The 284,761-nt window shown below is 50.5% G+C and overlaps 1 protein-coding gene across 5 annotated transcripts; it reads left to right on the top strand.

Annotated features, from left to right (window-relative positions):
- Positions 1–112,183: 112,183 nt before the first annotated feature.
- ZNF618 (zinc finger protein 618) lies at positions 112,184–283,405 on the top strand. Of its 5 annotated transcripts, none has more exons than XM_062207709.1 (15): positions 112,184–112,252; positions 205,379–205,422; positions 223,058–223,317; positions 232,018–232,113; positions 234,347–234,424; positions 234,827–234,865; positions 239,472–239,561; positions 240,423–240,458; positions 240,558–240,635; positions 248,786–248,875; positions 260,372–260,611; positions 263,409–263,492; positions 266,129–266,206; positions 279,688–279,789; positions 280,723–283,405. In XM_062207709.1, the coding sequence occupies exons 1-15, from the start codon at positions 112,220–112,222 to the stop codon at positions 282,237–282,239; spliced, it is 2,865 nt and encodes a 954-aa protein (XP_062063693.1). In that variant the 5' UTR covers positions 112,184–112,219; the 3' UTR covers positions 282,240–283,405. The 5 variants fall into 5 exon arrangements, with proteins under 5 accessions (XP_062063693.1, XP_062063694.1, XP_062063695.1 ...); XM_062207710.1 differs by having other exon boundaries at positions 263,412–263,492; positions 280,723–283,404; XM_062207711.1 differs by lacking the exon at positions 240,423–240,458.
- The last annotated feature ends 1,356 nt before the right edge of the window (positions 283,406–284,761 follow it).

Genomic DNA, 284,761 nt, shown 5'->3' with positions numbered 1-284,761 from the left:
TTCTGAGCATCAGGGGAGAGGCTTGAAAGGGACTAAGGGGGCGCTGGGGTGCAGGTCTGTTCTCAGGATGACCTTGGAGACTCTGCGGGGGGCCACCCTGCCTCACCGAGCCCCATCATCCTCATATCTCAGGACGCCACTTGGCAGAGCCTGCCCTCGTGGAAGGCCCAGACCCCTGCACGAACTCTCTGGTCACTCAGGGGGTGATTGTCCCCGCACCACGGCCCTCCCAGCGACACCCTTCCCCAGCTCCTTCCCAGATGTGTTTGGGGCAGAAGATAATCGGGTTTGCCTTGCAGGCCTTGTCTGAGAGGGGTCAGCCTTGAAAGAAAAGCTGCTAAATAGTTTTTAAAATTTTTATTTTCAGGGCCGGCATTGTGGCACAGCCAGGTAAGCTGCCTCCAGGGATGCCGGCATCCCGTATGGCTCGCATCCTGGCTGCTCCACTTCCAATCCAGCTCCCTGCTAAGGCACCTGGGAAAGCAGTGGAGGATGGCCCAAGTGCTTGGGCCCCTGCACCCATGTGGGAAACTCAGATAGGGTTCCTGGCTCCTGGCTTCAGCCTGGCCCAGCTCTGGCTGTTGCAGTAGTTTGGGGAGTGAACCAGTGACTTGAAGATTCTCTCTCTCTCTCTCTCTCTCTCTCTCTCTCTCTGCCTTTCATATGAATAAATAAATCTGATTTAAAAAAATTTTTGTTGCATAAAAGTTGTCCACATGTGGGGTACCACATGATGTCCCAATACGGGTATATGTGGTGCAATGTTCCAGTCAGTCTTAACATAGGTATCTCTGCCCGTGTTTGTCGCCTCTCTCTGGTGCAAGCATCAGCCAGACTCTCTTCCAATTTTTCTTTGTAAACACCGGGTCCGTGACTGTTATTTATGGTCCCTCTGCTGTGTGACAGTACCCCAGGGCTGCTCTCTCCTGTCTGACTATAACCCAGACCCCTGAAGCACCTTCTTCCCACCCCCCTCTCCCAGCTCAATACGCCTGAGTGTTAAATGTCTGTGAGCCACAGTCCCCTGTGTTCTGCAGTCTGTCCTCGGGTCAAGGCTGCAGGTGTGGGGCGTCCCGCAGTTCACGAGCGCAGCGGATCTGCAGGGCTGGAGCTCCCGTCTTGGTTGGCTCTTGGTGCATCTCCAGCCAACCCTGCGAACCATCAGTGCCCTCTGGTTAGCGCCGCCCGTGGCACAGGTCTTCCCATGGGGACACAGGTGCTCCTGGTGGCCCGGCCAACACTGCTCCCACGCCCGAGATCCAGCTCCCACCTGACTCATCCGCCCTCCTCAGTCTCCTCCATGGCGACCCCCCATGATGTCCTGCTGCTTCCCGGGGTTCCCTTGCCTGGTGGGCAGGTACCTCGTGGGTGGGGTTCTGGGAAGATCCCTAATGTCTGGCCAACCAGCAATTCTGCAGCTCCCTCTCTCTCTCTCTGCCCTCTACTCCCTCTTCTTCCTGTTCAAATTGGATGAGAAGGCAGCAGAGTCAGCTAGCCCTCTGCCCGAGCAAACACCAACAGGGAACACGACAGCCCCCTCTTCGCAGCCCCTCAGTCTTTATGAGTGGGTTCCTTGGTGCCCTCCACTTGCCTTGCAGGTGGCCGAGTGGCATCTGCCCTGCCTTCTGCCAGGGAGCAGAAGGGGCAAAACTCCACTCTCCTCCCTACTGGACCAAAGCCACTAATGTCAGTGACTTTCCCTCCCTCTCCCTTCCAAGCCTGCTTAGATGGGAGTGGGGTCAGACTTATCCAGCTGTTTCTTCTTTTTTTCCTAAAAATCCAATTTATTTATTATGACACATAAATCTAATTTATTTAATATGACACATAAAATGTACATATTTATGTGACTACATTTGGTGTTCTGAAACATGCATACATTGTATCAAAGTTCAAATCAGGTAAACATATGTATCCCCTCAAACATGCATTCTTTTTTTTTTTTTTTATGGTGCAGACATTTAAAAATCTCTTTTTTAAAACATTACCATTACACTACCAGTATCTATGGTCACGTGTTGTACAACAGAACACCAGAAGTGATTGTCCTGCCCAACTATGCCTAGAGCCCGTTGATGAATCTTTCACCATTCCCCATTCCCCTCATCCACCTTCTTGTCCTCTGGTAACTTTTCCTGTACTCTCAATTTTTCACAAGATCAACTCATTTTAGATTCCACATAAGGGTGTGACCATGCAGGATCCATCTTCCTGTGTCTTCCCGTTTATTTCACCCCATGACTTCTCCAGTTTCATCCACATGGTCACAAATAACAGGATTCCATCTTTTTGTGACCAAATAGTACTGCATTGTGTATACGTACGATGTTTCCTCTATCCACTTATCGGTTGATTATCTCTTAAGTAATCCCTGATTACAGGGCATTTTTTGTGTGTGAGCACCATGAAGGAAGTTTATAAGCAAAAGAGAAACCTCCCAGAAGGATGTCCTGAATGGGCCATGTCTAGGGGTTTTTCTATACTGTTAAAGATTCATTTTAATTTAGTTGAAAGGCAGGGTGACAGAGAGAGATCTTCCATCCATTGGTTCCCTCCCCAAATGGCCACAATTGTCGGTACTGGGTCCAGCGGAAGCCAGGAGCCAGGAACTCCATTCAGGGCTCCCAGGTGGGGGGTGGGGCCCAAGTCCTTGAGCCATCTCCTGCTGCTTTCTCAGGTGTGGGCTTATCCAATGTTCTTTCAGTAATTTTCTCCTCTCAAATCCAGTCGCCTTCCCTGCCATAACTGAAACAAATGTTTATCAGTGTAGGGAAGAGGGCTTTCAGAGTTACTTCCTATTGCACTACCTCGTTGTTGGAAAAAATGATGAGTTATTTTGGGCAACAGCTGCCATATATATATATATATATATATTAATTCCTCAATAACATGCTGGAAAACTGAGTGAAAAACACTTCTGGGCAAACTATCACGAGTGAACGCTGCAGCATCTACTGAGAGCCTCATGTTTTGCCGTGGCTTTGATGAGTGTCCTCACTTTAATTGTGACCACTACAGATCTTCACAAATATTCTTGAATTGTTTCAAGTTGATATGGCACTTTGTTAAGAAATCAAATGAGATCATAGTGGAAATTCTTTGTTAGTTATCTTACAATCCAGAACCATTTTAAGTAAATAATCAGCACTATTATAAAATGGTTAATTTATTAAATAAATAATGATAGGGGTTGGCGCTGTGGCATAGCTGGTTAGGCTTCCACCTGCAGTGCTGGCATCCATATGGGCACCGGTTCAAGACCTTCCCATCCAGCTCTCTGCTGTGGCCTGGGAAAGCAGTAGAAGATAGCCTAAGGCCTTGGGCCCCTGTACTCATCTGGGAGACCTGGAAGAAGCTCCTGGCTCCTGGCTTTGGATCAGCACAGCTCCGGCCATTGTGGCCAATTAGGGAGTGAACCAGCAGATGGAAGACCTCTTTCTCTCTCTGTCTCTCCTCTCTCTGTGTAACTCTGACTTTCAAATAAAATAAATAAATCTTAAAAAAAAAATGGAATGGAAGGGCTGATTTAAAAAAGAAAGAAAGAAAGAAAGAAAGAAAGTCCCCAAAAGTTGTACTAGCCATCTAATCAAGGTCAACATTAGCTGGGACAAGTCCGGCTGCTGGCACTCACCCCTCCTCTGCTGTGATGAGTATGATACTTTCTTTCTGGTTTTCTTCCCCCAAACTCATAACCCTAGTCTCATGATGAGAAACAGAATCAGGTAAATTTCAACTCTGACCATTCTACAAAATGCCTAATCAGTACTCTTCAAAAGGTCAAGGTCACAAAAAACAAGAAAATTTGTCACAGTCTGCAGAAGCCAAAGGAGACACAACGAATAAATGTGATGTGGTTTTCAGGATGAGAACCTGGAGCAGAGAAAGGTGAAAACTGGAAAAGCATGAACTTTAGCTTAGAATAATACCTCAATATTGGCTCATTAATTACAACAAATGCATCGCACTAATGCTAAGTGCTAATAATAGAGGACACTGGGTTTGGTACATATGGGAACTCTATTATCATCCCGAATTTTATGTAAGTCTGAAACTACTCAAAAACTAAAGTTTATTTATAAACAATTTGAACAAAGTCTATGGGATTACACCAGAAAGGCTTCCATAGGTATAATTGGAATATTAGAAGTAGAGGAAAGAGAATTGAAAGAAAACAATTTTAAGAAATAGAAATTTGGTGAAAGATATAAATTCACAGGTTGAAGAATTATTGATCTTAGAGGCCAGCGTTGTGGCATAGTGGGTAAAGTTTCCATCTGCAATGCTGGCATCCCATGTGGATGCTGGTTCATGTGCCAGCTGCTCCACTTCTGATCCAGCTCCCTGCTACTGGCTTGGGAAAGCCAGTGAAGGATGCCCCAAATGCTTAGGCCCCTACCACCCACATGGGAGACCCAAAGAAAGCTTCTGGCTCCCGGCTGGCCTGGTTCAGCCCTGGCTATTGCAGCCACTTAGGGAGGGAACCAACAGGAGGAAACTATATTTATCTCTTCATCTCTCTCTGTAACTCTGACTTTCAAACAAATAAAAAAATCTTTAAAAAAAAAAGAATTTCAGTGACCTCCAATTAGTAGGCATATGAGGAAAACCACATCTGAATTTACATAGTAAAGCTATTGCAAATATGCCTGTGGGGGTGGAATTTTAATGTTTTGGTGGAAAAGAAGAAATGCTAAAAATGAGAAAAAGTAAGAAAATGGAAGAGTATGCCGGAGCTGCAGCTCACTTGGCTAATCCTCTCTCTGCCTGCAGCGCCGGCACCCCGGGTTCTAGGCCCGGTAGGGGCGCCGGATTCTGTCCTGGTTGCTCCTCTTCCAGTTCAGCTCTCTGCTGTGGCCCGGGAAGGCAGTGGAGGATGGCCCAAGTGCTTGGGCCCTGCACCCCATGGGAGACCAGGAGAAGCACCTGGCTCCTGGCTTCGGATCAGCGCAGCGCACTGGCCGTAGCAGCCATTTGGGGGGTGAACCAAGGGAAAAGGAAGACCTTTCTTTCTGTCTCTCTCTCTAACTCTGCCTGTTTAAAAAAAAAGAAAAGAAAAAGAAAATGGAAGAGTATAAGCAAGAAACCCAATAACACAAATAGAAAATCTCAGTACTTTTTTTTTTTTTAAAGATTTGTTTTTATTTGTTTATTTGAGAGGTAGAATTACAGACAGTGAGAGGGAGAGACAGAGAGAGAGGTCTTCCATCCGCTGGTTCACTCTCCAAATGGCTGCAACAGCCGGAGCTATGCCATTCTGAAGCCAGGAGCCAGGTGCTTCTTCCTGGTCTCCCATGCGGGTGCAGGGGCCCCAGGACTTGGGCCATCTTTTACTGCTTTCCCAGGCCACAGCAGAGAGCTGGACTGGAAGAGGAGCAGCCGGGACTAGAACCCAGCGCCCACATGGGATGCTGGTGCCGCAGGCAGAGGATTAACCTACTGCGCCACGGCACTGGTCCCAAAATCTCAGTACTTTATTGCTTTTGAACAAAGTGGACCTGTAGTTAAAAGTCCATTTTCCTTCAAAATGTGAGGCCTGCACAATTTTAGCAGCAACTTGTAAGTGTCAAGTAACAAGTAATTCTAACATTGCACAAACTCTTCCCAAGGGCCATAGAGGAAGGAGCAATGAATCATCTAATGAGGCTGCTGAGCCTGGGGACAGTAGACAGGGGACTCACGATGAGTTTAAGTTGCACACCATTCTCACTCATAACTATAGATGCAAAAACACAAATCCTTGCATGCCGACTGCATATACATGTAACTACAAATTTATACAATCTTTATTAAGTTGATTATATGTCAAGAATATAAGGATTGGGGCTGGTGCTGTGGCGTAGTGGGTAAAGCCTAGGCCTGCAGTGCCAGCATCTTATATGGGCATCAATTCTAGTCCCGGCTGCTCCACTTCCAACCCAGCTCTCTGCTATGGCCTGGGAAAGCATAGAAGATGGCCCAAGTCCTTGGGCCCCTGCGCCCATGTGGGAGACCCGGAAGAAGCTTCCGGCTCCTGGCTTTTGATCGGCCCAGCTCCACCATTGCCACCATTTGGGGAGTGAACCAGTGGATGGAAAACATCTCTCTCTTTCTGCCTCTGTCACTCTGTAACTGTGCCTTTCAAATACATAAATCTTTATAAAAAAAGAATATAAGGACGGTTCACATTAAAGGAGAAAAATCATATATCTCAGCGCATCAAATCATTTGAAAACCTTTCACATTCATTCATATGAAATATGTCTTGGAGTAAAGGATAGAGGAGAACTTCCTTAACTTGGTTCAGGAATAGAAAACATACAAACACATGTTCAATGGTGACATGTTAGAAGCAATGTTAGAAGCAATTCATTTAAATTTAGGAAAAGGCAAGGAACCCAACTTCCGCTCAGCATGGTTCTGAGACCAGAGCCAATCCATTAAGACAAGGCAAAAAAAAAAAAAAAAAAAAAAAAAAAAAAAAAAAAGAAGGGTAAAAGATTTGGAAGGATGAAATAAAAGCAGTATTATTCGTAGAGTAAATTCTGATCCATTAAAAACTCAAGAGAATCTTTAAACAAATTTTTTTACAATTAATGAGAGCTTTGCAGGGATATAAAGATTAAGATTGAAAAATCATTCATTTCTTGTGCCCCAGCCACAGACACAAGAAAATGAAAGAATTTTAAGTTTATGATTGTTTAAAGGATGTAAGACACACAGGAATAAATCTAACTAAATAAGTGAATAGCATTTGTGGGGAGATGTTTAATCCTTTGTTGAGAGACATTCGAGGAATGTAAATAAATGGAGTGGCTTATCATGTCCAGACACAAGATACAGCACCGCAATATTACAAATCTCCTATAAATTAATATATACGTTTAAAGTACTTCCAATTAAAATCTTTATGAAGTATTTTGTGGAGGTAGAAAAACTGTTTATAAACATGCATGGAGGAAAGAAAAGGGCTATGATAATTAAGATAAATACACAGAAGGGTAAGAAGGTTAAAGTGTTTACTCTGATACTCGGTTTTCTTATATGGCTGCAGTAACTAAAATTGTGTTTTCTTTCCTATTTATTTATTTGAAATACTTATTGATTTGAAAGGTGGAAGAGATATGAGAGAGATCTTTCATCCTCTGGTTCAGTCCACAAACACCTGCCACAGCTGAGGCCGGGCCAGGTGGAAGTCAGGAGCCGGGAGCTTAATCCAGGTCTCCTCTGTGGGTGGCAGAGACTCAAGTATTGGAGTCGTCACTGCTGCCTTCCCATGGTGTCTTCAACAGGGAACTACAGGTGGAAGCAGAGTCAGCTCAGACCAGGCCCCCAGCATGGGACGCGGGTGTCCCAAGAGCTGTCTTAGCCGCTGTGCCAAATACCCATGCTCGCATGCTTTTTTTTTTTTTTTAAATATTTATTTATTTATTTGAAAGGCAGAGTCACAGAGAGGCAGAGGCATAGAGAGAGAGGTCTTCCATCTGCTGGTTCACTCCCCAATTTGCCACAATGGCCAGAGCTGTGCGGATCCAACGTCAGGAGCCAGGAGCTTCTTCTAGGTCTCCCTTGTAGGTGCAGGGAGGGGCCCAAGGACTCGGGTCATCCTCACTGCTTTCCCAGACCATAGCAGAGAGCTGGATTGGAAGTGGAGTAGCCAGGACTTGAACCCGCACCCATATGGGATGCCAGCACTGCAGACAGCAGCTTTACCTGCTAAGCCACAGCACTGGCCCCCTCACATATGTATTTTTAAGGTGATAAAAGAAAATGGCAGAAGGAAACAGTCAATATAATACTACAATGCCTTAAAACATGCAAAGCAATAGTAATTACCATTTAGAGACGTTGTACTTTATGTAAAAATGTAAAAAGAACTGTTTGGGAATGAGAAATACCAAATCCAAAATAATGGGTAGGGGATTCAGCTCTGTAGGTAATGTTTGGCTCTGTGGCTTCTTGTGTGGGGTGGCAGGATATGAGTATGTATAATATTTTTAAACCTTATTGAGGGTCTTGGATATTTCATATACATTTTAAAGTTTAAATAATAAAAGGGAAAGGTTTCATAATAAGTGGAAAAAAAGGTTCATATGAGATTGCAATCTGGATAGAAAGGATAAAATAAGAAAAGTATAATTAAGGCAAGTGTTAGTCCCATGCATGGAACATGCTAGCATTTGTACATGGTTGTACACGCAGAAATTATCTCTGGGAAGATACGCATGAAACTGTTCATGGGGGGTGCTTTGGTCAAGGGGCTGAATAGCCAAGGGCAAGGATTTTAGGGGTTTTAGGTGTTTTTTGTACCTTTTGTATTTTGTATAATGTGCCTCATGTATGTATTAACAGCCCCAGTACTGTTGAGAAGAGCTGGAGAGTGGACCTGGCTGTGACCTTGATCTTGGCAGGAACATTTCCAATGAAAGAGCGGGGCTCCCACTGTGAATTTGGTGGTCAGAGAATGAGAGAAAGATCATTGCAGGCTGAGGAGCCCGAATCAGCAGGAATGTGTCACGTCTAGGGGTGGAGGAGAGAGAATTGATGTGGAAATTTCTCCTGTAGTTCCAACATCTGGAGGTCGGGGTATGGGAAAGGGACTTGGTAAAGAGGAAGTGTGTACTGAACTCCCAGTTCTGCAAGTCTAGTCCAAGTCTGGGCAGCCCCACTGGTGGGCGTCTGATGAGAGCGGCAGGTGGCAATGCCAGAGCACACACGGGGGGAAGACCAGGAAGCAGAGACAAGGCTGCGCCCCACCCGGCCTTGGGAACCACCGCTTTCCCGAGGACAATCTTCCTAGGGCACGGCTGCTGTGACCTGAGGACCTCCCCTGAGACCCACCCCCTAAGCACCACAATCAGATCCAGTTTCTCTCCTCTTAGTACCGCTAACCAAACCACAGCGCTTGAAAGTCGTGTAGACATCAGGGAGCGAAGCCAGATGTTGGGCAGAGGAGTGTAGTTAGGAGGAGATAAACATTTCTTTAAAAGAAGCCTGCATGCATGCACGGTTCCTCTCTGGGAACGGGGAGATCCCGCCTGGCTTCGAGGAAGGCTCCTGTTGCCAAGGGGGGAGCCAGTGGCTTTGCATGGCTCCTTGTTAAGCCCAAGCAGGGCAGGAATTCATGGCACGTGATTCCACGAAGCCACGCCACTTCCTGGCGTTCCCACACTGGAGACTTGGGGAAATGGGATGCGAAGGATATGGGTACTGGTAATTCTGATGAGGATTTAATTAAGAACTCCATTTTCCCAGGCTTCCAGTACTTGACTGCCTGATGTTTCTTTAATAGGAGCTGTTGATACGTTCTAATTACGGCGGGTTATTTATGGGATCAGGGCTCATCTCTCTGCCCAATTACGTTTTGTTTGGGAGATTTGCATTCTTTTATGACTCTGGTTCTTAATTGAGTCGATTGTCTTCCCCGAAGATGCTCTGAGTCTGGGGACTTTCCTTCCGTGGCTTTTCTTCCGCTGGAGATCCTGCGGGCCCTTCCCTTCTTGGATGAACCCTGAGGCCACAGGGAGGGGACCTGCCGCCTCCCCTGCCCGCTTCCCAGCACCACCTGTGCTCCTGGGCCCTGGCCTGCCCTCAGCTCGCCCCGCACATCCAGCTGAGAGGCTTTCTGCACATTTGGGAGGCAGGACTCCTCAAGCCCGTGTCTGAGTTTTGGGCATCTTTGAAATTCTGCGAGAAGTGCTATTTCCAGGTGCGCGGGGCCCAGAGACACACGCGATAGCCTGAACTGGAGCCACCTCTAGGTGTTTCTCAAAGGGCGAGCTTCTGGTTCACTACCCAGAAGCCATTCTCAGCTGTGGACAAACTGCACGTGGGTCCCTTCCAACCATGAGCACCTGGCGAGCTGCCGCTGGGCGTAACCCTCAAAGACACACCCCCCAAATCATAATCCCTAATGTGGAAATACGGGAAGATCACAATCTCTAAAGTCCAAATCCCCCACAAAAGATTACGAGCTCAAATCTGGAAGGCAAAAATCTCAGAATGACAATCTCCACTGGGGAGAGAGGGGCTTTTTAAGAGGGGAGGGGCCGGTGCCGCAGCTCAATAGGCTAATCCTCCGCCTTGCGGCACCGGCACACAGGGTTCTAGTCCCGGTCGGGGCGCCGGATTCTGTCCTGGTTGCTCCTCTTCCAGTCCAGCTCTCTGCTGTGGCCCGGGAAGGCAGTGGAGGATGGCCCAAGTGCTTGGGCCCTGCACCCGCATGGGAGACCAGGAGAAGCACCTGACTCCTAGCTTCAGATCAGCGCAATGCGCCGGCCGCAGCAGCCATTGGAGGGTGAACCAACGGCAAAGGAAGACCTTCTCTCTGTCTCTCTCACTGTCTACTATGCCTGTCAAAAAAAAAAAAAAAAAAAAAAGAGGGGAGGGAGCGGAATTCCGGGGAAGGCATGGGGGTGTTTCCGGCTGCATGCAGTATAGTTGCACTGATACCCGGAAACCCGTGCGACAATATTTTGGGGTGTCTGTGAAAATATTTCCAAAGCTCCGCTTGTGAAGAGGAGGTGGGAACATCTCCCCCTAGTGGCGCTGGGCACCATGCAGTGGGCCCCGGGGCCAGATAGAGCAGATACAGAGGCTGCCTTGATCTCTCTGGGAGCCGTGGCCATTTTCTTCTGCTGTCTTGGACACCGGGACCCCACATTCACTGGCCTCTGGACTCTTGAACCTATACCAGTGTCCCCCTCACCCCCGATCTTATTTCTTAATGGACATGGTTCATGGGCCCATGAAGTGTCGTTCCCAAGCCGCTTGCACAGACATGTGCGAGATGTTGGTGTTGCCTCCATCATTGCGTAACATGGTCTGGGAGCTGCCATGTTTTTGTTTCTTAAGGATATCTCCTTTTAAAAAACATAAGCAAATGTCTTTTAAAGAATTTTTTAAAATTATTTTTTCCACAATATTATTTCAGAAATTTTATTTATTTTAATCTTGGCAAACATGATCCTTTTTATTTAAAAATTTAGAAGACATAAAAATTGTGCATATTTCTGGGTACTGTGTGATATGTCATTACCTGTATACATTGTGTAATAGCCAATGAGGGTAAATATATTTATCCTCTCAAGCTCTTCAGATTCATTTATAGTGAAAGCATCTAAAATCCTGTCTTCTAGATTTTTTTTTTTTGTTTTTGTTTGTTTGTTTTTTTGACAGGCAGAGTGGACAGAGAGAGAGAGAGACAGAGAGAAAGGTCTTCCTTTGCTGTTGGTTCACCCTCCAATGGCTGCCACGGCTGGCACGCTGCGGCTGGCGCGTCGCGCTGATCCGAAGCCAGGAGCCAGGTGCTTCTCCTGGTCTCCCATGGGGTGCAGGGCCCAAGGACTTGGGCCATCCTCCACTGCACTCCCTGGCCACAGCAGAGAGCTGGCCTGGAAGAGGAGCAACAAGGACAGAATCCTGCGTCCCGACCGAGACTAGAACCCGGTGTGCCGGCACCGCAGGTGGATGATTAGCCTATTGAGCCGCAGCGCCGGCCCTAGATTTTTTAATGAAAAATCTACAGTGTATTAACATTATCTGTAGTCTCCCTACTGTGCAATAGAGCCCAGAACTTCTTGTTCCTATCTTGCTATAACCTAGTACCCACCAATCAACCTTTCTCCAACCCTTCCCCAGGTTTCCCTCCCCAGCCTCTGGTAACCACTATCATATTTTTAATTCCTATGAGCACTTTTTTTTTAGATTCCACCTATGAGGGAGACCTTGTGGTACTTGCTTTTCTGTGCTTGGTTCATTTCACTTAATATAAGAACCTCCGGTTCTACCCATGTTACTGAAAATGACAAGAGTCAGTCCTTTTCGTGGCTGAGTAATATTCCATCGTGTAGACACACCCGACATCTTCTTTGTCCACTCATCAGCAGGTGGACCCTGAGGTCACTTCTGTTTCTTGACTGCTGTGAATACTGCTGCAATAAGCATGGGTGTGTAGATGTCTCTCTCCCGAATGGATTTCATTTCCCATGGAAATATAATCAGTACCAGCAGAGCTGAATCATAGCGTAAGTCTGTGTTTATTTCTTTGTTTTCTACAATGGATGCCCTAATTTACATTCCCATTGTCAGATGCATAGCGTGCAAGTATTTTCTCCCATTCTGTAGGTTATCTCTTCTCTCTGCTCATTGGTTCCTTTGTTGTTTAGAAGCTTTTTCATTGATGGACTCCCATTTGTGTATTTGTTTTATTACCTAAGCTTTTGGGGTCATATGTAGCCCATTCCAATGTCCTGAAGTGTTTTCCTATGATTTTTTTCAAATAGTTTCAAAATTTTAGGTCTTGGGTTTAGGCCTTTAGTCCATTTTGTATGTAGTGAGAGACAGAAGTACAGTTCAGTCTGCAGGTGGATATCCATTTTCCCGGCACCATTTATTTGAAAGACTTCCTTTTTCCAATGCATTTCTAAGCATGTATGTCAAAGACCAGTGGGCTGCAAGACGTGTGGGTTTACTTCTGAGGTCTCTGTTCTGTTCCATTGGCCTATACATCTGTTTTCATGCCAACATCATGCTGCTCTGATTACTGTAGCTTTGTAATATATTTTAAAGGCAGGTAGTATAATGCCTCCTGTTCTGTTCTTTTTGTTTAAGATACCTTGGCTGTTCAGGGTCTCTCATGGTTCTATACAATTTTAATAGTCTTTTTTTCTAGTTCTATGAAGCATGTCACTGGGGTTTGATAGGAATTGCATTGAATTTGTACATTGCTTTGGGTAGTATACATGTTTTAACAATATTGATTCGTTCAGTCTATGAATACAGGATGTTTTTCCATTTCTTATGTCTTCTTCAATTTCTTTCATCAATGATTTATAGTTTTCATTGTAGAGATTTTTCACCTCTTTGGTTTAATTTATCTCTAGGTTTCTTTTTTATTTTAGCAGCTATTGGAAATAAGATTGCTTTCTTGATTTATTTTCCAGATGATTTATTACTGGTGAATAACATTACTGATTTTTTGTACTTTGACTTTGGGTTTTTAAAAAGATTTTATATATTTATTTGAAAGGCAGAGTTATAGAAGGAGAGAGAGAGAGAGAGAGAGAGAGAGATCTTCAATCTGCTGGTCCTCTCCCCAAATGGCTGCAACAGCTGGGGCTGGGCTGGACCAAAGCCAGGAGCTTCTTCCAGCTCTCCAACACAGGTGCAGGGGCCCAAGGACTTGGGCCATCCTCTACTGCTTTCCCAGGCATATTAGCAGGGAGCTGGATCAGAAGTGGAACAGCTGGGACACAAACCAGTGCCTATGTGGGATGCTGATGTCACAGGCAGCTGCTTAAACTGCTACACCACAGTGCTAGGCCCAGTATATTGATTTCATATCCTATATCTTTACTACATTTTTTATTAGTTCTAATAGCTTTTTGATGGAGTCTTTGGGGTCCTATATATGATCATATCATCTTCAAACAATGACAAGTTACACAGAGAGGGAGAAACAGAGAGAGAGAGAGAGAGAGAGAGAGAGAGAGAGAGATCTTCCATTCACTGGTTTACTCCCCAAGTAGCTGCAACAGCTGGAACTAGGCCAATCCAAACCCAGGAGCCAGGATCTGGGGCCCAAGCACTTGGGCCATCTTCCACTGCTTTCCCAGGTGCATCAGCAGGAAGCTGGATAGGAAGTGGAGCAGCCAGGACTGGAACCAGCGCCCTATGGGATTCCAGCACTGCAAGCGGTGGCCCTACCAGCTGCACCACAGCACTGGCCCCAAACTGTGTATTTTAAAATAGCCTGTCTGAACTCACTGGTTATTTCTTCTGTTGGATCCATTCGGCTATTGATGCTTTCTATGGTATTTTTAGTTTCAGTTAGAGTACTTTTCAATGGAAGGATTTCTGTTTGATTTAATTTAGTTTAATCTCTATCATATCTCTTTGCTAAATATTGAATCATTTCTCTGTGTTCTCTTGAATTTCACTGAGTTTCCTTAAAACAGCTATTTAGAAATTTTAATGCAAGCATTTGAAAATTTCAGCTCCCAGATGGCTGGTTTCTGGCACCTTCGTTTTCTCTATAGGCAAAGTCGTGGTCCCCTGAAAGCTCTTGATGCTTGTTGGTTAACAGCATTGTCTGTTACTGAAGCCTAAGCTGCAGCAATATGGCTTTGTTTGCAGCTGTGCCTCTAGAAATTCTGAGCAGTCTGTTTTCTCTGATCCTGTAGATATTTGCTATTTCAGCACTAGATAGGACCCTAAGTCCCAGGTCCACTGTTGAGATATTTTTTCTGATTCAGTCCTACACAATTCCCCAAACTCAAGTTTATCCTAACTCTGCACTGGTGTGTTGTACGGAATGAACTGGGGAAGTGCCTATGACAGGGTGGCCTTTCCCTATAAGCCTCTCCCTGGCTGGGCTCAGACTCTCTGTCCTGTGTCCACAAGTACCATGGAGCTAGATCACGTCCCAAGTCCCCAGCCCACCAGGACCAGTGCAGACTGTGGGTAGGACCACAGCTCACCCTGGTCTAGTCTGTCTGCCGAAATGGGTTCACTGCCCCATGCTGCCTCTATCTGTCACTGGTGATGTTGGCTGTGCCACAAGAAGTCTCACATGGTGCCCTGAAAATCCACCGGGCACTGATGCAGGTCCAGAGGTTCTGTCTGCAGGCCCTGGCCTGCCTGGGACAGAGACTGGTAAGAACTGCTCAATGCTGGATTTTATCAGCCTGGCATTGAGTCCAAAACAGTCCTATGATTCCAAGGTTGTGAGAAGGGTGTTCAGGACATCTGCTTAGCTACTCAGGCAAGCCCTGGGTGGGTCACACTTGATTCTCACAGTCACCATGCCCTGTGCAACTTTGGGGGCGCACACCAGGCAGCGGTGATACCTCCCAAAGCAAGTCTGTCTCACGGGGTGCAGGTCTCAGCCTGGCACTGGGGCGGGGCCAGAGATGCTGTCCACAGTGGAAACCATTCGGATCTGCCCAGCATTGGGCTTTACCAGCCCAGAACTGAGTCCCAAGACACAGTCCTGTGGCCCCTTGCTGTCTGCCACTAGTTGGAGCAGAGTGATAAAGTAATAAAGTGGCCACTCCTGGGTCCCATGGTCACAGGTCCCTACAGAATCGCAGGAGTGTGTGTCCACTGCACCCAGCAGAGGCCAGCTGGGTGACACATGCCAAAATGAGTCTGACCCCAAAGAGTACAGGTGGCCACTTGATGCTGGCCAGGTCCAGAGGCGCCATCTGAGCCCTGGGTATGTTGGCGGGAGGGGCTTTAGCAGGTGCTGGGTCTGGACGTGGGAGGCCTAGCTCAGAGCTCTGAGGCACAGCCCCAAGCTCCCTCTCCTGGCCTCTCCCGGGGACTGGAGCTCCACTTTCCTCCTGTGGACAGAAGAGGCGGGACTCAGTCTGCACTCCCTGTCCCCAGCGGGAGGTGCCTCTCCTTGAGGCTGGGGGACAGGGGACACAGGCAGCACTTTGCTTCCTGCCCACTTCAACGTGATTCTTGATATGGTTCTAATGGGACAAGCATGGTGGCCTCTCACCTGGCTTGCGGAGCTCTTTGGAAGCTGACGTGGTGTGTGCAAGGTTGTTCCCATCCGGTCTCTGCAGGGAGTTGGTCATTGGAGCGTCTTACTCAGCTGCCATCTTGGTTCCCCTATTTTCGGGATTTTAGATTTGGGGATTATGGACTTTAGGGATTTTGATCTTTCAGGATTTCAAGTTTGGCAATGCATCTTTCAGCATTTTGGCCCCAACCCCTCAAGAGAAAGGGCCACTTGATTTATCTGTGTGTGTGTGTGTTGATGTGTGTGTTGGGTGTGGGGTGCTGAATAGAAACAATTTGGAGCACATGAATATAGTTTTAGTCACTTGCTATATTTAGACTATTTTGCAAAACTGTGATGTTGTTAGCTTATTTTGTAAACTGGAGTCCTTGCAGCCTTGTAAGCTGTCTTTCTTTCCGTAACAATCAGTGTGTGTCTCTATGAGTTCGAATAACTGCAAAGATGTTCAGGGTCACAGGACGCGTGATAATGCGTGTAATCAATTTTCTATTGGTAGACGTCCAGGTGATTTCCAACCCTGTGGTGAGTAGCTTTGGGCCCTCATCATCGTGCATCCCCAAAGCCATTTCTAAAGGATCAATTCCTGGAAGGCAAATTGTCCGAGGGCATGTACTACAAGACTTTTAAATACACTGTCAAATTCCAACATATCAGATTTCTTTTTTTTTAATATCTTTTTTAAAGATATATTTTTTACTCATTTGAAAGGCAGAGTTACAGAGAGAGGACAGGCAGAGGCAGAGAGAGAGAGAGAGAGAGAGAGATCTTCCATCTACTGGCTCACTCCCCAAACAGCTGCAACAGTCAGAGCTGGGCCAGACTGAAGCCAGGAGCCAGGAGCTTCTTCCAGGTCTCCCACGTGGGTGCAGGGGCCCAAGCACTCGGGCCATCCTTGACTGTTTTCTCAGGCAGATGAGCAGGGAGTTGGATCCAAAGTGGGGCAGCCAGGTCTCGAACCAGCACCCATATGGGATGCCTGCTTAGGCTTAATCTGCTGTGCCACAATGCTGTCCCCAACAGATCAGGTTTCAACCAGAGCTGAAGGTGTTGATGTGGTGGGAATGCATTTGGGAGGGCGGGGTGAGCACGGCTCACGGGATGAATGCCGGGAAGGACACCATGTGTTTCAGTTCCCCACGTCTACCTTATTTACCTATTTGTTTAGAGAGACAGAGGCAGAAAGAGAGATAGCGTCCATCTGCTGGCTTAGCCCCTCAGATACAGAACAGCCAAGCCTGTGCCAAATCCAGGAACCTAGGACCTGGCCCAGACCTCCCTGTGGGTGCAGGGACCCAATCACTTGGCCATCGCCTGCTGCTTCCCAGGAAGTGCGCCAGCAGGAAGCTGGAATCCAAAGTGGACTTGAGTCCTGGCACCGACATGAGATGCAGGTGTCCCAGTTGGCATCCTAACTGGGGGGCCGAACGCCTGCCCCTCCTAGTCTGCTTTAAGGACAAGCAAACATCTTTTTTGTCCACTCGGGTCATGATGACATCAAGTAGGGAGGGGACTTCCTCCCACTCAGGCAAAAAACCTCAGCTCCCCTGGGATTTTCTAAATGCCTTTCTCCCACTGCCTCTCTCTTCATCTAGCCGTGGCACCCAGTAGGTGTGTAATAAATGTCTGTAGATTGAATTGAGTCAGCCTAGAATTCTATAACCTGGCTGCTCCCTCAAGGCCTTTCTGCCTAGATCTTGTGGAACAAAAATGCAACAAAGGAGAAATCGACAGAGGACTTGATTTATCACAATTTGGTGGCTAGGAAGGAAGAATTTCATCCTACAAACCCCTTTTTCTGGTCATTTACATTCCCAATTTGGATTCTATAGCCTTTCAGACGTGGAGGAAATATGTAATAGGATGAAAATATGAAATACTAGTGTAATCATTTATCATTTTCATTGAAGGGGATATTGATTCTCTGGAATGTTCATGAACCCTGGGATGCTTCCAGAATGTAGAGTGCTCGCGCTGGACACACACCTCTGTGCTCAGCAGGGTCATCTCAAACCCCACTGCTCTTGGCACAACACCGATACTCTCTGGGGACAAAAGACCCCCAGCCCCGCTGCAGGAGAGCACCCCTCGCCATCCCTGTGTGCCCGACGCTGCGGGGTCTGCTTCCTAAGTCCCGCCTCCAGTGAGCCACTCTCCACACCGCTGTCCTTCCTGGAACCGCTTCTTCCTGCTCTCGGGCGGCACAACCTCGGGGAACCCGTCACCGGCCTCAGCCTGCAACAAGAGGTCTGCGTTCAGATGCTATTGCTGCTGTGACAATGACCCCACACCCAGTGGCTTTATAAAACACTGATCATCTCACAGTTCCACGAGTCAGAAGCCCAAGCCCAGCCATGCTGAGCCAGGTCCTCTGTTCGAAGCCTCATAGGGTGTTGGCTGCGTGGGCCTTTGACCTAGAAGCCCATTCATGTTGTTGGCCAAATTTGGTTCCTTGGGGTTGTAGGACTGAAGTCCCCACTCCTTGCTGCCAGTCAGTCAGGGCCCTGTCTTTGCAGCTGAGGCTTGCCTCTCTCTATTTCTTTCTTCCTACCTTCCTGTCTTTTTCTCTCTTTCTTAAAAAATTCATTTACTTATTTGAAAGGCAGTTACAGAGAGAGGGGGAGAAAGAGAGAGACAGAGGTCTTCTGTCCACTGGTTCACTCCTCAACATCTGGGGCTGGATCAGGCCAAAGCCAGGAGCCTGGAACTCCATCCAGGTCTCCCACCTTGGTGGCAGGGACCCATCTTCTACTGCTTTCCCAGGGCACATTAGAAGGGAGCTAGATCAGAAGTGGAGTAGCGAGGACTCAAACCAGTGCCCTTATGGGATGCAGGCAACCTAGGCAGAGACTTTACCCACTGCGCCACAGCGCCAGCCCCTTGCCTCCGTTTCTCCCTGCTGCTCTCTGGGTGCTCCCCTCCGGCACTGGTGGGTCAGGCCTGTCTCACGCTTCTGATATCTTGGACTCTTGCTGCTGTATCTTTCCAACCCCAGGCAGAGGAAGTTCTCTGCGTTTTAGGGCAGATACGATAATGCTGAACAATCCAGGAAGATCTCTCTGTTTTGAAGTTTGTAGCCTTAATTACACCTGCCAAGTCCATTTTGCCATGTAACCTAGCATATCCATAGGTTCCAGGGATGGGGGGGGGGGTGTTGGGGGAGGGGCATTTGACTCAATGCACGGTGTGTGGCAGCACTCGAAGCTTCCTCATCACTCTCCTGCAAGCTCTGGCACGGGGCCCATCCTGCTGGGTTCACCCTCCCTCCATGGAACCTTCTCTGAGCTTCCTCGTCCCAGCCACAATTGAATGGAAAATTGGCTTCCATGCAAATAATGTCAATCATATCTCCTTTCGCTATGAGCCTTGCAATTGTGAAAGCAAGGTGGGTGAGAAGACTGAGGGCCACAGAGGGCAAGCCACGAGGGGCAGGAGAGCTCTGGCAGGACACGGAGCCCCTCAGCCAGAGCCAGAAGTCGCTCTCAGCACGCCAGGCTGCCAGGTCGTCATCAGGCCAGTTCTGGAAGATTCGCAGCAACCAGAAGCCAGTGGTTAAGGAAGACATCTTCAGCTCTTCAAGAGAATCCCAAGGGAGCGATGGCAGGCCACTGGGAAGTCTGACAGGCTGCCGCTGGGCTCCAGCTGCTGCGAGTGTGCAGCGACTTCCGCTGGCCACTGGCCCAGCCCGAAGGGAGCAGCCATGGTGGGCGGAGCTTCCTGACCTCCTGCTGGCTGACATCCAGCCCCTGGCTCTGCCAGGGTGCACCCCGGGACGGCAGTTTAGAAGGGAGGAGAGAAAGTCAGAGACGCCCAGAACGGTGGGGCTGGAAGGCAGGTTAGAGCTCCGCTAGTCTAAGCCCTGCACCTGATTTCAAAGATGGGACACTGTGGCCCGTGGGGGTGGACAGATGGCCCGAGTGGTCTGAAGCCTCATGACTTAAGAGCCAGCCATTCTGCCTTCCAGAACAGAGCTGAGTCCTTACCTCCGAGACGCCTTGGTCCTTTCTGCTCAGTGATCCCGGGAGCCTGCCCTTACATACCGGGGGGCATATGGCTGGTCTGTGTGTGTGTGTGTGCACAATGGTGCGAGTCTGTGTACACCACCACACACACACACACACACACCAGCTATCAGAATACAATGTGAGTCTGGCCTCTGGAGTGAGTCAGCCAGTCTGATCCACAGTCGCTCTAACCCTGGGCAAGCGACACAGCCTCTGTGCCTCGGTTTCTTAGGTTTCTTCGTTGACCCAATGAGGATAATGCAGTAGCTAGCTCAGGGCGCTGGGGCGGGGTTTTCCTGAGTTACTCCTTCAGAGTATAGAGAGCTTACGACAGCGTCCGGCCCAGAGCGAGGCCTGGGGAATCACTCGCTGTTGTTTCCAGAAAGGTTGCTCTCAGGCCTGCCTATTGTTCTCTGTGCTAGGAAATAATAACTTGATAAAAATAATCATCGCAGACAACAGCATTCACAAACCGGGATGCCCAGAAGGGCTGGAATAGGAGTGGACGTCGTGGAAGAACAAACGGGTGACCTCCTCAACGCTATTTGCTTTTCCCTCGCGGAAGAGGAAGGAGCAAAGAGAGAGCTCTCCACTGTAGGAAAACCAACGGTGCAAGCTCAGGGTCAGCTGTGACTGTGGCTTGGCCTCAGTGTTAGGGACAATAAGGAGTGTCGGGGACTGCGGCAAACTGGAAACCACAGGGCCCAAAGGGTGGCTGCTACTCAGTGTGGCTGATTGTTGCCAGGTGAGAATTTAGATCTGAGGTTGTTGCATCTCTTAGGTTTTTCTGTTTTTCTTTTTTTTAGAAAAGCTAGAAATCTGTACTTTTTAAATGTAAAATATCCCAATTATTAAATGTTGGCTCAGTTCTTTGAAAACATGAGCCGAGCCAAGCAAAACATCTGTGGCCCAGACCTAGCCGCAGCTGCCAGGACTGGATTTCTCCCTAGCGTTTGTGTGTCACAGCTATCATGATACTCGAACCTGTGGTGCCCAGGTGAGCATCTTCTGGTTGCTGTCAATGGCCGGGAGCCAGAATAAGGAGAAACAAACCCCGCCCTGGGAGGGGCTCACTGCAAGGAGCCAGCTGGTTAAAGAGAAAAGGCTGAGATTATGAACCAGGTTCTTAAGAAAATAAAATAAAAAGGAGGCATCCTTGTAGCCTGGCTATGATAGGGCCTTTCCTTCTCAGAGGCTCAGTGTCCCCGCTGGTGAAGCAGACCGAGAAAACCTGCCGCGTCCACAAGCCCACAAGGTTGGGCTGGTGTGGAGATGCGCAAGCGTGGCTGAGAGTGAGCCCCGCAGGCCCTAAGGCTCAGGGGAAACATGCACGGGAGGTGCTGGTCACAACGCAGTCATTTTTAAGAAGGTGTGTACATTGAATCCTGCTCTGCCAAGGAGGGATTGGTGCATTTTAGATCCGCTGTGAGCTGGCAAGCCAGACAGGAAGCCCAAAGTGTCTCCTGCAGTAGCGAGGAATCGGATCGGCTGAAATGCTCACTGATAAGGTGCAGTGGAGTATAGCCGGCAGGTGAAATGTCAGACAGCATTTACAAAGAATCAGCCAAGTGGCCGGCGCCATGGCTCAACAGGCTAATCCTCCGCCTAGTGGCGCTGGCACACTGGGTCCTAGTCCTGGTCGGGGCGCCGGATTCTGTCCCGGTTGCCCCTCTTCCAGGCCAGCTCTCTGCTGTGGCCAGGGAGTGCAGTGGAAGATGGCTCAAGTCCTTGGGCCCTGCACCCCATGGGAGACCAGGAGAAGCACCTGGCTCCTGCCTTCGGATCAGCACGGTGCGCCGGCCAAGGCGGCCATTGGAGGGTGAACCAACGGCAAAAGGAAGACCTTTCTCTCTGTCTCTGTCTCTCTCTCACTGTCCACTATGCCTGTCCAAAAAAAAAAAAAAAAAAAAAAAAAAAGAAAGGAAAGGGGGTATGAAAGGAGGGCGGAAGGGAAGGAGTGAGAAAAGGAAGGGAGGGAGGAAGGGGGGAAGCTGGGAGGGGGGAGTAGGGCGAGGAGGGAGGACACAGTCCCAGGGTCATCTTTGGAGCAGTTACGCTTTAGAACACGTGGAGCATCAGTGAACAGTGCATCACAAGGAATTGTTGCTGTGGCGAGGCCCCCACCACCTCAGCTGCACCTATTTCCTGGCTTGGAAGATGACGGCTTCAATAGCATTGGCATCAAGAATTAGAGTGAGGGCGACCAGTGAAGGGGGCACTGTTTCTTCCAGGGCTTCCTGAAGACCATCACCACTTTAAGTCCCCTCTGGTGCACACTCACTACCTACCTGCAGGCCCTAGTTTAAGTGCCTTTCAGGGTGGGACATCAGCTATTTTTAGCTCCTTGCTTCCCTCCTATGGAGGACCACTCTTTCTCTTCTCCATGTGTTTCCAGTGGTGCCACATATCAGGGTACACTATAAACCTCAGCCATTGGTCACATGACCCATGTCCATCAGATGTGTCCATCTTCCTGGTCACAATGATTGGCTCAAAAGGTGGACAAGTGACCCAAGCAGGGACTAGAGAGAACTTCTGCAGGATGGCCAAGCAGATCATGAGAGAGAGAAGCACTTTCTTGGGGTTGCTAAGCTGGAGGCTCTGTGGCCATGTACCCACCATAGTGGGGAAGGCGTCTCTGAAATAGGAAAGAGGCCAATGTGCAGAAGGCAGGGACAAGGGACATGGGCATAGGGAGGGTTGTGGCAATGCGGTACTTAGTCCTCAGTTCCTGCTGTGCACGCACAGGTCCCCAGCTCTTCCTCAGCCTGACGGGGCTACCTTATGATGCACCGAACCACAGGAACGCCTCCTTGCCTTTCCCCTTCAGCAACTTGACTTTCCGTTGCTTGCAACCAAAAACTTCAGACAAGTGTATCAGAATCTCAGACTCCTGAAAATCTGTACAAGAACGTGGCCATGTTCATGACTGTAGCTCCAGCACCTAGGAATAGTCCCTGACCCATAACCCTTCCTCGGGGAAGAGTTGCTAAATGAATAAATAACGCAAGATGATGACATCATAGCGTCCTGACGCAAGCCCTGATCAAGGAGGCGTTGCTATCGGGAGCTCCAGATGGTGAGGTCAGAACCCAAGGTCACCCAGCCAGAGAGTGACTGTTGAACCTGCTGCTGTGTCACCTGCCAGCCTGCTGGCCCCCTTCCAACTGATCTCCTTAACCTGCACCCACACGGAGAACCCGAGCAACCCTTCAATAGCACAGACTGATGTCAATCATTACCCCTCATCCCCCCCACACACATACGTACACACTTTTCTGGAGGCTACTGGTCTACCCCCATCAGATGGGCTGGAGTCCATCCGCAGGACCATTGGCCTTCCTCGGCTGCGCCTTTCCTACCGCCTCCCATGCTTTGGTCTTGCGCCCTCCGGCAGCGGCAGCTTCCAGATGGAGTTTTCTGGCTTGGTGGTTCCTCCCACCCAGTTCTGTGAATCTGTTCCAAGTTTCTGGTGAGTGATTGGACCCTCGTTGTTAAATCTTTCTCATATGCAAGTGGTTTCTTCTCATTAAGAGAAATCCTATCTTCTGCTTGTTTAACTCTGCCAGCGAAAGCCGTGGAGTTTATTTGCGTTTGCCCAGTGGTAACTTCCATGGCGAGAGCATCGGAAACACTCTACAGGGAGGAAGCTGTAGAAGCCCGTGGGGAGCCCCAGCTCTGGTCCTGATTTCCCAACTGCCCCACCACCCGGAGCAGCAGCGCCAGCCCCGGGGAAGCCAACCACAGACTTGCTCCGCTGGCTCCTTCGGAGATCTGAATTTGCATGGGAGTGTGTGTGTGTGTGTGTGTGTGTTGTTGGAGGGGGTCACAGAGAGGTGACCCTAAGGAACGAAACCTAATGATTTCAGAGCAGCGTGCCTAGTGAACACAGGCATAAGCAGCTGGCCTCCTGTTTCCTGCCACTGAGGGCGTGGGAAAGGGCCCGGAACCGATCCCCCTGGAGGTGGTTACTCCCTCCCCCCTTTACCAGGCCCCTGCCACTCTCCCCCGTCAGGTCAGGCTCATCTGCCCTATCTCCCCCTGGACTCCGAGAGTCCATAGTACAATATGTCACATTGCCTCATTTCTCCAGTAGAGTGGGTTAAGTACAGTAAACCCTGATCACTGATGAATGAATAAATGAATGAATTCCCCCCCTGCATGCACTCCCTGCCCCTGCAGAATGGGTGCTGTTAGCACAAAACTGAGCCAACCACATGCGAACGGCCCCAGGACTTCCCAGGAAGGCATTGTCATTGCTCTTGTTTTATAAAGGTTTTTAAACATATGTTTCCTAATTTTCACTTTCTTTTTTTTTTTAAGATTTATTTATTTATTTGAAAGAGTTACACAGAGAGAGAATGAAAGACAGAGCGAGAGAGAGAGAGAGAGATCTTTCATCTGCTGGTTCACTCCCCAAATGGCCAAAATGACCAGGCTCGGCCAGATCAAAGCCAGGAGCTTCTCCCAGGTCACCCATGTGGGTGCAGGGGCCCAAGTACCTGGACCACCCTTTACTGCTTTCCCAAGTGCATTAGCAGGAAGCTGGATTGGAAGTGGAGCAGCCGACTTGAACCGGAGCCCATAGGGGATGCTGGTGTCACAGGCTGTGGCTTTAACTTGCAGAGCCACAGTGCCAGCCCCTTTTCATTTTTTTTAAGGAGAAAACTACTCACCTCATTGATAAAAGGTTCCTGCTTTTGTTTTTCTGAATGTGAGTTGCAACTTCCACATGATGCCGAACAGTCAGAAGCCAGGGGCTCAGAAAGACCAGCTCAGACTTCAACGTAGAAAGGACCCCGAGCAAGACTTCACTTCTTGCCTCCCCTCACTCCCACTCAGGGCTTCAGCATCTCACTCTGACTTGAAAGAAGCATGTAACAGGTTAAAGTTCAGGGTTGGGGTAGAGAGTCAGGGTGGTTAGAGTTATGGTGCTCAGGGGCTGGCTTCCGAGTCAGGGGTTGGGGGACAGGGTTTACAGACAAGGTTAGAATAGGGGTTAGGAATGGGGCTGGTCCTGTGGTGTAGTGGGCTAAGCCTCCGCCTGCGGCACTGGCATCCCGTATGGGCACTGTTCCTGTCATGGCTGCTTTTCTTCCCATCCAGCTCTCTGCTATGGGCTGGGAAAGTGGTAGAAGATGGCCCAAGTCCTTGGGTCCCTGCACCTGCGTGGGAGACCTGGAAGAAGCTCCTGGCTCCTGGCTTCAGATCGGCTCAGCTCCAGCTGCTGCGGCCATCTGGGGAGTGCACCAGCAGATGGAAGACCTCTGTCTCTGTCGGTAACTCTGCCTCTTGAGTAAATAAATCTTAAATATACATACATATATATATATATATATATATATTTGCCCCTTTGGTTTGTTCCTTGAAGAGGAGGAAGAGTATGGCAAATTGCAAAACTGTCCAGAACTTCCTCCCATCCCTGTAAGCATATTTGCATGCTCATTTGCACCATGACATTGCCTCTTTTTTTTTTTTTTTTTTTTTTTGACAGGCAGAGTGGACAGTGAGAGGGAGACAGAGAGAAAGGTCTTCCTTTTGCCGTTGGTTCACCCTCCAATGGCCGCCGCGGTAGCGCGCTGCGGCCGGCGCACCGCGCTGATCCGATGGCAGGAGCCAGGTGCTTCTCCTGGTCTCCCATGGGGTGCAGGGCCCAAGGACTCGGGCCATCCTCCACTGCACTCCCTGGCCACAGCAGAGAGCTGGCCTGGAAGAGGGGCAACCGGGACAGGATCGGTGCCCCGACCGGGACTAGAACCCGGTGTGCCGGCGCCGCAAGGCGGAGGATTAGCCTAGTGAGCCGCGGCGCCGGCCGACATTGGCTCTTGTCCTGTCTCTTCCTCCCCCTCCCTCTCCCCTTCCCCCTCCCCTTCCCCCTCCTCCTCCTCTCCCCCTCCCCCTCCTTCGTCCCCTCCCCTTCCCCCTCCCTCTCCCTCTCTGATTTGAGAGGCAGAGAGACAGAGACAAAGTCAGCGAGAGCTCTCATCCTCTGGTTCACGTCCCAAATGCCTGCAGTTGCCAGGCTGGGCCAAGCTGAAGCAGGCGCTGGGAGCTCCCTCTGGGTCTTCCACAGGGTAGCGAGGACCCAGCTGCCTGAGCCGTCACTGCCGCTCTCAGCGTGTGCATCGGCGGGAAGCCAGAGTCTGGAACGGAGCCGGACTCGGTCCGGACTTGTGCCCAGGCACTCAGGTACCTCCAGCGATGTCTTCACCACCATGCCAAATGCTCATCCCTCTCCTCCCATTTAGAGGTGAGATCTATCTGCCGGGTGCTCTGGGTGTGGTCATATGACATATGGACCAATGAGACGATAAGAAAGCGGCAAAAACAGAGGCTCCAAAAGGATGCCTGGGGGCTGGCATTGTGGCGCAGCAGGCTAAGCCACCGCCTGTGATGCTGGCATCCCATGTGAGCGCTGTTTCAAGTCCTGGCTGCTCCACTTCCAATCCAGCTCCCTGCTAATGCACCTGGGAAAGCAGCGGAAGATGGTCCAAGTGCTTGGGCCCCTGCCACCCATGTGGGAGACCCGGAGGAAGCTCCTGGCTCCTGGCTTCAGTCTGGCCCAGCCCTGGCTGTGGCAGCCATTTGGGGAGTGAACCAGTAGATAGAAGACTTCTCTCTGTCTCTCCCTCTCCCTCTGTAACTGTGCACTTCAAATAAATAAAAATAAATATAATCAAACCAACAATAACAAAAAGCTGTTGCTTTAAGCCATAGGGTTTTGGGGGTGGTTTGTTACATAGCCAAAATTAACTACTTAAAGTAAATGAGAAAAATGGCCTAATTAGAAATAGTTGAGATCAGTGAGGGAGGGGAAGGTCCTATCTGAAACACAGGTGGTTGGCGAGTTTTAATCTAATGACGGGGACCATTGAGCAAATGGGACGGGCTTTTCAGAAACACACTTGATCTGTGACTTTGCCACCCTGTGGCCTGCCTCCTGCCACCGGGGCCATCATGGAGCTGTCCAAACAGAGCTGAGTTGTCTGTGCGGCTCCTCTCCAGTGTAATCTACCGAAATGCGTGGCACGCCCAGAGCAGCCAGTGCTGACATTCAGTGTGCAAGGAAACCTGAGCTGTATTTACACAAGTGCTGTGTGCCTCGGAAACCCTGCAGGTCCTCGAGCAGAGGGGACCGGCTGGGGACATCGCTGGTGTCCTATCTCCAGGAAAGGCTGCTGTGATCCGTGGGAAAAGCAGAGAGATATTCAAACATTATTTAGAGTTCACTTTAATATTACCTAAAAAGCACCATTCGCAGGCTTTGATGTCTTGCCTGGGTAGAAATAACACTTCCCTCATCAAAAAATTGTTTGATCCCTGAATTCTGTTTTTTTTTTTCTCTCTCTTCTTAGATATTAACTCAGAGCATTTCAGTCTCCCCTGGGGATGAAGCGATGAAAGAGGGCAGTTGATTTAGTGAATAAAGTTATTTAACTTCATTATTATCATAGCGCTAAAAGGGGGGACCAGCCCCTTCCTGTCAGCCATTCTGTGTTCCCTATCATCCCCCCACAGGCCCCAGCCAGGGTTACTGACACAGACAGACAGACAGGCAGATCTTCCACCCGCTGGCTCACTCCCCAAATGGCTGCAGCAGCCGGGGCTGGGCTGAAGCCAGGAGCAGGGACTCCAACTGGCACTCATATGGGATGTGGCATTGCAGGTGGTGGCTCAACCTGCTGTACTCAGAGCCACGCCCAATGCACCAGCTTTTTAAGACCCTCGCTAGGCTGAGACTGAACTCTGCCCCAGGATGATCGCCATGCTTTCAGAGTCTGGGCTCCAACACCATGTTCTTGATTTTGTCTGAGTTCTAATTTTTGTACTGCCACCCAGCAGGCCACTCATTTGCTCTGTGCCTCAGTTTCTTCATCTTGTTTTTAAAGATTTATTTATTTGAAAGGCAGAGCAACAGAGAGAAGAGACAGAGATGGAGATGACAGAGAGAGAGAGAGAGAGAGAGAGAGAGAGAGAGAGAGATCTTCCTTTTGCTGGTTCACTCCCCAAATAGTCAGAGTGGTCGGGTCTGAGCCATGCCGAAGCCAGGAGCCTGAATTTCCATCTGGATCTCTCATGTGGGTAAAGAAGTCCAAGCACTTGGGCCATCCTCCACTGCTTTCCCAGGATCATTAGCAGGGAGCTGGATCAGAAGTGGAGCAGCCGGGACTGGAACCCAGTGTTCCCATATGGGCTGCTAGTGTCATGGGTGGTGGCTTTACTCGCTGTACCAGCGTCCTCATCTTTGCAAGGGATGGTAATGAGGGGAGTGAGGGTTAAATGAATTCTCACAGATAAAGTCCTCAGAGTAGCACCTGCTAAGCCGTGACCAGTGACGGTCGGCACTGTGATTTCTACGGCTTTTCAAGTCTGCCCTTGCTTCTTCCCCTCCGAGGACACTTGGCCTTTCACTGTCCCCAGCTCACACAGGAAGTCCACAGAGCTGGCTTCGCGGTCTTGGGGAGCAGGTGCGGCCCCCCACCTTCCTCCTTCCTGCCACCCCAAACCTTTCCAAGGCTGAACCATGAAAACTTTTGTCTTCCTAAAAACTTAGCTTCTGATTGGAGCTAAGCATGCCCTGCGTGTTGGCAGCCGTGGTTCTGTGCGTGTGAATTTGCTGGTGGGAGAGGGGAACGTGGTGCACTGTCTTCATGAGCAACCCAATTATTCCACATCTTCTTAATAGAAGAGGCATTAGCATTCCCGAGTGGCATAGGGGTCTGATTGGAATAACGTCTCCTGAATTATCTTCCCCTAAACTGACAAAATCAATAAAGAAACTCCCCACAGTCCTCCTTGGCCTGGCCTTGTGCCTGGCCAGGGTCCACAGAGGCATGTGAGGGGACAGCGGCTGGGCTGTGGTGATGTATGACCTACAGACGACAAGTGCTGTCACCCATTCCCTTGGCTGCTCTTCCTCCCTCCTTCCACACTGTGCTTGCCCCTTGGAGCCTAGCTCCTGTGTCCCCTCCTCCTTCAGGAAGCCTTCCCTGATTGCTCACAGGATGTGCACTGGATTCTCTTGAACAACACCCCTATTTTGTATGCTAGCACCCCTTGCCAGTTTGGGTGCAAATTGCTCAAGAACAAAACCTTCTCTTGTTCTCTTTGTATCTGCCAGCACAAGCCCCAGGGCTAGTAAGACTCTCTCTATAGCTGCTAAGTTAACAGCTATGGACAATAAAAAACATCCTGGAGTGGTAATGTGTCGTGGCCCCTCCCCCTGACTCCTAGTCCAGCTGCTTCTCCAGACGCAGCGACTCCAGAGGACTCGGCTGGAGCTGAGCTTTCCCTGCACGGAGGATCTGCCCAGCAGCCCACGGTCTCATCGGGGAGCCAGCTGCCTTAGAATATGCGGGCTCCCCCTCCCCAGGAGCTTCAGAGGTGCTCTGTGGCTCCACGGTGCCACGACCTCAGGGTCCCGTGTCAATAGGGTCCCATTCGGTGTCTCCTGTCTTCTTGGCGAAGGAAGCATCAGCTCCCGCGCTGAGAAGCAGATCTGTAGCCGGCGCCCGCCACTTTGTTCAAAGCGGTCCAGAGCATCGCACATGTCAGAGCTGTCACTCCGCCGAGAGTCATTCACATAAACAACAGGTCCTCGTGGGTTTGATGGCAACACAAACACCACTTGTGACTCAATTAAGGAAGCGGTAATTAAAAGGGGGAACAGCACGCCTCTCTCCTTCGTGTCTTCCCACGGGGGCTGGGCCGTTGACAAGTGCGATCCAGGGGCCTCTGGGGAGATCTTCCCTGGGGCCTGTGCACCTGCCAGGGCCAGAGCTTGCCGAGGGTGTGGTGGGGAGGGAGGGAAGACCTCAACCTCTGCGAGTGACCTATCTCGCACATCAGCAAATGGTGTAAGTTAATTAAGATTTTTGCAAATTAACAAGGTGCACCCAAGGAGATAAAATGTTGCTCCCTGGAGATTAGTCATGATTTCTTGGTCCTCTAATAATGATAGCCAGTAGCTTTTATGTTTTCTGCATTCCAGGCACTTGTGCGAGGAGTGTAGGTATTACGTCACACCAATTCCATGGGAAAGCTGCCATCATTGGTTGCATTTTTTTTCAGATAGGGAAACTGAGGCACAGGCTCAAGGTCATTCAGTGAGGAAGAGACAAAGCCAGAGTTTAAACTTAGAGTCTGGTGCTAAAGCCTGCCTCTCCATCACGGAGGCTAACTGCTTCACACTTTCTGAAATTCTCTTTCCTTGGCCTGGGCCCTCCTAATTATAGTCAGTGTTACCACTTGTTGAACGTGAACTCTGTTAGGGACAGCTCCAGGCACCTGACAGGGAGGCTCTCGTCCTATGAAATATGTTCTGTATTTATCCCCCTTGTACAGATGGACAGACTGAGGCCCTTAGAGATGAGATGCTGCCCGTCTCCCACTTGAGTGACGGTGCCTGGAATCAAACCCGTATGTGCCTGACTCCACATACTCCATGCCGCATCTCTTATTGCAGTCGGGAAAGTTTGCTAAGTATTTTCTACCCTTATAAGCTGAAGGCGTGAGAGAAGAAGACCCAGCAAGTTGCTCCTGTCCTTCAAGGTTGCTACAGACTTACTGTATTCCCTCCAAATTCATATGTTGAAGCCCTAACCCCTCAATGTGTCTGTATTTCAAGATACGGCTTTTAGGAAGTAGTTGGGGTTCAATGAGATCATAAAGTGAGGTTCTAATCCAATAGGATTGGTGGCCTCATAAGGATAGGGAGGGAAGGTGGGAGGAAGGGAGAAAGTGAGAGAGAGAGGGAGAGGAAGAGAGAGAGAGAGAGAGAAATCTACACACACACACACACACGCCCATCAAGAAAGGGCCATGTGAATATACAACAGGAAGGCTGAGATCTTCACGCAGGAAGGCAGGCAGAGCCCTCACCAGAACCCAAGCAGGCTGCACCCTGATCTTGAACGTCCAGCCTCCAGAACCGAGAGCATACATGTCTGTGGTTTGAGCCACCCCATCTATAGTACCTTGTTATGGCAGCCCAAGATGACAAACACAAGGGACTGAACAACCTTTTTGAAGCATAAAGACCAAGGCTTTGTGGCAGGCAGGGACTATGGCTGACCCATGATCCATCCTGGAGGAGTAGAAGGAGAGGTGGATGATTCATGATGAATGGATGGGTGACAAATGGATGGATAAAACAATGATGGCTAGACAGAGGATGGAAGGATAGATAGACATATGGATGGTGAGTGGGTGGGTGGAATGATGGACAGAGGATGGATAGATGGGTACACATACAAATGATGGATGGATTGATGGACGATGGATAATGGGCGGATATACGGATGAGTGTGGATGGGTGGGTGAATGGATGGATGGGTGGGTGGATGGATGGATGGGTGGGTGGATGGATGGATGGATGGGTGGGTGGAGAGATGGAAGGACAGATGATGGATAGGTGGATGTATGTGTTAATGATGGATGGATAATGGATGGGTGAGTGGATAGATGGATATATGGATGAGTGATGGATGGGTGGGTGGGTAGGTGGATGGATGGATGAATGAATGAAAAACGGGGTTATCCAAGCTATTTACCTAGAGTTAGGGGGTAACTCCTCTGAGTCAACACCCTTCTGAGGCTGTTCCAAATCCATTTTAGTAGCTTTTCTACCACTTCATCTTAATGTTCATGGGTGATGGAGAGCGTGGAGAAGAAGCCTTCATGGAGGTCCGAGAATCTGGATGCTTCTCCAGGAGCTCCAGCTCTGAAGGCCAATCCGTGGTTTAACATCAGTCCTGGCCGGTGCCGTGGCTCAACAGGCTAATCCTCCACCTAGAGTCGCCGACACACCGGGTTCTAGTCCCGGTCAGGGCACCGGATTCTGTCCTGGTTGCCCCTCTCCCAGGCCAGCTCTCTGCTATGGCCCGGGAGTGCAGTGGAGGATGGCCCAAGTGCTTGGGCCCTGCACCCGCATGGGAGACCAGGAGAAGCACCTGGCTCCTGCCTTCGGATCAGCGCAGTGCGCCAGCCACAGCGCGCCGGCCGCGGCGGCCATTGGAGGGTGAACCAACAAAAGGAAGACCTTTCTCTCTGTCTCTCTCTCTCTCACTGTCCACTCCGCCTGTCAAAAAAAAAGTCAGTCCTGCCCCCACCAGGCAGCCCTGCGAGTATTTGTGACTACTGTAAAATACAGAAGAGCCACTCCTGAAATTACTCGGCTGCAGGCTTTTGGTCTGTCAATCATAACCCTGAGTTCAGGGCAGGATGCTGTTTGGTCCCACTGAGGACCCTGGACGCTGGCTTCAGATTTTGTACACACCACTGTGGCTGGGCCCTACGAGGGGTGCTGGCCACACCCAGGGGAGCAGGGTTCCGAGCCTGTCCTCAGGGAGCGCTCAGTCAAGGAGAGGTGTATGAAGGCCTGCCCTGGCTCAGAAGTTCAGCAGGTTCCTTGAGGGCCTCTTCTCACCCCATCTCCTATCCCCCCTTGCCTGGGCAGCCTGAGGGAAACACAGGGCACAGAGCCCTAAACTCAGGGGAACAGACCATGCTCAGCGGGACGGTAGCTTGCAAAATGAAGGACATCTTCCAGGGTTGCATTCAGAGAGCTGCATACATGGAAGAGTGAAGGGGCAAACTGGATCAGAGTACCGGGGCAAGTTGTTTTGGGGGCGGGATGGGGCGAGGAGTGGAGGAAGAGGAGGGGCAAAGAGGTTCCACAAGGGGCAAAGAAACAAGCAGATGGAGGAGGGGGAGCTCCCGAGACTTGGGTGGGCAGGGAGGAGGGCTGAGAGGGAGGAAGGTAACCGTGGCTGTTTGCTGGCATGCTGTGACCTCCCAATGGGAAAATCTGATGACACCTATGAAGCAGGTACCCAGTGCCATCGATAGAGCCCTTTGGAATGGGGTGTTATTCCCCCCAGCTTTTCCTTCCAGGTGAGAGTGACAGAGAGAGGGGAAAAGAGGGGGGGGAATCTTCCATCCACTGGTTCAGTCCCCAAATGACTGCAACAGCCAGGGCTGGGCCAGGCTGAAGCCAGGATGTCTAAACCCCATCGAGGTCTCCCACATGGGTGGCAGGGGTGCAAGTACCTCCTGCTCTCCAAAGTGCATTATCAGGGAGCTGGACCAGAAGTGGAGCAGCCAGGATTCGAACCAGTGTTCCTATAGGAGATGCCAGAGTCGCAGGTGGCAGCTTAACCCTCTGGGCCACAGCACGGGCCCCCTGGATGAGAAACGGAAAGTTGCAGAGCTGGACTTTCCAGTCCCTCTTCCTGGCACAACTTGGTCAGACCCAGGACCCCGGCCGGCTCTGTGCCCTTCATCCCCACTTCTTCTGCTTGCCAAGGGGTGCTCTAAAACCGGCAGCACGTCCCACACCCCCGTGGGCCCGCCTCCGTTTCTGTGTCTGTGAAATGACTTGCCTGAGCATTAAAGATCGAACGGATCGACATTACCAAGAGGCCGTGCACAAGTGGGACACGGCATCCGCGGTCGAGGGGTGAGGCTGCTGCTCAGAGCCCCTGTAGGGAGGACAGTAACAGCCGGCATCATCAGAACGCTTGGTGTGTGCCCAGCTCTGCTCGGAGCACTGCTTGTGCCGTCCTCCCTCAACCCCAGCAGCATGCACTAGGATGGTCTTCACCTTCCAAGGTGGGGAAACCGAGGCACGGGGTCTCAGCGCCCCTGAGCTGTACATGCAGAACGCCTGCCTGCCTCCAAGCCCTAGGCAGGGCACCAAGCCTGCAGGCCTTAGCCCAGCTAGGGTGTGAGAAGTCTGGCTCTCTGGCTAGCTCTGGCGCTGTCACCCCTGCAGCGGGGCCTTGAACCCTAGCAGCCACCTCGGGCGAATTTCAGGAGGCAGTGCAGGTGACGCATCAGCTGGGGGCTGGCATAGGTGAGCGCTCCTGGGGTGGCAGCTGCTAGGATGCTAAGGAAGAGGAGAGGGAGAGGGCGAGGCGGAGGAAGAAGGAAAGGAGGGGGCAGAAAAGGAAGACTAAGAGGAAGAGGAGGAGGAGGAGGAAGAGGAAAAGTGGTCCCCGCCACCCACTCTGACCTGCTGGTTCTGGCCCTGCGCTGTGGCTTAGGTGAGCTTATCTGTCATGGTGGCCATGGGCAAGAAAGGCCCGTTCACCTATAGTCCCCAGGCAGGTGACTTCTTCGCAGGCCCTCCTGGGCCACTGATAGCCCCCAGAGCCCCAAGAGCAAGGAGCTCCGTAAACAAATCCATTTAGGGCAGGGCCACCCCTCAGGCCTGTGATCCATAGGCCGGTCACGGCCATCTGCAGAATCAAGGGCAAAGGTATCCCAGAGAACACCTCCTGCCAGAGAGGCCAGGGGGCGGCCGCCGGCCTCGCGGGTCAGCCAGGAGGAAACACCCTGTCCCCGCCAGGGGCTGGTGTCTCTGAGGGCTGCCCACTCGGCCCCGAGTGAGCCAACACGGGGCAAGTGGCAATTGCTGCTGCTGCTGCTGGTGTGTGGAGAGAGAGAGAGAGAGAGAGAGAGAGAGAGAGAGAGAAGGAGGGAGGGAGGGAGAGAGGGAGGGAGGGAGGGAGGGAGGGAGGGAGGGAGATTTGTTGTGGGGCTTTTTGTTGTTTGTATTTGTGTATTTTTTTTTCCAAGAGGCCATCAGCATTCCGGCAGCGTCCTGAGAAATTCATCAAATTATTTAACCTTTGCTGGAATAAATAATACATGTGCTTTCTCAGGATTTATTCTGATTAAGCCATTCTGGAGTGGTGCCAGGCCTGCGCCCGCCCCAGGGAAGGCAGGAAGGAGGCTGGTGGCAGAGGATGGCAAATCAGGCGGCCAGCTGAGGGCTGCCTAGGAGGGGGCCAATGAGGCCGGAGGGCCCGTGTGCAGGTGAACCCCGGGGAGCCCTCTAGGTTGACGGCTCGTGAGGAAGAAGATGAACTCTGCCAGCCTCCATCTCTCCACCTGTAGGCGTCTGTCCCATCTGGGCTGTGCAGCGGAGAGACGGCTGGCCTTGGGGTTTAGAGATGTGGCCGAGAGCCAGCGAGGCCACGGTTTGAACCCTGCTCTGCCCTGGCACGGCCAGCACACACAGGGCCGAGGGAAGCAGAGAGAAAGCCTAGATTTCCAGATCCCATCGCCCATGGAGATGGAAAATGGGCACAGAAGGGGATCAACTGTGAGATCTGAGCCGTCCCTGGCACCAGATTCGCGGGAACAGGATTGCAGTGGGAAGATCTCAACAAACACCAGAGACGTCGAAGGCGGGAAGAGACTTCCATGGTGTCGTAGGATCCCAGAGAGGTCCTGGAGATGACCCAGCAGGCGGCCATAGCAACTGCCCTCTGAGGACAAGTCCGTGGCTTGTTCTCACCCGCACTGAGCTCCAGGCGCTGAAGCAGGTGCCTCCTGGAGATCAATACAGAGGACAGGGTTGGGGGGAGCTGGCCTGGTCCCAGAGGTGATGGGAGGGGTCTGGGGAGCAGCCCTCACTGCACCCCTCAACCGGGGCCTCGGTTTCTTCTGCTGTGAAGTGGGTGGGCCGCCCCCCTCCACGCCCATCCTGAGCTGTACCACCCTGGGAGCCCCCTCTGTAATTCCCTCCCATCCACACCACAAGGAAGAACAGGCAGGGGCCCTGGAGCCAGGCTGCTTGGGTGCAAATCCAGCTCCATCCCTGCGCAGCTGTGTGACTTGGGGCAGGTGGCCTGATCCCTCGGAGCTCTCTTTTCCCTCTTAATTTGAGACACACACACATACACACACATATACAGACAGACAGAATGCTCTCACCCCAAATGCCTGCAACTCAAGGGCTGGGCCAGGCCAAAGCTGGGAGCCAGGAGTTCAATCCAGGTCTCCCATGTAAGGACCAGGTACTCTACTGTTTGAGCCATCATCTGCTGTCTCCCAGGGTCGACATTAGCAGGAAGCTGCAGTCAGAAGTCAGAATTAGGACTTGAACTCAGGAGTACCGCTAGGAGGCACGGGCACCTTAACCATGTAACGCCTGCCCCCCGGAGCTCATTTCTTTAACTGCTGCCATGGAGCAGTAGCGATTCCTAGCCCCGAGCTGCAGGTTTGGCTAAGCCAGAGGATTCTCAGAGCACCTGGTGAGCAGCGGGCCTTCTAGAAACTGAAGTGCCGTCTTGGCGCTCCCTAGCTGAGCGGGAAGGCGTGGGCTGGGATGGAGAGAAAGGAGACCAGTGCACCAAGCAGAGGCCCGAGGCGTGCCCTGCTGTGGAGGGCGCAGCAGGTGCCCGATCCCTCCAAATCCAGCCGCTCTGCAGGACACAAGCCCCCGGCATCGCCACAGGGGCCCTGCCGTCAGCTGCAGCCCCCGGCTCGGCTCGGGAGCCAAAACCTGGGAGCGGGGGAGGATTCACGTCTTCCCAATGATAGCCCCAAATAATGGTCCTTGAAACCACGGATCATTTTCCCCTTAAAGAGATGAACTCTCTAATTAGAGTTTTCTCTGAACGTTTCCCTTTGAAAAAAATTAAAAATGTATAAACCCTCCCGTATCCTGTATGTATATTTCATTGCTGCGTAATTGGGATCTTTGTCAGGGGCGGGGGTGGCGGGCACCCGCCTTCTAATCGGCTACAGATGCTAATGCGGAGGGAGAGACTTTTCCTCCTCTCGGCTCTGTGCAGTCAGAGACTAGAGGCCTCCCTAATAACTATTTATGCCCAAATCCTTTTTGGGGAGTGGGGGAGAGAGCAGCTGTGGCTCCGCGGAAAGCCGCGGCTCTGATTACAGCGCACCAGCAAGGGGGATCACTGTGAGAGTGAAACAGTGTTAATCAAGTTAATCACAAAACCCGCGCTATAATTGCTTCTGCTCTCAGACAAAATTTTACTTTTATCTAAATTACTAAAGTGAGGAGAGTGCAATCCACTCTAATTTAGCTTTTGAGCTCAGGAGAAAGCATGTGTGGAAGGCTGGAGAGGGTGTTACACGTCAGGAGAGCCGGTGCCTCGGAATCCGGCTCCTCCCTCCTCCTCCTCCTCCTCCTCCTCCTCCCTCCTCCCCCTCCTTTCCCACCCGCCCTCGCTCCCGCCCTGCAAGGCAGCCTGGCTCGGGCACTGGTTCTGCTGCCCAAGGCTGTGTTCCCTGGATCCTTGGCCTCTCATATTCCTTACTTTTTCCATCTGTGGAATGGGGATGATTTGAAACCTAGCTCAGAACCACTGGGCAGAATAAATGAGTGACAAGGATGAAGTACTTGGCTTGTGCTAAGTGTGGCTGGTGCATGGGTGCGCACACACACACTTACACACATGCACGGGTGTTAGGTGTTAGCTGATACTGGTACCCTCAGTCCTCCATCCTCTCTCCCTTCCTTCCTGCACTGCCTGCTCTCCCTCCCTCTTCTCCCCCTCCTCCTCCCCTTCCTCCTCTCTCCCTTCCTCCTCCTCCTCCTCTTCTTCCTCTCTCCCCTCCTCCTCCTTCTCTCTCTCCTGCTGCTTGCCCCCTGCCTCTTCCCTCCTGCCTCTCGCTCCTCTCTCTGCCTCCTGCCTCCCATCACTAAACGCCCTCTGACCTGTCTTCAGGGACTCCCAGTCTGGTTCCTCTGGAGCACACATGTGAAGGGGAGAGGAGTGTGGCCTCAAGCGAACCAGAGAGGAGCTGGAGTGCGGGGCAGCTTCTTTCAGCTGGGAAAGCAAGAAGGGCTGCATGGAGGAGTTGGCACTGTGGTATATTGGGTAAAGCCACTGCCTGTGGCACCGGCATCCCCTATGGGCACTAGTTCGAGTCCCAACTCTCTGCTGTGGCCTGGGGAAAGCAGCAGCAGGTGGCCCAAGTGCTTTGGCCCCTGCACCCGCATGGGAGACCTGGAAGAAACTCCTGGCTCCTGGCTTCCAATCGGCCCAGCTCCAGCTCCAGTGGCCATTTGGGGTGTGAACCAGTGGATGAAAGACATCTCTCTGTCTTTCTCTGCCTCTGCCTCTCTGTAATTCTAACTTTCAAATAAATACATAAATCTTTAAAAAAAAAAAAGTGCTGCATGGAAAAGGTGGCCTCAAGGCAGGGCACCAGAGGCCATGACCAATGTGGAGTTGGAAGTGTGGGGGCCCAGGGCCTGTAGGCCACGTGGAAGGACCGTGTCATCAAAGGTGGGCTGCTGAGACCCTCTGGCTGCCATGGGCTGGACTCCGCTAGACACAGCCCCAATGACAGGCCCAAGCTCTCGCTCCCGTCCTGCTCAGTGCTCAAGTTCCAGCCAGGTCGGTACCAAAGACCAGTTGTACTGCCCCCCCCCCCCCCCGGAGCTTCTGGGAGATTCCAGGTTGGACCCTGTGAGGGCCGCACGTGGGACTGCCCACGCCGCCCCCCACCTTGTCCTCGGTTGCCACCTCCCACCTGCCTGCCACCCGCCTCCTGCTCTGCTGAGCAGCCCCTGGGGGGGGGGGTCTTCCCAACTCTCGCTCAGTCCAACGAGGAGCTACTGTCATCCAACTTGCCCGGAAACCCAGATTAGAGAAAACACACACAGTCAATTTAACTGGCAATTAAACAGGCTCCCCTATGTAATTAGCGTCAAGACAACTCACAATTACTACGGGGCGCGTGTTCGCAGCCGCCGCTCCACATGTGTATGGAGCGACAATTACTGGGCGCTAATATCTTAACAGGAAGCGGAGGAAATTTGTGAAACCATTTCAACGAAGCCGCCCGTGCTGTCCCTCCACACTGGAAATAACTCCTTTAGCGGTGCCACTATAAAATTAAAGAGGCAACACGTGAAATGATGCAGAGGAAGAAAATATTTACTCTGCTGGGCGTTCCTGCTAGCTGTTTGGAGAGACCTGATCTGGGGAGACTAGTTGTACCATACTAGTTGTACTAGTTGTACTATACTAGTTGTAGCAGACACACCCCCTCCCACCCCACCCCCGCTGGCGGAGGGCTTCCCTTACTGGATGACTTTCTTATGGGGACCAGGAACTCAGGTCAGGGAGGTGAGGCAGCTCGCCCAAGGTCACCCAGCTCACGGGAAAGGCTGTACAACTCCAAAATCTCCGTGCATCTTGCTCGCTTCCCTAGGGCTGCCTGGTGGAGCTCACCTGCAGTCCCATCACTGACCTGCAATTGATGGGTGGGGCCTGGAGAGGGGGCCTTGCCCACGGCCGTGCAGCAAGTTCACGGCAAAGGATTGCAGCCCAGGTCTCTCCCTGCCTGGCCCTTTTGCTGTACCTGCTGGTGAATGTGGGGAATGAAGTCTGCGGAAGGGCACCTAAAAATGATCCCTTAGGTGGGGCACGCACTGTGGCCTAACAGGTCAAGCCACAGCCTGGGCGCCGGCATCCCATGTGGGCGCCGGTTTGAGTCATGGCTGCTCTGCTTCCAATCCAACTCCCTGCTAGTGCACCTGGAAAGGCAGTAGAACATGGCCCCAATGCTTGGGCCTCTGCGCCCATGTGGGAGAGCTGGAGGAAGCTCCTGGCTTCGGATCAGCCCAGATCCAGCAGTTGCGCCCATCTGGGGAGTGAACCAGTGGATGGAAGACTCCCCCCCCCCACCCCCGCCCTGTAACTTGGCCTTTCAAATAAATAAAATAAATATATATATATTTTTTTGAAGATCCTTTTGGTGACTCCAGCTCCCTTGTAGCTGCCTCACTGGTCTGAGGGCCCGTTCCCAGATAGAAGAGAGAGAGACGGCTTGAGACGGCTTTCGGGTTGACGGATTCCATGCAATACTCATTCACCCCTCCCCCAAAGGAGAAAACACCTGAAGCCTGTTGAGCACTGTCCTGAGCACCTCTTTGCTTTAGAGGTACCCGGCTCCATGTGTGTTGTTATAGCAACGGAAAATGGGCTACAGCACGCAGCCAAGCCCAGGTCCTGTGGAGAGGGGGACAGGTAGGGTGAGGAAGCGTCCCGGTCTGCCCCGGACGGAGGGGGTCCCCGGACAGGTAATCTTGAACAGACCCAGATGAGCTGGTGACCCCAGGGGCAAGAATGAGCTGGGGAGGGGGCAGTGTGAGTGAGTCACTGTCTTGTTTCCAAGTCAGGATCTGCTGGGGAAGGGGTGAGCAGCCAGCGGGATGCCACCCAGGGCTTCCACGGGTGAATCTGCAAGATGCAGACCTCCACGGCGAGCTCTCGGGGCCATGGGGGGGTTCAAACAAGGCAGTCCAGGGCTGGTGTTAGGGAGCAGGGGTTAAGCCACAGCCTGCGATGCCGTTGTCCTGTATGAGCGCCAGTTCAAGTCCCGGCTACTCTGTTTTGATCCAGCTAGTGCTCCAGAGAAAACAGCAAAAGATGGCCCAGTGCCTGAGCCCCTGCCATCCACACGGGAGACCCAGAGGGAGTTCCAGGCTCTTGGCTTCAGCCTGGCTCAGCCATGAGTGTTGAAGCCATTTGGGGAATAAACCAGCAGATGGAAGATATTCTCTCTCTCTCTCTCTGCCTTTCAGATAAAAACAAATCTTTTTTTTTTTTAAAAAAATGAGATACTGCATAGAATTGAGCCAGCACCAACCACGGGCAGTGCACCAGTCACCACCAGCCCTGGGTTGACCAGCTGTTCATTCAAGACTATCCACCCTAGGACCCCCCAGTCCAGGGCACACGCTCTGTCACGCTACCTGCCAAAACACCACGGAAACAATGGGAGGAATCTCCACTCTCCTAGCAGACGGCAGGGAGAGAGTTCCCATCCCCACCTTGCGCCCCCCTCTCCTGAGCAAGGTGCCGCTATTAGGGTGCCGCCATGCCGAGACTCGGGCAGTACCAGGGAGCAGAGAGACAAAAGCCAAACTCCACAATGGCCTCTTGTTCCCTCCAGCCGTAGAGCGGCTGGGAAGAACGACACGGAACGCTGGCGTGGTAACAACTACGACCCAAGGGAGCGCGGAATTCAGTGTCCCCAAGGATGGCGGGGTCGGGAGTTTCCCAAGCTAACACTCACTTTCCTTTCTAGCTGCAGGATGTTCATAGGCCGGGGGTAAGAGCCCGGCTTCAGAAGTTCAAGGAAAATGATGTCTAAATCGCCGTTCTCAGGCGCGGACGCTCAGCTCTCTCCTTGCGGCTGGCCCCTGCAATTTTACATTTTTGTTGCTTCTTTTAAAAACCACAGATAGGAGCAGGCGTGTGGTGCAGCAGGTCAAGCAGCCGAACGGGATGAGTGCCCCCCGCATCTGAGTGCCTGGTTCGAGTCCTCGCTGCTCCACGCTTCTGGATCCGGCTCCCTGCTAAGGCGCCCGGGAGGCAGCAGACGATGGTCCAAGTATTTGGGTCCTTTCCACCCATAGGGGAGACCCGGATGCAATTCCTGGATGCTGATTTCAGCCTGGCCCAGCCCCCGGCTGTTTCGGCCATTTAAGGAGTAACCCAGTGGATAGAAGATCCTTCTGTCTGTGTGCGTCTTCCGCCTTTCAAATCATTCGATCAATCTTAAAAAAGCAGCCATAGTAAGCATCACTGAGCACGGGACACCTGCGGAAGCCAGCTTTGCACTCGGGCCTGTGGCTTCTGGAAGAGCCACGTCCCTCGGGCCAACTGTGCTTGTTAACACTCAAAGGTGAGCCTGGCGCTCCCGGCCTCGGGGCCTCCTCCGGTGGAGAGCAGGGGGCTTACTGGCTAGATTTCAGTGCACCCTCCTTTGTTAGGTCCCGTGGGGCACGCTCCCTTCTGGCTCGTATTGGCCAGACGTCGGCCATCCTTGGAGACTTCGGCTTCATCCGTCATTCACCAGACGCCACGTGGGACTCCAGGGAGCAGGCCTGCACGTGGCTGCAGAGGCAAACAGGTCAGCCGTGGAGAGGCAGAGCTGGACAGGTGCATACACAGTGGCAAGACCACACCAGCCTTGGGAGGGACAAAGAAGGGCCAGGAAATATGGGAGTGTGGCAGGGAGTCCAGGAAAGCTTCTCGGAGGAGGCGGCATCTGGGCTAAGCCCAGCATATCTGCAGCCACTCTTCTGTGAGTGGCTCTCAAACCTTAACAGGAGTGAGGCTCACCAGGGGGCTCTGTAGGACACTCCCAGAGTTTCTGATTCAGAAACGGGGATCCCTGGCCAGCGCTGTGGCTTAACAGGCTAATCCTCCGCCTTGTGGCGCCGGCACACCAGGTTCTAGTCCCGGTAGGGGCGCCAGATTCTATCCCGGTTGCCCTCTTCCAGGCCAGCTCTCTGCTATGGCCCGGGAAGGCAGTGGAGGATGGCCCAAGTGTTTGGGCCCTGCACCCGCATGGGAGACCAGGAGAAGCACCTGGCTCCTGGCTTCGGATCAGCGCGATGTGCCGGCCGCAGCGGCCATTGGAGGGTGAACCAACGGCAAGAAGGAAGACCTTTCTCTCTGTCTCTCTCTCTCTCTCACTATCCACTCTGCCTGTCAAAAAAAATAAAAAATAAAAATAAAATAATAAAAAAAAAAAAACAGAAACGGGGATCCCTTGCCTGCCCGCCCCGATTGGTATTTCCAAGTTTCCAGGCAGTACGATGCTACTGGTTCAGGGACCACTGGTTTGGACCATTCTCCCCATTTTTCAGATGAGGACACTGAGGCCGGGCCCTCTCTGCACACAGCCAGTTCCCTTTCTGCTTCTCCACACACTGTGACATAAGTAGCCCGTCCGCACAGCTCGGCAGGAGCAAGGCCTGGCACCAACCAACTCGGCTTGCTTGACACTGAGGCTTCCAGGGACATGGAACTTTCGGTGCTGAAACCAGGGTGGTCCGAGACACACAAGGGGAGTTGGTCACCCCAGTTCCAGCCCAGGCCCGAGCCACTCCATTGCTGTGTCCAGAGAGCACTTTAGAGTTGACAGAGGGACTTGACATGCAATTAGCACTGCCGTGGTTCTTAGTGAAGATGAAAGTTATATAGTCCAAGTGCTTTCTGCCCGAGATCGCTCCGAATTCTCCTAACAACAGAAGAGGTGGAAGCAATCACGCCATATTGCAGTGACAAACGAGGGCCTTAAGAAGGGGTGACCCCTCCAGCCAGGTCCTGAAGTGCAGCGTTGAATGCCAGGCCCTGGCAGGAGAGCTGGGTGTGGAGTGGAGGAGTCTGGGGGCTCCCAGCTAGCTTCTGCAGCCAGACTGCCTGGGTTCTACCCCTGCTCTGATGCTCACTGGCAGGATGATCTTGGGTCGGCCACAGCCCCCAGGGCCTCCACTGATTGTCAGTGTTGGGCTGACGGGACCAAGGACAGAGGAAGTCCACAGAACAGGGCTTTGCCTGGCAGGTCACCTGCTGGCGTGGTTAATTTTTTTGCGTCAACTTGCCTAGGACAAGATGTCTGGTCAAACAATATTCTGGACGCTTTTGTGAAGGTTCCTTTTAGATGAAATTAACATCTTGGTTGACTGAGTAAAGCTGATTCCCCTCCGTACTGTGGGTGGGCCATCCCCAATCAGTTGAAGGCTTTAGGACAAGCATGGATTCTCCCAGAGGAAGAGGGCGTCCTTCCAGCAGGCTGTCCTCAGACCCCAACTGCAACAGAGCCTTCTCCCGGGCCAGCTCCCGGGCCGCCCTCCAGGCTTGGCCTTGTCAGCTTTCACAACTGCGGGAGCCAGTGGCTTATAATAAATATTTCACCTCCCTCCCTAACCACAGCTAATATGCCAGGGTGTATGGAGCTCCCCCTTCTTAGTGGCTCCTGGTCCTCGCCTGAAAGACGGGCATGGCTGCAGGGTGAACCCTACCCTTGCTTCTTCCAAAATCCCGCGGATCCGTGTGAAACCTGGGCCAGACTCCCACAGTCAGCCCTGGCCGCATTGGCCTTTCCATAGCTCTGTGAACTCTCGGGAACGCCACGTCACACGTGCCCACCTCTCCATTCCAAAACTCGCTCTTCTCCTTGGGCAGTGGGTTCCGGGCGGGTCACGGATGGGGAGGCGGTTGGGGAGCGTGAGGAAGAGCAGGTGCCCTCGTGCGGGTCCCTGATCCATGCTGATGGCCCCGCAGCACCACGTCAGGTGGGGCTGGAAGACACCCACCCGTACCCAAAGGACCGAAGCTCCGGAGATGGAGCCAGCGGCAGTGCCGTTCACAAAGATTCCGAAAACCTACCGTTGGAGCCTTACCCATTAGAGATGCAGCGTGGGGCTGGCTGAGGAATGGTTCCTGCTGCTTCGTCCCCAGGCTGTGACGAGTGGAGAGCGAGCCCTTTCTGATGGCAACGGATTTTGCCGACTACAGTGTCCTCTGACCTACACGGGGCAGATCGGAGGAGCTCGCGTCTTCTTGGAGTTTTCCTGAATGGCTCTCGACAAATGCAGAAATACTGGCTAGTGATTTCTAGAGCCTGGCACGCCGCACAGAGAGCTTATGTTGACTTTGTCTTGTACAAGTACCTAGTTTTGTCTAAAGAATTTCAATAAAATACTTGGAGGGGCATTGCTATGGCTCATCTCTGCAGACTGGGCACTGGGCCACATGGAGGAGAGGCAGTGGGTGATTGCTCAGAACCGGATGGCAAAGGAGCCAGGCAACCTGCACAGGACACGGTGCGAGCAGGCGAGGACCGACTGTGCCCCGTGTCTCCTGTGGCTGTCACGGTCCCCGTGGCTGGGTAATGAGTAACAGGTAAAGGAAAGAGGTTTATTTGGCTCATTCTCCTGGTGGCTGGTGGTCCAGACAGCATGGGGTGCTGGTGCGGGCCCCTGGCTGCTTCACAGTGTGCGGAGAAACAGGAAGGGACCCGGCTGCGTGCAGGAAGGGCCTGGCAGGTGGACTCAGCCTGGCCTCGCTTTACAAAACCCCACTCTGCAAAGCGGGGCCAGCATTCAACCCTTCCCAGGAGGAGCCCCATGACCTAATCACCTTGCACAAGGCCACACCTCTTAAAGGTCCTGGCCATCCAGCTTCCGGTGCACGAGCCCTCAGGGAATATACCCAAGCCGTATCCACACCATTGCCCGCACCAGGTGGGACAAGGACAGCAGCCAACAGGAGTGCCCGCATCTCTAGACCCCCAGATGAAGACATGACAAAGGCGGGAGAACTAGCAAGCCCGGAAACAGCATTTGCGAGGGCCCTGAGTCAGGAGGGAGCTCTGAGACGACAATCAGAGGGGTGGGCAGGCGAGCGTGAGGCAGAGAGGAGGCTGGAACTGCACCTCACAGCCCTCGGATCTCCATCAGGACTTGGGATTTCATCCCAAGAGCTCAGGAGTCTCTGAACGTTTTCAAGCCGGGGCTGGTGGTCCACCCGAGAGTCTATCTCCGTTGTGTCTGGATGTGCCTGGTGGAGCAGCAGGTCCGGGGCAAATGGGCCCTGGGTGCCCATCTTGTTTTCTTCCAACTCTCCTAGGCGCTCTGTGGTGGGGAGACCGAGGCACCTGCAGCCTCAGATTCTCTCCCTGCCTCCCACCCCATACCCATGGTCATTTCCAGCCCGGGGAGGGGGCAGCGGTGAGCCTGTATCATCGGAGGTCTGTCCGGGTCTCCCCGGGGGAAGGCAATTTTCTGAGGCCACCTGGTTTTGTTTTCCTGTCTTCCTTTCCGGGTAGGCAGGAGCCCAGGCGGGCCCACTGATTGTGCATGCGAGCTGGGTCCTGGGGTCGTTATGCGAGTGCTAATGTTCCGTTACAGTACACAGTAATGAATTGGGACTTTCAGAGTAATAGCAGTGTATGCCATTGGCCAAAATGAGTGTATTCATCTTCATTTCTAGCCTCGATTGCCTCGGAGAAGCTTTTATAATTAAATGTTTGGATGCACCAGCAAATAAGGGGCAGGAGGTGTCCCTCAGTGGAAAGGCAGGGCCGTCCTCTGGTCATGCGGCCCCGAGCCTGGTGACAGGCCAGACACTGCCAGAGGTGGTCAGGTGCACTCACAGGGGAGTCCAGTATTGGCGAAGGGACCGGTGTTTTTAAAGTACAGGGACCTGGCCACGAGACCTACACGCAGGACTGTCTCTGAGCCACAAGGAAGGGCCAATGGAGAATTTTTCACAGTTTACGGGACAACGGTGGCACCAGCCTGGTGACAGGTGATGCGCCCGTCTGAGACGGCTCTTCCGCTCCGTTCTGTTCCAGCCACTGGCTCTTGCAGGCCTGGCTCTGGGCTGGAGCTCTGTAACCTGATCCTCACTTCCTTCCTACCCATTGCCCTGGGGCGATTGGCAGCTTCTACCAGGGTTTCCAACAGGAGCCTGATGAGAGCAAGAGGACAGTGCCCAGGGATCCAGTGGGGTCAGTCCCTCCTCTGTGCACCACCCAGGGCCACTCCTTCCCTCCAGCAGTCAGAGTGGAGCAGATGTCCAGTTGCGTGAGCCCCCCCCCCCCGAAGGGATTGTTGGAGCTTCTAGAACTTTCTAGAAAAATAAGACTGTGGGTGTCCGCCAGCTACTGGGAGAAATTGCAGAGCAAGCAAGGGGGCTCAGTTTTGAGAGGCGCTCCCAGGCCACGTGCCCAGGGCTCCCAGCCCACGGAGGCTTTGCTGTCTCTCTTCCCCCGCACCCCTTGCAGGGCCGCGGCTGGGAGAGCCATGCTAGTGAGCAAGGAGGATGGGGCCAGCATCCCGATTGCGTCCCTGTCTTTCTCCCACTAGACCACGGCTCCTCCAGTCTTCACGCCTTAGGCTGCCCAGCCCAGTGCCTGGGAGGAAAGTGGGTGGAAAGCCACGCCCTCTTACCACCTGAAGTCAGAGCGCTCAATCCCTCTCGTCTCCTGTCCCTCTGCCCTGAGAGCATTGGTGCCTGCCAAGTCCTCTCATGCCCATCCTCTCTTCTGACCTGCTCATTCAAGATGGAGTCAGTGAGGCCCAGGGTATCCGTGCCAATAGGGAGCAGAGTGAGGCCCCCAACCCTGCCCTGACTCCAAGACCGAGGCACTAACCCCTCCCCATGCGCAAGTCCTGTCCTTTCCCAGCCGCCCGGGGCCAGCCCCTTGTGCATCTCACGCAGGCCATCCATGCATTGGCCCCTGCCTTCCCCTCCTGATGTCCTCACAGCAGCTCCAAGCCTCGTTCTGTCAGGGCTGTACCTCAGTAGGCAATTACCTGAGTTCATATGGTTAATTGAAATATTCCTTTTCCTAGAGTTTTAATTCATCCAGCGTAGTTTCAGGAGCCAAAGATAATAAGACCTAATTTATAATTAGGGCTTATCAAGAATCAGCTAATTTCTAGACCCCTGATTCCCAAGGAGGCCGTGCAGGGTGGGGGCGTCTCTTTCCTTTCCAGGGAGTTGCTACCCACACGGCTCAAAGAGGCACTAGGGAGGGAGGAGAACTAATTGGGAGCTGGCCCTCCATCTCGGACAATTTAGTAATTGGATTATGGGAAATCTTAGGCCCCAGGCAAATCCCAGCGAGGCCCTGCTGCCTCCCTGGTTCACAGCAAGAATATTAGACACAAAGACATGAGGCCTGGGTTCTACTTGGTCTTGCAGGAGCTGGGACTCTTTAAATAACTCACGGAACACTGCCTCGCCTCAGTTTCCCCAACGACGTGATGGCCAGGATCATCCCTGCACTGCTGGCCTGTCGGGGCTCCCATGGGAATGACGAGAAGTGATGGGTAGGTTCATTTCAGGCACCACCAAGATAGCTTCTGAGAGCAGTTTCCCCAAAGGAGCCTCAAAACCAGCCAGAGAGGGGTGCCCCAACCCAGGGCAGCATCTCTCAGGGAGACTGAGGCTGGCCGAGCCCCACAGGTCGGAAGAGCCAGGATGTCCTTTGTCCCCAGTTGTGTGTGTGCCTGGGCTCCTGAGCCGCCCCTTGTACCTGCAAGTCTCCTGAGTCTGGGACTCCTGGCCCCTAGTTGCTTACCTGTTGCAAGCACTACTTTTTCTGGCGACCTCTCACACATCCACCCGGCCTGTTTAACTATCAGGAGTGGGTAAGCTATGTCCAGTGAGCACAACTTTGGAACCTGGTTCCAAGCCAGACTGGCCTGGTCCCAAAGCCACACTCTGCCTTGTATTCGCTGTGTTAAGTCAAGATTCCTTTGGTTTCAGGCGACAGCAACCCAATTCAAATGAGCCTAAACTACAAAGAAATATTAACTTATGCCTCCCACACCCCTAGAAGCGCTGGCTTCAGGAGTAGTTGGATCCAGGTGCCCCGTGATGACGGAGTTCTCTTTCTCCCACGCTTACCTGTGATTTTCTAATTGCTGCCATTCCCGGGCAGGTTGACAGTGGTGGGAGAAGGCGGCTGTGTGGTCCACGCCTGAGGGAGAGGGGGAAGAATGGACCCATTAGGTGCACTGAGCAGGATCTCCATGAGGGAGAAGAGAGATTCTGCAAAGGAAGGGAGGCTGGGCAGACAATCTCAGGCTGACCACTCACCCCAGCTGATCTCTGTTTTCCCACCTGTACAATCGTAGCCATGGCCATGTTTCAGGATATGAGAGTAAAATACAAGAAAAAATATATTTCTATACATTAACAATCATCATCCAAAAGAGAAATTAAGAAAACAGTCTCCATTCCTAATAGTTTCAAAAAGAATCCTTAGGAATACCTGTAATGAGAGGGTAAGATTTAGCACACTGAAAACTGCAAATCATTGTTGGAAGAAATTAAAGAAGACCAAATAAACGCAAAGGTATCTTGTGTTCAGGGAAGACCCTATGAAATGTGGGCATGGCAAATACCAAGTAGTCAGCCTTCTCAGGGCCGTCCTGCGAAGTTTAACTATTTTCTTCAGAAATTGTAGTGGACCCTAAAATTCACGTAGAAATTCTAGGGACAGAGAGTGGTCAAAACCATCTAAAAAAAATTGGAGGATTCACACTTTGTAATTTCTAGACTATCCCTGAGATGACGGTCAGCAGGCTGTGCATGGAGATGGACTTAGGGATCAGCATCACGGAATCCACAAGGCAGAAGGAAATCGTCCACCTACGGTCAACCGATTTCCGACACAGGTGCTAAGACCGTCAGAGCAGGAAAAGAAGTATTTTCAATAAACAGTGCTGGGACCATTAGCTATCCACACATTAAAGGATAAAGTAGGATCTCTACTTGATACATTATTTTAAGATAATTGAAAATGGATCCTAGATTTAAATGCTAGAGCTAAAACTACAAAACGCTTAGAAGAAAGAGGTGTAAACTTGATTACCTTCGGGTAGGCAATGGCTTCCTTAGATAGGGAACCAAAAATACAAGTGACCAAAAAATAGACAGACTGGACTTCATCAAAAATAGAAACTCCTTGGGTGCTGTGGTGTAACAGGAAAAGCCATCACCTGTGGAAAGCAGTGGAAGGTGGTCCAAGTGTTTGGGCCCCTGCACCCACGTGGGAGACCAGGAAGGAGCTCCTGGCCCCTGGCAAGTAACTCAAGTGAAAATTGGACTTTTTAATCAAATATCAAAATTTGTGAATATATGTTTCTCCAAAGAAGATCTGCAAGTGACCAATAGGCACAGAGAAAGATGTTGCACATCAGCAGTTACCAGGGAAATACAACTCAAAGCCACAGAGAAGCTCACTTCACAGCCACCAGGACACTCACGGTCAAAGCCGGGCAGCCACACGCGTTGCAGAAGATTCGAAGAAACTGGAACCAGCACTTGCAGCTGGCAGGTACGGCATGGCAGTTGTCCAAAAAGCTGGGCATGGAGGTACCATGTGACCCGGAAATTCCACTCCCAGTCTCAGGGACATTGAAAGTGTATGAGTATGTGTGTGGGAAACATCCACAGGCATGTCAATAACTGCGTTGTTCCTGCAGGCAAAAAGTGGGGAACGCCGGCTCTCCGTCAGCTGATCGCTGGCTGAACAAGATGCATTCCATCCATATGATGAAATCCGATGTGGCTGTAGAATGGAGTGAGGTCCTGATTCGTGCTACAGCGTGCAGCACCTTGAAAGCGTGGTGCTGTTTGGGAAAAAACCCCTCACAGAAGTGCACGTGGTCCATGGGCCCGTTGATCTGCAGTGTCTCGCTGTGACAGCTCCATATAGGCAGAGAGTAGGTTAGCAGTGGCCAGGGACAGTGGGCAGGGAGGAGTGGGCGTGGCTGCTGTGGGGGTGGGGTTTCTTCACCCAGTCGTGGCCATATTCCAAGGCCAGATAACGGTACAGTTTCGTAACTTGGTGGATGTGGCCGAAAGGTGAACTGGGGATGTGAGGATTTCAATGAAACTGGCATTTCAAAAAGCTGGTATGGGGCTGGTGCTGTGGCGTAGTGGGTTAAAACCCTGGCCTGCAGTGTCAGCATCCTATGTGGGTACCAGTTCGAGTCCCAGCTGCTTCACTTCTGATCCAGCTCCCTGCTAATGTGCCTGGGAAAGCAGCAGAAGATGGCCCGAGTGCTTGGGTCCCGGTACCCCCGTGGGAGACCCAGAAGAAGCTCCTGGCTCCTGGCTTTGCATCCGCCCAGCTCTGGCTGTTGTAGCCATTTAGGGAGCAAACCAGCGGATGGAAGACCTATCTCTCTCTTTCTACCTCTCTCTGTAACTCTGTCTTCCAAATTAAAAAAAAAAAAACAACCTTTTTTTTAAGTTGATATCAAAACATCTACATGCAGGATAATTGCAAGGTTGCAACCTTGGGGGGTTGCTATGGCTAAGGGAGCTTGAGCCACGCTGGGCACACAGTAGGTATGTCTCAAGTCTCAGTCTCTTCATTTTCTCTCTTTTTTCTCCTTTTAACTCCCCACTCTCCCATCCACTCCCTTCATCCTGCAAAGCAATTCCACCCCAGGGTCCAAGGCGGAACTTTGAGCCACTCCGCAAAAACAACAACAACAATAACAAAAAAGGCTGTGCGACGCCCGGCTCCCAGCAGAGCAGCCAGGGTCACCGAGATGTCTGGGCTGATCCCCCTGACACGGACGCACGGGGTCCTCATTGCCCTCAGAGGGCAGCAGCCTCTCCAGGGCCCCGGGAACACGGGAGGCAGCAGGTGCGGCGTGGTGAATCCACTTGGATTCGAAGCTTTCATTCCGGTGGTTTCCAGGAGGAGGACGGTTTATTAGCTAGCGATGACAGACTGGGGGAACTCGGGCCCTGGGCCTTTGGCTGAGGACCACGATGAGGCTATTTGAAGTCGCTGGAGTTCAAGGGTGTCTGCCTCAGCGCCTTTGTTTAAATTGATTTGTAGTCCTGTTCACTTGACCTTGCTGCATAAAATAGTTCCAAATAGAAAAAAAAGGAAAAGAAGAAGAGCACAGTTCCAATCAAAGGGTCAGATGTGTCCCAGCCCACCCGGCGCTCCCTTGCACCAGCCAAACCCACTGGCCCACTGACCTTGAACGTGGGCTTTTGGGGGTGATGTGCACAGAGTGGCCCCATGGAGTGGTCCGATGGAGAAGTCCGGCCACTGGGTTGGGGGAGGCCCAGGGTAAGGGAGGATCGCCCAGGGTTGTGACAGGCCGGTCGCCAGCGAGCCTTTTAACCCAGCTTGGTGTCATCAAACTCCTCCTCTCAACTCCTACAAAAATGTTTAACTTTTACAAAGTGCCCGTCAGGTTCCAGGCACTCCGTCCATGTTAGTCATACAACAGCCGATGCAATGCGGTGTTGCTGGTGTCCTAATTTTATAGATGCAGAAATCGAGAACCCCAGTGAAGCCGTTCGCCCATGGCCCCATGGCGAGAACAGCGGCAGAGACGGGATTTGAACCCAAGGAGCAGGGCAGTAGGGCCAGCCTCCTAGCCACCAGCCCAACCCGGCTGCACTTGCCAATGGCTTCAGGAAAGGAGACCGTGTGCTGGTGCACAGGACAGCCTGGCTGGCTCCGTGCACCAGGTTATCCTGGTAATAGGCGCATCTCCAAACTTCTTGTGCAGAGTTGGCCTGGACAGCAAGCATCATGGACCTTGTACTTCTGCCTCCATTTCTTGCCGTATCTAAGGTGTGAAACACACTGCACCTGATGGTGTCTCTTAGCACAACCCAGGCAGGTGCGCTGACCCCTCCTCCCTGACCGGACTGACATCCCATTCCTTCAGCTGTCCAGCCTTGTGGAGTTTGTTACTTGGAACGGACAGAAGGAGCACTGGACTGAGAGCTGGGGCATCCATGTGAAAATCCTGTGTGTCCTTCTGTGAGACACTTAACCTCTCTGACCCTCAATTCCGTATATGTAAGATGGATGTAAGGATACTCATATTTCTCACTCCTGAGGAGTCAGAGAACTTGCCTGACACAGATGGGTTTTGAACCCAGGATAGGACCATGCGTGAATGAGTTAGTACCAAGACATAGCCCTCTGCAATGAATTAGTACCAAGTGATGGAGTGCAATGAGGGGGAGTGACCAGTAGGTGGCAGTGCCTCAAAGCAGCCCGGGGATGGCAAAAGGAGCTGCCAAAGCCTTTCTCCATAGGTGGCTGGACTCTTAGCGCCGCACTGCATCTGCACACCTACGGAGGTAAAATAGAAGCCCAGGTAGCAGCAGTGGCACTTTGAAGGGCCCACAGAGTCAGACCCCAGGTTGGGTGGCCTCTGAATGTCTTCCTTTATCCAAACCCTGTTCCTTAGATCACCCTTGGACGCACCTCTGGAAGGCATGAGTGTGCATCCAAGCCCCATCCAACCTCTGCACCTGCCATCTCACTCTGCTTCCTGGGCCGGACTCGCTGTGATGAATACTCACCCGGCCTAAGCAGATGCCCGACAAGGAAGGGTAACAGACACCATGCGGGATAGTGCAGCCAGATGTGGTTCTAGCCTGCAGCTCACTATGTGACCTTGGCCCCTGCCCTCATTAGTAGGTCCATGGGATCAATTTAGTGGGTGGAAAAGAAAAGCACAAAAAACCACTAGGGTCTGTCTGCCTTAGAACAGATAAACATTGTTTTTTGTAAAAACGGTTTCGTTTTTATGCACACCCATCCTGATACAAAAAAGGTGCTTTGTGCACCCGTCCCCCAGTTCTGAGATTCCAACTGTGCAGCCAAGCCGCCCCTCCTTTCCTCTCTCCTGTGCCCAGCCCAGCCCCTCACAGGTGCCTAGCATATTCCCAGCATGCAATGTGCTTCTGCTGCTGCAAGAAGGGTCTTACCAACTCATACGTCCCATTACCTAACACGCTGGGAACGTGCACAGTGCAATCCCGCAGGGTGGATGTGCTCCCTCTGCGGATGAGGAAACTGAGGCTGAGAGGGGCTACGGACTCATCCACGGCCTCCCAGAGTTTGCATGGGGTCAGCCTCACCCCGGGACCTGGCTGCCTCCAGCAGGGAGAGTCCTGGGCCCCAGCTAAGTGAAGCCCCCTGCTGCTTCCTGGTGCCTCCATTTCTCTTCCTCCCAGTCACTTTTATTTTCTCTCTCTCGTTCAAGTTTGATTGAATTTACACTTAATGAATCCAACTTTGTCATTTAGGGGATGTTGGAGCAATAAGACTTGACAAGGCTTGAGTGATGATGCAATAAGTCGGGCTGGGAGCCCCGAGCCATCCCTGCCGCCTCCCTTGAGTGATGGCTGTGCCACTCCAGGGCTGGGCTGGCGACTGGACCCCCTCCAAGGAGCAAGGCTGGGGTGAGGGGGAGGTCAGAGGAGACCTTCCGAATCAGCGTGAGCAAACGGCGGTGGGCGAGGGAGGGACGGCCAGATGGGGGAAGTGGTCTCCAGTTCTGCCGCCGAGCTGCTTGCTCTACGTCTTCAGGCAAATCCTCAGTTTCTCCATCTGCAAAATGGGGCAAGGGCCCAAGGTTGCTATCGCTCTGTCAAGGGTAGGAGGAAGCCCAGGCTCTTATTAGAGTCTCCATGCTGGTTGTTTGACAGCAATGCACAGCCACCAGGAAGCCCTGGCTTGTCCCTCACGTCCCATCACTCACTGAACCCTGAAGAAGCCAGGCCCTCTGCCCAAGGCTGACCCGTGCACAAGGCTGAGCGGAGTGCCCCGGGGTGGGGATGGGGGGGGGGGGGTAGGGACAGCACCGCTTGTTGAGAAGCGAACAAAACCAGGAGTCAAAATTGTATGGAAGTGAGACCTCCCGTTGGTGGGGACACAGAGGCAGACCTGAGAAAAGCGGCTCGGCTCGGAGAACAGACCCGGGGTGGGGAGTCTCCGCATGGCCCGCACCCTCTTACTTGATCTTTGGAATGTGTGGGTTTTTTTTAATGCAATAGAGTGCATTCTGGAAAAGTGAGGAAAACCTGAGTGTGGGGTCTAGGGATGACCCCTTCGCAGCCTCCCCTGGGAAGCCTCTCGCTGACGCCATTCCCACACCTGAACGGTGGCTTTCCATCCGCCCTCTGTTTTTGTTTTTCGCAGTTGTTGTAAGTAGGTATCCCTAAGGAATAGTTTAGCTCTGCCTGGTTTTTCTAAATTATTTATTGGAAAGGCAGAGAGATACAGATAGCGATAGATCGATCGATTGCTCGGTCAATCAATTGCTTGCTCTCCCATCCACTGGCTCACTCCCCAAATGCCCACCACAGCCAGGACTGGGCCAGGCTGCAGCCAGGAGCCCAGAACTCCACCCAGGTCTCCCACATGGGTGTCAGGGACGCATTAGCAGGAAGCTGGAATCAGTAGAGCCAGGACTCTAACCCAGGCCCTCCAATATGGGGTATGAGCATCCCCACAGCTTAACCATTGTGCCAAATGCTCCCCCTCCCCATTCTGGAGTTTTTGAAATGAACATACATGGGCTCCTTCTGTATGTATTTTGTGGGTGAGTGTCTGCTATTAAGTCACCATCGTGTGCTCAACATGGATCTTTGTTGCTGCATGTATCTGTTGCTGGTGCATTTGAGACGTGGTGGAGTGGGGAATCGGATGTCTATACCACAATTTATTTACCTGCCCTACCGTTGGTGGACGTCTTGGCTGTCTTAACTGTAGTTCCCAATTTCCCTACAACAAACATGCCGTTCCAGGTGGAGTGCCTGGTGCTTGGTAGCCGCTCAGTTAAAATTTCTGGACAAATGCATGAAGAATAAGTTATTTCTTTTAATGAAAGAAAAGTTGTGGCAGTCCTTAGAAGAGTTGAGGCTATGAACAAAGATGGAATCAAGGAGAAGTTTCCAGAGTTTCTGATTTTCCCTGGAGCTCAGAGGCGACACATCGGGTTAACGCAGAAGATTGGTGGAGGCCACCCCCATTACCCAGAAAAGCCTCAAGCATATTGGGCGTCCCATTTACAATCAAGATAGAGCAATACTGGAAATGAAGGAAAACTCCCATCATCACAGTGTTCCACGTGTGGCTAGAGAAAATTAGCATTTACCGGAAGCGTCGCGGAAAAGTAGGCAAAGCAATTAACTAAGAGTCAGAGGAACCGAGCTGAGCTCCCAGCTCCTCCAGGAGGCAGAGGCGTGGCCTTGAGAGGGGCGTCCAGACATCCCAGAGCCCCCGTTTTCTCCTCTGCGCCTTGGGGCTTGGCGGCCAAGGGTTGTCACGGGGGATGACATAAGCAGTCGACTTTTGTAAGGGGCTGTATACACGCCAGGGGTCCCATTGTGAAATCACAGGGCAGAGCGCGAATCTTCTAGAAGGGCCGTCTCCTGACACCCAGTCCCACCGCCCGTGACCGCACCAGGCCTCCCTTAGACACGGAGGATGCAGACGGGAGGGGACACCTCACTCTGCCTGCAAAGGGGGAGAAGAACAGTGGGAGACAAGAGCGACCACCTAGGATGATTAGGAACCTGACTTGACTGGAAACTTGGGGGGCGGGGATGCAGGGGTGGGAATGGGAGTTGCCCAGGGAACCCCCTGTTGTCCTGTTTGCTCCACAAGGGAAGGGAGAGTGGCCATGCCAGAAACATCTCAGATGCCCCATTGTGACAGTCAGAATGAAAATTACATCTTATTCTTTCCTTAAAAGATGTATTTAAAGGGCAGAGTTAGAGAGAGAGAGCAAGACAGAGAGATTTTCTGGGGCCGGTGCTGTGGTGTAGCGGGTAAAGCCACCATTTGCAGTGCTGGCATCCCATATGGGCACTGGTTCTAGTCCTGGCTGCTCCTCTTCCGATTCAGCTCTCTGCTATGACCTGGGAAAGCAGTAGAAGATGGCCCAAGTGCTTGGGTCTCTGCACCTACGTGGGAGACCCAGAAGAAGCTCCTGGCTCCTGCCTTCAGATTGGCTCAGCTCCAGCCATTGTGGCCAATTAGGGAATCAACCAGCAGGTGGAAGACCTCACTTTCTCTCTCTCTCTGCTTCGCCTTCTCTCTCTGTGTGTAACTCTCACTCTCAAATAAATAAATAAATGTTGGAAGGAAGGAAGGAAGGAAGGAAGGAAGGAAGGAAGGAAGGAAGGAAGGAAGGAAGGAAGATCTTCTGCTTTCACTCCCCAAATGGCTGCAATGGTCGAAACCGATACAGACTGAAGTCAGGAGCTTCCTCCCATGCCGGCGCAGGGGCCCAAGGACTTGGGCTATCCTCTGTTGCTTTCCCAGGCACATTAGAAGGGAGCTAGATGGGCAGTGGAGCAGCCAGGACTTGAACCTATGCCCACATGCTATGCTAGCTTTGCAGGCTGTATCTTCGACGGCTGCACCACAGTACTGGCCCCTACAAATCTTATTCTTCAAGTCGTATTTAGGAAGAACTCCCCTCTGGACACCACTGACCTTTCTTTTGGATCCTAGATCTCTTCAAAAAAGTTAACAGAGCTCTTGGAACCTTCCTGAAGTCCCACAGAAGTCCAGGCAGGCCCACTGCAAGCGTGCACAAGAGCAGGGCTCCTAACCCCTTCCAAGGACATTGACCTGCTTGGCCCCCTGGGAATGCCCGGATAAGCTAAATAAAGGCTTTAAATGGAAATCATGCACAGATATGTAAGTGCATTATGTATTTTTGATGAGAACATCTTCAGGATTACAAAGAAAATCGATGACATTGAATATAGCTTTCAACGTACCGAAAGACCGGACATGTAGGCGAGTGACAGCCATGTTTCTTTATTAACGGATTCAGTAGCAAGCTCTGGCCATAGGTCTCATCACTCACAGGACTTTGAAGTCGAGGCAACCCTAAGTGATAGTTCCAGGTATCTGCAGCGACTGGGATTGGGACCCAGAGAACATGTGTGCTTCTGGCTGGTAACTTGTCAGAGCACCGTGCATGGGACTGCAAAAAGAAAAAAAAATTACACACATCCAGTTAAAAACACTGTTTCCCCCCAGCGAGGTTGGCAGAGGCCCTTAAGCACCAACCTGGCACCTCTGCTGCAGGGTTGGCAACCAAGGTCGTTAAGAAGAAAGTGCCTGTGCCTTTAGGGAACACATTGCTGCTTTTACAAAGACCCAAAGGCTCAGCCACCTGTGGAGCCCCAGGTTGTGGAGAGGACGCAGGGCAGGGTCGGGATGGGCGCTGGGAGGGGCAGTGGCATTGAATTGCTGCAAGCCAGCACCTAGGGGTCAGCTTCTCCCCAGCGGCTGCTTCACCCCTCCCCCACCGCCTCCGGGACAAGTCCACGAAGCATTTACATCAGCCGGAGTGACAGCGGGTCTCGAACTCGGCGATTGAAGACCACGAGGAGCAACCCAGCTAGGATACACAGGCACATACGTCCCCTTAGAGATGCTTTTGATATTACAAGTTAAAAACAAGCCCCATGAGCTAAGCTCACTGCTTTCCATCTTGGAAAATGACTTCCCTCAGCCCACCCCCAGCACGCACGCAAACCCTACGGAAAATAGCAGGCAGGAAAGAAAGATAATAGCAGGAATAAACAAATTAGGAAGCACACACACAGTGGAATCCATCAAGAAGACCAAGAGCCCCTTCTCTGAAAGAACTAATACAAAGGAGCAACCTCTGGGAAATGCAATCGCGAGAAGCCAAGCGGGCCCCCAAGAAGTCAGGATTATAACCATGAATCCAAAGGATTAAAAAAAATATTGAGGGGGAGGGGACGTTACAGATAATTCTGTAGCGAATTTGCTTGAAATGATCAATTAAATAGGAGATAGTCTACAGGAACATAAAATCGTGCAGTTTGATACAAAAGTGTAGGTGAGGTTAGTAAGCCAGGGAGCGTGGGGAGAGTAAGACATTTAGGAAGGAACAAGCCCCCCCACCCAGAAAAGAACACTTGCACCCACCCTGGAGTCTCCAGAGCAATCTATCCAAGCTTCACACAGCACTGCAGTTCCATGCTATAGAAATTATTCTTTAACATAGGAAAAGAATGGCCAAAAAAAAAAAAATCTGCTAATTCATTTTGCAAGGCAAATACAGTCCTGATTTTAAACCCTGATACGGATTTTTTTTTTTTAAGGAAACAGGATCCAATATCATTTAAGAATGCACTCCCAGAAAACAGTGCTCAGCAGCACGTTAAGAAATGAAAACACCGTGACCATGAAGGGTCTCTCCAGCCACACAAGGCAAGTTCAACACCAGGGTATCTTATTAGTATAATACATCAGATCAATAGATTAAGTAATAGGAACCATATGACCGTCCCAGTGGATGCCAAAAATATGCATTTCAAGGAACAGCAAAACAATTCAAAAAACAGGAATAGAATGACACTTCCTTATCCTAATAAGGATCTGTTTAAAACCAAGATGGCGTCCTTTTCAATAGAGAAATGTTAGAGATTTTCACAGTAGAAAGAGGAATAAGTAGGTTTACTAATATATTTAGTAGTTAACATCTTACTGATAATTTTGGCTGATGTAAGGAGACACAAAAAAGAAACCGTAATTATTAGAAAAGTAGAGAGAAAGCTTTATTCTTAGATGATATTATTATATACTTTAAAAAATCTGCTGTTCTCATCCAAACTAATACTAGCAATAATACAAAGATTGAGTAACTAACATTGTGGATATTTCATAAATATTATAAAAATCAGAGTGAATTGACTAATAAGTGTCATTTCTAAAAAAAATCAGTAACTTTTCTAATTAAATGTAATAAGACAGGAAACAAATTTTAGAAATGAGATTCAATACATAGATATAAATCATAAAATACACATAACCATGTCAGACAAAAAAATTCAAAATTTTCCTGGGGGGCAGGTGCTGAGCCTAGCAGCTAAGATGCTGGTTGAGACACTCATGTGACACGTGAGTATCCGGCTTCAGTCCCTGCCTCTGACTCTGGTTTCAGCTGCCTCCTCAAGCAGATCTGGGCTGCACCTGTGATGGCTGTGAGGGAGCCTCTGAGGTCCGCGTGGGAGACCTGGGTTGAGTTCCAGCTCCAGGCTTTGGCCCGACCTGGCCTGCAGCATTGCAAGCATCTGGGGAGTGAAACTGAAGAAACATGCTCTCTCCACCTTGTCTGTCTCTGCCTCCTGTCTGTCTCTCAAAAGAGAAAAAAATTAATATAGATTTTTTTTTTGACAGGCAGAGTTAGACAGAGAAGAGACGGAGAGAAAGGTCTTCCTTCCGTTGGTTCACCCCCCTAATGGCCGCTATGGCTGGTGTGCTGTGCCGATCCGAAGCCAGGAGCCAGATGCTTCTCCTGGTCTCCCATGCGGGTGCAGGGCCCAAGGACCTGGGCCATCCTCCACTGCACTCCCGGGCCACAGCAGAGAGCTGGACTGGAAGAGGAGCAACCGGGACAGAATCCGGAGCCCCGACCAGGACTAGAACCCGGGGTGCCAGCGCCACAGGCGGAGGATTAGCCTAGTGAGCCGCAGCACCAGCCAAATATAGATTTTTTAGAAGAAATGATTTCCTGGGGCCAGCGCCGTGGCTCATTGGGTTAATTCCCCACATGCGGGGCCGGCATCCCATATGGGTGCTGGGTTCTAGTCCCGGTTGCTCCTCTTCCAGTCCAGCTCTCTCCTGTGGCCCGGGAAGCAGTGGAGGATGGCCCAAGTGCTTGGGCCCTGCACCCGCGTGGGAGACCAGGAGAAGCACCTGGCTCCTGGCTTCGGATTGGCGCAGTGCCGACTGTGGCGGCCATTTGGGGAAAGGAAGACCTTTCTCTCTGTCTCTCTTTCTCACTATCTATAACTACCTGTCAAATAAATTAAAAAGGAAAAAAAAAAAGAAAGAAAGGATTTCCTAAAGAATTTGTCAAAATTATTTTAAAATAATTTGGAAAAGAGCAAGCAAAATAGCAAAGGATATTCTGAAGAAAGCAATGATAATAGGTAACATTTAAAAAAACCAAAGACCAAGAATGAAACTACTTGGTACTAGAGCAAAATTAGAACCGTAGCTCAATGAAGCTACAAATTTGCAGACTTGGTGACATAGAGAATTGAATATATAAAAATAGTGTCACAAAATGATAAGGAAAGAAAACTCCATGTAATAAAGGAATTGGAGAAGTTAGACAGCAGAGAAGTTAGTTTAGGTTCACACATGAAGCGAAATTCTAGATTAGGAAGAGACCAAATTTTAAAAATATTATAAAGCCAGTGGAAGTCAAATGACGCAGTTGCTCCTTTACCTGTGATGGGTTTTTGTCCCAGTAAACCCACTGTAAACTGAAAATGTCTTGGAGGAATGGGCACTGGGGTGCAGCAGGTAAAGCCGCCACCTACAGCACAGGCTTACCATACGGGCGCCTGTTCGAGTCCCAGCTGCTCCACTTCCTATCCAGCTCTCTGCTAATGTGCCTGGGAAAGCAGCGGAGGATGGCCCAAGTGTTTGCATCTCTGCCACCCACGGTGGGAGACCAAGACCGAGTTCCTGGCTCCTGTCTTTGACCTGGCCCAGCCCTGGCTGTTGTGAGCATTTGGGGAATGAACCAGTGGCTGGGAGATCACTCCCTTTCACTCTTTCTGTCTGTCCCTCTCTCTCTCTCTCACTGTACCTCTGCCTTTCAAATAAATAAATAAATCTTTAAAAAAAAAAAAAAGAAAATACCTCGGGACAAACATGCCTTTAATACACCTATTTCATAGCTTAGCCTAACCTACCTTAAACGTTCTCACAACCTGTATTTTATCTTCCAGAGGTCAAAATTATCTTACACAAAACCGATTTTATTATTATTTTTATTCGAAAGGCAGAGAGAGAGAGACAGAAAGTATGCCCATCCATCTGACCCACCACTCACTGCCTGTCCAGCTACACGACCACAGGATGCTGGAGTCAGGCGCCAAAGCTGGGACAGAAGCTCAGGCAACTCCAATCTATGCCGCAGGGGTCCCAGGTGGCATCTCAGCTGCGAGGTCAAATGGCCAGTTCCTGTTTTGTAGTAGGGTTGAATATCTCACGTCCACACACAGCTGGGTGGTTTGTAGACACGATGGATGCAAACACACAGTACACGGAACCCACAGGCAACAGCGCACGTGGTAGCATGTCAGTGGTTTCCTGCCAGGATCATGTGGCTGGCAGGGAACTGAGGCTGGCTACTGCCTCCCAGCATCGTCATGCTGCACACGGCAGGCCCGGGACAAGGCCCCCTTCACAATGCAGTATGCTTTCTACTCGACATCTTTCGCTTTTGCATGTTTGCAAGGTCAAATTGTTAAGTCAAGCAGTGTCTATATTTATGCCATCAGAGAAATAATAATAGGTCAATGATAGAGGAAATAGAAGAAATTACAAAGAGGAAAAGTTGACCTATTAAGTTATATTAGAAACATAGAAGGGAAAAGGAAAGGAAAAAATCATACGCTAGGGAAAAGACTTGCATTGAATGGGCCCCCAACTATTTTTCTTAACTTGACCTATTTGGAAACCTAGAGAAAGTTAAGAACTCTTTTGTGTTTATACACATGCACACACACACAGGAACACACACACGACAGACCGACAGATATGTGGACACAGACACATAAGCATCATATATATGTTCATAGTTTCGGTGGCCATGCTATGCCTCCATTGGCCCCCCCGGTTATGAATGCTTCATGTAGGGGAGGGATTTGGGCATAGTCGTTAAGAGCCAGCTTGGTGCTAATTCCATGTCAGAGTTGTTCAAGTCCCAGCCCTGCTTCCAATTCCAGTGTCCTGCTAACGTGAACCCTGGGAGGCAGAAGGTGATGGTGTGAGTTCTTGGGTCCCTGCCATTCCTGGGGGAGATCTGGCTAGAGTTCTGGAATCCTGGCTTCAGCCTGGCCAGCCCTGACCATTGCAGGAATTTGAGCAGTGAACCAGCAGATGAACAATTCTCTCTCACTCTCTCTCTCTCTCTCTCTCTCTCTCTCTGTCTGTCTCTGCCTTTCAAATAAAATGAAAATAGTGGGTTTTTTAAAAAGCCTTATCTAGAAAGAATAGAGCATGTTAAAATACTTACATGTTTATCCCAAGGCCAAACAAATAAATGAGCAAAAGGCATGGCCAAACCATTCACTGAAAAGGAAACACAAATAGTAAACACAGGGACGCACAATCAATAGGCATAAACTATGCTCCAGTTCCTGTGCACTGAATTATCACATTGCTATGAAACCAGCTTCAAAAGGCAAACTACCACCAATGAGGTTGCAGAGTAACTTAAAATCTCTAATGAGAGCCCCAAACATCAATATTTTTCGACCTAATTGCCCTCTTCCTGGGGATTTATACTCAGGAAATAAATGGGAGGAGCAAGACCCCCGAGAGACCTTCCTCACGCCATTTCTGAATTGTCCTGGAGTAAGAGCAGAACCCTGGAAATGGTAAAAGAAAAGGCAGGGGGCACTTCAACAACTTTGGGAATCAACATAATGGATGCTGTGCTGCCATTAAAGTGAAAATGACGAGAATAAGAAAATGACTATGATATGCTCAGTGAAAATTAAGATCAGGTTGTAAGTTAGTATCATAAAAATGGTGGTGGATGGTACACTTTTGTAGAATTCTCCTTCATGTTATACAAAAAAAGTTACACTCTGTGCTAAGCCTGGAGAGCGCATTGTAGGACAATCGACTCCAAGAAATGAAGGGTTCTTGGAGAGTTTATGAGGCTGCAACACAAGTCCAGGACCTTGGGTCAATCTAAGTGCGCACATGAGCATGAGAAGTGGGGCTGCTGTGACAACTTCTGGGTCTCTTCTCTCTCCTTTCTTTCCTTCCTTTTTTCTCTATTTTTTTTCTTTTTGGAGAAGTGAGTGGTTCTTACACTTCTTGATGCTGATTTTGCACCTGCTACCAATCCCATCAAACGCTCAAAGGGTTTGAAACAGCTGTGCCGTTGCTGATATACCAGGATATCTTGAAGCAGGCTGATCATGAGCTCAGACTGAGCGAGAGGAGCCTCGCACCCTGTAGCACGACCCTCTCCCAGAATGCAGTCCCCACATCTGCCCTCGGCCATCACGGAATCTCCAGCACCCGGAACAGTCCATGGCATGTGTAGACACTGTGCGATCATTATCAGGTGGGTGAATGGATGGGAAGATGGATGAGGCAGAGGAGGAGCCACCCGAGAAGCAAAAAAAGACGACTCGAACGCCCTAAAAGTGGGAGAAGCTCCTGGCTGTGCGGATCCACATCGTGGTCACTTGGGGCCAATCAGATCTGAGGAGCAGCTGCAGGCCCGCTCTTAGAGCATCCGGCCGCAGCACTGGCCCCGTTTTTCCCTGAAATGCATTGAGAGAAGGTGTGACAAGTTGAGATGCGCGGTCAGACTGGTTAGAAAATAGCGGCAGCGTCCCTGGGTATTCAGACAACAAAAACGAAATATGCTTCATGGGACCCTCAACGCTCCTGCTCTGTGGAGCCCTCTGGTGGACACATTGTGCAATTCCCACTGGCACCTGGAACTTAGATATAAAGATGCCAGGCTTAAGGGCTGGCACTGGAGTGGGAACCTAAGGGACAACAAGAAGTGAGTTTACCTCAAATGCAAGAACTACGTGGAGGAGCTGTGTCCTCCCTGGCCCCTACGGAGAGAAGGTGAAAGGGCTCATTCCACAGAAAACTGAACCTCTCTGACAGGTGTCTGCCCGACCAGCAGTTACCACCTCCACCATATGGCACACGGAATGCCTGCAGGGCTGACCAAAGCTTCAGAAGGGCAACGTTTCTCCTTTTCCTCCATGTCTGAGATTACACAGCAAACGTGCTCCTCCACTGACTTCCTCTGCAAACCCAGCTCTGCCTCCAAAGGCTAAATGAAACAAGATCAACCCACAGACAAAATTCTAATCTCACTGGTACAAAATAAGAAACCCAATCAGATCTATAAGCAGAACAAATGCTCCCCCAGGAAACAGACTCACTCCAAGAAACAGAAGGAAAATTTTAATAGCAAATTTATATTTTCCATGTGATTAGAGAACATATTGCAGTTTTGAAAGGGTAATCATGTGAGCTAAGACAATTTTACTTTAAGATGAAAAGCATGATTACAGAATTTTAAAATGCAGTAGGGGCAGTGAAGAGCATATTAAAAATTGAAGGAAACTGAATAAATAATTTAAATTGTCTGTTCAAAAAATGAAAATCGCCCAGAAATTCAGAGAAGCATAGAGAGATGAAAGGAGATGAATAAAAACATCAGAGAAATCTAGAAGTGGCAATAACAGTTTGAACTAAAAGTGTTCATGAAGAGCAGGTAAAATTAATTAAAAGAACTCACATCTAGACACAGCCTAGCAAAATCTTCAAGTGTTAAACAAAGAAAATGATTCTACAATCAGTAGAGCTTTAATTTTTAAAGTAGGGTCAACCAGAATAAAATAAGTTCACATGTAACTTCTCAAAGAGTAGGGAAATGAAAGTAGAAAATGTGAATGATGCAATGAAAAAATGGGAATGAAAATGAACAACATAGAATGAAATGACAGAATGAAGAAAGATATGAGTCATCACAATAAATATAAACAGGTCAAACTTCTCTACAAAAAGACATAGACTGTCATATGAAGGAAAAAGCAGATTTCTCCAACACAAAGAAATGACAAGTGTCTGAGGTGATAGATATCCCAATTGCCCAACTGATTATCACATTGTATGTATGTATTTAAATGTCACAATGGATCCCATATTTACGTAGTTATTATATGTCAGTTAACAAAAGATGTTTTTACAAAGTAAATTCTACTTAAATGAAACTAAAATGATAACTTTTTAAATAAAAGAATTGACAAACAGATATAAGGTAGCCATTATAGAAAACTGACTTAAAAGCAAAAGTTTTAATGGGAAAATAAGACTAAATTATTCTGATATGAGTAAAATCCTCACTTGTGATGAATTATGAAATGTAGGCACTAAATAATATGAGATTAGGATACACAAGGCAAATCACATAAGAGGCTTTAAAAGCAATTTTTTAACCACATTTTCACTTCTGACTATGATGGAACAACTGGAATAAGACTAACCCTCCTGTCATAAACATCTAGAAAATTGAACAGTATAGATGAAGCCAGTCAGACATCCAATAAAAAGTTACCAACCTTGTACACAAGCAGAAAAATATAGCCAATAATAAGGAGAACATTTAAGCAATTGAAACTACCTAGAAATGATACAATGGGCTTGAAAGTAGATTAAATAACCACTGCAGCTGTGCTTTGAATGTTCAAAGAACTTGGGGTCAGAACTGTGGCATGGAAGATTAAGCCTCCACCTGCAGTGCTGGCATCCCATATTGGTGCTGGTTCAAGACACGGCTGCTCCACTTCTGATCCAGCTCCCTGCTAATGTGCCTGGGAAAGCAGCAGAAGATGGCCCAAGTACTTGGGCCCCTGCACCTGGGAGACTCTGAAGAAGCTCCTGGCTCCTGGCTTTGGCCTGGCCCAGCTCTGGCCATTGTGGTCATTTGGGGAGTGAACCAGAAGATTGAGTATCTCTCTCGCTCTCTCCTTACTCTCTCTCTCTCTCCTTACTCTCTCTCTATATATATCTATCTTTCAAAAAAATTTTTTTAATTTAAAAAAAGAATGTTCAAGAACTAGAGAAAAATTGGGCAAATTAAGTGAAGACATGGCAGATATGTGTTCAAAAGTCCTAAATCAACCTTCTAGAAACAAAATTTATAATATGTGAGATAAAATATAACAATGGTTGGGATTAGTATCACTCTTGACATTGCATAATAAAACATTTATGAACTTAAATACATAAGCTAGCAACTAACCAAAATGAAACACAAAGAGAAAACAGATTTTTAAAAATTAACAAGGCATTAATGAGCTGTGGGAAAACTTCAAGCAAATGAAACAGGTGTAACTTGAATCCATGAAAGCGTTAGGACACAGGAAGTAAGTTTACATAGATAATGGCAGAGAGTTTCCCAAATGAGGTGAAATCAAAAACACGACAAACAGTTAAAAAGAAAAGAAAAAGGACTATGCCAAAGCACATACAAACCTAATTGTTTAAACTCAATGATAAAGAGAAATTCTCCAAAGCAAACAGAAAAGGAAGACCCATTATATACAGAACAAAGAGAAGAATAATGTCAAAATCCTCATTAAAAATTATCCAAGCTAGAAGATACTTCAGCCACATCTTTGCAGTACCAAAAGAACTTCAAAGAACTTCTCAAAATAGATTTCTGTCTCTAATACAAATACCTTTCAAAAACAAGGGCAAAAATATTTCTCAGATAAACAAAGCTGAAACAATTCTCCTGCAATCTTGTACTATAAGAAGTGTTAAAGGAACACCTGCAAAAAAATAAAAAAGACAAAATGATATTAGATAAAAGTGTAAATCTACACTAGTCTCTTCAAAAGATAAGTAGCTGAAACTAAAATAATGAAATGGATTATAGAAAAAAAAAGATTCCCAAAATTTGGGAATGTAAAAATGGAAGTATACATACTCATGAAATGTTACATTATCACATGATGGTAGACTGTGATGAATTTATGTATATCACAACCTCTAAATTTATCACATAGGTAAAAGAGCTGTAACTAATAAGCCCACAGAAAAGATAAAGTAGAATAATTTTTTAAAAAGAAAGTTTGGTTAATTCAAATGACAGTAGAAATACAGAAAAGATTTTTTAAAGAAATAAAAAATAGAGCAAATAAAAAACACATAGAAGGTTGATAGATTTAAATCTAAGCATATAAATAATAACATTAAATGTAAATGGACAAAGTTTCCCAATTAAAAGTAAGAGACTATCAAATTGGATTGAACAAAAAGAACAAGACCCAACTATCAGTTGTCCAAAGAAAACCACACTAAATACAAAGGTACAAATACTTTTAAAATATGGAAAGCAATATACTATGATAATATTAATCAAAAGAATGCTGAAATGCATTAACTGGTATCAGACAAAGCAGTTTTTAAAATAAAGAACATAACTGGGGATAAAGAGGATCATTTCCTAATGATGAAATGTTCAATTAAACAGGATGTAACCATCCTAAAGGCTCATGTGCCTTAAAAAAAGCTGAACTACATGAAGCAAAATTTGATTCAACTAGGAGTCATACACATACAACAACTAAAACAGAAGATTTTAATATCCCTCTATCAAATGATAGAAAAATAAATTTTTAAAAAATTACTAAGAATGTAGGAGATCCAAGGGGTGCTATCAACTAAGTTGACCTGTCACTTACAAACATTCTACCCAACAACAAGAGAACACACATTCTCTTTATATCCATGAAACACTTGCCAAAACAGACCATAGTCTGGGTCATAAAATATATCTCTTACAAGATTAAAGTCATGCAAAATATAACTCTCTGATGTTCTGTAAATAAATTAGGAACAAGTAACCAACATTTTTTTTTTACAAACTTCCAAATATTTGGAAGGTAGCCTATTTATAAATATCCCATCAGGCCTTGCAGCACCGGCACACCGGGTTCTAGTCCCGGTCGGGGCACTGATCCTGTCCCGGTTGCCCCTCTTCCAGGCCAGCTCTCTGCTGTGGCCAGGGAGTGCAGTGGAGGATGGCCCAAGTGTTTGGGCTCTGCACCCATGGGAGACCAGGATAAGCACCTGGCTCCTGCCATCAGAACAGCGCGGTGCGCCGGCCGCAGCGCGCTACCGCGGCGGCCATTGGAGGGTGAACCAACGGCAAAGGAAGACCTTTCTCTCTGTCTCTCTCTCTCTCACTGTCCACTCTGCCTGTCAAAAATAAAAATAAAATAAAATAAAATAAAATAAATAAATAAAAAAAATAAAAAAAGAGAAAAAATAATATCCCATCAGTCAAAAATAAATCCTCCCAAAATTGCAAAATGTTTTGAAATACATGGAAACAAATGCAGAACTAACTCTAAAATATTTAAAACATACTAAAATGTTAGGAGCTCTGCAGAACACAAGATCAATAAACAAAAATCAATTGTATGGATTTCACTCTGGAAAGATGGAGTAAACATAGTTTTCTCTCTTCTTTCCATTTAAGGACAACAAAAAATCTTGGATATTATAGCTTTTTTCTTTAAAAATAAAAAGGTTCAGAAAGATGCCAGACTGGTATGGAATCTTGAACTCAATGAAGAATACAGAAGTGAGGTCCATTTTCATTTTGTCTGCTACATCCCAGATCAAGTGCTGGAACAGGTAGCAATATGGAAACACCAATAGACATGTTTTTAAATTTCTTTTTTTGGACAGCGCCATGGCTTACTTGGCTAATCCTCCACCTGCGGCACCGGCATCCCGGGTTCTAGTCCTGGCTGGGGCACCATGTACTAGTCCCGGTTGCTCCTCTTCCAGCCCAGCTCTCTGTTCTGGCCTGGGAAGGTAGCAGAAGATGGCCCAAGCCCTTAGGTCCCTGCACCCGCATGAGAGACCAGGAAGAAGCCGGCTCCTGGCTTCAGATCGGTGCAGCGCCGGCCATAGTGGCCACTAGGGGAGTGAACCAATGGAAGGAAGACCTTTCTCTCTGTCTCTCTCTCACTGTCTATCTACCTGTCAAATTAAAAAAAAAAATTATTATCTGAAAGCCAGAGAGATAGACAGATAGAGATCTACCATCTGCTGGTTCAGTCCCTAAATGCCTGCAGAGCTGGGTCAGGCTGAAAGCAGGAGCCAGGAAGCAAATCTGGGTCTCCCAAGTGAGTGGCAAGGACCCAACAACTTGAGCCAACATCTGCTGCAAGAGGGTGCATTAGCATAAAGCTGGGATAGGGAGTGGAGCCGAGACTGGAACCCAGACATCCTGAAAGAGGACAAGAGTGTCCCAGGTGGTCTGTTAACTGCTGTGCCAAATGCCTGCCCTTGCTGGCTAATCTCCTGTGTCAGCTTCACCAGGCCGTGGGATGCCCAGGCTGGCACTCATTATTTCTGTGTGTGCCTATGTCTTCAAAAGAGGTCAACATTTGTATTGGTGGACGGAGTAAAGCAGATGTCCTTACCCAGTGTGGTCAGGTTTCCTCCCATCTTCTGAAGCTGAATAGAGGAAGACATAGGAGGAGGAGGGTAGAATTTGTTCTGTGCCTGATCCAGGAGCTGGGACAGTGATTCTCTCCTACCCTGGGTACTTCTGCTCCTCAGGCCTTTGGACCCAGCCTAGAATCCATCATTGGCTCTCCTGGATCTCCAGCTTGCAGAAGATTATGGCATTCCTCAGCCTCTGTAATCCTAGGAGCCAACACCTGCCAATAAATTTCTTCCTATAGACTTCTGAGTTTGTTTGTCTCAGAAGCCTGACTAATACATGTGTAAATATTGGTAGTGAGTACTAGAACGTTCTATGCCTGTCCTACCATCTTCTTGTGAAAACATTACCTTGTGTGGCTCATAGGTGAGGAGCAGCTTTGCTTCCAGGTGACCTGCTGGGTCTTAGGATGGACTGGGTCCGAGGAAAGGTAAGTGCGCCGCTCGCCCGTTCCCCAGCCTCCCGATCCCGGAGACAGACGCAGCGGGGAGCCAAGTCTAGCAAGGACTCGTTTACTTCCTGTGTAACAGAACCTTTTATAGCACAGAACTGCAGAGTCATTGGGGCAGGGCTAAGGACCAACCAATCACTTAAACGGTCATTTTCCGGGGGATTGCTATAGGACTAGCCATATGTCTATACACTTGTTACTAGTTTTGTTACCTCCCCTGATGTTGCGCAGCCAATTAGTTTTAGTGGTAAACAACTTTGGATTCCGCCCACCTTACTTCCTTTGGGCACCATCATGTAACTAATTTCCCCACAGTGACCCATACTTTACAGCTCACTCATTTCTGATGTTTCAGTGAGACTTTGAATTCCAGCCTTCAGAGTTGATGCCGAGCCAAGGTACAACTTCTGGGTTGCTGGGATGGAATGAACACGTTTTGCACACAAGAAGGAATTAATTTTGGGGGGCTAAGTGCCTATACCCCTCCAGACTAATGATTTTCCCCCAGGACTGGGAAGAATACAAGGTTGTTTGCTTCCTTGCTCTTATCCAACATAGTGCTAAATGGTTTAGCCATTGCAATAAGACAAGAACATAGAATAGAAGGAGTATAGATCAGGACAGAAAAACTAAAACTCTCTGCAGCTGTAGATTATACAATTGTTTATTTAGAAAATACCAATTAAGTCACAAAAATTCTGAAACTTAGTGAATTCAGCAAGGTCACAGGATATAAAAGAAACATTTTAAAAATCAATTGTATCTCTATATACTTGCAATAAACACATGACCATCAACATTTACAATTGCTCGAAACAAATGAAAGACTTACATATAAATCTAACAAAAATATACAGAACTTGTGTGCTGAAAACTAAAATGGTGATGAAAGAAATAAAGAAGATCTAAGTAAATGGGAAGATGTGCCATGTTCCTGTTTTTAGAAGATGCATTGTGGTAAAGATACAAATTCTCCCTAAAATGACATAAAACATTTAATGCAAATTCTATCAAAATCCCTAAAAGATTTTTTATAGATATAGATAAGTTTTTTTAATGATATGAAAAGGCCAGGAAACTAAAATAATTAAAATAATGATGAAAACGAAGAATTCAGTCTCTTTCATTTCAAGACTAACATGGTTATGGTAAACAAGACCTGCCTCATACCAGGAGCTTGTATCAAGAATATATAAGGACCTCTCACAACTAAAAAGGAAAACAATCTCATTTTTAAAATAGGCAAAGATTGAAACAGAGATCATATCATCACAAAATAAGCTATTCAACATGAAAGAAGCAAACATTCTCAGCCGTCAGAAATATAAAATGAAAGCACAAGGGATCCCTCCACATATTCAGCTTAAAGCACGAACATCAGCAAGGATGTGAGCCACTGAAACTCCTAAGCTGCTGGTGAGGATGCAAACTGTGCAGCCACCATGGAAAAAAGCTTGGTGGTTTCTTATGAAGTTAAAAATACACATACAACAGAGCCTGGAGACATGAAACCATACGTCACCCAAAGCCCGTACGCAAATATCTGTAGCAGTTTTAAGCATAATAGCTTGGACTGGAAAAAAGTCCAAATGCCCATCAACAGGTGAGTGTATAAACGTTGTGGTATACCCACGCAAAAAGGAGGGATGAACTAGTGATAGTATCAGCTGCACGGATGAATCTCAAAATGGTGTGTCCACCAAAGAAGCAGACACACAGAGCACAGTCTGTCTGAGTTCCTTTATCTGAAATTCTAAAGAGGCAAATATAGTTTATAATGACAGGAAACAGAGGCGATGCCACCAGGGTCAGTACCAGGGCAAGCTGGTGGTTTGAAAAGTGCACGGAGGCTTTCTGACATGATGGAAATGTACTCCATCTTGATTGTGGCATGGATCACACACATCAAAACGTCAACTTAAAGTTGGTACATTTACATGTATGTAATATGTACATACATCAATTTTACTCTAATCAATAATAAAGCGGAAGTGAGAAAAATAATTTTGTTTTTGTTAGACCAAATGAGGAAACAGTGGAATTGAATAATATATTAAATTATAATAGATGGATGAGAGAGGGAGAAATAAACAGGCTATCCTATGAATATATTATTCTCAGAAGTTCATATGACTTTTTTTTAAAATTAATGATCTCATAAGTTACAAAGAAAAAAAAATGGAATCCCAAAAAGACCGATTTCATTGACATATTCACACACTGCAGTGCAATGAAATAAAGAATAGGCTTCAAAATAATAAATAAAAATTGCTTAGAAAATTAAAAATGCCCTCATAAATAAAGCTTAAGTCAAAAACCAAGTCACACTGCAACTACAGGCTAGAAAATAATTATAATAACACTGCGTATCAAGACGTACAAGACTCTAGGTAATTCTCAGAGGATAATTCATAATTCTAATGTTGTCTATTACGAAACATAGAAGAACCGAAACAAATAAACATCCAAGCAGCAAAAAATGGACAAGAAAATGGCCTTAACTAAAGAAAGAACAAGGAATTCCTAAGATCAATGGGTTGAAAAAAAAATGAAAAATGATAGAATTAATGAATTCTGAGTCTGATTTATTTTTAATATTTTTAATCTGATATTTTAAAAATACCAGCAATAAGTCAAAGTTCTGGTAAAGCTAATCAAGAATGAAAGAGAGAAAGAAAAGGTAAATACACATTTGGTGAATGATGTCAGTGGAAATGGCAAAGATTTCCAAAAATTCTCTCCCCCATGAAAGCAATGAGAACACAGGCAAAAACGGTCAGAATCCATGTTTTCAGCACTATGGACATAAACCCTAGGCCTGTAGCAGTATGGAGAGTGACTATTCAAGAAAAAAACAAACAAACAGATGAGTCCTGGTGGAAAACAGCATGCTTCGTGCTGTTTTAGTGGCTTTAATTGAATCTCCCGTTCTCCAGTTCTCCAGTAGTCTTGAGAACCAACAGACAGCATTTGTGGTGTTAAAAAAAAAAATTGGTAGCTGCCAGAGGGAGCAGAACAGGGCCATGGATCCCTCAAAGCCTTGCTCTCAGGGACTCTTTATGATTTGACCTGTCTGGTGAGGCACTGGAAGATTCCACGCTCAAGGCTATGTGCCACAGTGCTTGCCCAGTGCAAAAAAGCCTCTTCCACAAGGGCGCTGGTCAAGAACAGTTCCAGGCAATTGTCTGGCTTTCTGGCTTCCCCAGTGGTGCTTTGTAGTTGGACTACATGGTAGATAACACAGAAAGTCTAATAGGAGAGCTGGAATATGAGATGTGCCTAGTGGCTCTGAACATCTGTGATACAACACTAACAATTCCAACCTCCTTTTCTTTCTTTTTCTTCTTTTCCAGAAATTGGCTGGCTTATTAAAAAATTCAGGTGGCAATTGATGAGAATAAAAATTTCCAAAACAACCTAGAAAAAGAAAAAGAAAGTTGGAGAACTCACGCTTCCCAATTTCAACACTTTGTTTACAAACTATAGTCAAGACAACGTGGAAGCCACGTAAGAATAGACTTATATATCAGTGGTAGAGGAGTGAGAGTCCAGGAATAAAGCCCTCCATTTGTGGTCAATTGATTTTTTAAAAAATATTTATTTTTATTTATTTGAAAGACACAGAGAGAGGCAGAGGCAGAGAGAGGTCTTCCATCTGCTGGTTCACTCCCCAAATGGCTGCAGCAGCGGGAGCTGTGCTGATCTGAAGTCAGAAGCTAGGAGCTTCTTCTGGGTCTCCCAGGTTCTTGCAGGGGTCCAAGAACTTGTGCCATCTTCTACTGCTTTCCCAGGCCACAGCAGAGAGCTGGACTAGGAGAGGAGCAGCCAGGACTAGAACCGGTGCCCATATGGGATGCCAGCCCTTCAGGCTGGGGTTTTAACCTGCTGCGCCACAGCGCCAGCCACTCAATTGATGTTTAGTAAGGGTGACAAGAAAATGCAATGGAGGACAAATCATCTTTTCAACAAATGGTGCAGAAATAACTGGCTATCCACATGCAAAACAATGAAGCTCAATCCCTACCTCACACTCTGTACAAAAATTACTCAAAATGAATTAAGGAAAAATATAAAGGCCAAAATTACAAAACTATTAGGAGAAAACATATGTGTAAATCTTTGTCATGTTCAATTAAGCAATAGTTTCTTAAATATAGCACCTAACATGCAAGCAAGCAAAGAAAAATATAGATAAATGGGACTGCATCAAAATTTTAAACATTTTTTGTTTCAAAAGGCACTATCAAGAAATTAAAAGACAATTCACAGAATGGGAGAAAACATGTTTCAGTTAATATGTTTATATGATACTTGTGTATCAGATAAGTTATTTATGCACAGAATATGTATAGCATTGCTGCAAATCAGCAATAAAAAGATACACAACCCAATTTGGAACAACCCAGTGTGCATAGGCATTCTCCAAAGATATACAAATTATGACTATGCATATAAAAAGATACTCAACATTATTAGTCTTTCAAGCAATACAAATGAATACCACAGTGAGATATCACTGCAGACTCATTAGAGGACAGTGATAATTTAAAATATAGATAATAAAGTGTACTAGCAAGGAAACAGAAACATTGGAACCTTCGTGTGTTGCTGAAAGGAATGCACAATGGTGTAGCCACTTTGGAAAACAGTTTACCAGTTCTTCAAAAGAGTAAACATATAAACATAGACTGACAACGTGATGCAGCACAATCACGTCTAAGTATATGAGTTTACTTCAAGAAGTTCATGGAAAATGGAATTAAAAGATGTCTATTTTAGTGCAAAAAATTTCTGAATTCCATGCAATTTTTTTTTGACAGGCAGAGTTAGACAGTGAGAGAGAGAGACAGAGAGAAAGGTCTTCCTTCCTTTGGTTCACTCCCCAAATGGCCACTACGGCCGGCGTGCTGCACCGATCCAAAGCCAGGAGCCAGGTGCTTCCTCCTGGTCTCCCATACGGGTGCAGGGCCCAAGCAGTTGGGCCACAGCAGAGAGCTGGACTGGAAGAGGAGCAACCAGGACAAAACCGACACCCTGATTGGGACTAGAACCAGGGGTGCTGGCGCCGCAGGCAGAGGATTAACCTAGTGAGCCGCGGCACCGGCCCCAAGCATAGTTTTTAATCATGCAGTTTTCATGAACTTTTTGAAGACTCATTGTATGCATGAATTTCAAAAATTTTTGCACCAAAATAAACTTACCTTTTATTTCAATTTTTCTGCAAATGTTTTGAGATATCCTTGTATATTAAAGAGAGCTGAAAATGTGTTCACACAAAAAGCTTGTACATGAATGATCAGCAGTGTTCAAAAAAAGTATTACTGTGCTCCAAAACCTGTATATAGGAGATACACAAAATTTGTTCACCTTATATAAATTTTAAAAATTGTAAAATAGGGACTGGTGCTGTGGCGTAGTCACTAAGCCTCCTCCTGAGGTGCCAGCATCCCACATGGGCGCCAGTGCATGTTCCAGCTGCTCTTCTTCTGATCCAGCTCCCTGCTAATGGCCTGGGAAAGCAGTAGAAGATGGTCCAAGTCCTTGGGTCCCTGCACCCTTGTGGGAGACCTGGAAGAAGCTCCTGGTTCCTGGCTCCGGCTCGGCCCAGTTCCGGCCATTGTAGCCATTTTGGGGAGTGAACCAGCAGACGCAAGACCTCTCTCTCTTTCTCCGCCTCTCTCTGTTTATAACTGTACCTCTCAAATAAAAAATAAAAATCTTTTTTAAAAAATTGTAAAATAAATGAATATTACAATAAAATTTTTTTTAAAAATTGAGAACCACCCAAATGTTCGTTGAGGTTGAATAGCTAGAGAAGAATGTGGTATTTGTAGGCAGTGGAATATTACTGAGGCATCAAAACTGACTGACGCGTTGCCACAGCTAAGTGAAGGAAGTCAGACACAAAGGCCTTCTGCTGGGTGACGTACCTTATATGCAGAATAAGCAAATCCAGAGAGACAGAGAGTGTATCTGTAGGTGTGGAGGGCTGGGGGGTCGGGGGAGAATGAGGTGTGGCAGTGTAACGGGCACTAGATTTCCTTTAGGAAGGATGGAAAGATTCTGGAATGAAGTAGTGGTGATAGTTGGAAAACCTGTGAATACATCAAAAACCAGTGTGTTATATTCTTTAAAGAGTGAGTTTGATGGTGATGAGACTTAATCTCATTTTTAAAAAAAGTACACTCTTTATATTGATAAAGGAGTTTTAACCAAGGATTTAGAGAAAACCTATTTGTGAGTACACATTACATGGAAATGACAAAAATACTATGCTCAAAAATGGGAAATTTTCATGAACCAGATTGTTTTATAAGAACCTAACTCTTTAAGCTGGACTCAAAAAGAAATAGGAGCTGGGGGAAAAATAAAGACACATGTGATAGAAAGCAGTAATAAATAAATACATGGGATAAAAGGATTTGAACATCACACCATGAACACATCACATGGTGCTCCCCAGATTTGTCTCACTTTCATGTATCAAAAACAGCATTAAAATTTGTTTTAAAACTTGATTTAGTTCAATGGATTCATTTCCTTGCAAACAGCAAAGAAAACCTGCAGAGACTAAAAACCATAGCTGAATTTGAAACATTTGTTAAAGAATCGTAGCTGGAAAAGGCATTGAGTCCACATTATTTCATCAGTGGATTTTTTTAAACCCAAGTCTTATAACATTTATAGACATACATAGACAGGAATCTAGTAACCAGTGGTGCTTTGGGTTATGGCTATAAAATTCTTTAAAAAAATAGAAGGATGATTGAATGCAGCTGCACATTAGAAAATAATCCAGCTCCACCAAATAGAGCTCATTATGAGAATAGAAGGTCAATTCAATATTAAAAATCCACTATTACAGTTAACCACATTAATATGTCAAAGATGGAAACCCTGTTACACTCTTCATATACCAGAGATAATACTTGTGCAATTTGATTTTTTTAATTACACCAAATCAAATGTCAGCATTATACTTAACGGCAAAGCACTAAAAACACTATAATTAAATTCAGGAAGAAGAAAACAAAGGCCCCCACCATCAGTGATACTTAACGTCATCGTATCGGTGCCTGCCCGTACAATTACGTGAGAACTGGAGTGGAAGCATGGGTGACATCCAAAATATTTATCCAGGAGTTCGGTAATATAAACCAATACAGACATTAAGAAAAATACTAGAATTTCGTGTCTTTCACTCACTAAGGGAACAAGGCTCTATGTATCACAGAATCACTTACCAATTAATAAAGCTTTTAGTGAAATTATTCTAATAATTTCCAAATGACTCGGTGAAGTGTTGATTCGGGATGAGCATCTGGCTGGACGTTGGGACACCTGTGTCCCGTACAGAAGGGCTTGGCTTGGAGTCCCTGCTCTGCTCTCTCTTCTGGTTTCCTGCTGATGCAGACCCGGGGAGGCAGCCACCCACACGGGAAACTCCAGTTAAATTTCTGGCCCCAGCTTCATCTCTGGCCTGAGACAACAGTGGACATTTGGGGAGGGTACCAGGAGATGGGAGTGTTCTCTGTCTCCACCTCTCTCTTTTCCCCTCTCTCAACTAGATAAAAAAAATGTTAAAGAAGAGACTGTGGATGCAATGTTTTGCAATTATCACTAAGTGGTGGCTGTAATGTGACGCATTAAGCCATGTCAGATTCTCACAGCTTATCATTAATTGGCAGCGGGTGACTTCGTCCATATGTGTCCTGTACGGTCAGCAATGCTGGTGAACGTTCTGCCTCATTCTTCAGTCTCCAGTGGACTTAGAGCAACTAACCTAACATTTCTCTGGACTTCAAAATACTCAAGTTTTTTTTGTGTTTTTTAATCTCTATTGTCAAATAATCCACCAAATTGTTTACTATAATATTGCATTTAGTTATAAAAATTATTTCTTAATCTTAGAGCACCAAAGAATGACCAAATCAATATTTATAAATGAAAGATCATAATTTGATTGGGAAGAATAAATTAAAATAAAAAATTTGCAATTCCTTTACTTTGTTATTAAAGCATAAATACATTTCAGATAATTTATCAATTGTATATAATTTCTTTTGGAATCATTATCTTATTTAAGAGGTTGTATTATACTTCTTCATCTATAAAATTCCCACTTTCCTTAACTTTACATGTTCAAACACTTTTATATCTTGTTGCATTAATCTTTTCACTATAATCAGCAAAACTTTCTATTAAGCTAAAGATGTTACTCGTGCTTCAATTTCAAAATTAACCTAAAGTGAAATCTCTTTTTACTTTAAGAGGTAATTTCCTAAATATTTTCTTCAATTACAAGATTTTTGTTAAATAGATAAAATTGTTAGATTATTAAAAATGATTTTGATGCCATTTTAAAACTCCTTTTGCAGTTCCAGCGTTATAAGCTGCTCATAAATGCCCAAGTGTAATATTCGAATTTTCATTGTTTTCCTTCCCAAGTCTTGAGATAAATGATTAAATTTTTCCTGATGCTGTGTGATGCATGATGATAAATAAGAAGCTCATTGAGAAAACAGTCATACTTACTTGCTTGCCTTCTCTATTTTATTGCATCATTCAGGGATAATTGAATTCAGTGTCTTAAATAGTGCCAAATTAAAACATCCCAAAATTTTCCTAAAATTTTGGCTGAAACTGAAGACTCTCTTGCTAGCTTTTCACAGGCACCGCTTAAACAAAATCTAATAAGCCTTCATGGAAATATTTCTCATTGAAACCATTTTTCTCATGCGTCAACAATAAATTTTGATAAATTATTTCAGATGTCGCTCCTTCCTGCTTCATGAGATCAACAAAAGCCATTAAATTATCTTCAAAGCCTTGAATTTCACATTTTAAATAAATTATTAAAACTATTTTATATGAAACAGTTGCGACTTCATCAATAATGATTGAAATTTTACTGCCTTGATTTATACATTTTCCAAAAAGTTGTTTTCTCATATCAGTAGATAAATATTTTTGCAACAAGCAAGTCCATAAATTTAGATTGCTATGGTAAGCCATATTAATACTGCTCCTTTTTTTGAAGTTTATTAAATATTTTATGTCTGAGAATGCTGTTATTTTTAAACATGCAGATGGTATATTCTAGGTGCTTTTCATTTGCTTTATCAATATCCTGATACATTTTTGAGAAGCTTTGATTCTTGCCAATACTTTTTATATAAAACTGACATCATTTTTCTATAATTTTTCTCATTGCTGAAAGACATTTTTCTGTATGTAAAGCATGATTTTTTAACAGGACATAATTGTCATTCTGGCAAAATGTGGAGACCTAGCACTTTCAACTTTTAATTATACAAGTTTTGAGCCTCTTTGATCATCTGAACAACGTTTACATACTAGTGAAACAAAGTCACTCTTCGTACTTTTATTGAAACAACCAAATTGTTTCTCATTCCATTTCTACAAATGACTTGTTTTATTTTGCACCACTTCTTCCATAGTTTCAAAAGACGTGCCGGGTTCTGTAGTCTGTACAATATCAGGAACTATTCCCAGCAGGATTCATTATTAATATCATTTCTTCTTTGTTCTTCCACAGTCACAAGATTCATGTTTATAATATTTAAAAAGAACATTAAGAAACTTATCCAAACTCTGCTACATCTTCAATCTGGGTTTTATTTTTAATATTTTATTATGAAGTCTTGAATTTATAAACATCAAAAACACCGCACAATTAACTACTTACACAAAGCAGTACAGCACAGCAACAATGAAACCAAAGCACAAGCTAACTACCGAGAAGCAGGAGCAGCCCCACAACGTAGACATCACACAAAGCTGTGGATGCTCCTGTGGCTGTGGCCCTCAAACCTTTTGGACTCAGAACCCTTTCACAGTGTCAAAATTATTCAAGACATTTTCAGAGCTTTGTGGGTGTGTGAATTATAGCTGTCAACATTTACCATGTTAGAAACGAAAAAAAGGACGTCAACATTTTTTATTAAAAATAACAAGTTAGGGGTGAGTGTATGACATACCAGTGAAGACGTGAGAGAACGTGACCGCGTCCCACACTGGAGGGCCGGAGTTCGATTCCCAGATCCAGCTCCTGACTCCAGCTTCCTGTCAGTGCAGACCAAGGAAGGCAACGGTGAAACTCAAGTAATTGGGTTCTTGCCACTCTGGGAAGCCTGGATTGTATTCACAGCTCCCAGCTTCAGTCTGGCACCAGTGTGGCTTGGCTATTGCAAACATTTAAGGAGTGAATCCGTAGATAGGAATGCTATCTCTTTCTGACAGTTTCTCTCTTTGTCTTTCCGCCTCTCAAAAAAAAAAAAAAAAATCTATCTTTAAAAGTAACGGTAATAACAATAATAAACATTTTCATCAAAGTGACTATTTCTCTAAAATGAAAAAGAGTGGTGAGAAAAGTATATTGTACTTTTGCAAATCTCTTTCAAGTCTGACTTAATAGAAGTCAGCTGGATTCTCAGCTCTGCTTCTGATTCGATCTATTGTGAGAGCCCACATCATGTGGCCCCTAGAAAGCACCATGTGCACTATGAGAGAATAAGGACAGGCCACTCTGAGTGGGGGGGTCAGTGCTAGTGTAAACGTAGTTCTGTCCTTACACACCCCTGAAAGGGGTCAAACTGGCAGAGAAGATTCCCAAAGCTGCTCAGATGTCTCAGTGATGGAAGGCCATTTTTCAGCAGTTGTCACATCTCATAGCCATTAGCTGGCACTAGCAAATTTCCATTAGAATGCATATCATTAGCTGATTTTTCTGTACATTGCTGTCACTGGTACACTATTTACCGCCCAGTACAAAAGTATTTCAAAATTTAAAGACTGGTAAGATAATATAGGTAAGCAGCATGGACTATATCAACCCTGCCAAGAATTATAAATATTTAAAAAGGAGAGTTAGAATTGTTCTTTGCAGGTGATATATTGACATAATGAAAGCTGAGAAGATCAAATAAAAAAATGTTCAAAGTTATCAGGGCGTTTAGTAAGAAAATCTATTGCAAAAAATGTGTCTGTGTGTGTCTGTGTGTGTGTGTGAACACCTATATCAACATCCACATCTGTAGCCCTTCTATATAGCAAGGGCAATTTAAACATAATAAGAATACGCATGACATCTATGAAGAACAGAACTTGACTGGGGGACATAAAAGAAGACATACTATGATCCTAAATGGGAGAGTTCAGTAGCATAATCTCCCCGTTAATCTATATTTTCACACTATCTCTATCAAAATAATGTTATTTTACCTTCTTCTCTTTCTCAAATAAAACAATAGTAATAAATTTTTGCTTTTAATCTTGCTTAAGCTGTCACCAATTAAGTTTGGTCCTTAATACCCGAGATGCGTGCTTGTCAGCTCCTTGTCGGGGGAAGGGAGGTAGCTGGTCTCGGAAGGACAAGCTCAGGGCTCCCACAAACTGATGCTGGTGGCCAAGACAAAGGGAATGAATGCCCCTGAGAGAAGGCTGCCAAGCTAGCCTGGTGTCTGGGGAGCTGGAGCCCAGGTGATCCTCCTCAGGCAGGAGGGAAAGCGCCCTTGGAAGCCCCAGGCTCCTAGACAGTGAGGGAATGTTCTGTGTGTTCAGTTGTCCCACCTCCCAGGCCTGTAGCTTCTGGTCCCTGCGACCAGAGGATCAGATGCCAGTCCCTAGAGAGTGTGGGCTCCACCCAGCCTGGTGAGCCCTCTGATTCTGGCATACTCACTTCCTGTGATGAGCACTGTTCCAAGCACCGTTCTCCTTTAGAGCCAATCATGTCACCAAGAAGACTGGCTGCACCTGTGCTCAACTCATGCATGAAATCTCGACCCCACCAAGTCCCTTGTCCAGAACACAAGGAGTGTATCCCCACACTATCACCTGCTCATGGGTTGTGTCTTCTAGTGGGGTTTTAAAAAGGATTTATTAGGCTGGCGCCATGGCTCAATAGGCTAATCCTCCATCTGTGGTGCCAGCACCCTGGGTTCTAGTCCCGGTCAGGACGCCGGAGTCTGTCCCGGTTGCTCCTCTTCCAGTCCAGCTCTCTCCTGTGGCCCGGGAGTGCAGTTGGAGGATGGCCCAAGTCCTTGGGCCCTGCACCCGCATGGGAGACCAGGAGAAGCACCTGGCTCCTGCCTTCAGATCAGCGTGGTATGCCGGCCGCAGTGCACTGGCCGCAGTGGCCATTGCGGGGGGGGGGGGTAAACCAATGGAAAAAAGGAAGACCTTTCTCTCTGTCTCTCTCTCTCTCTCTCTCTCTCACTGCCCACTCTGCAGGTTAAAAAAAAAAAAGTCTATTGATTTGTTTGAAAGGCAGAATGAGAGAGAGAGAGAGAGAGAGAGAGAGAGGATGAACTAACACCCTCTGGTTCACTCCCCAAATGCCCACAACATCCAGGCTGAAGCCAGGAGCCCGAAATTCCATCCAAGTCTCCCACATGACAGGCAGGTGTCCAAGCACTTGGTCCACCTTCCCCTGCTTACTCAGGTGCATCAGCAGGGAGCTGGATCAGAAGTGGAACAGCCGGGACTTGAACCTGTGCTCAGGTGCAAAGCCTCATCACAGTCAATGGCTTAATCCACTGTGCCACAGCGCCGACCCCTCTTCTATCAGGTTTTGCTTCCCCTAGCTCGGGCACTCATTCAGCTTGTACCTGAGGCCTTGGCATTCAGGCAGCTGTAGTAAAGTTGTCAACAATCCTCAGAAGTTTGGGATGAGATGTCATTTTGCTCACTGTCCTGTAATGCCATTCATTCATTCATTCATTCGAGCCAGCGTTCATCGAGGAACATCTGTGTTTAACACATGCCCACTTTTCTGCCTACACCGTGCCCACCAGCAGCTGGCAAAGGCCTCTGCAGTGACTAGCGACAAGGCCAGCGTGAGGGAGTTTTGGCATGGGCTGAGAGACAGTTGGCTGCCTGCCTCCGGCTCCTTCCACTTGGCTCCCTCGACGAGAAGGAAGAGCCAAGCTTTTGGACAGAGACTTCCAAAAGCACGGCGTTTGGGAATCAAATGACTGCTCAGCCACTTTAGAAGCTGCGAGACCTTTGGCAACTGACTTCACCTCTCTGAGCCCATGTCTTCTCCCATGAACTCGGGGTTAAGAATAGCACATACCATAGGGACTAGTTGGGATGAGCATGTTTATAAGGCTTAGAGACTCAGGCTCAATAAGCAATGCTCGAACTCTTGCTGTCATTTTCCTTGTGATTATGATTTTTACGGGGGATCCAACCCCTGCTGGCCACTTCCTTGGGCCCAGGTCATGGTGAAGACATGGGTCCTGGAGGAGACGTGACTTGCCCACAGTCACCCAGCAAGCCTGTTGTGAACGTCATCAAGACCCAGGTCATCTGCCTCCCAGACCAGTGCCTTCCACCAAGCAGCAGGTTTCCACGGGGAAAGAGCTGAGCTTTTACAAAAAACAACAGAAGTTCCAGCAGGCAGAAGGGGATTGCACCATCCTGGGGTCTGGACTTGAGTCTCTCTGTCTCTGTCTTGGCACCCTGGGAGGGTGGTGAAGGCAGCCTGGCGTTTTGTGACGCAGGATTGGCATTCGCTAATTCCATGACAGCTGCCACTGCACAGGGCAACGCCCTGGACGGGCTCACTAAGAAGATCTGGCGATGCTGAGCTTCCTCTCGGGATAAAGATGCCCCGAGGCTGCAAGGCCACCCTCCCCTAGCATGGCTCAGGATCCCAGAGCATGGCCCACTGGGATATCAAAATGGCCAGAGTGTGCTCCCCACAAAACCACACCACCAGCTCGTGAGGGTCAGTACACTACCCGTCCCCTGGAGGTTGCCAGCGCAGTACCCTCCCCGGCCTGTGAGATGGAGAGTATGAGAAGTGGTGTCGACCACGTGCCCTCATGGAGGTGCCCTTTGCAAATTGGCCTCATGAGACCCCTTGAAAGGGCCCAGGAAAGGCTCTGTCATCTCAGAGTTCCCAAACATTTGATCACGAAATACATCTCACACCCGAAGGGTAACGGTTCACGTGGTTGTTTCCCTCACTTCTCACGGGTCTCTGCTGAGTTGTCACCTCCTCCAAGACAGCCTCCCTGGCCCCCTGGGCTAAGGCAGCACTCTTAGCTCCTTGCCTCCTCACCCTTCCCTGCACTTCGTCATGGCCCCTAACGGGCGACAAATCGCTCGCCTCCTTCCCTTTCATGGGTCTCTCTCTCTCTCTCTCTCTCTCTCTCTCTCTCTCTCTCGGATGGCAGCTCCATGGTAGGAAGTTCTGACTTTGTCACCGCTCTACATCCGGTCGCCGGTACACAGCAGATGCTAAACAGATGCTGTTGAACAAATGAGAAGAATTCAGCAGCGTGGGCGTCAGTTGCTTCACCTGGTGTGACTTTAACTTAATTGCACATAGGTTCACAGGAACTCAGTGAGATGGGAAATTAATGCCGGCTGACAGCATTTAGGAAGAATCAAAGCTGTGCGAAAAATTCAAACAGAAATGCAGAGAACGACCTAAAATAGCCCACGACTCCATTCCTCCCATTTTTTTTTTTTTTTTTTACAGGCAGAGTGGATAGTGAGAGAGAGAGAGACAGAGAGAAAGGTCTTCCTTGTCGTTGGTTCACCCTCCAATGGCTTCCGCAGCCGGCGCACTATGGCCAGCGCACCACGCTGATCCGAAGGCAGGAGCCAGGTGCTTCTCCTTGTCTCCCATGCGGGTGCAGGGCCCAAGCACTTGGGCCATCCTCCACTGCACTCCCGGGCCACAGCAGAGACCTGGCCTGGAAGAGGGGCAACCGGGACAGAATCCAGCACCCCGACCAGGACTAGAACCTGGTGTGCCGGCGCCACAAGGCAGAGGATTAGCCTGTTGAGCCACGGCGCCGGCCATTCCACCCATTTTTCAAGCCCTACTCTGTAGCAGATACTGTGCTGCCATTGGACATATATTATCTCATTTAATCATCACAGCTAGTTTGTGGAGAATGGATTCTTGTGCCCATTTTGCAAATGAGAGAAAAGGTTAAAAGGGTTTCAAGCAAATCCCCCCCCAAAAAAGAGAGTGTATGTATACCCCACTTTGGGGAGAATCACTATGTTGGCAATACTGAGTTTTCCAATCAATACATGCAGGAAGTCTCTCAGTTTATTTAGATCTTTAAGCTCCCTCAGCAATGTTTTGAGGTTGTTAGTACGTGTGTTTAGTGCCTCTTCTGTTAAACAGCCTCAGCTGTTTGGTTCTTATTTAATTGTGAGTGGAATCACTTAATTGGATTGCTTGTGGTTAGTGTTTGGAAATACAATTCATTCTTGTATGTTCATCTCGCATGCTGTGACTTTAAAATTTCTTTTCCATTTTCATATTTATTTTTGTATTATTTATGATGCATATATTACTTTTACATTTTATTTATTTTAGAGGCAGATACACACACACACATATATGAGAGAAGGAGAGGCAGAGAAAGAAGAGAGAGAGAGAGAAAGAGGGAAACCATCTTCATTTTCATTTCCCAAATGCTCACGGTGGTTGGGGCTGGGCCAGGGCTGAAGCTGGGAGCTTGGGACCGAATCACTTAAGCCAGGACCACTGCCTCACGAGGTCTGCCTTGGCAGGAATCTGGAGCCAGGAGCTGGGACCAAGAATCAAATCTGCTATGGGACAGGATCATCTCAACCTCTAAGCTAAAGGCTACTCCTGGGACCTTCCTATATTTGCTCATAGTTCTAGGAGTTCTTTTGTGGATTCCTTAGGGGATTTTGTACACACACGTCATCTTTGACTAAGTATAATTTTACTTCTTGCTTTAATGTGTGTGCCTTTCTTTTGTTTGTTTGGCTTGGTTTTTTGACTGACCGCACTGGTGGAATTTTCCTGAACAATGATGACGAAGTACTGAAAGGAGACATCCTATGTTTTCCTGATCTTAATGGTATAGCATTCGGATTTCCATATTAATTATGATGGTAGCTGCAGCTATTTTGTAGATATTTCTCTCTTCCCCTGTTTCTCTGGGTTTTATCCACAGCTCTAGTTTTAGGGTTTGTCCAGTGCCTTTTCTGAGTTGGGGTTTTCCTTTTTATTGTGCTAACATGGTGTATGCCATAATTTGAAATTTGCATGCTGAACCAATCTTGCACTCCTGGAATAAAATTCTCTTGGTCATGGCATAAAATCTTTTTAATATGCGGGATCCACTTTGCTAGCACCTTGTTAATTGTTGTATCTTCATTCATAAGGGAGAGCAGGCTGAACTAGCCTTTCTCTGTGATGTCTTTGTGTTTGGTTTCAGGGTAGTTAAGAAATGTTCTCTTCTCTATTTGAATGAGTTTAGGGAGGATTGGTATTTTTTTTTATTATTATACACTATGAGTTTTCCTTTATGGGAAGAATTTTAATTTCTAATCAGATTTCTTTACTTTTGCCTATTTTGATTTTCTATTTCTTCTTGAGTCAGTTTTGACAATCTGGGTCTTTCTAGAAATTTTACCCATTTCACCTAACAATAAATGTATTATTTCAAATGTTCATAACATTCCTTTATAATCTTTCTCATTTTTGTAAAGTCTTCCTCTTTTGTTCTTGATTTCAATAAATTGTGCCTTCTCTTGTTTGTTCTTGGGCATTGTAACTAAAGATTGTCAATTGCATCAATCTTTTTAAAGAATCAACTTTCAGCCTCATTTCTGTATTTTTTATGCTTTTTCCTCCATGGATTTTTGTCTTCTGATATTTGTTAGTCTCTGTGTTGTTTACTCTTACTTCTCTGGTTTCTTAGGGTCAAAGTTTAGGTTATTGATGTAGTCACAAGACAAAGCCTCATGAGTACACTCTGGCCCCTTCAAATCCTGTACCTGACAGAAGGCATTTAAAGCTGTAAACTTCCCTCTAAGCGCTTCTTCGGCTGCTTCCCATAAATCTTGGGGTGTTCTGCTTTCATTTTCAATAAAGTAAAGAAATTTTCTAACCTCTCTTGTCATTTATTCTTTAACCAATCTGTTGTTTAAAAGTGTTGTTTGATTCCCTGTTTGTTAAATTCCACAAGTTTCCTCCATGTTGGACTCTAATTTAATTCCATTGTGATTGGAGGATATATTTTGCATTATTTCAATGCTTCTAGTTTATTGAGACTCATCATATATCCTAACAAATGGTCTACTTTGGAAAATGTTCCATGTTTGCTCAAAAAGAGTATGACTTACGCTGTTGGTAGAACATTCTATGAATGTTAGTTCTAAAATCTTTTTTTCTTAAGATTTGTTTTATTTATTTGAAAGAATTACAGAGAGAGGTAGAGCCAGTGAGAGAGAGAGGTCTTCCATCCAGCGTTCACTCCCCAGATGACCGCTATGGCCGGAGCTGAGCCAATCCAAAGTCAGGAGCCAGGAGTTTCTTCCAGGTCTCCATGTGGTATAAGGGCCCAAGGACTTAGGCCATCTTCCACTGCCTTCCCAGGCTACTGCAGAGAGCTGGATCAGAAGTGGAGCAGTCAGGACTCGAACTGGCGCCTACATGGAACGCCGGTGTGCAGGCTGGGGCCTTAACCCGCTGCACCACAGCACTGGCCCCCATGGCATGTCTTTTTCCATCCTTTATCTTTTAATTTATCTGTCTCTTGGAATCTAAAATTTGTCTTTATAGAGATCATGCAGTTGGATATGCTCTTTTATTGAGTCTCACAAACTCTTCTTTTTGATCAAAGTGATTAAATCACTCAGTTTTGATGCGATTATTAGTAGGTTGGATTTGCATTTGCCAACTTTTCCTATATATCTCATTCTATCTCTTCTTCTTCATTTGTATTAAAATTATTTATTTTTAGTTCTCTTCTTATTGGTTGCTCTAGGAGTATAGTAGGCATGCTAACTTACCACTGTATACTTCAAATTAATAAACACTTAATTCTGGTAAATTACAGAAACTTTGCTTCCCTCTTTCCTTTCTGTTACTCTATAAGCCTGAAGATACAATATTAGCATTATCACAGAATCCTTTATCTTTTTAAAGAGTTAAGAGAATTAAACAGAAAATAGAGAGAGCATGACTCTCTCACAGTAATATATTTATTTGCTGTTGCTGGTGGTTTCCATTCTAGTAGATTCAGACTATCATCTGATATCAATTCTTTTTGGCCCAAAGGACTTTTGTAGTGTCTTCTAAGACAAGCCATCTAGTCGTGAATTCTGTAAGCCTTGTATTTATTTATTTTTATTCTTGATCTGGGAATGTCGCTATTTAGCATCCATTTGAGGGATAGCTGCTGCTTCACATAGAATTTTTTGTGGACAAGTTTCCCTTCTCCAGTATTTGTAATACGCCCTTCTGATCCCCATTATTTTAGATGAAAAATCAGGAAATGAAGATATTGTTATTTCTTCTATGTTCTGACTCATTTTTCTCTTGCTATTTTTAAAATTTTTCTCTTCCTCTGGATTTCAATAGTTAGGTGTGGATCTTTTGGTATTTATTCTTCTTTGGGCTGGTCAACTCTCTGGGACATCTAAGTTTTTTTTCCCAAATTTGGGTTTTTCTAACATTGTTTCTTCAGAAAATTTTCTTCTCTCATTCTTAGGTTACCATTGAATGTGTGTTGGCATGCCTGGTGTTTTCCCACAGGTCTCTGAGGCTCTATTCCTTATTCTCCAACTTCTTCTCTGTGTCCTTCATAAAAGATGATTTCTATTGATCTATCTTTAAGTTTGTTGATTCTCTCTGCTGACATCCTGATTCTTCTGCTAATATCCTGTAGGTAAATTTCTATTTCAGTTATTACACTTTCTATTCCAGAATTTCTAGTTGATTCTTTTCAATAATTCCTATCTTTTTATTGGTATCTTTATTCATTGATTCATTGCTGTCATACTTTCCTTGAATCTCTGAACATGATTTGTTTTTAGTTCTTTAAACATATTTAAATAGCTGTCTTAAATCTCTGTCTGCTAAGCAGCGATAGGAGGCACTCAGAGGATGTTGCTATTGTTTCTGCTTCTTCCTGAGTGTAGGTCACACACTTTCCCTCTGCAGCTGGAAGTTTTGTTGCTACTGTTGAAACTGTAACATTCTAGATAAGGTAGTCTCTATGACTTGGCTACAGTTTGCTTGTGCTCCCCAGAAGCCTTGTATTGAAAGCTTGATCCTCAGTGTGGCAGTGGTAAGTGGTGGGAGCTTTGAGAGGTGGGGTCCAGGGGGAAGTGCATGGTGTCGCTGGGGACGCTGCCATCAGAAGCAGTTGACCTGGCTCTTGTGGGACCCTGGTGAGTCCTCAAGAAAGCGAGGCTGGCCCTTTCTCTTTGCTTTCCTACCTCACCATGCCATCTCTTCCTTTCCCATGTGCTCCCGCCGTGACATCACTCACCAGAAGGAGTGCGCTAGGTCCTCTCCAGAGCACAGCTCATACCAGCACCACGCCTTTGGACCTCCAGAACTTCAAGCTAGAAGAGTCTCTTTTCTTTATAAAGCTCAGCCTTGGGTATTTTGTTATAGTAATAGAAAATGGAATAATACAGTATTGAAGCAATTCTGATTTCTGTATTTTCCCCCAAAAGTGTTTGTTGTTTCTTATTTGTATATTTGGTTTTTTTGTTTGTTTAGGTACCCACCTGACCCAAATTTGTCCCCTCAGTGGGATACAGCTGCTGCTAGCTCTGCCCAGAGTTTTCAAAACTCTGTTTTCTTTTTAAAACTGACATCCTAAGAGTCACCAACTGGGCTGGAGCTGTGGCGCAGTGGGTTAACGCCCTGGCCTGAGGCGCCGGCATTCCATGTGGGCACCGGATCGAGACCCGGCTGCTCCACTTCCAATCCAGCTCTCTGCTGTGGCCTGGGAAAGCAGTAGAAGATGGCCCAAGTCCTTGGGCCCCTGCACCCACGTGGAAGACCTGGAGCAGGTTCCTGGCTCCTGGCTTCGGATCTGCGTAGCTCCAGCCGTTGAGGCCAACTGGGGAGTGAACCATCGAATGGAAGACCTCTCTCTCTGTCTCTCTCTTTCTCTCTGCCTTTCCTCTCTCTGTGTAACTCTGACTTTCAAGTAAATAAATAAATCTTTAAAAAAAAGAGTCACCAACGATTAGACAGAGTTGTGCCGAAGCACCTCAAGCAAGCCAGGCTTCCAGCCCCTGCAGAAATCGGTGTGTATATAAGGGAGCATCTTCAAAGTGCAGACCATTTTAAGTCTCTTCTGGCATTTCACTTTCCAAGAGGCCTTTCAGACTCCTATGCCCATGTATGCAGCCTCTGGTTAGCCACGGTCATGTGACAACTTATGCCCTCTCTGGTCGCCACTACCCATCCAGGCAGCCTTGGCCAGGAATGGGTTTGCCCCAAACCAAAACAGTTGTCTAAGACAGCCTTTGGTCCTGCCTGTGTGCCTCCTGCCAAGGCAATCACTTTCACCAGTGCTACTGGATATGAGAACCTATTGCTCCCAATCGAGTGGGTGCCCTTTGCTTTCTGCAGCCCAGCTGCCTGTCCCCCTGCCTCCCACCACATCCTGGCAGAATCTCTGCACCCCCTAAGCAGAAGGGGAGGTGAGGATTAGAAGCAGCCTCCAGGCAGGAACACCCCCCTGCCATTGTTCTAATCTAAGATCCAGTAGTTTCCCAAACATAAATGCTTCTCAGATTGTTGTATGCCTTTCGTTGATTTCCAGCGGATGTAAGTGCTATTTTGTCCATTCTGGCCATCTGTAGAGTTGCTCTTCAAGGAGAATAATTGCTGATTTCCTTATTTGACCATAACCAGAAGTTTGAAATCTCACCCTGCAGTTTTGTTTTGTTTTGTTTTGTTTTTGACAGGCAGAGTGGACAGTGAGAGAGAGAGACAGAGAGAAAGGTCTTCCTTTTCCATTGGTTCACCCCGCAATGGCTGCTGTGGCCAGCACACTGCGCTGATCCGAAGCCAGGAGCCAGGTGCTTCCTCCTGGTCTCCCATGGGGTGCAGAGCCCAAGCACTTGGGCCATCCTCCACTGCACTCCCTGGCCACAGCAGAGAGCTGGCCTGGAAGAGGGGCAACTGGGACAGAATCTCGTGCTCCAACCGGGACTAGAACCTGGGGTGCCGGCGCCGCAGGCAGAGGGTTAGCCTATTGAGCCGTGGTGCCGGCCACCCTGTAGTTTTAAACCCGGGATAGCAGAGCCTGAGCATGTGATATTTTTTTAAAAAAAATTTTTTTTAAATTTTATTTGACAGGTAGAGTTACAGACAGTAAGAGAGAGAGACAGAGAGAAAGGTCTTCCTTCCATTTGTTCACTCCCCAGATGGCCACTGCGGCCATCACTGTGCCGATCCGAATCCAGGAGTCAGGTTCTTCACCTTGGTCTCCCATGCAAGTGCAGGTCCCAAGCACCTGGGCCATCCTCCACTGCCCTCCCAGGCCACAGCAGAGAGCTGGACTGGAAGAGGAGCAACTGGGACTAGAACCTGGTGCCCATATGGGATGCCAGTACCGCAGTGAGCCACGGCGCCAGCCCCATGCAATCTTTTATAACATATGTTCTCCCCTAAGTTGCCTTAGCATCTGACAATATACAAAGTTTGTTTTTGTCCACAAATATTACTTTTTTTAGTGCTCAGGACAATCCTATAGAAATTTTATAGGGGCCTGCACTGTAGCACAGTAGTCTAAGCCTACAGTGCCGGCATCCCATATGGGCACTTGTTTGTGTTCCAGCTGCTCCTCTTCCAATACAGCTCCCTGCTAATGGACTGGGAAAGCAGTGGAAGATGGCCTAAGTGTTGGGGCCCCTGCACCTGTGTAGGGGACACAGAAGAAACTCCTGGTTCTTGGCTTCAGATTGTCCCAGCTCCAGCTGTTGTGGCCATTTGGAGAGTGAACTAGCAAATGGAAGACCCTTCTCTCTGTCTTTCCTTCTCTCTGTCTGTAACTCTGCCTCCCAAATAAATAAAAACCTTTAAAAAATAAATGTTGCATTTTTATCATTCTAGTTTTTTTAGCTGGGATCATTGTAATAAAAGAGTTACTAGAGATGAATTTTAACAAATGAGACAGTTGGAGTTCAAGGAGAACTGAGCCATTGTCTGCCGGAACTGGAACCTGGTTCTTCCATTTCACAGCAGAGAGTCCACGTGCATCACCCACCTGCTTTCTCTATGGGAAGATCTGGAGACAAGAGTGCCCCTCCACCTCACCACCATCTGTGTCTCACAGGTAGAGAGGATGGCATTGTGGTGCAGTGGGTTAGAGTACCTGTTAGTGACCCCAGCTGCTCTACTTGTAACCTTACTGCCTGATGAGGTGCCTGGGAAGGAGTGCACGATGTCTCAAGTACCTGGGCCTCTGTCATTCACGTGGGAGACTCAGATGGAGTTGTGGGCTTCTGGCTTCAACCTGGCCCAGCCCCAGCTGTTGTGGGCATTGGTGAAGAGAAGCGATGGATGGAAGCCCTCTTTCTCTCTGTCTGTCTCTGTTTCTCTGTCTCGCCCACTTTCTGTCCTTCTTCCTTTCAAAAAATAAGTATATCTTAAGGGAAGAAAGCAGACAAGTGCAGAAGGGCAATAGGTCATTGGCGTTCCCCATTCCCAGAGGGCGCTGTTCGTCCCACACTGTGAACACAGTTTGCCTGAAAAGGTGATCAGGCTGATAACGCATTTTAGATTATGGTAATTGCAAACATTCTTTCAATCTAATTATAGCAGGATTAATCTGTTTTTAATAGATGGCTATTAATAATTTATACTATTATCTTAATATAATTCTGTTTAAAATGCCCATTTGCTTTGCTTTTTCTCAGGGACAGCCCCTAAATTTGGGGTTTTAGTTGGAGCTTGTCGCAACCTGCTAAAACATCCATGAGTTAGGATTTAATCAGGAGACTTTTAGCGAAATAAAGATCAGTTTTCAATGGAAGGAGATGCAAAACCACTGTGGTATTAAAATAAGTGGGTATCTGTATCGCATCACAAATGAAACCTAGGGCTCTCTCTGCACGGCCCTGACAGCCTCCGGCCTCATGAAGGCAGGTTTCTGCTGTGTTGCTGTGGCTCACCTTGGCTGCAAAGCCTAATCCTTGTGTTTCAACACAAATGTCAAGTTCAACATGGAAAGTGTAGGTGGCACTTCCTGGCTGCCCCTCTAGATGCTTCACCCTTCTCCACCTTGCTCTGTGCCCAAGGAGGTTGAGCTTTAAGGAGTGCACCCATGAGCGCCCTCATCCTCTGGCTTCTGGTCGACCTGCCCAGTTTGAGCTAGCAGTAGGTAAACCGTGCAAAAGAGGCCAGTGCTGTAGCACAGCAGGCTAAGCCACTCATGTCGGACTGCTGGGTCAAGACTTGGCTGCCCTGCTTTCAATCCAGCTTCCTGCTAACCCGCCTGGGAAGGCGATGGAAGATGGTCCAAGAGCCTGGCCCAGCCCTAGCTGTGGTGGTTATTTGGGAAGTGAACCAGCTGAGGGAAGTTCTCTCTCCCTCTCCCCCTCCCTCTCCCTCTCCCGCTCCCTCTGCCTCCCCATCCCCTCGACCCCTCCTCCCCTCCCTGTCTCCCCCTGCCTTTCAAACAAACAACTCTCAAAAAGGAAGAAAACAGTGCAAGAGAAGAGAGAGGCCAGCGTATTTGCTTACCCAGCTCTCTCTTCGCTTGGGGTGGCTTGGCAATGGCCGTGTTCCCCTCCTTCAGACACAGCTTCCCATTGGTGGGTTTCTCTTATAGCCCCCAGTCCCAAAGGGAGCTTTCCCTGCACTCCTCCAGGTCTAGGGCTGGAATGGCTCTGCCCTGTGCCAGTCCCTGGGTTTCCCCAGCCTCTGCTGCTTTCTCTCCAGCCTGCCCTCATTCCTGTAAAGACACACTGGGCGGGCTTGCCTCTCCTTTGAGGGCTCTGGCACCTGCTAGGACTCTGACGACTAGAGAAAGCCAACATTGGTAAAGAAAAGGCAGCCAGTTAGGAGGGCCTGAGTCTAGTCTTGGTCCCAGCTCAGGTTCTATTTTGACATTAAATTAATCCATTTTCTATTGTCATAATAAAGTATGTGAGGCTGAGGACTTTATATGGGAAGGAGGTTTATTCTGCTCACAGCTCTGGAGGTTCAAGGGTTCGGGGTCAGCTTCTGCTGGGCTCTGGTGAATGCCTTGCCATGGATGGTGTCACAGCGGTGACAGTGAATGGGATGGGGAGGGACCACACGGCTACAGGGCGTGAGACAGGAAGTCAGAGCGACGCTCAGGGGGTCAGCCTTGCTTTTTCACAACAACCCCCTCACAAGAACTAACCCGACTCCCAGGAGAACTGCAGAGGGCAGCGCCCCCATGACCTCACCAGCTCGCCTTGGGCTCCTCCTCTTACAGGTTCAACACCGCCCCGGGCACCAACCCCTCAAGACACCAACACTTGGAGGAGGACGAACCGCAAGCAGACTGTAGCACTAGGTGAGCTTGAGTAAATCCTTTCCAGTCTCTGAATTTCAAAAAAACAGCGGCTGGACGAAACCAGAGGCTTTGGTGTGGATTTTGCTTACGTACCTGTAAAAGAATTCTGAAAAACTACACGATCGCATATTTAAAAATTTTCATCATGGTTTTAAATAGCTATAAAGATTGTAATATCCTGTCTATTATAAATATTAATATTTTAAAATATAACTGTTACATCACTCTTTTACACGTGCCCAGTGAAATTCAAATATCATGGTGATTTAATACCCACTATCACCCATTTAAAAAATAGATGAACAAACTTTTCTTTAACAGTCAGAACTTTTACAATGTTCTCCTTTCTCCTTTCAATCATTTTTTTCCATTTCACTTCCCCCCACAGAATTTTATAGGAATGTAATATATTTTACTGCTGTTACGTCTCACGCGGACCATCTTGCCATAGTATCTAAATCAAAAATATGTTTATGGATGGAAATGTAAAATTTTTGTATCCCTGGGATGCTAAGGCTCTAACAGTTACCCGATTTGCAGAATTGAGTCATCACCGTCATTAATTTTTTGGGTACAGTTGATTCAAATGTTGATACATTTTAAACAGAAAAATGAAATCTATAGAAATGCCTCTCGTAATGAGATTGAACGGTGTGGTGTTTCTGCTCCCCAAGTGTGAATCCGTCCCATGGTGGCCTCGGCCCTGCCCCTAACTCTCGGGTTTTGCTCCCGCAGTAAGATTGGGGATTGGTTAGGGCTACACCTGTTTTGTCACTTGGAGAAGGGCAGCTGAGAGGGGAACACAGGCTCACATCTATGTGTGGGGGTTCTCAGTAAGGTCGGTTTCAGGAAATCGTACACGTGGAAGCTGAGGATCTAGAAACAGATTGTCTTAAAACGCTCCGTGTTGTCTGCTCCTTGGAAGTTCTCTCCGCGCTGGATATGCCCCTTGTTTGAAGCCTCCTGGGTCTGGTGCCTGAAGGGAGGTCCCACCGAGTCCTCTCTAAGAGCACCGGTTCTGGAGACAGGCTAATGTGCTGTGTGAGCTGAGCAGCTTCCTCCCCGGAAGCTTCAGGCCTCAGCTTTCTCAACTGGAAAATGGGATGTTTGCAGCTCTACTTCCCCGGGGTTCTTTAAGAATGAATTTGGGAAATGTGTCTGATACACTCCGCATATGGCAAATGCTCAAACAGAATTCAGAAGATTGTCCCAGCCCCTCCCAGCTGCACCACTCTGAGAAGGGCCCCCCAGGACCTTCCCCACCCAGGAACCTGCTCGCCGTTAGCTGTTCTCCCACTTTAAGGTAATGAGCTGCTGGTGTGCATAGCTGATGTCCCTGTGACGAAAGCCAGAGTGTCTCTGGTTCTTTCGCTCATTTTCTTGCATTTTCTCTGAGTTTTTGGTTTTCATAAATTGTATTGTCTTCTGAGGCTTTTCCAGTTTTTCAAGCAAAAAGCATCCATCAATATTTATCCGCTGACCTTGGCCTTGAACACCTAGGTGTGGGCATTGCCAGCGGCTGTCATGGTGGAAGACTTGGACCATGGATCTGTAGTTAGGGCAACCAGTTGGCTGCCTTCCGGGGCCTCCCCCTCCCTCTTTCTCTAGGAAAGAATTACAGTCAGGCATGTGCAGGGGATGCGAGCCCAGACAATGACAGTGCCTGCTTTCTAGGAAAGAGAATGGAGTATCTATTCACTTATACCCTCCTGGAAACACTGGGGTTGCCTAGGGGCCAATTTTGGATCAGGCAATCCAATATTTGAGCCTTCTGCTGGAGAAACAAAACGAGACATTGATATGCTAAGAAGTTGCTAACTGAGTCAGTTTTGCTGTCTGCCTGCCTGATGTGACTTCTGTGCTAACATTGATTGCTCGACACCAGGCCCGCACAATGCCTATGCCGCTGGCTGCCGCTTCGCTCCCACGTCCTGGGCCTCCCTGGCACGTCAGCAGGCTGAGTTCTGAGTTGTCACTTTATTTCCTATAGACATGGAGGAGAGCTTCTCTTTTCCTCTTAGAAAGAAACCACTTGGGCTCAGACTCGCTTGCTTGGTTTCCTTCTCTGCCATCTCTCAGGACAGTTTTAACTTACGGACATTTGGGAAGCTTTGTCTAAATTAATTTTTGATTTTGAAACTGAACTCTGCCTGCCAATTTTTTTTTTTTAAGATTTATTTATTTATTTGAAAGTCAGAGTTGTACAGAGAGAAGCAGAGGCAGGGGGTGGGGGAGGTTTTCCATCTGCTGGTTCACTCTCCAACTGGCCACAACAGCCAGAGCAGAGTCGATCCCCAGTCAGGAGCCAGGAGCTTCTTCTGGGTCTCCCATGTGGATGCAGGGGCCCAAGGACTTGGGGCATCTTCCACTACTTTCCCAGGCCATAGCAGAGAGCTGGATAGGAAGTAGAGCAGCAAGGACTCGAAATGGCACCCATATGGGCTGCTGGCACTGCAGGTAGCAGCTTTACCTGTTATGCCACTGTGCCAGCCCCTCGGCCTGCCATTTTTTGGGAAGATGAAAATTGATGACAAGTGTTGCATCCTCCCGTTACCTGTAGAGTCTCCACCCAGTCTGACTCGGATCCAATTACGTGACTTGTGGTGGCCACTGGGTGCAAGCAGATGAGATTCAAAGGGAGGTTTGAAAAGTGCTTCCAGCTGAGCTAGCCTGGTGCTTTCTCGCCACTGCCAGGTAGATGTGCCCAGGCGAGCCTGCTAGAGGGTGAGACGCATGGACCAGAACCTAGTGGCTCTAATTGTCCCAGGCCACATAAATCAGCTAAAAGCCAGCCAATTCCAGATACATGAGCAAGTCCAGCCAAGACCAGAAGCACCTTGAACCTGACCTGTGGACTCAGTGGAATTCATGGTTATTCTTTGAAGTCTCTGAAGTTTGAGGTTGTTGGTTCTGTAGCATTGTCGTGGTAATAGACAGTGGGCAGAGTAGGTGAGGGGGCAAACCCAGCTTCCAGGAACAGGACCCAAGGGAACACTGAGCCCCATGCAACACCTCCCAAAGACTCTGGCCAGACTGATAATTAGAGGAAGGAAGGAACCTTGCTAGGGTGATGCCAATACTTCCGCCATGTTGGCAGGAGATCATCATCAATGAGATTCAGCAAAGTGACCACAAACACAGGCTCTAAAATTGGACTCCTCGGTCCAAAACATAGACCCGTTCTTGAGCTCTGTGTCTTTGGGCAAGCTGCCTTACTTCTCTGTGCCTCGGTTTCCTGACTGGTGGAACAAGGAGGGTAAGATGCGGCACCTACCTCATGAAGCTGTCATGGGGGGGGTGATAGCGTTTTAAAGTCCATAACCTTTTTTTACATCGACAAATAAAAGATGCATATGTTAATGGCATACAACATGCTGTTTTGTAATACATAGGCACCGTGGAATGACCAGATCAAGTTAATTAACGTGGAACACCTGACATATTTTGTGTGTGTGTGTTGAGAACACTTAGAATTATTCCCTTGGCATTTTCAAGTATAGAATATACCATTATTAACAAGACTAGCATTTTGTATTCTTTCCCCAACATCTCTCCAGTTCCCATCCCCCAACAACCACCATCCCACTTTCCTCTACCGTGTGTTCTGTATTTTTTTCAGATTTCCCATGACTGAGATCCTGCAGTCTGTCACCTGTGCCTGTCTTATTTAACACCATCACGTCATCCATGTTGTCACAAAGGACAGGAGTGCCTCTTTGTAAGACTGAATAGCATTTCATTGCATATCTACAGAACATTTTCTTTATCCACTCATCTATTGATGGAGACTCCGGTTGATTCCATACTATGGCTGTTGTGAGTAATAAAATAAAATAAAATAAAATAAAATAAAATACTAAAATGAATATGAGAGTACAGAGACATCTTCGGCATATTGATTTCACTTCTTTTCCTTTGCTTCTATGAGTAAACCTGGTAGTGGGGTTACTGGGTAATTCTATTTCTAATCTTTGGAGGAACCTCCATACTGTTTTCCATAATGGCCATAGTAATGTACATCCCTGTTAACAGGGTACCTGAGTTCTCTTTCCTCTACCTCCTTGCCAATGCTTGTTATAGCTCATCTTTCTGATAATAGCCAACCTAACAGGAATGAGATCAGTGATGTGCGCTTGTCAGGTTCCTGTTGGCCATTTGTATGTCTTCTTTTATTTTTTTAAAGATTTATTTCTTTATTTGTAAGGCAGTTACAGAGAGAGAGAAAGATTGTAAGGCAGTTACAGAAAGAGAGAATGAGAGGCCAGCGCCGTGGCTCAATAGGCTGATCTTCCGCCTTGCGGTGCCGGCACACCGGGTTCTAGTCCCAGTTGGGGCGCCGGATTCTGTCCCGGTTGCCCCTCTTCCAGGCCAGCTCTCTGCTGTGGCCCGGGAGTGCAGTGGAGGATGGCCCAAGTGCTTGGGCCCTGCACCCCATTTGAGACCAGGAGAAGCACCTGGCTCCTGCCTTTGGATCAGCGCGGTGCGGTGGCCATTGGAGGGTGAACCAACGGCAAAGGAAGACCTTTCTCTCTGTCTCTCTCTCACTGTCCACTCTGCCTGTCAAAAAATAAAATAAAATAAAGAGAGAGATAGAATGAGAGAGAGAGAGATCTATCTTCCATCTGCTGGTTCTAATGTTGCAACAGCTGGGACAGGGCCAGGCTGAAGCCAGGACTGGGAACTCCTTCTAGGTATCCCACATGACTGACAGAGAGCTAAGTGCTTGGGCCATCTTCCTCTGCCTTCCCAGGTGCATTTGCAGGGAGCTGGATTGGAAGCTGAGCCTGAACCAGCACTGTGATATGGTATGCTGGCATTGCAGGTGGCAGCTTAACCCACTGTTGGACAATGACAGCCCCTGTATGTCTTCCTTTAAGATAGGTCTGCTCAAGTCCTTTGCCCATTTTAAAATTAAGCTATCTGTGGCCGGCGCTGCTGCTCAATAGGCTAATCCTCCGCCTTGCGGTGCCGGCACCCCAGGTTCTAGTCCCGGTCGGGGCGCCGGATTCTGTCCCGGTTGCTCCTCTTCCAGGCCAGCTCTCTGCTGTGGCCCAGGAGTGCAGTGGAGGATGGCCCAAGTGCTTGGGCCCTGCACCCCATGGGAGACCAGGAGAAGCACCTGGCTCTTGGCTTCGGATCAGTGCAGTGCGCTGGCCGCAGCGCGCTGGCTGCGGCGGCCATTGGAGGGTGAACCAACGACAAAAGGAAGACCTTTCTCTCTGTCTCTCTCTCTCTCTCATTGTCCACTCTGCCTATAAAAGAAAGAAAGAAAGAAAGAAAGAAAGAAAGAAAGAAAGAAAGAAAGAAAGAAAGAAAGAAAGAAAATTAAGCTATTTGTTTTCTTGCTATTGAATTGCTTGAGTTACTTACTTTGGTACTAACTTCTTATCAGAGGGACAGTTTATAAATATTGTAGGTTGTCTCTTCCCTCCGTGGATTGTTTGTGGTGCAGAAGCGTTTCAGTTTGATGCAATCTCATTTGTCTATTTTTGCTTTTGCTGCCTGTGTTTTAGTGTTACATGCCCCAAAATCACAGCCTAGGCCAGTGCCATGGAGCTTCCCCCGCCCTATGTTTTCTTCTAGTAGTTTTACAGTTTCAAGCCTACATTAAATGCTTAGTCCACTTTGGATTGATGTTTGTACATGGTGTAGGATAAGCATCTAATTTTACTTTTCCCAACATCACCAAGCAAAGCACTTTTTCTTTCCCCATGATATGTCCTTGGTATCTTTGTCAAAATTAATTTGCCTTGGTGCACTTGGAATATCTCATTGCAAGCCGCAGGTAAATATTTGTTAAATAAATAAATAAAGTGTGATCTCATTTCTACCCACAGGCTGGTGAGGCCTGGAGATATCTGGATTACATTTGTCTTTTGGTAGGAAGGGGAGATTTGCATCATGGAAGGACTGTTTCTCATTTCATAAAAGTCAAACATTGACTTCTGAAGAACCGAGTGCCTCCTCCACAGCTCTCGGAAACCTAGGGGGAAAAGATGTTTTCCCTTTGAAAATTCATTCTATTGTGTGGATGTTCTGGGCTCAGTTAACTCATCTAAATAGGTTTGGGGTTATCTATTGTTTAAGAGTCGGGGAGGGTACATAGCATTTTAAAAACATTTCCATCCCAAATTTCTGAAATAAAAGTTTCAGTGCATAGAGAAGGAATCCTCAACTACTTGAAAAACTTAGCTGAGGATGTTTCTTTCTTGAAAGACTCTTCAAAACCTTGGCTTCACTGTGTTAGCTGTTTTAGTCGTAGATGCGGGGCAAAATCGCGTGGTCCTGCTACGGTTGGGGTGGCACAAGCAGGGCATGTGTGTGTGAGTGCGGGTGTGCACGTGTGCATGTGGGTGCATTGTGGGTGTGTGCACGTGTATGGGCACACACGTGTGTGTGTGTGTTTGTAAGTGCACATGCATGTTTGTGCAGAATGGTCTGTTGCCTTGAATAAGAATCTCTCATCTCCCAGGGAGAAAGATGAGGTTGTCTGGTTTGGGCAAGAGCTTTGCTTCATTCTCTCAAGGAGCGCCCCAGTCACCCCCTCTCTTCCCTCCTGTCCTCACTCCTTCTCTCTGCACACATAGATCCTTAGCCGGAGCCTTTGAAGAACACAGAGAAGTCAGACGTGGACTGTGTCAAACAAAAGAAAGAACAAAAGCTCCCCATCCACCAGCGATGGGAAGGGGGTGCCCCAACCCAACCAGGTCCTTAGAAGCAATCACAGCAAGGCTTTGCTTGGAGCTTTGTCTCGCAGTGGACTTGCCTGTTGGTGAGGAACTAGGGCAAGGCCACCCCCTTGGCTCAGGGGTTGAGAAGAGGTCAGTGGAAACTGTCCCCGGTGGGTGGTCTTCAGGAGCAAGAGGGTCTGAGGACTCAGCAGCAATGTTAGCAACATGAGGCTGACGTCCACCATAGAACACAGAAAATCATACGCAATGGACTTAAACATCGGGATCTTCTGCACCGCTCTTTATGACTAGGATATTTTTTAACATCCTAAGATGTAGTGGCTTTAAACAGCAATCATTTTATTATGCATCTGGGTTCTGTGGTCAAGGAATTTGGACAGGGGCGAGGAAGAGATGCTTGTCTCTGCTCTACCGCAGCTGGGACCAGCCAGGCAGAATGAAAGGCTGGGAGCTGAGTCAGAAGCTGGGGGCTAGAACATCTGGATGCTCTTCACTTGCTCGGCTGATTCCTGAGCAGCGACACTCACAGACTGGGAGCGTGGATTGGTCACCCACTGCCGTGCCGCGCCCTCGCTGGTTGGAGACAACACGTACGTCTGGTCTCACGATTTCTGTGGGTTGGTAGTTGGTGCTGACGTTGAGTGCTAAGGGCTGGTGTTTCACCTGAGGCTCAGTTGGGGAGGGACTTGCTCTGGAAGCTCATTTACCTGACCCGACGTGGGTGGGTTCCTTTTGTGCTGTCGGACTAAGGATTAAGGTTCCTGGCTGGCTGTTGGCCAGAGGCTGAGGTCAGGCCCTCGTCAAGTGGAATTCCCCCACATGGCCAAGTGCATCACAGAAGATGGCGAGGCGGATTCCACTGGACAGACAGGGGTTCGAATCTCACGTGACACCATCACAGGAGGCCCGTCCATCACCTTTGCAGCAATCCACATGAGAACCGTGGTCTCGCCCCACTTCAGAGCACGGACACTGGGAGGAGGCGATGAGTTGGGCCCGTGTTCTCGTCCATCTGGCACATGCTGCTTCCCAGAGTGGCGATGCATGCCCCATTCAGCTTCCTGACAACCTGGCGGCCTCAGGGAAGCTTTTGCAGGGTGCCTCACGCACTAAAGATGGACATTCTAGTGAAAAAGGAGCAGCTTTGTTGTCCTTTAGGTCTCTGTCTAGGAAGTCCACCCACGTCACGTCCACCGTGGTCCATCACTTGCTGCGATCACGGCCCACCCAAATTGGAGGGGAGAAGAACTCCAGCACCCAGCTTTCGAGGAAGAGAGCCAAGGTCACATGGCAGCAGAACCTGTGCGATGGGAGATGCTCTTGCTGCCATCTTTGGACTCTGCCACACCTGCTGTGTGGTCAGATGCTCCGATCACCCAACCCTTCAGTAGAGTCTGAAACTACTCTTCAGTTTGATGGTGGGGGGAGTTGTAAATAAAGACGTGCTGAATAAAAGGGAGTGTGGTCCTAAGAGTGAGCATGCTCTTTATTATCCAAGCAATGACACTGTCGGCAGTGACAGGGAGTGCTATTAGTAACGACGCTGGCTCCTCCAGACTCAACCTATATCTCTTAGCAATCTCAGCGGAAAAGAAAACTTCGCAGTGAATGTCGTTGAATCTGAATGTCGTTGGTTCGGCCTGTCACATGACCCTCCCTGAACCAATGTGTGGCCAAAGGAATGCGATGCACTGATGGGCTAGGCCTGGGATCGTCTGCTGATGGGACCTAGGGAGACGTCAACTACATATGGAGCACACAGAATGATTACCAGGGAGGGTGCTCTCTAAGAAGCTGAGATGCTATCACCAGAACGAGGGGCAGTGAACAGATGCCCTCTATCACCTTCTTTCCCAATCAGCTAAAGGGAGGTAACCTTCCAGAGGGCACAGAGAAACTGGCCTTCAGGTTACAACTGTCAGATGCTAGACCCGGCCAGTGCGGCCCTTTCCCTCCGTGACAGCTCTCTGAAGTCGGTGACACTGGTTGTCTCTCCAGCAGCTGTAGCAGCCTGGCAGAGAAGGAGGTAGACCATCTGTCATCTGTTGCTCCAATATTGCTGTGTAACGAGTCACTCCCAAACACAGCCAGGTGAAACAACATGCATTGATTTAGCTCTGAGTCTGTGGGTTGGGCATTGAATCTGAATGGATCTTCCAGGCATTTCGGCTCCCCCCCTTCCAAGGGTGGCTGGTTGTAAGTCATTGGCTCACACACTTGGTGGCCTGCTGGTGGGACTGAGCTCTGTTTCACCTTTCTCTCCACCCAGCAGACTACCCTGTGGGCATTGTCATGGCCAAGCCCAAGTGTAAGAGCAAGTGCAAGTTAGGTTGCACACAAGACCTTTCAAAGCCTCTGCTTCCGTGAACTTGCTAACACTCCATTCGGCAAAGCAAATCACATGGCTAAACTCAGACTCGAGTAGGAGATTGGACTCCATCTAGTTAGAAAAAGAACTACAAAGTCACATGACAAAGAAGAAGAGATTCAAGGAAGTGTATAGAATGCGATCAGCTTCCCACGGAGAAAAAGGGAAGTGTGACTTCCCATGATCCTTTGAGGTTGCTAAAAAGAGATGTATAGATTTTGTTTCTCAGTACATGTAGGATAAATGTCAAAAAGGATCAATCATCTCTCTACCTTTGTTATAGCAACTTTCAAAAAATAAATTCTTGGGGTGTGTGTTTAGCTTAGCTGATAAAATACCTGTGTCCCATACTGGCCAACTTCTTGCCTAAGAAGGCAGGTTCCTGCCACTCATGTGGGAGACCTCAATGGAATTCCTGACTCCTGGCTTTGACCTGGCCCAGCCATGTCTACTGCAGGCATTTGGGAAGTGAACCAGTGGACAGGAGATCTCTCTATATATATCTGCCTCTCAGACAACTCAACATTTTTTTAAGGTTTCTAATTCAACTGCTGTAGAAACATATGGTGATTCAACCAAAAATTAAAAATAAGGTTCCCAAATGATCCAATCATTTCACTTTTGGGTGTATACCCCAAAGAATTGAAAGCAAGCAGATAAACAGCTAACAGTATATGGCTATTTATAGCAGCTTATTCACAATAGCTAAAAGGTGGAAACAACCCAAATGTCCATCATTGGATGAGTTGGTAAACAACATGTGGTATAACCACATAACAGAATGTTATTCAGCCTTCCAAGGACTGACATTCTGACAAATGCTACAACATGGATGAATCTTGAGGACCTGATGCTAAATGAAATGAGTCAGATATAAAAAGACAACTATGGTGTGATTCCACGATAGGAAGCGCCTAGCATTGTCAAATCCATACAGACAGGAAGTAGAACAGCCGTTACTAGGGGCTGGTAGGTGGCACTGGGGAGCTAGTATTTAATGGGTACTGAGTTTCACCTGGGTTGATGAAAACTTCTGAAGGTGAATAGTGGTAATGGCTGCACAGCATTTTGAAGGCTCTTCATATCATTGAACTATACATTTAAATTGCATTTTAATTATATTTTACCATTTTACCATACATTTTTGTTGTTAAAGTTCTTCTTCTTGACACTGATATTCAAAGTTTTGGTTGAGCCAACAATCAGTCAACCAGTATTTTCCCACCGTCTCACTTAACATATATAATGGGTTGTACCGGCTAATACTTTTCATTAGCTTGGTTCCTCTCCTCCAAGACTCGATGGTTAAGTTAGGGAAATATTATGCTAAAATGGTGAGGACAGGAAATCTTGGAGCATTTAAGATAACTGATAACCACACCAGTGAGGGGCCAGTGGCTGACCAAGACTTGAAAGGCCCAGTGTTTGCTAAAAAGGCAGGCACCCAGCCTGGACAGATTTCTGCGAACGGGTAGAAGCTGGGAAACTCGCACTTTTTAAAAGCTCTCAGCCATTTGGGTGCCCAGTCAGAAAAATCCCCTTAATCTACACACAACAAGATTTATTTTAGGGGCCGGTGCTGTGGTGCAGCAGGTTAACGCCCTGGCCTGAAGTGCTGGCATCCCATATGGGCATTGGTTCGAGACCCAGCTGCTCCTCTTCTGATCCAGCTCTCTGCTGTGGCCTCGGAAAGCAGTAGAAGATGGCCCAAGTCCTTGGACCCCTGCATCCACATGGGAGACCTGAAAGAAACTCCTGGCTCCTGGCTTTGGATCAGCACAGCTCCAGCCATTGAGGCCAATTGGGGAGTGAACCAGCAGATGGAAGACCTCTCTCTCTCTCTCTCTCTCTGCCTCTCCTCTCTCTGTGTAACTCTTTCAAATAAATAAATCTTTTAGATTTATTTCAGGGGGAGAAAATCTGCTTGAAGAATGACATTTTACTGGTAACAGAAAATTAGAAAAAGTGAAAAAAATTTACTTGGTGGATATAAGTGACAGAAAATAAAACTGACAAAGACTAATACTATGCACAGTCAATGTTGCTGATTAAAAATTGATGGAAGACCCAAAATCTTCATGGCAAAATTAAGATCACAAAAATTGCCTCCGAAAATTGGATTTGGTACAAAGAATAGCCACAAAGGAAAATTCATATTGTGAGAAAAAAAAAATAATCAGCCGATAAATCTGGGATCAGTGAATCTGATTTTTTCATTCTGATGAATATAATTTCAAGATAGGCATATAGATTTTTTTATATTTCTGATAGTTATATTTCTTCTTTACACTTAAAAATAATTTCAAAATTATAAAAAGTTGCAAGAATATTATAAAGAAGTCACACATACTCTTTAATCAGTTAGTAAGCAGCCACACATTGGTGTGGTTTTTTTTTTTTAAGATTTATTTATTTATTTATTTGAAAGGCAGAGTTACAAAGGCAGAGGCAGAGAGAGGGAGAGAGAGAGAGACAGGTCTTCCATCTGTTGGTTCACTTCCCAAATGGCCTCAATGGTCGGAGCTGCACTCATCCGAAGCCAGGAGCCAGATGCTTCTTCCAGGTCTCCCACATAGGTGCAGGGGCCCAAGCTCTTGGGCCTTCTTCCACTGCTTTCCCGGGCTGTAGCAGAGAGCTGGATCAGAAGAGGAGCAGCCGGATCTTGAACTGGTGCCCATATGGGATGCTGGCACTGTAGGTTACAGCTTTACTTGCTACACCACAGCGCTGGCCCCCACGTATTGTTGTTTTGTTTTGTTTTGTTTTGTTTTTTTGACAGGCAGAGTTAGACAGTGAGAGAGAGAGGCAGAGAGAAAGATCTTCCTTCTGTTGGTTTACCCCCAAATGGCCACTGTGGCCGGCGCTGCGCCGATCCAAAGCCAGGAGCCAGGTGCTTCTCCTGGTCTCCCATGCGGGCCATCCTCCACTGCCCTCCTGGGCCACAGCAGAGAGCTGGACTGGACAGAATCCGGCGCCCCAACTGGGACTAGAACCCAGAGTGCCAGCGCCGCAGGCGGAGGATTAGCATAGTGAGCCGTGGTGCCGGTCAGAGCAGTTGTGTTGAGGTGGTCTCTCCATCTGGGGTTGTCTGATGTTTCCTCGTAATTAGGTTTGGGTTATGCAACTTTGGCAGGAATTCAGACTAAGTGCCCATCGGGAGGCACCTGTTGCCAGGTTGTCCAGTTCCTGGAAAAGGAAACTTCCCCCAGGCCTTGGAGTGCCTCACTCTCCTCATCTGGTGCTGGAGATACCGGATGCAGGGGTCATGACAGAACAGCTTCCCTCCTGAGGCTGTCCCTGGAGACATTTTACCCCCTGGACAGTTTTGCGGAGAGAAGTTGTTGAGATCCTGGTTGCGATTAGTATCATCACCACTAGCTCCTAAGTGCTCACATTCATTGTTTATCCCAACCTTCATATAAAGCATGCAGCTTAGTATACATCACGATCCCCCTTTAACAGTTAGGGAAACTGAGGCTCAGAGACAGTGACATAAAGCACTCAGGCTCACACGAGCTGGAACAGGACGAGCTGGGACGGGAGCCCAGTTGGGTCTATGCCACGCCTCACTCTCCACTCATCCCACTCACGAGGCTACTTCATGCAGAAAGATGGACGGAAGTGAGGCCTCCCCAGAGCTGATGGACCAGCGTCTGCCCTGCCTGGGCCCATCTCCATTCTGAGGCCCAGCAGAACTAAAAGCAGGTGTACTGCCCCAGAGGGCACAGCACTTGGGGCGTAGACATGCCCTCGATGCTGGCTTTGCCCCCTTCGCAAATGAGGTGACTTAGCTGTGGCCCCACCCCAGGGCCGCCTGAGCTTCCCCCTTTCCTCTCTGTGAAAGTGGAAATGGTCTGGGGTTAGTGATCATAACTACCAGGTGCTGAGTGCAAACATGAGTCAAGCCTTTAAATAACCCCGGGTTGGGCACCTTATTTTGTCCATTTTACAGATGAGAAATCCGAGGGTTGTACAGCGGCTGATGTCACAATCTAAGGCACACGGGAAGGGGGAATTTGACACAGGTCTAACTGCAGAGACTGGATGAGCTCCTGACCATGATCTCCACTTTCTCCAGGCCCAGTGCGGTGGCAGCTTCAGAGACTGGGCGGAGGAGATGTGCTGGACACAGCAGCACAGCAGAGGCACCTGCTGTTGAGCCCGGGGACAGGCTGCTGAGCTTTGGCCTCCATTCTGATTCCCTACCTGGGCCACCAGCTTGATGTCTCTGCTCTGTTTGTCCGTCCCGGGGCTGGGTTCTCTTCGGTTGATGGATGGTCAAGGCCTTGGCTACTTGCTTCTCTGGCAGCTTCCCCACAAGATGCAAGGACTCGCTTGAGAAAATAACTTGGTGCTGGTTGATCCCACCACCTTCCTGGCTTCTCCCTAGTGGGGCTGGGGAAGGAGATGATGGAAAGAAGAAAATTTCCTAGCAAAAGTGTGATGACTTCAACAATCTGTGGGTTTTTATCACTAATCACTGGCAGCAGGGCATTGTGGGAAGAGCAGCACATGAGAGCCGGCCTTGGCTGCCACTTGCTGGCTTGCTCAAGGAACTTGAACCTCGAATGCCTGACCCTTGAAGTGGGGTGACTGGACCTCCTCTGCCCCCCTCAGGAGTTGATCAGATGGGGACATGCTGTCGGCCTGCTGCACACAGTGCTAAGGAATGTCATAGATGGGATTGTGTAGCTCTTTCCCATTGGGTAGTAACTCAGGCCGTCCACGTCTCCCTGGCTGTCCTGCTGTGAAAGAGCTCTTCATTTTTTTTTTTTAAAGATTTATTTATTTATTTGAAAGGCAGAGGAGCTGGGCTGGTCCAGAACTAGGAGCTTCATCCGGGTCTCCCATGTGGGTGCAGGGGCCCAAGGACTTGCGCCATCTTCTGCTGCTTTCCCAGGCACATTAGTATGGAGTTGGATCTAAAGTGGAGCAGCAGGACTTGAATTGGCACTCACATGGGATGCCGGCACTGCAGGCAGTGGCTTTACCTGCTATGCCACAGCGCTGGCCATAAAGAACTCTTCATTTTTTAGGTTGAAGGGAAAGAAACCCAACTTGAGGAAAAGGCTTCATTCAGCCAAGTCCCTGCCTTCTTCCTGTGCACGTGACAGACTAGTGGTTACCTTAAAGGGATCTTCTCCACCAAGCGCACCTGCCAGATTTTAGCCACGCCCCTAGTTTCTAGGTGGGCTTCTTCTGGGGCATCCACGGTCTCTGAACCTCACCTGCCTGTGACACGAGCTTGACATGTGTGCCCCTTACCTCAGCATCCTTAACTCCTGGTTTCCCCAAATGTCACCAGACCACAGCAAGGGGAAACAGAGCTTTTGTTGGTGTTGTTTTAAATTTTTATTTTTAACTTCAAAGGTAAGCAGACAGAGAGCCTCCATACACTGGTTCACTCCCCAGATGCCCAGAACAGCTGGCATCAGGGCCAGCATCCAGAAATTCAATCCAGATCATTTGCCTGGGTGGCAGGGACCCAAGGACTTGAGCCATCACTGCTGCCTCCCAGGGTGTACATTGGCAGGAAGCTGGAATCAGGATCTGGGTTAGGATGCCAAGCGAGGCACTCCCAAATGGGACACAGGCATGGTAAGCAGGGTCTTTACCACTAGGCCAACGCCAGACTCAAGTGGATCTTTGGAGTGTTTCTCTACCAGGCCCTGGCTGAGGCACCGTCGCAGCTCTGGTCTCAGTAAACTGTCACAGCCCACTGGGAGGAGCAACATTTGAGGGATGTGCCCAGGCTCCACCCAGCAACCCCTTTGGTTACAGATGATTGGCTCTGGGTGGCAGCTGAGCCAAGCTTGGCCAATCACACTCTCTGCCTTGAGACTTTGGATCAGAGCACAGAGACACCTGTGGACACTGGGAGAACTGCAGGGCCACCAACTTGACCATGCGTCCAGAGGAATGGAGACTACAGGCTGGAGAGAAAGGGGAAGTGGGGGAAGAAGGACCAATGAGGGCGGAGACCTCAAGAGACCTGGGGTCCAGAGTGATGGGGAAACTTTTCTGGTCCCTGGCTCCAAATCCCTTGAGATTTCACTGCATTTCCTGCCCTTGGGAGCCGTGATCCACACCCTAATTTAATATTTTTTTTTTTAATTTAGTGTGATTTCAGTTCTGTTTATTACAACTAAAAGGGTATGGATAAGACTGGTAGGTCTTCCAGAGATAGAGCTAAGGCTCAGAGATTATGCCATGAGGTGGGGATCACACGGCTAGCAAGGGCCAGGGGCAGGCGTCCTGGGTCTACTGTGGCTCCTCGCGCTGACATGGATGGAGGGCTCTCTCTGCAGCAGGCACTTCCTAAAGACTCGACGTGTGTTTCCTCATTTACTCCTAGGAGCACCCTGGGTGGCAGGTGGCATCACCAGGGCCAGTTTACAGATGAGGACAAGGAGGCAAGGAGAAATGGGTCACCTGTCGGAGAGCTCAGGGAGCAAGGGACAGCCAGAGCCAGAGTCGAACCTGGGACTGGACTTCATGGGCTGAGATCTTGACAGGATGCCCCCTAGCTTTCCTGGGGGCAGTGGGCCGGCCACGGGAAGGCCACACGTCTTCAGAATTTTATAAAGCTGGATAGGTCAAGTTGAGCCGGAGACCCTACTGAATGCCATGACCGCAAGGAGAGCTGCTGTTCACCTGCAGCTCTGACCCCGGCCGTTCGGCCAATGCTTACTATGGAGTTGGTTGCATCACGGAGCAGGCCTGAGCTTGCCCCCTGGTCTCTCAGAGAATCGGATACCTCCTCTGCCTCTTCTCTTCATCTTGTATCTCCTCAACCATGCTGGTCTAAGCATCCCTGCACTCTGCAAATGAGGGGCTTGGATAAGCGCAGAGTGCACCCGATGGGACCAGAGCCCCCTCACTCCTGGGCAGGTCCTCAGGACACCCTAAAGTTTGGCAAGTCCCCTGCGTCCTGAGTCTATACTCAGTGAACCCGCCGGGAACAGGGACGAACCAGCTCGGGGTAATCGCACAGCGAGCTCCCACTAGGGTCTGAGAAATGTGTGAGTTCTTTTCCAAAGTAGATTTTGCCAGCAGCACATCGGCTCAGCCGACGTCCCCTTAGCGTAGTCTTCCACCTCAGCTGGGACAGAGTGAAGAAGACAGGCCACTGGCAGGCCTGCGAACCCTGGGCAGCAGACGCCTCCTTGGTGGTGTTGCATGTACTCGGGGCTCCTGTTGGGAGGGGCTGATGGTGCCGACAAGACCCGGACCCCGCTGGCCTGCAGGCAGTGAGGAAACAGAAGGGCTGCCAGGGACTCCAGAAAGACAAGACTGGGAAGGATGGGAAGACCTGTACGGGCCTAGAGGCATTCCAGGCTGGGGTCACCGGCTTTTTTGGAGCAATTGGTGCAAGCCAGAGATTTCTCTCCCCTTAAATGCACACACAGACATAATTTGCTTAAGGGAACTTATATAAGGACCACATCTTGGAATTTCTGCTCTAGTGAGGCCCCGTTCTTTGATCAAGATCCAATGGGTCTTCAAGCAGGGTCTTCCTGGAGTCTTCTCCTGCACCCGAGGCTCACTTTGCGGATGGCATCATTTTGCGGTGGTTTTTTAAAAAGGTGGATCTTTAGACCAGTAATGGAGTTTGTTGGAAATGCAAATTTTCCACTCTTCGCAAAGACTAAATGAATTAGAAACTCCAGGGTAGGGCCCAGCATTGACACAAGCCCTCCCGGTGGCCATGGGATCGCTGGAGTTTGAGAAGGGCTGTTGCAAGCCACTGTCCTTGTGCTGTGTCTGCCCTGGTAGACACCATGCGGCTGGCACACGGTAAGGGCTCACTGTCACTAGCGATGGCAGCAAGTTTCCCTGATTCCCCGGGTCAGTGTTTACGAGGCTTGGTTACTGAGACTCCGTGGGCCTGAGATGAGGCTTAGCTCTGCTAGGCAGAAGAGGGGGCCTGGTCTTGAGACAAGTGTCTAGAAACCTTCAAACATAGAGGGAGCCGGAGAAACATCAAACCTGGGGCACCTGTCCAGGCAACAAGGCCCCGGCCACATGGTGCACGACAGACAGGTGGGTAGGGAGTAGCGTGGCCAGCATGAATGCCCAGGGCTCGCAGAAGCCCACTTCCACCAGGCTCTGCAGGCTGCCCACTCCCCTCTTTGCCTGATCCTTACCAGCGCTGGCAGAGTCTGTGGAAGCCTACCAGAGACTTCCTTGCTGGGCTGGTAGGGGAGAGGAACAGCAACTTTTAATTTTCAATGATTCTCCAACTTTTGGGAGGTTGGAAGAAGTTAGTTAGATTACTTCTTGTGTGTTGGGTGTTTGTGGCGGTGGTGGTGGTGGTGGTGGGGAGATATAATTCCATGCCACTCACCCAAGCCAAATTCCCACAGATTCACTCCTAAGGCACAGGAAGCATTAAAAAAATAGTAATTATTTGGAAGGTTGCAGGGGGAGATTTTTCTGTAATTCCTCCTGTCTCATATTGATCAGTTTTTTAAACATTAAAACAAATTCGATTTTTTAAGGCGGGACAGAAAAGAGACACCTGTTTAATGCTTTTTTTTTTTTTTTTTTTTTTTTTCCCGTACCTGCTTTGTTTTCTGTTGGAGAGTGATGAGGATCCCTGTGCACCTTGCGTCTGCTACGGGAGCAAAGTCTTCAGGTTTTTCTTCCAAACCTCAGCCAGCCTGGGGGAATACAGAAACACCCAGTATCTCTCTTGTCATCATCCAGGGCAGGTCCTTCACACTTTTAATTTAAACTTTTTTGGGGGGGAATGTGAGAAAAAAGAAAAAACAAAAAAACCCTTCCAAACTTTCTCAAGTCACAAGGAGGCAGCTTTCCAAATTAAAAAAAAAAAAATCTGATTTTTTCAGGATATTGGAAAGAAGTATTCTCATTCACCTCTTGTTTCCACATAGAGGCAACTTTCTCAAGCAACTACTTCAAAGTCAGCTTGACTGGGGGATGTAGGTGAACCACGTTAACCTTTGACCTGCTCTGGTTCTGCAACAGGGCCAGTTTTTCCAACTTTTATTTTAAAAACATACCTGATTTTTTTTTTTTTAAATTGGGCAGGGGTAGGACCAAAGAGTCACTTCGCAGGCATTTCACCTAAAAGCAGATCCTCAAATCCGTGTTTTTAAAAATCGGTCTGGCTGGGGGGCGAGGAAGGGTCCCCTTCACCCTCCCGTCTGACAGGGAGGCAGGTTCCCCAAACTTTTATCCCCTTGGGTGAGAGGTGGCAGGGCCAACAGCCACACTCCCGGTCCGCCTGCCAAGCTTCCACGAGGCCAGCTCTGCAGAACTTTTATGTAAAAATCCATCTCATTTTTTTGGGGGGGTGGGAGGGGGGTGCAGAGTTCCTATTAACCCCTTGCGCTCCGCCAGGAGCCGGCTCCCCAAACTTTTCTCCCACCGTGCACATGACATTTGCGAAGGGCTGGAGGCCACGGGGCGGGCGTGGGGGGCGCGCACAGGGCAGGGCGCGGCGCGGGAAAGTTTGGGGGGCGGGCGTGCGGCGGCCCGGGGGGCTGGCGGGCGGGCGCGCCCCGGGGCCGGCCGGCTTTGTGTGCGGCGCGGAGGCCGGCGGCGCCGAGGCCGAGGCCGAGGCCCGGAGCTCGCGGGCCGCGCGGCGAGGCCGGCCCCGGGGGCGGGCAGGGCGGCGGGGGGCGGCGGCGGCCCCGCGAGGGGCGGCTCGGCGGCGGCGGCAGCGGCGGCGGCGCGGCCGGAGCGGGCCGGGGGTGGGGGGCGAGGGCCGGCGCCCCCCCCGCGCGCCCCCCGCGCCCCCGCCCCCCCGGCCTGAGCGGGGCGGGCGGAGGAGGGAGCGGCGGCGGCGGCGGCGGCGGCGGCGGCGGCGGCGGCGGCGGCATTGTGCGCGCACCAGCAGCCCGGCCCGGGAGGAGCAGGACGCGCCGGGGCCGCCTCCTCCCGCACGGACCCATGAACCAGCCGGGCGGCGCGGCGGCTCCGCAGGTACGACGGGGGGCCGGGGGGCATGCACCGCGCGGGGGCCTCGGGGGGCCGGGGCCCGGGGCGCTGCGCCACTTCATTGCAAGATTTGCAGAATGCAAAGTGCCTGGGCGCGTTTGCGGGCTTTTTGTGGGCGCCAGCGCGGGGCTCGGGGTCCGGGGGGCACCCCCCCGGGGCGCTGCGGGCTGCGGCGGGGGGCGGGGGTGGCGAGGGGGGCCGCGGCGGGCCCCCAGCCGGCGCCCCCGCCAGCCCCGGGCTCGGACCGGAGCCCAGAAAACAAAGCGACGAAAGGACAGAGCAGCCATTTCAGTTTGGACAATTCACATTTTGCAAAAATGCAGCCCCTTCCAGCTCTCCCCCCTCCCCCTCAAATTGGCAATTTCCCCCGACCCTGTCCGCGCTCGGGGTCGCCGACGACCCCCCAGGAGGGCTTTCCTTCGGGCCCCCCCCCCCGTCTTTGCTACAATCTTATTTTTTTTAAGGCCATATTTCCCTTTCTCAATTTTTTTTTTCTAATTTTTCTTCAAACGGTAGTTTTTTCCCATTAAAACGACGCCACCTAGAGGATACTATTTTGTAAATAAAAAAAGAAATTAAAATTGAAAAGAAATATTTTTTATTTCTTATTTTTTCGAAAGTTTGCCCTGCAAAGCAGTGGAGGGCGAAGGGATTCTTTTTTTTTTCCTTTTTGGGGGGTGAAAATTTCCCCTTTGATCTTTCCAGGAACGTGGGCACAATTTTTATTTCTGAAGCCAAATCCAGATAATATGTAAATGAAAATTAAGCTGGAATTTGAATGAATTCAGTTCTTGAAGGGGAAAAAGGGAAAAACCTCCTAAAAGCAAAGTCAGCTGGACTGCCCAAGTCATTTTAGTTTGAGAAAAAAACTAATTGGAATGAGGAAAGGAGGGAGATCGTTGAGTTTAGGGAAAACTGGGAGAATTGGCTTTATGAAGCAATTAGAAATTGTACTTCATTGTAATTTGGAACTTGGGTAGCTCAGCGGGCAAAAAAGACTAATTTCACCATTTGACAATATTTAAAGTTTTTCTATTCCCAAGAAGGAGGGATTTCAAAGAGAAAATAGACCCTAAAATGTTGCCATTGGACACACCCAAAAATTGTAGTTTTTTTTTTTTTTTAATTTTGCATTTACATTTTGCTGCCTTTAAATCTCAAGATTCTAAAGAAAAACAGAAACTGGAAAAGTTCGAGTGAAATTCTGCCTTTCTTTTTTCTGCATTTACTGGGTTTTGTGTGTGTGTGTCTGTGTGTGTGTCTGTGTGTTTTGTTTTGATGGAATAATTAAGATTGTTTTCTGATTTTGTTTCCTGAAAGGTGCAGGCATTTCTTTCTTGTTGTTTTATCCAGAAAATGCCAGGAGCCTTTTTTTGAGCAATATTCAGTGGAAAAAATGTAAATTCATCCAGTATACCAATTGAGTAGCCCACAGATTTGTAGGAGAGACCGCCATTAAAATAAGATATGCATAATTAACATTATTATGAAAAAACTAACAGTGGATTCACAGAAGCTCATTTTTTATGACGTGAACCGAATCAGTTGATGAAGACAAGGGTTGAGGAATCCTTGGTGGGGAGGAAATTCTTCCTTCTCTGTCTTGTTCACTCTTCCAGTTTGAAAAATTTGTTATTTTTTTTTTTTAAATCCAGATTGGTTCCAGGCCTCTTTGATTGTGATGTGGAGGAGTTGGTAGTTCATTAACACTGAGTATTTGTAACAAATTTGATGACTTTGAAAGGGGGCAAAAATCCATTGGCTTACATCATTCTTTTTTTTGGGGGGGAGGATTTTGTGACCACAAAAAAAAAAAAAAACAACACAAATTTTACTGACTTAACAAGAAAGAAGATAGAAGGGGGCAAGGCACAGGGATTCTGAATCGGAACCCTCTTTCCTGGTGAGACATTTTGCTGAAGGATTGGGGTAAAACTCCCACTCAGCTGATTTTAGCAGCAAAATTTATTTTTTTAAGGGGGAAAAAAAAACTACAAACAAAAGCCAAAGGCAAGGGTACCTGTGTTTAGAATATGAAAGCATCTGTGACAGCAGGATTTGATGTGGAATTCTTGACTGCAAAATGAATCAAATGAAGGTAAAACAACAACAAGAAAAAAATTTTTTTGTTTTTTCAGAAAGCCAATATTGACTCGGTTGAAATTTGACAGGTGAGAAAAAGGTGCTCACCGGAAGGTGAAGGGTTACTTGGGATAAATTAGTATCTGGTTGAACTTGCTGGAGATTTTGGGCCAAAAAAAAAAAAAAAAAAAAAAAAGTTGCGATTTTTCCGGCCCAGAAGGATTCTGTGGGTTATATTTGCAGGGTGGGCTCCTATGGGTGGAGGGTTCCCTTAGGCAAGGATACAAAACCCTGTGCTGGTCTCAGAAGAATCAGTGGCCCCAGGTCATAAGTTCCCAACCCAGTTTTGCGGAAATTGGGAATTCTAAGGGGACAGGAACGCGGTGACTCACACTCCACAGTGGCCAAGGTTCGACATTTCTCATCATCGCCATTGCATTTGGGAGGTTTTATTTTATTTTATTTTATTTTTAAGTAATGAAATCCTTCGGGGCTGACTGGCCACATTCGGACATATTTGGAATGAGCTTGCTTTTTTTTTTTTTTAAATAGCATAATTAAATTTTTTTTCTGTTGAATTATTTAGGCCGATTCCTAGGACGGTCAAGGAATTTCTAATTTCCAAGGGGCTCTTGAGACCTTGTGAGGCGGGAGGCCTGGCCAGGGCCGGGTGGCTCGGGGTAGGGGCCACTGAGCACAACTCAGGGTTGCAGATAACAGGTTATTTCTGGTGCCAGGAATAAAAATAATTGCAGCATATCCCTTTGTGTGGCCTGGATCTCCTGACACACAACTCAAGAGTCTTTCTCATCCATTTTGCAGAAATTTTGTTTTCTCGTCTGTGGTTTCTAGGGAACCCGTGGGTAGAAATTGAAAAATCATTTCTGTTTTCCTAGATGTGCTTTTTTGTTTTTTAAATTGGTTATTCTGGTCATGTTTGTTGTAAAGGAAGCAGAGGTGCATGCTGGTCCGGCGGGGGCGGGGCCAGTCTCCTTTTGTTTCTATGGGTGTCCCCCTCTGGATGGAGGTCTGCCTGGGCCCCCTGTCTCTCACCTCCTGTTTGAGATGCCGGTGTGACCAGAACTGGAGACAGGAGCTAATTTTGATTTGTGTATGTGCTTCGCCACCCTCTCACAATATTGGGGGGAAGATGTGGCAAATTGGACTTGAGGGGTGGTAATTTGATGATGGGCTGAGTTAGTTTGGTGAAGGGTCATTTATATTTAGTTTCACAGTGGAGACTCTTATTACTTAATGTTTTGCTTTTCTGCCTAAGGAGTTTTTTTTTTTTTTTTTTTTTTTCCTCTTCTAATAAGGTTTGAAATTTCAAGGGCCTGCTTTATAGCTTGACGTGGGCCCAAGCTAGGATAAAGGGTTTGCTTCTATGTTCAGCCCTGCATGGAGGTGAACTTGCTGGTATAGAAGGGAAGCCACAGAGGATGGCTGGTCAGTGTGAGGCTGACCTCTGTCTGGTCCTCGAAAGTAAACAGCAATGGCAGTTCTGATGCTGCTCCGATGTCACACGCAGTTCTCACTTTGACTCAGCCCTTGGCATGCCGCCGTCTCTCAGCCCAGACTCCTTCCCTCTGGTTGGTGGGTCTGGGGAAGAACTTCCTGGCTGTGTTCCGCTGTGGTGTGCAAGCTGACTTGGCGTGGCCGTGAACTCGGATGTTTCACGTCACTCGTGTCTCCTCCCTGGTGATGATGGGCAGAAGTGGCTGCGCGTGGATCCTCCGGAGCTCCAGCTCACCCAAGGTCTTGCTGCGTGACCTTGGGCCAATCACTTTTTCCCTCGAAGCCTGTCCAGGGGTGCTGCTTTTAGGAAACGAACGCTTTGTAACCAGTGGGTTTCATTTGTGATCCTGGCTCGTTGGGTGGTTGTAGCTGCCCCCGAGCCCTGTGTTGAGAAGGATTCTGAGGCCACATCTGGACTCCCATAGGCTGGAGAGAGGGGTGCCATGGCCAGATAGCAGAATGAGCGTGATTGGGGCGTGTACCTCTTAATTACCATCCCCCAGCTAGACCTCAAATTACAGCCCATTAGTGGGTTGTGAAATCAACTTAGTGAGCCACAGTCAGCATTTTTTTTTTTTTTTTTAAGAATAGAAGATAGAAGAGCAAAAATAGCAGAGTTAGAGCACAGGGCACAGGTAAGGGAACTTGTTTGTTTTTATCTGCAGATGTGGGATGCAAGGACTCCTGCCAGGTGCGCCGCCCTGGTGGACCACTGGGGGACTGCATCGTGTGTCTCAGAGACTTAATTTTCTCCTTCATTTCCCCGGTGAGGCAGGGGTCTTGTGCCATGTGTTTGGTCCTCTGGTTGAGCTTGGCTCAGGGGTTGCCCTGGAAGAAGACTCCGTTGCATGGGTGCTCGGGCCCCAACCCCAGCCTGTGGGGCTTGGCTAAGGCTGGAAGGGCAGGCGCTGGTTGGAAGGCAGTGTTTTTGCTGCGTCCCTGTGATACCTGGAGATTCGGGAGGTGCTGCGGCATCCTTGTCCCCATGACTTCTAGTCCCCACCTTGAGTTGAAATTGCTGGGGAAACTTTTCTGGACTTAGAGAGCTCCTCTCCGGGCTGAGTGTCCATCGGATTCTCTGTGTGTGTCTGCAGTTTTGTGTGCATACACTTCCTTCAGAATTCCAGAATTGCCTTTTTTTTTTAAAAAAAAAAGAAAAATTATCTATTTGAAAGGCAGAGTTATAGAGAGGTGGGGACAGAGAGACATCTTCCACTGGTTCACTCCCCAGATGGCAGCAACAGCCAGGGCTGAGCCAGTTTGAAGCCAGGCGCATTAGCAGGGAGCCGGATTGGAAATAGAACAGTCGGGACTTGAACCGGCTGCCATATGGGACGCCTGCACCACAGACAGTGGCCACACTGCACCGCAACGCCGGCCCCCAGAATTGCTCTTTGTTCCCTCATGGTTTAAATGTATCAGGCCAGCACTATCCCACAGAAACAATTCAGGTGGCATAACACAAGCCATGTATGTAATTTTAAATTTCCTAGTAGTATATTAAAAAAAATGAAACAGGTGACATTGATTTTAATAATAGAGTTTATTTAATGCAGTGTGTCCACAATACTGACATTTCCATGTGCCATCCGTATGAAAAATTATTAATGTGGCATTTTGCATTCTTTTTGAGGGAGGGGTGAAGTCTGGTGATCTGATGTGTGTTTTCCTGCTCCAGCACCTCCGAGTTCTGAGTGGCCACAACTCCTGTGCTCAGGAGCCCCACGCGTGGCCGGTGGCTGCCGTCTCAGATGCTATCATGCCACACTGATGTTCCGGCTGGTCCTTGTTACTGGTTAGCCTCTGAAGGTTCTCAGTGCCTCTTGGGTCTTTTGGTTTTGCTTGGCGCGACTTCCTACCTGCATCCCATCTGCTGTGAGGCATCGCAGCCTGCAGTGGTGGTGGGTTCCACCCATTCAGCTCCCCCTGGCTCCTGGGGTCCACCCCTCCCTCTTAATTTTCCCGAAGGGAATCTCCTGCCAGGACACCGTAGTTGACATTGCCAAACGATGGCCAGGAACTCCCAAAGGACACGGGGCGGTTTGTGTGCTGGTGAAGGGTGAGGCTGAGAGGAGGCTGCAGATCTGAGAGGACAGAAGTTGCTAGGACGAGGATCGGGGTCCCAGGGAAAGGAGGGCCTCAGAAGGGAAAAGTTCCATTTCCGAAGTGAAAACTTAGAAATCCTGGGAAATCTCCCCAGACACACAGGAATGGCCAAAGTCGTCCCCAGTTGGCAAAAGGGAAAGCTGAATTTGAGGTCAGCCAGGCCAGAGTTGGAAATCCAACCTCATGGCATGGTCAGCCTTGGGTTGCTTTGGGAAAGTCACTTCCGGCTTTTGGAACCACAGCTTCTGCATCTGGAAAGACGAGGGTAATGATCGTGACCTTGAAAGGTTGTCTGAGGACTGAATGAAATGCAAGCACCCAGTCTGGCAGAGGTTTTTAGAAGGGGTAGCACATGCCACTGGGTGTGCATTTGGGGCGATTGGAGTCCTGCAGACAACACCTGATGGCAAGTGTTCACTTTTTTTGGTTGTTTTAAAACAGACTCAGGACGTGACTTTCTTGTCAAAGTGTTCTCCAGGCTTTCGTTCCCGGGGTGTTCCGCCTCCTTTGAATATTTCTGGATTTGTTTCTGGGCCTGTGGCAGAGTCTTTAAAAGGCATAAATCTTAATCCTGGTGAACCGTGTACCTTTCAGCTTCTGCACATGCTGGGCGCCCCGCACCTGTCTGCCCTCTCTGTCATCCGTCTCTGCTCCACGAGGCGGTCCTTAGGATGAGCTCCTCCTCCTCTAATGTGAGCCCCTTCCCACCTCCCCGGGTGGGGTGGGGTTAATCCCCATGTCTGCTCCTGGTACTCCCCAAACTCTGCGGCCCCCCAGAGAGTTGCTGGTCTGTGTCTCTGTTTCTCTGGCCAATTTGTGAATTCCCTGAAGGTAGAGATCATGGCTTCTTCATTTTAGGGTCTGGCACAGAGCAGCAGCTCAATGCATATTTGATGATTTAATTTGATCTTTGGAAATTGCTCAGATCAGTTGAATTTGAGTGACTCATTTGGGTTTGACCATTTGGCCAAAGCAGTGTCTTGTTAAGGCCCCATGGTCTTGTCTCGTCTCGTCTCGTCTCTTCTCTTCTCTTCTCTTCTCTTCTCTTCTCTTCTCTTCTCTTCTCTTCTCTTCTCTTTTCTCTTCTTTTTGAAGATTTATTTATTTATTTGAAAGTCAGAGTTACAGAAAGAGAGGGAGAGAGAAAGAGAGGTCCTCCATCCGCTGGTTCACTCCCCAAATCCATGACGACCAGAGCTGCGTCGATCCAAAGCCAGGAGCCAGGAGCTTCTTCTGGGCCTCCCTCGCGGGTGTAGGGGCCCAAGGATTTGGGCCATCTTCCGCTGCTCTCCTAGGCCATCAGCAGAGAGCTGGATTGGAATTGGAATAGCTGGGACTAGAATTGGCACCTATATGGGATGTTGGCACTGCAGGAGGTGGCTTTACCTGCTGTGACACAGTGTGGCCCCGGCACTTTTTCGTTTTTTGAAAATTTATTTATTTATTTGAAACTCAGAGTTACACAGAGAGAGAAGGAGAGGCAGAGAGAGAGAGAGAGAGAGAGAGAGAGAGAAAGAGAGAGGTCTTGCATCCACTGGTTCACTCTCCAGATGGCTGCAATGACCAGAGCTGCGCCAATCCGAAGCCAGGAGCTTCTTCTGGGTCTCCCATGCAGGTGCAGGGGCCCAAGGACTTGGACCATCTTCTACTGCTTTCCCAGGCAACAGCAGAGAGCTGGATTGGAAGGGAGCAGCCAGGACTTGAACTGGTGCCCATATGGGACGGCGACACTGCAGGAGGTAGCTTTACCTGCCATGCCACAGCACCGGCCCCGGCCCCTTTTCTTATCAGCTGGCTCTGAGGTCCATGGCTCCTTGAAATGGTACATGCTCAGGGGTCCTCAGGCGGGAAGACGCTCCTTGACTTGATGTGTCTTGAGGAAGTTTTCATAAGTTCCTCTCACCACTTTGACCCCATCCTCCTCATCCATTAATGTAAAGTTTGTCTTTCTGATGATGGGGGTGGCATCTGGGGTCATCATTCCGATGGCTGATTGGCAGGGGTGGTGAAGCTGGCACTGCCTTCCTGGGGCTGGAGAAGGACTCCTGTGGTGTCCAGGATTTGTGGGAGGGGCTGGTCCTCCTAGCCAGGTGCCCAGAAGTGGACATAGGGGCTCCTTGCAGAATCTTGGGCACACAGATATGATAACCTGAAGTGGCTGGGTGTGTGACTTGATGCTGCATCAGACCTCCTCTTTGGTTGGATTCTGGTTTGTAAGGTGCCAAAGGCTCAAGGAAAATTTATGGCAGAAAACTCAGACCATTCTGTGTATCTGCTGAGTGGGTTTGTGTGTATGTGTGTGTGTGTGTGTGAGTTTCCTACAACACCAGACTTTTTAACACTGCATGGCCTCACTCAGCAGATGAGCACAGAATCCCAGTGGAAGGTAGACCAGGTGTCCTCAGTGTTCATGTCCCCAAATGTCCATATTTCTGAAATGTGGATGTGCCTGGTGGTAGATGGATTCCTTTAGGGAACTATTTCCCCCTCTTGTTATTAACAGATAACTGTCACAAAATTGCCGGTGCATCGCCTAGCCTCAGACACTGTGGTGTTGCGGGAGTGGGGTGTCGTTTGTGCTGGTGTCGTGGAGTGCCAGGGAGTGCCAGACTTTGCTTTTTTAAAAAAATTTATTTATTTATGTATTTATCTGACAGTTAGATAGTGAGAGAGAGATAGAAAGGTCTTCCTTCCGTTGGTTCACCCCCCAAATGGCTGCTATGGCCAGCACTAGGCCGATCCTAAACCAGGAGCAAGGTGCTTCCTCCTGGTCTCCCATGTGGGTGCAGGGCCCAAGCACTTGGGCCATCCTCCACTGTCCTCCCAGGCCACAGCAGAGAGCTGGACTGGAAGAGGAGCAACCAGGACTAGAACCTGCCACCCATATGGGATGCCAGCACCGCAGGTGGAGGATTAGCCAAGTGAGCCACCGCACCGGCCCCAGACTCGGCTTTTTTTTTTTTTTTTTTTTACCTCCCTTATCCGGGGGCCTGCCCTCTCTTCCTGTGCAGTGAGGGTATGGCTTAAATGGGGGAAGACCCCTGAAGCTCCCACCTAACGCCTTTTTCCAGCAGCGGCTTTGGTGCGCTATGTGGTTTTGCAGAGGCTTTCTCCTCTGAAAGGCATAAGGATACAGTGGGAGGAAGGAGGGGGCCTGTGAATGGGTGGTCCCTCTGTACAGCCACCCGAGGAGCTCTCGCCAATGGCAGGAGCCCACTGTGACATTCCAAGGGTGGAGAGAACAGATCAAAGTTGGAGGGGCAACTCTCCTGAACCCCTTGACCATTTTGTGATATTTGGCAAAGTGTTTCATTTCCCTGCACCATATTTCCATACCCGTGAAGTAGGGATGCTCCTGCTAATAATGGTGACAATGATAATGCCACACAGGGTTCGGAGGGTTAGGATCCTTGGGAGAAGAAAGCTTAGTCAAGCGCCAGGGCCTTCCACCTGCAGCATGTCATTTGTACATCTAGTCCATACAGACTGCCACCCCCCTTTTTGAACCTGTGGCAGACATTACTAATCAATCGTGGCAGTCTTTGCCACCAGTTCTGGCCAATGAATGGCTTTGGAGTGTATAGTATACTGCTGTCAGTCAGGTGGGATGTGAAGCCAACTTATCCTCACTGACCCATTCATTCTCCTTCTCCTTCCTTCATGTGCATATAAGCACATGTGCACACAACGTGCACACACACACACACACACTGAGAAACTGAGGCAAGGCAGGAAGGTGGAGTGACATGCCAAGACTTCAGTGAATAGGCAGAGATCAGACTGAAAGCCTTAGATTTCTTAATTCCTCAACCACTGCTTCTGCTGTGTGCACATACACTGTCAGAAGGAATTAAAATTAATTTGGTCTTGAGAAATAGCGAGAGAATCCTGGCTCCTCCCTTCCTTGTTATAATTAGATACCCTTGGGGCTGTCATCAAAGCCGGGGCTGGATGACCTGCTTCTCTGCCTGATCCTGGAGTGATCAGGTTTCAAAGGGGAGATGCTGGTGGCTGGGCGTGGGCGAGGGTACAGCCCACGGGCACATGGGCCAGCCAGGCCCTGGGCTTCCTGGATGGCGACGCTGCTGATTGGCCCTGAAGCCCATGGCGAGTTCCTTGGTCCTTTTGCATCTTCATCTCTGTGTGTGCGAAATGGGCTGGCCGTCATCTTTCGCAGAAACGAAAGGAGATCACAGGTTTGGGGAAGGTTTTTGAACTCTGGAGCCCCCCAGGTGCGGTGATTTTGTAATGCGTGTAATTTTTACAGCTGTGTGAATGTATCTCTGATGGTTAATGCTGTGTTGAGTCATTTGTGGGCACCTTGGGGGAGACTGAGATGCACAGACTGGTTTGCCCAGAAGATGAATTGACTCCTTAGCTTGTTGAATTTTTATCTTGTTGCCATCGTAGAGTTTAGAAAGATGCCAAAGATTCCGTGGCCTCTCCCTCGGTCCGAACTCTAGTTCATTTTAGCCCTCTTGGCCTCCTCCCTTGTTTGCAGCTGGTGCAGCCCTGGCAGGCCCCGGGAACCCCTGGCCCAGTCTCTGTTTGTTCATCTGTGAAGTGGGAGGGCAGTCCATGCTTAGACCCCCACCAAGCTTCTTGCAAGAGCACCCCACGCGTGAACTGGCCCCACCAACAGAGAGCTAGAGACACGCCTTTTCTGAAAAAGGAAAGGAGAGAGGCCGAGGTGAGGACGGTATTGAGTCGACAGAAAAATGATATAAATATTTTGGCTGACAAAGCAGAACGAGGCTTCATCTATAAGCTCAAGAGAATGAACGGAGTCAGGTGACACCATGGCTTCGCAGTCTACCATAGAAAACACAGTAAAAACTGCTTTCTGCTGAAGCCAGCCCCGTGGCGGGGCCGGACCTGGGGTCCCCAAAGGCCAGTCCCCATCATCAGTGGGTGGGGGAGCCCCAGGGAGGAACGAAGCCCAGCAGCTCCCCCGTGGGTGCAAATGACTCGTGCCGAGGGAGAGAGCTTCCCGCAGGCCCTCGGCACGCTCCAGGCTGGTAGTTTGCTGGAGAAGTTCAAAGTCAGAAGCTGTTTTGCCTTGCTGGGCAGATGCGTTATTGTCCAGGACAGCACGCCGGAGGAGCTAGCCAGTCTGCCTCTGGGCTGTCCGTCCTGCCGGACCGATTCCCATCTGCCCAGCATTTTTGTGGAACATCAGTGGAGTAACGTGGAAACTTCTGGTCCAGTGAAATGTTGCTGGGAGTTTGGACTTTTGCTGTGCTTTGGGCGCAGAGTTCTACAAGCCAGGTGGACAACCTCAGGGCCTTGGGAGTGCCCCAAGAGAATAGACAAAGGCCTATTTTTGGATGCTGGGGAAATTTTCTTTTCTTTCTTTCTTTCTTCTTCTTCTTCTTCTTCTTCTTTTTTTTTTTTTGAATTTCATTAGCTGGGAAAAATAACTGTAAAATGTTTCTCAGTGTGTTTACATGGGTGTTTCTTATAGTGTATGCTGGGAAAGCAGAAAGTGAAAGTGATTGGAAATAAAACTGAAACTGGCCTGAAAGGAGGCAGCAGGGAAAGGAAACAGCCCCTGGGGTGCTGGGCAAGCTGTAGGTGGAATTTACAAGGGGCTGCTCCTCTTATCTGAGAAGTGGGAGAGCTGGACAGGATCTAATCCCGGGCCAGCCATTACACGCTGGTAACCTCCAGCCACAGGTGGCTTTTGAGCCATTGAAATGTAGCCAGTCCATCCGCACGGCCTTTTAAAGGCTGTAAGAGATCACAGACGCAGTTGCTTTATTGAAATGACGATATTTTTTATATTGGTTAAATAAGATGTATTCTCTAAATGAATTTCATGATTTCTTTTCACTTTCTTTCTTTTTAAACAATGTGGCCACGAGAGAATTCGAGAGCGCCTGTAGGGCTAATGTGCGCTTCTCTTGGCTTCCTGTGTGCTGCTCTGAGCTAACCTGCTCCCTCTACAGTCAAGGAGATGGAACTCCAGAGAGGGGTGGGAGCTTGCTCAGGGTCACACAGCGGCTCAGCAGGGCCCTGGACGGATGGCACGGGACAGAGGATGATGAAGTGGGATAGACATAGGCACAACCAAGAGGTTAGAATGTAGGGAATTGTGGGCTTTGTGAGGGGTGCGGAGAGAGGGAGGGACACACACACACACACACACACAGTGAGTTGAGATATTCGGGTGAAAAATCCGATCATTTCCCTCTTGCTTGTTACACATTTTGTAAGGCAGCAAATCCAGCGAGAGGGGCCAAAGCAGATCTAAAAGATAGCCCCTGGCAGCCCTTCTGCCTGCCGGGAGACTGCAAATCGGGTCGGCCTTTGAGTGTGGACTGGGGCCTTTTGGAACCAAAGGCTGCTTTGGGCATAGAGAGCCAGGTCACATCCGGGGCTGTGAATTTGGGGACCCGGGCATTTGGAAGCTGTCGTTCTGCCGAGTGAGTCTGCTCTCTGTCACGAATTGAGTGGCGTGGCTTCTGGATGGCCACACAGGGCGTACACCGCGGCGGGCACAGCCGGCAGGGCAGGAGGTCGTCCAGCTCGTTCACTTTCAGCCTGGATCAGAGAGATGTACATGGGCCCCCGGCCCCTGGTGGGAACAGCAGCATCTCTAACTTTCCAGGGCTTTATCCTGCCCCTGGTGCTTTGAAAGGAGTTTGAGCCACGTGTTGGAAACTCAGCTTCACAAGGTTTTGTTTTTAATCAGAAACTCTTTTTATCAAAAGGCTGCAGTTTTGCATTCTTGTTTATTCTGCTTTATTTTTGCAGGATGCATGTTTTTGCCCTTGAGGTAGAATCACTGCCCATTTGCCGAGTGCTTATTATATGCCCGGCAGTTGGCTGTAAGCAGTTCACGGCTGTTAGCTCATTTAGCACAGTCACCCTAAAAAGTAGGGGTCCTTTTTTTTTTTTAATAGGAGGGAGTTGAGGGTCAGAGGTCAACGAAATCCAGGGTTGCATTGAAATGCAAGTGGACTCTCCCAACAGCTCTTTGCGGGTGTAGACACTGGCCATCCCATCTTAGAGTTGATGAAGGTGCAATGCCCTTCCCCAGGATGTGGATTGGTGACTGGGCTGGGGCTCAAAGCCAGGTCTTCAAATCCTGCTGCCGATGGCCTGGTCCTGGCTCTGGTGGGTCCGTCTGATCAGTGCTGTCCTGGGCGGCTGCTCTCCCAGCTCCGCGGCTGTGGCCCGGGATCCTGAGATCCCTGGCTCTCTAGGAGCCTCTGTGGCCAGCGGGTTGTGTGTTCCTGCACACAAAGCCTTTAATACGGCGTTTGAAAACAGTTGCAGAAGGTTTGCTGTAATTAATTACATTTGACATACTTGGAATTGGGGCCTCCCGGATTCCACATGCAAATTTATGCCCAGACAGATGTAAGGTACGCTTGGAGCCAAGAGCTCTGGCATGTCCCAGCCAGGGCCCGCAGCCTCACTGGCTGCCCTGACAGCATGCCTCCAGGGCCGAACTCTTGAGATACCGGGAGCCCACAGGCTGTTGGAGGAGGGACAGCCCTGGGCTCAGGGCAGGAACCCTGCTCTGCGGTCTGGAGTGAGTTCATTTTCTCTTTGGGTCTCAGTGTCCTCCATGCAATAAGGGGTGGACCAGGAGGTGTCTGAGAAGGCACGAGCTGTGAGTGTGTTCACAGTCAGGTTCACGGGCAGGAGGGCAGTGAATCAGAGTTCGAGGCTTGGAGGACTGGCTCTTGGAGTCAGACAACCAAAGTGAGAGAGGCTTGGACCAGCTGGGTGAGCAGGAGGCCATGGGAACAGACGAGAGGTGTGCAGAGCACACGGGGTTCATGACCTAGCCTAGGAGGGTGCTGGTTTTGGGGGCTGCCTGTGTAGGAGTCGTCCAGTCTGAGGCGGTCCACCCACCTGCACGTGGTCACCTCACAGTGTCAGATGCCTGACACCAAAACCTAGTGGCTGAAAACGAAAGTCCTTTATGGTTTCTTGTGGTTTCTATAGGTCGGGAACTTTGGAGTGGCTCAGTTGGTGGCTTCTGGCTGAGGGTCTGTCTGTGGTTGGGGTCATCTGGGAGCTGGGGATGGGGTCATCTTGAAGGCTTCTCCCCTGTCACGTTTGGGGACAGGGTTTTGAAGACTCAAATAGCTGTGGCTGCTCAGGCATCTCCTCCTACTCCCCACGTGGTGATGTTTCTAACATGGAAGTGTCATACATGGCCAGACTTTCAAAATATTTATTTATTTATTTATTTATTTATTGAGAGAGAGAGAGAGAGAGGACAAACATGAGAAAACATCTGTTGATTCACTTCCTGATGTCTGCAGTATGGCCAGGGCTGTGCCCTAGCTTGGAGCTAGGAGCTCAAGCCATGTCTTCCTGTGAGTGACAGAAGCTCAGTTACTTGAACCACAATCATCTGCTGCAGAGTCTACATTAGCAGGAAGCTGGCTTCAGGAGCCAGAGCTGGGAATTGAACTCGGGTACTCCAGAGTGGAGTGTGGGTGTCTTAACTGCTGGGCTGAATGCCTGCTCCTTGACCAGACTTGGTACATGGCATCTGGAGGCTCTGTGGGTGCTTGTACTGAGAGCAGGGTGCGGAGGCAGCCAGGCAGGTGCAGCACCCTCTCTTAGGACTTCGTCTCCAAAGCCATCCATGCAGCTTAGCTTCAGCTCTCTCTATTGAGTGAGGCAGTTACAAAGGTGTGCCCCAGGTCAAAGGGAGGGACAACAACTCCATCTGTCTTTTCCAGGAGTGTCAGCATTACATTGAGCACAGAGAATGGGATATACATTGGTGTGGCCATTTTCACAAAATAAAGACTGCCATTACTATCCATCTGTCAGTCTGTATAGCTACTCACTCATCCATCGATCGATCTATCCATCCATCCATCCATCCATCCATCCATCCATCCCCATACCTACCCACCCATTCTGGCATTTCTTCTTCCTCCATGTCTTCCATGTGACTGTTCATCCATCTGTCTTATTGCCTTACCCAGTATGTTCTGAGCATCTAATAGGTACTAGGTCCACTGGGGACTTTGAATAGTGAGTTTAAAGTGGGAGAGAGACTGGTATTTATCGAAAACCTGCTCAGTGTTAGTCTCTTCATCCTCAAAACAACCACATGATGCAGAATTATTATCTCTTCTGTTTTATAGGGAGGAAATGAAGGGCACGAAGAAGCTAAATAACTTCCCCAAGGTCAAACAGCAAATTAGCATTAGGGCCAGGCCTTGAACTCAGACTCCTAACCACTGCCCAAGCTTCCTCTGCAGAGAAGATGGGCTGCATTCTGGTTTTTGAGTGTGAAATCACTCTCCAAGAGTTGATTCCCCACTTGTGTTTTTTTTTCCCAAGTGAAAATAGTTTTTTTCGACTATACAAATAACATGTTCATTACAAAAACATTCAAGCAAGACAGAAAAATAGGAGGATTATTCTTAAAAAAAATCCTCTGAATTCCTGAGATAACCACTGTTCACATTTTGGTGAACATTATTCAAGCCATTTCTACATATTTAAGTATATATGATTACAGTTTTACACAAATGGGATTATATTCTACATGCTGTTCAGTAGCTGGCCTTTTTTCCTTCTAAACTCAAAGATGTCTTTCATCATCGCTGAACACAGATCTTTGTTATTACTTTGCTGACTACACTGCATTTCCACTGTATATCTCTCCCCAAATTTCATGTTCTCTTGAATTTTGGTGGTTTGCAGTGTATCCTTATTGTAAACCACCCTGTGAGAAGCACCTTTGTACCTACGGTGTTTCTCATCTGTATGGTAATTTTCTGAGCATCACTGTGGAAGGCTGGTTGTGGGGCCCCAGGAGAGTCCCGTCAGATGCCCCCAGAATGGGAGTGTCTGGTTACATTTCTAATAGGAGGTGGTGAGTGCTCATTTGACACATCTTGGCTTTCCTGACATTGCCAGTATTTTTAATCTTTGATAACTCAATAGGCAAATTAATGAGGTGGAGGATGGAGTGTCTGTTTTGTTTTTATGAGCCATTTGCATGTTGTCTTCTATGAATTACCTGTTACTGTTTTGCCCATTTTTCTCTTTAGTTGTCTGTGTCTTTCTTTATGTTCTTGTTTTAAAAGCACTTTGGATTTTAGAGCTATTGACTGTGGTTTAGATCCCAGTTTTTGTTTTTTAGACACTTAAAAAAATAATCTAGGTAATGTGATTTAGTGACATCATGGGTGGTTGAATAAAGTATTTACCTTTAAATATATTTATAGTTCTGTGTTTTAGATTCCTCTGTGTGTGTGTGTGTGTGTGTATCAGGTTTCAAAAGACTTGGCCACATTCCGAATTGATATTGAAAAGGCAGCATACAACATGGTGGAGATATTTGCAGATCAGATACATATGATAAAGGATTAACATCTGGACTGCATGAAAGAGCTCCTACAGATCAGTAACTAAAATGCCAAATAAGTTTACTGAAAAATGGGCGACAGACTTGAACAGGCATTTCTCAAAGAAGAAGTAGAAATGGACAAGTATATGAAAAGATGCTCAGTGTCACCAATTGTTAGAGAAATGTAATGCAGAACCATGTTATCACCTCACATCCATTTGTGTGGCTATTGTTAAAAAAAATAAGTGTTGGTGAGGATGTGGAAAAATTGGAGCTCAACTGTTGGTACAGCTTCAGTGGAAAACAGTATGGTGGGTCCTCAAAAAATTAAACCTAGAACCAGCATATGACCCAGTAGTCCCACTTCTGGTATTCAGCTGAAAGAATTCAAAGCACAATCTCAGAGATTTGTACACCGTTGCTAAGCAGCATTCATAATAGCCAAAAGGTAGAAGTAACTCAGCTGTCTATAGACAGAAGACTGGATAAACAAAATATGGTACATGTTTAAAATATCATATATGTAAAATTTACTGTTATTCAATCTTTGTTAAAAGATTTGTTTTATTTATTTGAAAGGCAGAGTTTGAGAGAGACAGACAGAGAGATTTCCATCTGCTGGTTCACTCCCTAAATGGCTGCAAATGGCTGGATCTGGGCCAGGCCAAAGCCAGGAACCAGGAGCTTCTTCTGGTCTCCCACATGGGTGCAGGGCCTTGAACACTTGGGCCATCTTCTGCTGCTTTCCCAGGTGCATTAGCAGGGAGCTGGACTGGAAGTGGAGCAACTGGGACTTGAACTGGCGGCCATATGGGATGCCATTGTCACAGACAGTGGCTTATACCTGCTACGTCACAACGCCAACCCCTATTATTCAGTCTTAAAAAGTAAGGGAGGCCGGCACCGCGGCTCACTTGGCTAATTCTCTGCCTGTGGTGCCAGCACCTGGGGTTCTAGTCCCAGTTGGGGCGCCAGATTCTATCCTGGTTGCTCCTCTTCCAGTCCAGTTCTCTGCTGTGGCCCGGGAAGGCAGTGGAGGATGGCCCAAGTGCTTGGGCCCTGCACCTGCATGGGAGACCAGGAGGAAGTACCTGGCTCCTGGGTTTGGATCTGTGCAGTGCGCCAGCTGTGGTGGCCATTTGGGGGGTGAACCAATGGAAGGAAGACCTTTCTTTCTGTCTCTCTCTCTCACTGTGTAACTCTGCCTGTCAAAAAAAAAAAAAAAAAAAAAAGTAAGGGAATCCTATCATATGCTACCACGTGGATGAACTCGTGGGTGCTCTACTTAGTGAAAGAAGTTTCAGAATGACATGGGCTAGATGACTGTCCTCATGAGATACCTAAGAAACAGAAAGCAGAAGGGTGGCTGCCAGGGCTAGGGGAAAAGGGAATGAGAAGTCATGCACTGGGTAGACTTCAGTAGAAAAGTTTTGCAAGATGAAAGTATCCTAGAGACCTGCTGTGTAGTGACATGGCTGTACTTAGCACTAGCAAACTGTACACTTAAAAATGGGTAAGATGGTGAAAGATGAAAGTTAAACATTTACATTACCTCACAAATCAGTTTTTCTCTCAGGAATGTGCACACCATAAATACTTACTGTGCCTGTATACCATGCAGTATGTGCGTGAGTGCTCACATCACAGTAGAATTGCTTGTAATATGAAATACCTGGCAACAAAGTCAGAATTGGTAAAAATATCCATCCCTATTTCAGCTATTATTTCTATTATTTCCAGGAGCCAGGAGCTTCATCTGGGGGCTCCCACATGGGTAGCAAGTGCCCAAACACTTGGGCCATCTTCCATGCCTCTCCCAGGCACATTAGCAGGGAGCTGGATCAGAAGTGGAGCAGCTGGGACATGAACTGGTGCCCATGTGGGATGCTGGCATCGCAGGTGGCAGCTTTATCTGCTGCACCATAATGCTGGCCCCAGACTTTGTTTTCTTATATGAGGATTTAGATGATTTGTCCTGTCTGGAGTATATTTGGTTTAAAGGAGGGATACTGAGATCAAGCTCTATATTTTTCGAAATGGTGAGCTACTTGCTATATAACACTAATAATAGAAGGTTCCATCTTTTGTCTCCTGATTTCAAATGCCAGCCTTTATCTTATATTACATTTCTGTCTGCTTGTGCTATTTATGGACTCTTTGTTATGTTCCCTTGATGGACACGTATCACACTGTTTTAATTTGATCACTTTAAAATAAATGTTAACACTAGAATCATGTCCTAAGAGCAGCCTTAGGAAATCACAGACAGATTGCCACTTGTGCTGGTGAGCTGGGGCCCCTTCCTTGGAAGACTTGCCTTGGCACATAGACAGAGATCGGGGCAGTTGTATAAGATACGGCCACTGAGGGTCCGTGAGATGAGCTGCCTTGCTGTAGGAAGTAGCAGAGTGGCAAGTAGAGCCTGGCTCTGTCCAACCCCTGGGCCTGTGGAATTCTTTGAGCAATGCACTAAGTCTCATGGATGCATAGTTATCTTCCCAAGGGACGGTATGAAGTTTGGCCTAGTGTGCTGCTAGTACTTGCTTATTGAACTGGATAAGTGATGGCCACACTTTTCTGAAACAGTTCCCTAGCTGCAAGCAAGTATATGCTAATATTTGTTTTAGTAAGCTAATTTTTTAGAAAAGATTTTTTATTTATTTGAAAGGCAGAGTTGAGAGAGTGAGAGAGAGAAAGAGATCTTTCATCTGTTGGTTCACTCCCCAATGGCTGCAGTGGCTGGGGCTGGACCAGGCCAAAGCCAGGAACTTCATCAGGGTCTCCCATGTTGGTGCAGGGGCCCAAGCATTTGGCCCATCTTCTGCTCCCTTCCCAAGTGCACCAGCAGGGAGCTGGATCATAAGTGGAGTAGCCAAGATTGGAATCTGTGCCCACATGGGATGCCAGCATTGCAGATGGCAGCCTAACCCATTATGCCACAATGCTGGCCCTAAGCTAATTTGTAAATGAGTCATTTAATGCTATTATGTGAAATCAGAAAGTAGGGAAATAAAAAGCTTACCCTAAAAAATTTACAGCCTCTTACAGTCACTGTTAAAATTTTGTGCACTTACTTCTAGTTATTCTGTAAGCACATTTTGATTATTTAAGTCATAATATATTAGACTTTAGCTCCTGCCTTTTCCTTCTTCCATCTCTTTTGGTTTAGCTAAATGAAGCTGCTTTGTCTTTTTAATAGTCATTTTTCAAGACCACATAATATTCATAAGAGAGTTTATGTAGGCCATACTCTGTTGCACATTTAGGTTGGTTCTGATTTTTCATTTGTTTTTAAAGATTTATTTATTTATTTGAAAGTCAGAGTTGCACAGGGAGAGAAAGAGAGAGCGAGCAAGAGAGAGAGAGAGCAAGAGAAAGAGAGAGGTATCTTTTATCTGCTGGTTCACTTCCCAGATGGTCGCAGGGGTCCAAACATTTGGGCCATCTTCCTCTGTTTTTCCCAGTCCACTACCAGGGAGCTGGATTGAAAATGGAGCAGCTGGGACATGAACCAACGCCCATAAGAGATGCTGGCGGCTTTACCCGCTATGCTGCAATGCTGGCCCCCTAACTTTTCATTTTTTATAGAATTACACTGTAATGAGTGTATTCCGTGTGTAAAATACTGTGATATTTAAAAACCATCTCTAGCTGTATTTCTAAAGAAAGATGGGTCAAGGGTAGATAAAGTCTTTTCAACACATTTCCTCACATCCTGCTGCTGCCTCTCTGGTGTTTGTTGGCATCAGGCTTTGGGAATATTGATTTGGAAAAGAAGTATGATAAATTCTTTAGGAAAATGTTTTATTGACTGTTCATTTGAGACCCTTCATATGCATGGATTTCAAACCTTTTTTTTCGGACAAAATAAGCTTATTTTGAAATTCCATTCTTCCACAACCTTTTTGAAGTACACTTGTATGTGCAAAAAAAAAAAAAAAAAGTTTGATTCCACAGCTCTCCAAGGTGATCTCTTAATCATGTCTATCTTTGCATTATTTATACGAATACAAAATTTTTCAGTAAATTACATTTAATCATATTTTATTAGCCAAAAAGCTCTAATAAGTAGTTCTCCTGCACTTATGCTGAGAGTTCATTTTTGGATGATGGCCCTTTGTCTTTCAGGATCTGAAACATCAAATGGATTTATCCATCCACATGACCATCTAGTATTCCATATTTGTGCCAGCTGTGAGTGACAACCCTAGATAAGTGTCTGTCTATAGCGTGTTGTAGACAATTTCAGCGCCCAAAGACTGCTTGCCGGGGCTTGTGGAGGGAGAAATGAATTCTGGGAAGGAGAATCCAGGGCAGCTTCCTGGGGGAAGTGGCGTTTGAGGTTAACCTTGTATTTGTGATTGTTGTCGCATCAAGTTTATAGGTTGAGGGACTAGGAAGGGCGTTCTCACAGCCCTGTGTTTTTCTGCCTAGTAACACGATCTGTCTCATTCATTCATGTTTCCTTACTCGATGCACACTAAAGTTTTATAGTTTAGCGCATATACCTTGGGCATTTATTTTTAATGTATTCCCAGATAGCTGGTATTTTTGATGGCAATTGTGAGTGGAATCATTTCCCTTGTATATTTTGCCTGCTTAATGTGGGTACATAGAAAAGCTGTTGATTTTTATGCGGTTGTTTTGTTAGTGGATAACTTGTGTTACCTGCTTAATTCCAGTGGTTTCTTGTGGTTCTTAGGTGGGAGAAATACCATATGCAAATAATATCCATCTGCCTCTTTTGCAAAATTGTCTCATTTTCCCCTTATATTATGCATCAACTAGGCCTTCTAGAACAATTTGAATAATAGCAGGGATAACAAGTATTGTTGTATTGTCTTATTTCTTACTTTAATGGGACAGATGCTATGGTTTGTAATCAAGTGTGATGTTTTGTTTTGGTGTCAGAAATCCATTCTTTTTCACTGAGTGAGCACCCTTCCGGGTTGCTCATGGAGTCCTTGGGAACATTTTATCAAGATGGAGGCGAGCGGTGTGACAGGGAGTGTTGTGTCCTTTTCTGTTTCCGAATTTTTCTTTCGAGGTAGAGTTTGAATCGCTCCCCTCTCCCACCCCCACTGTAAAGCCAGTTCGTAATAAAAGGGGGGGGGGGGACCGATGACTTTTTAACAAATGCCTTGTCATTACGTAGCCAGATGGCCATATGGTTGCCTTCCTTTGATCTGCTGATGTGATGAATTATATTAATAGAATTTCGAATATTAAACTGTCCTGGAAGGAACCCATTTTGTTCATGGTGGTTTAGTCTTTCCATGTATCACGGGTCCATTTTGCAGGGTTTGTGTTCTGTGTGTGTTCATTAGTGAGAGTGCCCTGGGGTTCTGCTCTGAGTGTGCTCTCTGTCACTCTTCAATGAGGATTGTGCTAGGCGGGTGGCTTAGACGTTGGAAAGCTCGATTTTATTTTCGGCGATGTGGAACGTGGAAGCATCAGACATTTGAAATTGTGGACTAGCTGGTGGTGGCTGCTGAGATAGCTGTGTTGAGCAGGATTCTGAGGCCTCGTCACGTGTAAATTGTGTAGTGCCTTGTCCAGCGAAGGACATGAGAGTTGAAGGGTGTATGCCGGATGTTTACCTGTAGTCCCTGCCTGGGACGATTTACAATGCACAGGAATGATCTCTGTTGAAAGTCTAAAATAACTCGCGGCTAAAACTCTCTGTCTTGTTGGGTTTTTGGAGATAAATATTTTCCAGTTTAATCCTTCCATAATTTTTTTTTTTGCTTTTGCTCTTCACAAGACATTTTTGCTCATTTTATAGTCTCTTAGAAATTTATTCATTTCATGAAGAAGTTGAGCCTAGTTGCATAGAACATAATATGATGTTTTTTTAAATTAAATTAATTAATTAATTTTTTTGACAGGCAGAGTTAGACAGTGAGAGAGAGAGACAGAGAGAAAGGTCTTCCTTCCGTTGGTTCACCCTCCAATGGCCACTACGGCCGGTGTGCTGCGCCGATCGAAAGCCAGGGGCCAGGTGCTTCTCCTGGTCTGCCATGCGGGTGCAGGGCCCAAGCACTTGGGCCACAGCAGAGAGCTGGACTGGAAGAGGAGCAACCGGGACAGAACCAGCGCCCCGACTGGGACTAGAACCCGGGGTGCTGGCACTACAGGTGGAGGATTAGCCTAGTGAGCCGCGGCGCCGGCCATGTTGTTTTATAAAATGTGATCTGTATGATTTTCTTTCCTAATTTGATTTTTAATAGTCTTTTTTTTTCTTTATTTCTAGGCTAAATGACTAGTATCTAGTACTGTTTTATTGTTTTTTCATACTCTTCCTAAATTTTAAGTTATTTATTAATTCTAATGATAGATAACATTTCTGAACTTTACTTTTATATTAGATAAATCTACCCTTTTTTTCATTTTTAATTGAATGCATAGTTACTTATTATTTTTTCTGTTAAATAACAAGAGAGCTTGATCAATGAATTTTCCTCTGCACACCTGTTTGGTCACACCCACAGACCTTACTGTGCAGTATTATTGATCCTCTGAACATTCCACAGTTTTAGTTTTGATATTCTCCTTAGCTTAAACATTATTTAAAAGTATAATGTACATTCCTATTTAAATACTTTTTTATATCAGTGTTCATTTTTGTTCAGTTTTATTTTTAGAAACTTCAGTAATAGTTTTGCTTTTTATAATTTATTGAAATTTTTTATTCCTTTTTAAATGTTAATTTGTGTAAATGTTTCATTTGCTTGCAAAATAAGTAATTTCTGTTTTTAAGGTTTATTGTTCCTTTGTACACATATACCTCGTTTTAGATGTCATTAACTTTATTAATTATGTTTTTCAGGTTCTCTATAGGGACCTGATTGTGTTATTATGTTTTCCTCCCTATAATTTCAAGAAATTGAGTTTGTTCTGTTACTGTCATTCAATTCTACAATATTTCTTTTGATTTTTTACCTTTTGCCTTAAATATTTTACATGCTATATTTCATTGCCAGGTTACTTAATAGAAATGTACTTGCCTGATAACATTTTATTACAGGTTGTACCCTTAATCTGTAAAAATAGGCCCTTGGCCTATTCTGTTTCTGCTTTCCATTGTGGCTTTTCTGATTTTTATAATTCATTTCCTGTTTTCAACTTTAATTTTTTTTTGAGAGTAGATGTTTTTTTAATTGACACATAAAAACTGTCCATGTTTGTGGGGTAACTTTCATCTTTAGTTCTAAGGAGTTTTAAGTACTTCTTGCTTTGTGTTGTTGGAATTAACCAGTTATAGTTTTACATACTTGTTTTACTTTTTCTTTCTATACCCTTTAAAAAAGAACTATATTTATTTTGGATAACATTTAGTTTTTTTTTAAGTTTGATTTACTTATTTGAAAGACAGTGACAGAGAAAGAGAGACAGAGAGATCTCCCATTTGCTGGTCTACTCTGGAGATGCTGACAGTAGCCAGGGCTGGGCCAGACTGAAGCCAGGAGCCAGGAATTCATCCAGGTGGCAGGAACGCAAGCACTTGGGCCTTCATCAGCTGCCTGTCAGGTGCATCAGCAGGAAGCTGGATCTGAAGCTGAGTAGCCAGGACTTGAACCTGCACTCCAGTGTGGGATGTTGGCATCCGAACCCACTGCCCTGCAGCACCTGCCACGGGACAACATGTATTGTTTCTTAAATATATATTTAAAAGCTCAGAGTTTGAGAGTCTGTGTTTTTTTTTTAATATGGAACTTACCTTGTTTATATTTATTCTAACATTTTTAAAATTAATTACAGTTTTCTCCCTAGGTATTTGTATAACTAAGAAGATGTTTTTGACTCCTTCTCATGTGAATGGCACCTTGGATGAGTACAACACTTTGGGGTTGTCATTTTCATCCCTTGCTGCTCTGTAGTCTTGTGGTGTTGGTATCGTGGGAGGTAACTCAGAGGCCACGTGAGATTTTAACTTTTGTAAACCACCTGTGCCCACTTTCCCGAATGTCCGTGTTACTGTTTTTTCACCTTTAAAATGGAAAGGTTATTTCAGGCTCTCTCTGTGTGCTGCTGTCTTTTCAATAGTTTGTGAGGTGCCTGGAATGCACCTCCAGTGGGCAGGGGTAGCTCTTAGTAAGAGGGACATTGTCGTTCCACCTGCTCGGCCGGACTCGCCTCTTTTCCGAGTGGCAGTATCCACGTGCATAAATACATGTAAATCCTTATAACCCTACTGCTGCTTTCCACAGTTACTTCCCCTTTCGATTACTTTCATCTCTTATTTCTGCCCTATGTATTTTGTAAGCGTGTCGCAGGCTTCTCCTTTGCATTGCTTGTTTGCTTTTCTGCACTAATAGCTCTGTTATTTACCGTTGCTGACCCTGGTTTGAATTCTGCCACGGCGTTCGTTGATTCATTGCACGCTTCGTACTCCTTGAGCTCCCCTTCCTACTTCACTCTCTTCTCGCCGTTAATTTTATTGAGCGTGCAGAGGAAGAGTGTGTCTAAAATTTATTTCAGTTCCTCTAGAAAAACTGCGCTCGCGTGTTCCTTCTCTGGATCTCGAGTAGAATTCGTTTTGTCCTCCTTCTTTAAACCGCACTCTGCTGCCTTTGCTCCCTGTGTGTGCTTGGTCTGCGTTATGTCCTCGAGAGGGGCTAGCTGGCGACTTTCTGGAAGTGTCTCGCGGGGCCAGCAGTGAGGTGGTCCCCACCTGACACCTGCCAGAAGGGAGATTCTGCAGAAGGTGGCTCGTGCGTGACTCCTGGATTTTAAAATCTCTCTCTCTTTTTTTTTTTTTTCCAGCTTTTAATTTTGGTCCAATGCCTGTGATGACGTTTACTGCCGTAACCCTTCTCCAGTGTGACGCGCGTTCTTGGTGTTGGGCTCCCAGCCTCCAGAGCTCTCTGCATCTTGCAGAACAAACTCTGTACCCATGGGGCAACTTTCCAGGGCCCGCACCTGCCAGCCCCTGGCGGCCACCACTCTGCTCCCACGTCTCCCCGGCATTGATTGCCCGCAGTACCTCGTGCAGGTGGAGCCATGCAGCGTTTGACTTTTTGTGGCTCCTGTGACCGCACCCCTTAGGCGTCAGCCATGCCTAGCCCAGTCCCCTCATTTCCGGAGGCTGGTCGGCACGCCCTTGTACGGATGTGCCACACTGGCTTAGCTCTCTGTCGTCGATGGACACCGCACTTGCCTCTCCCTTTCTGCTGTCGTAAAGCAGTCTCTCTGAACCCAGGGTGGCTCTCCCTTCAGCACCCTGCTTTCAGTTCTTTGGGGCGTATACCTAGGAATGCAGTCGGGGCTGCTGGGCTCATGACGTGTTGACAAATGGTCGTTTTTAAATGCATGCATGGTAGTAACCTCATCATTACTTTGGGCAGGCTCCCAGGTGAGACACAGGGAGGCAGAGTGACTTCTCTGGGGCCAGAACCCAGGCTCCTGTCCCTGGCACCATCCTCTTGCCTCTGTTCACAGGGGCAGCTTTGTCTCCAGGTTCCCCTTTCCTTGAAGCTCCTGGTCTTTCTTTCCTCCCCACTCTCTGCCATCCTTCTGGCAGGCCTTCGGTTTTTTCATGTCTTTCGGCCTCAGTTTCTTCATCTTTAAAATGGGCGTCTCCTCTCCTGCGCCCCCATCCGGGCAGCTGTTGCTCCAGCCCTTCCCTCTCCGAGCTTGGCCGGTGCTGCCTTCCCAGACGCTCGCCGGGAACGGTTCTTACAGCTGAGCTAGCATCTGCTTCCCCATCTGGTCCCAACTTTTTTCTTAATTACCCACTGAATTGGCTCTAACAGAACGCTGACAACTTGAATGAGACATTAGCTGATACATCAGTGCCCGTGCCAGGGCCTCACGGGCTTTTCTGGGACACGGCGAGCCAGGACCCAGTGAAACCCCGGATTCCCTGGCCCGGGTCCTTGTTTTAGCTGCATGGTTGTTGCCAGCCAGGGAGCGGCATCATCACAGGGTCCTGTGAGCTCACAGACCTGGAAGCAGGCTTTGTCCTCGGTCCTGCCTCTCTCTCGGGTCCTCACCCTCCGTGTCTTGGGTTCCAAGTCACTGGACTCAGACCGAGTCCGTCCCGTTTTATTTCTTCTCCATGTTCCTAACTGGTCTGGAAGCTGTGGGAGTGAGGGTGCCATAGAGGGAGGGAGGGACACGGGCCTGGATGGCGCTGGCCTCTTGGTGCCTCCTGAATGCCCGGTTGGCACCCATGTAAAGGGGCCTGATGCCGGCTAATGCAGGCTCTCCTGACCCCTGTGACTCCTGCAGAAGGCCGGGAGCTCTGTTTTCTCGCCATCGGCAGGCTAAGTAGAGCCAGCCGGCCTGCAGCCACAGCTTCTGCTGCAGCTTCTTCCTGTGTGACCCCGGGGGAGTTGCTGGAGCTCTCTGTGCCTCAGTTTCCTCTCTGTAAATGAGGGGGCTGGCAAACCCTGTTAGAGAGATAGTCATGAAGATTAGCTGTTACAGAGGACACATAAAGGACCAGCACGTGGTGAAAACTTGGATGTTACCATATTGGGGGGGCCCTTTTTAGCTTACGCGCAGCCGATTAAGCCAATTTCGGGTTTAGGGTTTAGGGTTCATGGCCACATTTGGTTCATGTGTTGTCCTTTCTTGCCTTATTTAGGTTTGTTTTTTTTTTTTTTTTTTTTTTTTGGACAGGCAGAGTGGACAGTGAGAGAGAGAGAGACAGAGACAGAGAGAAAGGTGTTCCTTTTCCATTGGTTTACCCCCCAATGGCCACTGCGGCTGGCACACCACGCTGATCTGAAGCCAGGAACCAGGTGCTTCTCCTGGTCTCCCATGCGGGTGCAGGGCCCAAGCACTTGGGCCATCCTCCACTGCACTCCCAGGCCACAGCAGAGAGCTGGACGTCTTACTTAGTTTTGAGCCTCATTTTCTCTGCCTGCTCTGCCCCTTCCCCCTATCGCCAAGCCCTTCATGCCAGAGCCTTTCCCATGCATCTTCTGGTTTATTCGTGTTCTTAGAAGCATGTACTGTGGGGGTAGTGTTTAGATCTTCTTGTTTCTGTCATTCGAGATCATACACGTGACCACCTGCTGGGTGAAGCCGCCACCACATTTCAGCCACTCACAGCCATATTTCACCTGTCTGCCTCTGAGCATTTTCATCCATGCCTGGCATTCCAGGATCAGGATCTACAAATTTGTCATTGGATTTTTGGATTGGGCTGCTCAACTGATGAAGTAGAAATAGATAAAACATAATAAAAAAATAAAAACTCTAAAGTCTGAATTACTTTTGGCCCCAAGCATTCTGGGTAAAGAGTATACCACCTGTCCCATAGCTTATGGAGGCCGTCCCCTTCTGATGGGTATTGTGGGGGTTCCTGTTTTTCTGACTGCTGTGAGCAGAGAACCAACGGTTCTTGTTTATGTTGATCCACATTGTTTATGTTGATCTTGCCTTCAGAGTTCAGTTCTAGGCCCACCCTTGTTCCCTCTCGGTCCTTTGGAGACGTTGCTCCACTGTCTTTTGGCTTCATCGCCTGTGACGAGAAGTTGGTCGTAATTCGTATCTCTGTGTGTCTGTAATGACTTTAACATTTTTTTCTGACTGCCTTTAAGATTTTGTCTTCATCTCTCATTGTAAGCAACTTGACGATGACGGGCCTGAGGTAGTTTTGTGTTTGTTTACTTGGGATTCATTGAGCTTCTGGATTCTCTGGGTTCATACTTGGTACCAAATTGAAAAACTTGTGGCTGTTATTTCTTCAAATGCTTGTACCATCCCCTTCTGTTTTCAAGGACTCCAGCTGCATGGCCATTAGGCCTTTGAATCTATTCTGCAGGGGGCTAGTGCTGTGGCGCAGTGGGTTAACGCCCTGGCCTGAAGTGCCGGCATCCCATATGGGCGCCGGTTCGAGTCCTGGCTGCTCCATTTCCAACCCAGCTCTCTGCTATGGCCTGGGAATGCAGTAGAAGATGGCTCAAGTCTTTGGGCCCCTGCACCCACGTGGGAGTCCCGGAAGAAGCTCCTGGCTCCTGGCTTTGGATCAGCGCAGCTCTGGCTGTTGTGGCCAATTGGGGAGACCTCTCCCTCTCTTCTCTCTCTGTGTAACTCTGACTTTCAAATAAAATAAATAAATCTTAAAAAAAAAAGAATCTGTTCTGCAGCTCATGGGTGGTATGTTTAGTGTTTCCATTTTTTGTTTCTGTGTCTCATTGTTTATTGATAGCTCCTGTTGCTGTGTCTTCAAGTTCATCAATCTTTTCTTCATTAGACTCTAATGTGTTCTTAACACTACCTGGTGTACTTTTTTTATACCAGGCATAATATATTTTAATGTCTAGAAGTTTGATTGGGGTCTTTTTTAAAAAAAAAAAAAAGATTTATTTATTTGAAAGACAGAGTTGCAGAGACACAATGGCAGAGAGAGAGAGAGAGAGATCGGTCAGTCTTCCATCTACTAGTTTACTTCCCAAATGGCCACAACAGCTGGAGCTGGACCAATCCAAAGCCAGGAACCAGGAGCTTCTTTCAGGTCTCCCATGTGGGCATAGGGGCCCAAGGACTTGGGCCATCTTCTACTGCTTTCCCAGGCCATAGCGTAGCACAGAGCTGGATTGGGGAGCAGCTGGGTCTTGAACAGGCACCCATATGGGATGCTGGCGCTGCAGGCGGCAGCTTTACCTGTACACCACAGTGCCAGCCCCTGAGTCTCTTTTATAATTTCTGTTGCTCTATAACTCTTTCTTTTGTCTTCGTGAGCACATGGAGGGTATCTGTGAGAGCCGAAAGTTTATCCTGGATGTTACTTTTGGATCTCCTCCTAGTCATTGGTTTTGCTGTGTTTCATTCATAGCGGTTTTTGATTGACAGACATTATGAATTTTATTTTGTTTACCATTGGGTGTTTTGGTGTTTCTTTCAGTATTTTGGTGCTTTGTTCTGTTCTTGGTGTTGGAGTTGAGTTCTTGGTTTGTTTCCTGTGGTGGATTTCCACAAACTCAGATGTGACATGATTGTCGCTGGATGAAAACCACAGTGTTGGCAGGGCTTTGGGAAGCCCTCGCAGAGAATCTGATTCCCCTCCCAGCTGCCTGCACTCCTTGGCCAGTGGCTCCATCCCCTCGTCCTCGCAGCCACCAGTATTGGACAGAGAGCCGCTCATGCTGCCCGCCCCGTCTTCTGCCTCCGACTTCCGCCTTGAGGGACCCATACACAGTGCCCACCTGGACGGCCTGGGCTGAGCCTTCCATCTCAAGGTCATGTGATGGGCAGGCTTAGGCGCCTCTGCACTTGTCCTGACACAGTCCCGGTTTGGGGATTAGGACTTGAGCGGACATATCCTGCCCATCACAGGGGTGCCATCCCTTGGAGACAGTTTGATCTTTGGAAGGCTTGCACAGAGCGGGGTCTGTAATCTGCAGGGCTCATTGGAGTGCTGTCCGCAGTGCTGTTTCCAACCCACAACCCCTGATACACTTGTTTTGTGACCCATGACAGCAAAGGTGTCGACCCTTGGCCCTGTGGTTGACGCGCTACCTTGCTGAGTCCCCAGCCCATTACCCCGAACGTTGTGAAGTTCCTCCCCTTGGGCTGTTGGGAATGTGGGCTGTGCTTGGTCCCGTGGGAGGCTCCTTTCCCTTGGCTCTCTGTAGTCTCACGTGTTTTCGTTCTGCACCCGTGGGACTCGTGCTTAGCCGAAGCAGGGCGGAACCAGAACTCGCGCCTGTGCAGTGCTCTCGTCTGGGAGTCCCTGCCCTGCACACCCTACCTTCCTCACCCTCCCCGAGTTCCTAACTCCGGGAGGCCCCTGGGCCCTGCGGCAGGAGGTGCTGCAGGCCGGGAGCAGGTGTGCTTTCTTTGCTTTTCCTCTCTCAGGTGTTGCTGCCCCACGTTACCTGTTGCCCAGGTAACGCATTGTTTCAGAGCCTCGTGCAGGTGCAGTGTCAATTGTTTCAGGCGAGTGGTCAATCCAGCCCTCTTGCTGCTGTGACTAGACGTTCCCGGTGTGGCTTACGTCAGGATTACTTTGCACTTATGAGGGTATTTTGGGGTCTTGACGTCACTGGAAGAGGCCTGTGGGATCGCAGACTGCGTGTTAACTGCCTTACTAAATTGGTCCCCGTGAAGGCTTTGGAGGGTCTTATTCGCATAGCGGGGGCCATGGGGGCAGGGGGTGGACACGGAGCTGCCGGGAGCTCTCCGAGTGCTGCGAACAAGCCAGCGGTTCTGGCTGTAGAGAAGGGGTCCCTGAGGGCTGCATTGCTGTGCCAAGCCCTCCTCGGGGCTGTGCGGCCGGTACAGCCTCCATGGTCCTGAAGGGCGGCTGTGTTTCGAGGGTTGCGTGCTTAGCAGATGGACTGCTGTTTTCTTTGCTGACGTCTGCTGAGAGCCTACAAATCCCGGAGAGCGTCCTGGGCTCCGCGTAGTCGTGAGCTAATTCGTTCCTCAACTGTAGCCCCAAGGGAGAGGCGACGGGGCTTGGCCAAGGGCACACAGCTACTTCCCCGCAAAGTGATGATTCTTTCTGCCTCAAAGCGAGCCTGTCAGCTCGTGCAGCAGAACACCCAGTGTCGTCAGAACCCCCTAGGTCGTGAGTGACAGACGCTCCCCTCTGCCAGAAAGGACCGGTATTGGCTCACCTGCTACAAAGTCCAGGACGAGCTAGCTGTGGGCATGGCTGGCCTGCACGCACAGAGGATGCCAGCGGGAGGCTGTTGCTGTCGGTCTCCCGGCCCTTGTTGCCTGTGTTGACTTTACTCTGCAGTCCCGCCCTCCTGCAGCGCTGGCCGGAAATTGCTGTAGCAGCGTCAGGTGCCTTTCTCGCTCCAGTGGAGTCGTCTTAACGCAAAGAGTGCGCTCCCTCCCCCGGGCTTTCAGCAGGTCCCAGGGAAGGCTCTCATTGGCCTGGCTTGGGTCAGGGCTCATCCGTAAGCCAATCACAGTGCCAGGATGGTATGTAGTTCTGATTGGACAGCCGGGTGCTTCCTGCAAGGCTGAGAAGGTTCTGTCTTGGGAGAAGGGATGCTGAGTAGGCAGACACAGCCCAGCGTCCACTGCACTGCTCTGGCCCTGGGAGCAGGGCTGGCCGCTCCTCGATGCTTTATGGTTTCTGGTGCTCACAGGGCTGCTGGAGAGCTGCCTCTGTCTTGTGGCCTTAGTTTGTTGGTGGCATTCTGCCCCCTTGGGTTCTGGTGTTGGCGGTTCTCCCTCCCCACCCTGGGCAGGTGAGGTGTCCCGGCTGTGTCGGCATTGAGCAGATCAGGGTGATGTCCCGGGCTGGAGCCCGAGCCCTTCAGCTCCAGGGTGGGGGTGAGCTGCTAAGGAGTCATGTGGCGGGCGGGGAGGGTGTTGTGTGTCGACAGAGAAGCCCGCTGTGCCTGGAAGGCACTGGAGCAACAGGAGGTGGAGCCCGTGGCCCGTCGCGGGCACCAGGAGACCAGGGTCCGGGCCGTCTCATCCTTGGTGGGTGAGCACATTTCAGCACCTGCTCCAGGGCCTCCTGTGGGGGAGCCCCTTCTTCCAGGAGCAGCCTCCTCCATCTCCAGGCCTGGTGCTCCGGGTCTCGGGAAGTGCTGTGGAGAGGCAGTGTGTGTCACGCCCCCACGCCGTGCTTCCTCACGCCCACGGCTGATTGCTGTCCTCAAGTCGACTGGGGTGTCCTGTCGAGGACCCCCTTCTTCTGATGGGACTGCGTGGGCAGTCTATCCAGCTTCAAGGCTCCCCCTCTTGGCTGTTGCAGCCACTCCTTTGAGACTAAGGGAGGGGGTCGCTGTTTGGGGGAGCAGGTCCCAAGTGTGGGGGTCCCTGTCTGGAGAGGTTCACATTATTCTTTTCCATCCAGAACTTTTCTACGGAAATGCATTGGAACTGGGATAAGGCACAGGGTGCCCACATTTGTTACTGGGAAGCACCAGTACCTGAAGCCAGGACACATCAGGCCCGGCCACTGGAGCTGGGAGTCCAGACCGTGAAAGCCGTCCTGTGTCTCCAGCCCTGGGCTTGGGAAAGCTCCGGGGCTTACGGGGCACCACATCTCGCCTGTTCCTGAGCTAGGGCCTAACACTCCAGAGGGGAACACTTTTACCCACCGTGAGATTTTGAAAACCTTTTTTATCCAGAACCCTTTTGTCAATGACATCTTAACCCAGTAGATGTAGATAAAAGGGATTTTTTTTTTAAACTGTGGGACCTAGGTACTTTTCCTAGGCTCTTTAATATATATATATATATATATATATATATATATATATATATATATTGTGACCGCATTTGTGTAAAGCTGAAAATGCAAATATTATACTGTTAAACATTCTCTTTGACCTGGATGTTCAGTTCCCTGGTTTTTCAGAAGAAATGACGCACGTGGGCCCCTGCCTGTGGGGAAGTTGGCTCTCTGGGTCCCTATCGCATGGTGGATGGAACGGGAGCTGATTGAAGACTTCCTGAGCGACTCCTCACTGGCACTTTGGCAGGCAGTGCTTCCGCTTCACTGGAGAGTGGCAATCATGGACTCCTAGGGTAGTCAAAGTCACAGAGGTCGCTCGCACCCCTGTGCCCACACTGAGTTGTTCTGTAGTAAGATGCTTCGGCATCTTTCCTGCAAGCTGCTCCCCTCTCTCCAGCCTCTGCTTGACCTCTTCTGGGGACAGAGAGCTGATGGCTCCGGTTTGGTGCCCTTGTCTGGTCCCATTCTCTCAGATGTCTTGGTACTCAGCAAGTCCTTGGGTCCCTTACCGTGTGGTCCATTTTCAGTTGCAATAACAGAATTCCTGAGACTTGGTCATATATAAAGGAAAGGGTCCCGTGGGCACCTGGGAGAGAGACAAAGCCAGAGGGGTGGCCTTGCTTTCTTTTCTATTTTTTTTTTAAGATTTTATTTATTTATTTGAAGGTCAGAGCTACACACAGAGAGAAGGCAGAGAGAAAGAGAGAGGTCTTTCATCCTCTGGTTCACTCCCCGATTGGCCACAACAGCTGGAGCTATGCTGATCCAAAGCCAGGAGCCAGGAGCCTTCCCCAGGTCTCCCACATGGGTGCTGGGGCCCAAGGACCTGGGCCATCCTCCACTGCCTTCCCAGGCCATAGCAGAGAGCTGGATTGGAAGTGGAGCAGCCGGGACTCAAACCGGCGCCCATATGGAATGCCGGCATTGCAGGTGGCAGCCCCACCCGCTACGCCACAGCGCGGGGGCCGGGGGGGGGGGGGCTGCTTTTGGGAGAACGAATCCACTCCCTCGAGAAAGGCATAATCACCTCTCAAAGGCCTCACCTCCCAGCAGCACCAGGATGGCTGGCACATTTCAACCTGAATTCTGGGGGACAAACCATCTTCAAACCACAGCAGACCCCCAAGCCAGTGAATCCAGTGATGTCCTCGCACTGCCGAGCTGGGCTGGGGCAGTCGGGCGTCTGGGGCTGCCCCGCGGCTGCTGAGTGACCTGAGGCTCCGTTCTGCAGGAGCCTCGTGTGGGAAAGGAGTGGGTAGGAGCTGGTGGTCCTCTCGGCCCTCTCAGTTGTGTGATGGCTTACGGGAGAGCAAGGCGACAGATGGTGCCTGCAGCCCACATCACGTCGTTCTGGGTCTCAGAGGGCTTGTTGGTTCTTGCTTGGAGGTCAGAGGCCCTGTGCATCCCTGCCCACCCTGGGTCTGAGTGGAGCCCTGTTGCTGGGGCTACAACAACAGGTGGAGAGGAAGGGGAAAGACCAGGGGCTCAAGATGATGGCGGCTGCGTGTCTTGTCCCCTACAGGGCTGCCGATCAACTTCCCCTGAGGTCTATTTGGGAACACTGGGCCCACCCAGGGCCCGTAGGCCACCGCCCAGGGCCCGTAGGCCACCGCCCAGGGCCCTCCGGTGCCACCTGCTTGCCCATCGTGTTGGGAGGGGGATGTGGAGGTGGCCCATGTTGAAGGTCCCCTGCCTTGGAGCCTGGGCTTGCGGAGGGGAGGACAGTGGCTCAGCAGAGTGGAGGCGGCCTGCTTCCCCTCCCCTGCCCCTGCCTCTGCTGGCCCCGCTGCTTGCATAAGGGCTGATCCTATCCCGTGCCCTGAACCCTGGCACTCGTTCCTGAGTTCATTTTCATCACCTCCCCCTCCCCGTGCTGTTCTAATGGCTGTTCTGGGTACACCTGTGATTTCCACTGCCACGCTCTGTCACGTTGTCCTTCCTGCCAGGGTAGTTGGTGTGATGGCTTCCCACGGAGAGGGGGTGCAGCGTGAGCCCCATCTTGGCCTCTCAGTGAGGAAGCCTCCTGGCCAGCTAGCTTCTAATCCCAGGTCCAGTGTGTTTGTTCACCTGGCTCACCTGGCTCCTGCTCTCTGCTTCCTGGTGATGAATTCCTGCCAAGGCCGCTCTTCCCAGGAGCCCGCTGGGCTGGAGCTGCAGCCCCAGTGGCCGTTTCAGGGCCTTCGAAGTTCCTGGAAACAGTGACTTATTACCAAGGCGATAATGAACGCGGCTGTGGCAGCCAGGTGTGTGCAGGTGTGTGTGTGTGACGGATGCCCTCATAGGCACGGCATGGATTCTCCCTTTGTTCGGGTCTGGCTCCCAAGGGTTTGCTCTCTCACCATTACTGTTTATTTTGATAATCCATCCAGTCAGGAGGGGACTTCAGAAAGTTTTCTGAGGGCCGGTGCCGTGGCTCACTTGGTTAATCCTCCGCCTGCGGTGCCGGCATCCCATGTGGACGCCGAGTTCTAGTCTCGGCTGCTCCTCTTCCAGTCCAGCTCTCTGCTGTGGCCCAGGAGGGCAGTGGAGGGTGGCCCCCCTGCACCCGCATGGGAGACCAGGAGGAAGCACCTGGCTCCTGGCTTCAGATCAGCACAGCACGCCGGCTGAAGCAGCCATTTGGGGGGGTGAACCAACACAGGGAAGACCTTTCTCTCTCTCTCTCTGTCTATAATTCTACCTGTCAAATAAAAAAAAAAGTTTTCTGAACATGAACATGGAATTCAAACATGAGTTTATTGCAGTGCAGAAATTTTGTAATCCATGCGTATGCTACATCTCCAAAAAGCTAAGGGACATAGGTGTTACTTGAAAAACTATGCATGGATTTTGAAATCGTTTTGTAACAAAGTAAACTTTTTTTTTTTTTTTTGCATTTTTTTCCATAAACTTGTTGAAGTGCCCTCATGGGGACAGCTGAAAAGCCAGGTTTGTTGAGTGGTTTGTGCACCTGTCGCAGGTTGAGTCCTGTCCCGGCGACAGGGAGGGAAGGAGCCCCGGGCTGAGTGTGTTCCACCCGAGTTCACGCACGACTATCAGCTTTCCGAGCCGCGCCAGCACAGAATCTTCTGTTTTGTGTGAAGCACAATGAAACCACGTGCTTTTCGTCATTCGAGGAAGTAGCAAGTGCTCTTATGGAAAAAGTTGGAACACACAGAAAAGGAGGAGCAAGAAAGGAAATCACGGACAGATCTCTGCCCAGGAGCTAACGTTTTCCTTCCAATCAGTGGTTTTTTTCTTTTTCTTTTCTTTTTTTTTTTTTTTATCAGTAGGAATGAGGGACATAGTTCTTTGCTAATTTAAAGAAAAAAATAAACAAAACCCAATATTGTGAGATTGTTCGTGTAAACCCTGCCGTTCTGAGTGCAGATGTTCAGAGAGGTGGCTGCACCCTCGTTTGCCCGGCAGTGCCCTGTTTGGAGGCCACTGTGCCATTTCCACTCTTACCGCTTAGAAATAAAGCAGTGGGGCGTATCGTGGGAGTGGACTGGTTTTCATGGATCGGACATTTTCTCGGGCTTTTAATCCAGAGGAACCTTTGTGGTCCCCCAGACCACTTGTCCAACTTCAGTTTGTCCTGGAACCTCCTGGAGGGCTCGTGCCAACACCCCAGAGATGCTGGGACCCTGAGTGTGAGTGTGTATGGGGGGGCCTGGGAGTCTGCATTCCTGCAGCCCCTTCTTGGGGGACAGTGAGACTATGGAGGTGGGAGCGTGGGTGGGCATGGCCCTCGTCCAGGCCAGAAGCGGCTCCCACGCTGGGCACTAGCTCCCCGCCTCTGCTGCCCTCTCACCTGGGGGACCTGCAGGGGATGTTGACATCTCCTCCATCTGAGCGGCACCCGATGGGGCTCAGCTCCTCAGGCCTGGCAGACCTGTGGTTAGCACCACGATGCCCGTGGGGCCAGCGGGAAGGGCCGGAGACTTCGAGGATTGTCTGAAGTGACAGTGAGTGACAGCCTTTTTAGGATGCAAGGGGTTAAACAGGCGGCTGGCACAGCCTCCCCGGAGCCAAAGGGGGAACCCAGGAGTAAGTCATGACTGCCTAATTAATTCAATTAAACTACTTTAGCAGCTCTGCTGGTGTCAGTAAATTGTTAAAGTCTATTAAAAAATCAGTGGAACGTGATGAGGGTTTGGGGACGCCTTGTATTCCTCCCCCAGAGTGGGAGGCACTAAAAGAGGGATGGACCAGTGGCGGTAGCCCTCTGGTCCTGACCGCTGTGTGTTCCGAGACAGACCGTACCCACCTTGGGCCTCAGTTTCCCTGTGTGAGCAGTTCAGTGATAGATTGGCACTTGAATGCCCCTTCAGCAACTCTTATTAGCATTGGATAAACTGTCTCATAGCAAGATGATGTCTGAGTTTCCTAAAATGGGATCTCTTTTCTTTTTAAGATTTATTTATTGGGGGGCTGGCGTTGTGGCACAGTGGGTTAAGCCACTGCCTGCACTGGCTTCCCATTTGGGTACAAGTTCAAGTCCTGGCTGCTCCACTTCCAGATTAGCTCCCCACTAATGGCCTGGGAGAGCAGCAAAATGTGGCTCAAGTGCTTGGGCCCCTGCACTCATATGGGAGACCCAGATGAAGCTCCTGGCTTCAACCTGGCCCAGCCCTGGCCATTACAGCCACTTGGGGAGTGAACCAGCAGATGGAAGATCTTTCTCTCTCTCTCTGTCACTCTATCTTTCAAATAATAAATAAATCTAATTATTTGAAAGGCAGAGTGACTGGTAGACAGGGAGAGAGAGCGAGGCAGAGAAAGTGGTCTTCCACCTTCTGGTTCACTCCTCCAGTGCCCATAACAGCTGGTCCTGGGCCCGACCAAAGCCAGGAACGAGGAGTTTCATCCAGGTCTTCCACATGGCTGCAGGGGCCCAAGCACTTGAGCCATCCTCTGCTGCTTTCCCAGGTACATCAGCAGGGAGCTGGAATGGAAGTGGAGCAGCCTGGACTCAAACCAGCTCCCATATGGGATAGTGTAGCAGGCAGTGGCTTAACCCGGTGTGCCACAATGCTGGCCCCCCAATAAATGGTTTTTTTTAAGCCAGGGTCTTTGTAAGTTCCGGGATCCTGGAGCCCTGCCAGGTTCCTGGAGCGCCTCTGATTTGTGATAACTCCGTCTGGGGGTCTGCTTGTGAGCATTTGCTGTTTTGAGGAACCTCCCCTCCCTGTGGTACAGCCCGGGGCGGAGGAGCCCACAGGTGGGGTGTGGACTACAAAAGCCCGGGTGTTTGGAGCGGCCCAGGTCGGGTTTTGTGAACTGCAGCCGACCCTGGCCAAAGACTTGCCGGGCAAACACTGCTGTAAACAAGGCCTTCAGGGGAAGCGCTCCGAGGTGTGTGAGGAATCCGTTTATTTTTAAGCCTTTTGAAAGCTCCCATTGGAATATAAACACCATGCTAATTATAAAACCGTCTTTTCTGTTCACAGCTGGAGTAAACCAGAAGGGAGGCTGGGTGGGGGGGAGGCAGGGGCCGGAGGCGGGACATCCGCAGCCCGCTGTCATCAAGGCTGTGCTGTTCTTGAACAGGTCCCGTTGCCCACTGGTTTTGCCCATCCGGACGCCGTGGTAATGGCGGTCAGTGTCCCCTGGCCACGGTCAGTGAGAGCAAGTGGGCGTGGCCTCTGCATCTGGATGCTGGAAATGAACATGTCTGCCTTTCCAAGTTTCTTTCTTTCTTTTTCTTTTTTTTTTTTTTAAAGATTTATGTATTTATTTGGGAATCTGAGTTAGGGATCTTCCATCGGCTGGTTCACTACCCAAATGGTTAGAACATCTGGGGCTGAACCAGTCCAAAGCCAGGAGTCAGGAGCTTCTTCCAGGTCTCCCTTATGGGTGCAGAGGCCCAAGCACTTGAACCGTTTTCTGCTGCTTTCCCAGGCATGTTAGCTGGGAGCTGGAATGGTAGAGAAGCAGCTGGGACTCAAGTCGGTGCCCATATGGGATGCTGGCGCTGAGGTAGAGGCTTAACCTGTTCCACTACGATGCTAGCCGCTAAGTTTCATCGATGCTACAAGAGCGCTGTTGGCTTAAAATCATTCATTTCCCCTTCATTTAACCACAGGGGAAATCTACCCTTAGTTAGGGAAATTTGCAATGCTAAAACTTCAACAACAGCCAACCTCTGTTTATTGAACACCTACTACACCCAGGCCTTGTGTAAGACGCTGGGAATCCAGGCCGAGGAAGCGTGCCGTGTGCAGCCTGCTGTGGCGCGAGTGCCTCTGAGGATGCTGTTCAGCCACCAGCGAGGTGTCCCCCGGGGCCCCTGGCCTGCCTGTCCTGTGCTGGACTCAGGCAGGGGCTTCTGAGAGTCAGGGGGAAGTGGGCTTTGCCTTGGATAGCCGCGTGGTCAGGGTCGAGGCGGGCCCCCAGAAATCAGGCTGTTGGCTCCCTGGGAACTTTGGGGATGCTGAGGTCAAAGGGAGAATGGGTGGGGACTTGAGGAGGGCAGGGGCGCCTGCCCAGGGAGGGATGCGATCTTGTAGGTAGTGAACATGGAGCCAGGCAGAGGGGAAGGAAGAGGCCATCCAGGCGCTCAGGAAGGGGTGGAAAGATTATAATTAGCTGAGGCTTTCTATGCAAATGGCGTTTCAGAATGCTTAAAAATATCTGAGGGAGGCTTAAAATAGCAGGTGGTCTGCTTGTGCACAGTATTTCGGGAGCTGGGGGATGCACAGGATGCCACTGGGGGTGTGGGGGCAGGGAGGGCGGACAGACAGACGACGGTAGGTGTCCTGGGCAGGGTCCTCTAAACTGGGTGGGGATTTTTGCTTACCACGGAAATGAACAGCACCAGGCCTCCAGCCCCACAAGGCACAGTCCTCGTCTGTTTGTGTCTTCAGTTCCCAGCCAGGCCCAGACATAGTAGATGCTTATGAAATGTTTGTGGAGTGAATGAATGAAGGCTCTTTGTGTGGATACCATTTATATTTGTGGCAGTCTTCTCAGAAGGTGTTATTAGCCCTGGTTCTGATGACTATGGGCCATCCTCTGTGTGTGTGTGTGTGTGTGCGCGCACTGTTGGGGAGAGGCGCAAGGACTCCAGAAAGCTTTCTTTTTTTTTTGCAACAGCACTGTGAAATATTGATCAATTTGATTTCATTGTATGACCCTGGGACAATTTTACTAGCAGAAAATATGACCGTGTTATATGACTGCAATAAAAAATCAGAGCCATGAGCGCAGGCCCAGAGAACGCAGCCAGCCCGTGGCGGAGGCTGGACCTGGGACTTGCTGTGTCTCTGTGCTCACGTTACTGTGCCGTTTGGTCCTCCGTGGTACCCAGGGTGAGTTCCATTGCAGACGGAGGTGGCAAGTCCCAGGAGAAAATTTTGAGAAGAAAAGCCCCCCGTGGAATTCGATTTGACCCCTCGTCAGCGGGCTGGCTGGGAGACCATCCGGGGCAGGTGACACACACGGTACTGTGGCATCTCAGCCGACAGGGGGAGTGTGACTGGGAGACACCTGCTGTTCTGGTCCCTCTCAGAAGGACAGCATCTGGCCCGGCTGGCTGGGCCTCAGTCTGTCTTTAACCCGACCCCCTACGCTCGCCGGCACCCTCATCACCTGCTGTAGACTGGGCAAGTCTGGCCCATTGCGGTCCTGGAGGGCAGACTGGCGGTCACGTTGCTGGGAGAATGAGGGGTCTCCAGCACAGGGACTCCCCAGGAGATGGTTCTAGGGGCGTTTAAACTGGAGGTACCGGCTTTCAGACTTATTCCCGCCTGAGATGCGACTCCTCCTTGCCTTTGGGTGGCTGCTGGGCAGCTTGTTGAGGGGGCACGGAGCTGTGGGAAGGGTGGAGTGGGGCCGCCAGCTCCCAAGGATGCAGCAATGGAACCGAGACTGCCTAGCTCCAGGTGACCACTTTGCTTTCACACTGGGCACAGCAACCCCAGGGCCTTTGCACTTGCACTTTATCTGCTGAGAAAGCTCTCCTCTGGTTCTTTTCTTAGCTCCATCCCTCCCTCCATGGTTTCTTCTCTAAGTATAGCTGTACCCTCCTGCCACCCCATCCCTTTGTTTTGAACTTCATTTTTCTCCATAGTATATTACCTACAACAGTATGTTTTACCTTTTAAAACAAACGTATGCTTCCTAAGAAATTAAACTTTGTAAGGCCAGGACTCCCGTTTTGATTATTATTATTATTATTTTGAAAGGACTTAAACATTTACCAAGAATTTCAGGCTTATAAAAATTCACAATCAGGCCAGCATTGTGGCACAGCAAGCTAAGTGCTAGCATCCCATATCAGAGTGTCAGTTCAAGTCCCTGCTGCTCCACTTCCTAATTAGCTCCCTGCTAATGTGTGTGGGGAAGCAGCAGAGGATGGCCCAAGGAATTATGCTCCTGCAACCCACAGATGACACCAAGGTGGAGTTCTGGGCTCCTGGCTCCAGCCTGGCCCAATCCCACCTACTCTGGCCATTTGGGGAGTGAACCACTGGATGGAAGATGCCTCTTTCTTTCTCTCTCACTGTCCCTCTCCCCTTCAAATAAGTAAGTGATTCAACTATGCCGGACACACACATTACTGGTCAGTTTCCTTATTAAAAAAAAAAAAACAACCAGAGTCGGTGCTGTGTTGTAGTAGGTTAATCCTCCACCTGCGGCAGCAGCATCCCACATGGGCTACTCTCTTCTGCTCCAGCTCCCTGCTAATGGCCTGGGAAAGTAGTTGAAGATGGCCCAAGTGCTTGCGTGCTGCACCAACATAGGAGACCCAGAAGAAGCTCCTGGCTCCTGACTTCGGGTCAGTCCAGTTCTGGCCATTGCAGCCATTTGGGGAATGAACCGGCGGATGGAAGATCTCTCTCTGTCTCTCACTCTCTCTGTGTAACTCTGCTTCTCAAATAAATAAATAAATCTTTTTAAACAAAAAACCACTAACATAATACCTAGAGTTTCCATACCCCTTCATTGAGTTCCCCCAGTGTGAACACCTTATATGCCCCACAGTATAGTGCTCAGCTTATGCTGTGGAATGAACGGTAGGACAGGACAGTGGTTGCTATGATACCAGGAAGTCACCTGAGCACCGACTCCCACTGCACCTTTGGCTGCACTGGGGACCTTGTTCCAGCCCAGGGTCCCAGGCTACGTTGTGTCCTGAGCCTGCAGCAGCCTGGGATGGATCCATGGCCTCTCCTTGAGCTCTATGCCCTTGACCCTTTGAGAGCCCCCCGCTTGGATTTTATGGAGCACCCCTCCTGGGTCTGCCAGGCGTTCAGGAGGTGCCTGAGGGTGAGCATTTCTGGCACACGTCGCCTTCTCAGGGCCAGGCGGCCAGCGTGGGGATGTGGCTCGGCCTCCTTCCTCCTGGTGTGGACTGGGGACAGTTGGTCGCAGTGGTGTCTGCCAGATCTCTCATGTGAAAAGTCCCTTTGTGGGGCCGGTGCTGTGGCGTAGCGCTGCAGTGCCGGCATCCCATATGGGTGCCGGTTCCAGTCCCAGCTGCTCCACTTCTGATCCAGCTCTCTGCTATGGCCTGGGAAAGCAGTAGAAAATGGCCTGAGTCCTTGGGCCCCTGCACCCATGTGAGAGACCCAGAAGCAGCTCCTGGCTCCTGGCTTCTGATTGGCGTAGCTCCGGCCGTTGTGGCCAATTAGGGAGTGAACCAGCAGATGGAAGACCTCTCTCTCTCTGTCTCTCTGCCTCTCCTTCTCTCTCTGTGTAACTCTGACTTTCAAATAAATAAATCATTTTTTTAAAAAAATCCCATCATTCGCCCTTTGTATGAATAGGTTCCGCCGGTGGTGTTCTGAGTCTACACAAACCCCTGCTGCTCGCCACACCTTTCAGTCCTGAGTTGAGTGGCTGTCGCAGACTTGGGCACAGCGATGCTCACGGTGGTGTCTGCCGAAAGTGGTTTCTATTTCCCCTGCCCCTCCTGCGTTTATTGGCTGGGATTCTACCGTGGGAAGAGCTCTCCTTCCTCCCTCTTGTATCCAATGGACTCACTTATTCTTTCGCATTCCAGGATGTTTGCTTTATGCATTATAATCTGTTTCTATCATCCTTTGCTCTGTTGCTAAAATTATTCCGCTCGTGGCCCACAGCAGTGCCTCTGTGCTTTGGATAAGCCCTGACATTCGGGTCTGCCAAGCGCTGCAGGAAGACCCCGTGAAAGAGCGCAGGGGTCTCCGCCATGTGGCCTGCTGATGCAATCCTAGGCCACAGGGAACATTTTTTTTAAACATCTAGTTATTTATTTGAAAGGCAGAGTTATAGAGAGGCAGAGAGAGAGAGAGAGAGAGAGAGAGAGGTCTTCCATCTGCTCGTTCACTCCCTAATTGGCTGCAACAGCTGGAGCTGCGCCAATCTGAAGCCCGGAGCCAGGAGCTTCTTTTGGGTCTCCCACGTGGGTGCAGGGGCCCAAGGACTTGTGCCATCCTCCACTGCTTTCTCAGGTGCACCAGCAGGGAGCTGGATTGGAAGTGGAGCAGCCGGGACTCGAGCTGGCACCCATATGGGATGCCAGCACCTTGGGCGGCGGCTTTTCCTGCTACGCCACAGCGCCGGCCCAGGGAACATGGTTGCATGGATGAGAGGATGAATCCAGATGCAGCAGGCAGCTTACAGAGGCTGTAATTCCTTCTCTTTCTGGCCCCCTTGGTTAGTGTGGATTAGCAGTTAACAAGGGGGTGTGGGGGCGGGGGGCTTTTTCTTGTTGCCCCACGTTTGTCCCTTTCTGCTCACTCCCAGGGCTGCAGAGTCTGAAACGGAGGCCAGGGCATCCCCAGTCGTGTTGAGCAGAGCGCCAGGAGTGTGGAGAGCAGCCAAGGGGACCAGGTTGGCAGAAAAGCTACACGGGGCTGGCAGCGCCTGGGCCCGCTCGCTGCTAATGACTTGGTGGAGCGGCAGCCAGGGCGGAGCAAGATGCTCCAGCGGTTGATGGCAGAGGGCCTGGGGTCCCCGTTCGTGTGCCCGGCCTCTGAGAGCCACTTGTAGCCTCGCTGGAATATCAGATGAGTTTTTCTTTGTAAAAGATTAAAACACAGGCCCATTGGCTTTGGAAAAGCCCGTGGTAATCAGATTTTTATTTATGAGCTGAATTGTGTGTGAATGAGTCCCTGCAGAGGAGAACTGGCTGGCAGGCTCTCTCGCCATCCGGGCGGGCGGGCTCCGATGCCAGCAGCAGACTTGGCGAGTTGTGCAGCCCTTCCGTCCTCAGGGGAGGCCTGCCTGGCCCCTGGGCCGTAGCTGGTGTCCTCTGAGAACGAAGCTGGCCCCCTGCCAGGCGGAGCCTCCTCCAGGGGTGACAGCTGTGGTTCAGCAGTTCAGGCATTTGCGGGGAGAACCTCTGGCTTCCCGCCGATGTTGAGCAGTCATCCTGGGAAGGGGACTCGCCAAGGAGGTTTGTCCCCAGGTTGCGGATGGGGAAAGCGAGGCCCAGAAACAGGGCAGGCACCAGCTCTGCAGGGTGCCCAGGGCTCTGGAAGTCAGGACGATGGCCAGAATGTCAGAGTCACCAGTGCAGAGGTGGCCCGGAGCCTTTCCCGTTCTTACCTTGAGCCTTGTGGGTGGGGAAGCTGCAGCCTAGGCTGTGTAGCCTGATGCCTGCTCGGAGCTGGGGAGCCAGGAGAACCCTGGGCTGGAGTACAGCATGGGCGGTTGTTATTGGTAGGGGTCCAGGCACTCCTGGGCTCATGTGCCCTTAGGCTTCGTATCCCTGCGTTCTTGATAAACCTGGCTCAGCCTTGCCCTGGGGATGCAGAAGTCACTCATGCGGTCTTGAGAAGACTTCTGTCTAGAGGAGCTGTGTGCACGTCCCTGGGTGCCAGGAGCTCCTGCACTGTGACTTAAGGGGAGGGGGAGCTTGCAGGGCACAGCCCTCGCCGCTTGCATCAGGGCTGGGGAGCAGGCACTGGGAGAGAAGTTGAGCTGGAACAGTCACCCATTTCCAGAGCCTTGATTTGCCTACCTGTGAAATGGGGCTGTATGAGCCTCCGTCACAGGGTGATTGTGGGGACTAACTGAATTAACAGATGTGAAATGCTGGGTGCAGTGCCACGCCCTTGGCGAGAGCCCCAGAGGGACGCTTTGTGGTTGTGCTCTTAGCCTGCAGCATGGGTGCTTTCTGCAGGGTGCTAGGGCTCGCTGGGGCTCTGCTGGGCAGTATGTTGGCATCCCCAACTGAGGGCACAGCCCATTTCAGCAGCGAAGTCAGGTTTAGGAGTTGTGTGACGTGTTGCCTGTGCCACAGACTCACTCTGCCAGGCCCAGGACAGGGGGCCCACCTCCCATGTCTCTGAGACATGAAACAGATCAGGTGCCCAGGACCTTTGCTGAGCGGATGTTGTCATTTTGCATGAAGCTCTGGCATCTGCAGTCCAAGGATGGAATCCAGGGTCTCGTTTCTTCCATTCATGGCTGGGTGACTGGACACAATTCACTTTGCCTTTCTGGTCTGCAGAATCAGGCCTGTGTTATGTGCTGGATTCTACTCTGAGCTCCACCTATCAGGCCAGGGCTGTACTCTCTCCATCCAGGCTGTATGCAGGTAATGGCTCAGCAGAGAATCCAGTCTGCTCTTCCTGAGTCACAAAGCACCGGCACCCGAAGGAGACATCGAGAGGCTGGCGAGGTCAGGAGTCACTGAGCTTGAAATGACAGCTGGGAGTGTGCCGTGATCTCCCCTGTGCGGTGGAGAAGGAACCGGCACCTGGCCCTGGAGGAGGCGGGATGACTTGTGTTCTTATCAAGAGAGATGGGACTCTGTGAACCTCACACCAGCCCCCAGAATGCCCACAAATCACATCCTTTTGTGGACTGCTGGCTACATAAAAGATTTCTATGACAAAGCTTTTCACAAAGCAAAAGATGCCTTCTGCAAAGCGAATCATCACTCCTGATGTTGCCTTTGTGTAAACCCAGCCTTTCTTGTTTTGTGTTTTCTTGCCTTCTGGGCTTATCTTATTATGTTTATTATCCAAAGCAATGCATGTTCACTGTTGAACAGCAAGGAAGTCCAGATGAGCAACAAGGAATAAAAAGATCAATCATCCATAACTTTCCCACCCAGAGAAAACTCTTGTGTATTGATATTTGATGTATGGGTATGTTCATGCGTGTACTCAATACACATGACAAGTGCATACATACCTTAAAAGTTTATTTGTGGGATTGTAGTTTCCCCCTAACTCTTCCCTGAGATTGCACTCTCTCCACCTTTTTTTTTTTTTTTTTTTAGCTATCTCCTCCTAGACTAGAGCTGTAAGCTCCCTCCCTCCCTATTTTGCCATCTTGGAATCTCACACCAGTTAGTATTTAAATTAAAAAAAAAAACTCTAAAAATCAAAGAGTTCTTGGAAAAGACCCCAGAGACACAGCCAATCAAAGCCAAAATTGACAAATGGGATTATATGAAATAGAGAAGCTTCTGTACTGCAAAAGAAACACTCAGCAAAGTGAAGAGGCAGCTGACAGAATGGGGGAAATTATTTGCAAACTATGCAACTGATAATGGATTAATATCCAGAATATATAAAGAGCTCAAGAAACTCAACAACAATAACAAAAAAACAACCCAGTGATGAAATGGGCAAAGGACTTAAACAGGCCTTTTTCAAAAGAGGAAATCCAAATGGCCAACAGACACATGAAAAAATGCTCAGGATCACTAGCCATCAGGGAAATGCAAATCAAAACCACAATGAAGTTTCACCTCATCCCTGTTAGAATAGCTTTCATACAGAAATCAACAAACAACAAATGCTGGTGAGGATGTGGGGGAAAAGGTACCCTAATCCACTGTTCTGAGGAATGTAAACTGGTACAGCCACTGTGGAAGACAGTATGGAGATATCTCAGAAATCTGATTGTAGACCTACCATATGACCCAGCCATCCCACTCCTAGAATTTACCAAGGGAAATGAAATCAGCATATGAAAGAGTTATCTGTAACCCCATGTTTATTGCAGCTCAATTCATAATACCTAAGACATGGAATCAACACAAATGTCCACCCACTGAAGACTGGATAATGACATTATAGGCTGTACACCATGGAATACAACACTGTGGTTAAAAAAGTGGAAATCCCGTCATTTGCAACAAAATGGATGTAACTGAAACATCATACTTGTTGAAATCAGCCAGTATCAAAAGGACAAATACCATATGTTGTCCCTGATCTGTGGTAACTAATAGAGCACCTGAAAGGTAATCTATAGAAGTGAAATTGACACTTTGAGATGTGATGATTTTGAACAGCCCTTGTCTTGACTGTTGAGGAACAGTATATTTCTTTTCATACTTGAACTCTTTGCTTAGTATAGGACTGGTTAATTGTATGCATATAAAGTTAATTGAAAATAGATCTTAGTAAAAAAATAAGCATGGGAATAAGAGAGGGAGGAGGAAGAAGGGTGGAAGAGTGGGTAGGGTGGGAAGAATCACTATGTTCCTAAATTTGTATTTATGAGGTGCATGAAGTTTGTATACCTTAAATAAAAGGTTTCTGGGGAAAAAATAAGTACACCATTTACTGTCTGAAAACACAAGCTTATTCGTTCAGGAAATGTTTAATGAGTGTCTACTGTGTGCATTGTGCTGGGGAGAAATCAGGGACTAGAAGATAAACACAGTTCCTTTGGGAAACAGTTTATGTAGACAAAAGGAAAGGAAGGAATCTCCAAGCTGAGGAAAGCTTGGAGATTCATGGTGAGTGTTGCCATGGTCGCTGAGAGTTTGGATCTCACTTGGAAGTGGTTGGGCATGAAATAGGGGTTCTGCTGGGGCAGAGGGAAAGGAAGTCGGCAGCTACCCACAGGGCCAGCTTACTAAACTCTCCAAAGAAAGTGATTGTGCTTGCTGTTTGCTGACAGTCAGGGGCAGGCAAGTAGACGTGCAGTTGTCCAGCATCATTTGTTGGAAAGACTGTCCTTTCTTCATTGAACTGCCCTTGCTCCACTGTCAAAGACCAGTTGACCTTGTCTGTGTGGGTCTTTTCTTTCCCACTGATTCACTTTCTTCTTTTGCCAGTATTGCAGCCTTTGTTTTCTTCAGGTTTTATAATCCGTTTTGAAGTTGGATGGTGTCAGTCCTCCAACTTTGTTGTTCTTCAGTGTTGTGCTAGGTAATCTGGGTTTCTTGCTTTATCATGAATAGTTTAGGATCATTTTGTCAGTATCTACAACGTAACTTGCCAGACTTCTCATTGGGATTGTGTTGAATCTGTAGATAACCAGGTTGAAAAAACTGACGTCTTAACCACATGGAGTCTTCCCTCCATGAACATGGGATATCCCTTCACTGTTTAGATCATCTGATTTCTTTCATCAGGATTTTGTAGTTTTCCTCTTCTATCCTGTACTTATTTGTTAGATATGTATACCCAAGTTTTTTGTGTGTTTTTATTTTTGTTGCTGATACAAGCGGTCTTCAAAAAGTTCTTGGAAATTTTGTGCCATGGAAAGAATGCATGGATTAAAACATTTTTTGCAACAAAGTAAATTTTTCATGTAATTTCATTTTCTATGAACTTTTTAAAGTGCTCTCCTAAATTATACTGTTTTAATTTCAAATTCCAATTTCTCATTGCATATATTTTTAAATCAATTAACTTTTATATTCTAATCTCATATCCTGCAACCTTCCTATAATTACATTGTAGTTCTAGTTTTTTATTGATTGGAATTTTCAACATAGATACTTATATAATCAGTGAATAAAGAGTTTTATATCTTCATTGGGAATCTTTAATTTTTTTTCTTGTCTTATTGCATAAGCTAGGACTTCTAGTACACAGTTGAGTGGGAGTGGTAAGAAAAGACATCCTTACCTTGTTCCTGATCTTGGGAAACGGGAAGGTCTTTAGTTTCTCACCATTATAATGTTAGCTGTAGGCTTTTGTAGATGTTTTCTATCAAGTTGAAGAAATATCAATCTTTCTAGTTTTCTGAGAGCTTTTATTATAAATGAGTGTCAGATCTCATCAAGTGCACAGCTAAATTTGGTTTTTCCTTCTGTAGTATGTTGCTGTGGTGGACTACATTATTAATTTTCAAATGTTGAACCAACTGCACACACCTGGAATAAATACCATTTGGTTGGGGCGTGTACTACGTTTTGTACACGTTCAGATTCAGTTTGCTAATGCTTTGTTGATGATTTATGTGCTTATGTTTAGAAGAGACACTGGGCTGTTGTTTTCCTTTGTTGTGATGTCTGTCTGGTTCTAGAGTAATGCAGATCTCATGGATTGAGTTAGCAAGTGTTCTCTCTGCTTCCATTTCCTGGATGACATTGTAAAGAATTGATAACATTTTGTCTGTAAGTATTTGATAGAATTTACCATTGGGTCTAGTTATTTCATTTTTGGAGGGTTATTAATTATGAATTCAACGTCTTGTATAGACATAGGCATATTTAGATGATTTGTTTCTTCCTGTGAGTTTTGGTAGGTTCCTTCAAAGAATTGGTTCAGTTCCTCTAAGTTATCAAATTTGTGGACTAAGAGCTATTGATAGTCCTCCTTTATTATCCTTTTAATGTCCATGGGACCAGAGTGATGGCCTCTCTTCCATTTCTGATGTTAGCAATTTGTATCTTCTGTTTTTTTCATCTTGGTTAGTCTTGGAAGACGTTTATAAATTTTAATGATGTTTTCAAAGAACCAGTCTTTGGTTTCATTAATTTTCTCTATTCATTTCCTGTTTCCAATTTTGTTGATTTCTGCTCTGTTTTTAATGGTTTCTTCTGCTTGCCTTAGGTTTCTATACTCTTTTTTTGGGTCTAGTTTCTCTTAGTTTCCTAAGGTAGATGCTTAGCTTGTTAATTTTAGATTTTGCTGTTTTCTAATATTTGCATTCAGTGCTATAAATTCCCTCTGCCCGCTGTCAGTGCTGCTTTCTATGCATTTAAATTGCATTTCCATTTTCATTTAGCTCAAAATGGTTATTAATTCTGCTTGAGATTTCTGCTTTGACCCATGTATTATTTAGAAGTTTGTTTAATTTCCAAATGTTTTTGACTTTTCTATCAATCTTTCTGTTAATGATTTCTTTTTTAATTCCATTTTGATCTGAGAGCATATTTTGTGTGTTTCCTGTTCTTCTAAGCTTATTAAGGTGTGTTTCATGGCTTAAAATGAGGTCTGTTGTGGTGAATGCTGCACGTGAGAATGAGAAGAATGTGTGGTCTCCAGTCACTGGGTGAGGTGTTCTATGCGTTTCAGTTAGATCCAGTTGATCAAAGTCCTGTTCTTTTAACTATCTCCTTACTGATTTTTCTGCTTGCCAAATCTGTCTGCTCCTTGCAGTTCTATCCGTATTTTTTTTTTTTTAGATTTATTTTTGCTTATTTGAAAGGCAGAGTTACAGGGAGGTAGACACACACACACACCACACACACACACACACCACACATACACACACACACACAGAAAGAGAGAGAGAGTCTTCTATCTGCTGGTTCATTCCCCAGGTTGCAGCAACAACCAGAGCCGGGCTGATCTGAAGCCAGAGGCCTGGGGCTTCTTCCAGGTCTCCCACCTTGGGCCATCTTCTGATTTCCCAGGCCACAGCAGAAAGCTGGATCGGAAGTACAGCTGCTGGGACTCAAACGGGCACCCATATGGGATGCTAGCACTGCAGGCGGTGGCTTTACCTGCTACACCACAGTGCCAGCCCCAGTTCTGTCTATTTTTGCCTCACACATTTTGATAGTGTTGTTAGGTACGTGCACATTGAAGATTGTTATGTCTCAATTAGTGTTAGCATGGTCCATCTTTCTCCATACCTTTGTTTTTGATCCAAACAGATCTGTATCTTTGTATTTGAGTGGGTTTCTCAAGGCCAGCACACACTTGGGTCTTTTCTGCTTTTTATTCCACTCTGAGAGGCTTGTCTTTTGTGTTTTTAGACAGTTCACGGTTACGGTAATTATTGCTGTACTTGTGTTAATAATCTCTCGTGTTTGTCTCTGTTTTCTGTTTGTTGCCCTTCTTTTTTCGTCTTCCACTCTTTCTCCCCCTGTGGCTTTGATCATGATTCCATTCTCTCCCCTCTCTTAGCATTTCAGTTAAAAAAACGTAGTGAGAGTGTGTGATGACCGTTTACAACGGGGGCCGCTTTCAACAGCGCCCTGCCACTTCATGTGTAATGAATGCTAGGTCCCCTGCAACACAGCCGGTTCCTTCCTCCCTTGTCTTAAAATGCTGCTATCATTCATGTCACTTACCCTCAGCTACAGTCAATCATCTAATATATTGTTTTATTTTTAAAAGAAAGATTTTATTTGTTTCAAAGGCAGAGTTAGGGAGAGAGAGGGAGAGAGATCTATCCTCTATCTCCTGATTCATTCCCCAAATGGTCACAGTGGCTGGAGCTGGGCCAAGCTAAGGCCAGGAGCCAGGAGCTTCATCCAAGTCTCCCACGTGGGTGGCAGGGGCCCAAGGACTTGGGTCATCTTCTGCTTCCTTCCCGGGAGCTGAATGAGAAGTGGAGCAGCCAGGACTCACATCTGTGCTCATATGGGATGCCAGTGTTGCAAGCAACAGCTTAAACGGCTGTGCTACAATGCTAGACCCATCTAATCTATTGTTGTCATTTTAAACAGTTCTGTTAGATCAAATAAGAACTCCTCTAAGATTTTCTTTCTCTTCCACTTATTTCTTCTCTAATACTATATGTGCCTGCCTTTATGTATATCTCAATTTCTTTTCTTTTTTATTCAAGAAACACACACAAAGAGAACTCCCACCCACTGGTTCATTTAAATGCCTGCTCCATCTAGGGCTGGGCTGTGCTGAGCTGGGGCTGGCACCAGGAGCCAGGAACTCAACCAAGGTCTCCCACATGGATGTTAGGGACACAGCTACTTGATCCATGACCTACTGAATCCCAGAGTCTGCACTGACAAAAGGCTAGAATTGGGAGCTGAAAGTGTGGTAAATATCCTCATTCCTCCACCCAAGAGATGGATTCAGACTTAGGAAGTGCAGGGGAAGTAAGACTTTATTATTGGTCTTGCAAGGTGGGGTGTCTGCTGAGCAGGCATACCCGGGACAGTTACAGCAAGCGATTTATATCCCATCAGGCAGGTCCCTGCCCGGCTTGCTCACTGGCTGAGTACTGTGGGATGCACAGTCTTCTAAGTTACAAAGATACCTTTCTCCTTCCTTCTCTGCACTTTAATTTCTTCCTGTGAGTTGGTTTCCTCCATAGCATCCTGTTTGCCTGGTGAGTTTTGCTATATCTGCAAGTCAGCAAAGGGTAATTTTCTGTTCTGTGCTGAAAATGGACCACCAGAGGTGGGTATGGAACCCAGGTACTCGGATATGGGATGCCAGTATCTTGGCCGACATCTTAACAGCTAGGCCCAATGCCTACTTGTAACTGAAGAAGTTTTAATATTCCTTGCAAGGCAGATCTTCTGGCAACAAATTCCCTCAAATTTGTCCTTATTTTGGCCTTATTCTGGAGGATAGTTTCAGTGGATCAGATTTCTAGGATGGTAGGGTTTTTCTTTTAATACTTCATATGGTTCACTTGACCGTCTTCTTGCTTGCATGGTCTCCAGAAAGAAGTCTGATGTAATTCTTACCCTTGTGCCTCTCATAGATAGGGTATTACCCCCTCCTCTGGCTTTTTCCACTGATTTTCACGTTGTCTTTAATTTTCCTGCAATTTATAAATGTTTCACCGAGGTGCATATTTTTGGATTTTACTCTTCTTGCTACGCTCTGAACTTCCTGGGCCTGTGGTTTGATTTCTGTGATTAGTCTAGAAAAGTTCTCAGCCATTGCTACTCCAGATATTCCTCTGCTCCTCCTTCTCTCTCTTTTCCTCTGGCATCCCCATTAGGTGTGTAGGATGCCCTTTGTGCTTGTCCCACAGTTCTTGACAATCCTCCCTCCTGCTTTCACATTTCTTCCTTCTCTTCAGTGTTTCTTTCTAGCGTTTCCTTTTGATTCTTAGACTTTCCATTTCTCTGCTTACTTTGTCATCTGTTTTTGCATGTTGGCCATCTTATCTGTTTGAACCTTTAGCATATTCATCATACTCATTTCAGATTCCTAAACCTGTCTCATATATGAGTCTGCTTTGCATTTTGCCTTTTAGCGTGCCTTGTAATTTTTTGTTGAAAGTTGGACATAAGTAATGGATACTGCAGTAGTCAGTGTTTCAGTGTGAGGTTGAACGGCACCCAGGATGTATCAGGTAAAAGGAACTGAGGTAGATAGACCTTCTTTTTTCTTTTCTTTTTAAAAAAAAAATTTTTATATTAATTGAGAGGCAGAGTTACAGAGAGAGAGAGAGAGAGATAGAGAGATCTTCCATCGCTGATTCACTCCCCAAATGGCCTCAGTGGCCAGGGTGCAGGGGCCCAAACACTTGAGCCGTCCTCTGCTGCTCTCCCAGGCGCGTTAGCAAGGAGCTGGGTCCGAGGTGGAGGATGCCACTTACTGTTGGAAGCGGAGGATACTCACGATAAGCTGTGCTTCTCTTTGTTTGCCCATCTCTGCACATGTTTGGTCGGTGGCTAGCAGCGCTGTGACCTCAGTTCTTAGGTGGGCCCAAGAGAAGTTGTTTTCAGTTTTCCCAGTTTTTCGTGTGAAGCACGAGTGAGGCCTTCCGAGCTCTTCACGTGTTGGAGTGGCAGCTGGAAGTGGCCGTCTCACTCTTTTTAATCGCTGTGCACTGAGTGTGGGTAGTTTGTGTTGCACTGTCTTCCAGCTCAGGGGTTGTTTTCTTCCGCAGCTGTAGTCCAGTCTGCTGAGGAGCCCAGCAGAGCATCCTTCATTTCTGTTGCTGTGCATTTGGATTTTTGAGTTTCATCTCTTGCGTATGTTAACTACCTGTTCTTGCCTGTCATCTATTTTTCTACTAGGGCCTGTAACACATTAATTGTAGATATTTAAAGTTGCCCGACACTTCCAAAAATCTGTGTCCTAACAGCCTGATTCTCGTGTCTGCTGTGTGTCTTGAGACTATTTTCAGTTTTTTCCCATTGCCTTTTAGGATGCCATGTAATGTTTTGTTGAAATCCAGACCTGATGTCCCTAAGCATAAATAGGGACTGAGATCTTGAGGAATGTGGTGTGAAGTTTTGTGTCTGTGTGGCTAGGAAGGAGGCTGTGTTTAATGTTTCTGTGCCAGAAGCTTCCATTTTAGTTTGTTGTTGTTGCTGTTTCCCTGTTTTTTTTTTTTGTTTGTTTGTTTGTTTTTTTTTTTTTGTTTTGTTTTTTTGAAAGGCAGAGTTAGAGGGAGACAGATAGAAAGGTCTTCCTTCCGTTGGTTCACCCCCCCAAGTAGCCACTATGGCCCGCGCGCTGTACCAATCCAAAGCCAGGAGCCAGGTGCTTCCTCCTGGTCTCCCATGGGGGTGCAGGGCCCAAGCACTTGGGCCATCCTCTACTGCCTTCCTGGGCCACAGCAGAGAGCTGGACTGGAAGAGGAGCAACCAGGACAGAATCCGGCACCCCAACCAGGACTAGAACCCGGGGTGCCGGCGCCGCAGGCGGAAGATCAGCCTAGTGAGCCGCGGCGCCAGCTTCTGTTGTTTTTTCTCTCCCTTTCCCTGTTGTCTGCATTTCCCTAAAAGCGCCTTCTTAAATAGAATCTGTGTCTTGCGATTCTCTCATTTGTTTTCTTTTGTTATAATGGACTCATCTTAATTTTTTTTTCTATTTTGGAGAGGCAGAGTTATGGGGCAGGTGGGGGGGCACAAAGAGAAAGGGAAATCATCCATTTGCTTGTTCACTTCCCAGATGACTGCAACAGCCAGGGCTGGTCCAGGAGCCGGGAGCTTCCTCTGGGTCTCCCACATGGTTCAGGGGCCCAAGGACTTGGGCCATTCTCCGCTGCTTTCCCAGGAGAAAGCTCTGCTTTGATCAGAAGTGGAGCAGCCAGGCCTGGAACTGGCCCCCATATGGGATATGAGCATGTAGGCTTAACCCAATAGGCCACAATGCCGGCCCCTATACTGGAGTCTCTTAAGGCCCTTGGGAAAGGAGGAGGTCTGTACACTCATGACTGAGTATAAGTTAATGTAGTTGGGGGTTGGGTCCTAGGCTGTGACTTTCAGAGGTGTTTCTTAGCCTCTTTTTCTCCTTTTCTGTGCTGGTGTGTCTGGAATTGCCTCCTTGTGTGCCACCCCCGCCCATCAGATATGTCTATGATGAAGTCATGTCTCTTGCAGGCAGACCTGTGTTCTGAGAGCAGACGAACACTCTGTGCTGTCTCCCACCCACACCGGGAGTTAAAACACAGGGCATTGTGGTGGCTCCCCCGGGACTGGGTGCTGGGAGGCCTCAGTTCTCAAGCAAGTGCACCCTCGGCTCCTCACAAGCAGTCCCAGCTGCTCCCCAGCTCCAGCCGCTCTCTGTCCTGGTCGGCTGTTTCACTCCACATGTGTCCATCCTCTGTTTCTTCAGTGTGGTGGTTTGCTCCCGTGACCTCAGTTGATCCAGGAAAAAGTTGTTGAATTTTAGTTGCTTGAGCTTTATTTCTTGCTGTGAGTTTGAGAGTCATGACTTCTGAGTTCTTAGCAAGTGGGTTTTGATGTTGTCTCACTTCATAGAGGACTCGCTGTCCTTAAAGTGGCCAGGACCCAGAGCAGCAGCCAGGGCCTTTGTGTGCCGCGGTGCCTGCTGCCTTCCCATTCCCCTCTTGGTGCCGCTTGGCCTGGCCAGAGAGATCTCCAGTCTGTGGTTTGATTAGTTTAGCAGGCCTGCCTGTCATGGAGGACAGATGATGGGTGACCCGGCTGGGCGGCTGTGTTCAGGTGGGAATGTGCTGTGTTCTCTGGCATCAGTTTTCCCAGCCCTGCAGTTGAGATGGGCCTGAAGCCCCTCCCATGCTCTGCGCTGTTAGGGGAGCAGCACAGCCCTCGCTGATGCCTCCCGGGACAGCAGGAAATGATTGCGTGCTGAAGTTGAGTTTTGTGGAAGTGTTTCCAAATGCCAGCCGTGTCTTTGCTTTGCCTTTCAATAATGAGGTGACTTCCTAATGGGAACTCCGGGAAGGGCGGTCATGGGGCAGTGCGTGAGTGCCCAGGCACTCAGAGCGCGCTCCTTGCAGCCTTTTCCTCCCATGCTGAGTGCGCCTGGACAAAGCGTTTCCTCTGCTAAGAGCCTGGCCTGTGGGGCTTCTGTGCATCCTGGAGGAGAGGGGCCCGGGTAGCACAGACCTGGGGCTTCCACGCGTTCATCCTGGAGTCTCCCAGTGCCCGTAGGTTCTGAAGCAAAGCGTGGGGCCCGCTGCCTTCCTTCTGGAGAGCTGAGATTATGAGGGTTATGGAGGTAGATATCGGGGTTATCCTTTGCTCATTTCTTTTTGGATGGGAGTTCACTGAAGTCACTAGGGAGGGGCTGAAGAAGCCCTGCACTTGCTGTGTTTGCAGAAGTCTCGTGTTAGTCCTATACATTGACAACTACAGTTATTTAAGCCCTAAGCTCAATTCTATTTGAATTCCTTTGAGAAATTACAAAATTTTAGATTTGCATTGAACTTCATGATCATGAACTTCATAGGTTCTGGGGTCCTGCTTGTTAAAAAGACAAGAAATTCTTGCCATGTAACAGAGGTAACTTGGTCTGTTGTGACAGTACCCCAGCACGCGTCGTGGGACCCTGCAGAGGGGAAGTGCCCGCCAGTGTTTGCTGGGTGACGTGGCCAGGCCAGCAACAGGTGCCCATTTCTGTCCAGCATGCTTGACCAGAAGCTGCCCCCAAGCAAAGGGGCCCTGGCTCTCTGCCTTCTTGCTTCGGCCTGATCCTTTCCTCTGTGACCGTGGTGGTGCGCCTGTGGGCAGCCGTCATGGCTGCTGCTGTGCCTGTACACCTGTGTACGGTTATGCACTTAAATGTCCTCTTCCCAGTAGAATCATGGGAGAACCGTGGAAATTGTGTGGGCTTCTACTTTCTCGGGTGGACATTGTGGAGGATGGTTAGATTTGGAAGAAGCGGGGAGTAAGAGAATGCACCATATTCCGTTTATGGGGCTGGTGAGCAGGGGGCGGGGCCGAGCAGTGTCAGGAGCAGGAGTGCAGAGGGAGATGGCCAGAATGGGAGGGGACTCCCTTTAAGCCACAAGTCAGCCATAAGCACAGCACAGCAGAGCAAGGTGGTCCCACACTCCCCTGGGGGAGCCGGGCAGTTTGGGAGCCGAGGGGGAGGGATGTTGAAGATTGAGTAGGAAGGCTTTGGATGAACAGGGCCTGAAGCCTTGGGTTGGTGGAGGGAGATGAGTGCCAACACCCGCCCTGGACAGGGGGCCGATCAGCCAGGGTGATGAGCTGAGGTGGAGGGTGGGATTTGGTGGTGGGAAGAGGAGCGGTTCGCTTCTGATGGCTTTTGTTTTCTTTAGGAGAGTCACGTCTGCGGGGAGCAGGTGGTTTGAGGTTTGAGGAGAAAAGCGAGTCGCAAGTGCTCATCTCGGAGCCTGGCGGAGGAGGGAAATTGTTGGGTTGTTCTAAAGGCCCACTGGAGATTTGTGGTCACAGATTTAAAATGGGACTATCGTGTGGTTGTGTGTGTTCTTCTTGTGCCAGGAAGGCAGGGCGTGGACTTGGGTGGACGGGTGGGCGTTGCCGGGGAGCGAGAGTATCGATACAGAGCTGAGAACTGAACAAATCTGGGCGGGGGGCAGGGGGTGGATAGTGATGGGCTTGGCTCTAGCTGGGAGTGATAGCAGTGGGAGAGGGTAGAGGTGATGGGGGTTAGAGGTCCCAGTGGGGCCAGGATCCCTGAAAGAGTCTGGGCATCTGGGGACAGGGTGCTTGGAATTCACTGTGTGGTGTGGTGTGTCCCTAGTGAGGCCGGGGCCACGGTGTTATTCTGGAGTGGAGGTTGGGCTGACAGGAGAGTCGGGGCCAGGCAGGATGGATCCAAGAATGGATTAGTGGGGGCCGGAGCTGTGGCGCAGCAGGTTAACGCTCTGGCCTGCAGGGCCAGCATCCCATATGGGCGCCAGTCCGAAACTGGGCTACTCCACTTCCCATCCAGCTCCCTGCTATGGCCTGGGAAAGCAGTAGAAGATGGCCCAAGTCCTTGGGCCCCTGCATCCACGTGGGAGACCCGGAAGAAGCTCCTGGCTCCTGGCTTCAGAGGTGCAGCTCTGACTGTTGCAGCCATCTAGGGAGTGAACCAGCAGATGGAAGACCTTTCTCTCTCTGTAACTCTTTCAAATAAATACAATGAATCTTAAAAAAAAAAAATAGAATGGATTGGTCAGGGGCTGGTGCAGTGGCATAGCAGGTTAAGCTGCCGTCTGCAATGCCAGCATCCCATATGTGCACTGGTTTGAGTCCGCGCTGCTCCACTTCTGATCCAGCTCTCTGCTGTGGCCTGGGAAAGCAGCAGCAGATGGCCCAAGTGCTTGGGCCCCTGCACCCATGTGGGAGATCCGGAAGAAGCTCTTGGTGCCTGGCTTCAGGTCGGCCCAGCCTTGGGCATTGTGGCCATTTGGAGAGTGAACCAGTGGATGGAAGACCTCTGTCCCTGTCTCTCCCTCTCTGTTGCTCTCTTTAATTCTTTCAAACAAATAAATAAATCCTAAAAACAAAACAGAAAAGGGATCGGCCAGAGCATCCCATGAATTGCTCAGGTTGCTCAAAGGGAAGGTAGAAGTAGAGGTGGCAGGAGAGGCAGTGAGCAGGGGTGAAACTCATGGGCCATGGCGATTGCCAAGGAAGCCGTCATGGTGATTGCCAAGGAAGCCATGGCATCTACACAGGGCTGGTGGGAGGCCTCACCTGGTGGCAGGTGTGCTGGGCCCTGTCTTCAGCGCTTTTGAAAGAGGTTTGAGGACTGGTGCTGTGGGGAGGGCAGGAGCCCCCGCAGGACCTGTCCCTTGGCTGGTTGACCTTGCACAGGTGACTCCCTGCAAAGCCAGGATCACTGTTATACCAGGCTCGTCCATTGTTGTGAGGATTAAGCAGACAGGCACGTGGGCAAGCCTGGGGCTTGGATTCTGCAAACCCATAGCTCTTTTCACCATAGCAGCACCAGCCTTAAAGGACAAAGATGTTTCCAGAGAGAGATTTGCAAATGTGCTCCCCGAAACAGGATTGTCGGCAGGAGAACACAGCTCCCCAGGGCATGGCGATTGGCCCCTTTAGTTGTTTGCAGTCGGGCCTGTGGCTTCGGCATAGGACCTTAGGCGCTTTGTGAACAAGCAGACAACGTACAAACTGGATTAGCAGAATTCCTGAGCAGGAGGATGCACTTGGCCGTGACCCGGGCATGCAGAGGCTAGGGGCTGCTGGGGTGGCCTATCTGTTCAGCTCTTTCTACTTCTTAGATAAGCTCATTAGCCGTGGCAGTTCCAAGAGGGAGCTGTGGCAGGAGGAACTGGAGAACGGGACTCAAAATCCAGGAGTCAACACTTGAGGTGCCCCCCCACCCCCAGCACAGACCTGAGTGGCCTCAGACCCACAGCCTGGTTTTATGAAAGACCCCAAAGCGGAGGGTGACTGCACAGGACCCCTGTGCCTGACGGGAAGCTGCTTTGAGGCCTGGGTCCTGGGGCGGGCAGGCAGGGTCCCCGAGGCTGTGCTGAGTGGCTTGGCTCCTGAGGGTCTCTCAAGCGAGTGGGAGCAGGTGGATGTTACTCCCCAGATTGTACCATGCGCAAGTGCGGCAGTTACTCAGGGGAGCACCTCGGTAAGGGTAAGGGATCATTTTAGGAGCTAACATGGGAGTGCCCGGCCAGGGGTAGGTCCAGTAGAGGGCACCATCAGTGCCTCTGGCCAGTGTCCTACAAAGCCATATTGGGATAAGAGCCGTTCACAGTGGGCAGAAGCACCCTACTGTGTGCAGATGGGGAGCCTGCTTGGTTCTGAGGTGAAAACCTGAACTTCGAGTCTCTCCCATCTTCCTTCTCACCCCAGCTCCGGTCAGTCCTAAGTGCGGCCTTCCTTAACTGAAGTCGCTGTAGGCTCTTTGAGGATGGGGTGAAGACTCTCTCAGGCCCAGCTGTGTCCCCAGGACCAGACACATAATAGTGGCTCAACAAATGCTTGTTGCATGAATAGCATCCTGTCTCTCATGACTCAGCGGAAGCTTGGTGGCTCAGAGGGGCTTGTTCCAAGGCCTATGGGCCAGGGAGTCTGTGACCTTCTCCGATGGGTGGTTAGAACAGGCTCAGAGGCAGGCAGACCAGCTCTGCTGAGCCATGGCATGCCCTTGGGCAGCTCACACCCAGAACCTGAGTCTCAGTTATCCCAGCTGCAAGATGGGAAGAGAAATACCTACCTTGTGGTGGTGGTGTGAGGTTGAAATAAGATACATGACGTGCCCACTGTGGTGCCAATGAAAGAGGTAATGTATTTGAGGAGTAATAAATAGTCGATGAAAGAGTCAAGGGAATCTTCTAAAATCTGGCTGCTCCTGGGTTGTCTTCTCCAGTTCCCTGTGTGGAATTGTGGGAGACTGGCGCCTTCCGCCACGAGTAGCGTGTTTGGCCTCGCAGGTTAGATGCTGGCTGTCTCACGTTGGCATATCCAGGTTTGGTGCCTGACTCTGGCTCCTGATTCCAGCTTCCTGCAGACCCTGGGAGGCAGCCGTGATGGCTCAAGTCATTGGGTTCTTGGCTCCTGACTTCTGCCTGGCCCAGCAGAACGGCACTTGCGTGTGGTACAACCTGGCGGGTTTGGGGGAGTGAGCCACCTGGCGTCTTGTCTGTCACTCCCCATATCTGTCTGTCTCTGCCTGTCACATTAATTAATTAATGAAGCCCAAATCAAGGAGGCTGAGAACTGGTCCAGAATTTGGAGCCTGGTTCTCTCGGGGCCTCTCCTCCGTACTGAGCTGGGCCACAGGGGCTACTGCGTGCAGTGGTCACCACAGCACCTGGCGTGTGGTTGAGTCCCCTTACTTCTCTTGTCACTGTTTGACTTTCTGGTTTCTGAAGATGCTTAGAAATACCTTCATTCCAGTATTATATTTTGGAAGTCTCCCATATTAGTATTTTTTTCAGTGTCTTTCCCCCTTTGTTGAGCTCTTCCATCCATCTGCAGTTAATTTGCGTGTATTATTTCCAGGTGTCTTGCTTTTATCTCTTCATGTCTAAACTGTATTTGTTTTTATCATATCTGATTTTATTTAATAAAACTTGATGGCGAGAGTTCAAACCTCCGTCCCCGACGTCATTGCCCCTCGCTCCCTGGAGGCAGCAGCCAGTTAGAATTTGGTATTCACAATTCCCAGATATGTTTTCTAATAACGCTAACTATGGGTGAAGCCGTAACTATCCCAGAGGGCCTTGTAACTTATATGTTCCTGTGTTTAAAATGTGTCCGACAGCACTTCGGGCTTGTAGAACAGTTGGAAGAATCTTGGAAGAATTGGAACAAAGCATCCCGGTGTCCTGTGTTGGTTCTATCACACTGTCCCCTCTCCCTTCCCCCTTCCCTAAAATGCTGTTTCTCAGCAATCTGAGACAAAATTGCAGGCCTGACACCCTTTAGGACTTCAGGATATAGTTCCTAAAGATGAGAATATTCACCCTTATGGCCACATACAAGTGATGAAAAGCAGGAAATGAACACTCCTAGAATACTCGGAGTCCAGCCGGACCTCACTGCTGCCTCTCGCCAACCGGGCCACCGCCCTCCACAGGAAGAGGCACCCCCAATCACGGCTTGCATTCAGATGGCCTGCCTCCCTGTCTCTCTCTTTGAAACTAGAAAAGTTCTTCTGTCCTTCGTTGCCATTCAGGACCTTGGCACTCGCAGGAGTCCAGGCCAGTGATTTTACAGTCTGGTCATCAGTTTGGGTCTGTCTGATGTTTCCTTGGAATTCGATCCAGGTTAAAAAGTGTTTTGTTGCTGGAACACCTCGAAGTGACGTTGGGGCTTTTGCCATACAGCCTCTCCAAATTCCTCTTATTGAAACGTCTGGCCTTGGCCTTGGAGATGACACCTTGAGATTTCCTATAAATGTGAATCTGCTTCTGCAGTCTACTCTTAAATCGATCGGCGTACCCAGTTCTGCGCTGTTCATTCAGCTACTTTCGTTACTACACCTTCCTAGTGTAGCCTCCTAAGTCATTCTCTTTAAAAGTGCATGGAGTCTGTACCGGAGACTCCTAGAAAATCATTTTTCTCTGTGAGCTTTGTATCCGCTCCACAAGGTCTCCTAGAGGTCCTGGTGGGGTTTCAACTGGAATCACGTTGAATCTAGAGATTCATTTCGAGAGCACTGACATATTTACGATCCGAAACCTTCCAATGCAGGAATATGGCTCGTTATCACGTAGGCCTTTGATGATGTTTAGGAAAGTTTCACAGTCATCTTAGGGGTCATGTACATTTCTTGGTAGGTTTGTTTCTTGGTGTTTTATAGCATGTGTTACTCCTAGGAAGGGGGCTTTTCCCGCTGTTGGAGTTCCTGATTGGTTTTTGTTGGTATGTAGGAAAGCCGCTGACTTATCGAAGATTTACCCTGTATCTACTTACATTGCTAAATTCGCTTTTGTTTTGAACAAAGTTTTTCAGTTGATTCTTTTGTTTTTTTTTTTTTTTTTTTTTTTTTTAATTCAAGGGATACAGAGAGAGTTCCCACTCACTGGTTCACCCTCCCCCCTAAATACCTGTTGGGAGCTGGGCTGGGGCTGGAATCAGGAGCCCGGTGACTTGAGCCCTCACTGTTGCCTTCCAGGGTCTGCCTTGGCGGGAAGCTGGAGTTGGGAGTGGGCTTGGGCATTCTGATGTGGGGTTGAGTGCTTTCACTGCTGGGCGGACCACCTATTTCCATCTTGGATTCTCTTTTTATGGAGATGGTTCTGTCTGTAAACAGTGGCATATTTGTCTTTTCCAGTATTTATATATATTCTCTCTTTTTTTCCAACCGTTTCAATATTGGCTGGGATCTTCAGAATAATAACCCTTATGAACGAATTGATTTTTTTCTCTTAGCACAGACTATCCTTGAAGACTTAGACTGGTGTTTTTTGATGTTGTTTTAAGTTTGTAATTGGATGCTGAATTTTATTTGCTAAAATTTATGTAGGAATTTTGAGTATGTATTTCTCTGTAAGATTTTTCCATAGTTTTCTATCTTTCAAGTTGTCCTTTTTATCTGAGAATTATGTTCGGACATGAGAATTATGTGAGCTTTGTAGAACGAAGCGACTCCTTCTTCCTGTCTCCCTGGCAGTTTATGAAGCCTGTTTATAGAGGATTTGGTACAAGCTGGCAGTAAAATGATTTGGATATTCCTAGTAATTTTTTAATTCAAAATTTTCCTCCAATTATTGGTGTGTTTTAAAATTGCTGTTTCCTTTTGAGTCATTTTGGCTAGTTTTTATATTGAGAAAATGATGTACTTCATATACATTTTAAATTTATTAACATAAAGCCTCTTTTCTTCTTCTCTCTCTCCCTAGGTTTCTCATTATTATTCTGTAGTTGCAGCCCCTTTTTTGTCTCATATTTTTAGCTTACTTCTTGTTTTCAGGGCCAGATACACGGGGGCGGTGGAGTTGGCCGTTTTATTGGTCGTTTCAAAGAAGCTGCCTTTCCTGTCATCACCAAGGCTTTTGTTCCGTCTTCTGTCTCTCTTAACTTCTGCGTAGTTTTACTCATTTTCTACTTTCTGTTAGTTTGGATTTTTCCTTCTTAGTTCATTTCTTTTTTGAGTGACAGCTTTGGAGACATCCCATGGGTTTTGCGTTATAGTACTTTCATTGTTCGTCTTTAAATAGTCCGCACTTTGTTTAAATTTCTTTTTAAAAAAACGCTCCTCTAAATAAACTTCGGGTTACATTTACAAGTGGTTAAACTTTTTGTGGCTCTCTTTTTGTTGGATTTCTAGTTTTATTGCTTCGTGGTTGGAGAATATGGCCTGTATAATTTCTAATTTTAAAAAAAAATTGAGGTTTCTCTGTGGCCTGTCATGTGATCAGCGTGTAATTGTTCCGCAGGTTTTTGAAAACATGTGTATTGTCTTAAAAGGACATATAAAAATATATCCAACTGGTTAATTGTGTTTTTTGAGTTCTTTATTGCCTTTTTTAAAAAAATTCTCATAATCTGTCCACTTCTGGGAAGTATGCTGCGGTCTCCAATTAAAATAGATTTTTTTTCCATGTCTTCTATTTTCCACGATTTCTGCTCTGTATTTTATGGATATGTTAGAGTTCATTATCGTATAGCCTTTGGGTGATTGAATTTTATATCAAAAATCTTTTTGTCCTTTGTAATTTTTTTCCATTTTGTCTTGGCGTCTGTCGCCCTTTCTACATTTTATTGGCATGTATGGTGTAATTAAAAGTTCTTTTTTTTTTACTTTTTATTTGAAAAGAAGACTCCCAAGAATTGCAGATGCCATTGGGTGTCCGTGCAGCCCGCACCCAGCACTCCTCCTACATCCTGGTAGTCCCTTCTGTCTTTAGCTGTCCCAGGTCTTTGTATCTTAGCTCGGGCCCTCCTTGTGCCCCTCGGTCTGTGATATCCTGTCCCTTCATGGAGAAATTTATATGCTATCCCTATCGGTAGTGATTGCTTAAGTCTCAGCTTCTTTCTGCCAGCTTATTATTTTTTGATAAGTATTTATTTGAGAGACAGAGAGCAAGCTTCCATGTGCTACCCACACTTCCCAAGTGCTCACAATGGCCAGGACTGAGCTAAAGGCAGCAGCTGGAACCCAGTCGAGGTCTCCCACGTGGGTGGCAGGGACCCAAGTTCTTGAGCCATCACTGCTGCCTCCCAGGGCCAGCATTTGTGGGAAGCCGGGGTCGGGAACCAGAGCCAGGCATGGAACCCCGGTCGTCCGTGTGGGATGTGGCCAGACACCTGCCCCTGCTGCCTGACTTGGGTTTGGTTTTCTGTGATTTTTTTTTTATGCTTGTTGATTGCCTATTTCTTTCTTCTCTTTCCTTTATTCCTCTCTTTTTTTTTCTCCCTTCCTCCCCTTGCTGCTCACCCACTCTCCCTTGGCTCTTGTTCATTTGGAAGTTGTAATCCACACTATGCTTAAATTTTTAGTAAATCTATTTCAACTTGGACGTGAATGTCACCAACCGCCCTGGGGGAGTGCCCCACCCACAACTGTTTGACCTTCAGATGCCCTTCCACGGTCTTCCTCCTCTGGCTCTAAGCTGTTCTGAATGGAACATGCAGCTTGATTTCCAGCAAAAGAGGAAATTCTGCATTAACGTTTGTGGGACTTGTGCACGCGCGGCTTCGAGCTTCACAGCCATGGTTGCAGTCTCTGTTTAGTGTGTTGTTGGCTTGCTTTCTCTTTTAAGGTTCTGATACCTTCTTTCTTGGATTCCTGTTCCTCAATTTTTTTTTTTTCCAGAAAAGCTGCTGGGGTGGCACCGGTGTCTGTGTATCTGAAGAGGTCATTATTTCCCTCCACCTTTGAGTGGTGATGGCTTGGTTTGCAGTTGGGTGCTGGGTTCAAAGTCCTTTTCCAAAAACCTTGTGGCTGCCACACTCCTGTCTAGCCCTGGGTATTGACACTAGCCAGCCTGAGTCTTGTTACTCTACAGGTAGTTTTTTTTTTTTTTTTTTTTTTTCCCTTTATGAAAACATTTAGAATTTTCTATTTGTTCGTGGAGTTGGGAAAAAAAATTCTTCTTAAAGGAATCTAAATTTTCTAAAATAATAATTCACTAATTTGGAAAGCACAGAGTTTTCCATCCACCGGGTCACTTCCCAAACAGATGCCCACAATAGCTCAGGCTGGGCCAGGCCAAAGCCAGGAGCCAGGCACTCAGTCTGGATCTCCCATGAGAGTGGCAGAGACCAAAGCACTTGCACCATCACCTGCTGTCTCCCAAGCTGGAATCAGTGGTGGAGTCCGAGCTCGAACCCGGGCGTCTCAGCCACTATCAAGCACCAGCTCGGGAGTGGGGAGATTTTACCAAACCATGTCTTGATGTTTCCTCCTCACTCCCCAGCACCTGGGTCTTTTGCTGTGCAAACTCCACGCTTCTTTCCTGTCCTGTGCTCCTGTGCAGAGATGCGAAGGGACATGGAGGTCATTCTGGGTGGGAAGTCAGCGAGGCCCTGGCAGCCAGAGTGCCCAGTGTGTGCGGACAGCTGGTCAACCCTCTGCAAGACTCACTGTCCTCGTCGGGGGAGGACGGTGAGAACAGTTGCCACCACTCCGAGTTGCTGGGGGATGAAGCAGGGCATGGTTGGTGAGCAGGGCTGTGTGTGGTGTGGATTCTGTGGGCCCAGAGGAGAGCTCTTCCCCAGTGAGTCCTTGGGGGTACCAGAGATGGAAGAAGGAGTGGGCCTCGGGCTCAACTTTGCGTGGTAGATGAGAGCACAACTCTGAACCTCAGACTCCCTGCCGGAAATGGTGAGCTTGCTAGGTCTTTCGGTAATGGTTCGCGCTCATTATTGACGTTTCACCCAGAGGAATGGCTTGAAGGGAGGTAATTGCTCACTCCTAAATCTTAGGTCTCCTGTCTCTCCCCTGCTCTCCTTCTGTTGTATTTGGTCTCTGTGGCTAATCCGACTTTGTGGAAGGCAAGATCCAAGGACAGAGAGAGCTGCAGGATTGCCTTCTGGAGCCTCCTTGGATAAAAATCCCTAAAAGTGGCCGGCGCTGCGGCTCACTTGGCTAATCCTCTGCCTTGCGGCACTGGCACACCGGGTTCTAGTCCCGGTCGGGGCGCCGGATTCTGTCCTGGTTGCCCCTCTTCCAGGCTGGCTCTCTGCTGTGGCCAGGGAGTGCAGTGGAGGATGGCCCAAGTGCTTGGGCCCTGCACCCCATGGGAGACCAGGAGAAGCACCTGGCTCCTGCTATCGGATCAGCGCAATGCGCTGGCCGCAGCGCGCCAGGCGCGGCGGCCATTGGAGGGTGAACCAACGGCAAAGGAAGACCTTTCTCTCTGTCTCTCTCTCACTGTCCACTCTGCCTGTCAAAAAAAAAAAAAAAAATCCCTAAAAGTTAGGTGTCGCTGGGCGTGGTCTGCGTATGGCCCGACCTCCGGCATGGTCTGTGTACCACATCCCCAGATCAGTATACAGTAGGTGCTAAGGACATGCTTATAGGCAGGTGAATGAATGCTTCCCTTTTCCTGCTTGGCGAAGTGATCACCTCCCTGGGCAGGTCTCCTTTGCATTTCTTCTTTCATAAAAGATTTTATTTGTGGTTGGATGACAGTCAGTTCTTTCAGGAAAACGAGAAGAACAGGTTTAGAGCCATTATGAAACTTCATTTTAATAGCAACAGGACCTGGCTCTGGCAACTTCAAAAAAGGCCATCAAGAAATTCTTGTTTGCTCGACAGAAAGAGCCATCGCGTTGGTTCCAGAGGTCCGGAGTCACCCCAAACTCCGTCTGATTTCCAGCTTTTTCAGCCTCTCAGGCAATGGGTTGGAAGTGTCCTTCGCTTCCCGGGGTGTTGTATGTTGGTTTTGCTAAGTTGGTGACTGGCCTGGGTGCATCTGGAAATATCACCAAGAAGAGAAACTGGGACATGAAGTAGGGGTGATGTTCCAGATGCCACCCACCTGCCCCTGCCTGGGTCACACGGGTCACAAAGCGGACCTCTGCCTGGCGCTGGTGAGATGGGCATGGTGATGTCCTTGTCTGTAAATGGCCGCGGGCATGCGTGGGAATGAATCCAGGCAGTGCCGCGTGCTGTGAGTGGACCTGCCCCTCACCCCCATCATGGGGGGCCGGGGGAGTCGGGGAAGCTGGCGTGTGGCAGAACGGTGTTGAGGGAGGTGGAGCCCGCCCTCAGGAAAGGGAAGAGTGCTCTGGGCAGCAGGTGCCGGATGTCTGGCAGCTCCGCAGCTACAGCCCGTATCCCGTCTCTCGGGGGGACGGACAGCTGCCACTCAGCCCGCGTGGAGTGTTCCCATGCGGCCACACCTCCTGCTTGTCTCTCTCTCTCTTTCCTCTCTCTGGAAGAGAAGCTGTCAATGTGGAATTTTACATGAAGCAGCCCACATTTCAGATCATGCCCCACTTCTCCCCAAAATCGTGTAAAAACAAAACCCTGTTAGATGGTGGAAAGAAGCAAGGATGGAGAGGGCCAGGCACCCTGGTCCGCCAGCCTCCCCTTGGCCAGCGTGGGAAAGCAGGCGAGCGATCGCAGAGTTTGCTCTCGCCCTGGCCTTGTTTTGTTTGTGACTCAGGGAGTGGAGTCTCTGTGCTCCTGCTGGCTGGGGAGCGCAGTGGGAGACAGCGGAGGCTGGCGACTTCTCAGACCCCGCGTGGATTCTCCTCCCCTCTCCTGCTTCGTTGAAGAACGGGGAACAGGGCTGAGAAATACACTCAGGCCCACGCCAGGCCTTCGTGTGGGCTTTGCTGTCCCTCTCGGAGCCAAGGAGCCCCCCCACCCTGCGCACTCCTTAAAACTTGTTTTCAGCTACCTAACACAGAGCTATTCCATAGCAGTGGGATGCAAGCCACGTGTCTGAGTTTCCTAGCAGCCACGTTAAAAGAGGGAAAAAGTAATAGGTGAAATTGATTTGAATAATATTTTACTTTACCGAGTGTCTCCACAGTGATTTCACTTCAACATGGAATCCTTATAAAGGCATCATCCAGGTTTAATTTTGTCTGCAGTCTTCCAAGTTGGTCCCAATTGGACCAACTGGGTCCAAGTTGATCCCGACCTGGATCTGCCCCACTGCATATGCTCCGTGGCCAGGTGTGGCTTGTGGCAACCACGTGAGTCACGGTGGCTATGATAGCTACACCTATGAAAGTGATCTCACAGGTGCCAGACAAAAAGCCCACGTTCCACTGGCTGCCTGGGAAGCTGCTGTTTAGTAGGATGTCATGTTTGTTGTTTGTTTGTTTCAAGATTTATTTATTTGAAAGGCAGAGTGACAGAAAGGGAGAAAGAGAGATCTTCCATCTGCTGGTTCGCTCCCCAAATGGCTGCAAGGGTCCAGGCTGGTGCAGGCTGAAGCTAGGAGCCGGGACCTCCACCCGGGTCTCCCATGTGGGTGGCAGGGGACCGTGGTCACTGATGCTCCCCTCCTGTTAGAGCCTGCATCCTCTGTCCTCAGGCTGCAGCCCCTCTGGCTCTGGCCCATCTCGCCTCCCCTCCCTCTGCCCTTCCTCGGACATGCCCAGAGACCTTCCGTCCCCTGCGTTCTCCCACGTGCTGTGCCCACTGTGTGGATTGTGTCCCCACTCCAGCCCTCTCATTGTCTGGTTGAAATGGAACCGTTTTTCAGGGAAGCCTTTACTCAGACCCCTGCCTTCTGCTCCAGACTAGATGATGCTTCCTTGTTTGATGCCGTCCTTGGCGGGAAGGAAGGGGACCTGGGCCACTACTCCGATGATGGCCGTCTAGGTGTCGGTGAGGTTGCTGGTTAGCGTTCCTCTGCCCTATTAGCTGTGTGCCCCAAGAAGCTCACTTGTTGTGGGCGCAGCAGCTCATGTAGGCGCTGTGGAAAGTAGATGATCAGTAAACAGGAGATGAACGGTGCAGCACTGAGATTCATTCTCGCAGGTTTCCCCGGCCCAGGGGACCCTGGAGGACCCAGACCCCTCATGGCGAGGCCAGGGGCTTTGTCCTTTGCACAGCTGGCCTCTCCTGGTCCCTCTCTGGACTGGCTTTCGGTTGCCTGTAAATTATATTTTTGGTGGCTGTTAATAAAAATATAGGGCTGGGGAGGAAAAAAAAAAGACTTCTCCTAATAGAATTTTATTAAATGGCACTAGTTTAAAAATGTCTCGTAAAAAGTTAATTAATTTGGGATTTGGGGATGAAAGGCGTGATATAAATGTCAGTTATTATTATTACAATTTCAGCCTCACGCTTATGCTCTTGATCCAGCCCCTGATCTGGAGTCTCTCCTACTCCCAGGGACCGGCGGCTGCGCTGAAATGCCCGAGGCAGATCTGAGCTTTGGGGGTCCCTCGGGGACAAGCGGGGGCCTCGCCGAGTTAGGCTGACCTGCCTGTTCGTCTAGGATAACGCAAGGCCTTGAAAGCCCGCGCTGCCGTCGGGGCTGCGAGCTGTTCAGAGCAGGATGGTCTTGGCACTCTGGGGAGCTCCTGGCTAAACAGGCAGGCAGGAACATCAAGGTCACGGGCGTGTCCCCGTCACGGAATCCTGGGATGCTCCAGCTGATGAGGTTTTGAGAGATGATAGCCCCTGCTCTCTTTTTACAGGGAGGGAAACTGAGTTCGAAGAGGCTTGTCTAACCCAAGGTCACATCGCAAGTTAATTAAATTTATGGAGAAAAAGGCAGTGAATGCAATTAGTCAAGTGGGGAAGCCTTAACAAAAAAAAAAAAAAAAAAAGGTTCAGACAGTTGATTGGCGACAGATCTGGAAAATGGGGAGGCCTGGGACTTCCTGAGAGTTCACACGCAGCCCTTCAAGACGCTGCACCTGCCTTCCCCTGGTGGCAGACCCCATGCCTAGAGGGAGGGACCCCGCCCTGACCTAGTGTGTAATTACTCTGAGTGGGGGGCCAGCTGGCAGGTTCAGCAGCAGCAGCCGTGGACCTGCGAGCTGCAGTTTCCTGGGCTCTGAAAAGGGGCGTGAAGATGCCCCTGGCTGGGTGGGAGCGGGGGATGGGGTAGCGGGGTTTGGTGCTGTAGGTGGCAGCGAGTGAACCATGCATAGCAGTGCTTGGTTATTCCAAGAGCTCGTGCGGGATGCCCACCCCTGGAGGGGGCATGTTGGTTTCCTGGACTGCCTGCTGTGTCCCTGTAGCCCATTCTGTTTCAGATGCTTCCAGAAAGATCTGGAACTGGTGGCTGTGCCTCCTACTGTCTTTGGTTCTTAAATCCTTGCTCCGTGATGAGGACAGAGTCAGAAGCCCCTCCCCTCCCCCTCCTGAGCGGAGACCCCACCACTCAGTGGTGTCAGGGTCTGGTTGGAACAGCTTGGGGAGGGTTTGCAGAAGCACGCGTGGCGTTCGAGCCTGCTTGGCTCTCTGGGCAGAGTCTGGCCCGGGGCCCTTGGGTAGATGTTTCTCCGCTGGTTGGTTGGGATGTGCAGGAGATTTCGGGTTTGAACCCAAGTCCTTCTCTGAAGCAAGATCCTTACTCTGAGTATCCCTGTGTCCTCATGGACAGTGGGGATAGGGAACACCCTACTGCCCAGCATCCCCCTAGAGCCACAGGGAGACGGCGTGTCTGAGGAATGGAGCACACTGCTGCCCACAGGGTGAGCACCCCACGTCAGTGGTTCCGCTCGGGACGCGGGACACCGTCTTGGCCCTGCTGAAGGACAAGCTCCTTGAAATGTACATCTTACTGTCACTTCCATCCCTGGAGTCCAGCCCAGAGCTGGGCACACAGGAACCATCCAGAACCTTCCAGTCCCCACAGCCACATGCCTTCCTTGATTGCTTGCTGAATGCCTGTTGGCTGACCTGAACTGGACTGAGAGTTCTAGAGTTGGGCCCTGGGAGACCCCTTGGGCAGGCTGTCCGCGTGTCCCCGAGGCTGGAACAGCCCTGATGTGGGTGCAGCTCCTGTGCAGGGCCAGGTCTCCCAGCCCGGAAAGTGCAGCAAGAGCCCCTGATGGCCTCTGCTAGAAACCCCGGGGCTGCAACGCTATTGTTAGTGACGCATTATAAACACAATTCCCACTTGCTCTACCCCTTCCCTGCCTCCCTACCCCACAAGGAAACCCTGGACTCTTAAGACTCCCAAGTCCTTTGCATGGACGGTCTGGCAGGAAGGGAGCAGGAGGGAGGCGCAGGAGGTGATTCTGGTCACCATCTCGCCGCTCTTGTCAAGCGTCCGTGTGGCAGCCTGCTTGTCGCTGGGTCAGCAGCAGAGCAGGGCAGGCGGAGGAAGGAGGGCCGCCTCCCCCGCCCGCGTCTTTATTGGATTTCAATGCTCTGGGTCACATATGCAGAGCAACCTCCTAAATGGAGTGGTGGAATTTTTGCTGCCTTTGTGCTGAGGGCCTCAAGCACACTCCATTGCCATTGTCACCCTGAATGGGGAAAATGCAGAAAACCCAGCAGAACCGATGCTCCCAGGCGGCCCAGGAGCTTGGAGTCAGAAGCAGGCTGGGAAGGGAAGCAGCCCAGCCTCTGCCAGCCTGGACATCCAGGCCCTTGCCCTGTGTGAGAGAGGGGTGCTGGGGCCCTGTACCTCACAGCTCTGTAGTGGTGGGCTCAGAGGAGAGAGCATGGCAAGCACGTGGCTGTGGGAGTTAGAAGCTTCAAGGATTCTGGAAGGCCTCTCCCTGATCCTGACTGAGGTGTTTAGACCAAAATGTGATGGATCAAAGGGTCTTGTGTCATCTCACAGGCCCCCCTGGCAGTTGCCAGCCAGGAGCCCATCCTGGGGGCTGGCTTTGTGCCATGGTGGGTAAAGCTGCCGCCTGAAGTACCACTATCCCATATCAGTGCCAGTTCAAGTTCCCAATGCTCCCCTTCCTATCCAACTCCTTGCTGGTGGTCTGGGAAAGGCAGCAGAGGATGGCCCAACTGTTTTGGCCCCTGCCACTCAACATGGGAGACTTTGAGGAAGCTCCTGGCTCCTGGCTTCAGTCTGACCCAGGCCTGGCCATGGTGGTCCCCTGGAGAGTGAGCCAGTGCATGGAAGATCTCCCTCTCTGTGACTCTGACTTTCAAATAAAGAAATCTTTAAAAAAAAAAAGCAAGTGCATTCTGTGCCACTTATCTACCCACTTATTTTTTATCTACTTGAAAGGTAGAGGGAGATAACACTCTTCTATCTGCTGGTTCACTTCCTGAATGGCTGCAACAGCCAGAGCTGAGCCAGGCCAAAGCCTGGAGCCTAGGTCACCCACAAGAGTGGCAGAAGTGGACACACTTGTGCCATCATCTGCAACTTCCCAGGGTGTGCATTAGTAGGAAACTGGATCAGAAGTGGAGTAGCCGGAACCCAAGCCAACACAGGTGTCCCAAGTGGCGGCTTAACCTGCTGCTCCACAATGCCTGGCCCCACTCAAGTATTTTTTTTAAAGGCTTATTTATTTATTTGAAAGAGTTAGAGAGAGAGAGAGAGAGAGAGAGAGAGAGAGGTCTTTCATCTGCTGATTCAGTTCCCAAATGGCCACGATGGCTGGAGCTGCGCTGATCTGAAGCCAGGATCCAGGAGCTTCTTCTGGGTCTCCCATGTAGGTGCAGGGGCCCAAGGACTTGGGCCATCTTCTGCTGCTTTCCCAGGCCATAGCAGAGAGCTGGATAGGAAGTGGAGCAGCTGGGACTCAAACCGGTGCCCACATGGGATTCCGCTGCTGCAGGTGGCAGCTTTACCCGCTACACCACAGCACTGGCCCCTCACTCACATAATTTTGAGTGCTCACTGTGTGCCAGCCATTGTTTTAGGAACCAGCTGTGCTGGGATGGGCAGTTGGAAGCCCCTGATGCCCACTGTGGATGAGATGGGAACCAGGGCCAGCTCTGCCCACTGGGTGTCTGCACTCACCGGCTTGGTAGGGAAGCTGCCTGCTTTTCTACACTGTGGATCTGGGAGTTTCTCTGTTCTTCTCCCCATTTGGGGCAGTTGATCTTTGGCTGTTTTCTCAGCCTCCGAGTGACAGACAGAGGCTGACCGTGGGCTTCCCGGATGCCTGATTGGATTAAATGGGCTCCTGGCACAGAGCGAGGCCAGCGAGGTGGTGGCTGGCTGCCCGTGAGAGGGCCTTGGCTTGGCTCTGTGCTGGAGCTTCGCGTCTCGCAGTGCGGGCAGCTGCTGGTTGCTGAGGTGGCCAAGTACATTTAGAAAGGGAGAATCGGAGGAGTTTTTCCGCCAGTTCCTTTTCCAGGGTGGGTCTGCTCCGTGCACCACCTGTAGCTGCAGATGTATGATGGGCCAGTCTTTCCTGGGAAGAGACCCGCCCCCAGCCCTTCCCTCCCTGTGGAAACAGGTCCCTCAAAGGCACTTGGACCTCCTCCTGGGCGGTTCCTCTGCCTGCCCATCACAATGTCATCCGACGTGCATGCCTCCATTGCCCAAGTGCTCACTACCGGCCAGAAAGCCAGTGTTCCTCTTCACCCAGAGCCGCCTCCCCCTCACTTCTGCCCCAGGGCTGGGGGGTGCGCTGTGCTCCCTCCTCCCCTCCCTCAGTGCAGGGTTGGTCTCTGGCCTCACCCGGCTCCAGCTGTCAGCCGCCACCACGCCTATTCCACCTGCCCGCCGCTGCAGTCTAACTGTGTCACTGCTGATAATAGTGCGAAGGCTCCAAATGCAAGGGCCTTTCTAGGATCGTGCCCGATTAATTAGGTCAGCATCTCCAGAATCAATCTCCAGTGGAGTGGCCGCCTGGTAGTGCTGTCCCTGCCCAGCCGGGCAAGCGAGCCGGCCCGGGAGGCAGCTCCCTGGCTGCTGGCACCAGCCAGGCCTTGTCTGTACCTGGGAAGAAAGTCACGTGACACAGGTCTTCTGTGATTACCCTGACTTTTTATTTTATCCGCTCCCCCCCCCATCCTCCATTAAACCCCCGTAGATCCTGCTTCTAACAGGCAATTAGACTAACAACGTAATTATATCCCTCCATGCTAATTGTAACTGGTTTAGGGGGAAAACAAAGCCGAAGCACCTTCGGGATCTCTGGGAGCGAGGCACCGCCGTTGTAATGTTCAGGTATCTCTCCTTCTTGTGTGTTTAAGAGCCCCGTGGCTGCCCCGGGCTGGGTCTCTGAATCTCTCCCCAGCGCCTGCCTTTGGCCCCACGTCATCAGGACAACCTTGGGCCTGTGTCCCCTCTCCTGAGCATGCGCGTCTGGGCACTGCCTGTCCCTGCCCTCCCATGCTGCCCTGTCTCTTTCAGCTCTGCCCCTGCTGGCTCTGTCCCTCGCCGTCTGTCTCTCCACCACTGCCACCCTCGGAGGGCCTCAGAAAAAAAGAATGAGCGGGCGAGGTCAGAAGTGTTGGTGGAAATGCCGTCTCTTCCTGCTGGGGCTGGCGCACCGTCATACCCGTGGCCCTGGCTTCAGGATCCCTCAAGGAGTTTGGGGGAGGCTGGGGAGGCGGGCCAGAGCTGGACCTGGCTGCAGGGTCTGAGCTCAGCATTATGTGACGAGAGTGCCACAGGGAGACTCTTCCTGCCTCCCCTGGGCACATCGGCAGCCCTTCCCAAGTGCCTTCTTCTTGCCATGCGTGTGCGCAGCGAGCAAGGCCTGGTCCCTCCTCTGGGGAAGGAGGCAGGCCTGCAGGTAGCTGAGCAGGGGGACCGTTGTGCGGAGTGTGCATTAGCGGGGGCTGTGTCCCTGCCACTCTGCCTCCCATCTAGGAGGCGTCTGGAGAAGCCGGAGGAGAGGGAGCAGGTGCAGGAGCATCAGGTGTGGCCACAGCGTCAGGTGTGCGCTTGGCCCTGGTGGGAGCAGGGTCTGGAGAAGAGCACAGGAGGAAGAATGTGGTTTCCATCCGGGTGGGAATGGGGAGTCGTGTGTGACTGGATCAGGTTTATGTCTCAGCAAGACCAAATGGGCTGGCATTGTGGCGTGGTGAGTTAAGCCAATGCCTGGGACACCAGCATCCCATATCAGAAAAAGTTCAAGTTCCGTCCACACCACTTCGGATTAGCTCCCCAATACTCCTGGGAAAGGAGCTGGAAGATGGCCCAAGTACTTGGGCCCTGCCACCCATGGGGGAGACCCGGATGAAGCTCTTGGTTTCAGTCTGGCCATTGTGGCCATCTGGGGAGTGAACCAGAAGATGGAAGATTCTCTCTCTCTCTCTAACTCTGCCTTTCACACAAATATGTAATTCTTTAAAAAAAAATCCTCAGTGCTTTTCCTATTAAAAAAAAAAAAGTAAAGAAAGATCACACACATAGGCTACACGTGGAGGGCACTGTCGGGAGAGAGCTTGAATGGAAGCTGGCCGTCCAGGTGACCTGCCGTGAGTGACCCCGCAGCTTGCTGGGGCTGGACTAGCTGTGTGGCTTTGGGTGGACAGTTAACCTCTCTGAGCCCTGCTCTCCTCACCAGTCTAAAGCAAGGATATTCGTATTTACCGTTCTATGTCTTAAGAGCGAATCAGAAATAAGGCCAGGCCGGTCAAGGGGCTGTAGCTCGGCGTTTGACAGAGTGGACATCAGAGCAGAGGATCTGGACAGGGGGCGTGGCCTGGGATGCTTTTCCTGAAACATAAGTCACCTTTCTGTGTCTGTGGCGATTGGCCCAGGATCCCCACCTACTGGATACCAAGACCAGTAGATGCTCAAGTCCTTTATCTCAGATGGCATAGTATTCAGGTATAATCCACACACATCTTCCCAGATGCTGTAAATTCTCTCGGGATTATAAATAATAATGCCAGTAATACCAGCGCATCCTTCAAATGATTCTGCACAGCACTTAGAACCCAGCAAATCTGCATTTTGCTGTTTGGAATGTTCTGGAATTTCTTTTAATGTGTTTGATCCACAGTTGGTTGAATCGGCACAAGTGGCACCCATGGATTGGAGGGCCCACCGTGCATAGTCCTCACCATCATCACCAGCACTGGCACTAACATGCTGTGGGGCTCTTGGTGTGCGGTGGCTTTTCAGGGCGTGACTTCTGCCTTCGTGGCCTCTTGCTGTGGGAGAACAGGTGTGGTTTGGTGCCATTTTCCTTCGTGGACGATCAGGTGTGTGGAGAGTCTGGTTGCTTGGGCAGATGTAGTTTGTGCTGCCACTGTGAAGTGTGGGGAGGAGGCGGTGGTCTCGTTTAGACACTGGCTTGCTTGCAAGTCCACTTCCCTTCCCTTCTGTAACTGTCTTCAAGCTTTGGTGGCACCCAGTTTGGGCCATTCAGTGCCAGGTATCCTGGTCCTGGGTTTGCCATCAGTTATGTGGATGGGTTGTTTCATTAAAATTTCCATTAACTGTTTTTTTTTTTCTTTTTTCAAGCCAGTGAGCAATTTATAGATTCATTAACTTTTTACTACACTTGTGAAGCTAGGAAGAGGGGAATAAAGGAAATGAAATATTTGGTTCCTAGCATTGCACTAAAAGATGGTGGCCCTTAAATATGAAAGACAAAGGTTGGATAATGAAAGCTGGCCTGAAGAAGCATTTGAAGGGGCTACAATCTTCCAGAAGGATCCAGGACTGGCATATTCCTGCCAAGAAACACCACCTCTTTCACCACCCCTTTAACTACCCATACACCATGTAGCTTATCCATTCTTTTGTTGAAAACCGCTTTTTTTTTAAAAAAAATATTTTTGGAAGATTTATTTGAAAGAACATCAGAGAGAAAGGGAGGGAAAGAGAGAGTGAGATCTTTCCTTCTACTGGTTCACTCCCCAAATGCCCACAAAGGTCAGCTCTGGGCCAATCTAAAACCAGGAGCCAGGAAAACTCCTACCTGGGTCTCCCACATGTGTGGCAGGAACCAAAGTACTTGGGCTATACACTGTCTTCCCAGGCACATTAGCAGGAAGCTGGATTGGAAGTGGAGCAACTGGAACTCAGATCAGCACTCTGATATGGGATGCTGGCATCGCAAACAGTGGAGGAGGTTGTTCAACCCACTGCCCTGCAGTGCCAGTCCTGATTTTTTTTTTAACTAAGTGGCTGTCCACCTCTGATGATAACCTCCCAGTGTCTGCTCAGCACTTCTGGGCTGATGCTGCCCGTGACTCAGCGTATTTCCTTACGTTGAAAGTACAACCTGATTCCTAGTAACTCCCATTTCGTTTCCTCATGGGGGAGTTAGGGATGGCTTTGCATGGGTTTCAGGTACTAGCTTTGTTTTTTATTGGCTGTGTAATTTTGGATAAGTAACTTCACCTCTCTGAGACTCGGTTTTGTTTACAGATGAACTCATGATAGTACTAGGAACTCTGAAAGTCCCAGAAAAGCAATAATAATATTCTTTGCCACACAGTTAAGTGAGGATAAAGTGAAGTAGTTTGTGAAAAATACCTAACCACATCCGTGTTCCAGACTGCACCATGCAGTTGGACTGTTTTGTGAATGTTCTCAGCTGAACTGAGTTTCCTAAAAGAGCGAGACAGGTCCCTGGCCACCACCTCAGTTTCTCCAGTTGTGAATTGGATGAAAATATCCCTGGCTAATGAGGAGGTGGGACAGGATCATACGCATTTAGAGAGCCTGGTAGAGGCACTAGCATGTAGTAGTATCTCAGTACACATCAGCTGTCAAGAAGTAGGGGGCATGACACTGTGGCATAGTGAGTGAAGCTACTGCCTGCAGAGCCGACATCCCATATGGGCGCTGGTTCAAGTCCCGGCTGCTCCTCTTCTGATCCAGCTCTCTGCTATGGCCTAGGAAAGCAGTAGAAGATGGCCCAAGTCCTTGGGCCCCTGCACCTGTGCGGGAGACCAGGAAGAAGCTCTTGGCTCCTGGCTCGAGATCGGCCCAGCTCTGGCGTTGTGGCCGTCTGGGAAGTGAACCAGTGGATAGAAGACACCTCTCTCTCTACCTCTGTCTCTGTAATTTTGCCTTTCCAATAAATAAATAAATCTTTAAATTAAAAAAAAAAAGAAGGTACCAGGCTTTCTCCTCTGGAGCCCCTTAGAAAGAGTGTATCATGCGTGAAGGTTCTGGCGAGGCCATGGTGCTCACCGCCCAGTGGCACCTGCGTGCCCTGTGTGTTGAGCTTCCCAGCGGATGCTGTGTTCCTGCACCCATCCTCAGCGTGGATGGCAGGTGCAGACCTTGGTGGAGTTGTCAGCGTGGAGTAGGATGGGACCAGGAAGTCACTAAGGCCTACAACCTGCCTTTATAAATGTACACCGTGTGTATTTTACAGCGTAGTAGTTTTCCTGTGAAATAAAATAACAAAGCTGAACATGAAGGAGGGAAAAAAGGCATCCATTTTTGAGCCTCGCAGACCGAGTGTTTTTCGAGATACCGCATACATGTGCAGGTAGTGCTGGTTTGGGTGAACTTTGCCTGAAGTTGTATATCTAGAGTTGGGGTCCTGTCGTGGGTACTTGAGTTTAGTATGTGTTTTACATTCAGCTCTGTACCATTCGTGGCTGTCCACTCCACTGGCTTGGAAGTTGGTATTTGCTTACACCGTTGGATACATTGTGAAGTCTGTATTATGAATAAGGCAGGGGAGATCTCTGGGCAGGAAACCTTTTCTTTTGTACAATAGTCATAGGGTTTGCTCCCTAAAGTGAAATCCTTGAGTCAAGGAAGATGACATTAGTAAGGCTGTTGTGACAGTACCGGGTTGAAACTAGCATAAGGGGACAGGGGAAGTGACATGCTTTCGAGATTCTTGTAGAACCCTAGTGGGAAAGTTGGCATGTCTGTCTAGCCCCCCCACTGTGTCCTCATCCCGTGTCTTAGTTGGGGTTGATAGCTGTTGACTCATTTTATTTGAAGACTTTGAAGCAAGCCGTGAGTGGGTGGCGGGAATATTAATTTTTGCACGCCAGATTGAAAGCACAAACCCGGAGCCCGTGGTTGCAGAGTACACACTGGGCCCACAGAGGAAGGATAAGGCCAGCACCCAGCAAAGGGACTTGCAGATTCCATTTAAACACATGTGACCTTGGGCCTTGTTGTCAGCATTTTCCATACCTGCAGCAGGCCTGCTGGCTTACACAGCCTCAGTGAGAAATACTGTATTTTGTGTATGAAAAGCCTCACCGGTGAAGACAATCAGGATGGCATGAAGCCTTGTGTTGAAGAAAGTGTTGATAGTTACCCGGTGCGGGACAGGTTGATGCTTTGGGTAAGCTTCTGAGGGCCACCCCGCGTCTTCCCCTGTCTCCCCTGGACTGTTCAGTCACAAGGCTTTCTACCGTCTCCCGGTTTGAGTTCAGTGTGGGCATTTTCCACGGTCTGCTGCTCTGGCTGTGGAGTTTGCCAACTGTTGATGTTCTGATGGCTTGGCTTTTTGCAATGACTTCAGTGGCGATGGAGAAATACTCAGGATGCTGACAATGAAGACAATGGCAGGCGTTCTTTCCAAGGCACTCCGTCTGCGCCAAGCCCCTGTCCTAAGTGCCGAGCGCTTATGAACTCTTGTCACCTAATGATTTCATTAAATCAACTCACTTCACGAAAGAGAAACAAGACATGGGATCGTGGAAAGGGAAGGAGCTTGGTATTTGTCTTGGAAGAAGCCATGGGTTTGAATCTCCGCTCTGCCAGTAACTGCGACTTTGGACAAAGTCACCCAGCCTCCACTGAAATGGAAATCCTGACTCGGGCCTCGCGGAGAATTGAATGAAGTAATGGACGTGGAAGTTCCGTCAGTCTCTAAACAAACGTATGCGGGGCGTTGATAGTCTGTGTTATTCCTACCTCACTCCAGACCCAGGCTTCCAGGAACCTGAGTCATCTTCCCCTTAAAGGATGTTGTGTAGACACTCGGTGTGTGCTGGGCTGGCTGGTGGGCACTGGGGAATCCAGAGGCAGGGCCCCTGGCCCTGGAAGATAGATGGTCCAGCGAGGACAACAGGTCGTAAAAAGATGGCTGAGCACACCAGCTGGCTAATCAATACTGTTTGAGTGACCCAGGCAGTAAGTGCTTGGAGAAAACCGGAGAGAGAGATGGCCTCTGTGGCCAGGGGGCGGTGGGAATGGAGCCTTCAAGGAAGCGCAAGGTCCCCTCTTTCCTTCGCTCGTTCTCCGCAGAGAGCAGCTAAATCAAGCCTTCAGCAGGAGTCAGGAAGGAGAGGTTCACGGGGCTGAGTCCTGGCCTGCGTGGGGTAAGAATGCTTCCGCCTTCCGGGACGCTGCCCCTGAAACAATGGCGTGTGTTGCAGTGGCTTTGTAGGTGGAAAGTTCTGGGGCCAAAGAGCGGCTCCCCAGCACTCCCAGCCCGGCTGGTGTCAGACTGGGGTCCTTCGCAGCCTCTGGGTCAGGAGTTCTAGGTCTGGTCCAGGGATGCATCTGCAGGACCTGCTGGGGGCCACGGGTTGCAGGCAGCCGGTCATCCGGGTGTTGAGCTTGTTGGCAGTAGCAGGTTCTCAGCAAATGCTGGAAGTGAAACTCCACCACGGGGCCATCCAAGTCCCTGCCATGTCCAGAGACTGGGACTGCGTGGCCAGACTTTGAGATGCCTTTGAACTCCAGGCTGTGATTGTGCTGGGGGTGCAGAGGAGGGTGCAGTTCCAGACAGGGCAGTCCTAGCCCACGAAGAGGGCAGAGAGCGGCCAGGGAAGCTGGATGCAGGTGGACTTCTTGGTGAGCTGGGTGGGACACTGTCACCAGGTGCCTTCCATCCTCCAGGAGTGGCCCAGCTGAGCTGATCAGCTGCCCAGTCGACCTTGGCTCCATCGCTCTCTTTTCCCTGTTCTGCTCTGTATTGCAAGGAACTACATTTCCCAGGTGCCCTTGCTCTCTGGTCTTCTGCTAGTTTAGACTGGACTTTTAGTGATTTCTGGGTCGCTGCAGCCCTGTGTTTGTGGTCCGCTGCCACTGGGCAGCCCTTGCCACACCTGTTCTCTTGCTGGCGACACCATCTCTTGGCTTTCTGTCTCCCGGCTCAGATGTGTTAGCAGCTCCCTTAGGTGCCAATGCCTGGTTGCCTCTCTGTCCCCTCAGCTCACTCAGCTCCTGTGTACTCAGATCCCTGTATTAAATTACCTCCATTCACAAGACCTAGAGTGACTTCCATTTCTCTGGCCTGGACCCTGAAGGACATGCCCAAATCAGACCCCTTAGCGTGTTTGGTTTCCCCACTGGATAATCGTAAGGAAGCTATTGCAAGTTCATGGTTGCTCTAATGAATTCAGAGCACCAGATTTCTTTTTTTTTTTTTCCTGTTGCAAAGAAAACAGAATTGTAGAATAATTTCAAAATAGTCTAGCTGTCTAGGTTTCTCAGCAGGAGCCTGTTGGGATGTGTAGAATTACACTTTTTTTTTTTTTTTTTTTTTTTTTACTTCCTGGGCCTCTCCTTTTGTAGGAAAGTGGGTGACTGCTTTCGTTCCAACTCTGAACAGAACTATTTTGATTTTGAAAAAATGCATGCGGCTGTTCTCCCCTCCCCCTATTTGCCCGGGCTGTTGATCTTGTGATATATTTATAGGGATTGTGGTTGGCTGACCAAGAGTTATTTTGCAATAGGAATTCGTAGGATTTCTACTTGGAGCTTGTGTTCCAGACTTTTCTTAAAAAAAAAAAAAAGTCTGACTTAGAACATCTACTTTGCCCTCTCATTATTTCTGTCTCACAGCAGAAGTGAGCACTGTGCTTTATTTATGCATCTTCGCCCTGTGTGTATTTATTTTGTTTCTCTCTCTTCTTTCTTGCTCTCTTTACTCCACATTTTAAAAGATCACAGTTCCTGCTCCATGCTGGGGGTGTTTTTGCTAATCAGAATGTGTGGTGATGGGGAAAGGGGTGCTTTGGGGGTCAGAAGTCCTCTGTTTTCTCTCTCTGTCAAAGGAGGATTCTGTCCTAGATTAGAGGGGCCAAATATGCTGGCATCCCTGACTATGCTGTGCCCACGGCAGACATGAGAAATCGATCACAGCACCTTCTCCAGCTGAGCTCAGCTGTGGCCCTAGAATATTGCTCAACACATTGTCCTGCACCGTTACTGCTGATTTGTTAGAATTCACACTGAAAATCCTTTTGCCCTTCTTGGCCTAGGTGCTGCTGTAGGGTCTGTTCACCATCATGCTCTCCGCTATTGGTGGTGCCATTCCTGTACATCTGAGACCAATTCACTGATCTTTCTGAAGCCCCTTATGTATGTGCAGAGCCCAGCCCTGGGTGCTGTGGAGTCCCAGAGGAGCTCAAAAAGCTACCACCTGCGTGGAAACTCCAGTGTGGTTGGGAGCAAAGTTGCAAAATGCTAATGTTCCCAGTTGTACCTGACAGGGTTGTGGGACCCCAGGCTGTGCTCACTGCAGTCAGGGAAGGCTTCCTGGAGGCAGTCCCGAGTGGACTGTACCCGGGGCAGTGAGGTGGCATGAGCAGAGCTGGCCATCACAGAATCGTCAAGTTTCAGAGCTGCGGGTGTTCTTGGCGCTCTCCCAATTTATAGCTAGGAAAACTGAGGCTCAGCGGCCAAGGGAGGCTTGTGTGACTTTTAATAGGTGGCGATTTTATTGCTAAAGTTCACAGCTACTTAGTAACTTCAGTAAGAGATACGTTTTACATATGTCCGCCTGTGTTTGGAGAAGTGTATTAACGGATTTAGTCCTCTGTACCCTTGCGAGGTGGGTGCCGACGGGAGGAAGGTGAGTGTGGGGGTCAGTGACTCACACAGCGGGGCGGTGGGGTCAGCTCTTCCTCCTCTGGAGGCTGTGCTGGAAACCCCGCACCCAGGAGATCTGCTGGGGCGGCACAGTCTTTCCTAGGCTCGAACCATCGGGGTCATCATCTTGCTATCTCCAGCTCCGTGGCTCCTGTGGTACCGTGACACACGTGGCATCGTCTCACCCATCTAGCAGCCTGGAAGGGGTGTGTGTGTGGGGGGGTGGATTTTATCTCCATCTTCATCAGATGGAGCCAAGGCACAAAGACATGGAACCTGCACAAGGTCACAGCTACTTTGCGGCCCAGGTGGGGTTTGAACCCAGGTCTGTCTGGCGGACCCTGGATATCAGAACTGAAAGGTTCCTGAGAGGTCATCAGTCCAGCAGCCCCACTGGACAGATGTGCAAGCTGCGGGCCAGGGCTTGCCTCTCCCAGCAGGTCTGGGGGAGGTGGGAACTGCACGGGCCCACTGCAGCGTGCAGCCCTAGCCCACCGTGCCACTGCCTCACCAGCATTGCCTGGGCCGGGAGCCTCTGGCCATGGGTCCCCTTGAAGAGCTCTGAGGACAGCCTCTCCCTGTCCTGCCTTTTTCAGAAGATACCTGAGTGCCCCCCACCCTGCCCGGGTCCACCTGATTCGGAGTTTGCAATCCTTTATTTAAACAGTTCCCCCGCCCCCCAGGAAGCAAAGCCCTTTTCTTTTTTTCCATCGCGCCTTGCTTCCTGCTGATCTGAAGTGCATATTTATCACATATTTAATGAGTAATCTGAGTCTTGGCTTGGTGAGACTGTACCGGGACATGGTTTATGGCTGATCTGGTTTTAACTCGCTCCAGGCGGTTTTCCCTGGAGTTTTCTGTAAAATCATAAACCTGGAGAGAGAATTTTTGTGGAATCCAGTCACGTGACCTGCTCTTTTGTAAATTGAGAGATTAACTGTGGGACTGTAAGGAACTGCGATGCGCACGCCTCTCCAGAAATCAGACAGCAGCATTTATGCACCCAGAGGAGCGTGTCCACTCTGAAACACAGGAAAGTCACTCTCCAAGGTCGCCTGCGGGCCCTGGACGCAGGATGGCTCAGGGTTGGAAAACGTGGACTTGGACTTGGGGAGTTTGGGCTGGAGGCCCGGCTGAGCCTTCCCCAGCTGGTCTGTGCACCCGGCTTCTCTCTGAATCCTAGCTTGGATGTTGGGGCTGGTGATGCCCCTCCCACCAAGGGCGCTCAAGGACAGTAAATGAGATGCTGCGTGGCCCGCCCCGAGCCAGGCAGGCACCCAGGAAGTGCTCAGTGGGTGCTGGCTGCTCTTGGGTTGCATTCTGCTCATGTGAGGCCCCTGATGCTGAATTAATGATCCCAGCTGACAGGGTGTAGGCACAGCGGCCCAGCTCATCCAGTCCACACCCCAGCCCCGGGGTCGGCCCTTTGTCACAGAGGAAGGCACCGAGAGGTCACGACAGCCGGTGGCGGGGATTGTGCCCGGGCTGACTCCCGGTGACCCCTGTGCCGCATGGCTGCCGACTTCCTCGTTCCCAGCCTACAGGCTCTGACAAGACCAGGCCTCAGCTGGCCTTTGCTCTGCCCTCCCGGGACCTGGGCATCAGCTGTGCCTCTCTTTGCACCCCCACTGGCGGCCCCTTGAAGACAGAATTCAAGCCGAGTACTCCCCAGTCTGACAGCACTCCTGAGGGTGAAGGATGTCTGGGGGCTTCTTGCCTCAGAAACCCTTCTCTAAACATAAAATGCTTCCACTATAAAAAGCTTTTAAAGGGGCTGGTTTTGTGGCATAGCGGGTAAAGCCACCCCCTGCAATGCCAGCATCCCATATGGGCTCTGGTTCAAGTCCTGGCTGCTCCGCTTCCAATCCAGCTCCCTGCTAATGCGCCTGGGAAACCAGCGGAGGATGACACAAGTGCTTGGACCCCTGCACCCATGTGGGAGACCTGGAGGAAGCTCCTGGCTCCTGGCTTCAGATTGGCTTAGCTCCAGCCATTGTGGCCATTTGGGGAGTGAACCAGCGGATTGGAAGACCTCTCTCTCCTCTCTCTTTAACTCTGTCTTTCAAATAAACATTGTTTTAAAAAAAAAGCTTTTAAAACCCAGGAGAAACACTGTGCCTTTGGAAGTAGCCTTAAGAAGCTTTGTGACCCAGCCTTACCGGGGAGGAGAGGTAGACACACACCTAGCAACCAGGAGCTGTCCCAGCTTCGTGAGGGGATTTGTATGTGGACAGCAGGGCTGGAGGAGTGGCAGCTGGTGCCCTGGGTGGTTCAGTCCCACCTGGGGGCACGAGGGAGGCTACTGCCCCTCCTGCCTGAGGCCAGGATTCCCCCCACCCCAGCCCCCTGGCACCCAAGTTTTGAATTCTGTTACTTCCATCCCAGGTGCCCAGGGAGGAGACCAGGCCTCTGCATGTAGCCTAAGACTGACAAGATCTTCCCTATTAACTCTAGTGAGTTTTTTTTTTTTTTTTTTTTTAAGATTTATTTGAGAGAGACAGAGAGATCTTTCATCCATTGGTTCACTCCTCAAGTAGCTACACAAGCCAGGGCAGAGCCAGGCCAAAGCCAGGAGCCAGGAGCTTCTTCCGGGTCTCCCATGTGGGTGCAGGGGCCCAAGCACTTGGTCCATCTTCTGCTGATTTCCCAGGTGCATTAGCAGGGAGCTGGATTGGAAGTGGAGCAGCTGGGACAAGAACTGGCACCCGTTTGGCATGCCGGCACTGCAGGTGGCAGCTTTACCACACCCCAACATCAGCCCCTAGTGATTTATTTTTTATAAACAAACAAACAAAAACAAACCAAAAAAGCCAGCACACCCCCCCCCCCCCGGCCCTGGCGTTCACTGAGCACTTGCTATGTGCCAGCTGTGCCCTGGCTGCCCTCCTCATGTAGCTCAGTTGATCCCTGCTGCTCCCAGCAGCTCGCAGTCCTGGAGCTCTCTCCTCCGCCTTCCCCAGGCGGCTTTCATCTCTTCCCTGGAAGATGACCGTGGCCTCTGTGCTGGGCCTCCAGTCTCCACTGCAGCCGGCAGGTGCTTTGGCAATGCACGTGCCTTCCTCAGCTGCCCGTGGGCCTCAGGCTTCTTAGGCTGGTCTGCAGGTACATCCAATGGATGGTGATGGCGAAGACGGCAATGATGATGGAGGTCTGGATCCAGCCTGAAGGCTGCCTACCAGGGAGAGGAGACCCAGCCTGTACCTGGAAACTCGGGAAACACACAGTCCTTTGCTGATTGCTTGCTTGCTTGCTTTTTTTTTTTTTTTTTTAAGATTTTATTTATTTATTTGAGAGGTAGGGTTACAGAGAGAGGTGGAGAGAGAGGAAGGTCTTCCATCCTCTGGTTCACTCCCAAATGGCTGCAACTGCTGGAGCTGGGGCGATCCGAAGCCAGGACCCAGGAGCTTCTTTCAGGTCTCCCACGTGGGTGCAGGGGCCCAAGGACTTGGGCCATCTTCTGCTGCTTTCCCAGGCCATAGCAGAGAGCTGGATCCAAAGAGGAGCAGCTGGGACTAGAACCGGAGCCCATGTGGGATGCCGGCATTGCAAGCGGAGGATTAACCTACGGCGCTACAGCGCCAGCCCCTGATTGCCTTCTTGATGCTTGACCTTGAACAGCAAGGTCCTGGGGAGAGGCGTAAGGGCATCGTATCCAGGAGAAATGAAGACGCTGGATGTTTCTCGTGGGTTAGCCTCAGAGTTGCCGATGCCCCTGGCTCATCAGTAGCAGACCTGGCCTAGGGAGGGTTCGCATTGTTGTTCTCGGGGGCGCTGTGGCCACTCCACAGCAAATGAAAGGGGGAAAGATCAGATCATTGTTCCTTCGTCCTCAGAACTGGAAGCTGCCAAGTCCGCGTGGAGGCCTGGGGTCTGGCCTAGGGGTCTGGTCAGGAGTCCCCGGTGGGAGCCTTTGCTTCTGCAGAGGCGACAGCTGTCAGAGAAAGCCATGGCCTCGAGTAGCTCAGTACGCAGGCTTCCCAGCTGGCTGCGATGGTGCCTTCTCTGCCCGGCATGCGGTGGGTACTGCTGCCCGGCGCCCGGCCTGTGTGAGCTCCGTTCACATCCGGGTTTTCTGTTGGCCCCGCTGAGTCTGAGCTCCGCGCTCGCTGCTCAAGCATCCCTCCCTCTCCAGCCCTTCCCGGCCCTGCTGTCTCAGAGTCGCCCATGGAAGCCAGCCATTCCTCTGCGGAGTGTGCATGCCGCGTGGCCGTTACAGGTGGATATCCTAAGCTGTGACGTCATCAGTGTGGCTCTCCCACTGTCCTCTCTGCCTGTGTCCCCAGTGACCGTCCTGGTGCCCAGCACATAGTGGCCGCTTACATAATAAATTCATTGTTGTTACTGTAACCGGATATCTGAGACAGGCTAATTTTATGAAGAAGAGTTCATAGTTTGGGGAGTTCAAAGTGCGAGATTGGCTGAGACCACTGGTGTGGCCTCTGCTGAGGGCCGCACGTGAGAGAAAGAGGCCGTGTGTGGAAACAGGAAGCTGGCGAGCGAGTCAGGGCTGCCTCTTAGAACCGCTCATTCCAGGGAGGGTGCAGGTGCTGGGAGAGCTGCCTCCCTCCCTCCCTCCCAAGGGCAGCGCCCTGCAGTGACCCCACGGCAGGCCAGTAGGCCCCACCTTTCCTCAAGCCTCCAACACATAACCCTTGGGGGAACCAGTCCAGCCAGAGCAAAGCACCCAGCATTGGCGAATGAGTGAGGCCCCATGTCTGGTTCATCTCAGGACCTGCCCTGCTCCCCAGTGCCTGGCTCAGAACCACTTCTAGGGTGAACTCTAGAAATAGCTACAGAAAAGTGGCACCCACCCGTGCCGCTCCAGGTCTGTTCCCCCTGGACCTTTCCCCGGCAGCCTTCACCTACCCCTCAGGCAGGGAAGCTGGGGTCGCCAGTGGCTTTGAGCAGAAACATGTTCAGTCTAGAAAGAAAATGCAAGATTAGAACTCAAGCCCCATGTGTTAAGAACCCATCGCTGAGAGCATTTAGAAGATGCACTTCCATTCCTCGTGGTGCTGTGGCAGTCTTTGGAATTTATTGTTAGAGCTAACGTACTTATATATGAAATACCCACGTATTGGTGAATACAACCTTCACGTGAACCGATCACAACTTGGTGAGCTACAAGAATTCGGAGGCATCTAGAAAACTTCGCGCTTCTCTCTGGGTTCCCCTTCATGCTTCCTGGCCCCGCGGGGTGCAGAGATGCCTGAGAAGTGCTGACCCCTGGGGATTCGGAATTGTCTTTGACACATAGTAGGTTTGCAAGAAAGACCTGCTGAGTGAGTAACCCAGTGATTGATTCTTAAGGTCCATTGAGAGATTTCCTCCAGGTGGAATCGCCAGTGCGGGTCATCATTCATGAAGCAACATCATTGTCGGGGTTCCTGGAAGTCCTCAGAATGACCAGGTTCCCCCGCCCTGTTTGCTGCCTCTTTGCCCTGTGCCAGGCCCTGAGCTGGGTGCTGGAGACACGGCAATGCCAGGGAGACGGAGGAGGCCCAGGAGCAGCCACACCCCTCCTGGGGGATGGCAGGTGCTCCGGTGGCCCCAGACCCCTAGTGGAGTTGGTGGAAGGCACCAATGGCTGTGCCTTCCAGTGTTGGGAGAACAATGAACAGGGACAAATTAAATCACGTGGGGGAGGGGACGTCATTGAATTCTCCAGAGAGGAAGTGATTTTCATTGCAGTGGGGGAGGGAAAAGGCAAGATCCTAATGATGATACCTCTAGGAAAATGGGCGGCAAGGTCCAACCGGTGCGTGACCAGCCGAGGTGCCATCTTGGCCGTGGACGCTGTGTCCACACGGGGCTGGGGGGCGCTGCAGCAGTGGCACCCCAGCCTCCCGGGCTGCCTTATCATAGAAAGGCATTTCATTCTTCGAGACCAGGCAGCCAGGACCCACGGAGCTGTTTTTCCTCCATTGTGCAAGCATGACAAATCATTAATTTTTGATTGATTTGCTTAGAATTATGGGCGCCCTAGCATTCTTTCCGCCGCCGAACAGCTGTATAACAAATGAATACATCAGTGTGCACAAAAGATTGGAGATCTAAGAGAAGCAATTACAGTGGCCACCCTCCCCCCACCCTCACCCCTTCCCGGGCAGGGGAGGGGGGAAATTTTTACCAGAAATTCCTCAAGTGGCTTTAAAAAAAAAAAAAAAGCCTTTTTATAATTGAATTAAATCTTTATCTCTCCATCTTGAGCTGCAGATTTCCAAACACATACCAGTTCCCCACACACGTGGGTACCAGCCATCTAGGAGGAACCTTTAATCATGAAATTTCAACTTGTGAATTACAACCAAAAGAAAAAAAAAAAACAGAAAAAAAAATTCTGCCCCTCCTTTTTCGCTTTTTCAAATTTTTTTTTATTTTGGTCACTGCTATTCCTTTAAGATTTTGGAAGCGTACCAGTGCACTAAATGTGACCTCCATAACTTTTAAATTAAGAATTTATGCTGGCTTGAAATTTATGAAATATTTCAGCATGAAAGAAAGCCTTTTTCCCTCAGGAAAATTGAGCAATAAATCACAGCACTGTGGATTTACTGCCCGAGAGCCAGCGAGAGATAGGATTTTTTTTTTTTTTGCTTCATTCTGAAAAAAAAAAAAAAATGTAATCATATAAGACAGCTTAGCTGCTATCCTCCCACTCTCTAGAATTTTTAATTTCAGCTGTTTCTGCTTGGATTTATTTCCAATATTCCTGCTCGGCTTTTCAATTTCCTCAGTTATTAAATTTTAATTCAGTGCATTAGCATTTAAATTAAAAAAGGGTTTATTTTATCGAAATCGTTGGCCAGCCCCCATCCCGTAGCACACGAATTGCCTGTTTCTGCCATTTGCACAAAATGTGAAATGCAGCTAATGTCTTACAACTTACATTTGCACAAATTTAGAAATAAAATTTCTGGGTTTGGAATAATATTTTCTTTCCAAGAAAACCCTTAATAAGAGAATGGAAAAGAACAACTTAACATTCATTTGGGAGGGAAGAGGAGGGCTGAATGGAGCCAAAAATAGCCTTGCCCAGGTCCCAGGGAGAAGCTGGTGAGTAAGGAATGGGTGTGCTGGGTGCCGGTATGGGTGCTGGAGGCCTTGGGTGACTGAACCCCAGCCACGTCAGAGGCAGAAGGAGGGCTCCCCGTGGGTTCTCTCCCCAACCACATTTCACTTGCCACAGCAGGGTCTGGTTAAGGTTGGTTCGGCCCAATGTAGAGTGACACAGGTGACCGGAGCAGGGGCTGGGGGGCGTGACCTGATTTAACCCTCTGCCCCCGCCTTTTAGCTAAGGTTCAAAGTGAGACGGAGACAGAGCAGGGCGAGAAGCTCCATCCTTTAGGAACTCATCGTGTGGGGATGAAGATGCTGGTGCTGAGCAGCCATGGAGGCCGCCTGCCCCGGCCTGTGCCTCGTACTTCCCCTGCGTCCTGGTGTTCGGTGTTGGTCTGACGGAACCCATTGCAGGCGGTCTGGGGGCCCTGGTGGTCTGGGGGACCCGCTGGATACCCGCTTGCAGCCTAAGATCCTGAGCAGCCCCTGCCATTCAGGGAAGACCCATCATCCGGTCCCAGCTGCCCCTGTGACTCGTTCAGCTGCCTTGGACTCTGTACATGCCACTCTGTTTTTCTGTGCCTCAGTTTCCCTGCTGCAATAAATGGCGGTTTTGACAGCTGTGTCTGGAGTCGTCAGAATCGCTGCATCCCAGCCCACACTCATTTAAGTTACCTCAACTAAGTCCCTCGCAGCCTTGTGAGCCAGGTTCTGGGATTAGTGTCTGGCCATTTTGCAAATGAGGAAACTGAGGCCTGGAAACTACAGGTGACTTCGTGATGATCGCACAGCTAGAAAACGACAAAACCAGGACTGAACTCAGACCGTTGGACTCAGCCTGTGCCCTTAAACTTCAGTCCCCATTGAGAACCCATCAGATCACACTGGGTAAAGGTAAGTCTGTGGGTAAGGTTGAGTCGTTATTAGACGAGTTTGGCTCAGGAAAATGGCCGCATCGTAGTTGAACTGAACTCCGACAGGAAGGATCGCTGTCCTGTGTTTATGAGGACTCGAAGCCTGCCTGGTGTTGCGGGGTCTCCACCTTGAGAGTGGGCGCTCTCAGCTCTGTGAGCTTTGGCGACAGCTGGGGGAGCTATCCTGTAATGTTCCGATTATGGCGGGACTGAAACAGAGGTGCCAGCCACAGCCTGCCCAGGTGTGCGCCTTCCTCCAACGGCTACAGTACCGAGTGCCACCGCCAGCTCCGGCTCTTCTTCCAGAAGCTCCAGTCCCAAGTGTCACCACCACCTTCATCTCTCCCTCCAGTGGCTGCAGTCCCCAATGCGACTGCCACCTTTATCTCTTCCCCTAGTGGCTCCAGTACCAAGCGCCACCTCCTCTCTGCTGGAAGATTTGTCTTGATAACTCTCTGAATAGTTTTTCTTTATTTCATAAACATGGTGGAAAAGCTCTCAGTGTTACTCTGGCCGTGAGGCGGAAGTATCGTCAACTCAGTAAAAAGAAACAAGGCGGCGGTTATTAGGAGTGCCTGAAACAGAGACTCTGCTGGCCCCCCGTGGCGTGTTCACTGCACTTGAGCTGGTCAACTCTGTGACTCTGGGAAGGAAAAGGACAAAAAAGATCACTTTAAAAAATGTGTAGGAACCCCTGGAAATACACACCCAGAGTTCAGTCCAGGAGGCGAAAGATCCTTTGGGAGTTCATGGTTTTTCAAGGCTCTCAGGGGCAGGATTTCCACCCGCTTCCTCTTCTGCCCCTAAAAGAACCTCAGCAGCTCCTGCCCTTAGCCCTGCAGGCAGGTTCTGAGGGTGCAAGAGAGGATGTGGCTGATCCCGGTCCTTTGCCCGCGGTGCAGTCACACCCAGACCGCCCGCTGCCTTCCGTCTCTTCCACTGCAGGAGGACCCGGGCGTCCTGTTTCTCCCTCCCTGCCTGTCCCTCACCTTTCCATCCCTGCCACGTGGGAAGGGGGCTCTCTGGTGCCACCCCCCGGCTCCCAGCAGGCTCTCCTGAATGTGGGCAGGGGATAAAGTACCCCTGAGCAGAGGAAGGGGCCTTTGGGGGTGATCCCGACCAGGGCTCGTAGCAATGCGACTCTTGATAAATGACTTAAGTTCTTTGATCTCATGCATCTTTACCTGTGAAATGGGGTATGTGTGTGTGTGTGTGCGCGCCAGTGTATGTCTGCGTGCATGTGTGTGTCTGTGTGCATGTGTGTGTGATATTTGTTGTGAAAGTGAAATGTCCACCCAGCAGTGCCTTGTGGGAAGTAGCCGGGACCCAGCAGAGTGCATGGCGTTGCCCAATAGGCCAAGAGGGAGGAGTGGGAGAACCAGGGCTGTCAGTTCTAGCTGCTGTCACTGTGTAGCACTGGGTGTCACTGGATTATCCCATTCTCTTAAAGAATTGGAGATCTGGCTTTTTTTTTTTTTTTGAATGAGTTGCCTTTAGTTTTGCGTGTTGCCACTTGGCTGGAATCAAAGTAAACTATCTGGTTTTGTCAGGTTGCAACTTTTTTTTTTTTAAGATATATTTATTTGTGTGAAACAGTTAACAGAAAGAAAGGGAGAGATGGAGATCTTCCATCCATTGGTTCACTCCCAAGATGGCTGCAATGGCCAGGGCTGGGCCAGGCTGAAGCCAGGAGCCAGGAGCTTCAAGGTCTCCCACATGGGTGCAGGGGCCCAAGCACTTGAGCCATCTCCCACTGTTTTTCTCAGGCCATTAGCAAGGAGCAGGGTCGAAAGTGGAGCAGCTGGTACTTGAACTGGCACCCATATGGGATGCAGGTGTCGCAGGCGGTGGCTTAACCTGCTACCCCCCAACCCTGGCCCTAGGTTGCAACTTCTTATAAGCACCCATCCAAAGGGAGTGCTGTTTTTATTTTGGGTCCTCTGTCCTTTATCCATAATCCTCAAATTCAAAAGGCTTGAAAACAACAAGATTTTGGTGCCCGGTGAAGCCATGGAACGTGACCCCAGGGAGATGTCCTGCCAGGGTTGCCTGTGCATATGTATCGACACAGAAATATTGGGGTGCTTGATTACTGGGGACTCCTCAGGCTCTTCTGGGGTTGTTTGAGCTTGTAGGACATGCGTAGTGTTCTCTCCAGGGCTGGAAAAATTCTGAATTTGGACAGGAAACACGTGCCTGCGGGTTTCAGACCTGCCGTGTTCTGACTGCGCCTCCAGGGAGTGCACACTGGCGCAGGAGCAGGCCCTGGGCGTTTTCCAATCTGCGTCTCCTTTGGCTGTGGCATCCAGGGCCTCTTGAGCCCTGGTCCACGAGCCAGGTCCCCAGCAGTGGGTCATTTGGTCCGCAGGAGACTTCGGCCATTCCTGCTGCACCCTGGGCTTCGGTCTCTGCATCTGGACCAGATTTTATCATTTCTGAAAATTTCATGTGGCCAGCCTCATCAAACCCCATCCCCCACCCCAAATAAAAGAGATTAAGAGCCGGCACTCTCGGGCCTTCCCCTGTTCGTAGGGTGGGGGGGGGGGGACAGAATATTTTAACATAATAGGATTTTCCCCCTCCGGTTGGTAGGAATAAATCTGCAGCTACTGTTTTATTGGAAATCCCAACTGAAAATAAAAATGGTGCAATTCAGTCTCAGACTTAACTGGTTACTTCCTTCCCCCAGCCTGGTCCCTAGGGCTGTGCAGTTGCTGGGTTTGTGTGGCTAGCCGGTGCTCAGCTGGATTGAAAGGGCCAAGGAAATGGGGGTGAGGGGAGGTACCGTGACGACTCCTTCCCACTGGGGGCAGGTTTTCCGAGGCTGGAAGCAGTGGTCCGAATCTGGTGCCCGTGGGAGCTTGGTGGGGTGGCCGTGGGTAGAAGTGTGTGTCGTCCCCTTGGCTGATGTGTTCGGGTTTCCTTTGCAGGCTGACGGAGCCAGTGCGGCCGGAAGGAAAAGTACCGCGAGCAGGTACAGTCCCCTCCCGTCCCCTCCCCCGCCCCCCACCTGCACCTGCTCCCCCACCCCTTCTCCCTGGGGAAGGGAGGGACAGGGCAGGCCAGCTCTTTGCTGAGGAGTCACCACACCCAGAATGGATGGGAGGCCTTAGGCAGGTGCCTGTGACAGTGATCCAAGGATGAGGACCAGTTCCTGAGCAGGCCAGGGGCCACTCATGTTGGAGAGCACTCAGAGGTGAAGCCCAACTCCTGGGCTTGCGGCCCAGCCCAGCTGTTGGGCTCTGGACCCCAGCCAGCTGCATCCCACTATGGAATTGGTTGGCCCATGCACTTTGAGTGTTCATCCCTGTGAACCAGTCACTCCCCAGGCAAGGAGGATGGAGCACCCTGATGAGCCAGACCCTGAGTTTGTCCTCGCCTTTGAAACCAGCAGGCGATGTGGGGAGGGGAGGTCCCGGAAGGCGAGCTGAGCTATTTCTACAAAGAAGGAAGAGCAATCTCAGGCAGGCCCAGGCTGTGGAGGCATGGAGGTCACCCCAGGTGACACAGGTAGGTGCTTGGTGAACATTGGCTCCCATGCTGCCATGGTTCTGTTGGATAGAGCAGGGCTGGGGTGGCCACAGGACATTTGTTTGGGGCACTGGACGCAGGAGGAAGGCAGGAGACAGACAGACTGTGGACCAGGCTTTAGGGTCCCCTCCTGGAGTTGAGGGTTGGAGTGTGAAGCCAAGCAGAAGGACCTGCCCTTTTGCCTGTGGAACTCTGGTCCTTAAAAATGTTGATTTTTTTTTTTTTTTGGTGGGAAAAATGTGTTCTTTGTGTAGCCAAATAAATTCAGAAGACAGCAGGTTAAGCCAAGTCAAAGAGGTTTCTTTGCTGTGGCACTTCTCAGAGCCTTTCACATATTAGTGTGCAAGCTAGGGAGCCCCTGCGGGTCAGGGCCGGGGAGGGGGGGAGAGTGCTCTGTTTCTTGCACTCACTTGGCCGGGGAACCCTTGTATGGAAGTGAGTCCACTGAGCAGGTGTCCGTGCGATCTCCTGGAGAGCTGCTGCAGTCTGTAAGCGGAGCAGGGTTCAGGAACATCGCCCTGGCACCTGCTTGTGGGGTGGATTGGAAGTGGGTAAAGAGGCCTGGAGACCAGGCTGGAGGTCCCGGCCCTGCCCTCGGCTCAGCATGGCCTCTCTCAGAGAGAAAGGTCTTCCTTTTCCGTTGGTTCACCCCCCAAATGGCTGCTACCGATATGAAGCCAGGAGCCAGGTGCTTCCTTCTGGTCTCCCATGCAGGTGCAGGGCCCAAGCACTTGGGCTATCCTCCACTGCCTTCCCAGGCCAAAGCAGAGAGCTGGACTGGAAGAGGAGCAGCCGGGACTAGAACCTGGTGCCCACATGGGATGCCAGCGCCACAGGAGGAGGATTAACCAAGTGAGCCATGGTGCTGGCCCTGTGGCAAATGCTCTTGCCTTGAGCCGAGTCCTCCTCCGTCTCTCTCGTCTCCATTCAGCCTTCTACTCAGAGCAGCACTCCCCAATCTCCCTGTCCAAAGTCCCCAGTGCCCTGGCCTGTGGCCTCTGTAGCCTGTCTACACCCGCAGTTGTCCCATTCATTTGTGTACCCTTTTTCTGTCCCTCCTCCAGTGCCAGCTCCATGGGGCAGGGACTGCACCTGTCATGGCGGGGGGGTATTGCTGGGAACCCGAGCCCACGTGAGCCCCTGGTCACCATTTATAGGGTGGTGGTTCCACATGAAAAGGGGGAAGGTGTGGCCACACTGGAGGGTCAGAACCTGCACTGGTGGTGCCTGGAAAGGCTTCTTGTATCAGGAAGTGGGAACTGGAGGGGCCTGGTGTGTGTCTAGTCCACCCTCTCGTTATACCCAGCGGGTGACTGGGGGCTGTAGGAGAAAAGGCCTGCTCATAGTCTTGTGATGCGTGAGTGACCTTGAACCTGCCAGAGCCCGGCTTCCTCTGCTCAGCCACACTGTGCTCAAGCTAGGGTCCAGCCAGCCTCTGCTGGGTCCTTGCCACATGTGTTGAGCACCTGCGGTGGTAGACCCAGCACTGAACAGAGACAAACCCCGCCCACCCCTCATCCTTCTCAGGGGGTTGTGGTCCTGCCTGCTCTGGTGCAGGCCTCTCTCCCACACCAGTTTCCCTGGTGATCGTAGCCAGAGAGCCGCAGTGTTAGTTCCCATAGCTCTGAGTTGTGCATTATCAGCCCCAGGCTGCAGTTGGTGGGAGAAGAGTGCTGAGATTGATTAGAGATGCCTGCCGGGTCAGGGGAGGAAGAGAATGGCATGTGTGCATTTACAGTCGGTCTTTAGAAGGTTCATGGAAAATGTGGATCATGAAAAAAACTGCATGCTTTTTGAAATTCTTTGCAGCAAGATAACCATACTGTTTAATCCCATTTTCCATGAACTTGTATCTGGTCCCCTTGACTAGCCTTGCTCTGTGTCACATATGCTCAGTGGCGGGGCCCCCTGTTGTCACCGTGACATCAGATCAGACACCCACATGCCCACACATCAGATCACATGCCTGCAAGGGCCAGCCCACACCTTGGAGCCGTGTGTGACGTGTGGTGTAAAGACAAGATTTCAAGTAACACTGACTACTGAGTGAGTGATTTACAGCTATTAATTTATTAATACAGCTTTTAATTTATTATTTACAGCTATTAATTAATTAGTCACGTGGACTCACAATGGCAAAGGCACTCATTATTCCCACTTTACAGATGAGGGAGCTGATACACAGAGGTTCGTGGGCCTGGGGCTGCCTGAGTGGAAGGAAGAGCGGAGCCCCAGGCCCACCCAAGCCTGCGGGCTTCACCGGCCCCCCATGTCATGCTTCACCGACTTACTGTGAGGTGTCCCCTGGCTGTGTGGGCTGGGGCCTGTCACGAAGCAGGTAGGAGCTCCGAGGAGCTCATGGGTGGGTGTCTGGGTTCTGGGATGAAAGCTAATAGCATCCTTGGAAAATCCACACACCACGAGGGCACTCTGAAACATGGATGGAAATGGACTTAAAAGCTAGGTTTAGTTTGGTGTAAGAGAATTTGGAAATCGATGCACAGCTTTTCCATAAAACACATTTTTTTCATTAAGTTTTTGAAACTTGCCTGCTTAGATTTCAAATTTTTACACCAAAATAAACTTTAAAATCTTTTATTTAAGAAGCAGAGAGAGGCTGGCGCCATGGCTTAACAGGCTAATCCTCCGCCTTGCGGCGCCGGCACACCGGGTTCTAGTCCCGGTCGGGGCGCCGGATTCTATCCTGGTTGCCCCTCTTCCCAGCCAGCTCTCTGCTATGGCCCGGGAAGGCAGTGGAGGATGGCCCAAGTGCTTGGGCCCTGCACCCGCATGGGAGACCAGGAGAAGCACTTGGCTCCTGGCTTCGGATCAGCGAGATGCGCCGGCCGCAGCGGCCATTGGAGGGTGAACCAACGGCAAAAAGGAAGACCTTTCTCTGTCTCTCTCTCACTATCCACTCTGCCTGTAAAAAAATAAAAAAAATTAAAAAAAAAAAAAAAGAAGCAGAGAGAGAGAGATCCTATCTACCGGTTCTTTCCCTGAATGGCCCCAGGCCAGACCCGGACCAAAGCTGGGAACTCAGCCCAGCCCATGTGGGAGACAGGAATCCGATTCCTTGAGCCGTCACCACAGCCTTGCATTAGCAGCAAGCTGGAGTTGGGAGCCGGAGCTGGGACTCCAACTCTTAAAACTTACCTTGTAATTCCATTTGTCCTGGAACTTTTCAAGTGCCCTCACGTACACTGTAACGTGATGGCTTGAAGTTCAGCTCGAGAGGTGGATGATGTGTCCCACGCCAGGAGCACCGTCGTGGTGGGTGGCCTTGGCTGACCAGTGAACTTGACCCTGGCCAGGGGGTTTCTGACAGTCAGACACTTTGTGGATCCGCAGAGCTCCCTCCTTCTCTATTTCAGGTGGAGAAGAGAAACTCCTCTAACACTCTCCAAGGCCAGAATGAGCCTGGACGGGCTCAGATGGGAATGACCTTGAAGGACCTCCAACCCTCGCACACAGGCCGCTGCTCCCAGCGGTTGCACAGCCTGCGCTCTTATTACACCAGGGTCTGCTTTCATCCAGCGCCTTCCTCTTGGCCTGGAACGCATAGTTTCGTTATTTCTCCAGAGGGCCTCTGGCTAAACCCCAAAACCAACAGCACGGGCTGCTCAGGAATTAGTGTTCAATTGAGGGGGACGAGGAGAGGTGGTGTTGCTGAACCTAAGAAACACCCGAATGTGGTTTGGTTTACTTCCCTGTAACCCAACCTGGGTCGATTTAACAAGACCAGTGATCCCGGCACTCAAGGTTAACGCGGCCCTGGCGTGCAGGTCGCAAATCACAGACACGACCGCAGCCAAGCCTCGCTCGCGCTGACGGGCGTGGGGCTGCGGGGCCTTCGCTGTGGAAAATTCTAAAGGAAATGCAGCCTTTATCATAATCAAGTAAGTGCCGTCACGGGCCTGTGGCAGTGAAGAGCTGTGCTTTTTCTCCTTGGTCAGCTGGGAGTTTGTGCAGAGCTGGAAGGATTCTGTAGATAACCTGGTCCAACCCGCTGATGGTGACGATAAGGAAGCTGGGAATAGAAGCAGTTCAGGAACTCGTTTGTCCGTGGCCTAAGAGGGAACAGGATCTTGTAGATGGAGAGAAAGAGAAGAAAGGCAAGTCTCGGCCATTCATTCCACAAATACTTACCGAGTGCCTACTGTGCGTCGGGCACTGTGTCAGGTGCTGGAGCAGCACCAGGGAGCAGCACACCACCACGGCCTGCTGAGAGTCTGCTGAGAATGGAGCAGATGTAATCAACACACAAAGTCTGTGCTTGTCGCATGGCTCACAAGCGCCAGTGGGTGGGGGTGGGGGGAATAGAGAGATGAGGAGCGCTGGAGAGGGCATTGCGATTTGGGTGGTCACGAAAGGCATTGCTAGGAAGGTGACCCTAGAGGAAGCACCCAAAGGCGCTGAGGGACTGAGCCAAGCAGTCATTTGGGGGAAGGGTGTTTCAGGCAGAGAGAACAACAGGTGCAAGGGTCCTGGGGCCAGAGTGTGTCCATTGCATTGGAGCAGCAGCACGGAGAGCCCTCAAAGATAGTCCTCAGGACTTCCTGACCCATGCGAGATCAGGAAGTGGCACATCAGGGAAGTGGCACAATGTGATTTGGTTTTAAAAGGATCATTCTGGCAGCCCGCAGACTAGGCAGCAGGGCAAGACGTTACTGTGATATGGCGAGGGCTCAGGACGGTGGGACCCTGTAAACAGCCTTCGAGGTGGGTTTCTGCAGAGCTGACTCCCTTTCAGCAAAGGAGTACATGCTACATCCAAAACATGCAGCCTCCCGCTGGTCCTAGGACAGACGCCCCGCCCCCGTTCCCTGAGCTGCCCTTCTCCCTTGCCCTGCGTGCTGGGCGTCTTCCTCAGCTTCTCCCTGGCCTTGCCGAGGGTCCAGCAGCTTAGTCCAGAGTGCGGAGCGCCCAGGCAGCTGGGTTCAGATCCGTTGCCTGGCTGCCTGACTGGGGCTAGTTTCCCGACCCGTCTTTGTTTCCTCGTTTGCACAGTGGGAATATTAGCACATCTGTAGTGTTGTCCGTGAGGATCAAGTGTGATAATCCATAGTCCCATAGCAGGTGTTCGCTAAGCGTTTCTTTATATCCCCACGGTGTTGGGTTCCAGTTCCTAGGAGCAGTTAACGGAGCCTGAGCATTGGAAAGAGGGCGGGAGGTGGGGATGGAGCCTGTGTCTGGTGGGCACCTACCCTGATGGCCTGGCTGTGTCGCCTGTACCTTGTGGATCATCTCAGCAGGCCTCTGAGTGAGTGGCTGGTTTCTCTCTGTTTTGGTGGGAACTGAGGAGAGGATTTGTCTAAGGCTACCCGAGTGGTAAAATGGCGTTGGATCCAGCTGAGTCGTCACCTCGAGGTTTGTCACCAGTGGGCCATTTAATCTGGTGGCAGCAGTGGGCAGCTCCGTAATTATTCTCTAAGTAGCATCCTCTAGGTTAACATTGCGGTTTTCGGTAGGAGAACAAGAGCAGCCCTAAGCCCATGAATTTCATTGACATCAAATTCATGGGGTTGGTCAGAGCTGGTCAGTGCACGGCATGAATTACTGGGGATCAGGAGACCCCTCCCAAGCTTAGCGTTGTGTCCACGAGTGGAGCTCAGACAGACACGATTCCTAGAATGCGCTTGTTGTCCACCTGACCCTGTACATAGAGCAGATTGTGCATGGTTCACCCCCAGCCTTTGCCGTGCCCCCTGGACACTGCTGCAGAAACGCAAACCACAGCTCACGTCCGTCACAGTCTGGAGGTCACTTTTGGCAGAGGGCGCTAGAGTTTGGGGTGGTCATGGGGGTCTTCCAGGGAAGCTCTCTGCTCCTTCCGCCCAGCAGGAGTGTCCCACGTGTGCTCCTAGAGCAAAGCGCTGCCGATGTACCTGTGGTCGTTGGTCCAGAGCACTCCCAGGCATCTGGCCCTGTCCCAGAGGCGCTGGCCTGGGACATCACTGGGAGGCGCTTCATGGCCCCTGGTTGGAGAAGCCCAGGACTTCCCACGACCTCAGCACCCTGATCAGTGAAGAGAAACTGCTCACCCCTGGCTGAGCTCCCTCCTCCAAGTCCACCTTGCTGGTCACTGCCGCCTGTCCCTCGTGCAGGGGCCCAGCCGCCCCGTCCCCTGTCCTCCCTCCCTCGCCGCACCCACCACTGCTGCTGCGTTCCTAGGCCTGATCAGTCATCTTCTGCTTTTGTTCATGGTTTTCCATGAATGGCCTGGAAGTGGGTCTTCCTCATAGCTTGACCGGAGGTCACGTTTTCTCTGGCGAGTGCCCCATTGGGATGAGAAGGGAGGGAACATTTATGGAGTCCTTGCCACGTGCAGGTGGAGCACTCCCTAGCCCAGAAATCTGAACGGCTCCACATCGGAAACTTTATGGATACCAACGTAACACCATGAGTGGCAAATTCCACGCCATGAAATTTTGTTTCATGCATAAAATTAGTAAAAATAGTGTAAAAAATTACCTGTGGCTGTGTGTGTAGATGCATATGAATTTCGTTCTGTAGACGTGGGTCCCATTCCCAAAATGTCTCATTGTGTATATGCAGTTATTCCAAAATCTGAAGAAAAAAAAAAACAACTGAAACCTGACAGCCTTCTGGTCCCAGGCGTTTCCAAAAGGGCTGCTCACCCTGTGTGTGGCCCCTGCTGGGTGCTAGCAGACCTCTGAGCACAGGGCGGTGCAGGCAGGGCTGGGAGCCTCCAGTTGTCTTCCCCAAGTGCCTTGTGAGAACTGGACCATGTGTTTAGCGGAGTCGGGTTCTTTTTTTTTTTTTTCTTTTTTGACAGGCAGAGTGGATAGTGAGAGAGAGAGACAGAGAGAAAGGTCTTCCTTTTTGCCGTTGGTTCACCCTCCAATGGCCGCTGCAGCTGGCGCATCTCGCTGATCCGAAGCCAGGAGCCAAGTGCTTCCCCCGGTCTCCCATGCGGGTGCAGGGCCCAAGGACTTGGGCCATCTTCCACTGCCTTCCCGGGCCATAGCAGAGAGCTGGCCGGGAAGAGGGGCAACCGGGATAGAATCCGGCACCCCAACCGGGACTAGAACCCAGTGTGCCGGCGCCGCAAGGCGGAGGATTAGCCTGTTAAGCCACAGCGCCTGCCATAGAGTCGGGTTCTTGTGTGCCACCAGCAGCGAGCCAGAGGGCTGGCTTTTCCCCGCAGAGTGCTGTGGACACAGCTGGATGGGCACAGGCCCCTGTCTGTCACCTGCTAGTCTTAAGGGCTGGTGGCTGGAGGGTGCAGGGAGGCCACCATGGCAGGAGGGGGAATGAGACCTTAGCAGTGACTGGGCCATCAGCTGCTGGTGATGGAGGAAGTGGCCAGAGGGCAGGGCCATCAGACAGTGAGGGAAGGGGGTGGCTGATGCGTCACAGCCTGCGCAGGTGATGAGCGCAGAGGACAGGGGCAGTGTTTATCCGTGTTTATGTGTCCAGCATGGGAGTGTAGGGATGGCCTCACCCTTCCTTGGACCAGCTGCCTGCCCTCCGGAAGGTAGAGCAGGCGTGGGCCCCTTGCTGCCCTCTGTTCCCACCTACCCGTTGAGGCGACGCTGCCTGGATGAGGCGTCCTGGGTTGGGGGGGGGTAGTTCCTGAGCTGTGGGAGCACCTGTCGCTACCAGTCCCAAACGACGCCACAGCCAGACTCATTGGAAAATGGCAGTAGCGTGTTTTGAAAATGCTGTTGACAGTAATTCTTTTTAATGACCCAGTCCAGCCTCCCACGTGCCCTGACACCTGCAAGCGAAGGTTCCAGCTCCCTGCAGGAAGCCTCTGCCTGCGAGACGTAGCTGTTGGAGTTTGTGGCCAGTTGGGGTTGCCCTAGGCTCTTGCTCTCCCCCTCCCCACTTTAGGCGTCAGTGAACCAGGAACTGGCCCTCAGCGTTCCCATCTTAACTCTGCCCCCGCCGAGGTGCAGTGTTACGCAGTGTTGTGGCTGGCTGGCACCATACATTGGAAAAGAAAAAACTAAGTGCCTACAAGTTTATCTCAAACTAATGATACATGTATGCATTACATGTTATCTTGGATTTCTAGACTGTTAAGAGTTGTTTAATAGGTTAATAGTTTTCATCTATTAATCTCATTCTTTTCGATTTGACTGTTTGTTAAAATATATCAGGGATACATGACACAAATGGAAGTGCAGAGAATTTGGAGGGTTATTAAGGAACAGGTGGTACAGTGAGGGTTTGAAAGCCCTGGAGACACAGGAAGCATAGGCAGGCCTCACTCTTGACGTTCAGGGCCCAACGATGTCGCTCCTGGCTTCTCCCTCTCCCTCGGCCTTCCCCGGCTCATGGGGAAGCTGCGACCGTTCCCCCGTTGTGGTCGTTGTCCTTGTCCCTGGAAACGGACACTGTGCTTCAAGGGACGCATCTAAACACAGCAGCCATTGAGGCCACGCCAGGAAGATTTCGAGGTCAATTGGAGGGAGCACTTCTCCTCTGGGGAGAGACGGAGCCCCCCGTCTTAGGTTTCGTGGCTGTGTCGTGTTACGCGTTCAGCATATGCCCAGTTCTGTCTGGATCCAGCAGGAGAGCAGGGAGTGCTTCTCCATTTCTTCGAGCTGCTGGCCGGCCGTTCAGTCCTTTATTTGTTCATTCAACAGGTGTATTTATTATTCTCTCTTCGCTGGAGAAGGGAGAAGACACATTTCCATATGGTAAAAACCCAGACTTGGGTCGCGCAGACCTGGTAGAATCCTGCTTCTGTCATAGGAAGCTGTGAGACCAGGAGAAAGTTGCTCTGTGCCTCTGACCCTTGATTCTGGTTTGTGTAAACCCCAGTGCCTCCTGTAGAAGGTATTGTGTGTAGCACTGAGACGGTGTGCACCGGGCAAGTCGTGCACACTGGATACATCGCAGCCACGCGAGTCTTCGCTCTCCTTGTCCTTGGTGCCATTCTCATTATTGTTGCGTCACCTTCAGCATCACTTCCAGTCTGCGTGCCAGTGTATGTGGGCCTGGTTGTCTTCCATGGGTGTTCTTCAGCAGTTAGTGCAAGTCCTTGCTCCTGGGTGCCTCCTAGAAGCCCCTGGAATCCATCAGAGGGCAGATTGGGAGTGTGGGCCCGGGGCCCGGAACAAGCAGAGGGGATTGTTTCCAGAACCACGGGGTTGAGAATACAGGCTCCCCGATGCTAGAGGGGACAGCCACCTGTGCCCTGAGGGCCCGAGTCTGTGCTGATGCTGAGCATGAAGACTGTGTCCTCGAGAGAAGATTGCCGAGGGGGCATGACAGTCCACCTCTCGTCGCTATGATAAGACACCGGAGGCAGCCTGGCTTTCCAAAGCAAGCAGCTGTTTTTGGCACATGGTTCTAGAGATGCAGGTCGAGTCGCCTCATTTGGCGTGGGCTCCCTGCTGGCAGAGTCCCAAGGCGCCACAGAGCATCGCACGGCACTGAGACAGGGAGCGCGCGTGTGCCTCTCCTGACAGCCAGCGGGGTTGGATCGTGGCGGCGCCATCCTGATGACCTAATGTGATTGATATCTTCTAAGCACCATCATTGGAGATGTCGCCTCCCTCTTAGAACCATTCTCTTAAATCTTTGGGAACTAAACTGCATGAGTTCAGGGGCCAAGTCATCAGCTGGGGCACCAGGTTCCCCCATCCCGTGTTGGCATTTTAGAAAGCAGGGAGAGTGGGTTAGGACTTGAAAGTCTTGGTGGGAAAGGATGAAGGTGGGGCACTTCACTCACACAGCCTATGCCATGCCGAGGCCCCTGTGAACCAGACGGGACTCTGTTGGGTTCTGAATGTTCACTGGAGTAGGGAGGCCGTTGACAGCGATGGTGATGGATTGGGTGGAGAAAAGACTCCCCAGAATCAGAAGCTGCAGGTGCCTCAGGCCGTGCTGCCATTGACCTTCCCTGAGCTCGTCCCAGACTCTCCGGGATCATGGGCCACGCATCAGCCCACTGCTCTGAGAGCAGGGAGCCGGGAGACCAAGTCCCATCCCCTGGGCGGCTCACATTCTGATTAAAGAAACAGACCAGCAAGTGGACCTAAAAAAGGAGAACAGGGTACAAGGGGGCGTGAAAACATTTATGGGAAATGCAATTAAAAAATAAGTTTATTTTTGTGCAGACGTTTTTTAGAGACTACACCTAGTTTTTTCCTGATGCACATTTTCCGTGAATTTTTGAAGACCGTTTTTCCTGTGTTCTCTGGGTAAATACTGAAGATCCATAAATGAGTTTTTGAGCCCAGGGGTGCCATGATTTGGCTTAGAGTAACAGGCCTGCTCTGGCTGTCACGTCAAATTCAGATCTTGGGGCAGTGGATAAGAGTGGAAGGGGGACTGGTTGTGAGATGCTGGTGAGGAGCAGGGGGAAAAGTGGCTTGAACAGGTGGCTGTGGAGTGGAAAGACGTGGTCAGTTCTAGATGCGTGCTGCAGCTGGAGTTAATGGGACAGTGTGTTTCACTGGTGGGGAGTGAGGGAGACAGAGGACTTGGGGATGGTTCTGGACTGGGTGTGAGGAGCTGGAATTGCTAATGCGGAAGCAGAGAAGTCTGGGTTAGAGCTGTGTGAAGACCATAGCGATTCGTGGGACGAGTGCCGGGCCAGCAGGCAGAATGGCTTCCTGTGCTGAGGGAAGGCACCTGTTGGGCATCGGGTGAAGATGACAAGCAGGGGAGTGGCTGTTCCGGTCTGGAGCTCCGGGGGGAGACCCGAGGATTCACCATCACAGAATTCACAGTTAAAAGCACACGTCCGTAGGGAGTGATTGTGGGCCGAGATGCAAGAGCTTCTAGAAGAGATGCTTGCGGCTGCGTCCACACGAAAGGAGTAAGGAGATAAAGAAGACTCAGCAAAAGACATGGGAGTGACCCGAAGGTTGGGAGATCTTCATGCGAGCTCAGCGCCAAGTGAGGAAGGGATTGGGCCTGTGTCTCAGACTGCGGCGTCATTTATTGCACAGATAGAGAAACTGAGGCCCGAGGAGAACGGCAAAGACCCTGCCTCTGAATAAGGTCATGGTCACAGATTCTAGGGGTGAGGGTGTAGGCATATCGTTGGGGGACCACCATTCCCCCCACTACAGGCCAAAAGAAGCCCGGATGTCTATATGTCAGGTGTAGAGCAAACCTGTGCTGATTGGTGCTGCAGGGAGCTGGGGTCTTAGAGCCCTACCCACGAGCATCCTCCTTGTCTGGCCTGAGCCCACTGCTCAGGAACCCCCATCCCTTAAAGGAACACACTTTGAGAACCACTGCCTTGGAGAGAGGCGAGGGCTCTCGGGGACCTCCTGGCTGGGTCCCACTGGGGCTGCTGTCCTAGTGCAGAAAATAACCAGTGACCACAGATAGCAAGTACTTAGGGAAAAATATCCTTTTAGTGCCCGACTTTGGATTTTATGTTGAAGTGTGACTTGGGTTAAATATAAAATTCATAGCATATCTTGAGCAACTATTTTGTCGTTATCTATATATAAATCTATTTTACAGCGACACAAATAGAATAGATTATGAAGTGTCAGCGTGGAGATAGATTCCGAGTGCTTTTTCACTAATATACCTAATGATTCGTGCTGAGAATATCCAAGGGCTCCACTGTACATTTAAATGGATATAATTAAAATAATGAGCTCTATTTTAAAAAATGATATATGAAAAAAAATTTTAAGGAAGTTAGAAGGAGCTGCACCACTAATTCAAAGTGATATAAGTACTTCTGTGATTCCATTGTTACTAGGACACCTAATTAAATGCAGAGCATTCGAGAAGAGCAACATTTGGGCTTGTAAATCTAGAGTGCCGAAGTCGGGGCGGTGCAGGGGTGGGAGGAAGAAGTCACCCACGTCCTTGGTGCAGCGAGGACGTGGGGGGTGGTGTGCTGTCATGCCCGTGGGCGGGAGAGTGTGGCTCCCGTCTTCAGTGACTAAGTCAGGAGCCGGGCTGGTCACACAGCTGTAGCTGTATCTCCAGGCTCAGCCCCCCCCCCCCCTTTTAAGACATATTTATTTATTTATTTGAAAGAGTTACACAGAGAGAGAATGAGAGGCAGAGAGAGAGGTCTTTGATCTGCTGGTTCACTCTGCAATGACCGGAGCTGCGTTGATCCAAAGCCAAGAGCCAGAAGCTTCTTCCGGGTCTCCCATGTGGGTGCAGGGGCCCAAGGACTTGGGCCATCTTGTACTGTTTTCCCAGGCACATAAGCAGGGAGCTGGATCAGAAGTGGAACACCCAGGACTTGAACCAGTGCCCATATGGGATGCCAGCACTGAAGGTGGCGGCTTTACCCACTATGCCACAGTGCCAGCCCCAAGGGGCCCTGGTTTGTTTGGGATGGAGGGGAAGCTAAGAAAGAGCAGCTGCCTTCCTGTGGGAGAAGTCATTCCCCTGCTCCCCAGCTCCAGGAATAGAAGGCCCTCCAGGTGACCTGGGCTGGTCATTCAAGGAAAAGCGACAATGGATTAGGGAGTTGAGAGATGTGAGTTCGAGTCCTGGCTTTGCTGAAAGCCTGGTGCCTGTGGAGAGGGCCTCTGACAGTTTGGTGAGTCGTAAATGGAGAAGACGTTTGCAGATAGCAGCCAGGACTTTGAAGGAAATAAAGCAGTGAGCTAGAAGCTGGAGTGGGAGGTCAGGGAGGTGACCGGAAAGCCCCGCCCCAGTGGACTCATTAGTATGCAATGGGAGGGCAGCTGGGAGAGTCACCTGCACGAGGTCAGTGTGGCAGTCAGGTGGCTGGCTCTGACTCCAGCAGTCAGGGGAGGCTTCCCAGAGGTGAGGATAGCTTCGTGGGCCGTTGTCCTCACCGTGGCAGGTGCTCTGTGCAGTGCACTCTGTGCCAGCTCCTGGCTGGGCTCCTTACGGGTGTTCTTGCAGCAGGCACGACTACTAAAGCGGGTTGTGTGTGTGTGTGGGGGGGGAGTCTGTTGCCCACGGTTGTGTGGTGTGCCATGGGCAGGTGATGGAATGCCCAGCCTGACTGTAGCCCCCCGCCTCCACCAGGATGTCATGGTGCTGGTGCGTGCCCTGAGAGCAGGAAGGGACTCGGCCGTGGTTCGGGTGGGCTGGTTGCATACCCTCCAGGGCTCAGGCCGGTGTCAGGACGTTGGCAGTCGCTGGATGGGGTTTCCCCCAAGTCTGCATCGGCAAGATCTCTGCTCTGCTCTACAAGTAGCTCCTTCATGGGCCTGTGCCCTGCCAGCCGACAGCTGCGGGGCTGGGTTTGTTTTTTTATTTTTTTTTATTTTTATTTTTTCACAGGCAGAGTTAGACAGTGAGAGAGAGAGAGAGACAGAGAGAAAGATCTTCCCTCCGTTGGTTCACCCCCCAAATGGCCACTACGGCCGGCACTGAGCTGATCCGAAGCCAGGAGCCAGGTGCTTCTCCTGGTCTCCCATGCGAGTGCAGAGCCCAAGCACTTGGACCATCCTCCACTGCACTCCCAGGCCACAGCAGAGAGCTGGCCTGGAAGAGGAGCAGCTGGGACAGAATCCGGCGCCCTGATCGGGACTAGAACACGGGGTGCCGGCGCCGCAGGTGGAGGATTAGCCTAGTGAGCCGCGGCGCCGGCCTGGGGCTGGGTTTGAACCCCTGTCCATCTAAGTCATGGAAGACCCATCCCCTGCACGCTCGCCTCCCTGTCCCTGTCAGAGTTGGCACCGCTGATAGCCACTGGTCAAGGTCCTTTACAGATGTGCCCTTCATTCTGCTTCACAGCACTGTGGCACAGGGACTGTGCGGGTTTTTAGATCTATTTAGGGGCCAGTGCTGTGGGTAAAGCCGCCACCTGCAGTGCCAGCATCCATATGGGCACCAATTCATGTCCTGGCTTCTCCACTTCTGATCCAGCTCTCTGCTATGGCCTGGGAAAGGAGCAGAAGATGGCCCAAGTCCTTGGGCCCCTGCACCTGCGTAGGAGACCTGGAGGAAGCTCCTGACTCCTGGCTTCAAATCAGCGCAGCTCCGACCGTTGCGGCTGATTAGGGAGTGAACCAGTGGATAGAAGACTTCTCTCTCTCTCTCCCTGCCTCTCTCTCTCTCTATCTGCCTCTCCTTTTCTGTGTAACTCTTTCAAATAGATAAATAAATCTTTAAAAAATAAATTTTAAAAGATCTATTTATTTATTTATTTGAAAGGCAAGAGTGATAGAGAAGTAGAGAGATGGAGAGAGAAAGATGTGGAGAAATAGAGAGAGATTCTGCAACCATTGGTTCATTCCCCCAAATGGCCACAATGGCAGAGCCAGGCTGAATCCAGGAGCCTGGAACTCCATCCATGTCTCTCTCTTGGGTGGCAGGGGCCCCAGCACGTGTGCCTTCTTCCACTGCTTTCTCAGGCACAATAGCAGGGAGCCGGATCAGAAGCAGAGCACCTGGGGCTTGAACTGGCTCTCTAATATGGGGTGCCAGGTGTTTGAGGTAGAAGCTTAACGTACTGCATCACAATGCCAGCCCCATAGGGACTGCTCGGCCTCTCTGGATGTGAATACCAATGGTCAAAGGGTGAAATCCCTTGCCTAGGAACCTATGATCTGGGGGGATCCCACTTCTAAACCCGGTACTCTTCCGTCTCACTTGGTGGCATCGCCAGCCTCTCCTCCTCCAGTGCCCCCAGTGAGGGGTGGGCTGCGGTGAGGGGCAGTTCCCCACCCGCACATCCCCTCCGTTGCCGGCAGGAGGCGCGTCGCCCCTCTCTGAAGCACAGCTGGCCCCTTGTGACTCCTCAGACTGGCCATTCCTGGCTTCCCAAGGGCTGCACTGCCCTGAAGGCTTCTCTACCCCATGTTGAGCCTGCAGCCTTCTCCCCAGGGGCTATAACTCATGCCCTGTTGAGGCAGTAGCAGCCAGAAGGGCTGCAGGACTTCCCAGCTTCCTGCTCACCTGTGAGCACCTTGGTTTTGACTCTGGTCTGGGTGCTGCGGGTCAAGAGTGGTGACAAGGCCGGCACCGCAGCTCACTTGGCTAATCCTCCACCTGTGGCGCCGGCACACCGGGTTCTAGTCCCAGTCAGGGCACCGGATTCTGTCCTGGTTGCTCCTCTTCCAGTCCAGCTCTCTGCTGTGGCCCGGGAGTGCAGTGGAGGATGGCCCAAGTCCTTGGGCCCTGCACCCGCATAGGAGACCAGGAGAAAGCACCTGGCTCCTGGCTTTGGATCAGCGCGGTGCGCCGGCTGCAGTGGCCATTGCGGGGTGAACCAATGGAAAAGGAAGACCTTTCTCTCTGTCTCTCTCTCTCACTGCCCTCTGCCTGTCAAAAAAAAAAAAAAGAGTGGTGACAAGGGCCGGCGCTGTGGTGTAGCAGTTAAAGCTGCTGCCTGCAGTGATGGCGTCCTCTATGGGCACCAGTTCAGACCAAAGTCAAGCTTGGCACTCAGTGCAGGTCTCCAGTGTGGGTGGCAGAAGCTCAGTTGCTTGAGCATCCACATTTCTGGAATCGGGAGCCAGAGCTGGGACTTGAACCCAGGCACTCCGGGAAGGAACATGGCATCTTAACCGCCTAGACCAAGCGTCTGCCCGAAGTGTTTCTTAAATAAATGAAGGCAGTGATTTCTGCCGCTGTCAGTCATCGGTTTGAGGTTTCCTGCTGCAAACAAGGACAGATGCTCCCACGGTGTCTGGTGGCCCTGATGTGGTGGACACACGAGGGGGCGCTGTCACTAGGCGCCAGGTACAGAAGCCACTCTAACAGCATGTCCTTGGTACCAACAGTAATGGGGTGATTGTAGACCAGGCACTGTGCTGAGTGCCTTCTGTGTGTTAGTTGATCAACACCTGTGTGACAAACATGTTACATTGGGGAAACTGAGGCTCAGAAGTGAGGTGGCTGGTGCCGGTCGCACAGGGAGTAAGTGGCTGATGCCAGAGGCGCCAGCCTGGTTGGGTTCTGGTGAGGACCACACCCCAGTGCCATTATTTAGTCTTGGCTATGCCAGGAGCCCAGAACTCCATCCGGGTCTCTCACATGGATGGCAGGAGCCCCGGTGCTTGGGTCATCATCCACTGCCTTCCCGGTACCTGAGCAGGCAGCTGGATCAGAAGTGGAGCAGCTGGCGCTCTGATAGAGGATGCTGGCGTCACAGGTGGTGGCTTCCCCTGCTGTGCCACAGCACTCCGCCCCTCAGGCACGAGCGCCCAGCTCCCTGCAGTAACGACCTTGTCACCATGGGCGTGTTTTCTCCTGCGCGCTGTCCAAGCGCTGGCTTCGTGACGGCTCCGTCGGGAGCCTTTTGGATTCTCACTTCCCCATCTGTGAAACAGCAGCAGGGAAGAGCTTGGATGTGCTATGCAGCCCTTCTGCCAAGGAACAAAGGGAGCAGCACGAGCTACTTGGCGCTCTTGCTGCTCATAGTGGGAAAGGAAACCAGTGGCATTGGCCTTCCCCGGGGACTTGCTAGAGACGCAGCGTCTCGGGCCCCACCCCCACCGGCTAACTGACCCCAAATCTGCTTATTCGCAAGAGCCCAGCCAGTTCGGTTTTTAAAAAAAAATATTTATTTGAAAGGCAGAGTGACTGAGAGATATCTTATCCATGCGCTAAGTCACTCCCCGAATGGCCAGGGCTGGGCCAGAGTGATGCCAGGAACCTGCATTACCAACTAGGTCTCCCACATGGCTACAGGGGCCCAAGCACTTGGCCTTCTTCCTCTGCCTTCCCAGGAACATTAGCAGGGAGCTGTATTGGAAGCCGAGCAGTCGGGACTCCAACCCGTGCCCTGAGAAGGGAGACCAGAGGCACAAGCAGTGGTTTAACCCACTGTGCCGCCAGCTGGTCCGTCCCCAGCCAATCTTATGTGCACACGGAAGTTGCAGAGGTAGCCTTTTGCGAAGGTTTCTGGCCCCTGCAGTTGAGATGAGGGTGAATGAGCAGCAGGTGCAGGAGCTGTGCCCATGGGCGCCTCCTGCTACCTCAGCCTCTCCCTCTATAGGAGCGGACGGGGTTGCAGCTGTGCTAACCCAGTGGTTTACAAACTGCCCAGAGTTCTTTTAGCAAGAAAAGCTGAGCAGGTGGGCTCGGGGGCTGCTGCTCGCTGCACCCAGCCTTGCACGTGTCTGTGGGCCCGGGAGCTGGTGGGCTCCCAGGTCGGGGTCCACCCTGAACAGTCTCTTCTTCCCCAGGGAGCGCTTGAAGCGCAGTCAGAAGAGCAGCAAGGTGGAGGGCCCCGAGCCCGCGGCGGCCGAGGCCTCGCTCAGCGCCGAGCAGGGAACGATGACGGAGGTGAAGGTGAAGACGGAGCTGCCCGACGACTACATCCAGGAGGTGATCTGGCAGGGCGAGGCCAAGGAGGAGAAGAAGGCGGTCAGCAAGGACGGGACCGGCGACGTGCCCGCCGAGATCTGCGTGGTTATCGGCGGCGTCCGCAACCAGCAGACCCTGGGTGAGTGGCCGTGTGCGACCGACCCGCGGGGCCGGGCTCCTGGGGAGAGAACCTTCAGTGGCTCCCCTCTGCTTTCAGGGAAAGAGCTAGGACTTGGCTCCGCTTCTCCAGTTCTCGTCTGCAGGGCTCCTCTATCTGCCTGATGTGGTGAAACCCTCCCCATCCATCAAAGCCTTGTTGAAGTCAGGTGCCTGGAGGCTTCCACAGGCCCAGTGCATTCCTAACGCCTGGGGCTCCCGGGGCTCCAGTTGGATTAGCACAGTCCGTAGGGCTGGGTGTCCCAATGCCCATCTACTTGGCTTTTCTCCCTCCCTGGCTCAGGGAGCTATTGGGACAGCTCCCAATGCAGGTCCCGCTCAGAAAAAATGCCTGGCCAGGATGGGGCCAGGGACTGGCGCCTTCCTATGGCTCAGCCTCTGTGGATAGCAGCTTCTTAGAGATTTCTCTCCTTGGGTTTTGGCGTGAGCCTGGGATACCCCCACACGACAGACTCCAGTGCCCCCAGGACCAGGAGTGTGTGTATGGAGCATTCGTCGAGATGAACCGACAGCACGGGTGCTGGGGCCATGTCCGGGTGGGGCACCTGGGCCCATGCGTCTGCTGCTACTCGGCTTCCACAGCCGCGGCTGCCGGTGCAGATCCGGGCTCAGGCTTGCCAGGTGCCTGCACCCTCCAGAAACCAGACACAAACATTTCGATCGGCATTCTTTTGAGGCCCCCTGCCCGGGCTGCCTCTGGCTCCCGATTTCATCTGGGCCCTCTGGAGGGGTTGCCACCTGCCTGCTTTGTGCTGCCCCTCCGGGGCCAGCTCGGGCTCACCTGCTCCTGACTTGCAAACACCTCCCTCGTCCTGGCACACGTGCTGTGTGCGGCAGGCAGGCCCTCCGGGGGAGGCTCCCCGTGTCTGTCCCTGCAGATTTAGGGTCCAGCCCCATTGCCTTTTCTTCCCAGCCTCTGGGAATCGGCCTGTGCTGTCATCCCCCGGCGAGCGAGAGCTGTCATCAGCCCCACCCACCCACGTCAGAGCAGCATCCTGCTCACAGCCATGTTTCTGCAACTCCCGCCCACTGGTGTCTGCCCCCTACTCTCACTGCCGGTACACCATGGCCAAAACAAAACACCGACCATGTCACTCCCCTCCTTGCAAGCTTCGGGACGCCCTCTAGGGGCAGGGTCTGCCACCAGGACCTTCCGTGACCCGAGCCTTCTGACCCCCTTTCTTCTGATCCCGTGGACCCTTCACTCTGGTGCAGTCTGCAATCCCTGTATTTTGTTCATGCTGTTTCCTCTCTCAGGAATGGCTTTTGTCCAAATCTTTGCCATCCTTCAAGGCCAATAGCAGTGTCACCTCCTCCTGGGAGCCTTCCTGACTCTCCTGTGGTCAGAGCGGTCTGTTCCTGCCCTGCCCCTCACTTGGCCACGTCCCTACTGTCACTTTAGATTAGAGGGGCGCTGCCTGTGCCTGCCATGGGATCGGGAGCCCAGGACCTGCCTGATTGGTCTCCTGCTCCCCTCTGCCTCCCTACGGTACCCAGCAAGGGGAGCGAACCGTCAGGCCAGGGCGAGGTCATGCTACAGGAACAGAGTGTGGTGTCCACTCTCGGTCACTGGCCGGAGCTAGTCACAGGGCCCGGCCAACCTTAAGGAGGCCGAAAGTGGCTGCCCTCCCAGGGGGCAGAATGGGGAGAAGGGGACGTGTAACAGGTGCATGCATGCTGTGCCCCCATCCTGGGTGACACAAGGAGCCTTTCCAGGGCCCTGCACCGGCCTCCCTCCTCCAGCATTCGGTCCCGACGCAAGGACTGGGCTGGCCACCATGGACACATCCTGGCTCCCTTTCATGCGTGTGTGAACACTCGGTAGACCCAGGAGCGCTCATGTCCATCATCAGGAGCTGCCCAGCGCATGGTGGGGAGCCAGCAGCCTGGATTTGGTGGGAAAGCCTGGAGCAGCCAGGCCAGGGGAATGCTGGGAGTCTTCCTGGGCCGACTGCCTGTGCCAGCCACCGGGGCCAGTTTCCTGCTCTGCTGTTGCACCGTGGGTCGGGTCCTGGGCCTCGCTGTGAAATGAGATGGGTCCCTGTTCTAGCCACCTCGCAGTGTCAGGAGGCAAGGCCGGAGTGGAGGGGTCTGTGTCACAGGAGACAGATGAACTTGACTTCCAGGATGGGGGGTGAATCCAGGCTATCTGCCTTAACAGCTGTGCTGCCTGGGGCCAGTTACTGGCCCTGTCTGGATATCGCAGACCCCAGGGGTTACTTGTGGATTCAGTAAGGTGACGTGTGCGAAGCGCCCAGCACTGTGCTCCGTAAGCGAGGCGCTGTTACTGGCAGTAGTAGTGGCACCCGTGGTGTGAGGTCCTCCTGAGGGCAGGGAGCAGTCGGGCTGTCTGGTTTTTGCCCAGTCCAGCAAGCCAGTGTGCCAGAGATGAAAAGTGGATCAAGGGAGAAAGTTGAGAAACGGAAAAGTCCCAAGACACGGGTCCTCATCGGGCCTCAGTCTTCTCACCTGAGAACTGGACAGGGAGACCCGACCCTGGGGTTTCTTCAGGCGCTGTTTCCCCAGAACCTGGGCACTTTCAGGGTCTGGGGAGACTTTCTAACAGTCTGCTGTCTGCAGGCACACCCTGGAGGGAAAGGGTTTCGACAGCCCAGCCACACAGGGAGCTGCCATACTGGAGTTTACACGCAACACGAGGCCAGGGCGCACTCTGCTGCCTTTGTGGAGGCTTCCGCCGGCACCCCCAGGGGTGGGCCCTCCTATTTCCAGCTGTGGTTTCTGCTGAAGTACAGGCTCAGAGGAAGTCGGCTTGGACCCAACACCGCAGGGAAAGAAAGGCATGAAAAACAAATCAACGTGAGAATGGAAGCTTTTGAACCCACCCCTTCCCGAAGTGGCAGGTGAATTGTCTCTCATGGACCAGAGCCAGGCAACTGGTAGCAGCTGCTGGGAGTTCCATGCAAAGGACTCGAAAGGTGGCGTGATTGATTGGTGATGTCTGCCTGGTGCAGCAGTGGCAGTGGGGCCGCACACACTGTCAGTTTGACAGCGCTGACTGCCTGAATTTACAGAGGGGCAGACAGAGGAAGAGCTGGCTTCTGAAGGCAGAGCAGGGAGGGCGAGCGCCCCAGGGACCTGCTGGAGGTGGGATGCGGATTGGAGCCGTGCCTTCCCTGCCATGGTGAGCATCCTCTGGCCTGGTGGCTGGGCCTGGGGCACCCAGCCAGGGAGTGGGGAGCTGGGGGCCTCCTGCACACTTAGCTCACCCGAGCCTGTGCGAGGCCGAGGGGCAGGCCCTGTTGCTGAAGAGACTCACGTTTCTGTTGGGTCCCTCGGGACCCGGCCATGAGGGTGCCTCCTGGGCCTTCGGCAGCCCCCGGACCAGGAGTGCTCCCAGTGACACCAGCATCGCCTAAGGCGCTCCGTGTAGAGCGGCCCGGCTCGTGGCCACACGCACAGCATTGGCATTGCCTGGGAGTGGGAGAGCCAGCAGGGGCCTCAGTGCCCGGGAGGCTGGCCGCCACGTCCCTGCTGCCCACAGGAGGCCATGTGCTCTTACAAGTAACCGCACTGCGATGGAAGCCGGCGCGGGCTGGGTCCGGACCCTGAGCTGCCCCCTGAGCAGGGCAGAGGTGATTCTGAACCTGCCAGCCTGGTTGGATAAAAACGAAGAGAAAGGAAGCAAGAGAAGCCTGTGCCCCCGGGACAAGGTCCATTCACGGTTCTAACAGCAGCTGCAAGGAGGGGCAGAAGCAAGAGCTCCCCGTGAGGGGTAACAGCAGGGCGCGGCCGTAGCTACTCTCCAGTCATGCTGATGGCCAGCCTTGCTAGCTGTCTCCAACAGTGCCCCTCAGAATCCTTCTCAACACAGAGTATGAATAAGTCACCGTCAGCTGCAATTGAAAAACTGGAAGTAGAAACCTACTGACCCACCTTGGTGGTGATGGGGCAAGCCGAGCCGGGTCCTGGTTCCAAGACGTGAGGACAGCCAGAACCCTTCCTGGTGCGTAAAAGGAACTGGCGCACCGTGGGCACCTTTCTCTGTGTTGTGAAGCCATTGGTCCTTAACACAGAGATGACAGGTGCGGGTGTGTGGAGACCTGAGTGGTCCCGAGCTTCCTGGGGGCTGTGTAGGAGCCCCTGGCCCAGCTCGGCTCACCTTCAGATGGGGGGTGGGGGGGGCTGGGACCACCGGGCCGTTTCCCAGCATGCAGCTCACTGTGGGGAGGAGTGGCATGGAAGAGCTAGGGGCTGTGTGTCCAGCAGAGGAGGAGACGGGGTGGGGTGGGGAGGCAGCTGCGGGGAGCCTGCGACAGAAGCTGAATATTCTCACCTTATGGCATTGTGTGGGGGAAGCCAGAGCGCATGCATTCCAGGTAGCCCGAGCTCAGAGGGAGAAGTCGCGGGGGGTGATTTCAGCTCAGCAGATCAGGAGGGGCTTGGCAATTGTGGGGACTGGATGGAGGCTTGTGAGGGGCGGGTGCCCCAGCCTGGCCGTGGGTGAACAGGGGGGTGCCCTGGCCAGGAAGGCAAGGATCGGGTGCGAGAATGGATTCTGCGTGGGGGTTTCTGGGCAGGGAGGAAGCTGGGAGGCAGTGGCTGGGCCGCGACTCTGGCAGGAGCAGTAGAAGAACGAGCCAGCCATTCAGACGCAGCCGCGTGGGTTTCGGCCTGTGACAAACCCAGGCAGCACGGGTGCCAGGCCCTGCTCCACGGTGCCAGCTGAGAGCGAGTTTCCTGTTTCGATCGGTTCCTGGCAGGGCCGCGCGCGCGAGCCTGCCAGAGCCAGCGCCTCGCTCCGGGCTGCAGCCAGTTGGAAAGCAGGCCTCCTGGCGCATCCTGCCCCTGCATCCGGCAGTCCTGGCTGGAGGGTCCCCACGTGGGGAAGGGCCCGCGGCTGAACATGGAAACTTAGGGTCGGCCCAGCTGTGGGGCCCGAGTGGGCTCTTGGGACCCTTTTGGGGCCACCGTGGCTTGAGTGGTCCGTGGGCGCCTCACAAGCAGCCATAGCATTGTTGGGGACAGAGTGCGGACCAGGTCTGAAAGCGTTTTTACGCAGGGGACAGACGTGCACAACAGACACCCCTGGGCCCAGCTGAAGCCTCGGCATGTTGGCAACTCCGGGGTTGCCGCTGGAGTGACAGGAGCCCCGAGGCCAGAGATTCCAAGCGCCTTGTTTTTGTTCAGGCCCTCTGTGGTTTCGGTTTTTGTTACTGTAACAAGCTGCAGGAGGCTGGATAGCTTTATTTTAAAAAGAAGCTTATTTTTAGTTCATGGTTCTGGAAGTCCCCCGGGTGGGGTGAGGGTAGCGCTGGTGCATGGGAGCTTTCTTGTTGGCAAAGTCCCTAGGCGCTGGCACAAGGCACTCAGACCTGGGGTGGGGAGTGTCTGGCCCGCGGGCTGTTATATTAGGCCCGCGGGGTCCTTTGGTCTGGCCCTGCCCTGGTAGCCGCAGGTGGGACCCAAGATTCAGCAAACCTGATGCTTCAGTTGATCATTTTACGTGGCCGGCGAGTGAGGTTATAAATGCCCAAGTGGCACTTGGCAGAGTAAAGGTTCCCCACTCCTGACAGCCATCACATGGCTGGGGGCAAGGGGCTCCCAGGTGTGTGCCCCCGACCTTTCTCTCTTAGGAAGCCACCGTGTTCAGTCCTGGAGGCTCCGTGCCACACCTCCGCCATTGAGCTTCTGCCCTGTGGGACCTCACAAGGCGGGTGAGCAGGCATCTTTGGGGCACCCACGCGAACCATGGCCCAGCCAGGGTTTTTGAAAAGCTGTACCTTCTCCTCCCCATTTCTGAGTTTGACAGCGACCATTTCTCTCCAGCATTTAAGTCATCGCGAAGCATATCATTTCCAGAATGCTGTGTTTTTTTAAAATGAAAGTGGCATTTTGGAACTAAAGCTGTGAACCCTTCCTCAACGAATCCAAGGGAATGCAAACACGCCTGCCGTCATCGCGTAGCATATGCACGGGCTCATCTACCAGTCAGAAATTTGACGTCTTTCCTTTTTCTCCTTGAGCTGCCTTTCCACGCCCCTCCCCCAACCGGGTCCTATCCTAATGGAATATATTTTTTCTGCTTGAAAGTCTTTTATTGATCACTGTTTCACATACATCTGCCGCAACAAGACGTACATAAATTGAAGTGAGAGATTTCTGAAAAATGTTTTCTGGGATCCTAAAGTGCTCTCTTTTGGAACCTTTTTTTTTTTTTTTTTAAATCCAGATTGGGTTGTTATTAGCATCCAGTTCGTCACAAATTCAGGTGAATAGTGAACATAGACGCCAAACGAGACTGAAGTCGCCGCTGTTCACGCAGGGGCAGGTTTCGTATTTCTGATTGCCGGAATGAGGCAGGAGTCAGCCCTCGTGGGGTGCCCAGTGTTTGGGGGTTTTTTGGTTTTTGGGGGGTGGGAGGTGCCCGCGCCTACAAGGCTCGGTTTCTTCAGCTAGGAGCTAGTAAGGGATGGAGTTTTCTTCCCGTGGTTTCGCCCCATTCCTTGAACTGCTTCCGGGTTGCTTGCCAAGGCCTCGCGCAGGGGTCCGTCATCAGACAGTGTTCCAGTGGCCTCTTCGCCGACAGCTCCGTTACATCCGTCTCCCGTGTTGCTGAAGACAGAGGATTGGCAGTCACCCTGTTGGGAAAGAGTTGTTGGCACTCACTTTGGAAGTCCAGTGTTGATGTTGTTGATATTCAGATCTTTGCTTTGCTGGGTGCTCCTAGGTTTTGTCCCCTCCCAAGGAAGGCAGCATGGTGGGATGAGGGGTGGGTGGAGCAGCTTGGGAGATGGGTGATGGGAGAACCAGCGGCGCGGCACCTCCCACCTGTCCCATTACCTGGCCCGTTGATTTGGGAGAAGGAACACATTTGGAAATCGGCGACGGAGGGATTGAGCCTCCTGAAACCGCTGTGGCTTGCAGAACCCTTGGACAGCCCCCATGTGGAAGCCCGGGGAGTTTGTGCCCCACCCGGAGACCCTGCTCCAGAGACCTCAGGAAGCCCGCCTGGCCCCGGCTTCCTTCTCCAAGTCCCCTGTCCTCTGGCAGGCGCTGGGGCCAGCTCTGTGGTCGCCTGCTGGGGAGGATCTGTGAGCAGTGGCTCCCAGGCAAGACTCCTGTCCCTGTCCTCACCCTTGCATTTTCCTGCTGCCTTTGCCACCTGCTTGGATTTCTGTCTTCTTGAGCTCTGTGTGCCCTAGAGGCATCCGAGCGTCTCTGGAGCTGGCCGCATGCAGGTGGGGAGAGTCGAAGGGGGCTGCCCCAGGTCCTTCGTCCTCAGGACCCTGCCTCCCTCCTGGACCTCTGTCCTTGTGGCCTCGGGAACCAGACCCACCAGGCCTCACTTGGTGTGTCTGCCACTCCCGCGGAGGGAGCTAAGCCAGGTGCTTACAGAATATGCTACACAGGCACCGTGAGCTGATAGGGCAGGTGGGGCCTGTGGATTCCGGCTGCATCACCAGCGGCAGCAGGAACATGGGCCCCTGTCTCTGGCTGTCATCCTGGGGCTCTCGATAGGGGACTCTTGGGAGTCCTGGGGAGGTTCCAGACATAGCAGGGGGTGGGGGCCCTCATGCCCCTCGGAGATAGGGAAGCCCCATGACGGGAGGGGCACACAGCTCATGGGCAATCTCGCAGGTAGTGCTGGAGGCCAGCACAGAGCTCAGCCCCTGCCCAGCCCTGGACACCCTGGCTTCTAGAAAGAACTTCACACTCAATTTTGCTCTGAGGGTTGGGTTAGGAGGACTTAGGGGAAAGGTGGCAGACGGAAGTGAGGCCTGGATATGGGTCATTGTCAGTGCTCACAAGTGCCGGCCTTTCGTGGAGCTTTCTGAGGGTCTGATTGTGTGGCTGCTGCACCCTGAGCCATGGAGCAAGACAGACCTAAGCAGGCTCCAGCTCCATGTGTCTCCCTGTTGCTCCTTGGTCTCCCCATTTGTAAAAATGGGATAATAATCCCATCATGGGCTGAGCTGAGCAGGTGTGAGAAGCCCCTTTGTCCAGACCCCGCCCCTACTAACTAGTTGGTTGCGGGGCTGGCCAAGCCATAGCACACACCTGCCACAGCCTTCCTCACCTGTGCAGGGGTCAGATGTTGCAGGTGACATAAGCTACAGTGCCTGGTACCTTGCAGTCAGGCCGCCTGCCGTGGCTTGTGGCTGGGGGGACCTTGCAGACGAGCAAGTGTGCTGGGCGGGGAGGTGGATACAGGCCAGGGACTGTCCGAGCTGAGAGTCCCCGAGAAGGCCTTCCAGGGCCCTGCTTCACCAACCCAGGACCCGTGGTGGCCGTAGGCCAAGGGGACATGGGCCACAACGCCTGAGGGGCACATCTTCCTGGAGAGTCGCTTGTTGGGAGGTTCCGGGGGAGAACATTGAGGTGATGACCATGTGCCGAGTCCGCAGGCAGAGCAGCCGCTGCCCTGCGGTGGAGTAGAGTGTGTCGCGGCTGCTTTCTGCCATGGCCAGCCCCCCTGGCAAGCACATGGGACTTCCTGGCCAACACACATGTCTGAGCGAGGAGGCTCGGGGCGTGCTCCCGCCCGCTCTCCTCCACCAACAGCTGGGGAGGCCGAGGCCCCGAAGCACGGGTGACCCGCCGGGCCCTCCTCGCAGCCCCTCCCCTGGCGCCCCGCCCCCTCCCCACGTGCCCAGACATTCTGCAACTTCAAGGGCTCTTTCTGATCTCTTACGTGATTCAGATGGAAAAGCGCCCGAAGGCAGCCCCCACGGCGGATCTGTGCGAAGCCGGTATTCAGGGACCTGGATTTTTGACCAAGCGTTGAGATATGCATCGGGTACGTGATGGCCGACGGGGCAGGGCCTCCTGCAGGCCAGCATGATGGGGGGGCACGGCTGGACTGAGCCAGAGCCACTAGCTACAGACCCCCACGTTCACAGACCCTGCCAGCATCTCCAGGCCTCACAGGGCCGCCCTCCGCACCACCCCAAGCCCCGGGGCTGCTGGGTGGATGGGCAGAGGACTTGGACAGCCAGGAGTCTAGAACGTCCAGACAGCTCTGACATCACTTCCTGTGGGCCCCAAGGGGGCAGGAGGTGACTGGGAGACCCAGCTTCAGCAGCAGTGGTGCTGAGGCTGTGGGACTTCTCAGAGCCATCGGCAGTTCCTGTGTCTTGGACAGGGCTGGGCTAGAGGTCGTCCTCCTGCTCGCGCGGCCACGGGCCTCTTTCTCCTGGGATGTGTTCCGGAAGTTGGGTGCTTGAGAAAATGCCGGCCGTCAGGGCTGCGTGTGGTGGCTTCCCCGATGGGAAGGCTGAAAGCTGGGTTGGAACCTGGGATTGTGGCACTGCACAGCGCTGGTGCCCTGTGCCATCCCTGTCCCTGCTGGCCCCTCCGCCTCCCATTAGACAGAGGGCCGGTATGGCATCTGGCTGACTGCAGAGGTCTCAGTGCCAGGCCCGTTGCAAAAGCTCCTGGAATCCATAGTTGAAGGGGGATTGGCAGAGAGCGTGGCAGAGTGGGCAGAGCAGCAGGAAGGGAGCCGGGGCCATGAGTACTGGGTGGCAGGTGCTTCTAGCAGCAAGATACCCTGGCTATATCAAGGCCCGCTCTGTGCCGGACACGGAGCTCAGTACAGAGAAAGAAGCACCCGCAGTTCATGTTTTTCCCTGGGTGACCAGGGTCCTACACAGACCGCTAAATAGCAGTGCCCTGCTGGGGTCAGAGGGCACTGTCCCCCGGAGGGACCTCACGGGAGCGCCAGTGGCACTTGTGATTGCCTCTGAATGCCTCCCCCGTGCCAGCTGCACCCTTGTTGATCCTGAACCCAGTCCTGGGACGCTGAGTCCTGTCTGCAGGTGCAGAGGCAGGCTTGCTCAGGTCAGTGGGTGTGGCTGCGGGGGGAGGGCCAAGCTGACACGAAGACTCCGAAGCCAACGCCGCTCTGGCTTCATCCGACACCTTGAGCGCAGTCCCAGGCTGTGGGCCTCTGCATCCATGCGAGCCCAGGGAGAGTGGAAGCCCCCGATCGCCACCGTGCGTGGAGCGTCTGGCGCTGCTGCACCCAGCAGAGCTCTCCTGTGTTATCCATGTTTTCTCGATGGGCAGGCAGTGGCCAAGCCGAGACTCTACCCTGGGTCTCCCCTCAGCCGGCAGTTCCTGAACCTGCCTGCTGGGAGCCAGAGTCCCCGAGGACCTCCTGGGAAAAGGCACATTCCTGGGTCCCCACCCTGGGGCCACAGCCTCTGTGTTTGGCCAGGCTCTGGCCGCGCTGTTGGGCCCGACCTGCACATGGGCTCTGGCAAATGGGAGCTGCTCAGGCCTGTGTTCCCAGGGCCCTGCCAGGCTGGGTCCGACAGTGGGGTCCTACCACAGTCCTTTGTCCCCTGCTCTGCATGATGGACTCCTGCTGTGCCTGGGAGGGGGCTGGGGTCAGTGTTTACGTCACGTTGGTCAGTGTGTGTCTGAGGAAGTGAGACAGCTCCTCAGTGGGTTGGGGACAGGGGGTCCTGTCCTTGTCCAGTATGTCTGCAGTGGGGCCAGACACTTCGAGGGGGAACGTGAGGCCACCCCTTGAGGTTGGTACTTCTGGCCCCATTCTACAGATGAGCAGACTGAGGGATAGTGTGCCTAAGGAAATGACGCAGCGCAGACAGCGTGGGGACATCCAGCGTGAAGTCTGTCCTTGACCTCAGTCCCGTCCTGGCAAGGAGACAGGGCGGCTGGGGATCACCGCCTGTCGCAGGACAGCCGTCCTTGGGTGGGTGCCGTCCATTCCTTCAGAGCACTCACGTTCACCTTTGCCCTCTGAGGAGTGAGGAGGGTTAGCGGCAGAAGGGACCTCTTCCATCCTCCGAATGTGGACACCGAGGCCCAGAGACGGGGTCGCAGGCCCAGGGCCACTCAGGGAGAGTCGGAGGCAGATCTGGACCACACGAAGCCAGGTCGCGTTAGCCTGGGACGTGCTCATCGACACCAGGCCTCCCGGCTCCTAAGGCAATGCTCCCTGGGGCCTGTGGTTCTGGGCGCAAGGTGCAGGCTGACCGGTCCTCTCCTCTGCTGTCTTCCAGGGTCCTACGAGTGTGGAATCTGCGGCAAGAAGTACAAGTACTACAACTGCTTCCAGACCCACGTCCGGGCACACCGAGGTGAGTCCTGGGTAGAGCCGGCGAGTCTGTCTGAGAGCTCCAGTCTGTGCCCTCTGTGTGCCAGAGAGGGGGCACCAGGGCCCAGAAGAGAGGCCTAGGGTGGGGGAGCCAGCAGGATAGGCAGCCTGGCCTCAGCCCTGGGGGTCCTCTGCCCGATCCATATGGGCCCCCTTCCTCCCAGGAGGGAGGCAGCGCTGGGCACCTGCTCCTGTCGTATCTTCCTGTGACGACTCGGGAGTGCAGCCTGCCTGCCCCTGCCACTTCCCATCCTGGAGATGAGGAAGCCAAGGGCGCTGGCAGGATGGTGCCTGCTCCTCCGTGAGCCTGGTGGGCGGGGCGAAGGGAGGGGTCGGGGCGAGCTGACTTCAGGCTCCTGTGGCTCACGCCCTCCCTTTTTTGCAGATACTGAAGCCACCTCAGGAGAGGGCGCCTCCCAGAGCAGTGAGTACCTTTCCCTTCTCTTGGGCTGGGGACTGAGGCCGGTTGGGAGGAAGTGGGGGGTCCCTTCCCTCCCCGACTTGGTGCCAGGTGGCCCAGGAGAGACCACCCCAGGCTCTGGGGCTGCACCATCCTTCTAGAATCCAAACATGGTAGCCTAGGGCAGCCCTTCCCAAAGTGGGTTCCGCGGCATGCTCGTCCTGGGGAGGTTGATAGGCGTTCTGCCCATCAGGGTTCTCTGATCGGGTGACTTTGGGAAACCTTGAGTGACACTCAGATGAGCAGGTGTTTGCTCTGGACATCTCAGCTGTTCGGTGGCAGGAGCCCAGTGTTTGCAGTTTCCTGCCCCCTTTCTCTCTGACCCACACGTGGGTCTTGGGTTCTGTGGCTGGGGTTTGAGAAGTTCTGCCTCAGAGCGTCATCTCATGGGCACCCAAGCTGTGGGCTGAACGGCACATGGGGGCTTTGCCCTGGGGTACTGTTCCCCAGAGCCCAGGTGACACGAAGCCTTGTCACCTGAGGACAGCGCTGTGCTGCTCTCGGGCCCACCTGCCTTCCCAGCTGCAGGGTGTGATGGAGCCGCTTCCCAACACTGAGCCCCAGAAGCCAGCAGGCCCAGCCTGGCCGGGCATCCAACAGAAACAGGTGTGCACATCGGCCCCAAGATGCGACCTGGAGTGGTCTTCGTGTTCTGTTCCTGGCCCCTCCAAACCAGCAACCACTCGAGTGCCAGGCACTGGTTGCATGGATGAAAAATGCATATTTGCCTGTATGACTGCCGTGCGGTCGGCAAAGTGAAGGGCATCGGGCTGCACACGGCACTGCAGTCCCAGGCACCGACCCACCACTGAGCAGGCGCAGCCACACACAGGCACCTGCCCCTGCCCGCTGAGCATCCATGGAGAGCCCAGACCCGGGCAGCACTGACTGCTGCAGGTAGCAGTCAGAGGAGTGGGTGTCCTTGGGATGGGCTTCCATGTTCGGCTTCCCGAGCCGGGTGCTGGGGACACAGCTGTCTGCGGTTGGTGAGTGCCAGGGCGAGGGATGGTTTTCTGCAGAGGGCCAGGTGGTGAGTATTTTAGATGGTCCAGGGCTGACAGCTCCATCACCCCTTGGGCCTCCCCTGGCGTAGGGACACAGCCGAGGCCATATGTAAACTCATGCCTCACCGGAGCAGATGGTGGGCAGGATCCGGCCCATGGATGTAGTGTGCCAGCCACTGTTCTGTGGTTGTTACGCCACCATAAACATTTTTGTAAGATAATAAATCCACATTAAACAAACCCAGGGCTGGTGTTGTGACATAGTGGGTTAAACCACCTCGTAATACCACCACAATCCCATATCAGAGTGTCAGTTCAAGTCCTGGTTGCTCTGATTCCAATCCAGCTTCCTACTAATGCACCTGGGAAAGCAGTGGAAGATGGCCCAAATACTCGGGCCCCTGCACCCACGTGGGAGACCCGGATGGAGCTCTGGGCTCCTGGCTTCCTTATAACCATTTAGAGAGTGAACCAGCAGATAGAAAATCAATCTCTCTCTCTCTCTCTGTCTCTCTCTGTCATTCTGCCCTTCAAATAAGTAAAATAAATCTTTACAAACAAAACAAAGCAGGCTGGGAGGTGGCCATGGCTGCAGAAGGGCCTTGGCTGGGCCGCATCTTCCTAGCCCTTTCCCTTCCCCTCTCCATCTGGCTCTTAGCCCACGAGAGGCAAGCAGGGCTGAGGTCCTGCCAGGTCCTGAGGGGTGTCGACCCTCAGCTTGGCAGGACACCTGCTGCAGGACCCCTGGCTGGGCTGGAAGGAGGTGGGCCTCTGCCACCCCCAGCCTGCCCCAGCCTGGCCCTGGACTCCTTATCCCTCAGTAGCTTCCTCTTCTCTGGCTGCTGTGGTCTGCCTGTGGTCAGCCACACATTGAAAGAACTTCCCCCTCTCTCTCTCTCTCCTTCCTCACTATTCTGGGGCTGGGCTGCTTGGCACCATCCCTGTTCTGTCAGCTTCCGCCACACTTCCGCCACGTGTGGGCTCGCTGCTCACGGAGGGCTCTGTGGCCAGGGATATTTTTAGTCTTGTGCGTGCTCTTCCGTGTCTCCTCATGGAGCTTCCCCTACCCGGACGCCTGCAGACCCAGACGCTCTGTGCGGCTCGGCTCTGTGCGGCTCAGCACTGCCTCCCTCCGGCCCAGCCCAGCAGTGCTGGCACTGCGTGGGGCTCCTGTCCTCCGGCTCCAGGGGCCCAGCGTGGAGCCTGGGAGCTGGCAGGGTCTGGTGGAGAGGATGAGGATCAGCTACCCAGTCTGCAGATGAGAACAGCAAGTCACGGAGAGAAAACTCACACAATTCATGAGCCGTGAGACCTGGTCCTGGGGCTTCTGGTCCAGGCACTTCTCATTGGTTTATTAGGAAAATAGTATAGTCAGGCAGAGAGGCATAGAGAGGCCTGCTCACCCACATCTCACTTAAGACAATGAAGGCTCAGCCCCACATCCAGGTCTCTGGGAACTGTCATGTTGATTCCCTTCGGGAAACAGCACTAGGTAACATTTACCAGGTATTCATTAGATCACTCATTCTCTGTTCCCTTTCATTATTATTTGCATAGCCCTTTTATTCTTTATTACAACTCCAGGCCATGAAGGAACTTTGTTCCCAGTTTGCAGATGAGAAAACTGAGGTGCGGAGGTTCGGGCACATCCCAAGCCCTGTGTCACTCTTGGGGGCGGGAGAGTTGGGTTTGTGCTCAGGCAGCCAGACTCCAGAGCCCGCCTCCTCCCAGCACGGGTGCCTGGAGACACTGAGCATCCCTGGGGTTCTGCAAACCTGGCCTCGCGAACAGAAGCATCGCCTGCCCTCCTGCTCTGGCAATACCTCTTGCCCTATCGCGCACCTGCCTTCGCAATTGGGAACGTGGTCCCCAGCCACCCTGAGGGGATGTCGTGGTGTGCGATTCAGCAGAACAGGGCGGCGCTTCTCCGTGGCATAAAGCTGGGAGTTCGTTTTGTTGGAGGTGGTGGGCGTGGCTCTGTGGCGAGAGGCAGGGACAAGTGGACAGACAGCTGGCCATGGTGCCCAGAACTGGGCAGAGTAGGGAAGGGGCAGGGGCAGGGGCAGGGCCTTGTCTGCATCTGGACCCCAGGAGGCCAGCTTCGCCTGCCTGTGCCCAGGGGTTGGGCAGTGAGGGGGGCATGGCGGGGGCGTGGCTGGGGATCGTGATCTGAATGGGACGGGGTGGGAGGGCTGTTGTCCAAGCCTGGGAGAGCATGGAAGCCTGAGCCAGGCTGGAGACCCTGAAACGCCCAGCCTGGGCGAGGCCCCAGGAATCAGCCCCTCTACAGCCCACTCTGCACATTAAAGGGGAAGAATTCGGAAGCAGGACCAGGCCTCTCAGGCCCCACGCCCCACCACTCCTGCCTTGGGTGATTCCGGTCCCCAGCAGCCTCAGAGTGACCACAGGTGCCAGAGCTGCAGGTGTCTGGCTCAGGGCTCCTGTCTGTGTGCCTGGGATCCCCAGGGATGTGAGGGGCATGGGCCAGTGCGGACGGTGGAGAGTGTTGCTGGTGTGAGAGGGGCCCTGGGGGTCACCTACACTCGGGCCTGCATTGCCATGCAGCAAATGTGTCCCAAGCCCCATGCCTGAGAGCAACAAACATGGACTGTCCCCACTTCGGTGATCTGGCGTCCAGATGTGGCGCTGCTGGGTCCCTGGCTCTGGGTTTCACGGACTGCGCTCAGGCTGTTGGCCAGGGCTGTGTCTCGTCCCAAGTTCATGTGCGTGGATGTTGGCAGGGTTCAGTCCGTCTGAGCTGTCAGGGTCACAGCCCCTTCCTGGCTGTTCACTGGAGGCTGCTGTCAGCTCCTTCCTTCCTGCCCCTGTGCAGGGAGCAGCTGGCAAGGTGGCAGTGAGCGACAGAGTACAAGGGAGAGACGCTGTGCACAAGACCAAAGTCCTGCTCTTCCGTATTCTGACCTCACTTTGGCGGTGCTCTGTTCCTTAGTCAGGCCCAGACTCACAGAGAAGGGTCACTGGGCGCCATCTCGGAAGCTGGTCACTCGCCCACCTGCAGGCTGTAGGGCCTGGCAGGCTCCTCCTGCATACAATGGGAGACTGCCTCTTCCCTGTGTTACAGGAGTGAGGAATTGCGGGGGGAGGGCCGTGGCCTGGCACGTGGTCACTCCTGGCATGTGGCTGTCACGGGCTTGTCACCCTTGCCGGGTAACCTTGGCAGAAGGGAAAGGAACCTGATAGGAAGTAGGCCCTTGGGTGGGGGTCACTTCAAGGCCCTCTGGTCACAGTGTGGTCTGAGGCTCCACAGAGGAGCCCTCACACCCCCACCCAAAGCCTGTGGACCCAGAAAGTGATCAGAGCTGGTCTGGAGTGGGAGTTGGGACCGGGCCTGAGGCCGGATCTGTCTGTCTCCCTACCCTGGGGCACGTGGGGAAGGTACGCTGGGCCCGGAGGAGCCAGGGCCTGGACTTTCCTCCATGGGGCCCTGCAGCTGGGACAGATGGGGCTAGTCCCAGCCTTGATTCCTGAGGCTGATGAGCTGGCCAGAAAACTCCCATCCTGGATGACAGAAGCCCTGGTAACCCCGTCTGTCTTCTCCCTCGCAGACAATTTCAGGTACACGTGTGACATCTGCGGCAAGAAATACAAATACTACAGCTGTTTCCAGGAGCACCGGGACCTGCACGCGGTGGATGGTGAGTCAGGCCCTGCACTCCCTGAGTCTCGCCCAGGGGCCCTCGCCCGGCTTCCCCAGCCCCCAGCCCATCCACCTGCCTGCCTCCTGCCAGAGAAAGATCAGGCAGCAGCCAGAACCGTGAGGGGAGAGCACTGCCCCGGAGGATTCTGGGGGAGGGGATTTCCCCGTCATGCTCCATGTACATGCCTGTTTGAGTCTGCTGTTTTTATAGGTCAAAGTAGAATTGCATACCGTGTCATTTTACGGTTTTTATAGAGCATTTGCACGCCCTGCTGAAATTAAACCAATTTTTAAAAATGAAGGATGGCACTTTTAGCATTTTAGATTACAGAGTTGGAAATTAGAACAATAAATTTATGTAAGACATTTGTAGAGTCTTAGGAATCCTAGAAAGAGAGTCTTGGACCCAGACAGGACGTTGGGATTCTGCTGTGTCTGGCCCCACACCCCAGCTCGCCTCGAGCTGTGACGAGCAGGCCCACACCTGCGGCCGCCGGCCTGCCTTTCCTCTCACTTCCTCTCTTCCTCTCCTCCCAGCCTCTTCCTCCTTTCTCCTGCCCTGGCCTCTCCAGTGCATGCTGGGAATGCAGAGCCAGGCCCAGGCCGAGAGCATCTGCTTGCCCTGGGGTGGGCGCCTGCCTCTCTGAGGATGCCATAGTGAGGCGCCGGCTGTGTAACCCTCGTGTGGCCCCTGTTTTCCTGGGGCTTCCACACTGGCCTGGGTAGCCCTCCTGGGCTGCAGAGGCAAACCGCTGGACAGAGGCTGGGAGCGGCGGGCAGAGGCCGCGGTGGGCAGGGACTAACAGGGCTCCTGTTTGCTTCTTTCCTTCTGCGGCTGCCGCCTCCCGCCTGGGCGCAGTGTTTAGCGTGGAAGGGGCCCCCGAGAATCGGGCAGGTAAGTCCGCAGCCGCTGCACACCTCTCCTGTCCCCAGCTGGGCTCCTGAGACCGGGCATGGCCGGAGTGCTGAGCGCCTTGTGTGTCTTCTCCTGCAGACCCCTTTGACCAAGGTGTCGTGGCCACGGACGAGGTGAAGGAGGAGCCCCCGGAGCCATTCCAGAAAATCGGGCCAAGTATGCGGGACTCTGGGGCTGGGTGAAAACTGACAGGGAGGCAGGGCCGACTTCCCCCCAACCCCAACCCCACTGGAGAGGGTGTGGCCTCACTCAGCCTACAGCAAGGGTGCCTGTCTGTGAGTTGGGCCCGTCAGGCTAGGACTTCAGCTCTCAAGGAGCCACAGACAGCATAGGGTCAGGGTCAGGGCAGTGAATGCTGCCACGGGCTGGGGCGGAGCCTCAGCTCTGCTCCTTCCATGTGCAGTGCCCACCCAGGCTGTCTGCCATCCTGGCCCTCAGCCCCCTGTGGACTGGGGGTGACACTCTTATGGGGTTCTTGGATTAAATGAGGTCATGGCTGTGAACCACTTGTTAGCACAGTGCCTGGTACATAGTCAGTTCTTGGAAGATGACTGTTATTACAGTCCCCAAAGGGGCTTAGCAGCCAGGGAACCTACCCAGGGCAGCCACTGCAGGCCCTCCATCCCTGTCCTGGGAAACCCCTTGAGGATGGGACACACACTGACTTGCCTGCTTTTGGCCAACTTACAGTGAGTGTTGTGGGGACAGGGCGCTGAGCAGGTCCGATGTGGCTCTGCCCTTGGCTGAATGACACAGCGGTGACAACAGATAAGTGAGCAGAGAGTTACAGCACAGAAGTGCAGGGAGCTGGGGGGCCAGGGAGGACCCAGGGAGTGCCCAGAGCCGGGTAAGGCCAGGGAATCAGCCCCTGTACCCCAGGCAAAGACAGGAGAGCAGCACTGGTTCTGAGAATCTGTGTGGGGTTCATAAGACCCCCAGATGCCAGAAGGTGTACCTCAACTTCACCCTGAGAGCAGTGGGCGGGAGAGGGGACTCAATGGGGAAGGGATGAGCAGTGTGGGCTGCGGGGGGGAGACTGGCCCAGGAGGGGGCAGGTGCAGGGGGACCACCGGCGAGGAGTGAGATTCACAAGTCGCAGCCCCTCGGGGTTTCCCACGCCTCGCTCGCTAGCCAGTGGGGAGAGAACCTCCTGTCTGCGTCGTTACAAGGAGCTAAAGCAATTTGCATAAAGCTACGAGAACCAGAACAAGGAACTCCAAGGGAAAGAAGTCAGAGGAGCCGAGACACAGACGTCCCCGGCGATCCTCGTGGGCCCGGGCCCCCGTGAAGGCTTCTCCTTCTTCCGCCTTCATCTGCCATTGAGGGGCTGCTCTGTGGAAACGGTCACCTGGGCTGTGGAGGAGAGAGTGGGCCCGGCGCTTGTCACGTGCAGGGTGGACAGCAGCAGCAACATCAAAGTGGCCTTGGAGAGGAAAAGGCGATGCCGTCCTGCACATGGCCGCTGTCGCGAGCGAGACCCTGCAGCTGTGAAACAGACACGAGCCCGGCAGTCAGAGGCTTCATCGTCTGTGGGGGAGACGGAGCCCCACAGACAGATCCAGACGGGGCTGGAGGGAGCGTGGTCTTCCGTTTCTGTGCGCAGCCCCAGCAAAGCTCAGCCCTCCTCCCTGGGCGCTGTCGCTACGCAGATGAGCTTTGGAATCCGAGCGGCCTGGAGGTGAACCCTGGCACCCCCAGTGGACAGCCACCCCCGCGTCCCTCTTCTGTGAGGCAGGGACAAGAACAGGGCACCTGGAGGAATCACACACACAGGGTCGAGGCCAGCTCTGGACTCAAATTCAAGGTGTAGTAGTGGGAGGTGTTCCTGAGAAGCGGTCAAGGGCCAGGGTCTTAAAGAGTTATCTTTTTTATTTTTAAGATTTATTTATTTATTTGAAAGATAGAGTTAGAGAGAGGCAGAGAGAGGGAGAGAGATCTTCCTTTTTTTTTCCCCTAAGATTTATTTATTTATTTGAAAGTCAGAGTTACACAGAGAGGGAGAAGGAGAGGCAGAGAGAGAGAGAGGTCTTCTATCTGCTGGTTCACTCCCTAGTGGCTGCAACAGCTGGAGCTGAGCCAATCCAAAGCCAGGAGCCAGGAGCTTCCTCCGGGTCTCCCTCGCAGGTTCAGGGGCCCAAGGACTTGGGCCATTTTCTACTGCTTTCCCAGGCCATAGCAGAGAGCTGGATTGGAAGTGGAGCATCTGGGACATGAACCAGCGCCCATATGGGATGCCGGCACTGCAGGCGGTGGCTTTACCTGCTACACCACAGAGCCTGCCCTAAAGATTTATTTTTTATGTATTTGAAAGGCAGGGTTACAGAGAGAGACAGAGATCTTTTATCTGCTAGTTTACTCCCCAAATGGCCACAACAGTAAGGGCCAGGCCCAGGTCAGGAGCTCAGAACTCCATCTGGGTCTCCCATGTGGGTGGCAGGGGCCCAAGCACTTGGGCCATCCTTCACTGCTTTCCCAGGTGCATTAGCAGGGAGCTGGATTGGAAGTGGAGCAGCCGGGACTTGAACCAGTACTCAAATAGGAAGCCGACATCAGGCAGTGGCTTCCCCACTGTGCCACAATGCCAGGCCTGGGGCACCAGTTCTCAAGGCAGCCCAAACACATCTCAGCTCTGTGCGTCATGGCTACAGAATGTCCTACGAGTTTTCTCATTGGCCTCCTGCACAGTTTCTTCACCTAACATGGGTGGCGACAGTAAGGCTCACCTGCCAGGCTTGTCCTGGGGGATCCGGTGAGACGCCACATGGAAGGGGATTGGCAAAGGCCTTTCCAGAGGCCTGGCAAGTATCGAGGAGGTGACAGCTGTTAATTACAGAAGCAGCAGAGCCAGGGGACGTTTGCTCTGTCTGTAATGAAGTCTGACAGGCGGCCCACGTCGGGCCCGCGAGCTGCTCACAGATTCCGAGAAAGCCACGCTGGATCTGGCCGCCGGCGTGCTCCCAGCCGGCCCTCGTGGGGCTGAGCGCATTGCTAGCGCTCAGAACGCTGCTTCCTGGGCTCTCGTAAGCAGGGAAGCAGCTACGGGCCAAGGGGAGCCAGCAGAGGCGCTGTGGATGGGGGAGGGAGCTGCTTGTCTTGCGTGACGCCCCCTGGGTTAAGGGGACAGGAGCTCTCCCGCGGCAAGTGTGCCTTCCACATTGGCATTGCTCAGCCAGAGAGCGGGAGGCACCAGAGCACAGGACTCCGGCTCCGAGGAGAACGGCGGCCCACGGAGCCTCGTGTGCAGGCTTGTTTTTCAGCTGCAGGCCTGGGCGCTCCGCGGGAGGAGGCTGGGGGCAATTGCCGCGTGTGGTCTGTTGAAACAGGAGCGCTGGCTTTGTTTCTGGGTTACTGGGTAAGGGATGGTAAATTGCAAAGGAAACAAGCAAACGTGGGAACGATGAAAATTCCATGTAACAAGAAGAATTGAGGAGACTAAAAGGAAGAACATGGCTCTGAAAGTGACCTACTATGAAATCTGCAAGAACGGAATGTATGAACATGTGACCAGTCTTAGCCCACTTGGGCGCCATAACAAAAGACCATGAACCTGGCTGCTCACAGTTCTGGAGGCTGGAAGTCCACACTCAACGTGGCCTGGCAGGTGGATGGCTGCTTGCTCATTGTGTTCTCCCCTGGCAGGGAGAGAGAAGTCTCCTGGATCTCTTCTTAAAAGGCCACAAGTGCCAGGCCGGTGTCGTGACCTAGCAGGTAGAGTCACCGCCTGTGACCCCAGCATCCTATGTGGGCATCGGTTCCAGCTCCCTGCTACTGCACTTAGGAAAGCAGCAGAGGAGGGCCCAAGTGCTTGGACCCCTGCACCCAGATGGGAGGCCCGGATGAGATCCTGGCTCCTGGCTTTGGCCTGGTGCAGCCCTGGCCATTTAGGCCATTTGGGGAGTGACCCAACGATGGAAGATCTCTCTCTCTCCCTCTGTGTGTCTCCTCCTCTCTGTAACTCTGCCTTTCAGATAAATAAATCTTTAAAAAAAACTACTAATCCCATTGTGAGGGCCCCACCCTCACGGCCTAAACCTGGTCAGCTCCCCAAGGCCCCCGCCTCCCAGCGGCCAAGGCTTCAGCGAATGAAAATCGGAGGAACATGGTTCAGTCCATTGCAAGAGGCCTGTGGCAGAGGTGCCAGAAGTTGGCGAAAGAGCAACAGGATAAACTACAAAGGCGAGGAGGTGATTCAGGACAACCTGATCGCCAACAGCAGGGCGCTGTTCCAGATCGCTGGTGTTACAGTACCAGTGGCACGGAAGATGGGCTCGAAGAAAACTTTGCTACGGGAAGATCTGTGTATGCCGACTGAAAGGGCTCATCACGTTATCAGCTGGAGTCGAAATCGAGACCCTAGATAGAGTTTCCTGACTCTGAAACTGTGGGCACAAAGGAAAAGAATACACACATCCGGCAATAAAACGGCCGGGCGCCTGCACAGATACTCGGGATGACCGCGTCTCGTCTCCAGCTTCTCTGTAGCACTCGTTGCCAAGTGGGCGCCTTGTGATGGGGACAGATTTTAATCTAGAAATTTGATATCTAGACAAGCTGTGTAATACAGAAAACAGGGGAAGCTCCAAAACATGCTGTTTCTCCCGTGTACCCATTTCCCAAGCCGTTTGGAGGTAGGCAGCCGTGAGCTGAGTGGAGGGGCTCACCGGAGGCCTGAATGTGAGACTGTGCAAGGGGCCTCTCGCACATTAAAGGCAGGTGCGCTGTGCCAGTCTGCACCTGATTGCACAGCTGAAGGCCCCGACAAGGATTGTTCTAAAATGTTAGCAATGAGCTTTTAAAAAGTGAGAAGGAAGGAATCGGTGAGGGTATGGTGGAGTAGACCAAACTTTGGCTTTCTGGTTCGAGAGCAGCACGGGCAGCGTCGCCCGGAAGCTTGGTGGAAATGTCAGGTCCCAGGGTGGGCACTGGGTCCTGTGGTTAAGAACCCACGTCCACATCCCAGGTCCTGGCTCCCCCGCTTCTGACCCAGCTTCCTGCTCACGCACACCCTGGGAGGCAGCAGGTGATGGCTCAAGTACTTGGGCCCCTGCCACCCACATAGGAGATGTAGGTTGACTTCCATGTGTCAGGTATGTTGGGGGCGTTTGAGGAGTGAATCTTCCAGCCAGTGGAAGATTGATTGATTCATTGATTGACTTCTGTCTCTGCTTTCAAATAAAATGAGAAGACATAAATAAAAATTTGCAAAAGGAAATGTAGATTCCTGAGCCCCAGCCCGGACGTCTGGGATCGGGTTGTCTAGCCTGCGAGATCACATTCGTTCCAGGTCCTTGGACTTGATAAGGTTTGAGGAGCACCGGGTTAAACTACCTTTCTTAATGGTGCCAGACTTAGAAATGCCTCCCACTTGACTCCTAACTATTAGAAAAATGTCTGCCATCTAACGTAATGGGAACCAATGGAATATTGCACGTAACGGAAAAGCAAAGAGTACTTACATCTAAAACTGAAAACCGAGGCAACAAACCAGAAGAGGTAGAGCATAAGAAAAGGAATAAGATTAAAAAAAGGTAGTACAGGTTGAGCGTTCCTTATCCACAAATGCCCGACACCAGAAGTGTTTTTGGATTTTGGAATATTTGTGTATAATGAGATCCCTTGAGGATGGGACCCACATCTCTAAACCGGAAGTTCTGTTCCGTATACACGTAAAGATAATTAGATACTGTATGTTTAATAGTTCCCTGCATGAAGTCAGTTTTCGTGGTATGGAATTTTCCACGCGTGACTTATTTCGGAACCTGAGGAACTTAGGATTTTGGAGGGTGTGGGGTTTTTGGAGTAGGGATACCCGGTAGGGAAATCAGGTACAGCAATAAACACAGGTGGGAAAATGTGCTTTATTAGAAGGCAGAGATCATCAGGTTATTATGATGCCCAGCTATTAACGGTTTATTAAAAGACACTGGTGTCTCTGAACTTGAACTTCTCAGGCGCTCTTTGCCACTTCCTTCACTCGATGAAGCCCCTGTCGTGGGTTTTCACGGCCTGGGGTCCATTTTCTGGAGAGCACCTGTCCTGATTGCAGCTTCATATTGGCAGGTGTGATTCTTTGCTCTTCTGTCTCCCTTTCCAGACCAGAAACTCCTTGCAGACAGGAGCCGTGTCTGTGTGTGCCCGGCACAGTGTGCCAGCACGGAGCACGGCCCTGGTTAGTGAATGAGAGTATTCAGGGCCGCATCTGTAGGCACACGCGACAGAGAGAAAGCAGCTTCTTCCTAATCACCAGGAAATGAATGATAGCGATGCCGGATGAGACAGTTTAATGAAATGCTGGGGTCCAGGGTCTCGGTTTTCCCTGGGCGTCAGCGGACGGCTGTTCAGACACAAACTGCGGGGCCTCGCGGCGTGCATCCTGAGACGGTGCGTTTCTCGGGTCCCCAGGTCGTAACAGAAGCTCCTGGCCCCAGAAACACACCCTGAGAAGTGTTAGAGAATCTCTTCATGTGAATAAAGGAAGCGAAGGCTCTGGCCCCATGAGCTCTTGTGCATCTAGAGGTGCAAAGCAAATCTGGAAGAAGAACAAGATGGATGGATTTATCACAGCACTTCATCCTGGGGAGCCAGTGCACCTGGTCATAGGAGTTGGTTAATATAATTAATCCAATTGATGGAACAACACTGAAACCTACGAACAGCTAATAATATTTGTATCCTCGTTGCTGGTGAATCAGTTACACAAATCACTGAACCCCCATTTCTAAAACATCTGCAGGTGTGTGCCACGGAGCCACGTTTTAGTCTCTGCCCGACACAGGTGCAGTGGTGGTCACATAAGATTGCGTTGCCAAGTGGTACAGAAGCCGTTGTGGCTGTGTGACTGCGCACTATGGCGTTGGCACAATAACAGAATCACCTGAGAATGCATGCGTCAAGACTGTATCCCTGTTGGTAAAAAATACACGAGTGTATTAGAAACCATGCGGACTAAGAGACCAATTGAAAAAACATTCAAAACATGTGCTTACTAAAATGTTGCTATCTGCGGTTGACAGAGAACTTAGTGATTTTTTCAGAACGGTAAAAGCACCTGTAGAAACACTGGCTGTAAACAAAAGCAGAGTCTCGAAACTGGTTAATGAAATCCAAACAATAACTGCTTCCCTTAGAAACCAAAGGCCTGGGAGGTAGCAGCAGCCGTGCGCAGTCGCTACCCCCAGCAGAGAGGCCGCGTTCTGGAGGATGGCGTCCTGAGAGAGAACGGTGCGAAGAGTGAGCAGTCATCTCTATTTGGCAATAGCGTGCACAGCTAGTGAGCAGACCTGCAAAGCTACCTGCAGGGATGTGGAACGCAGCATTTTTTTTTTTTTAATAAGAGGAAAGAATGTGAAACAATCCAAGTGTCCGTCTGCGTAGGGACCAGCTAGTGAATTCCCGAGCCCGGTGGGAGCGGTGGAGCCAATCAGCGCATGGAGATCCATCTGTATTGATTGGGCAGGATGTCCCACACCGTCTTGTCGATTGGATACACCAGGTTACCAAGAGGCTATTGATCAGGGCTGCCTGATTCAAGGCCGCAGGAGGAGGACAAAGGCTCTGAGCGAGGAAGGTGTGCCCTGGGTAGGATGGGAGCGAAGGTGGGCCCTGGGGGAGACAGCAAGGTGCACCCTCTGCCCCATGGCCACAGATGCTGCTCTGTTTGGGGGTTACAGGTAACTGAAGTTTGTGGGATTTCTTTTTTAATTTTGCACTTGTATTTATCAGAATTTTATAATTTTCCCCCAGACATTTTTATGAAGAAAGAAGTTAGGCAGTGCCAAAAGAGAGGTAAAGACATAGTTTGCTGGGACCTGAGAGGAGGAAGTGACCCCTGCTACCAAAGGGGAGGGGAGTGCCTGGGGACATGGATAGTCTCTGGGTGTGGCCTTGCAGTGGGCAAGGCTTGCAAAGGGATTGATGGAGGTTGGCGTTGGAGGTCAGCTTGGGTCACTGCACATTTCCCTAGTGCCAGGGCCGAGGGTGAAGCTACTGGAGAGACCGGCATGTGCCAGGTACTGTTCTGACTTGCCATAGCAATTTAATCTTCACAGCTATCCTGTAAGGTGGTCCTAGTGTTGTGTATGCTTTACAGGTAGGGAAACTGAGGCACGGAGAGGTTATGAGACTAACTTGAGGCCACACAGCCCCAAGTGGCTGAGCCAGGGGATGCACTGAGGCTGTCTAGCCCCGGAGTCAGAGTCCACTCCACTTTGTGGTCCCAGAATGAGGAGGAGTTTGGGGGGGTGGACATATATGGATGCTTCTGGGTGGGGGTCAGCTCTCACTTCTTATGTCATCTTCTTGCACAGAAACTGGGAACTACACCTGTGAATTCTGCGGGAAGCAGTACAAGTACTACACGCCCTACCAGGAGCACGTGGCCTTGCACGCCCCCATCAGTGAGTGCCTTTTCCAGCCAGGGCAGAGTGGGGTACATGGGGGGCAGCCATTGGCCAGGGGTCAGTCTCCAAGTGTGTGGGACTAACCTGGGGCTACCGGGGGTAGTCTGGAAGGCCCCACTCTTGAGCCAGTGGTGTCAGAATCTTCCCTTCATGGACTCAGAGGCCTGGTTTGGGGTCGGGGGTGGGGTGGGCATCCCTTGTCCAAGTCCTTCAATGACCCTGTCTCCACCTCCTCTAAGCCCCTCTGGCTCAGTCCCACCCCACCCACACCCACACGCCATGTGCAGCTTCAGTCTCTGCTCCAGCCGTGGGCGTGGGGAGCTCCCACCTGCCCCCTTTGTCCATGTTGCTGGAAAGCTCAGCAGGAGACGGAGCATGGAGCTGGCAGTCGGAAGCCCTGGGTGTCAGGGCTTGCTGGTGACTTGGGCGGGACCCATCCCATGTCTGGGCCACAATCTCTCTTTTTTTCTTTTTAAGATTTATTTTATATATTTGAAATTCAGAGTGAGAGAGAGAGAGAGAGAAAGATCTTTCATTAGCTGGTTCACTCCCCAAGTGGCTGCAACAGCCAGTGCTGGACCAGGCCAAATCCAGGAGCCAGGAGCTTCTTCCAGGCCTCCCACGTGGGTACAGGGGCCCAAGGACTCAGGCCATCTTGTGCTGCTTTTCCCAGGCGCATTAGCAGGGATCTGGATCAGACGTGGAGCAGCCAGGACTCGAACTGGTGCCCATATGGGACGCTGGCGTTGCAGGCTGTGGCTAAACCCGCTACGCCACACCACCAGCCTGTGGCCCACAGTCTTTTACTCCTCCCCTACAGGGAAGGGAAGGGGCTCCGAGCGCCTCCCCCAGGGACACCTTGGCTTACCCTTGTGATAATGCCAGTGCCTGCCTGCTGATGCCCCCTGCTGTCAGGGGGGGCTCCATCCTTAGGTCCCCAGGCAGCAGAGCAAGGAGGCCCTCTTGCTCCACCTCTTCTTGCCCAGATGGAGGAAGCAGAGTCTCAGGGCAGGGGGCCGGGGATTGAGCAGCCCATCGGGGAGTTTCGCTGACTTGCTTCTCACAGCAGAGCTGTGGGGATCCCCCTCCCTGTTCTGGATGAGAAGACTCAAGTCGGGGAGGGTTACGCTAGGTCCGGGTTAGCCATCACCCTCTGGATCCCCGACAGCAGCCGCACCGGCAGGCATGCCCCACTCCCCAGGGTACCCAAGAGGGAAGAGGGTGTCCCGGGCATGGAGGGTGGTACAAGCAGCTTCTCCAGGAAGCCCTGTCTTCTAGGCAGAGGGGCAGGGATCAAGCGATCTCCCTGTGGGGCAGTGCTCTAGGTCTGAAGGCAGCATTTGCCTGCAATTCTCGTCCTGATTTGGCCCCCGATTGCTATGGGACCTTGTTCTGTTGCTCCCCTTCTCTGGGCACAAGCTCTCCAGGTCTTTCCAGCCAGGACCTTGATTCCACACATCTGTGACACGAGGCAGCCCTCAGGCAGGCCCCTGCTGGGGCCCAACAGGAAGAGCATATTCCACCATCCGGGCTGGGATGTATAGGCCATCCAGTAAGCACCCTGTAGCCAAATCCCATGTGGGGAGAGGGTGGGTGCTGACCTATCCATTTGACCCACTCATGGCACCAGGGCCCAAGCATCAGGGCTGTGGCTGGACTTGAACTCCTGGCCCCCGTGTCCTCAGGGGATGCAGTTTTCCATGGGCAGGGATGCGGCACCTGCCCACCTGTGCTTTCCAGGAAGCATTGGCTTCTTGCCACCCAGTGCCAGGAGAGGTTGCTGCCCGGAGCGCCCTTCCGGCTGGGTGTTCGTTACAAGGCCAGCCTGCAACCTTGGCTCAACCTCTGCAGAATGTCTTCAGTTGCTGCTTCTGTTCTTCCTGGAACGAGTTAGGTGAGGCCATGGAGCTCGTAAGAGGAGGGAGCTTAGCTTTTAACCCTGGCAGGCAGGCTCCAGGCCCCCATGCAACGGTGAAACTATCCCACATCACCTGTCCAGTGAAGCAGCAGGAAGGGGTGTGTCCACCCTGATTTCTTCCCCAACATCTGGTGCTTCTCTCCCGAAGCACTGTCTGCTCTCTCTCTCTCTTACTATTTTGTTTCTCTGCAGTGGCCTCTGTCTTCCTGCACCTATTGGACAAAATCTCTCTGTTACTCCCTGATGTCTAGAGACTCCAGGGTCATCTGTGATTAACATACAGCATGAGAGACTTAGACTAGACTCAGTAGAGGATCAGTTCTCTGAAGCTGAGCCTGGGATTCTGGATTGAGAGACTTGTGTGCTAGTGGGTTCTCGCAGAGGCAGGGCTCATGCTGGAAATCCCCATCACGTGGTAGCCAGGACCAGGACTGGAGACCCTCGTCTGGCGAGAGTATCCAGAGGGACACAGGTTGACCATGGAGGCGGTTCTTAGGAACAGGGTCATGTCATGGTGTTCTTTGTGCCTGCTGAGTCCTGTTGTATGCGTCAGCTGCTTCCTTCCTACGGCGAAGCAATGTTGCACTGTACGAGGGGACCACCGTTTGTTTAGCAGTTTGCCTATTCATTTGGGTTGTGTCCAGCGTAACTATTGCAAGTGAAGCTGCCGTGAAAACACTTGCAGGAGGCTCTCTGTGAGCATGTGTGTTCATTGCTTTTGGATGCATACCAAGGAGTAGAATCATGGGGTTGGGAGGGACGGTATGTTCAGCTTTTTTAAGAATTGATAAACCATTTGCCAGAATGGCGGTGGGTCTGGGAGTTCCAGTTTCTCGATGTTCTTGCCAATGTTTGGTGACATTGGGCCACTTAATTCTGGTTGTTCTAGTGAGTGGGTAGTGGTATCTCATTATGGTGTTAATTTGTATTTGCCTGGTGAGTAATGATATTGGACATCTGTGCATTTGCTTGTTGGCCACTTGTGTATATTACAAGGGAAACTATTGAAGATTTTTGTCCTTTTTTTTTTTTTTTTTTTTTTTTTGGTTGAGTTGTCTGTTTAAGTTGTAGACCTTCTTTATGTAATTCCAGTAGATCCCGGTCCTTTGTCAGACATACATACCGTGGGTATTCTCTCCCAGTCTCTGGCATTTCTGTTGCTTTTCATACCATACCATCTGATATTAGATGTATTTTCCTTTTGATCAAGTCCAAATTATCTTTTTTTTTTCCCTGTGGTTATTGCCTACTGGGTCCTTCCTCAAGGACATCCTTACCTGTGTTAAGATGAAGGTAGCCATTTTTATTGCCTTTTAGGAACTTTCTAGGCTTCACATTTATGTCTGTGATCCCTTTTGAGTTAATTTCACTGAGTGATGTAGGGTATGAGTTGAGATTCGTTTCATTCCATACAGATATCTGAGTTGAAAAGATCTTTTCTGTGCATTGCATTGGCACTTTATTGAAAATCAGTTGAATATGTAAGTCTGAATTTAGTTCTCTTCCTTTACTCTGTTTATCTGCCTATACCAATTCCACATGGTCTTATTTACTGGAACTTTATGATGAGTTTTAAATATGTACTCTTAGTTTTTTCAACTGTGATCTTTTTAAAGAATGCATCATAATTATAGAAACTTTATTTTCCTATACAAAGGTTAGAATCTTTTTGCCAGTTTCTACCAAAAGAACATGAACTGGGATTTTGTTTCGGGCTACATTGAATCTGTAGACCAGTCTGGCAAGAATGTACATTGCAATAGTGTTGAGTCTTTCAGTCCATGAACATGGTATATATCTCTCCAGATATTTTGGGTTCATTTAAGTTTCCCTCAACAATTGTTTGTGCTTTTCACAGTAGGGGTCTTGCACATATCTCCTTAGAGTATCCCTAAGTAATTTACTTCTTAGTGCTACTATGATTTTTAAAGTTAATTTTCCGAATATTTATTTTTATTATACATAAGCAGTTGATATTGTGTATTGAATCTGTATCTGGGAAATTTACTTATTCTAATAGATGTTTTGTAGATTTAGGATACTCTTTGTACATGTTGATGTTATCTTCTAGGAAAAGTAGCTTTCCTTTACTTTCTAATGTGTTCTTTTCAGTATTTTTTCCCTTTGTGGTCCTGGTCAGGATTCTCCAATACAGTGTGAATAAAACGAAATGAGCAGGTATTTCTGCCGTGTTCTCAACCATCGGGTTCAGTATCCCAGCATTAGCACTCATCTTTTTCATCATTCAGTGTTCTGTTAGCTGAAATAGGTCCGTAGATGTTCTTCATCTCTGAGGGAGTTATCTTCTGTTCCTAGTCTACTGAAAACTTTGACTGTAAACTGGTGTTTGTGGTTTTTCCTCTACATTGACTAGGGTGATTTTATGAGTTCTTATATTTTATGCTGTTAGTTTGTGTATTACATTGGTTTATTAAAAAAAAAAAAGTCCTGGTGCCTATACTTGATTCAAATATGAATATCAGAAAGTCAAAACATGAGCTAAAGAAAGTTACAACGTTGAAACGTTTCTTCTTTGCCATAAACATGACTTTGTTCTTTGAAGCTTCTTTTTGTGTATGTGAATACTGTAATGAAGGTACTTCAGAAAGTTCCTGGGAAAATGGAATTGAAAGATACATTTTATCTTTTTTTTAAAAGATTTATTTTATTTATTTGAAAGAGTTACAGAGGGAGGTAGAGACGAGTGAGAGGTTTTCCATCCGCCGATTCACTCCCCAGATGGCCACAATGGCTGGAGCTGCGCCAATCCAAAGCCAGGAGCCAGGAGCTTCTTCTGGGTCTCCCACGTGGGTGGAGGGGCCCAAGGAGTTGGGCCATCTTCTACTGCTTTTCCAGGCCACAGCAGAGAGCTGGATCAGAAGAGGAGCAGCTGGGACTAGAACCGGCACCCATAATTGGATGCCAGCGCTTCAGGCCAGGACTTTAACCTGCTGTGCCACAGCACCGGCTCCCAAGATATATTTATTTTGATGCAAAAAATTTTGAACTCTGTGCAGAGTTTTTTTCATGATACATATTTTCCTGAACTTTTTGAAGTACTTGTGTGTATTTAAGGGGATGATTAATTTACATATATGGTGTGAAACAATTCCCACGTCAAGTTCTCGCACATGCATCTAAGTTACTGAAAGAGCCAGAGTAGGTTCTGCAGTTAGCTTGCTTTCAGGAGCATGTTTCCTGCTCACTTATACCTAAAATTCCCTAAGCTTTTACCTGCCGTTGGTCCCTTCCCCAAGCTGGCCCTTGGTCCAGAGCAGCGACCTACAGCCCTAAGACTAAAGTGCCCACCCTCAGTCAGTGGTGTGTTGAATATAGTCATAATCGAGGAAATAAGCATTTCTGGTAAAAGTTTTGAAATCGCTACTGAGCTGTATTGTCATGCAATGAGTGCCCATTAGTTAAAGTGTGCAGTTTGTCCTTTTTGACCATTTTTACACCTATGGAACTAGCATCAGAGTGAGGATAATTAACAACTGTTTCTCGTGCCCTTTGTAATCCCTCACTCCCCACTTCCCCGTCCTCAAACACTGCTCTGCTTCCTGTTACTGTAGATGAGTTTGCATTCCCTGGGATTCTTCACAAGGGACATCGTACAGTGTGTGCTTTTCTCCCAGCCTGTCTTCGTTCACTCAGTGTCATGTTCTGAGTTTCATCTGTGTTTGCATGTATCAGTAGGTCATGCCTCTTACTTGCTGAATACAGTTAGGGGTCACTCTGCAGTGGGGATCTGTTTTGAGAACTGCATCACTGGGTGATGTAGATATTGTGCAAACGTCAGTGTGTTCTTACACAAGCAAGACAGTCACTGTGTCACTAGGTCGTATAATCTTAGGGGGCCACCGTCGTATACTGAGTGTCATTGAGCCAAACGTTGTTATGTAAGTGCGTGACTCTGGTGGTCTTCCATTGTCAGAGGAACATAAAATTCCTCCGTCTGTTCACATATGGATGGACATTCGGGTCGTTTATAGTTTGGAACTAAGGTAGTCAAAGCTGCTGTGACATGTATGAGCAAGTCTTGGAATGGACAAATGCTTTCATTTCTCTTGGCTTAACACCTGGTAACAGAATTGCTAGGTCATCTGGTAGCTGTATGTTTAACTCTTAAGAACAACCAGACTGTTTTCCAAAGTAGTTACTCCACTTCCTCCATTTTCCATTGCAGCAGGGGGGGTATACTTTTCTTGTAATACCATTCTCTGTGTTGGGTATCAGAGTGACGCTGGCCTCCTAGAATGAATTGGGAAGAGCATTCCCTCTTCTTCAGTTTGTGCAAGAGTTTGTGTACAGATGTTATTTTATATAAATGCTCTGTAGAACTCAACAGTGAAGCCATCAAGCCTGGAATTTTTTTTGTAGGAAAGGTTATTTTAAAATATATTCAATTCCCAAATATTCAGAAATTATCCAGTTTTTTTCAGTTATTGATTTCTAAATTAATTGCACTGTAATTAGAGGATATATTCTCAATCTTTGAGATTTATATCTTATTATATGGTCCACTTGATGTAAAAAAAAATGTATCTTGGAATCTTGGCATGTCATTTTAATTTGGTTGATAATGTCCAAAGCTCTGTACCCTTTCCTGCTTTAAAAAATCATTTTTATCCTATCATATACTGAGAAAGAAGGGTCAGTATCCTCAGCTAATATTTGTGGATTCAACTGTTTCCCCTTTTTGTTCTATTAATTATTGTTCATCTAGTTTGAAATTCTGTTACACTTAGGTATGACGAATGGACCCCTGTTTAAATTCTCCAATGTTCTGGAAATATCTGGCAACATCTGTTCTTGAAACCTATTTTATCTCATTTTATAACCATTATCACATTTTAGGAGTAGTGTTTGCCTGGTGTATCTTTTTTCATCCTTTTCTTTTAGTCCATTTGTATCTTTATGTTTGAGTGTGTACATATGGTTGGTTCTTGCTCCTTGGTCCAGACAGTCTTTGCCTTCAACCAAAGAGTTTAATCGTTTATGTTGAATAGAACTTATGGATACAATTTTATTTCAGTTTACCATTTTGTATTTTTTACTGGTCCCATTTGTTCTGATTGTTCATTCCTCTGTTTCTACCTTCCTTGATAATATTTGTGTTTTTTTTTTTTTATTTTCTCTGTTAGCTTTCTAGTTGTAGTTCTTTTTTCTTTTTCAGTTTTCTATAATTTACAGTTCACGTCCTCAGTGGGTCATGAACGTGCATCGTGCATTTACTCCCCTCCTCCCGGTGCTGTTCTTACCGTGCCCGCATGTTATAAACACAACAGGTGCTCTCAGCTTTAAACTGTCTAGCCTTTGTCAAAGTAGCTAAGAAGAGAGAAAATGCCTTTTATTACCTACACATCCCGTCTCCTGGGCTGTGCTTTGCTTTGTGTAAATCTGAATTCTAGCCATTATCACTTTGTGTTATTGTTGAAGAACTGTTCCTTACATCATAGGTCTGTTGAGGAAAGATTCTCACAACCTAGAGATGTTTTTATTTCACCTGTCTCTTGAAGGGTATTTTCTCTGGACACGAATACTAGGTTGAGAAACCTTTTTTCTTTTGTTTCTTTTAAAAATGCCATTCCTTTATCTTCTCATTTACATTGTTTCTGACGAGACATCAGAGCTCATTATGCTTGGGATACTTCTATTTTTAGTGTGTCTTCTTTCTCTGGATGCTTTTAAATGTCTGTGTTGCTGATTTTCCACTAGTTGACTGTCATGTGTGTTTCTTTGTGTTTGTCCGTTTGAGGTACACTGAGTTTCCTGAATCAAAAGGTTCATATTTTTCATCCAATTTGGAAAATTTCAGCCACTATTTCTTCAAACATTTTGGTTCCCTAATCTGTGTGTCCTCTCCTGTTGAGGCATTAGTTACATGTGTTTTAGGTGTTTGATTAAGTTTACAGATCAGCTAAAACCCTGCCCCTGTGTCCCGCCTTGTTCCCTCTGGGCTTCAGTTTGGATAGATTCTATTGCCCTGTCTTCAAGTTTATGTATCTTTTCTTCTGCAGTGTCTAATCTGCTCTGTTAGGAAAACTCATTTGCGCAGTCATATTTTCCACCTGCGAAAGTTCCATTCGGTTCCTTTGTGCAGCTTTCATTTTTCTCTTCATTGTGTTCATGTTCTCCTTTAAGTCTTCAAGCATTTTTGTAATGTTTTACTGTCAGTGTCTCCTAGGTCCATCAGCCCTGTTGTTTCTCTGTGTATCCTGAATCTTTTCCTCTTGATTATCACTGGTCACATTTTCCTGCTTCACCTGAGTGTTGAGTCTGTGCTGCATCTGGTGGAAGTCGTGTTGTTCCTTTGATGAGTGTTGAGTTTGTTTTACTTACAGGTCAGTGTGACACTTTTCTGAGCCGTGTTAAGATTGACCCAGAGTAGTTCTGAGCCCAGGGTTAGCGTAGCTCCTCTAACACATGGCCCTTGCGGATCTCAGCCAAATGCCTGAAGTCCTCCACACGCCGTCTCCTGCAGAAGGCGAGAGCTCAGCGCTTGTGCCCCTGCATCTACACTCAGCTGAAAAAGCTCCCCACACGCTCTTTTCCCTGAAGCTTTGCAGGGGCTCCTCTGTACAGCTGCAGTTTGCTGCTCAGCCAGAGACTTCAGCTCTGCACATTTCTGAGTTCTTTGCACGGTTCTCTGTTATTCTTCCCTGAAAAGCCCTGAATGCTGACAATCGCCGTCTCCTCACCCCAGTCAGGTGCGTGTCTTCTGTGGTCTCCACATCCCTGTGCCCTGGTGCCGGGGGTCTCCCCAGGCCAAGAGCTGCACCGACCGTGGGGTTCCCATCGTGCCTTCTCGCGTGAACCACAGCTCCGCACTGCTCTTTGGTCAAGGTCTGCAAACTGTTGTTTCACATACATTGTGCAGCTTTCTAGTTGACCGTGGCAAGAGAGCTGATCCTGTACCTGTTGTCCCATCAGGGCCAGAAGTTTAAGTTCCCCAGTTCGCTTTTTAAGATGAAAATCCACGAGGAAGGATTCCCAGGTCAGCTCCGCGGGCGTCACATCTGCCGTCCCCTCACCTCCAGCCCTTGAGCGCAGTGCCGTGGGCCTCGCATGTGTCTCCAGCCCCTGCCTGGTGCAGGTTCCAGGAAGACACCCCCCGCCCCGTCCCTCACTGGGTTCCTGTTCTCGATCCGGTGTCCACTGGCGCTTTTGTTTCAGTGCAGTTTCCAGCTCTTCTGCAAGGACAGTGCTCCGTGACTTTTTAGATATCACTTAGTGTAAACGTCTCCTGTGGACTTCTTCCCAAGGAAGTCAGCCAGGCTGTGTGAGACTCATTGCTCCTCAGTGAGGGCGCAGGCGGGAATCCAGCAATGTCCCATGTGAGATTGAAGGCCAGAGCGAACGTGAGTGAGCTGAGTCGTGAGCCGTGCAGGCTGTCCCAGCTCAGCCCCAGCCCACCCTGTGCCTTGGGCGGTGGGGAGGATGACGCGTCAGGTGGCTCCACAGCACGATTAGATCCAAGGTGCCCTCCTTACGCTGTCCTCAGTGTTACTCTTCTGGCCGGCCATGCCCTGATTGATCCCCGGATCCCGTGACATCTCTGTATCTCAGGGAGTCGGCCGGACACTCAGGGCATGGGTGAACCCGGCAGAACCGACAGAGCTGTCACTTCAGGGAGCATGCCAGCTAATAGGAACAGAGACACTGATCAGAGGTCACACTGTGTGTCACTGTCAAGGGCGGTCAGTTCTTGGAAGAGGGGAGGGGACAGCAGATACATGGCCAGGTGGGCTGATGTCAGGGGGGTTCACCTAGGCAGTGATGTTTAACGGTAGTATATGGAACCAGCAGTCAAAACTAAGGGAGGGGCCGGCGCTGTGGCATAGCGGGTTAAGCCACAGTCTGCCCTGCCAAGCATCCCATATGGGCACCGGTTCAAGTCCCTGCTGCCCCACTTCCAATCCAGCTCCCTGCTAATGCACCTGGGAGGGCAACAGAAGATGGCTCGAGGGCTTGGGCCCCTGCACTCATATAGGAGACCCGGAAGATGCTCCAGGCTCCGGCCACTGCAGCCTTTTTGGGGAGTGAACTAGCGGATGGAAGATCCCTCTCTGTCCCTCTCCCCTTCTCCTTCTCTCTCTGTAACTCTGCATTTCAAATAAATCTTATAGAAAATAAAAATAAAACTTCGAGGGAAGAACATTCTAGGCAGAAGGAATGGCATGTGCAAAGGCCACGAGCTTGGATGAGCGGGGGTATCATGGGGTGAGAAGGGAGGAAGCTGGGGAACTGAGCGAGTCTTGGGCAGGTGGGTTGAAGCAGGCAGGGAACAGCCCTGAGTTTATGACGCTCTGTGCCTCGTGGTGTCCCTCCGCTCCCTGCCACAGGGAAGGAGGCAGCCGGCTCCCACATGGGGCCGTCAGGGGTCAGAGCCTGATCCAGAGGACCTGGTGGAAGCCCTTCTGCAGGGCTGGAGACGGAGGCCTGGGAGGAAGCAGATTGCTCAGGCAGGTGCTTGGGAACTCCGTCGGCCTTGTGCCCAGAAACGTGGGGGACCGGGCAAGGGGTCGTCAGCCTTGTGCAAGGCCGTCCTCCAGGAGCCAGCGTCCCCTCCCGCACTGACTCTCTATGTGGCCATAACAACTTAGTCGTGCAGGGGTGGGCACCCCACAGCTCTCCTGCCCCATGAATGGTGGCGTTGAGGCGGGGAAACCAGGACGAGAAAGGGGAGGTTCAGAGACCAAGCTGGTGGAGGCCAGAGGTCACCGTACTGGCATCCAGAGAGGTGTCTGTCTCACCCCAAACTCAGTGCTGCTCCCATGACAGTGAGTGTCCAGCAGTGGTCGCCAAGCTGTGCCCTGCACGGGGCGGGAGAGTCCAGGCGAGGGAGTCGTAGATTTTGCCCCCTCTTTGAGCAAGGAGGCCACTGCCCTCTGCTCTGTGTTTGATCCGAGTGCATCAGGGGTTGCCAGCACTGGGGAAGGCTGGGGCAGTGCCATCTGTCCCACACTGCCAGGGACAAAGGCCCCGTGAGCACCAGCCCCTGGCGCTCAGGGCTCCAGCTTGTGCACGGAGCGCTCTGAGTACCAGGGAGACGGGCGCCTGCCAAGCAGTGACACAAGCTCCCTAGACAGCAAGGGACTGTGGCGCATGCTTCCTGCAAAACTTCCAGCATTGCATCCCCCCGTCCCTACTGTCTTAAGGCAACATCAGGCCATCCTGCCTTCGGCCATCCCCCCACCCAGTGGACCCCCGAGTGCCCCTGCTTACCTGCTTTCTGTCCTTACCTCCAAGGAAGGAGCAGGGGCTTCAGAGCCAGTGTGGGTGTCCATGATGGGTTAACTCCTCCCTGGGCCCTCGGCACTTGGAGGCTGGGCTGCCCCCAGCGATGGGTGACCTGCACGGAGTGGGAGTGGGGGCTGCTCAGTGGCTCCAGGTAACTGAGTGTGGGCTGGCAGGCAGGTGCCCTCCAGGACAACTCAGGAAGTTCCAGAGTCTTTCTTGGGCTCCCGGTGGGCATGAGAGTCCTTGCTTCCTGGGCAGCGACAGATGGCTGGGCAGACGGACTCCCGCCCTGAGGGTCTCAGGGACTGAACACCTGCCCCTACCCCCGCCAGGTACCGCCCCCGGGTGGGAGCCTCCAGACGATCCAGACACAGGCTCTGAGTGCTCGCATCCAGAGGTCTCCCCAACTCCTCGCTTTGTGGCCGCCAAGACCCAGACGAACCAGCCAGGGAAGAAAGCTCCGGCCTCGGTGGTCCGCTGTGCCACGCTCTTACACCGCACCCCTCCAGCCACGCAGACCCAGACGTTCCGCACTCCTAACTCGGGATCTCCGGCAAGCAAGGCGACCGCAGGTACTGATGGCCTACGTCCCCCCACGCCTCCTCCACTCCCCTCCTCTACTCCCCGCCTCCTCTCTGCCTGCCACTGCTATGCCTCGGGGCAGATCCAGGTCCTGCTTCTGCCCCTGGCTGGCTCTGTGACCACAGCAGGCACCCAACCTGCCAGAGCCTGGTTCTTTCGCCCCAAGTCAGGGTTTTATGGTGATTTGCAAACAGGTGTGTGTGTGTGTGTGTTTAACGTAGTAGATTGTCTGCCCCAAATCCTGGCCAAAAGGGCCTATTTTATTTGGCCTTCACAATATTTTAAAAAATGTTAATTAATTGCCAACAGTTGAACATTGGGAGGTTTCTTGTAAAGCTTTGGACTTCTCCTGAGCTAGAAAAGTCAGACCTGGCAGCCCTGGGCACGCTTTGCTGCAGGACGGCCTGGGCTGCCTCCTTCACGGGGGCGTGTGCCCTCCACAGTCCCCACCACTCCCTGCTGCAGCCCCAACACAGTGGCCACGTGACAGGTGTTCCCTCACCATGTGCACACTGTTGTCTGTCTACATCCAGCCCAGGTCATCCTCTTCTGTCAGCTGCCTGGACCATGTTGCCCTGAGCTGACATCTCCTACCCTTCAGAAAACTCATTCTGAAAACTCACTTCCATCGGAGCTGCCCGCTGCGCACAACCTGCCCTGCCTCCAGCACCTCCGCCTGCAAACCTCTGTGTGTGTGTGTGTGTGTGTTTCCCAGCTGAGCAGGTCAGAGGGCCCCAGGCAGGGAGCAGGAGCCTGCCGTGGGGGCTGGGAGATGGAACATGTTAGAGATAGGAGTTGTCCCCATCCTCATGACCCTGGAAGAAGTGGCTCTTCCGGTGTGTCTGAGCAGGCTGGTGTGGGGGGCCGCACCTGCGGGACCACATGCACACGTGCACACATGCACACACACACTGCGGGACCACACACACACACACACACACACTGTAGGACCACACACACGAATATGCATATACACACACACACTGCGGGACCACACACACAAACACACACACAAACACACACACACACACACACACTGGTTTGCAGCCGGAGGTGCCGGCGGCAAGGCAGGTTGTGCGCAGTTGGCGTTAGCAGCTGTGCAGTAGGAAACCACTGCTGCCCGGAGGAGTCGCTGGCCCCAGCGGCACGAAGTCCTGCGCATGCGTTGGTCAGTACACAAAGCCCCCCTTGAAGGGTGTCATTTGCCCCGTGTAGCCCAGGTCTCCACCCTGGACCTCGAGCAGAAGGCAGCGCCTGCCCCAGGAATGAAGGCGTGGCCCTCCGTCTCGGAGGGTTAGCACACATCCAGCCCAGGAACTGGACACTGTCTCTCCTGTTTCTCTACCTGCAAGGTGGGAGTGACAGTGCAGCCCCTCCTCGGGCTACTGGGAAGATGCAGGGGGAGGCCGGGGGCGGAGTGTCTGAAACAGCGTGACCGCCCCTCCCCTTCCCCGAGACAGAGCGCGGAGGCGGATGGCGTCTTTGCCGTCTGGCGGGTGCCCTCCTGAGGCTGAGCCCAGGCATCTTGGCAGCACGTGGGAAGCCCGGGCCCGCCCTGTGAGGGGGTCAGCAGCCCCTGCAGGAAGGAGGCTGCTCCAGGAGGCCTTGCGGGGGGAGGGGCCGGGGATTGAGCAGGGCCTATGGCAGCCACCTCTGGCTTCCTCTCCCATCCATCTCTCCTGTGGTCATCTGGAACCACAGCCCGAGCGTACTCCCTTCCCGTGTAGAGTGGGCTGGGAGAAAGTTGCATTTCCCGAAGTGGGTTCCCAGGCTCCCTGTTTCTGCGGAAGCCCCCAGTACGCTTGAGGAAGGCTGGGTTAAGTAGAGCGAATGGGTCCCAGCCGGTGACACTTCTCCAGCGAGCCTGTGACATCCCCTGGGCGAGTTCTTCCTCAGGAAAGGAACCGCGTCCCCTGCACGTGCCAGGGGGACTTGTCCTGAGGCCTGTCTCCTGAGTCGTCCAGCAGCGCCAGGGGCCAAGGGCACCTTGAGATAGCTGGGTTACCCCTGCTCAGTTACTTCCCTGCAGGTGCACAGCGTGTCCGTGGTTTGCACCTGGGTGGACGCTGCCTCTGCATTGTGGAGTTTGCAGGGAGCACCTGGGAGAGGCTGGGCCACTCAGGGGGCGCCAGCCTGCGAGCAGAGATGCCTGGGAAGTTGCTCCAGGCGGCGAGCCAGGCGCTTGCCCTGGGTGAATGCCGACTCACCTCACCTGGTCTCTGACCTCCAGGGAGGTGGGGTTGCCCCAGCTCACCCATCAGGCCTGCTTTGCCAGGATGCCCACCCTGCTACCCCAGGGCCCCCAGCTGGTGGAGCTGGGACCAGTGGCCTCAAAGCTTCCTCCAGGAAGCAGGCTACGGTCTCCTCTGCGCCTTTGCTGCGCTGTGGCAGCAGAATTCGATGGAGGCGGTGGTGGGTGACAGATCCCAGGGGCTCGGTGCAGCAGACGGGGCTCCCCAGGAGCGAAGATGGGAGACGCAGAGCCAGCTCAGTAGCTGGGTCTCATCCGTGTGCTCCCAGGCCACACCCCCCGTGTAAGGACCTTGAGGGCACTGCCAGCGGGGTCTCTTAGGGCTCTGGCAAGGTACCTGCAACTCAGGTCCAGAGGGACTTGGAGGCATGGTTGGGGTCCCAGAGCCCCTCCCTGCACTGGCTCCCCAGCACCCGACCAGCCCGGGGCCACCTCCCACGTGGTTTCCTCTCGAGATCCCATGCTGACAGTCACCGACCTTTCTCTCTCTCCCTCTCTCTCTCTCTCCTCCTCTCTCTCCCTGGTCCCTCACCCAGCAGAAAGCGCTTTCAGTCGCAGGGTAGAAGGCAAAGCACAAAACCACTTTGAAGAGACCAACAGCAGTTCCCAGAACTCGAGCGGTGAGTGCTAAGTGCAAGGTGATGCTGGCCCTTCCCGGCCTCGCATGGCAGGTGCTGTGGGGGCGGAGTCTGCCCCACATGCAGTGGATCGCCTTGGGAGGAGGCTGGGCCATGGGGATGGAGGGAGGCAGGGCCAGGCAGGAGCAGGAGGGGCCTTTTCTCCCAGGGGTGTCCCTCTTTGCCTCTTCCCTGCGGAGAGAGGAACTCCCATCCCCAACTCCTGAGCTCTCCGCCCAGCCTGCCCCTGTGGGTGGGCCAGAGAGGGCCAGTTGCTGTGTTTCTAAGGTAAGCATCACAGCCAGTTTCTTCCTGGGAGAGGCAAAGGGGTGCAGCCGAGAGAGCTGTGGATCTAAGAGCCAGAGGCCCCAAGTTCTGGTGTCATGCTGAACCCGGGACCATCCCTACCACAGTTCCCTTTGCAGCCTTTTCCAGCATAAGGCTGCTCGCGTGAGGTTCTAGTGGTGTTTGGCGCCCCCTGGTGGCTGACCTTCTGGAACAGCAGCAAAGGGCCCGCCCTCCCCAGCAGGTGCAGGATCAGCCAGGCCTGCAGGGAAGGGGTGGCCACAGGCAGGTCTGCATGGTGAGGGCCGGGCAGGAGGGGAAAGGCGTCTGACAGTGTGGGGCTCCCACTCTTCCTGCGCAGTCCAAGTTGAACTGGGCACACGTCGGAGGTCCGTCTGTGCCAGGCAGCGGGCTGCACGCTGACTGGAGGTAGGCAGGTGGGCCGGATGTGGTCGACTGCTGAAAACTTTATGAAGTAGTGGCTGGGAGCCCAGACGTCCGTGAGGAGGCTTCTGCATCGTCACAGAGACTAGCTCGGGGTGACCCAGGGCCACCATGTCCTGGCTGCGTGCCTGGGCCAGCCTCTTACCCTGGCCTCTGCTGGAGGGAAGCCCAAGGTGGTTGTGAGCATCCAGCGAGTGCGGGCACAGGTTGCACACTCCCCAGTGGCTGTTTGCTTTTGTTGGGCTTTTTTTCTTTTGGTGATTTTCGCTTTGTTTTGCAGTAAGCCCAAGTGGTTTGATGAAAGCTCTGGGGAACAGGGTAGGGTTTTGAGCTGTCTGATCCGCATAAGCTCTCCAGGAGGCGGGCCTCAAAGCGATGTTGTCGCGGGCCACACGGGGATACGTAGCAGCGCTGGGACCGGGACTGAAGTCTCCTGTGCTTTCGGCCAAGCTGTGCTGCTCCCCTGGGCCCCTCCGCACCCAGACTGACATTCACAATCAGGAATGAGGGCATCAAGTGCTGCCACAGCTTCTGCGGGCAGCCACCATTTATTGAGCACCTACTGCATGCATGGCATGTGTTGAGAGTTTTACGTGTCTTACATGTCTTTGTCCTCACCACGACTCTGTGGGTGTCTGGGGAGGAGAGGGGGGCTCAGGAGAGGTCAGTGGTGGAGCCACTGTCCCCAGCTGGCCTGGAAGTTGCCAGCAGGCACAGCCCCTGCCTGCTCGCGGCCAACCGTCCCCATCCCGCAGCCAGAACTTGGGGGCAGCTCCCAGCTCCCCGGTGTGAGGTGAGCAGTGGCCACGCGGGGCTGTTTTCTCACTAGCCCTCCAGGGGCCTTGCTCTTTCCGAGTCCAGAGTATCCTGGGGGGGTGGCCCTGCCCGGTGGCCGCAGCCCACTGGGTTGTCAGAAGGGCGTGGCCTCCGTGCCAGCTTCCACCTCCCTTCCCCTGCCCCCGAGAGCCTCCTCTGGCACGGGTGATTCAGAGGCAGCATCCTGGGGATCCTCATGGAGCAGCAGACGTCTCGTTGGCAGACACTGCAAGTCCCCTGCTTTCAGGCCTTTGCCTGTCCTGCAGAGTAAGGGCTGGTCCCACGGTGGGGGAGGCGGGGGTGTGGGGGGGCCAGGGCAGGGAGTGGACTCGGCTGACCTCCCAGGGCATCCGACCTGGGCAGCGTGAGCCAGACAAGCCACAGGCCACCTTCCTGGGCAGCTCCAGCTGTGGGTGGAGGAATTGGGACCGCAGTGGGACGGAGCCCTGACTCCAGGAGCTAGCCCCGCCTCCCATCCCTGGACCCCTCTCTGAGCCCCTCGCAGCTGTCCTCCAGCCTTTCTTTGCCTTGCTCCCCTGTACTCCGTCTCTTGTTCTCCTTCCTTCTTCTCCATCTTCCTCTCTTCTGCCAGGTGCTGACATAGTCCCAGGAATGCGTGGCTGGACATGAGAGGCCCGGCTGCACCTGCGATGCCGGGGCCTTTTCCACCCCTTACCGTCCCCCGTACTCTTTCACTCCCTACACTTTCCTGTGTTCATGACCTTGGTTTTGGTTCTCTCGGCCAGCAGCAGTCACTGAGACGCCATCCCTGCCTGCAGAGAGCTCCTTATCCCCTTGTGTCCCATGCAGGCCCCTTCCAAGCATCCAGCGCAGTGCCTGGCATGCAGTAAGCACTCAATAAATACCCGCTGGATTGAGTCAGACAGGTCTGTGCGTGTTGTCCCCTCTCTGTCACTCCTCCTTCTCCCCCCGAGCCTCTCCCTCACTGGTGGGTGACAAGGGAGGCAGATAGGCTGGGCCGGGAGCCCTGAACACACAGATTGGCCTGCTTGTGTGTTTGCATTTCCGCCCAAAGCTGCCTGGCTGTCTGTTCTCCCCTCACCGACCACCGACCACCACCTTTCTCCCTGCAGAGCCATACACATGCGGCGCCTGTGGGATCCAGTTCCAGTTCTACAACAACCTGTTGGAGCACATGCAGTCCCACGCAGGTAAGGCCCAGAGCACCAGGTGGTCGCTTCCCACAGAGAGGTGTGCACATCCCTGGGGATGGAGTGCAGGAGGCGTCCCTCAGGCTATGGCTCTGGGCGGAGCCTTGAGGACCAGGACAGGACTGGGAGGTGGAGACTGAGACTGGCAGGAGCAAGGCGGGCGAGGCGTGCAGCCCGAGGCGGAGGGGGCAGCTCTGGATGGAGCCCCGTTCCTGGAGCGCCAGGTGCTGGGGAGCCAAGGGCGGAGTCACCAGGGGAGCCTCCCAGGCGCCACCCATATCCGACTCTGCAGCCTAGGGTGGGGCTGGGCTGCTGGGCCAGGGACCTTGCTCCGAGAGCCACAGGCCGCCTGCTAAGGCCGTGTGGCCACGCTCCTGCCCTCCAGCCTCCTCACCAGCGCCTCGGACTGCAGGCTTCTCACAGCATCCACACCACCTTGGGTCCGGTTTCTCAGTAGGGAGACGCTGTTTGCTGTGGCAGATAAATGATTCCAGATTCTCAGGGGCTTCACACGAGCATCGCTTGTTTCTCACTCGCACTCCGGCCGAATGCAGGTGACCTGGGTGGCAGCTGCCACACGGTGACCCGGGGATCCGGGCATCGTCTTCCCCTGGGTCCCTGGGCTCCTGGCTCTTGGACCATGGACAAGGCACACACTTCTTTGCCACCCTGGGCCAGAGGTGACGCCCAGCTGCTCACATGCCACTGGCGGGAATTAGTCTCGTGAGCAGTGGAACCACGGGTGGAAGTGGGCCCAGAGCCACCGCCCAGGGACACCCAAACACCTGCAAAAGGAAACAGGCGTGTGGGGGAGGCTGCGAGCTGCCCCTCCCTCAGGGTAGTCTAGAGGCTCTGGGAGTCGGGGTGGGCAGTGCCTGGGGCGGCATGCTGGCACCACAGTTGGTAGCCACAGGTATCTCTGTTACTAGGCGTATCCTTGTAGGGTTTGCAGATCTTTCACAGACTCCAGGTCTGGTCTGACTGGCACAGCCGGGACTAGAATCCCTTAGGCAGGGCTCTGCTCTGTTAACGTGACTTCCCTTGGTCCATCCATCCATCCTTCCATCCCTGCCTCCCTCTGTCTGTCCATCCATCCCTCCCTCCCTCCACCTGTCCGTCTGTCCATGCCTCATCCATCCATCCATTTCTTTATGCCTCCATCCGTCCCTCCTACCTCCCCCCATCCATCTGTCCATCCCTCCCTCTGTCCGATCATCCCTCCCTCCCTCCCTGTCTCTCCCTTCCTCCCTGTCTGTCCCACCATCCCCTCTCTCCCTCCATCCCTCCCTGCCTGCATCCATCCTCCATCCATCCGTCCCTCCATTTACCCCTTCAGCACATGTGTTTTTGAGTACCTGCTATACACCAGGCCTGTGTTCCCATGACCTTTGGGGCGGGGTGGGGTATTGTTTGTCTCTGATAAACTTTAAAATCAGGACAGAGCTCTTTTTGCTACCAAGACACTTTGCTCCAACTGCCCTGCCCCAGTGCTGTGTGATCTACGGCAGCCACTGTCTCCACCTCACGCCGGGGCCCCAAAGCCCAGGCCGCCAGCCTCCCTCCTCATTGCCAGTCTTCCCGTGTCTCCTTCCTTCTACGCGTCTGGGTCATCATCCGCCATCCTTCACCTGGGAGGGCCCGGCATGCCAGCTCAGGACGGTGACCCTTGACCCCACGGGGACCAGGAGCCTAGGGACAGCAGCGGGCAGTGCGCTTGGGGACCACTGCGTGAACTTAGTTCCTGCAGGCCAGGCCTCTATGTTCTGCCTCTGCACCCTCCACCTCTCTCTCTCTCTCTCTCCATGGGCCCTGCCAGCTTCTGGAAGCTGAGCAGTGATTGGGGGAGAATCTGGGTACCCCTGCTTCCCCATCCCTGGGGCAGCCCCGGGGGCGGAGGCCATTAGCATGTAAATCAAGGCTGAGTCCGGAGGGGGCCCCAGCACCTGACAGGGTTTCCGCCAGAGGTGCTGGCTGCGCTGCTTTGTTCTGGTCCAGAGCTGCAGGAGAATGCCTGGCCGGCAATCCGGTGTAAAGCCAGGCTGAATCCGGCCAGGCTGAATCGGGATTAAGGGATTGGCTCCACCGGGAGAACCGAAGCGTCGTGAGCTGCGCCGTTCTCGGCGCGCTGATAAGGGGGATCAGCCCGAGTAACACCAATCTCATTAAGAGGCTGCTGAACGGCACAGGGTAATTCGCACTAATCAACTTCCTGTCGTGCTGCGTGGAAAACCCTCCCTGCCCGCTGACAGCCCGGGAGCATGCTTGGGCAGTCAGTAGCAAAGACAGCCAAGGGCAGGGAGTGCGGACTTGGTGGCCACTGTGGTGCTTCCAGCTTTTTGGAGATTATGTCTTCAGATCTCTGTGCACAAGCCTGGCAGCTCTCTAACATCTTCATCCCCATCGTACGGGTGAAAATACTGAGGCTCAGAGAACAGAGCCACTGGCCCAGACAGGCACAGCTCAGTAAAGACCCTAGCATGACTTGAACTTGAACTTCAAGTTCTGTCTCAGGATGACTGTCTTAAGTGCCACACGAGCCCTGCTTTCCAGAAAAGGAAACTGAGGCACCACGTGGCCGAGCAGTCCCTAGTGGCAGAGCAGGCTCTTCAACCTGAAAGTTAACTCCACAGCACCTGCGCTTGCTTGGCAGCCCCTGTGGGACCGCAGGTGGAGCCAGGTGGAAGGTGGGTGGAGATGCCACTTGAAGGTATTCCCTTCCAGCCCCTTAGGGACGCCCAGCAGCAGGGGCCTGGAGACTTTGCAAGTCCAAGGACAAGTTGGTGACATGATTTTAGGTTTCAGCAGGTGGCCACGCTTGGGTTCTGGTCCTTGTGGGCAATTTCACCTCCCTGGGCTTCTGTTTCCTCCTCTGTGAAATGGGCTTATCGGTGCATTCGCTGGGCCGGCTGAGAGTGTCAGAGGGGAGGTATGAAAAGTACTGGGGGGCTGTGGTCAAGCTGAGACCTAGCAGCAGGTGCCTCTTCTTCCATCTCCTGCCAGAAACACAAGTTGAAGACCCCTTAGCTGAAACGCTTGGGACCGGAAGTGTTCAGATATTTCAGATTCTGGGCTGCTTGCATATACCTAGTGAGATGTCCAAGGGGGTGGGGCCCAGATCTACACAGCATTCACGTGCGTTTCGTAGCTTGCACACATGGCCTGAAGGAGCTCTTAGACATGGCTGTGACCGTGACACAACACTTGGGATCAGCTGTACGGCATCAGCTTGCGGCATCAGGGCAGAGCTCAGACGGTTTTGCGTTTGCGAGTATTTTGGATTTCGAGTTAGTCATCCTCAGGCTGTCGCCGCTGTCCGTCTCCCAGCTTTCATGTGTGCCCGTGGGAGGGGAGGGTGTGGAGCGATGGCCATGCAGAGTCAGCCTGACTCTCAGCTCCAGCTACGTTCTAGCTGTGCACAGAGCTCTGGCCGGCCACCTCCCTGTATCAGGAGCAGTATCAGAGAAAGTTCGCACTCCACGATAGTAGACGTGACTGTCTAATAGTAGGTTGAGTCATCTCAATGCTGAGTCCTGTGGCAGGCAGAGAGTAAGAGAATAGCCCTGCAGCTTACCCGGTCCCCAGCGTTTAGGATGGAAGAAGGGAAACTTAGGCTCAGAATTGAAAAACCTGAACCCCGTGTCACAGCCCCCAGCCTTGGCGGAGTCTGACTGGGGCCTGAGCTCCAGTAGAAAACCCATCTGCCTGCTCTCCTTGTAACATTGAGGTCCCCGCAGTAAGGGAAATGGGTTCTCTGCAGTGGGAAAAGGCACAGCGGATAGAAAAGGAAGCGGTAGCTGTTCGCTCCTGCCAGATTAACGGGTTCCCTTAGTGTCTGTGTTAAAGCCAGGTTTATTGAGTTACAATTTTAATATTTCAAGTTGCCAGTTTTTAAGAGCACGCTTTGATGGGTGTTGACAGTACCTACAATTGTGGAACCACCATCCCCATCAGAACATGGAACATTGCTACCACCCCAGACGTCGGCATCCACGGCTCCATCTGGCTGTGGCTTTGCCTGTGCTGGGATTTTCTGCCTGTGGAGGTCTGCGGTATTTAGCCTCTGTGTCTGGCATCCTTCACTTTAACATTCGAGATTCATCCATGCTCTGGGTAATCAGTAACGCCTTTGGATTGCCCCTATCCCCTTGTTGATCAGTTTCACTATTTATTTGCCAGCAGTTGGGCATCTGGGCCATTACAAATAAATCTGCTATGAATATTCACGTTGAAATCCTTGTGTGGACGTCTGTTCTTAGCTCTCTTGGGTGTGCACCTCCATGTGGACATGCCGATTCATCGAGTATCAGGTGTTAAAAGAATTGCCGCCCTGTTGCCCAAAAGTCGCTGCCCCTACTTTTTTGTACGTACGTATGTATGACAGTTCCAGTTTCTCCGCAGTCTTTCCCACTCATTTTCTTTGTGATAATAGCCATTCCAGTCCCCGTGCAATGATGTCTCACTATGCTTTGTTTTGCATTTTTCCGACAGCCAATGATACCAATGATACCAAGCATCTTCTTATGTGCTTATCGGCCCCTTGTGTATCTTCTTTGGAGAAAAGTCCATTCAGATCCTTGACCCATTTTTAATTTCCTTTTAAACTGTTCATTCTTGTTATAAGAGTTCTATTTCCTATACATACAAGCCCCTGCAGATGCATAATTTGCAGATAGGCGTCCCTGTCCGTGAGTGATCTTTTCGCTTTCTTGATGCCATCCTTAGAAGTGCAAAAGTTGATCCTCTTGGTGGCTCATCTGTCGTTTCCTTTCATTCTTTATGTGCTTGGTATCATTTGGTGTCAAGCTAGGAAGACACCACCCCCAGATTTAATGAACTCCTGTGTTGTCCTTTAAGAGTTTTATCATTTTGGCCTTACATTTAGGTCTTTATTCCATTTTGACTTAAATTTTGTATATGGAGTGAGATAGGGGCCTGGCTTTATTCTTTGATGTGTGGATTTTCAGTTGTTCCAGCACCAGTTGTTGAAAAGACAATTCACTACGGAATGGTTAAAAATCGAGGGACCATAAATGTGAATGTTTATTGCTATATTCTTAATTGCGTTCCATTGGGCCAGTACTCTGCGGCCCTGATCACTGTAGCTATGTAGTAGTTTTGAAATCAGGAAATGTGAGCCTTCCAACTCTGTTCTTTTCAATATTGTTTTGGCTATACTGCATCCCTTGCATTTCCATATGAGTTTGATGAACAGCTTATCAGTTTCTAGAAAAGAGGGATTTTGATAATGAATATGTTGAATCTAGAACTGTTTTGGAAGTGTTGCCATTTTAACAATATTAAGTCTTCCAATCCATGAACATAGGATGTCTTTCCATTTATTTCATTCTTTGAGTTCTTTCAAGTAATGTTTTCAGTTTTTATTATATGACCCTTGCATGTCTTTTATGAATTTAATCCTAAGTATTTTGTTGTTTTGAGAACTATTATAAATGGAATTATTTTCTTAGTCTAATTTTTGGAGTGTTTACTGCTAGCGCTAGTATAGAAAAATGCAGGTGTTTTTTTTTTTTAATATTTATCTAGTGTTCCAGTGTCCTACAGCCTTGCATAATGTATTTATTAGTCTGAAGAGTTTTTGTGTGTGTGTGTATTCCTTGGCTTTCTGGAATAAATCCCAGTTGGTCGTGGTGTAGAATCCGATTTTTATATGTTACTAGGCTTATCTGCTGTGTTTAAGAATGTTTGTATCTGTGTTCTTTTTTTTTTTTTTTAAGATTTATGTATTTGAAAGAATTACAAAGAGGAGGGAAGGAGGGAGGGAGGGAGGGAGGGAGGGAGGGAGGGAGGGAGGGAGGGAAGGATAGAAGAGAAAAAGAGAGAGAGAGAAAGATCTTCCATCTACTGGGGCACTCCCCAAATTGCCACAGTGGCCAGTGCTGGGCCAGGCTGGGCCTCACTGAAGCCAGGAGCCAGGAGCTTCATTTGAGTCTCCCACGTGGGTGCAGGGGCCCAAGGACTTGGGCCGTCTTCCACCACTTTACCAGGCACATTAGCAGGGAGCTGGATCATAAGTAGAAGAGCTGGGACTTGAACCAGAACCCATATGGGATGCCAGCATTGCCGGCAGCAGCTTTACCCACTGCACCCCAACACCGGCCGTGTATCTGTGTTTTAAGAGTTGTTAGTTGTAGTGTGCTTTGCTTATGTGTGTGTGTGTGTGTGTGTTTGTGTGTCTGACTTTGGAATCAGAGTAACATTGACCATAAAGTGAATAGTGAAGTGTTTCCCCCTCTTGTGTTTTCTTGGAAGATTTTGTGAAGAGTTCCCTTTAACTTATTATAGAATTCACTCGACAAGGAAGCTGCCTTGGCCTGGGCCCTGGGGGTACAGGGTTTGGTACAGGGAGTTCATTACCTGTTAAGGCTTTTTCTCTAAGTCTGTCTAGATTTTCTTATTCCTGAATACGTGCTTTTGTTTACATTTGTAGGAATTAGTCTGCTTCATCTTGATTATCTAATTTGGTAGAATATTATTGCTTATAGGAATTTTTGTAAACCTTTTTATTTCTGTAAGGTCAATAAGCCTAAGAGGTGTTTTAGATTCCCTTCATCAGGTTGAGGAAGTTTTAGGCTGAGAGTTTGTCATGATGCATGTTGAATTTTGTTATATTTTAATGTCTGTTAGTACCTATAAAGATGATTTTTCTTTTTTCTCTCAGTATTGGAATTATAGGAGTTAGTTTTCAGCTGTTAACACCAATTTGAATTTCTGGGGTAAACTCCATTTGCTCTGATGTGGGTTCTCAGTTTTTGTTTTCAATGTGTTACTGCTTACCTCGCTGATGTTTTGTTAACGTTTCTGCATGTATATTTCTGAGGGATATCAGCCTGTAGTTTGTTACTTAATGATTTTCTCTAGTTTTGAATCAGCAGGATGCCAGCCTCGTAAAATGGGTTGGGGATGTCCTTGCCTCTTCTGTGTGATTTCTTCCTTGACCGTCTGATCACATTCGTCAGTGACCCTCTGGGTCTGCACCCGTGCCCTCAGTCTCAGGCACTCTGTGACCGTGTCAGGTTGTCTGTCTCTTCCGGACGGAACTTTGTTTCCGGTGACTTCCGGGTTGTCTCACTTAAGTTTTGAAGTGCTCCGCGTGGACCTGTCCATCATCGTTTTGGCTGCTTTAGCGCCTGTCATTTCTGTACTGATGCTTGTTACTGTTGATTTGGGTCTTTCTCTTCCTGTAATCTTTCTGGCTGGAAGTTTATCACTTTTGAGGAGTTTTTGAAAAGAATCACCACCCTTTGGCTTCATTGTTTTTTTTCTCTATTCTGTTTGTCAATTTCTATTTCATTCATTTCTGCTTTTACCCACATCACATCCCTCCTTCTGCTTACTTTATAAATGTAATCTTCCTAGACCTCTTAATATGGGATCCTATACAGCTGGTTTTCAATCTTGTTTTCTAATTTAATTATTTTTAAAAGTTTGTCGTTTTTAAAAAATTTTTAAGGTACACAAACTTCATACATACAAATTTGGGAACATAGTGATATTTCACACCCAACCTTCCCTCCCACCCACACTCCTACCCTTCCTCCTCCTTCCTCTCTTATTCCCTCTTAATTTTACAATGATCTACTTTCAGTATACTTTATACTCATAGATTAACCCTACACTAAGGGTTCAACAAATAGTAAGAAGAAAAAAACCACTGTTCCTCAACAGTGGAGACAAGGGCTGTAAACAATCATTGAATCTCAAAATGTCAGTTTCACTCCTCTACATAAACATTTCTGGTACTCTGTTAGTTACCACAGATCAGGGAAAACATGGTGTTTGTCTTTTGGGGACTGGCTTATTTCACTAAGTATACTGGTTTCCAGTTGCATACATTTTATTGCAAAAGACAAGATGTCATTCTTTTTTACAGCTGAGTAGTATTCTTTGGTAAACTTACCACATTTTACGCAGTCATCATTTGATGGGCATTGGGGTTGATTCCATATCTTGGCTATTGTGAATTGAGCTGCAATGAACACATTGTCTTCCACAATGGCTGTACTAGTTTACTTCCCACCAACAGTGGATTAGGGAACCTTTTTCCCCACATCCTTGCCAGCATTTGGTATGTGTTGATTTCTGTATGAGAGCCCTTCTAACTGGGGTGAAGTGGAACCTCATTGTGGTTTTGATTTGCATTTTCCTGATGGCTAGTGATCCTGAGCATTTTTTCATGTGTCTGTTGGCCATTTAAGTTTCCTCCTTTGAAAAATGCCTGTGCAAGTTCTTTGTTGTTGTTGAGTTTCTTGAGCTATTTGTGGATTCTGGATATTAATCCTTTATCAGTTTAATAGTTTGCAAATATTTTCTCCCATTCTGTCAGTTGCCTCTTCACTGTGCTGAGTGTTTTCCTTTGCAATGCAGAAGTGTCTTAGTTTGATGTAACCCCTTTTGTCTATTTTTGCTTTGATTGCCTGTGCTTTTGGGGTCTTTTTCAAGAAGAAGTCTTTGCCTATGCCAGTATCCTGTAGGGTTTCCCCAGTGTTCTCCTCTAGTAATTTGATGGTATCAGGTCATAGATTTAGATCTGTGATCCATTTTGGAATTGATTTTTGTATAATGTGTAAGGTAGGGGTCTTGTTTCTTACTTCTGCACGCAGAGATCCAATTTTCCCAGCATTGTTTGTTCAAGAGACTCTCCTTTCTCCAGGGATTGATTTTTAACTCCTTTGTCAAAGAGTAATTGGTTGTACATTTCGTAGATTGATTCCTGGGGATTCTATTCTGTTCCATTGGTCTACATATCTATTTTTGTGCCAGTACCAGGCTGTTTTGGTTATAACTGCCCTGCAGTATGTCTTGAAATCTGATGCTGTGATGCCTCCAGCTTCATTGTTGTTGGTTAAGATTGCTTTAGCTATTTGTAGTCTTTTATGTGTCCATATGAATTTTAGCATTATTTTTTCTAGATCTGAGAACAGTCATTCTAACATAATTATTTAATACTGTACATAAGCACTGCTTTAGCTACATCCTGCAAATTCTGAAATGTTTTTGTTTATATATATTTCAAAACATTTTATAATTTCACATATTTAAAAGTTTCATATTCGATAAGTTGTAACTTTTCTAAGATATATTTTTTGTTCTTATAGTTTAATTCTGGTATGGTCATAGATTATAGTTAATATGATTTTGAGATTTTCTTGCTTTACCTAACTTTTTTTCTGGAAGCCAGTTATGTGTGTATTAGACTATGTGATATTGTCCACTCTATTTTTAGTCTTTTTTTTACTCTTAGTTACTGGGAGAAGCAGGTTGAAATCTCCAGTCATATTTGTGGATTTGTCTGTTTCTTGCTTTGGTTCTCCCCATTTTTGCTTCATGTATTTTGAAGCTGTGTTCTCAGCTTTAAATCCTAAACATTGGCATTTCGGATTGTTACACACGCTTGATGAGTTGACCTTTGCATCACTATGCAGGGTCTCCTGTTATCCTGGTAATATGTATCATTATTAAGTGAAGTGAGGATTTTTTTTAGATTTATTTTTGTATTTGAAAGGCAGAGCAGTAGAGAGGTGGGTAGTGAGAGAGAGACATCATCATTCCCCAAATGGTCTCAACGTTCAGGGCTGTACAAGGCCCAGGCCAGGCTGAAGCCAGGAGCCAGGAACTTTGTCTGGGAGAACTTGAGTCATCATCTACTGCTTCCCGGGCACATTAGGCAGGAGCTGGATCAGAGTGGAGTAACCAGGACTCAAACTGGCTCTCTGATAGAGGAGGCAGGCATCACAGCAGTGGTTTAACCCACAGTGCACAATGCCAGCCCCTAGCTTGTGTATAATAATATCCGGTGCATTTCCTTCTTTCTTTATATTAATAGTTTGCAAGATATATCTTTATTCATCCTTTTACTTTTAACCTACTTCTTTCTATTTAAATAGATTTCTCATAGATAATATATTGTTAGGTCTTGCTTTTTAATTAAGTATGACATTCTATTTGGGATATTGAAAGCATTTGCATTTTAAAAATTTTGAGATTGTAGAAAGTAAATCTACTGTCTTTCTATTTGTTTGTCATTAATCTCCTTTGTTTTTTATATTCTGTCCATTTTCCTACATTATTTTAGACTCAGAATTGTCATGATTCCATTTTCTCCACAATTGACTTATTAGCTATGTCTTTTATTTTTGTGGTTTCTTTGGGTTTTAAGCTATATTTATTTTACTTATGTATTTATTTATTTTAGAGAGAGAGAGAGAGAGAGCTCCCATCCTCTGGTTTACTCCCCAGATGCCTACAAGGGCTGGAGCTGGGCTGGGGCTGGGCTGGAGAAGCCAGAAGCCAGAAACTCCATCCAGGTCTCCCACATCTGTGGCAATATCTCAGCCGCTTGAGCCATCCTGCTGCCTCCCAGGGTCTGCATTAGTGGGAAGCTGGAGCCAGAAATGGAACTCCAGTGTGGAACGTGGGCGTCTTAACTGCTAGGCCAAGCACCTACCCCTAAACTATAGATTTTTAATATATTACAGTTTGCCTTCAAAGAATTGTGCATACTTTTCCATATTGTGCAAGAACCTTTCAGTAATATATTCTGTTTCCCAATCCTGGTCTTTGGGTTGTTGTCATACAGTTCACTTTTACATAGAATTGCCACAGTTTATATTCTTACTATTTTTCCAGTGAGCAGTTACCTTTTTTTAGAGGAATTAAAAAGAGAAATAGATCTCATACTCACGCAGCACAGTCCTCAGCACTCTTCATTTGTTTCTATAGATCCAGGTTCTTATTTGGTATCATTTTTCTTGGATCAGAAGAATTTCCTTTAAAAATGCCTCTATTGTAGGTCTGACTCTTTTTGGTGTGTGTTTAAAGTCTGTGTTTCATCTTTATTTGTGTAAGATCCTATCACTGAGTTTACAGTTCTAGGCTGATGTTTTCTTTATTCCATGTCTTCCTGGTGGCATAATCCCTGATGAAAAGTCTGTTGTCATTCTTACTTTGGACATAATTTTCCCCTACCTGTCTACTTTTTTTTTTTTTTTGGGGGGGGGTAGGCAGAGTTAGACAGAGAGAGACAGTGAGAGAGAAAGAGACAGAAAGAAAGGTTTTCCTTCCATTGGTTCACCCCCCCAAATGGCTGCTATGGTTGGCACACTGTGCTGATCCAAAGCCAGGAGCCAGGTGCTTCCTCCTGGTCTCCCATGCAGGTGCAGGGCCCAAGCACTTGGGCCATCCTCCACTGCCTTCCTGGCCACAGCAGAGAGCTGGACTGGGAGAGGAGCAACTGGGACAGAATCCGATGCCCCAACTATGACTAGAACCTGGGGTGCTGGTGCCACAGGAGGAGGATTAGCCTAGTGAGCCACGGCACCAGCCTACCTGTCTACTATTAAGATATTTTTTATTGATGTTCCACAATTTGGATGTGATGTTGTGTCTTAATGGTGATTTCTTTTCTTTTACTTATTTCTTTTTTGAAAGTCAAAGTTACAGAAAGAGGGAAAGACACAGACACAGAGATCTTTCATCCATCGGTTCTTTCCCCAAATGGCTGCCTTGGCTGGAGCCAGGAGCTTCTTACAAGTTTTCCATGTGGGTCCAGGGGCCCAAGTACTTGGTCCCTCTTCCACCGCTTTCCCAGGTGCATTAGCAGGGAGCTGGATCAGAAGTAGAGCAGCCAGGACTAGAACTCTGCTGCCCATATCGGATGCCGGTGTCATAGCTGGTGGCTTAAACTGCTACACTGCAATACCAGCCCCAGTGGTGCTTTCTGTATTCTGCTTGGGCTACGTTAAGCATCTTAAGTGTAGATGTGTAGTTTTTGACCAATCTGAAAAAATTTTTGCCATTTTTCAAGTAATTTTTTTTTTTAATTTTTGACAGGCAGAGTAGACAGTGAGAGAGAGAAAGATAGAGAGAAAGGTCTTCCTTTGCCGTTGGTTCACCCTCCAATGGCCACCGTGGTAGGCGCACTGCGGCCGGCGCACCGCGCCGGTCCGATGGCAGGAGCCAGATGCTTCTCCTGGTCTCCCATGGGGTGCAGGGCCCAAGAACTTGGGCCATCCTCCACTGCACTCCCTGGCCACAGCAGAGAGCTGGCTTGGAAGAGGGGCAACCGGGATAGGATCGGTGCCCCGACCGGGACTAGAACCCGGTGTGCCGGCGCCGCAAGGCGGAGGATTAGCCTATTGAGCCGCGGCGCCGGCCTCAAGTAATTTTTTACCTCCTATTTTCTGCAGCTTCATTGTGTTTCTGTGTGTGTGTGTGTTTGTGTTAAACTGCTGGATATTGTCCAAGCTCTATTCAGTTTTCCCTACCTGTTAGCCTCTCTGATTTTCATGTTTAATGGTTTATCCTGTCCCTGTGTTCAGTTGCCCTTACCCATGCTCCAACTTGGAAACTGCCTATAGGCGGTCAGCTGGGCCTGCCAGGGTGCTCCTATCTCTCCCTCTCTCCCTATCTCCATCTTTCCCTCTCTCCCTCTCTCCCTCTGAGAGTGCCAGTCCCAGAGCGGCTCTGTCACACTTTGTGGTTACCTGCATCAGGAGGGGAAACCCCACCGCAGGTCATCCTTAACATTCAGGAGTGAAAATCTCCCTCCCCAGCGGTGTTGTATTTGACGTGCAAATCTAAGATATGAAGATAGGATTGGGACTCTGTCTTGCTTTTCATTGGCTTCCTTCTTTTCCTATGTTAGTGCAGGCTACAGCACTGCCTTCCCAGTGGTTGCAAAACCTTCCTTCAAGTTCTTGTTCCAGAATTGCTTAACTTGTCCAGCAGGATCTAGCAGGAGAGGCCAGGACAGTCTTGTTTCTGGGTATGGGAAATGTGGCCTCGGCCTCTCTGGCCTGACACCTGGGACTTGGAGCGTGTGGGGGCAGACTGTGCATGTCACATGATAGAATCCACATGGCCATTTGTCGAACATGCGTGTGACTGAGACTCTTCCTGGTCAGAAATGATTGCATGTGAATGGCCAGGGGTCCCTGCGCAGGGAGGACCTGTTCAATAGGAGGCTACTTCACCAGGTTCAAGGGGTGCAGAAAAATTTTGAAAATTTTGGAATTTTGTGGTTTTCCTGTAATGCATATTTGCCATGAATCCTTTGAAGTCCCCATGTACGCATAGATTATAAAATTGGAAGCACCCTTGGATGTGGAAAAGACAAAAGAAGTGCTTGCTTTAAAGAAATGTGAGTGTGGCCCCTCGGCCACAGGGCGTGTAACTGGCTCCCCTCCCTCCCGTTGCCAGGTTTAGGGTCTGTGATTCCTGTTCACTGAATTCACCCTGGCCCAGGTGCTCTGCTCAGCTCTCCCCGTGTCGTGCAATTCCCGTGTGATTGTCTTCATTTTCCCAAATGGTGACCATGACGCTTTCTTTGCAAGCATAGGTGGTTGTTTAAGGAAGGGTTGGTACCTCAACGGAGGTCTTGGTCCCGAAGCCCATGCTTTGGCTTTGCTCCCCATATACTTTGTACCCTGCTAGGTGACCCACTGTCCCCATTGTGCCCACAGCTGACAATGAAAACAACATTGCCTCCAACCAGTCCCGGTCACCACCTGCTGTTGTGGAAGAGAAGTGGAAACCCCAGGCTCAGAGGAACAGTGCCAATAACAGTAGGTGTCCCAACGGGGGCCGGGGCAAGAGCACGTGCAGGGGGGTCCTACTGTACCCATTCTGGTCGCTCCCCTCTGACCCCCATTTGCATCACCTGTGCCTCCCGTGACAATGCAAGGTGACACATAACCGTTGCTTAAGCACTTTTCTCATTTTATTGATTTGTTTGAAAGGCAGACAGACAGACAGATCTTCCATCCCATTGGTTCACTTCCCAAATGCCTGCAACAGAGCCCAGCCAATGCCAGGAGCCAAGAAACTTAGCCTGGGTTCCCAAAGTGGGTAGCAAGGCCATCACCTGCTGCCACCCAGGGTGTGCATTAGCAGGAATATGGAGTTGGGAGCAGAGTTGGGACACAAACCCAGGCCTCCACTATGGGATGTGTGTGTCCTAGCTAGCATCTTAACCACGAGGCCAAACTCCTATCCCTGCAGAAATTCTATGGACATAGGTGGGCCTAGGGGAAGGTGACGGATTTTTGCTGTGTATAGACAGAAGGCGACAATTAGTGACCAAATCAAAACCAAAACCAAAACCCACTTCTGCCATCTCTGTTGGCTGCTCTTCCCTGCTACCATGGCCCCATATATTTCACTCACTACCTATACTACCTCCTATATTTGGAGGCAATTCCTACCCTGAGGAAGAGGTTGGACTGGGCTGGTTGACTTCTAAGACCCAGGTGAATGTGACTCAAAAAACACCAGTGTTGCACACAGCTCACTGTAGTCTGGCCCCATATCCGTGGCAGGCATTCCTAGTCAATCACGGAACTTTCTCCCAGTGAGAAAGCAGCCAGCACCACCAGTTCCTGTACCAGATAACAGATCTGTTCATCCTCTCTAATACGCTTAGAGTATAGGCTGCTGTGTCGAACCGAGCAGCCTCGAATGCCTGCTTTAATCACATCTCTCTCTGTGTCCCCTGCCAGCCACGACCGGTGGCTTAACACCCAACAGCATGATCCCCGAGAAGGAGAGGCAGAACATCGCGGAGCGGCTGCTGCGGGTCATGTGCGCCGACCTGGGGGCGCTGAGCGTCGTCAGCGGGAAGGAGTTCCTGAAGTTGGCCCAGACCTTGGTGGACAGCGGCGCCCGCTATGGCGCCTTCTCGGTCACCGAGATCCTGGGCAACTTCAACACGCTGGCGCTGAAGCACCTGCCGCGCATGTACAACCAGGTGAAGGTGAAAGTGACGTGCGCCCTGGGCAGCAACGCCTGCCTGGGCATCGGCGTCACCTGCCACTCACAGAGCGTCGGCCCCGACTCCTGCTACATCCTCACCGCCTACCAGGCTGAGGGCAACCACATCAAGAGCTACGTGCTGGGAGTGAAGGGCGCGGACATCCGCGACAGCGGCGACCTGGTGCACCACTGGGTGCAGAACGTGCTGTCGGAGTTCGTGATGTCGGAGATCAGGACAGTGTACGTGACGGACTGCCGGGTGAGCGCGTCCGCCTTCTCCAAGGCCGGCATGTGCCTTCGCTGCTCAGCCTGTGCCTTGAACTCGGTGGTGCAGAGCGTGCTGAGCAAGCGGACGCTGCAGGCCCGGAGCATGCACGAGGTCATCGAGCTGCTGAATGTGTGCGAGGACCTGGCAGGCTCCACGGGCCTGGCCAAGGAGACCTTCGGGTCGCTGGAGGAGACCCCGCCGCCGCCCTGCTGGAACTCCGTGACGGACTCGCTGCTGCTGGTGCACGAGCGCTACGAGCAGATCTGCGAGTTCTACAGCCGCGCCAAGAAGATGAACCTCATCCAAAGCCTCAATAAACACCTGCTCAGCAACCTGGCCGCCATCCTGACGCCCGTCAAGCAGGCGGTCATCGAGCTGAGCAACGAGAGCCAGCCCACCCTGCAGCTGGTGCTGCCCACCTACGTGAGGCTGGAGAAGCTCTTCACGGCCAAGGCCAACGACGCGGGCACCGTCAGCAAGCTGTGCCACCTCTTCCTGGAGGCGCTCAAGGAGAACTTCAAGGTGCACCCCGCCCACAAGGTGGCCATGATCCTGGACCCGCAGCAGAAGCTGCGGCCCGTGCCGCCCTACCAGCACGAGGAGATCATCGGCAAGGTGTGCGAGCTCATCAGTGAGGTCAAGGAGTCGTGGACCGAGGAGGCTGACTTTGAGCCGGCCGCCAAGAAGCCCCGCTCCGCCGCCACCGAGAGCCCCGCCGCGCAGGAGGATGACCGGCTGGGCAAGAACGAGGTGTACGACTACCTGCAGGAGCCCCTCTTCCAGGCCACCCCTGATCTCTTCCAGTACTGGTCGTGCGTGACCCAAAAGCACACGAAACTGGCCAAGCTCGCCTTCTGGCTCCTGGCGGTTCCGGCCGTGGGGGCGCGAAGCGGGTGTGTAAATATGTGTGAACAAGCACTTCTAATCAAAAGGAGGCGGCTGCTCAGTCCGGAAGATATGAACAAACTCATGTTTCTGAAATCCAACATGCTTTAAGATGTTAACTTCGGGGGAAAAAAATAAGAAAACAGCAGAGAACATTAGAAAACACACACACACACACACACAAAACACTGTCACAAACAAAGAAAAGGAATTTAAGTTCTAAACACTGTGGACCTCATTCTAACTGCCCCCTGGAAACTTAAGTGCTTTTTTACCGGTGTGTGTGTGTGTGTGCATGTGTGTACACACCCACACCCAGGGGTGCGTGTCCGAACACGTGTGCCGTGGCAGTAGGGGCGTGGAGGCCTCTGCGCCCGTCTCCATGGCCAGAGCAGCCTCGCACACGCGTGTACACACATACCACCCTGGTGCATGCCCACGTGCCTGCTTGCAGGCGCATGCGCATTGAGCTGGGTGTGTCAGGAAGGGGAGGGGGAGGGAGGAGGGCGGGCTGGTGCCCTCCCCCTCTTGGGAAGGGTCTTAGAAGACTTGGTGTTCAGGTGCGCAGATGGGGGGAAACTGAGGTTGTGAAACGTTCAGGCAGCTGAGATCTGGAGTGACTTGATGCCCGCTCTCCTCCTCCTCCCCAGCCCCGCCCCTCCCCTGCCCCCTGCTGCTCTGCCACGGAGTCTCCCGCCGCCGGCACCAGATGGACAGTGTGTGCACTGGACTTGGCTTCTCGTTCACCTTCAGGGCATTGAGCTGCCGCCCCCCCGTGCCGCCTCTCTGGTGCGCGGGGGCAGCCGCCTTAGAAACACATCTATCTATCTCCCCAAATCAGGAAAGGAGACTTTTCAGACTATAAAGCTGACGTTTTTGCTTTTTAATATAAGAGAGAGGAAGGAAGAAAAAAAAAAAGACATTTTTCAGAGAAGTATAGATACCGTCTCCACTCCTTAATGGGTTTTTTTCTCCTAACATGATAGCAAGTTCCACCGTTTTTGGGGGTCCGTTCTGTTTTGTCAGATGCGATGTAGACTCTGCTAGGAGGCACTGAATGTCTGTAACTTATGTTTGGGAGTTTCGTTTGCCGTTTCTGTTCCTCGAGTCACACTGTAAACTAGCTCATCTCAGTGGTCTAGTCGGTACCCTAGGATTTCACTAACCTTTGCTGTACAGTAAGGTTTTCATGTATCTCGGCGGCCAAGGTCAAGTACTTGGCTGTGCTGTCTGGGAGACCAAGGCTGAGGGAGGAGGGGCGGGTTCCATGGATGTCGGTCCAATGGACGCCATAGCAGTGGGGGTGGGGTGGGGTGGGGTGGGCGTGTGGCTTGAGGGGTCCTCCCCCACGCAGGTGGAGGAGCCTCCCTCCTGCTCCGCGTGTCTGGTCCCACACATGTCTGACCGCGTGCCCAGAGTCCATTACACTGCTCACCCGCTTCCAGCCCCTTCCAGCTCAGCAGGGGCTCCCGAGATGATCCTCGTGCACCCTCACCATACCCAGGCCCACAGCCACTTTTTCCTTTCCGGGGGCTCCAGGGTTCCCATGGGTCCACTACCCGCCACCCTCCAGGGGTCCGCATGGGCCCCCAGCCACCTCCCCGTGGGCCAGGCAGCCGTTGCAAGGGTGCAGGGCATCCGGCCACGCTCAACTTGATGCTGTGAAAGACGCCTTCAGGCTTTCCTTCCCCATCCCCCCACTGCAAGCACCGAGGGTCCACGCCCCCAGCCCACGTGCTGGAAGTGGCTGCCCCTGACCTCCACCCCGCCCACCTCTCCATGAATAAGGCACTGGGGTCCTACAGCCCCCTGCCCCCATGACCACAGGGCTCCTTCAGGCTCAGAGTGAACCCCCCCATGGTGGGAGGCTGTGGGCAGAGGCGCCTTCTCCCATCTTGGGGGTGGACCGAGTGCACCCCTTTCCCTCGAAAAGCATTACTCAACTGTGAGATACCTCGACTACAAAAAGCACTGTACTGCAGCCCTCCCCGGCTCCCGGGCAGGAGCGGGAGCAGAACCGGCAAACGAACTCGCGGCTTAGGATTGTGCATCCAGAACACTGGCCTTGGGGGCTGAACCCGTGCACCTCGCCTGCCTCCAGAGCACTGACCCTGCTCTTCCCGCCGGAGTCTGGGACTTCCTGAGATGAATCATAGCAGGCTGTTGCCACCCTCACCCCAGCAAGCCATGGGCTCAAAGGACCCTCCTCCTGCACTGGAGCGGGAGCCAGAGAGATCCGGGCGCGAACTGAACGTCACTTCCCAGGGAGAGTGGAGGCATCGGCACACATTTGGGTTGGACCCTCGGGGACGGTCACAAGCTGGTCTCAGGGTTGCTGCTGATGTCAGATGCCTACTGCAACACGTTCCTGCAGCCTTGCTTGCCTGGCACGGAGGGTAGGAGCCGCCCACTTGGTGCGTCAGCGAGGGCAGAGTTTGGAGCGCACTGTTTGTCTCCCTGGGGCAGAGTTGCGCGGTGGGCCCTGTCACTGAGCCATTGAGCTAGTAGAGACGCCTCGCCTTCCTGCAAAGCCATCAGCAACCAGGCCTGTGCATGCCTGTTGAGCCCTTGGCATCCTTCTCCTGGGAGACGGTCTGCCCTTCGGAAGGGAAGTTGGAGTAAGGCCAGTTAAA

This window comes from Lepus europaeus, chromosome 12, assembly GCF_033115175.1.
Source record: "Lepus europaeus isolate LE1 chromosome 12, mLepTim1.pri, whole genome shotgun sequence".
NCBI lineage: Eukaryota > Metazoa > Chordata > Mammalia > Lagomorpha > Leporidae > Lepus > Lepus europaeus.
Note: the sequence above shows the minus strand (reverse complement) of the source record. Positions and strands in the feature narration are given on the sequence as shown.

What these genes read in the sequence shown, in the direction of transcription:
- ZNF618 (XM_062207709.1), top strand. Translation starts at nt 112,220, where the DNA reads ATGAACCAGCCGGGCGGCGCGGCGGCTCCGCAG. An exon ending in CCACGTCCGGGCACACCGAG is followed by an intron (nt 234,425 to 234,826) that starts GTGAGTCCTGGG and finishes CCTTTTTTGCAG; the next exon opens with ATACTGAAGCCACCTCAGGA. An exon ending in AGAGGGCGCCTCCCAGAGCA is followed by an intron (nt 234,866 to 239,471) that starts GTGAGTACCTTT and finishes TCTCCCTCGCAG; the next exon opens with ACAATTTCAGGTACACGTGT.